Source organism: Strix uralensis, chromosome 1, assembly GCF_047716275.1.
Source record: "Strix uralensis isolate ZFMK-TIS-50842 chromosome 1, bStrUra1, whole genome shotgun sequence".
NCBI lineage: Eukaryota > Metazoa > Chordata > Aves > Strigiformes > Strigidae > Strix > Strix uralensis.
The window spans coordinates 82,921,309-83,190,076 of NC_133972.1; the positions used below are offsets into that span (position 1 = coordinate 82,921,309).

Below are 268,768 nucleotides of genomic sequence, written 5' to 3' on the forward strand. Positions count from 1 at the left end.
GACTTCTATCCCCTGTGCTGAACGGGAAGACCAGTTTACCTCTGCCCAGGGATAGCTTTTGTGTCTCTACCCCTGTGAGAAGGGCTTTTGTCACTTCAGAGGTCCTTCCTAAAGGGAAGGGCTGGAGAGAGTACCTGAGGAGAAGAGTGAGGGACAAATGCAGCTATATATCTCCATGCCCAACATCTGTGTGGAGCTTCACTCAGGAGATGAACATGACCTGTGGGTTTCACTGCCATCATGGCAGCCAAGATCCTCCCCTCATGGTGGTGTTAAGAAGCTGGAGGTGGGGTCACTGGAGATATGTGGGAGGAAAGTGGGGAGTTCAGCACTGAGCTATCTCTGGCTTGGGACCTGGCAGCTGGAGAGGAAGGTCTGCAATACCTTCTGAAGGCTGGCCCCACCACCAGCCTTGCCATACAGCTAAAGAGGGGAAGCATTATTCTGGACTTCTTATTTATACAGCACTTCACCCAGCTGTTTAGACAATCCAACTCCAATGAGAGTTTTTATGGTTAAGAATGAAATAAAAATGAAATAAGCTCCATTAGAGTTGTCCTCTCATTTGAGAAGAGTTCTAAACAGGAAAGGCCCATTATAATTTTTTCCGGTAGTCTTGCCAAAGCAGCTTGGTGTTTTTTCTTGGGATCAAGATTATGGATATCAGGAAATGCCAGTGATACTTGCAACATGTTGTTTATGCCTTACTCCTTTCTACCACAGTATTGTGCTCTCTTTGGGAAGACAGAAGTAGAACCTGCTCTACCCTTAGGGGGAACAACATCGGCCAAAAAAGAGAATGTTCTTGCTTGGATTGTGTTTAAGAAGAGGAATGGGTGGTCAGCTCTGAACTCATAAGGAATGGAGACGCACGACGAAATTATTATAGTCATCACTGTAGCAGCAGCTGCCTCAGTGCCTTCTTCGTTAACTTCCACAAAGGACTTGTGAATGACCTTGGAGAGGAACAGCTCAGGATTTGTTGAAAGCCCAGAGAAATCAGCTTGTTCAAGGACGAAGGCATCCCTCATCCCCAGAGGCTGCAGTACTGGTATGAGCTCACAGGTCTCCTCCATTCTGAACCGGGGCAAGTATACTGTAATTGTTTGCAGATACACATTCTCCATGTTAGTCCATTCTGCTAATTTCTCATAGGTGACAGCACTCTCTAGCTGCAAGGAGAAAACACAGGGTATCAAGGTCATGAGAAATTAGATCAAAATGCTCACAGCAACACTTTCCTTTAAGGAAAAGCCTGGTTTTCACGATAAAGACAGAACCTGTGCCCTACAGCTGCCAAGTGTGAAACCAGGCAAATTCAGATCCAGCCTTCTCAGAGGGATCATTTCTTCAGATTTTTACCAGACACCAACACAGCATCATGTCTTGATACTTTTGCAAGTTCCTTTTGCTAGTGTTACATTTTGTCCACTGAAATAGGCATTAACTCCCTTGGAAAGGCTCCAAAGTGTTGCTTTTGAGTAGGTTTTCTCAGTCTTTCTCTGCTCTCCTGAAGCGATCTATATAACCATAAATCTGTCTAATCTTTATGCAGGCAACAGCATTCCACCTATGGAAAGCAAGATAAAACCCATAACAATAGAAGATACAAGCTTGGCCTGCATGGCTGGGAAGCATCTTGTTTATGTACTGGATGGACAGATAGTTCTTCCGCCCAAGAACAGAGGCAGGAGTGTTACCTGTTCAAGGCCAGTAGTCTCATCACAGATGTTTTCTGGCAGAAGAATGAACATGCTGAGCTCTTCTCCAGTGTACGGGAGCTCCAGCACTGTCACTTGCTCTTCTTGTCTCCTGGCTAATTTATACTCTCCTGTCTGACACATCATTGGTACATTCCTGTGCTCTCTCTAAAATACAGAAAGTCAAACAATAGCCAGAAAAAAACAGGCAAAATAAAGCAAGTAATAAACACCACAGGATCAACCTGCTTGAAATTTCTTGCTCATTTTCCATGAACACTCCTCAAACCACTATATATTTTTGCTGAGAGCATTGGCAGAGGCTCGAGCTCAGTGAAAGCTATAACAGTTGCTCTAAGGGCTTCTTGTTCTCTGCGCTGTAGTTTGTGCTGCTCCTCTAATGCCACTTCCACTACAACCCCCAGGAAAGGCTGATGTGTCCTCAGCAAAGTGTCCTCTATAACTCAGCCTCTCCAAGGAGCTACCAAAGCTTGCCCTCACATGACCTCTTTCACAGAGGCACTTGGGAATAGGATGTTGCTTTCCCATTTCTCAGGATGAAGGATCTTGGCTTGGATAAACTGGGCCCCCACACCTGAGCCAAGCAGAGACTTACTCTGTGGACAGCAGAGCACAGGTTACCCAGACCTTCCCCACTTTCCCCTGCTCCCCACAGCTCTTGTCCCAACTGTACCTTGTTCAGTTGGAAAGGCATTTCCCTGGTGTTTCTGTCCTCAAATTTTATAGCCCATTGCCCTTTGAAGTGTATAGCGTTGACCAGAGCTAGCACCGTTGTGCTATCAATAGAGCCAGGAGGGAACAGATCTTTAATTTTCCCTTTAAAACAACAAACAAAGATGAATTATGCTTTTATTTTGACCATTGACTAAGGATGATCCCATTGCTTCCTCACTTGGAAGAAATGTCCTTTCATGGCAAGAACCGATCTGCAGGTTTAGCAGAGTCAAAGCTCCCAGGAGCTCAGGGCCATCTTATGTCACAAGCTGCTTTTACAGTAGCCACAAGCAAAATGAATCACTCCATAGCATTTCTGAATGTTGCTACACTCGGGAAAAGGAAGAAACTCATCTTGACTTCTCACATGGTCTTGTTGCACACTCCCCAGGTAGCCAAGTGGAGGCCTTGTCCTTACCACCAGTTTGCTTTTCCACCCAGGAATTCATCTTCCCTCTGGACTCTTCAGCAGCATTAATGAAGTCCACTGCTTCCAGCTCTGCATGGTACAAATCCCTTGCGGAGTCTAAGTATTGCTGCAAAACAGGCAAGATAGCTGGCTCTCATGATTGTGATTGGGGAGACACTTGACCACAGGGAAAAATAGGAGTCCAAGAAAAGGATGCCAATCTGTAGGCCAAAGCTCTGTGTGGAGCTACTTGTTACAGTATTAATGTCCTGTGACTCTTCAGGAGGGATTTTCTGGGCAGAGGGAGGTGTCAAACAACCATTTCCTGGGACATCTTTCATGTAAGTTGCAGCTCAACTGTCTTTTACTCTTGATGTTCTTTGTGAGAAAGTGTTTTGCTTTTTCACCACAACAACCATTTCAGCAAGATAGAGGTAGGGGAGGGCAGGGCTCAATCCTGCCAGCCTGGGCATCATTGATGGTCCCTCCTCCCCTGTCCTTGCAGAGCAGCCTCCCCACTGCTGCTCCCTGGCCCTGCTCCCTCCCTCTCACTGTGTGTGGAGACCCATTCACTTCAAAGTGCCAGCAAATGAAAAATAACATGCAAGGACTTCATCTCCCACATTTTGCACAGCACAAACGAGCAGAAAGAATGCTCTGGGATCAGGCCATTGAAGTCAGGTCTCATATATACATGTGTGTGCAGATAGAGAGAAAAATGACGTGAACTCTTTCCCCATGATCCCAGTTTGCAGCCCAGGCAGAATGGATTTTTTCCCTTGTCTGGAATGATGATTGCTGTGGAAATGCTCTGCACTACACTACTTCCCAAAGATGCAAATGTGCTCCAGCATTTTTAAAAATGTAGATGAAGGGTGCCAATTCCATCTATATCAAAGCATGAAGAAACATAATTTTGGTGGAAACTGCTACCCAGGGCTTTCAAAAGTATTATCTCCTCCTCAGGAAATGAAGACCTTGACTTTGTACAAAGCCTATTAAATCTCATAAATTGCTTTCTTTATACTCTGCTCACTCTGTGTTTCATCCATTCATGAGAACTTGCTTTTCTGTCACAACAGCAGCAATGCAGAAACATGCAACTTGCTGTCCTTAGCAGAGTTCCAAGTGTAGTACAGAATTTTTTCAAAAGCAAAAAACCTGTAAACAGTTTTCACTTACCTGAAGGAACTGAAAAGTTGCTTCTCCAAAGAGTCGATTGGCAATGCTGAGGGAACATGTAGCACCAGCCTTGCCAAGGGCAGACAGAAGCTCCTGGAATTGAGAATGGGCTCCTCCGGCTTCTCCATACTGCAGGCAGCAGGGGAAAGCTTTCTTTAGGAAGTCATTCTCCCCTGGAGCTCCATCCATGTACCCTCAGGCTGAAACAGTGGTCACTCTCCCCAGATACATTTGTGGGGCCAAGGGGCAGGCAAAGACCCACAAACACATGTCTGGGCTTCCTGACCATCCAAAGTCACACACTTGTCTCCCTCCCCTCCTGTAATTTCCACTTTGAAAAAGGATCATCCTGTTTAAATCTAGCAACACTTTACACAGCAAAGCAACCGGGTCTCTTCTGCATGTGCTCATAGGTTTCAGAGTTTGATGAGAACAGGGCTGATCTCTGCTCTCACCATGTTTTTGGATGACGTGCTGCCATTTGGCAGGTAAGTTTGCCTTGCCCTGCTTTGCTTCATACTACGGTTCAATGTTATCATACAGTTCAGAGACTATCTCACCTTTTCAGGGGTGCTCTTGGTTCCTAAACTTCTCATGCTCAGCACCTCATGAATATGAAGCACCTGCGATATAAATGCAATATAAATATATGTAAATAGATTAATTAAGATACAAAGAACACATTGAGGCTGCACTGGAGCCTCACAGGCACTGCAAGTCAGATGAGCATGTTTGGAAAGGAGAGCTTTGAGACCTGTAGCTGTCACTTCTTTCAGTTTGCTGCTTGTGAAGAACATGGCCCGAACTGCCAGAAGGCCTCTTTTCCATTTCCAAATATAAGCCAATATATTTCCAAATAAAAGGAAAGAAACTCACCTTTTCTATCTCTTTAGCTGTGTTGCCTCCGGCACCCAGCTGGACCATGCTCAGGGCAGCTGAGATGCTCAGTGGGGAGAAGAAGATGTTTTCATTTATTTTCACTTTGCTCAGCTCTTTGAAGAAGTCCAGGCAGAACTTGGCATTTGCTGCACTGAGGGACCCCATCGTGGCGTGGCCAATGCCTACAACAGGACAACTGCGTAATCCATCTCACAAACATTGCCACGGTCAGAGCACACAGTGTGGAGAGAGTTGGAAATGAAGACCCTTTCTCAGGAAACTCAGTGCCCCAAGCACTGACTCACTCCCAGAAGCAGGTTTCAGACCATGCTTAGCACTTCACAGCGAAGTGCACCCCCCCTCCTGACCCAAACAATCACCTCTGGGCAATCACCCCTTTAGTCATACTCTTGCTCTTCTCCAGTCTGCTCCAGCTAGCTCCACACTCACATTCATGTCCTCAACTGTTTTTCTAAAGCTTTGTAAATAGGGTCATATGGTCAACATCCTGTTTCGTGCAAGAACTGCTACATGGTTCAGAAGCACTGGCCAACCTTCAGACGCTGCGTTTCACTGAAGTATATTGTATGAAAACTTTTTTTTTGTTTGTATATTGTGTAAAACACGAAGTATATGATTGCATGAAAACAACCAACAGAGAGACCAGCAAATTGGATTGCCAAGACATAGCCAAACAACAGTGTAGAAAGGCCTTCCTCTACCTCCTGAATTTGAGGTAGGGAGTTCATACATGTTGCAGTACTTCTAAGATAACTGACTTGCCATTTATCTCCTTTGCCTTTTAAGGGAATTACCAAATTGCCTCCTGCTGTTGAGCGAGCTTGTTCACTCAAGCAAAGAATTTGTTTACATACTTCCTACATCCTGGGACTTTCTCATCCATCAAATGTGGAAGTCAGCCCTGTAGGCACAAACACCGCAGCCTGCCTTTGTGCATGGCTGCAACACATATTGCCCCCACCCAGCTTCTGTTTCCAGTGCTATCACTACCCTGAGAAAAGCTAAAGCTGAGAAAGTTACCTTCTCCTGGGAAGAGCTGACTCTGACAGCTTCTTCGCTGATGGAGGGCAGTGTCCTCCCTCGTCTTAAACAGAAACCAACCTCTGTGTTTTCTGGCTGCCTGCCCAGTTTATTTCTGAAGATGAAGCGTGCCTGGGGAAACAAAGGTGCAACAGAGAGAGTACCAGGAGAATGGCTTTTAAGGTCCCACAGTAAAGTGGGAGACACAGTCCCGTTTCTTCTGGTTTTCACTCTCTGAAACAAGTAGGGAAAGAAGAAAGTATCTTTTTCCTCTCCCAGAGAGGAGGCACCCTGATGATGCTGCTGCATTTCATTGGCTTGCTCTGCGGAATCATCTCAGACGTGATAAGCAGCTGCAGAAAACATACAGTAACAGCAAGAGTGAAACAGAAACAAATCAGAAGAGCCTGATACGCAGCGTTCAGAGAGGTACCCCTCCCTCTCCCTGAAGAGATGAGATGTACATCTCATAACCTCTGTCTTGTGGGGAGCCCTGATAGTCCTGCAGCAGATGATAGAGCTGGGCCCATAAACATGACATGTTATTTCTTCTTTAACCCACACCTTCCCAGAGAGGTGCAATGATCCAGACTGTGCCCCAGCAGTTTCTCTGCCTGAGGGCTACGCCCAGCTGGGGCTGCCTCAGCACGGGCACTTTGTCTGTCTCAGGGATCTCAGCAAGTTTTTCTTCCAGTGTCAACAAAAGCCAAAGAGTGGAAGGAGCACACGGTGGCCTTCAGCAGCACATCCCAACCTGAGTTTTGAGCATCTCCCAGCCTGTGGGTCAGGAGGTGGCAGGCCTAACCAGGTGCTACAGAACCTGGTCCAGAGGGCAGAAGGAGTCCCAGTTACACAGCTTTGGAAACAGATCCTGGCACTAGGATTCTCCCATATGGCAAGAATTTTAGGGAACAAGATTTTTTCCATTGATCTTATGCAGGAAAAGGGCAAGAGGAGGTGAAGTGAAGACACCACCAGCCCCACTTAGGAGACCTCAGTATCGTCATCACTGCTGGTCATGTTCAGGGAAGATCATTGAGCTGGAGCAGTTCCTTCACTCAGACTGGTGCTCCTTGCCCCTACAAGGCTGGACATGGATTTTCCCCACGACACCACAGAGAGTTAGACACTGCAATGAGGGCACTTTCAGCTGAGGTGCTCAGCTCTGAATATTTGTTTCTGTACTCCAGCTATGGATCTGGTTTCCTAACCCCTAGGTCTAGCCCACAGGTTTCAGCAGAACTGTGTGGGGAGGTTAAGCCATCAATGGTTTTGGCTTGAAATGCATGTGGGGCTCGTGAGGCTTTTGTTGAGCTCCACGGTCACTGTCAGTCTGCATCTCTGGATGGCTTGCACAAAACAACAAGCAAAAAAGGCAGCAAGGTGGAATTGCTCCTGTCTGGAGGCACAGGAGATACACCAAAGGCCCCTGGATATGTTTTTCAAGATCCTTCATATTCATTATCATTCATGAACAAGAAAATGGGCACCACCTTGCCAAAGCACACATTTACTCATCTTTTGAGCCTGGAAGCTGTTCTGACAAGCAGCAGACAGCTTTTTCACAATGTTTCCCCCTGGGGTCTTGAGGCTGGTTGTGGGCTGAGTACTGTGCTTATTTTAGGCCAACAGGCACTATGCTAGGCACTGCTCCAGGCAGTATATCGCATTTTTCACAGAAGACCAGCAGCTGACTCCATTGAGCAAAATGCAGCTGAGTCCCCACATAGATATCCCATGATGATTGCATTAATATAATCTGAAAATATTATTTGGAGGACTTTGCCTTATATGAAACTCTGGATTGAGAAAGCCTTTCCCCTCAGTGGTCACCACTCTACCATTTAGTAAGATAATTTCTCACTCAGCAGGCTGAGGGCTGTGGAAAAGTCAGGACTGGTCATTGCTGGCCTGTGTTTGGGGCTGCTTTGTGCTGACAGATTTCAGGGGAGAGAAGTGACGGGCAGCAGAGCAGGCTGCAGTGGGGGTCTCTTGGGAAAGGCACTGTCAGGGTGTGAGTGGGGGAAGAGCCATGGCTGGTGCTGCAAGGTTGCAGGCTGCAACAAGTGTTGTGCCAAAAGCTAGCTGCATCATGAGGTGTTGCGCAAGAAAAGAAGACATCCATCAGGGTGTGCAATAGAGGTTCTTCAGTAGTGCTTTTCCAGCATGTTTAAAACTGTCAGTAAGTGTATGGAGAAGCTGGACCCTGTTTCCAAACTGTAGCAGTCAAGTGAGGGAGTAAAGCGAAACAATCTTGGAGCTGTGTAGGTGGCAGTGCTCTTATACAGAACTCATCTATAATGCAGTTATTGAACTGCGAAGTTATCAGTCCTTGAGTTCCCTTCTTGTGTCATTAGGCTGCATTCATTCAAGTAAGGGCTTCAAAAGGAGGGTGGGCATTTTTCCCACCCAGCCTATACTAAAACCTAGTGCCTGATAGTGCTTGGTGCATTCACCTGGGAGACACAGGCTTGAATCCCAGCAAGGGTATGGGATACACTGAAGATGGGCCCTTCACCTTCTGAGCCACATGAATTCCTCCACTGCAGAAGCTATGTATCATTTTCACTTAAAAAAATGAAGTCACTCTAATGGCATTTTCAAGGAGCATTATTTGAATAGCTTGCACAAGGTCTGTTTTGAATGCAGACACTAGATGTTCTCCCAGGATTTGCACCTGCTGTGGTTTGAATTTGGCTGGTAGCCAATCATGCTGTGGCCAGTCGTTTACTTCTGCCCCTCTTCCCCAGTGAAATAGGGGAGGGACAAAAAAACAAAATTCATAGGTTGAATAAAAAAAAATTTAGTAATAGTAAGAAAACAACAGTAACAATAGTAAGTCCAAACAGGTAATATATAGTGCAGTGGCTCACCGACCGGGGACACAGCCCACCCCCAGCAGCGATCCCGACCGCACCAGAAATCCCGCTGTGCCAACCGGGAAGATCTTCTAAGGAGGATGCTAAACATTGGTTCTATTGTGTAAGTTTGATACTTTGTACAAAGGATGCAGGCCTTACTAGCAACTAAACCCTTGAAGAAGAGCTAAAAGACTGATAAGAGGGGAACATCTGCCCAAGAAGGAGCCAAAGGCTGGATGATTGCCCAAGAAGCATGAAGGCAGCGAAAACCGGTGGTAACTGAGGGAAAGGTAAAGGCAGCAGGGGGAGATCGCGACCACCAACTCAATTGGATGAAACGGTTAATGCACCCCATCCCCCCTCAACGCATGCGCAGAACCCATGATCCACCTTTTCTCATGTCTCATGCTAATGAGTTTGTGGAAAACCCACCTCTCCTCATCTAGTATGCAAATCAGCTGATAAGACAAACTTAAAAGGTGATAGAAAACATTGCTGTGTGCGCACCCACCACTCAAGATTACCAGACATGAGACAATGCTGGAACTTAGTGTGGTGATCCAGATTCTTTGACCTTCTTTTTCTCCTTTCCTTTTCTTTTACTTCCTTTAATTTCTTTTTTATAGATTTGTCAATAACAGGCAACATCGCTTACTATTCTTTTACAAGTTCAAGTTGTTTCTATGCAAGTAAAACTTTTTAACCAGTCCTTTGATGTCGTTTCATCTTAATTTAACCCGAGGGAATCACAAAACTTTTACGACTCCCTGGGCTCTCAGTCCAGGTTGTAACATCACCCGCAGCTGTTCGTGAATCCTCTAAGAAGGGCTGTGGCCCCTCAGTTTGGAGAAGAATGGTGAAATACTGTGCAACCTAAATGCACCATGCCAAATTTCAAGAGCAGCAGCAGAGACTTGCTGTATAAATTTCTACTGCCACCACTTGCCTCACTGTCCCAATCCAATATCGGGGCGGGTTCTTAAACGATCCCAAGAGCGAGATTAAGACACAAACAAGGTCAGATGCTGTATAACCTTGTGAACTTTATTTCCCGTAACAATTAGTAATAGCGATAGGACAGAGAGAAAAATGAAAGAGAAAGTCAGAATCCCTAAGCCAGAAAACGGTAGAGATGCAGCTAATTACCGCCACCACCAGGGATCCAACGATGTTCCGTAGACTCTGCCTCAGTGCAGGTGGTGGTGCTCCAAGCTCCGCCGAGATCCCAGCTCCAGGTAACAGGTGTCGAAGCAGGTTGCAAAAACGGTGGCACCAAGAGAGGAGTACGCAGTCCTTTAGTCCCCACGATTTCCCCGAAGAGTCCGCCCATTTCCACGGAGCTCATTATAATATGTGCCGCCCCGTGGTCCTCCATACACGCATGCCCAGGTGTTCTGGCTGGGGGGGGGTCGACCTGCAGTGCCTTCAGCCTTTGCACGTCTTCCTCGCCCCGCACCCAGCTCGCGTGCAGGTACAGCTTGGCAGGCACTGCCAAGGCTGTCATTGTTCTCGCTTTGAGCGGATGTCGTGGTTTTGTCGGGGACTCTGTAGCGTACTCCTTTAGAACAACAGGATGCTGGGGGTGGGAAGTGGTGGTCGCGGAGCAGCAATGTTGAGACAAACAATGTCTAACACAGTTCCTTACACTCACACTGAACACAAACATTAAAAGTGATACTCTGAAAGTGAAACTTTCAGCACTGATCATGTCTCTAAATCCAGTCTCAGGCCATGAGCACTGAAACATAGTATTTTTTCATCTTACAGCTTAAAAGGTATATATTTTGCTAATAACCATTATTCTAATCACAGTCAAGTTTCTCCCACTTCCAGTTCCAGACAGGAGTTGGAAAACAAAACAGATCCTACATGGTTCAGTAAGTATAAGAAGGGATATTAAAGTCAGGAGAATTTGAGATTTTAAAATATATGCATATATGTTTCAGGCCTAAGACACAATATTTAATAGCTCTTAGGTTTTTGGGTTTTTACCAGCTCAGATATTTGCTATAAACTAGTTTGGCCATCTGTAAATCAGTAACCAATCAGAGCTCAGTGGAGTTAGCCAAATACAGCTAACCAATGTGCAAGACACAGAAATACAGAATGAGGTTTGGGTCAGAAGGGACCTTTAAGGACCACCTAGTCCAACCCCAGGGGCTCAGGGCAGAGCAGAAAATTCATGGCTTCACTAAGGGAAAATCATGTCTGATGAATTTGGTGGCCTTCTACAACACGGTTACAGCGCTGGTGAATAAGGGAAGAATAACTGATGTCATCTACCCGGACTTGTGCAAAGCTTTTGACACTGTCCTGCATGACATGCTTGTCTCTAAATTGGAGAGACATGGATTTGATGGATGGACCATGTGGTGGATAAGGAATTGGCTGGATGGTCGCCCTCAAGGAGTTGCTGTCAATGGCTCCATGTCCAAGTGGAAAGGAGTGACAAGTGGAGTTCCTCAGGGGTTGGTATTGGGACCAGCGCTGTTTAACATCTTTGTTGGTGACATTGACAGTGGGATCGAGTGCACCCTCAGCAAGTTTGCCAACGACACCAAGCGGTGTGTTGCGGTCGACACACTGGAGGGAAGGGATGGCATTCAAAGTGATCTTGACAGGCTTGAAGTGGGCTTGTGCAAACTTCATGATGTTCAACAGGGCCAAGTGCAAGGCTCTGCACATGAGTCAGGGCGATTCCAAGCACAGATACAGGCTGGGCGATGAGTGGATTGAGAGCAGCCCTGCAGAGAAGGACTTGGGAGTAATAGTGAATGGAAAACTGACAATGAGCCAGCAATGTGCACTTGCAGCCCAGAAAACCAACTGTACCCTGGGCTGCATCAAGAGAAGTGTGGCCAGTGGGTCAAGGGAGGTGATTCTCCCCCTCTACTCCACTCTTGTGAGACATCGCCTGGAGTACTGTGTCCAGTTCTGGGGCCCCCAGCCTAAGAAGGACATGGACCTGCTCAAGTGGGTCCAGAGGAGGCCACAAAGATGATCAGGGGCTGGAGTACCTCCCTGATGAGGACAGGCTGAGAGAGTTTGGATTGTTCAACCTGAAGAGAAGGCTCTGGGGAGACATTATAGCAGCCTTCTAGTACTTAAACAGGGCCTACAGGAAAAATGGGGAGGGACTCTGTGCTGGGTTTGTGTGGTGGGTTTTTGGTAGCAGGGGAGGGGCTACAGCAGTGGTCCCCTGTAAGAAGCTTCTCAAAAGCTCCTCTGGCTCCAAGTCAGACCCACCTCTGGCCAAGGTTGAGCCAATTAGCGATGGTGGCCACACCTCTGTGATAACATATTTAAGAAGGGAAACCTGAGAGGGTGTTGGGACTTTGAGGAGGAGTTACAAGGACACCTATTCGAACACTGAGTTCCACTTCCTTCCATTGATGGAAGGAAGGAGGAGGAAGAGGAGGAGGTGCTCTGGAGCAGAGATCCCCCTTGTATCCTGTGGTGAGATGGCAGGGCCGTCCCCCCCCTGCCACCATGGAGGTCACCGGAGGAGCAGAGATTTGCCTGCAGCCCATGGAGGACCCCACACAGGAGCAGGCGGCTGCACTAGGTCAGGACTCTATGAGGAGAAGAAGCCCCTGCTGTTGTAGTTCACTGCTGGGAGGACTGCAACAGGTGGGGGTGATGCATGCCAGAGTATCTCGAGAAGAATGCATCCCACGGGGAGGACTCATGATGGAGAAAGTTTGTGAGGACTGTCTCCTGTGAGAGGGATGCCACGTGGAGCAAGGGGAAGAATGCAGAAGAGTGCTTCCTCACACACCTTGGAGGAAGAATTGGTGAACTGACTGCACCCCCCATCCCCTGCCCCTGTGCCGCTGGGAGGAGGTAGGAATATCAGGAACAAAACAGCCCTGGAAGAAGGGAGGGGTGGGGGCAGGTGTTTTAAGATATGGTAACACTTTTCACTGTCGCATTCTATCTGTTAAGTGTTGGTTTTGTTAGTGTTTGAATTAAAGTGATATTTTCTTCCCCTAAGGAACCTGCCTTTTGCCTGTGACTGTTAAATGGGTGAGCGACCCCTCCCTGTCCTTATCTTGATTCCTGAGTCTTTTGATTCATTTTTCTCTTTCCCAGCACTGGAGAGGAAGGAGTGAGTGAGCTGCATGGTGCTCAGTTGCCCTCTGGACTCAAACCACACACAGAACACACAGAATCGTCTAGGTTGGAAAAGACCTTGAAGATCATCTAGTCCAACCATGTGGGAGGCATCGGCCTGTCAGCCTTGCACAGCCTCTGAGAAACAGCTAGGCTTTGATGAAAAACAGGCCTTGGGAGAAAGATAAGAGACTGCTGAGCTGTGCTAAGGTGACAGAGGAAAACAACGGACAGCTGCAACACTGAACTGTGGAAAAGTACTGAACTGTAAGAAGTTACCGCCGCGTGAACAGCACGTGAACAAGAAGTTGATTGGTCTGCACAGCACGTGTTAGAGTGGTCTTATGCTGACAGGAGAAAAGTTTGATAGCTGTCTAATTGCTGATTTGTTAACTATGAAGTAAGAGCTTTGGCGAGAGCATAAGTATGTACTATTGGAAAAATAAACGGCTTTACTTGTTATAACTCTCATAGAGTTGTGCAGGTCCGATATCCTCTCGCAACACAACCATTAACCTAACATTGACAGTTCTCAACTACACCATATCCCTCAGCGCTATGTCGACCCAACTCTTAAACACCTCCAGGGATGGGGACTCCACCACCTCCCTGGGCAGCCCATTCCAATGCCTAACAACCCGTTCTGTAAAAAAATGCTTCCTAACCAGGACAGACTCTCAGTCAGGGAGTGTAGGGATAGGACGAGGGGCAACAGTTTTAAACTGAAAGAGGGAAAATTTTGATTTGGTATAAGGAAGAAATTCTTTAATGTGAAGGTGGTGACATGCTGGAACAGGTTGCCCAGAGAAGTTGTGGCTGCCCCCTCCCTGGCAGTGTTCAAGGCCAGGTTGGATGGGGCTTTGAGCAACCTGGTCTAGTGGAAGGTGTCCCTGCTCATGGCAGGGGGTTTGGAACTAGATGATCTTTAAGGTCCATTCCAACCCAAACAATTCTGTGATTGCCATTTACAAAGGAGAGCCCTGCTCCCCTGGAGAGCTACAAGCTGTTGGGAGAGAAGAGGCACTGGACTTTGTTTGCACACATAGGAATTGGCAGAGAGAGGAACTGCCTTCAGTAGAGTTTGCACCAAGGGGAAAAAAAATGTAAAAAAAAAATGTTACATAGACATTGGTATTTTCCTTCATGATGTTAGTCTTCATTTCATAGTTCATGGGATTGTGGCAGTAGTAAAACAGCTGCTATTGTGTGTACCAGAAATGGCCTGGATGTATCCCTTACACCATGCAGGACTCACCACACCTCTTCATGGCTCCCATGCTCTGGTGGGAACAGCTCAGCTTAGCTGGTGCTAAACAGAGACTTTTATTGCAAACCTCCCCCTCTCTTTCTTTCACTTTGAGGACTAAGCTCCTGCCTTCTTCCCTGGTAGCAAGTGCAGATCCATCCCTCTGCTAAGCCACAGTGTCATTGGAAACTCCTGTTTTATCTCAAGGATGCCAAAAAAGGATATGCTGGGGGTTGGGGACTGTATGTTCATTTCTGAGAAAAGACAGGAATAAAGGGAAGTTTCTTACCCTGTGGCATTTACAGATTCACCACAGGAAACCCCATCCCTGCATTTTCAGGAATATTGTTGATTTTTGAGGTTGCAGCGCTCAGAAATTCCCCAGGGCAATGTAAACACTGTATGATGACAGCTTCAGGTAACAAAAACATTGTCTGCCAGGCAAACCGGACTGCCAGCCTCCAAAAGAGAAACATGGACACAGCCTGGAGAACTACTGCTGCAGTTGTACTGCACCTTCAGATTAGACAGCCAAGAGTAGTTTCTTTGTTTGACTTTTTTATTGTCCTGCTTCCATTTGTTCTTGCTCAGTTATCATTCATTCTTATTTCCTAGACTTTCTTGTCCAAAGGGCCCCGGGTAACTTACTGTGCGTAAGCTATGGCAATCATGAATGCAGAATATGAGTGTGCTTTACACCCAATTATATGGCGAACAGCTAATGTATATTTTCCTTTTCATGGGTCATAAACCACATTGCAAATGTTAATTTGTTAAATCTCATGCAGCACCTCTCTGAGGAAGATGTTACTTATGTTAAACCAGCAAATTAGCAGTAATGTCTCCCTATCAGTCAGCGGCATGTTTTATTTTTCTCCCACAGACCAAAAATCTTCCCAGGTTATGTTTAACTGTGATTTCCATGATTTTACACTGCCCTTTACAAAACCTTTTTTCATTTCTCAGAGTATGGAGAGAGCCCTGCCTTTCACATCTGCATCTCAGGTCATCAAAATTCACTGGACAGCATCATGCCAGGAAGGAAACACATTTCTTGGAAGTTCATGGCTACAGCTTTCCACATCAGTAACTTAATGGGGTGCTTTAGACCATTTTCCTCCTATTAGTTGAGACTGAAATCACTTGCTTTATCCCCATATAAAAGACAGCCTTCTTTACTATGTAAGCAATTAACCCTCTTTAGAAATGTGTGGTTTTGTATACCGTTCCTGCAGACACCGTGCATACAAAATTCTCTTTGGAGTCATTTGAGAACTTAGGGGCGCTTAGGTGAGCTTGTCTAGAGAGGTTGTGGAGTCTCTGTCCTTGGAGATATCCAAAAGCCATTTGGACATGGACCTTGGCAACTGGCTGTAGGTGGCCCTGCTTGAGCAGGGGAGGTAGACCAGAAGATCTCCAGAGATCCCTTCTAACCTCCACCCTGTCATCACCATCATTAATACGCAGGAATGCATATGAATGCAAGAATACAGGAGCATATGTGGTCATCAAACAAAATGTTATTTGTATCCAGTGAGGTTAAGGAAATATTTACTCCTATTCTGGATTCAGATCAATATTTGAAATTCAAGGAGCCTAGTGGCAGAGCATCCAATTGATGGGTTCTAAGCTCAACTGGTTGCAGTGATTACTTTGAAATACAAACTAACTGTCAAAGGATTAAGAACGCATTGGGAAAAAATACAATTTCTGACTTCATCCAGGTGTTTCTCACAATGTTAGAAAATGGTCTTGATTTTAAGGTGAGCATAGTTTGCCAAAGAAAAGAATGGTATTGCTAGGATTGTGTCTAATAAAGAATAAGAAAGGGTGGTCAGCCATAAACACTTCTGTGAGAGGAAGAGACCTCCTCACAACGACAGCTCCTGTACCAGCTGCTGCTACAGTGCCTTCCTCATTTACTTCCACATATGTCTTATGGATAACATTTGACAGGACCAGAGATTTTGCAAATGACATTGCAGAAAGATCAGCTTTTGATTCAGTGAAGATGTCAGTCATCCCCATCTCTTGTAATACCTCATTGAGGTTAAAGATGCCTTCAAGCTTGAATCGGGGGAGGTATACCTCCACTGTTGTCTCAAACATGTGCTCTGAAGAGGCCCACAGCATTAGATTTTCATAGGTCATTGTGCTTTCAATCTAGAAGATGGGGAAAAAAAGAGCTTAAAATAGGTGGACAGCTTTGAAAAGTTTAGATCTTTACCCAGCCTTAATTCAGACAACCAATTTTCAGCCATAGTCCACGATATATAGTGCCTTACCTGCTCCAGCCCACTGGTAGATCCATCAGCCATGTCACCTGGCAGCAAGATGATCATGCTCAGTGACTTCTGAGCATAAGGGAGTTCAAGGACCTGAGCACCCATCTCCTCAATGTAGCCTAATTTAAATGGGCCTTTCTGATACATCATCTGCACAGGTTTTTTCTCATTCTATTTAAAAGAAAATTGTACAATCACTGAAGCGATATAGCTCTTAGCATTTAAACTTATTATAAGTGTAATATCAGCAGTCAGGGTTTCAGCAGTAATTGTTGTTAGGCTCAACATTTTTCTTTATTTTGTTGCATCTACAGTGACACACAAAACATCAGCTTTGCCATGCATAAATAAAAGAAATAATTCTTTGAAAAAAAAACCCCACAATTTCCCTGCAACTGATCAGCTAGTGAAGTTGCTTAATAGTGTTATACTTCCAAACAGGCTGATGCTGGTTGGATTTGCAAGTCCTAACTTAGACTGGGATAGAGAAGAAATAGCACTGCAGGAATCAGGCTGTCATTTATCAGGCTGATTGTTAAGACAGAAAGCAATAAATAGGTCAAGAGCAAAATCATATTCTTTCTCAGGCATCCTTTCCTACGTCTTGTTATCTTGCCTTTTCTGTGATGGGGTTGTTTGAAACCTTTATAAAGGCTCAAGTTTCCTTCTACAGTTAGCTAACTTCTTAGCTAACTTCTAAAGCAGTGGAAGAAGACTTTTGGTAGATGACATATTCTCAGCAAAAATCCTGCTAGTATTGGTTAGCATACAAAGAAATATCTACACAGCTTCTCCCTATCTCATAGTTTCTCTTACTGCAGCAGTGCACCAAATGTCCTCAGCTATAGACCATTGGCAATATCCATATTCAAAGATATATTTAAAGTCGCAAATATAAGTACCCAGTATGACAGTTTCTTACCAGCGTCTTACCAATGGAATGCAACATGATAACTAGAAATATATGTTTTTCTGACCTTTTCCTTTGATACATGAGGAATGATCAAAAGAGACTTTTTCCCATACAAAGCTCTGCGACTTAAGATCAGACCCAAATCTGTTGGATTTTTTTCTTTTGTTATGGATGAGAACAAATAGAATATTGGCACAACATATGGAAAGAAGACAAAACTGAATTAAATGAAAGTAAATGTTTTTTATTTTCTTTTTTGATAATATCTGTTAGACTTAAAGGGCACACACAATACTTAGAGGAGTGTGCTTGTCAAAGACCTAACTTTGCAACCATATTGACAATATCTTAGTTAAACAATGAATTGATGGTGATATCCCTATGGCAGAAAAAGGGTCTAAAAATTAAAATATATTTAAAATAAACTTTCACATGTTGTAAATATGATAAATAAACTGAAATACCCTATAAGAATTTCTCCTCTTTCAAATTGCAACTGTATTTTTGTCATTTGTTACTATCTGGCCTAGTGTGTTCAGTCTGTTTTAATCTCTCAAATGTGTAGATAATGTTAAAATGCATTGAACACCAGGATGACCCCTTGAAGCCTATATGAAATGGGATGTTCAGATTTGCTTCCATCCATGACAACTATCTGTAACGACTACTATGTTCAAAAGTGCTAATCAGGGCTAACACTTGTGTTTTGCCGGTCACCAAAGCAAAACTCTGAGTTGTTGCAACTTCTGAGTCTTGAATATTTTTTCAGTAAAGATTATACTTTTCTGTGAAAAACCCTCCTGCCATCTCTATGCAATAGGAGAGGCAGGTTAAGTTTCCAGCACACCCACACCTTGCTCAGAGGGCATCTGAGCCCTGGACATTGTGTTTCAGTGTTATGCTTCCTGCAACGCTCACAGTATCTAGGATAAATAATGTTAAGATTTACAGAATGCAGATGTACCTGATTCAGTTTAAAATCTCTCTCTACTGTTTTTTGTTCCTCAAACTTGTGTTCCCAGGATGCTTTGAAGTAGATTACATTCACCAGCACCAGCAATGCATGTACATCAATCACACCAGGAGCAAAGAGTTCCTTGATTTTACCTAAAGGAAATTTTGGAATACGCAAGTAATTGTTAGTTGTCATTAAAACTCTGGACTGAGACTCAATTACTTGTCTGTGAACTTAGTTTTGGAGAAACTTAGAAATCCAGTTCTTGGTTCATTGAAAGGACAGGGACAATATAGGCAAACAAATGGTAGATTCCTGCACTGTTACTAACCAGGGAGAACAGGGGGAGTGGGGGTCACCAAATTAGCCAACTGACAGTGACTATAAATATGTGCCAGGTGACATAAACCACAGGGAAGGAGGCAGCACCATTAATGACATATTTCAGGTTGCATGAGGGCATCTTTCCCTTTGCACCAAGCACAGCAGTTGACCAGCTGTGGAGCTTTTGACTTTCTACAGAGGCTGAAGTAGGAGTTAGCAGGTCCACAAGCTTCATATGAGCACCTAGAGAAATGATGGCTCCTAACCCTGTGCAAGGTGGCTCCTGAACCTTCAGCCCTCTTTCTGGGAGCCAACTGGGGTTAACAGCTCTTCCCCACTGTGTCACAGGCCACTCTGCCAGTACAAGGACAAGTTTGGTCAGGAGATGGGCAACCTAAAAATTACGGAAGCCTTCAAATCTATTTGCCTGTCCCCCACTACGTTCTGGTTTATGTTCAGCCAGAAGATTTAGAAAATTTTCATCCCACCACTACTGCAGCTCTGCAAAACTAAAGCAAAATGGCATATATCATATATAGTCTGACCAGCAAGAGCCAGTGGCCCCTGCTAGCCTGTTAAGGGCAAGAGCTGGTTGATTGTCACCTGATAGTGAGTCTCACTGGTGGTCACATCTCTCGTCTTTGTTACATATAACTAGGTCCTCCGTTGTTCTCCCCACCCCACCCCATGCTGTTCCCAATCTCTCCATGAAGCTCACAACTTCCATCCCCTGCTGTCCAGTATCTTCATCTGTGGCTGTTCGCAGAAGCAATTTGTCAGGTCAAGCCTTATAGGTATTATTGCAATTATCATGTCAGGCATAAGGGTGAGTATACAAAAGTATTTGACAACAAACACATCTTTAATTCTGAAATAATTTAGCTGATAACTTACTCTAGTGTTTCAAGAGTGGATGGGAAGACAAACTGTCTTTAAACAGCGTAAGATTGAACACCTGATACATGAACAAGTCCTTGCTTTTCATACCCTATAATTTCTTTTGTTGAAGCAGTGTAAGAAGGCAGTGATAATATGGCTATGATTTTGTTTTACCTTGTGTCTCACTTTCAACCCAACTGTTAATTTTTATCCTGGCAGCTTCAACAGCACCATGAAAGTCCACTGTTTGCAGCATTGCTCCATACAGTTCCTTAGTGCACATTAGAAATTTCTGTAAAGCAAAATAAAGATTATGAATTGGTCAAATTCATTATGCACTTATTCCCTTTTGAAAGAAATCAATGGTTCAGAACTATTTTAGAAATGGTGAGGGACCTGTTGACTCCATAAGACAAAATTTCATTTTGGAAACGTAAACTATCTGAAGTTTATTGAGAGAATATTTGAAGAAGAGATAATTATTCTATTGCATAGGCAAAAAGAGTAAGTAAGTAAAAAGAAAGCCAGAAGAAAGAGTCTTCCCATGGACAACTGCATACCTGAGGTCCAGATAAAAATAAAAAATTAGCGAAGATGCAAGATGTGTTGTTTAATGCTTAAGTATTTAAATCATTCATCAGAAATAATTGACAGAAAAAGAAAGATATGACTAGCAAGTTATCCATACTAGGTAGACCAGAGACCACTCTGTCATTCAGTAAGAAGTTGAGCACAGCAGCCCTATGCATGAAACTGTGTAACAACTCAGGTGATAAGCCCTCTCCAAATTTACTGCTGCCCAGACATGCCACTTGCAGAAGTAGCTCACAGACAGCTTGAATAGGCCATTTTTGGCTGCAGTCACACCTCTGGCTGAGTGTAGACATATCCAGAAGGAAACATTCCTGCTTTATTTTTGCTCTATAGCCATTGATATCCACAGGGTGTTGTTTTTTTTAAAAAAAAAAAAAAATAAATTGAAAGTTGACACTCTGGTCTCTTTCCCACCAGCCCCAAGAGATATGGCTCCAAGAAGCATGTCAAGTAATCCAAAATACACGTGAGGGGAACAACAGGAAGGATCACGGTTACAGGGAAGCTTGAGGTCAGGGCCACAGCAGTTAGCAGATACAGGTAACTTACTTGCTGGAGTTCAAACCCTTGTTGTATAAAAAGATTGTTGGCCAGGGTTAAAACATATCTTTCGCCAAGGTTTTGTAGTTGTAACAGCAGTGTCTGGAGCTCTTTATGGTTAAGATCCCCATCCTTGTTACACTGGGAATATTACAAACACAACAATTATAACAATTCCTCCATATAGCTTTGGTTGTTAATTTGTATCTTAATTAGATTACACTATAGGGCTAACTCCTGCTGTACTGATTTTTAAATCCAGCTAGTCTAAGCTTTGTAGCCTGATCCTCCTTCAGATGAGAACACTGAAGGCTTTAATATTGACTTCATGGAAGACTTGGTCCTTAATAAAATAACACCTTGTACCAGGCATTTCCTAGTGGATTAGGCAGACTCCGTGCGTGTGATCCTGACTCCCTCCAGTGGCAGACTCCAGTGCTTTATACCTAGTAACCTGTCGTGCAGTGAAGAAAAGGCTCTGGTGCTCCCCACCTAAGGATGCACCTGTGAGAGGGAAGGCTGTCTCTCCTGGCTTCGTTCTGGCTCCATGTCTGGGGCTGCGCTCTCAAGATCAGATCCAAGGCTCATTCTTCCTGCAGCTTTCCTGACGTGGAGCACCTGCAGTTGAAGATGTCAGATTATGGCAATTGTAACTGAGATAAAAACCTTTTCCTTGTTTAAAAGATTTTCTATGCTGTCCCGGATAAAGAGTGTAGATTTATGAAAGATATTTTCTCAGCTTCAATCAGGCTGAAGTGACAGACTTGAAATTGTTCATATATTCATGTTCAAATTCACATTTCTATATTAGCAAACCAAGGAGAACATGCCCATAATCCCTCAAAATGTTACTCTCCACTACCTCAAAATGTTTACATTTCATTTGTATTTTTATTGCTACAGTTACCTTAAATTTCAAAACAAAAAAGTTGCCTCAGGTGAAGAGATAAAAATAGTTTTCTTTGAAAACATCAAAACTGGCTTTTTGCAATCATTCTTAATCTTTGCATCAATTTAGGAAATATATGAAAACCACAGTGCTCTTAATGGAAACCAGTCCTTGTTTCTAATGTGCAAATATCTCACTGAAAAATTTCGTGTAGCTTCTCCATTATACTAATGTTGCATCATTCATAGACTTAATTTTTTTCATTGAGGATACTGGATCCCCATTGCTTTCCTAAAATAATAAGCAAGAGTCCCTGTGCATTGGGTTTATATGGCAAGACTATGGTAGCCAGGGGGCTGCAGGGGTGGCCTCTGTGCAAAGAGATCAGGGGCTGTCCCCATGGTGAACAGCTGGTTCCAGCTGGCTCCAAAATTAGTTGACTTTGTTTTGCCCTGACAGCAACTGGTGAGTGATGTCCCTGTCCTTATCTCGACCCACAAGCTTTTTCATCTTATTTTCTCTCCCTGTCCTTGTTGAAGAAAGAGGAGAGAGCAGCTGGGTGGGCACCTGGCAGCCACCAGCCAAGGTCAACCCACTATACTCTGGAAACCTTGTGAGGAGGGCATGTCTATCTTGGCTGCAGGTGACCCAGCAGTCAGACTGTGCGCATGGCAGTGTTAGGATATCATGGATGAAGATCTATCAGTACAGAGCCAGCTACTGACAAAAACCTTTGCCTTAGGCTTATTGGTCTTTCACTGCTCATGGGCACAAACAAGAAAAGAGAAGAAAGATAGTAGAAAGCAGAACTTGCACTTCTGGGAGTAAAGGCACAGCAACCGGAGGGGTGGCCTTCTTCACTTCCTCCCTGCCCACCTGGGTCTCTGTGAGCTCTGCAGGTGAGACATTTTGACTCTTGCATGTCATAAGCAATAAGTGAGCTAATGCTTCCAGGCACGCAGGTGCAATCACTTCACGTTTCTGCACCGCTCCCCTCTACCCATCTGGACTCACGCTTTCAGGATTCTCATAGCAACCATGAGAGGAATTGTCTGCCCATAATTTTGAAACAAAGTCTGATATTGTGGCAGCAGGCCGGGGGAACGCCAGGGTGCCCCACTGTGCTGTATCACCTCCTCCCGTTCAGCTCTTGCTCCGTGCTCCTGAGTCTGCACAGAGGCATGGTGCGACTCACACAAGCAGATGGCAAGGATCACAGTGCACCAAGCACAACTGTTAAGGCAGCACCGGTGCTTGTATTCATGCTTGTTTCCTATGACACCCTTGCACGTGTGTCCTGCTGGGATGCCTAACATTTCCATTAAGGGAACAGCAAGCAATGTGGAAGCATCTCACCATGTTTCAATAATACTTACTTTTTCTATCTGAAGAGCAGTGTTGTTTTTTGCACCTAGATGGACCAGGGCCAGGGCAACAGAGATGCTCATTGGAGAGAAGACAATGTTTGTGTCCTCTGCATTTCTGTTGAGCTTATTGTAGAGATCAAGGCAAAACTCAGTAACTGGTCTAGAAATGGAGTCCATCATGAAGCAGCTGCTGACTGGGAGCACAAAAGAAAGAAGAAATTTAATGCAGCTTGTTGCCTAGCTAGATCACACTGTGAGGCATCTGTTCTGCCCTGAGATTGTCCCATAATTGGTTGCTAAATAATAGAAGTTTTCTAAATACTCAGAATTTGAAACAGCCAACCTTGCACACATGTGTTGGTCCATGCTACACAGCAGGAGCAAGGACACAGCGGGCCTGGAAAAGGGACCCACACTCACAACATATGTGAATTCCTCAGAAAGGACCATTTTTCTGTCTTATCCCATATGGTGTATCTTATTTCAGATCATGGTATTGAAATCAGTCAACTGTGGATTAACATTTTCCTTCTCCAGACTGGTTTGATGTATACTCTTTCCTCTTGTAACAACATATGATTAGTGACAGAAACTTGGTGACAGAAGCTATGCCTGCATATAACCATGTCTGGTAACCAGAGCTGTGGTATGAGGGTTTCAAACAACAGGTTTATAAAAATAACATCACTAATAATTAAATGTTTTCATATATGAAGAAGGGTCGTTAACAGCTATGGAGACTGAACTACATATGGAAACATGAGCAGTTTGAACTACACTTTTTCCCTCCTCCTGAGTTTTCCAGGAGCCACAGATTCAGGCAGGATACACAATGAAAATTTCCAAGCAAAGCAATAGCTCAACAGCCCTGAAAAGAAGTCTGTACATTCCTGCTCAATGATATGAGAAGATCTGTGTCATTCTTTTCTTTTGTACTAGAAACATTACAGTCTGATACCTTTCCCATGGGTCATTTACATTAAATCCACTCTCCTAAGAACAAGTCGGGACCAAGTTCCGGCTTGGTCCTTGCAAGCAGGAAGCCATCTGAAAAAAAGGGGTTTAGAAACTCCTTTCCTGTCCCTTAGGAGAAGAATTATAAAGCTGTTGTGTGGATGATAGTGGGATCACATGAGCTTTTATGGAATCATTGTACCCAAGAAAACACACATCACTTTCAAACAAATGATATTTTGGACGGCACACCAGAAACGTGTGAAAAGCAAAGCATACACTCCTGCCTGCTTGCACACATAGAGATGAGTAGCTGTGGCCTGTGTTCCAGAAAAATACTTTATTTAGGGTAAAATACACAGCCACAATATAGAGAGAAGGCCCTCATGTCTTCCACAGCACAGAACTGGCTGGCTCTAGCTTTCAGCCTGCACTGGAACAAGCATGGGTCTGGTCCATAGCAAACTGCCAGACCTCCTCTCCATTGAAAAGATGGGCAAGTACACAGCCACGTGGTTAGTCCCACTGCCCACAGAAGGCCATGGCACAGCAGGGCATTCTTTCTCAGCCCTGTGCCACCTGGCTGCTGCAGCCCACAAGGCCAAGTTATGTGAGGAGCTCCAGCCTGTGTCACCGGAAGGCTAAGGATGGGGAGAGGCTGTTGCAAAGCTGGACTTCAGGATCTTTCATCAGCAGAGGCCTTGTACAGCCTGTCCTGGGCTGTTGGTGTCCAGCAGCCCCTTTGAGAGAGGTCTAGAGCCTTCTTGGGAAGGGGCAGCCTGGTGCTGGGGATCTCCATCACCTTCCAGTCAATGCTCTCCTGCCGCCCTGCTCTCCCACTGGAGCATCAGCATTTCTACCACAGCCACAGTCCCCCCCCCGCACAGAGAGCCTGCCTTTCACAGAGTTTTCTTTACTCAAAGAGATACTCAGAATGCATTGTCTTGTCCTCAAGATGAAGAGTGCATGCTACCTCTTGCTCACCCATGAGCCAGACATGAACTTTGCATGAGAAGCTGGGGGCTCAGGTGCCAGAAGAAGTTATCAGAGTGATGGGAGTTGATGTTGCTCAGCTGAGATGCAGCATTTGTCTGCAAAAAACATTTTAGCTTACAGCAAGTGCCAGACAATGGGAAAGAACTCAGCCCTCACGAAAACAGACTTAGCCTAAGCCAAATTTCTGTAGTGGCTTGGAAGAGCTGAAAAGTCAAGTTGCTGAATATACGAAGGTGCCACGTGTGGGAAATGCAGACGTTTCTTGCCTTTTGACTAGTTTGAAAAGTACAGTAATAATCAATGCCTCATCATGTTTCTGACTGATGCTCTGTGGAAAGAACCTGCAATGCTGAAAGAAAAAGTTAATATATATTTCGTACTGAGGTGTTTGTTTTACCCTCAAGTCCAGAAGTACTTCACATGAAGACCTAATACAAATGGGCAAAACAGAGGAGAAATATCCAAAAGGTTCTCTGAACAAACAAATTAAAGATGAGTTATATCTCATTAATTCTGAAAATAGCTGTTCTAAGCTCTGCTGTTTGTGTCTTTGTATGAAACATGGTTTTCATTTTCCTTTTAATAACACAGTCACCTTACCACAAGAAAAAGACATTGCACTAAATAATAATTTCTTTTCTTCCTCCTTTATTACATACTACCCAGAACCTTCTGAAAACAAAACTCAGTGCTTCTTTAGTGCTGAAGTTTGTATTGCTCCACTTCCACACCTCTTGAAGATCTCAGCTGGAGCTGTGAAATCATTCATAGCAAATGTAGGTCATGAAGCGTATTGTAGGTGTGCCCGAACCTCAGAACGAGTCAAGGAGAAAAAAAAGAGTTAATAAACTTCCTCAGCAGGAAGGAGGAACCTCCACCCCACCCTGCAGGAGAGGACTGACTGCCAAGCATGGAGGGAGAGCCTAGGAGCTGGGAACAGGTTTTAAAAGTGAGTGCTTGGCATATGGAGGTGGCCACTCCTTTAGAAAAAGCAGCAGGCTGTCCTCAGGGTGCAAACACTATCGCCAACTCTGTGGGTTTGTGAGTGGGAACTACTTAGAGAGCTGCCCTGGAAACCCAGAGCAAGGAAGGGGAGGTGTGGGCTGGTGGAGGAACTTTCTTATTGCAGAATGAAAGTATTTAGTGAACTTTCTTAATATAAATTGGGGTGAGCACAAGTGTATGAATGATTTCACACCATAAAGCCATGTGTGTGTAATCTGTGTCATCATTCAGTCGGTGAGAGTTTTGGAGTTACTGCGAGGACAGTGGAGTTTGGAGAACACTTACATGGTGGACAACAAATGGTAATGTTACTTTTAAAAGGTCTTGGAGTGATAAGGAGAGAAGATATAAGATCAAAAAAACTGTTCCAGGAAGATCATAGTTACCATTCTGCACTAGCCAAAGCATCTTCACTAAACATTAGCGGAGACAGCAAGTAAGGTTGGGGCTTTACAGCTGATGAAGGGAGATGCTTTGCACGATGGATCTAGTAGCTTTTAACATAGTCTGACAGATGGAAATTGATGGCGCTGTTATATGTTGTCAAGAAGCTACCCAGGAAAAGAGTTTTCTTTGGAAGAAACCACTTTCTACCAGAGACCTTGTAAAGATGACAAACTTCTTCTATGGCTGTGTGAAATGAAGAACATTCCTTTTCTATGACTATTCATGATCTGTTCTCTCTTTACAGTTTGTTTTCAGCTAAGGGTGGATGAAATAAAGACAAAGACTCTCAAAGAATAAAAAGTTGTGCTCAAAGCTATCATAATTAATAGGTGTAATAGATTATATTACGCAGTCAACAAGAGGAGGCAGTAAATAAGGTGGGGAGACTAAGAGAGCTGTAGCCTTGGTTTTAAGGTGATCCTGTATTTAATACAAGGTAAGCAAGAAGGAACCTGTTTTCCCTGATGCCACATGATAATTCTCATTGCATGTTTCACTTATTCAATCTGACTCCCATTAAGGTGCTTTAATGCACATTCATTTCTCGTATACAAAGGAAGACAGAACTGGCAGAAATGGCATGTGTCTATCCTAGAAGAAGAGCACTTGCCAGATAGTACTGTCTCCTCACATGAAAAATCTATGATTGGTTGGAGTGACCTTCTTATTTTTCGTGACCATTCATACAAAAAGACTTTTCCAAGTGTTTCTGTGTTGATTTGGAGTGAGAGGGACACACAGGAAATTTCATTTTTTTTACAACACAAAAATTCTAATCACCCTGTGTGACACAAAACATTTCCAAAATAACATGCTTTAAATTAAAAACCAATACATTTCAGTACGAAATAACTTTTCAAGGGAAATGTTACCAAGTTCATTTTAAAAATAACTTAGCCTCTCAGGCTACTACTTTTATGGCAGAAAGGGCTTTTTCTGACTGCTTCTATTATTTTGCATCAGTATCTCCAGTACTTTTCTACCTCTTTCTAGGCCAATTATTCCTGCACAAACAGACATGGATGTACACTGACCTGTTACAGGCCGTACAGTGGCAAGCTATTTGCTCTGCCTGTGTGCAGCTGTATAGGCTTCTCAGCAAGCTTCTAAACATCATTGCCAAACCCAAGAGCGAAGTTGATAGCAAAGACTAGCATTCCCACTAACAAAACAAAATCTGAATACCACTCCACCCATCCTTTAAGAACATAAACAATCACCTGGCAGCAGGGATCAGGGTACAGGGAAAATGCCTAAGCACTCAGTCAAAGAACTGCATGCCTCTCTCTCGTATAGTGAACATTCCAATGCTTTTTCTTATGCTATGGAAAGCTAAGTAAATAAGGGAAATTAACCTGTATCTTCCACTTCGTGGGTGAGTTTGTCCAGGTCATCAGCACCATCACTTCATGTGATGCCCATTTCTATCCGAGTGGGTAGAGGTGCTCTGAAACAGCCTGCCTTTCAGCCCTTCTGGAGATACATGCAGAAAAGCATCTACTTTCTTGTATAAGCTGCTGAGCTGATCAGTCCTGTGGCAATCAAAGGTTTCTGGATGGACAGATATGTCCTGGGGAAATTTTAGATTCAAAATTCTGCGAAATTTATGCAAGAATCTTTAGATTCATAGCTTTGGATATGTGTTCCTAAATTCCCCATCTATGTCCCACTGAAGACCACCTCCTTTTGTGTGAGCTTTTGAGCCACCTGAATTTTAGCAGTGTGTTTTGCTGCCTGCAGCCTGTAAAGGTATCTCCCCCTCTGTCCCATCTGTAAACATGATGTTTACTTTATCAACCTGCAGACTACTTTGGATCTGCCAAAAAAAAATCACAAGTCATTTTTAAAAATAAATAAATAAATAAATAATTGTTTACCTTCTTGCCCGAAGAGGTTAAATGAAGAGCACGACAGCTGAGCTCTGGATCACGTTCTTGTGAATACTCTATTACAAGAATCTCCCACTCTCCTGTGGGAAAGTTCAGCCTCTAACCAATTGTTGATGATAGCAGCATGTCGCAATTTAATGCAAATGCCATCAACATGAAGTTTGCTGCAGAAGACTGGGAAACCTATATCTAGCAATATGCTAATAGTATTTCTCTCAAAGCTGCCCAACAAGTTTGGCAGGCGATATCTGCTGGCAACACCTCCTGATTGCAACCCAAGTCACCCTCAGCTGGAAAACTGAGCATTAACCCTAGAAATCTACGGCTGTACTGCTGTGCATAGTCACTTTCCAATATGATGGGGTATGGCCTGCACATGGGGGTGTGCAAGGTTTATGACAGGATTCAGAGAAGCCTTGTTTGGAGCAGAGCTTGCTTGCAGAGATAGAGCAAATAAATGGGAAATTAATGAGCTTTATGTTGCCTACAGCCATCTCTCTCTCTCAGGTAAGGAGTCAGCTTTATGCATATGGAAGGAGCTTAATTAGAGAGGGGAAAGAAGTATTTCCTTGAAATGTAACAGGAATCCCCAGCCAGTGGGTATTCTTTTAAATCATTGGAGTTAAAAATAAAAGAAGGCCAGGAGTGGTTGATCACATAGGTTATGTCTCTAGCATAAAGTGAGATGGAAGTAAAGAGATGGGAAGCATGGAGCTACACCAGCACAGTGTTTGAGCTCCCCTAATCAGTACCACTGAGCTCAGGTGCTACACTGGGTTATGGCAGCTGGAATCAAGGGTCACAATTAAGTCCTCTAGGATTGTATGTGGCTTTGCGGCCCTGGGAATTTTCTGTCTTTCCTTTCACACCTCTTATTTTTTCCTACAAAGCATAAAACTGGCTTTGGATTCATAGGATATTTGAGGGATCAGATATGGTGAATGGGGAAAGGAGGAAAGAGGAAGAAGGTCTCCCAGCAGCATATTGCCATTCCCACACTTCTAGTTGCCCTTCTAGTGCTGAAGCTGGGCCACCCTCTTCCTCAGGTGGAGCTCCTACCAGGTTTGCTGTTCCCTGCTCCTTTGCCAAGGTCTCAGTCCAGTTGCCCAGGCTCCAGTGCTCCGGTGCCCATCCGAAAAGAGGGATTTGTAAACAATGCAAGATACAATGATAAAATGAGTATTCTTCTTGCCCCTATTATTTTCCTCACTTTTTTGCTTCCATTTGCCATTCACTTCTTTGTTTTCCTTCCTGCATGTTTCTGTTATGTTCCTTAGTCTTCTTCCTCAGTTCTTTCTGTCTCCTTTTAAAAAATTTATTTCTGCACATTGCCTTACTGTGTATCTTTTCTTCTGCTGCTTTTATGAGTCCTAGTCTCTTTCCAGTGACAGTCCAAGTACTTTTATTAATCTTTCAGGAGTTTCCTCCTTCCAATCTCTGTGCTTTCTCCCTCCCTCCTGTATTAACATTGTTCTTCCACTGACTTATTTTACTTGCTCTGTACACATATTCCCTTAGAACTTCCTTGACATCAGTTTAACTGCTTTGCCCCAGGAAATGTCAATGTATGTGCAAATTCTGTCTTCTAGGCCCTTAGGATAGCATATTCAGGGTTCAAAACTGTACTGCTTCTCCAGTGGGGCCAATTGGCTCTACGTAGCATTTTTCAAGTTTCAAAACCAAACTGCTCTTCCCCACAAACAACTTTTGTTACCACAAGACATTAAGATGTATCCCTTCTCTTCTACAAAATGGTGAGAGCAGGAAGCGGGCAATGACTACGCAGCTGAGCAAGTGATGAGATGACTAGACACATAACACCGCAGTTTGCAACTGCCAGCAAAAGCCAGCCACGACTTGCTTTTTTCCATCAGGGCCATCACCTATCACTGGATAGTAATGCTCTGTTGAAAGGTGAGGTGGAGCAGCTTGGTGATCTGAGCAAGTCCTCAGCTATGTTTACTTTCTCCATCATAACCAACACCTTTCAGCACGTAAGTGTTCCTATACACAAGTTCCCACACATGTTTTCCCATGTCCTCTCATGCAATTTCTTGCTCAAGACCCAGAGGCCAGCATGGGTGGAACTGATCGATAGACTGTAACAGCATTTCTCACACCAGCAGGAGCCTTACTGATACTTCTCCCTCACCTGCTGCAAGACAGATAGGTTTCATATTGGGACTGGTGGAGAGAAGAGGCAGAAGTGAAAAATGAACCCGAGCTTTTCACGGGCAAGCTACCCTGTTTATAAATGACCCATAAATGGGTTTGCCTTCTGTAGACTAAGACAGCTTTGTATCGCTAACATCTGCTTGCCTTGCATAGGCTGGGATATCTTTGCATTAGTCAGGAGGTGGAGAAAGATGTGCCCCACCCTAAGGCAGTGTTTCTCTCTGCTTTCATGGGATAACCCTTCCTGGCAAAGCTATCACAAGGAACTGAGAAGACATGCTTACATAAATTGTAAATTTGTGTGGATGTGCTAAACGCTCTGATCAGCATTTAAACAGAGTATGACCTCCATTGAATGAAGACTGGCTCCTGGACTAGAACGTTTTCAGAACCTGAAAAAGCTGAGAGAGTGATGCCTGAGCTTTTCTCCTTCAGGAAATCTCATCCAAGCAGAAAAAGAGGGATGGGGCAATCTGCCAGAGATTTTCATCAGTCTAGCAGACCAGCACAGATGTAGCAATAAGTGTGATATGGCCTGCTGGACAACTGGAACTACCCAACAAAGAGTCAGTGCCCAAACACAAACAAACTGTACTGACTATAGGCAACTAGTCCATCCTGCCTATGTATGGCCTGCCTGTGCAGCTGCCTGGTCAGTCATCAACCTCATGTGCAATGTCCTGACCCACCTCCTATAGGAAAACCAGTAGAAACCACAGCGACAACAGCTCTGGATAACTCTGACCCCAGCATCCAAAACAGATCAGACAATGTTGGAATGTATAAAACATTTCCCAGTCATTCAGCTATCACTGAAGTTATTGAGCTGGTAAAGATCTTTGCAGGCAATTCCTTCTCAGAAAGGATGGCCTGCAAAGAAATTGTTAAATTTTGCATTCTTCTTCTGACTACTATCCATGTATCAGGACACCTGACACATATCAGCAAAGACCCCCAAAGGTCTGCAAGATCTCACCTCTCATTGTTTCTGGTGGAAGTTAGTCCCCTCAGTACCTTCAAAGATATGGGCCAATGACTCCAGTTAACCCTCTGGTATTAAAACGAGAGCCCCTTAAAGGTCCACAGAGGGAAGGAAATTGGTAAAACCACTGACTCATTGTGACTAAAGGCTTCTCATGGGTTGGCAGGGCCAAGAATCAAAACAGAACTCCTGTCTCCAAACTCACAATAAGCACAGCACTGTTTTCTGGTGTTAGAAGTATGCATATTAGGGGTTGTATGTTCCCATTTAGAATCCTCTTTCCAGTTTCTTTCAGACCTGAAGCACCAAGAGGCATTCTCAAGTAAAATTCTCCCATTTTTTGAGGACACATAATTGAATTCTCTGTATATTGTGACCAGCTAGTAACATAGTCCTTACTGGGAACTATCATCATGTGATCCAGAAGGGAAATCCGGACATTGATTTAGTTTTTTACTAAACTAAATGTGTTAGTGAACACACAACAGTGAACACACAGACTGACGCTGGAGGTATTGCAGACATTTGACACAGGTTTTATAGTGCTTTATTCTGAACAGTAATTAGGTAAACTAGTACTGAACATATGCAGCAGGGAGTATTTAGATAGAAATGAAATCTGATTACCATGACTTCATATGGAATTTGGAGACTGGTAATTACAATGTTAATCTCACTCAAGTTGAAGTCCTTATTTCTTTTTCATGCTTCAGACATTAAGTAATTGTATGGAGTCTCCTTAATGCTGAATCCAGAACTAGAAATAGCAGATTATCTGTGCATGAGAAGTGTGGCACTTCCAGTATTAATGCAACTGCTTTCTATCCTAGACTTGTGTAACATTCTTTTTCTCAGGTTATATATACAGGGCTCCTCGTAGCTGCAGTGAACTGGTCCCATCTTCCATGTCTGAAGGGCACTGAGTCAAAAAATCCCATGCAGCAGTGTCCAACCTCCCCAATCTATGAAGTGACGTAGCTCACGCTGAAGTCTTCTGGGTATACATTTTGTCACCATGATTATTGCCTCTTGCATCCATAGGTCTCAGTGCAGCTGTTGTTTCAGAGATGCAAACTCTGATGCTAGCCTGAATTGTCTAGCTACACTGCAGAACTTGGGCACTGTTTCCCTGGGCACCAGCAGGGTCCAGGAGGGCACCCTGGACCACCAGAGTGTAGCCAGGTACAAGGGGAGGGCTATCACACCACATGTCCATCTTTTCCCATTCTAGGCAGCAGGAATCCACAGAGTGTGTGTCATGAGGAAGAGTGGTTGGGCTAGGGAGCAGGAATGTAGCTCTTCCTCCCAGAGCCCTTTCCAACTCCTGGTTTATCTAAAACAGGCTCTCAGTTCACTTTGTTTTGGGAAAAAGATGGCGCAGAGGAACAAAATACACTTGTCGCTGAGGCTGGGATACTTCTCAGTAAAATACAATGTGCTCTTCACAGTGGGAATCCTTCAGCTTAAGGGGATGAAACATAAGGAGATAAACTAGTTCTGCTGCATATGTAGAGTACATTGTATTACCCAGCTGATAGACGAACCTCTTAGATTTCCTTTCAAAGGTGATAGTCAGGATGCCAAGCTTTACAGAAACATGCACCACCATAAATGTAATTGTGCTTTTTCATAATGAACACGGCCTGCTTAAGGGGAACAGAATCGGCCTGAAAGAATCACGTTGCGAGTTTTATTGTGCCTAAACAAAAAGATAAATGGATGGTCAGCTTTAAATTCATCTTTGTGTTGCAGAATCCGATATCCTGGTACCTCTCGGGACTCACCACCTTGTTCATTTACTTCCAAAGAGACTTTATGGATGATCTTTGACAAAACCACGCCTTTTGTCTCACACATTTCAGAGAAATCTGATGCGCTCTCATTGAAGACATTAGTCATTCCCAGGCTTTCCAGAAGTGGCTTCAGGTCATAATCACCTTCCACACTAAACTTTGGAAGAAATACATTCACTTTGGTGTTGGCCATCATGCTGGGATTGGTCCACTGTAATAAGGTCTCGGGGGTGAGTGCCTTTTCCAGCTGAAGACATAAAGGAACAAAGGAAATTAATGAGCAGTCCAAGGAAAGTGAGAAAAAAAATAGACCATTCCTGAATTTCCCAGTCCTATCAAGACCCAAAAACATAAAGTCCAACCTTTGCTTTTGAATTCGCAACTGTAGCATTCAGGGTTAACATACTCTCATTTATACTAATGCAAGTATGATTTAATCCATAGGACAGGCCTCTGGAGCAACTCCACTGTATGTGCACACTCTGACTATTAGCCTCTTACAAGTTTTTGACAGGCAATCACCTCAACAACCATATGAAGGAACCTGTGAAACACAGTTCCTACCCAAGTTACACCCAGCCAACAGACAGATTGAAAAGTCTTGATTCCTGACCCTACAGAGTAATGAAATTGCTGGTATTTAGGACAGAAAAAAGACTCCAAATCCAGAGCCTGATGTCAATCAAACATGCAGATGTTTGAGCAATTTTTTAAAAAGTGGGAAGTGAGGAGTCAGAATTTGGGGCCACCACAAAACAGTATTGGGAAAGGCCTCACTTGCATTTTAAGATATGAGTGTTCTGTAATTTACTCCTACATATAAAAGTACCTTACCGTTGCAAAGGCAAATTCCTCCTGCCTTTAAAATTTATGGCCAGTTGCAGCAAATTACAAAGGAGACTTGTGTGATCGACTGTCTCTTAATTGTTAAACTTTGAAGAGAGGTAAAAATACATTCTAAAATTTTCATAGAGAAATGACATAAGAAAAAGTTGTTCTTTAGGAAATGCCTTCTTCATTTTCAAATTTATGTGCAATTGTAATAAAAAATGGCTCATTTTCAAGCACCTCTGCTCAAAATTAAAATTTAGGGAGGTATAAGACCTTAGTAAAATAAACCACAAATTAACTGAATGAGGACACCAGAAAAAATAACGTCAGCACTACTGGGTACCCAGTAAGTATCACTTTAAGCACTTCACTATAGCAAGAACAAAAAATCTTAAGGTGAAAATTATTTTGGGGGTCCAGATTTTAAAACTGATGCAGATTTCTAAAGTGCATCATGGGCACCTTCTCCACTTTACACTGTCTTCTGCACACCCTATGTAAAACAAAGTCTTGTTCACAACCTCACACTTGACCACAGTGGAAACAATGATGTCACAAATATGAGATCAGAAACAGAGAAGCAGAATGAGAACGTAAATTCACAGGAAACTTGCTATTTCTTTCTTTCTATATAGTGTCTAAATAACAAAAACCTTGCATAAGTATATGGCATTAAAAGCAAGCTGTTTCCATCATACCGATTCTATTTTTTTCTCTCACCTGCTCCAAGCCAGTGGTCTCATCTTCAATCTCTTTGGGCAGCAGAATGAGCATGCTTATATGTTTGTTAAGGCATGGAAGCTCAAGGATGGCAACATTTAATTCTTTTACATAGCCCAGGCAAAAAGTAGCTTCCAGATTCATCATTTGCACTGGTTTAGTTTCAGTCTGCAAAACACAGAGGAAACAATCTAGCATTCCTTTTAATTCACAAATAAGATGGCAAGAAAGGAAAGTTTGTAAGCTTGCATGGAAATGGTACATTGAGTTACCATCAGAGAATTTGTTGGTTTTCATAGGTAATGAAACGAGATGTAAGAGACCTTGTTGGCTTTTTGCAGTAGCAGCTTTCCAAAGAAAAGTGGAACAGAATTCTAATACAATAGCAACATATTGGGAATGTGCCTTAAAAGACAAATTTACCTAATATTGGTGGCCCTTCGTGCCTGTTTCACTGAGTGCTACAAACTATACTGTCTACAGGGTATCATAATGCCAGAAAGTGTCAAGCACAGATCACATCTCATCAGTGAAGGTCAGGCTGTTTATACAAATAATTGATATTTTGGTTCAGGAGCTGAAACAGAATAAGAAGAAATTTCAGGCTTACCTAAAGCCCTATGTCTTCACTTTTCATGAATTAAAGAAAACAAAAACCCCCCTCTTTATTTCATAGGGAAGATTTATAAACTGTTTTGTTCACCTAGAAACTCATCTAAAATTCAAATGCAGTAGAAAAATATTACTTTAGAAAAAAAAAAAACTTGAGATGTTTCACTTAAAAATTTCAGTGTTGATTGCATGGTGTGGTAATTTATGAACCTCTCATGCACATATATATATATGTATATATCTGGAGTATAATCTCTTTATCTCACAAATGTTGCCCAGCTTTATATCTTGGTTTAATGCTGACTGTCTGACCACAATATTCATCACTGGTCACAGATTCCTGAAGGCAATAGTCATAGGTGCTGCACCCGCTTGGACCTCGTGGCTAAGCAGGGCTGATATGCAGAGGGCTGCCGTTGACGTCAACCAGAAAGAGGGAGGTTGATGGGGTGCCATCCTTGAAGAGGAAAGCACAGGGCCAAGCACCTAAGGGGTATACTTAAAGAGACCCCATGGGTGTAGATGTTTCACTAGCTCTGTGATCACAAGAAATGCAATGTTTTGTGCTTCACCCCTGCTGGTTTTCGGATGCAGCCTCTCGTACAGGCTGCAATCACTTGGAAGAAGCTACCCATGAGAATATGTATCTCCTTGTAGGCAGTGGCTGCTTTTGATCACTTGTACTCAGCTCCTGTTGTCTAAATATTCTAACAGAACAGTCTGTTTTCACACTGGGCCACTGAAAGATGGATGTGAAAGCACCAGCAAAGTTTTAGAACAACACGACAAGCACACTGGTTTAGGGACCCTTGCAACAGCATGTAGGTTTAGATAGAGTATAAGAATGCCATGGTAATAATAAACATTTCTCATTTTCTCTTGTTGGGATTTCTGTAGTTCAAAGTTTGTATTTTCTTGAACGGAAACGGTACTCTTTTTTTTTTTTTTTTTTTTCAGAACATACCTTGTTGACTTTAAAAGGACATTCTTTGACCTCTGCCTCTGGAAACTTCTTCATCCAGTTTGTGACAAAATAAGCTGCATTAACTAGGAGGATCTGAGTCTGGTCATTTACACTATCCTCATTCAAAATAGTCTCCATTTTGCCTGCGAACAGGTTTAAGATGGTTGTTAATACAACAATACATTATCAGTGTATCAGTTGCTTCAACTGAATATGGAAACATTTCACTGTAAATTAAAAAATCTGTGTCCTGCACCTCACCGATAAAAGATTTTCGTTCTAAAGGAAAATTCCAAAAGGAAGTACTTACTTAAAATTGCAGCTTAATGTTTGAAATAGGATTTGTGATCAAGGTAGATCTTCCAAATGTTTTCTTAGTTTATATAGCATGTAATCAAAAATATGTCTACTGCTTTTGTTCAGTACCTTAAAGAAGGTACCGAATTTTCAGTGAAATTCAACAGGTGTAAGCAAAAAAGCATTTGTCATTTGGAGAGCAAGACTTGAAGGGAAGTTCCAGATTAGCAGCTACTCATTTCTAGACTGATACATGAGAATAAAATAACCAGAATAACAAAAAATGCTGGCCTGATTACAGTTCATAACCAAATACTGCTACAGACTTCAAAAAGAACATGGAAATGTTGTTCCCACCTTGCTCCATTTTAGACCTGTTCAAGCACTGCCATAAAAGACAACGGATTCAGAGCACTGGGGAGGCAAGTCCTGCCTTCATGCACGAATTGTAGAAGCAGGGCAAGGTGCTGCCACATGGGCACCTGTGCCGGCCTGGGAAGGACTAGACTCATGCAGCCATGTTTTCATATTTGTACCACACGAGGGCAACAGGCAGTAACCGACCCCAGAGCTGCAGACAGGCTCCATTACGGTTGCTGTGAGCTCTCGTGAGCCAGAGCCAGACCTCTGCCCCCACAGACTAGGCAGGCTCTGCCCAGGGACCCTCACGGTCACCGATGTGCATCGCCTGTGACTCGGCCCAGCAGCTGGTGGCTCAGCTGTACTGTAGGGAAAGCGCTCACAGCCCTGTTTCTACAGGAAGGCAAGTAAGAGACACACATCTGCTTGTGGCACCCTTGCTGGCAAAAGCGACTGAGCTGAGCTGAGCTGAGCTGAGCTGAGCTATTCATTAACAGCCTGAAAGTGCGAGTCCAGCAAGTACTTCCCATTACAGTAAAACTTTAAAGGAAACCAGGGCCTGGCCTCGATGTATTGATGTCAAATTTTTGTGAAGCACCACAGCCAGGAGCTGTCGTTCTCCCAAACTGTCTTGCTGCAGTGAATGTGAGCGGCTCTCCCCAAGGCTAATCCAAGGTCAGTCTCACATCTCCACCTTCAGAAATATTGCAGTAGTAAAGTTAGTGATTTCAAAACAGGCTGACGTTGCTAATCCTCATGAATCCAAATAGTAGGTCTAGTCCCATTGCTTTCACTACGCATTTACTTCTAAAAGCCTTCGTGAAGAGGTGTCACAAGGACAAGGATCTCTTTCTCCAAAGAGGCAAACAACATCCCCAAGGTTAAGCTGTACTCACCATCAGTTAGCTCTGAAAGAGATTTGTTGATCTTCTGTCGGGTTTCCTCGGTTTTTTCTTTGAACTCAACTAATTCCAATTCAGACGGAAAAGGCCTCTTTGTGGAGTTAACAAAGTCCTGAAAGACACAAGGTACCAAAGTCATCCTTGGTTAAATGTCATCCGCTCAATGCCTTTTTACAGAGCCTGCAACATCAGTATCCCGAGCTTCACCATAGGGCAGTTGGGGAGTTTATTATGATGGACAGCTATTAAATAACAGTTGATGACAACCAGGATGCACAGCTGCATTCAAGGTTGTCTTCAGCCCACTGGTGTTACAGCAGCAGCTAAAGTAACTTTGGTATTACAGGAGTGACCACATTGACAGAATTTGGAAGGATAAAACAACCCTCAGTCCAGGCCTGGGTAAGAGAGACGACTGAGATAAAGGTCACAGGTTGCTCACATGATGTCTGTCCTCACCAGGTGAGACATTTGTTGCTGTGGATGGGTACTGGCCTTTGCTGTAGCAGAGGCTGAACAGCAGGCAATCTGATTATAGCATCATTTAAGCATGTTGAGTTTTCCAAAATATCACTTTTAGGCTGATGTTATCCTTGTTTGGGGCCCTACCACACAACATTTTTCTCAGTTATTCGCAAGGTCCATAAGTTATAAGGCCAAACTTCACCTTCCTCACTTGTGTTGCTTCAATAGCCAGGCTTCTGCCTCCTCAGACAGATTAAGAAAACTACCACTTATGCAGTAATTACTTGGGTGTGTGAACTAGACACACACTTGCACCGCCAACTCTTTTTAAAACTCCTTTTCACTCATACTTACAATGCAAAGACCTTGATGTGGTATAGAAGTTATGTTGCATTCAAAACCTACTGAGCTACTGACCTAAAGCATATTAATGAAAGAATTAGAAGTGTTGTAATAGTTGCATTGCTTGGGGTCAAGCAGCATACTCATCCGTCCTCCTACAAACTTTTATGGCAGATGAGAATATTATGTTGTTCATCATCTGAGTCTAGTTAAGTAACAGCCAAAAGTGAGAGAATTTATTTTAAATAACATTGCAGTCTGACACCATAACCCATCAACATGCTGGCCAAGCAATTCATAGCACCAGGGCTTTTCTGCAGTACTTACTGTGGTAGGATTAAGTGACTTGTCTACAAAGAGCCGTTTGACCATTTTCAGGGCAAAGAAAGAGCTGAGTTTGGAAACATCTGAAGTTACTGTTTGAAACCCGAAAGAAACGTCTTTGACATCTTGTAAATGGAGTACCTGTTAAATGAACATAATAAAATACTAAGCATCTTTTTTTTATTATTATTACCTAACCATTCGTAACAGCTTAACAAAAAATAATGCTAGCTCGTGACCAGAGCTGTGGCTTTTTGTATTTAAGCTAACGACAAAGCCTCTGGTTGTTGTTCCTCAAAAATCATTTATTTATTTGATATTCTCATATAAATCTAAAAACCTGATCCTACCAGAACTTTAACCAAACTAATTTCTTTCCTGTGAGCAGTTCAAAGAAATCAATAGAGCTGTTCTTGCTGGTGATGTAGCTTAGCTGTTTAAAACTCTGTAGTATGGAGTCATAATGTTTTCACCAAACTTACATTCACGTTCAAAAACCTGGAGATTTTAAGTCAGGTACATGAGGGTCCCAGTTAGTCTCCTTTCTAAAAGTGGGCTACACATTTAAAAATGCTTAACATCAAGTTTTCTGATTGCTGTGACTGATAAATGACATCACATGATATTTCAGCAAAAATTGATCAGATAACTATGTCTGGTTTGGTAGACAAGGTATGAGCTGGAGGTAAGGCTGCTGACCCCACATGGCCACCTCCCAGATCCTGGGAATGATGGGTCCATTCTAGGAAGTCCTGTGGTACCCTAAAACTCGCCGCTTTTAGGCACCAGAGGTGAGAGGTTACTGCTGGTTTTGTTTGAAAATAACCCTATAAATATGAATTGAACTTCTAATGCCTGCTTATTACCGGGTCTTTGATGGTGGCTGCTTCATTACAGCCTGCCCAACCCTCCTCACCTGTCTCAGATTCCTGCATGAGGCATAGCAGGCATTAGCAACCTTCTTTTCCCTTTGTCCCTCACTCCGGCTCTTTCTCCCTGAACACATCATATCTTCACAGACACAACAAATTGCTGCGCTGCCTTAGCCACCCCTCCATGTACTCCCTTCTCCTTGCTCAGTAGGAGTAGAAGGAAATAAGCTCCCAAAGACACAGCACCAGCACAGCTCTCACAGTCAAACTCCACAGTCATTTCCTCAGAAACAACTTTCTCAAGTTACTTCCTTTTCCTCCACAGTTTTATTTCTTAGCATGTTAAATGCAGAAAGCTTCTGTGCCTGGAAACTATGTCTGGGAAGAAAGCTACACTACTGCAGCTTCTCTAATTGGGAGAGCTTTTGGCACAAGTTTGTTAACTGATATTCCAGAGTAAAACTGACAGTCTGACTCCTTTTATATCTAGTATTTAAAATGCAAGCACAAACTCAGGGGCAGGCAGAAGCTAGAACAGACATGGAAAATAGGACATAGTACATTTAAAAACATACCAAGTTCTCCTTAGTATCTGTAGTCAGCGCTTTTTTTATACCACTTGAGAAATATGAAATATAAATACACTTGTGTAAAAGAGCTCCATTTGTGGATGTGTATGTTAACTTATTACAGGATCGTTCAAAGCAAATTGCAGACACAAGTGAAAACAAAATTAAGGGTAGGTTAATATTTTGAACTCTCCCATTAGAACAACCATGCCTGAAATGGTGAGGAAACTACAGGGTGTCATTGAATTTTTTTTTAAAAACAATGCTGTGTAGAAAAATCTGCAATGCCTAGAAGATCTTCATGGATATATTGCTGTGCAGCTCTGCGAATAGCACAAGACTCATTGCAATTTGTGGCATGAGTGGGGGCACGAGAGGCTGTGCTCAGGGGTACCTTCAGTGAAGGAGGAAGTACAGGGAGGAATTCCCAGAGGAGGGAAAATGTATTCAAATATGTACAATGTCCCTCAGAGCCAAGTGATAATCAGCATATAAATGCATACTGAATTTGCTTCTCATCCATCTTTAGGTAACTGCAGAAACCGTGGGCACACTCACTGGGATAAAAAGGCACTACACAAATCTGTGCTTACACAGAGGCAGCAGAAGAGGCTGCAAGGCTGCTTCCCTGCACCACAGAGTGAGCTTGATAAACTGCATCATGGCTGCCACGCTGCATCATGGTGTTGGAAACCCCTTGGACACCATCAGCTGCTTGTAAGGAGAAACATGGTTGAAGTTGTGCCCTCTTCTACTGCATCCACCTCCTCTTAGTGGTATTACGGGAGAAAGGGGAAATGTCAATGACAGGACTGTTAAGCATACTTGCTGCTGACAGAAAATGGCAAAAACATTTCCAATACTGTAAAGCTTAGACATTCTTGAATAATGAAAAAACAGTTATCAAGAAAATGCAGTGATCTTGACTGTGACTTGCAGCCACAATAAACACTACGCTAAAAGGAGACAAGGTTTTAATGCAGCTGTTGAGGACTCTGCCATGTTCCCTTCCACCCCGTACATGCTTGAGAAGGCTTTTCCTTTATGTCAGATTTTCAACTTCTTTTGCTGTGTGGGGCCACAGAGAGTGGAATTTCATTCAGGAATTTCAGACGGATGGTTTGCAGCCTGGCTTACAAGGGAACCAGCCACCCAGTAGAATATTAACAAGAATAAATAAGAAAGCCACATCTGACAGTCTTATAATTTTGCAGCCACAGAGCAGGATACTGATAGCTTACCTGTTTCATTTGGTCTGCAGTATCACCTTTCGTAGCTTTATATGCCAGAGCCAGAGACGTTGAGGTACACAGTGGGGCAAAAATAATATTGGCTGTTTTGTCCTTCTCACATAGTTTTTTGAACATATCAACTGCAAAGGCAGTGTTTGCTAGTTGCAGAGCGTCCATTGTCATCCTGAAACAGAAAAGGGAAAAGAAAGATGACTCAGAGTGTAATTCTAGCTCCTGTTGTGGTGGGACTGTGTCAGAGCACTGAAGGAGACTGGACACCAGTATGGACACTGGGCAACTTGAACCTTCAGGAAAGCAAGGCCTGAACAAGCCCACTCAGCTTCAGAGCACACTGGTAGCTCCTGAGGAGCAGGAAGGTCTCATTCATATCCAACCAATGAAATGCAAGTGGTTCAGTAATAGATATCATCTTCAAGTGACAGCCAGCAGTGCCACATGTTACATGGAGCCAGTATTACCAGAAGCACTTGGGGAAAATTTGGGTAGGTCAGGGTCACCCATGCATATTGAGTCAAATTGGATCACATATGAATTTAATCTGTTTTTAATTGATACTCTTAAAATGTGCCAACTTATAAGGTACTTCGCCTATGCTCTGGGCTCTCCTGGCTCTCAGACAGGCCTTTAATAGTCTCATAATCTTCCCTGTCTCTTGCTTCATGGCTAATTGTTCATTAAAGCTTTAGCTTTGGTACATGGCTTCCTCTAAGGGATTCCCCTAGCCATTCTCCCTAGCTTTGCTAGAAGTCTCCAGAAAGCTGTCTGATCCTGTAGGTTGAGATTGTCGTAGAAACTTAAAGGAGGCCTCCTAAATAAATACTGCTCTGTGCCCACTCATCATTTACGCTGTTTTAACTACAAATATTTTCCTAGCCATTCTTAATAACTGCAATTGCCACAGGGCTGTTAGATGATCTGTGCAGTCAGGAATGGTAAGGGTGGTGCCCAAGGGACAGTTGCTGCAGTCCATGCTCTGGGAAAGCCAGAGAGTATTCCCATTTTCCAGACTGCTTTCACATGCCTGAAATTGCACTTTGGTGTAAGCACATTTGTGTAGATTCAAGCTAACAAGGGTGAGCCAAAGAATTTCAGTCAATAGCACAAGTCTGGCTTTAGACCAACAAGCACACAGAAGATGACCCCTTTGGCATAGTGAATTTGACACTACTCTGCCCCCAGTATCATGTATCCCTAAAAAAAAGGCAATCTGTTAAAATTGGTTAAAACAGCTCCACCAAAGCAATTGACAGAAAGGAAATGGAAAAGATGAATATTGGGAGAGACTTCAAAAGTTATAAGATTTCACACAGAACCTAAAAGGTGTCTCCAGCATTTGCTCTCTCTGGGAAAAATGGCAAAATACTGCAACAAATATGGTGTGGAGGTGTTATTTTAAAAGGTGTGTTCTTATCCTGACACGTACCTATCTACATTTGCATTTCAGGCTCTGACACTGCAGATCTAGGGATCCTATTTTATCCTATAATGAAAAGGAAAGTCAGTTATTTCTTATATTTGTAGGAGGTTTGCTAATCTTTTGAGAAGCACCTTAAGGACAGGGATTTATCTCCAATAACTGACTACTTAATACTGCAGTCTCATTCACTTACCTAGTTCATATCATTTGCATCCTAGCCAGGAAAAATCTCACTGGATGAGAGCAGAAAGGTACAAGAAGACAGAAAGTGGAAGAAGGAACATATGGGCAGGGAACTGTCTCCAGCAAGGTACCTTTGTTGACCATTCACTCTCATCCCGGTTTGGAAAGGCATTTTGAATTAGAACAATCTCCTCTTTGAATGCATGTGTCATACTGCCCAAACTTAACTGAACATCTGACACCATTGTACAGATGCTGTGGAGCAGTTATGGTACTTGACAGTAATGAATGACTTCCAAATCATCTGCGGTATTTATACATTTTTATGGGAGTAACAAAACGGGTGCATAATTTGCCTACGACACGGTAGAGAAAACACTTTGATTTACTCGTAAGGCCTGTTGGATTAGAGAAGGCCTTTTACAAAATAAATGTCTTTATTTTTATTTTAATTAACTTGTACATGTTCTTGGATCTATTTGGTAAGGCAACAGGTTTATTTGGCAACTGGTTTGTTTTGAGCTAAAATATGCTGTATAAAAGGTTACTGAAATGCATCGCACAATCCAATTCAGTAAAAAAAAAAAAAAAAATACTGGCATAAAACCAAGGCTTTTTAAATCCGTGTTTGAAAAGCACAGCTAACCAGCACTGCACTCTTGCAAAACGTTCTGACTGTTGGTATCAGCGACAAAGTGTTTGCTAACAAATCCCCTCCCACTAGAAAAAAAAGAAAAAAGGAATTTGTCTTGAAGAGATGAAACATTAAATATATATCACTGAAGAAAGTTATCCCCATATAAAAATATAGAGGAGTATGCTTTGCAACATCTAGAGGCTTTGCTAGAACTCTGAATTCAGAATGGGTCTGGCCAGACTTGTCCATCTTCCAGTAGCCTGGCAGTGCCCAGCAGCTGCTTGGTAAAGGGAGATTATCCACGTGAGATCCCGTTTCACAATGTCAGCAGGTGTCAAGCCAACATCAGAGTGAGGTTCAGAAAATGTGTCTCAGAGATCGTACGGGTGTAAAGGAGAACTAAGAGCCAGCCCAGCACTGCAACCATCTCTCTCATTTACGTAGTTGCAATTTCTCACACATGAAAGCAACTAATTACCAGAAAAGTCAAGTTTGCCAGCATGCACCATGAAAGAGAAGAGCTTTGGGCAGAACAATGGCAAAAGACAGTTAAAACAAATTTGAAGGACTGAGACTGCCAATGGGAGAGTAACTTGGAACAACATGGCAAAGGAGCAAATGTAAAATCATCCTCTAAACTGCCTCTCCGCAGTTGCTCATCCCAGACGTGCACCTTTGTGCTTGTGCATGTCTTAAATTCCCTTGCATAGGCTACCTATCTTCCCCATTAACTCAACTCTTCACACATGAACACATAATACATATGCATACTTTGTCTCTTTCTCACTCTCTCTCTGCCCATCCCCCCAGCTAAAATTTGAAGATTTGGGGCAAGTACCAACTTCCCAGGTATTTCTCACTGAGGACCTGGTGGAAAATTACCTAGGGAACCAAGAATGTGTCATTTGACATCTACTACCCTCAAGAAGACAAACAATATGAAGAATCTCACAATGCCGAATGAGGGATGTAGTTCACCTGAAAAAAGTCTTAGTTGCTAGTGGGGTAGAATATAATTCTTTAGTGTTGGCTGGCCTGATATATTCTATTTAGGCCTCTGGATCTTCCTTACAGGCTAAAAATCAATATGCAGTAATAACTGCTTAAAAATACTTCTTGTTCCTTTCTGTCTTAATATTGCAAATATGATGCTGTCATTCTAACATTAGTATTTTCAGTTATATTGGCAAACCTAGGGTGATTTTAAGATGTGTATGTGCTACCTGTGTTGCGCTTCCTTGGATTGCAAGAGATTCAGAGTAAGAAAATAAAATAGAAAATTTTGCAAAATTGAATGATACTCTTCTTCCTTATGCCAGTGAAAAGCTGTACCAAAGGCTTAAAAACTCTTCTGATCTCAACTGATAACTGATACTGTTCATGTTGAATCATTTTCTACAAAGTTTCAATGTTCCTTTTTAGTGAGGAAAATGGGAGTTATTTCATGGTGAACCTTCTACTTACCTTTTGTTCATCCAGTAACTGCTGATATTCTCAAAGGTTCTTTTGTCCTGAGTGAAACTATTTCTGGTAGTGGTAAAGCTCTCCATTCTTATAATTTCTTTCTCGTAGTGCTACTATTAAATAATGACCATTCAGGACATTTTTTGGGGAAAAAAGATCAGTTTCGCCCTTAACCTTGAATGATGGGATGGATAACAATGAATAATCTCTATTCCACCATCTTTTTCAACTGCACCTGGTCAGTCAGTTTTTTAAGGCTCCGTTGATTAGCTGTGTATGACATTTAGGAGCTCATGACGTTCATATTCTTGAAAAGAATTTACTGTATTAAATACTACCAAATCTTAAATCTTGTTAAAGCCCTGAGCATCCCAAGTCTTATAAGTCCATTAAGGCCAGTTCCAGTCAAGTGAAAAGAGTTGAAGCTCCCATCAAGAGCAAAGCCCATTAGCTGCCCATTAGAAGTCTTAGAAATCAGATGCAGCTCCTGAGTCAGTAATCACAAGGAACCTTCAAACAGGGAGGGGTCAAAAAATTGAAAATCACATTTTAAAAAGGCCTGCTGCATGAATTCTTGCTGAGTGTCTCCTTTCCCGGGCAAGCGGTATGTCAGCATTTCCAGAGAGGCCCGCGGCACTGGGGCATCTTCTAAGCACAGGTAACTTGTGATCCACCCAGCTTTGCTTAAAACTGTGACTGCCACAGAGTTATAGAAACAGTTTCAGATACAGAAGGGAACTGAAAGGCTACTGAACCAGTTTAGAAAAACATGATTTGAACTTGTTTATTGGTATAAGACACCATTTTTATTTAGTCACTCTTGAATGCAACAACAACAACAACAAACCCCCCCAAAACAACAGAGAGGCTTTGTTTACTATCTGCTTACTAAGAGAAAAGATAAATATAGCTTATCTTTTAAAAATATAATCAGGAGAATTGCAATGTCTGTGTGGAAATGTCTGACAAGTTAAGTTAGCTATAGGGTAGGGATAATCTGATAAAGGAAAACAAGTATTTATTTTATTCCTGTCTCTGTTAAGCAGTTCTCCCTGGAGAAGGCACCTGCGGCAGATAAAGCGTGGACAGCACTGGCCATACAGTGCTGGGGGGTGTATTTGGTTTACAGCTCAGGAGCTGAGTGCCAGCACTGTAGTCTCTCCAGTTCAAACAAACTTCCACCGAGAGGATAAATGACATGAAACAACCCACACGCATGCCTCTCAAGTGAGGCATTAATATTTGAAACTAGCTCAAGCATTTAACATGACCCCATTTCAGTTCTCACTTGGCAAACACAAAATATAAAGGAAGTAAAAGACTTCTGTAGGGATTTTCTTCTTTCTTCTACACAAATGACAACTCCCCACCTGGCAGACTACCTGGCTACGCAACAAGGACAAAATTTCTTTGAGGAACGCAAGACATCAGACCGATGTGGGACCAGAGTGTCTCGTATGGTCTCATATGGAAAAAGCACTGTCAGCAATATAGCAGGGAAAGGCACTCCAGGAAGGAAAGAGAGAAATGAGCCACCACAATATGCTCTGTTGTACCTCAATAGCCAGTGAATTCTTCAAACTAAATGGCCACACTGAAAATAAATTTGTAATTACTGGACCTAAGTTCCTGCCCTTCACTTTAAACAAGTGCGGATTAGTCACTTGATTAATAAATCAAAGCAAGCAAAGCAGAGTGTACACACCTCTGCAGAAAATGAGAGGAATATTCCTCTGTAACAGAGACTTACAAAACAGTCTAAATACTATTTTGACACATGGAGTGTACACAACCTGCTTTTTCTGATACAGGGAAAGCCATTTGCAATAAACCACCACATTTCAATAATTCCTAATGCCCTTGCTGTCTCACCTGCCAGATCCTATTCACTGCTTCCAATTAATCTTTTCAGGGAGAAGAAATATGGCATAGCAAATGCAGCAATTTTGGGATGAAACCAAAATATTGTAGTTTGGGAAGGTTTTTTTGCTCCTTTAATTCCACATAATATCCTTTTGTACAAATTGCCTTATCCCACTCTCTCTACACGATTATCTTTCACAATTGAGATTTGTTAACTATTAGTTAGGCATTAATTAAAATATCAGAGGAAGAAAAAAAGCTGTACTTACTTTGCAAGGCTACAATCCTGGTAAAGGAATCAATGAAATTGGTACAGCACGAAGAACTAGCTACCCGTGGTGAAACCTTGCAGAGCAGAGGACTCAGTTAACTTGCCTGCTCATTGACACCACTCCCACTTTCCCAACCTTAATTTGTGCACACACACACTCCCTCTCACTCTTGCTTTCCTTTTTTTTTTTCCCCCTTAATCATTCTTCATGGCAACTCCTACACTGGAGGAGCAAAATGATTCACACCAGAGTTGTCTTTGCCTGCCCAGCTACTGAAGACAACAACAAGCTCTGGCAGGAAAGAGCAGCCTTTGTGTGTTGCCTTCAGCAAGCGCAGTACAAAAGGCACCAGACAAGAATGAACGAAGACTATGAAGGAGAGAATACAGGAGTGGATGAACAATTAAAAGACCTTCTGAGCAAAACCAGTAGTCCAAGTTACATTGGAATTGCCGCTAGATGCAGGAAAATTGTAATTGTGAAAAAGGCACCCAGGAAGACAACCAAAATGTGTAGGAGTGCCTGGCTGGGCAGTTTGCATATGTATATGCATTAAGACAGTGTCTGAACTCTGTCTTTGTAAGGGGCATATGTGTATTTGTTTGCCTTAAAAGCCTAAGGCCAGACTGGAGTTAATGCTCAAGGAAAAATATCTGCCCTTCTTGTTGCTGTAATGCAAGAGCTTCTTCCCATAGGCAGCTGGGTCCTCTGCAGGGGACGAGCTTTCCCGGCTGCTAGCTGTCCTCAGAGGTGGGAGGGAAACAGAAAGTCACATCCCTTCACATGCAGGATGGGGACCGCTGGGTTCATGTCAAACAGTCCACATTACTACTGACAAACACGACAGGGTGGGAGAAGTAAGTAAGAGGGAGAGGTGATGGTGCAGCCCACCAGGTCTATTTTTATTTGAAAGATGTACACGGTCCTCAGTGAGGAAGAGGTGGCCTACCCCTGCTCCATACCATTCCCTGGTTGGAGCCGCTCACAGCAGGGAACACCAGCAAGTACTCCCTGGGAGGCCATGGCTACACTTCAGTCCCCATGAGGAAACAGTGTGCCACACCACAGGCACAGCTCAGGTTCACACTGCAGCAACCCCAGGTGAAGGTGGCCCTGCACAGTTTTAGGCTACAAAAGGCAAATTCAAGATAATTGAGTTTGCTTTCAGGTTTGCAGTGCTGGTATGCCCAGCTGCCCAAATGAAAAGGCTAGGAAACCAAAGGATGTGCTTTCACCGACACGGTGCCTGCCTCCTTGGTGACAGTGGGATTTGGGGACCTGTTACCTCCTTCTGGGACAACACACTCCTGTGTTGCTTTCAGCATAAATCACACTGTGCCATGGCATCCTGATCAGGTCCTACCCATGTTTCCTTCCAAAAGGCTCTTAAGCTCTTAATACCCAACGGAAATTATATTTTACTTTCTGCTGTGATGCAGATTACCTTCCATCATTACCAGACAGCAAATTTAAAATTTGTATGCTTTGCCATAAGTGAATTCATAACAAAGACAGGGTGTGGATATGTTTAAGCAATTAAAATAAGATACAGGCCAGCTGGCTAAACAGTGCCATCTGGGCCATCGTTATGTATCTAATTATGCCTTCTGTAAGAGAAATTTTGACGAAAATCCACAATAATGTTGGCTGCCAGACTCTTCTCAGATGTCTGCAGGTAATCTAAAGCCAAGTATTGCTGTCTCTGCAGGAGTAGACTTTCCTTCAGACCCAGGTCTACCAAGCATAGTCACTGTGAAGTGGCTCAGGGGCTTCTGGATATGCTGCAGGGTGGTGGACAACAGTCAGATTGCCTTAACAGAGACAGCACAACTCACCAGAGCCATTTCCTCACAAGTGATAGGTGGGAAATATAGTTATAAGTAGGTGCATCAGTCTCTTTTAAAGGCTGGACAGTGGAAAAGGGAAAGGACTCTACATTGCCAAGCTGGAGATGTGTAAACATCACTTACCCTCCACTAGATAACTGCTCTGGGATAGCTGAGGTCTGGAAATACAGAGCTGTATAGAATCCTTCAGCCTGACCTATTTACTGCTGAGAAATTCATTATTTCTGGTCATGGTGCCATGAAGCTAATAATCACTGCTGCAGTTGTGATGCTTCAGATGAAGGGGTCCACACTGGCACCGGTAACTGAGCGGCTCAGAAGGCAGTCCTGCTACCCCTGAGAATGGATATTTTGGGCTCATTTGCTGTTGGTGGTAATGTTAGAATAACTGTGACTTCCTGGTAGCTTCTTATTCATATTTATGCAAATTCCTGACATATGACTGAGCCTTATATCCCAGCCAGGAAGATGAGGAAAAGCAGAAGATGCTAACTCAAAAAGTAGAAGATGCTTAACCTCAGGTAGTTGAGGTTTGCAAGGGACAAGAAGTGAGCAGTCCTCCCCCAGCCCAGGAACACTCATTCTCAGTCTGACTGAATGACAACTACTTGCATCAGCTTCCCTGTCTCCTGCATTCACCTTTCACTAAATTAGTCTTGTTCAGTTTAATCTCAAAGTATTTTCAACACACACCAATTATGATCTGTATTTCTATCACCAGGTTAAAAAAAAAGATAGAACCAGTAACAGGATTTTTCCTTATAAAAAAATGAAAACTATTTTTAAGCCCTCTGTGGGTTGGACACCTCTTACTGTGATATTGTCTCAGAAAATAAGGTAAATAAATAAAGTAGAAACAATGGGGGTGTGACGTGGAACACTTTGAATATTAAAGTGTGACGCCTTTTAACACAGACAAGTTGCAGTCTGCCAGCAAAGTAATAACAGAGCTCCTGTCCTCACTCTTCCAGGTCTTCAATAGCCCAAGGAAAAACACAAAGACCTCACTGGATGGTAGGATCCAGCAGTTACATATGTGTGTCTTCATCTACAAACTGGCAAGCTGGACACGCTTCATTGCAGAAGGGATGCAACCAGCCAGGTGACTCTCCTGTTACTCAGCCGGCTTTTGGCTCTCGCTCCCCCAGCTCTCCCCACCGCTCCCTCTGAACACCTCCCAGGGACGCTGCCCCCACATGCTGCTGGAAAGGAAAGAAAAACAGCCGCCTTCTCTTCACTCTTTGAACAAGCTCATTTGGGGGAAGGGAACGCTCCTGCTTCTCAACACAGCATGGAGAACTATTTCAACTATTTCAGAGTCTCAAAGCGTCCACTGTAGTCTTTTTTCTTTTTTTTTCTTCTCCCAAACTCACTAATGCTCAGTGCATGTCTGATTGCAATTAATGCTGTCAGGCTTTGGAGACCACACGGGAAATCATCTACAAGTGGGACTGAATAATGAACAGAATAAAGTGGTGCATTCTTTCTATCCTGCCAGGCATGAAATGTCTTCTAAACTAGTTACAGCTTTCAGAGTAAGCTTTGGATCTTGCAAGGAAGCCAATGATAGGAGGTCATTTGTATACTTCTATTTTTATTGAGTGACCTACAATTTTAACACATTTAGAAAAATTCAAATAGTAAGACTGCAGTGTCTGTAAACAGGTATACACAGCAGAACCTTTCATATTCCTCACATAACATGGGTCTGGATTACTATTTAGCAACAGGAATAGGCCATAGCCAAAATATTTTCCATTTTCGTAAGAAATGCTAGCAAAGGTCTGACTGACAGTTATAACCCACAAGTTAATTTGAAATTAAAATAACACAAAGTGTTGTTCTATGGTTCCACTGAGAGACACAAACTGAACAGTAACAAGCTCTCTTTCTCTCTTTTCTCTTTCTTTACAAGGCGTTTGCACTGATATGCAAAAAGGATGGTGTCACATAGCAACACACTGATTCAACATGTATGGTAACAATAGTTTTCTACAGACATGTCTGCTGACGTAGAAGTATTAGTCACTGGTGATTACTTCTAATAATGGACAGGAAATTAATTTCTCATACTTACATGTGCTCACTTATGGGTTTTTTTAGTGAGGCTGTTCTGGACTAGGGTATACGTTTCATTGGGAAAAAAATGAAATAGGCAACCAAACAGCTGACAGCTTTCAGTGAGAACAAAGCCTTTAATCTGGCAAATGGGTAATGAATGATCCCATGTGCTGGAATCAGGCTGTTGAGGATCTGACTATTTTCCCCAAAGGCACTGCTCCCAACACAGCACCAGGCATAATGCTTGGTGCAATACAAATAAATCAGTTTAAGTAGTAAGCTAACTAGTAAGTCAAAATACAAGGGGATATCCATATATGTAAAAGATACAAAAAACCCTGACATGTTATTCTGAAACTTTATCTTTTTCCCACTGTACAAAGACTAAGACCAACGTTAGTGAAACAAAAGCAGAGAGACAATGCTTTGGATTAATTAGTTCCCACTAAAGCATCTGTGATCCACTCCCTCCAGGAGGAAAAAATTTTGAACCCAGTCCTGTGTGCACTGCTGGTTCAGGGTGCCATCTCATGGGGACACAGATAACATTCTTTCTCCTTTGTCACTGATGCCCACAGTTCTGCACCAGCTTCCTTTGCCAGGCTGGAACTATGACTCAAAATCACCTGCCTTACGTTTGTCACAGAAAAAATGCAAACACACTCACATTTGTCATGTTTCCTTAGTCATTTTTTTTCCATTTAGTGATATTTTCAAATCTTTGAAGTCACACTCCCTAGTACTGTTTAGGTTAACGGATTCACTTTATTGAAACCACCTTACTATGGGAGCATCACTACTGAGGATGCTTTCTCTACATATTCACAATTTATTGTGCTTCATTATAGATCTGTGGAGGACCTCAACTAGTGAATTATTGGCATCATAATAATCCATCACTAAATGCCTAACTGAGCATAGGAGGAGTTTTAGAATTATCCTCCTTCACCTAGCAAAATAAAATCTTTTTGGGGATAGGATTGCTCCTGTGACTAGATCAGTGTGGAAACTCTAAGAGAGAGGAGATCACATTGACATAACGTAAATTAGCAGAAGTACCTTTCCCAAGGGGAGTAAACGGACCAAGCAGCCCTCTCCTTCAGACACCAAACTAGTTTTAAATCAGAGCTTCAGCAGTTTCTGGAAGGGATTACATGACCTTCACTGTCCACTGTAGCAGACCTGGACTCTGACACACAGCTTCCCTTCCAGGTCTGTGTTTGTATTACTCCTTTAACTGTCTCCTTACAGTGTGCAGAGGAACAGGGTATGAGAATTAGGGATTTTTTTCCCCTCTTTCTTTTATTCATTGTCATCAGTAGATGAGTCACTTTCTTCTGTAATCCAAGTAGTTACGTGTTTGTGTGATTAATGTGGGTGAGGGCACACACTTTCCCAGAGTTGCTTAGTGCAACTAATATATTCACAGCCTGAATATATGCATATTAAAGGAAAATAAAAGCTTAGAATCAATACTTGCTGAAGATTTCACTGGAATTGGGCGTGCCTTCACAGGTTTTCAGTGGAGGATGGAGTGAAGGCCTTTGTTTACCCCTGAATGCAGCTAAGATGAGGTGTGAACATGTTAATTCTTGCTTCTCCAGTTGGTATTTGGCAGATCTGTTAAAGGCAACCAAATCACAGTGTGCATTCTTATGCACTACTTGAAGAAACACACCCTGTATGATTGGTAACTTATAGAAGTTATACCTGCAAACCTATCTTGACTTCCAGATGTAAAATTTACAAATAATGGCCCAAAACCCCAGCTAATGTAAACTGGTTAGTGCCCATGAAAGCAAGGGAGCTATTCCCATACTCAGCAGTTGATTCAGCTCATATCACCACTAACCCAGGGCCACTAGACTTGCATCACAAAACACATAGAATATTATATTAGCGCATAATAGAAAAAGTATTAAGAAGTTGTAAATTGTAAAAATTTTTTCTATATTTTACAAAAGATAGTGCTAGGACTTTATAATAGAATGCTTCCTTTTCACTTTCCTAGTTACATTTACCCAGGTGATAAGTAACCTATTGAGAAGTAGGTTTCTTCAGTCCTTCTTCAATCTAATGGTCCCATTAAGCTCTATGGGGAAAGTTCAGAGGATACTGCATGCATATTCCAGCAAGCTAGTAAACTTATTAGCACAATAACATTAACATTTATATAACAGGAGTAGGACGTAAAGATGTAATTAGGTTTACAGGAACTTGGGGTAATGCAAATACCTGTCCACCTGCCTACCTAAGGTCAAGATTCAAAGCCCACCATGAAGGTGGCTACCAACTTGAATAGGTTTTGGGTAAAATAGGGCAACGGACTTGTTAGTGAGAATTGTATTGAAAGGTGTGAAGAAAGTGTTGTACATGCGGAAGTATTACAGACAGCTTATGGTAGAATAATAGCCTGGTTCAAAGAGCTTCCTGCTTAAGATGAAAATTATTCTGCTAACAGTGGCTTGGATGAAGAGAAAGTTAAATGACTTCTCTATCCAGTTTTTGCTCCTTTCCATACAAGACGTAATTAAAAGGTTTAGGGATTAATAAAGAGGGATCTAGGAGAGAAATGCTAGGCCAGAAGTCTAGTGCAGACTAGATTGCAGTATCTTTACAGTCTGCTACGCCTAGTACAGCGGCTGGCCTTTGGAGGTTTTGTGACTTTCTTGTGCTCCCCTGAGCCCGCATAAGTGAGAGGTGCAACAGCAAGTGTCTTACCACTGTGGTGCTCATCTCTCAGTACACCACCGTTGCATCTTCCGTACTGTGGAAAGAGGGAACATAATGGTTTGAAGACACCTTGGATGGCCCCATTTCTTCCTACCCTCCCATGAATTAAAGAACTGCGAGAGTTCTGTATTTAAGGTCTTCTGCAGTTCTGACCCTTGTTTAGACCCTTACTTCTTAAAATACTGTTTTGAAGAAAATGACAAGACAAACCACCATTCAGAAAAAAAATTATTTGAAGGAGCTGCAGTATGGTCTAGTCCCAGACCAGTTCTCTTTCCCTTTATCTCCTTACTCATTCAGACTGCAAGCCATTCAGTAATGTTGTAAACACTGCTCTCTACAGTCACACAGGCAAAAAACACTTTGAATGTAGCATGAGAATAAAGTCTGCTGGAAGCATCACAGGTAGCATGTCAGTTTTAAAACTTACCCACGCAGTGTGACGCTCTGTTTTGCAACAGCTACATTCAGTTATTCTGCTGTATATTGGAATGGCAAAAGTTATTCCCCTGTCATCTGTGTAGAGGAGTCTGGTAATACTTTTTAAAGTACCTACTGGAGCGGAACTGCTTTTCTGCTTCTCATTGCCTAACACAATTTAGATTTCTGGTACTCTGGCAACAGAAAACACTACAGGCTTTCTATTGCACAGGAGAGCAGATTCCCAGAAAGAAAATCTGGGTCAACTCACAGATTTGTGTCTTTTTAAGACAGTGAGACACAAGCTGCGACAACCAGCTGGCTTGAACCCTTGCATAACACAGGGTGTAGAACCTGATCTACTGATTTTATGAGACCCATGATTCCTCTCTGGATTACAGCATATATTTTTGAAAAATCTCGCAGTGATTAAAAAAGAATCCCAGGTGATGAGACCATCTACAATATCTTTAGGGGTTGTTCCAAAGATTCTACAGGTCATCAAAATCCTAAATGAAGGCAATATGAAGCAATCCAAAGTGCACAGTGCAAACCTGAAGCTTTCTAAACTCAAAGAAACATTGGCTGGAGAACATTTTTAAATTTTTTTCACAATAAAATCTCTGAAGTGAGTAGGGCTGTAAACCTGTCAAACACTGTGACTGTAAAGACATTTCAAAGAAAAATGCTGCTACACCAAACTCAACAATGCATAGCACAAAATCACTCCCTGAACTCATATATGAGTAGAAGAGTTGGCAGGCCCAGCTGGCAAAATAGGATATCTTAAATGAACATGAGTCAGCCAATACAGCCCTGAAGCCACATCTGCTCAATCTTGCATGAAGTCATCATCAAAGAGATTTTATTCCATTCATTCTCAATGAGTTAGCAAGACCTAACATATGAAATGTTATGCAGAAAAGACCCAGGTGAAATGTTTGTCCTTGGCCTGTATACAGAATGCCAATAAGAGTGTCCCTGTTCAGTGAGTTCATGATGAGGAAAGCCTCAGAAATCCCCAAACTTATGCTGTACAGAGCCAATATTACCATTGAAGACAACACAGGCAGCGCTAAGAAAAATAGTTTCAGATTTCATTTTGGTTCCTGACAATTTCTGCTGTACTCATGTAACAGTAGAAAAAAGTCCTGAAACTCACTATGCTAAATGTTGTTCAAAAAACATAGAAGTAACGGACTGTATATTTCATAATTTAAGAAAATAAACTACATTTTTATTTCTGTGCTTTGTCAAAAGATCAAGTGAACAGTTTCAAAATGTGTCCTCAGTTATATTTGCAATCACTTTCTCAGCCTATTTTCGCAATGTGCTGGAATAATCTCATTATGAAGTACAGACATATACATCTGGAGTCATTCCATTGCCTGAGTAAAGTAACTTAGTCCAGAAGATAACACATTTCATACATACACACACCTGATCAAAACCATAGTGCATCTTCAAGAATTTACATATTTTGAGTTTCCAGGTTTAAAAACTAAAACAGAAGTAGAGTGAAAATTAACATAACTAAGAAATCCAAAGAGTTTAGCTCAAAAGACACAATTTAAATTTTCTTTCCCAGGGAGGCACAACCAGACCCATTACTGTACTATGCCAGGAAATATATTGCTACCATCCACCACAGACTTTGAATGTCTTCCCAGTGAAATGGATGAGCAAGACCAAGGTCTACCAGCAGGCTTCACATTCTCTCAAGCCAGGCTGTAAAAGTAGGAGATAGGAGAGGACATGTTAGTTTTTGAGTGCCAGTTTTGCAGAAGCAGATGTTTCATCCTCTGAACTCAGTTTAAATCAGATTCTTCTCAACAACCTGTGACCCCACAGCCCTGACCAGCCATGCTGGGGCTGTATCTGACTCCACTTCCCCTCATGGGGGCTGACCCTGACCCCCACCCATGGGCCCACGTCCCAGCCTGGCCTCGGCTCATGCCCAGGGAGGTGCCCAATGCCCAGGGCTGGGGCTGCCTGGTGCTTCCAGCTGCCCTGCTCCTGGCTGGGGCAGTGGGATGGGCCACGGCCATGCCCTGACCCACCCGAAGAGTCACCTCAGATTTGCTCAAGAACTGATCATTCCCATGGAACAAAATCTAAAGCCAGTGGCTGGTGGCAGCAGCAGTGGGTTGTCCCAGCTGTAAACCACCTGGTCTGCTGTGCGGGAAGGGATGGGCAGCATGTGGCCACGATCTGTGACCAGCAACACTCAGGTGGGGGAAGAGTTGGGCATGGAGGAAATCCCTGCCCAGAGACCACTTCTCCCTTCCCTGTGTCAGTGCCGAGCCTGCAGTCTCTCCTAGAAGGTCTGGGTTTGTCCAGGGAAGGCTCTGCCTCTCCCACCCCCTGCTTTTACCACCACAGACACAGGGGAAGGGGAAGGCAGGAAGGGGACATGTCAAAGCAAGAAGGTTCTGGCTTTCAAAGCAGGGGTCTATTTTCCTTCAGTTGCTGCTGAGGCTGCTGAAGAACGGGGTGCAAAGACCAAGGGCTTTGAGAAATGGATCTCTGACCTGTGGTGGAGATGCTTGCACTGACACCTCAGGCCATGGGATGGGATAGTCTGAGGACCACTTACTCCTCAAAATCCAGTGCTTCAAGTATTGCCCCGAAGCTCACGTTTGCCTCTAGTGCCATAGATGTAACATGGCTTTATTTTGGCTTCAGTCTTTCTTGTCCTGAGTAAAGCTTTAACACCTTTCCTCCTGGGCTCCACAGATATACAATACCCTCTCTTATGCCCAGAGTCCTGAGTGCATTAGAAATAAGGGCTCATAGGACACAGCCCTCCTCCACAATGCTGGCGTGGTTTCAGTGCTATTAAAGTGGTTATGGATGGCAGCCATCCACCTGGGAATACCATAGCAGCAATACTCCCACAGGCACTATGTTACAGGCGAACACGTTCCCGAGGACAGCTGGTGGCTTGGATCTCTTAGAACAGCAGTGCTCCTGTTTTTTGGCCCAGCGTGTTTCTCAGTGCAGAGGAGGCTTGCAGGCCATGCAGCCAGACTGACTGCCTACACTCAGCACAGCTGCACTGCACGTCCATTGGAGGTCCAGTGTCAGGTGTATGAGAGCTCACTGTGCGTACACCAAACTGGATCAAGGTAACATAATGGGATTTGGACACCCTGAATTTTACTTGCTAGTTTTGTTACTGACAGCCTTTGTTACCTAGGTCAGATTGATCTTTCTGCATTATTTCATCAGGTAGAAAAATATAAGTTATATTTTCCTATCTTTCTTCTCTGCCTTGTCTAAGTTCTCTAAGGCAGTGATTTCCCTTATGGCATGGCTCTCTTTTCATCTAGTTAATACGGAAGTCTCTGATACTAACACGAATTATCTCTAGCTACCTCTCAGCTGCCACAGTGGAGGAGAATCACAGCTATGAGGCCGGGCCGTGCTGTAGACATGACTTGTTTTATTGATGCATCCATCTATTCTTGGCCCAAGGCATTCATGCAACGTGCAGTGCAGACCCCTTCCTTCCATGCCAAGAGCTGGTAGCAGGAAGCATTCTCTATGACAGCTTACTCAGCCTCAAGAAACATGGGAGATCATGCACGCCTGTGCCACCTAACATCATAGCAATGTGAGTAACAACGCCCCAGGCAATTAGGAGATGGGCTTAGCTGAGGCCAGTAAGTACCTATATCAACATCTTTAATATGTTTTATTTTTGGTACACTTAGTTGTACACAGTCATTATGATATGGATTTTTAGAATATGATAACACAGGAACTTCAGCACTGGGAAGTATTAGATAATGTGACTGTACTTGTCCCTCAAATTGAAGTAATACCCTTGACGTGACACTTCATTAGCTTCTCAGAAATTAATCTTGATGTCATTACTTAGCATTCAGCCAGTCTTTCCTTGGGCAAAACTAGCTGCAAAGTCGAATTACAGTAGGAATACTGTATGAGTAAGACTTAGGAAGGAGTGCAAGATTTAGCCTGTTATCTGTAAAGACACAGGTGACTCTTCTGATTTTTTTTTTTTAATCTCATTCACATTTGCAGAAACTAGTTGGTTTTTCTGGAGTTTCAGAAGCCAGTTCAGTGTGACTGAAGAGGCATTTACTACTTACATGCCTGTGACATACTTATTGGTCTCTAAAAGCTAAATATAACATTACAGATTTTAAAATCATAGGTACAGATGACAGAGCCAGAAATATTAGCGACAGGAACGTATCTAAGAATACTCTATTATGCTAATCAGAATGAGAAGGTAAAGGCAGAAGGGAAATTATATCCCCAAGGAAGTAGGGTGTTTTAAATAAAAAGGAGGTTAAAAGTAGACCAAAGGCTCCATGATGGTATAATAAACAGTGGAAGGGTAAAAAAGGATGTTATTGCCTCAGGCTTTGAAGATGGAATAAGAAAGAAATGGATATACGTGATTTGACCCACAGAGTTTTCCTGAGCACTTCACACCATCGATGCTGTGCTTGAATCCCGAGGACAACACAGCTATAAGTTTCCTTTAGAAATCATCAGCTCTCCCGTCGCTTAGACATTTTCAGTTGTCTTTTGTGACAAACTCAATAAACCGCACTTTCTCCACCATCTTTCTTTACCATCTCATTCCCCAAGTCTGATTACATGACTTGATCTTTGGTACATCATGTCTTTTCACATTTGCAATACAGCCAAGGAGAACAGCTACTGACCATGCCCAAAAATCAATCAAAGCATCCTCCTACATGTGGATATATGAGGACACTTACCAAAATAAACTGCCAACCAGATGGCTTGAGGAAGCAATTACCACAACCTTCCCAGGTATAGGGGTGACTGTGGATGCGCCTTTTACCCTCTGCCCAGAATAGGCAGCCTAGTGACAGTATCAAAAAGGTTCCATGAACTATTTTATTACAAAACAAAATCAAAAAGTGACACTGAAATTATTAAGTCAAACTTGCATTTTGGTTGCTTAGAGGTAGTTGGAAGAATGGGGCTTATTAGTCCAGTGAAGTTTCCCAGATACTCCTTCTTTGCCCTAAAGGAATTAGAGTAGCACGGTGAGGGGTATGGCAGTAATTTAGCACATGTTCATAAATCCATGCAGCAAGTCAACTTTACAAAACTGGTTTATAATTTGCTATGTGTTCTGAGTCACTTCCTCCTTCATACTCTCTGCAGGCATCGCACACTACCTGAGTTTTATTACTAACCCACAGGTGAGTAACACGTGACTGCTCATGACTGTGTCCGAATTTATTAAGAGTTGGTTCTGTGAAGAAAAGTATTCAGCGTTTGTATCAGATTATGCACATGATGGTGCCGCTGAAGGCAACTAAACTGTGGGAGAGGGCAGGGTAGAGATGTAAGAAAATTTCTTAAACTTAGCGTGAGAGGGGAAAAAAATTAACTTTACCCTAGCAACAACCTTTTAACATTTGATAGAGGCAGTGCAAACATCAACTCAAAAGCTTTTTGTAGCTGTGAGGGAGGGAAGCACTCAAGCGCGGCGGGGGGCGGGGCTCCGGGCGAGGCGGGGCGGGGCTCCGGGCGGGGGGCGGGGCTCCGGGCGGGGCGCGGCGCGGCGGGGCGCACGGCACTGACCTCAGTCAGGCGCGCGAGGCGGCGCCCGGAAGCGGAAGTGTGTCTATCGGTGTTGGGGGTGCGGAAGCGGCCGGCCGGTGGAGGTCGCGGTTTCGGTTCTGTGGGCGGCGGGGGAGGGGAGCTCGGCTCCGCCACCGGCACTCGCCGGGCCTACGCTCTCTTCTCCAGTCTCCTTCCACCGCTCCGCTATGGCGGGCACCACCAGCAACCTGCAGGTAGAACGGCGCCGACCCGGCCCTGCCCTGCCCGGGATGGGGCGGGCCCGGCGGGCGGCGGTGGCGGCCGTCGGGGAGCCGCGAGCAGGAGGGAGTGGGGTTGGGGTGCCCCCGCCGCCTGCCCGCCCGCGGGGTGTCCCGGGCCGGGCCTGCGGGCGGGGCGGGGGGACAGGGAGCGCAAACGCCTCCCGCTCGCGGGGCCGGGGACGCCGGCGGGAGAGCCGCGGGCTGCCTCTGTCGGTAGGCGCGGTCACAAGGGAGTGTCGCGGGGACTCGGCTTGGGGCTCGGAAGTAACGGAGGCCACAGGCGAACCCCCTCATCAGCCCCGGTCTCTGCTGGCGGCGGGCGCTGAGTTCCTGGGGACGGGGCGGGGACCTGCCGGGCAGACGGTCGCACCAGCCCTGCGGGACGCTGGAGCTGCGGGGCCCAGTGTCCACCTGGGAAGCACTGTTGCCTCTTGTGGTCTAGACGCACCGTGTTTGGCTTAGGTTTCTTTTAAGAGTACTGACTGCAGGAAGTCTTTGACTGCTGTTTTTCAATTTATGTTAGCCCTCAGCTGGGACTGTATAGTTGGTTCTGTGGCTGGTTGGCAAATCAGATCCAGAAATGACCTGTGTCAAAAGTAGACATTTTTTCTTCATCTGTTTGAACCCTCATCATTTCTGTGATCTCATTACGGCCATGTAATGCTTATACTGGCCAAGCTAGGGGAGATACCACAGGGTCTAGAATAAGCAGAAAGGGAATGAAACCTGTCTAAGCTGACATTCTTTCTGAGGGTGATGTTCATCAAACTATAGCGTGGTAAATACAGTTTGTGCCTTATGGATAGTTAGAACTGGTCATCTATGCCCTAGTTCATACAGCTTTCTAATAAATTGTTTCCTGTGTGATAGCAGTGTTCATCACAGTAACAGGCTAAGATGCCAGCTGATGTAATGAAGTGCTAGAGCTGAGAATCTAATACCCAAGTAATAGTCTTTAGGTATTTACAAAACCAGAATATACCAAAAACAGTCAAAACATGATGTAGACTTCTATTTCAGAGGATCAGGACTGCAACATGCCCTGTTTTCTCACAGTTCCATTTTAGCAGGTGGTCTTTGCCATTTATTCTTTGGATTTAGTGTCACCTGTATCGCTGTCTTTGTTATACTGGATCCAGGAATCATTGGACTGTTCTGTGGTAATTTAAGTCACAGAGACTTAACTTTAAGAAGAAAGTTAACTTATTTTTTGGGTTAATTTTTGCTCTTTTGCTGGATTTAAATGGTGCATGGAGGGGCCTAATGGAGCCAGCACAAAGTGAGCAGCAAGGAGGAGACTGCCCATTTGTATGTGGTAAACTGCTTATCAGCTCATGATCTCTCCAAAAAGGATAGACTTAAGTTCTGTTCCAAAGAAACAGATGCTTACAGTGTTCCAACACTTGCCAGAACAGAGCCATAGATTCTGCTTTATTGGATCATTGTTTTAAAATAAATTGCTCTTTGATTTCAGGTAGATCTGTTGAGATGATCTTTGCTTCCATGACAGCAACACAAAGCTATAGAATGAGAGATTTTGCTGCTTACCATTTCATGGCTACTGTTTACTAGCTTTGCTTTGCCTGAAACACAGATCAGAATGTCCAGATAGTGGCAAGATTATCTGTACTGGAATGTCTAGTGAAAACTCCATACTGCAGTTGAAGCTCTCCACCTTGCTCCCTGACATTACGATAACCATCCTGAGCATACTAACAATGTTTAGGAAAAGAAGTTGACTGAATATGGAAAAATATGTGTGGGGCTATAGAAGATTTAGTTAGTGTTGGTTAACTCTGGCTAATCAGCTGCCTTTTTTAAACTTACATGAACTAGTCGTTCAGACAGACTGTTTTAATTGTCCTGAAGTGGTATAGGCATTCTGAGGAGTGAAGTGTAATAAAAGGTAATAAGTACTTAAGAGCAAAGGAATAACGGTGATACCAATAAATCCACAGGCCACTGTATGCAATACAATGGCTTAGATCAGTCAGTTTTATTTGGAACAGTTTTATTAGCTCAACAAATAAATTAAAAATCCATCCATAACTTCTAGAACTTTTCTTGATGCTCATGATTTGGGTACATTCTCTTTCTGGTGGGGTTTTTTTCTCCCCTCCCACTGGAGTGCTAATTAAAATATCTTACTTGGATATTGAGAACCTAAATCCTCCTAGAAAAGCCAAACAAATAGTCAGTCTTTGAAGATGTCTCCCGGCATAGGGTTGGAAGAGTGATAGTGCTAGTTTCACCACATTACAGTCACGTACTTCCTGTATAGACACTGCTATTGACAGGGTTTGCTGATGTCATCAGTCATAGTTCAAAGTGTCTAGGTCTGTGATTAAAAAAAACGTTGAATGGATTTCCAAGTCTTTCCATAATAAATGCAAAGATTGGTAAGGAAAACTGCATAGACAAACCAGTAGTAGTTCCAACTTAGTATACAGAAACTTGTTCTCACCCTTTTCTGGGTGCTAGTAAATTTTGTTTGTTAATCACTGTTCATAAAAGGGTAGAAATATTGCCACATACAAAGCACCACCTAAGACTTGCAATCAATTGCCTTCAACTTTTTGGGGTAAATGTTGAATAGCAGAAAAACTGGGCATCCAAAAACAGTCAGAGCAACAGGTTAAATGTCTCTTTGATGATGCAAAATGCTCTCGTGTATCACTTAATTATTTGCTTGTGTTACAGAAAGCAATAGACCTTGCTAGCAAGGCAGCGCAAGAAGATAAAGCAGGAAACTATGAGGAAGCCTTCCGCTTGTACCAACACGCTGTGCAGTATTTTCTCCATGTTGTTAAATGTAAGTGTAATGTATTGGATGATTAAGTAGAGTTTAGTAGTCAAATTGCAGAGGGTAATCTCTTAAATTGACACTGGTATTTAAATTTTTCTTTCATCATCAGTTGATACTTGCTAATTGTAGTTTGAGGTCATGTATTTTGCAGCATTTGCCTTTACTGTGTTGTGTGCTTGCTCTGTTCTCATAAGAAATCAGATTATTTTTCACTTGTGTTTTGTTTTAGAGCTCTTTAAGACAGGGAGGCAGGGGTTTGCTGTCTCTGTTCTGTAATTCTGTAGCGATGTTTCAGGCTGGCCACTGCACAAGGAAATGTGACAATAAGTACAGGGGTCCCTGTATGTCTGTTGTGCTGAAAACCACGTGTTACACGAGAAGCCTTTGCTGTATCTAGGGAGCGTTTTTTGCTTCTTAACTCATGCCACTTGCCTCTCTACAACTTCTCTGCTGGCATTTTTCGCTCCTTAATGTCAAAGTCTTGCTGTTCATCTTGGCCAACAAAACATATGAGATGGATTTATATGTTGTAATTTTTCTTCAGTTTCCATATTCTCATTATTTTATGCCTTTTCACACTTCTGTGTACTTTTTGTGTCATGTCCAGTGTTTGTATACAAGGAGTGGGCTTTTTTAATGTAGGCACAGCCCTAATCTAGGGCTAGGGTTGCTCACCTGTGCGCTTACAGATCTCCCTGATTTGAAGAATAACACTATTTTCTTTATAGTCACTTAGGATAATTTCTGTTTATCACTTCCTATCCATTTATATCTTACAACCTTTATCAGAATATCACTTTTCTGTGCTTTTAACAATACTAATGTACTTTTGAAAACTTAACACACAAACTTACATGTTAAATTTTGATGGCTGATTTGAAATACTGTAATAGTGACTAAGAGAATAGTGTGACTGTTGAACCATACCTAACTCTTTCAAATGCTTTATGTATTTTTTCTTTATGATGCGAACATCTCTTAAAATTAGCAGCCTATGGAAAAGCAAAGTATGTTTCTAAATAAAAATTGCTTAGCACAAGCAGCTTCTTGATGAGCTATTTCAGAAAAGGAGTTATTAAGACAATGTATAGAAACTTGAAAGGTTGACAGAAGAGCTTCCAGTGCCATTGTCCTTAATCCTTTACAGTCAAATTTTAAGCCAAAGCAATCGTTCAGCTGTATATTTGATTTTTGGTAGGTGATGACATCCTTCCTGTCGCTTCCTTCCATGGTATAGTGGAAAAATAAGTAGTTGAGGTATTCGGTTATGTGGTGAGCACTGAGAGAGGTGTATTGATAAGATATGAAGAAGACAGTTAGTCTTATTTTCTGATTGATGCACATGTGTGTTGCTGTTAACAAAGCATTGTTTCTCTTCAAACTCTTAGATGAAGCACAGGGTGATAAAGCAAAACAGAGCATTAGAACGAAATGTACAGAATACTTGGACAGAGCAGAAAAGCTGAAAGAATATCTGAAAAAGAGAGAAAAAACTGCACCAAAACCAGTTAAAGAGTCTGGTCCTACTGATGGAAAAGGGTATGTTTTTGGAGAAGGTAAAGCAAAATACTTCCTGAACTCAGCTTATTCTAAAATTCAACTCTTCAGAGATCATTTTAACTAGTGTTTTTCAAATGCTTCAGATGACTACTAATGCTGAAATACAGTGGGCTAATAAAAGAAAAATAACATGAATTAGCAGCATGGGCATTTCTATGCTTGTTTACTGAAGTGTGCAAACATTTGCATAGGAGATTCACTGAAGAATGAAAGCTGTTTCAGACTAACACATGTTTATCTTGCTTAATGGCAGTGAGCCCGATGACTCTTAAAATTTTCTACATTTAAATGCTAACTAGAAAATAAATTCAGACTGATGATTACTGAGGCCCAAGTTTGATCTGTGTCACACTAGATAAGAGGTGCAAAGCTCTCTGTAGGGTGAAGTACTGCAAGATGGATTGATTCGCTCTGATGCCTTGCTGCTGCCTAGTCTTTGCTCTGCTTTCCTTTTATTAGGTTTGCTTTTTATTTTGCATATCAGAGAGCAGAACAAGTAGAGCCACCTGAACAAGCAACGCCTCTTTTGCATTTGCTACTGCCTTTATGGGGATAGGAGGGAGGAAGCGTTCAGAATGATACCTTTTGGTGGGGTTGTCCTTTTTGGCAGTCCTGAACAGCTAGTTTGCTCAGTTGTCTTTTGAAACTTCACCTGATTTTCAGTCTCCTTCATTGTCTACTTGTCTCATCAGTGTTATTTTTTGAGCTGTACTGTGTTCTGCTGGTTTATAGTAGAAGGAATGGGTAATATCATAGAGGTTACGTGTATTTTCATGACCTCTGCTCCAGTTGTTCTTTATCTAGTCTCTTTTTTTCCCTTCTTTAACTTCCACTTTCCTTTGCTCTGACAAGACCAAGGGTGTAGAGTTTCATAGTACTAGATGGAATTGACCAAGTCCTTTTGAAATTCCAGATAGGGAACAAGTGTCAATGTCTACAAATAGAACTATTTTAGCATTTCCGTGTTGCTCAGCACAAGGGCTTTTGTTTCCTAAAGACTGGCTCAAAGCGTGTAGAAGTGTGTTAAGAGGGCTCAGACCTGTAAGAGGAAGTTGAAATGGTGAGGAGGGTGAATTAGAAAGAACATGGTGTAGAAAAGCAGGCGTACAATGATGTAAACCCGTAGAGATGTGAAAGTCTCTCAAGGTTTCTTTCATTCTTCAGACTGGTGTTTTTTCTGCTTTTTGCATTCTGATTTTTATCCTAAGACAGCAGGCTCTTTTACTGTATTTCAACACTTTTTTTTGTTTCCAAATCAGGAATGACAGTGATGGGGAAGGGGAGTCAGAGGATCCTGAAAAAAAGAAGCTACAGAATCAACTTCAAGGTAATTTTGAAGCATCCTTTTCTTTAAATAGGGGTGACTTCAGTCAAGCAAATTCCTATATTTTTGCCACCTAAATGTTATGGATTAACTTACTGCCTATAAGTGGATCAACTAGTATGTATTCTTCACATACAAAAGTATAGCCTTTATGGAAGTATGAGTTTGTGTGCCATAAAATTATACAGTAACTATGTTGAAATGTACCCTGTGTTTCATGTTAAAATTGTACCATTTATCAGGACAGCATTTTCCAATGGGAGAAGTTGCAAGATCCCAGGTAGCTGTTGGCTAAACTGAATCAGTATTTTTTACTTTTAAGTGCATTATAGTATTGCCTAGAGGCTAAGGTAACAAACATCATACAAATGCTTAGTGTAAGCAGGACTATTCTCATTAAAAAAGCTTGTGCTCAAGTTTAGGAGTTGAGAACATGGATTCTTGCCTGTTTATGGTAACGGGTGGCATTTTCTCATATGCAGTCATGATGCTTTCCCAGTTGAGTAACATAATAGTTTGGGGTTTTGAACTCAAATGCTGAATACAATCAGTGATACAATGTATAGCAGCTACCAGTAGTTTTGTAGATATAAAAAAAAGAGGCTTTGTTTTATATTTATTACCCTTTAATTGTGAAGAACTGTGCAGAGCTTCCCTGCCAGAAGGTGCTTATGGATCTGAAGAAACTTCATTGTTCTCCCCTTATTTTTCAGTGTAACAAAGATCAAACACATTTACCAGATCTCTCTGCCTGTGTAATTTCAGAACCTATTTGAATCATATTTGATTCATATTTGGAAACTGTATCATGCTTTTTCTACTTCTCTGCACATTTATTTAATCCTTTGCACAGTTATATGGGACAGTTTCTTGTATTTTAAAATGAGAAAAATGATGAACGTTGGACTCTGTGTCTCACTATAAAGACTTTGTTTCTTCCCACGTGAATCTGACCTTCAGTTCTTACTTGAAGAAATAGATTCTTGCACCCACCACTTCTTTGATACTTTCTATAAAATGACAGTGTTCTTGCTTATACATTTGATTGCTTGAAAGTCTGAAGTGTGAGGTCCTTGGTACCTTTAAACTTAACACAGGAGTCTCTTACTAAGGTAATACAAGATCTGGACAGCCTTCAGATTACTCACTTTCATTTTACTTCCCACAACAGCCACAGAAATTTCTTGTATTTAATTTTGCTGCCTTATTACTCCTAGCTGACTTTGTCTTATGGAACTTTCCCCATTTGTGGGTATTTATCAAGTTTTTAATTATAATAGTAACATGGCTTATTGTGGGAGAAGTGATAAGTAACATTCAGACTGGATAGTAGTTGTGGGTCTACTGTCATGTACTCTTGTTTAGAATTTTAAAGGCTATTTGCACTCTATTGCTTAATCTTCCAGCTATTAATTTATACCTACAAAATTAGGAAGCCTACAATTCCAGTTCCATTTTTGTCTTGGTACAGGTAATCTCTTACAGTGCAGTGTTTTCAGTTACCATGGTATGTCTTTGAAATAATCCTCTCTTCCTACCTGAACTGTTACCTGTTCTGACATTGTTCATTTTGATCTGATAGAAAAGGAATGCAGCAAAAGAAAGAAAAAAAAATCTCAAAGGAGATACTTAAAAAGTAAATAAGTTTGCTTTGTTCATTAGCCAGTGAGTAACAGTAAATTTTCAATTCTGTAGAAGAAAAAAAAGCCTTAAATTACTTCATAGAGCTCTGAAGGCATAAGGTGAAAGTGTCAAGAAAATGGCTGGTGAAAGCCAGTTGTGAAATTGTAGAAAGCCCCTTGTAGAGAAATAGGGCAACCGAAACTTCAGTGTGTTTCAGTAATTAGATGAGCATGGGGTTGGTTGGCATTTTTTCATCTGAGGAAATTTCTCTTACCTTTTGGATTTGCCTTGGCTAGGATTACGAGATCTAATATTCAGTTACTAGCTCAGATTGAAGTTGTCCCATCTAAAAGTAGTCAAGACAAAATCATTTTGGTATGTCAGACTAACCGATCTGGAGTCTGAAGAGAAGGCGAAATACATCTCCGTTGGCTAAAATCAAGCTTAACTTGTTGACTAAGATGAGACTTGGTGATAAACTTTGAGAGAACATAGCTAGACCAAGAAGATACTACTTCTGCAGCTAGGCAGTCTCCATATAACCTTTCTGATGCTTTCAGCGCTCTGTCTCAAAGCTCTTTACCATTAGAAGATCCGATTGTTTGCTGCACATCTGGAGATACTCAACAAGTTATTTCATCTGCTGGAGAATCTTACAAATCCTGGGCTAGTGCAGCTACATTGCTTCCATTGTTTAAAATGAAATTTCAAACTTTTTGGGAAGTACAATGGTGGTTTAGTAAGGAGATGGTGCCTGGGTACCTATTAGAGAAGGTACTCCTCTGTGACTACTAAATGCACATTTGCTGGTCAGTTATGGACTGGCTTTGACCTTTGTAGGACTTCTACTAACTCTAGTTCTCCTAACTAACCAGTATTCTGGTTATCCATGGTTTATTGTGGTAAAACAACATGACAGATTCCTGTAGGAATGACATCCATTTGACTAACAGTATTCAGTGTTTGTATCTCCTTAGAAATGCCTTGTTTTTATTCAGTATGGATACGAGCATGGATTTCTTAATTATTTTTTCAAAAATGGAATTTATTGGAGTTGTGCAAATTAGTGATGCATGTATCTTTTCACAATCTTTTCTTATAGGAGCAATTGTTATGGAGCGACCAAATGTCAAATGGAGTGATGTTGCTGGCCTCGAAGGTGCCAAAGAAGCACTTAAAGAAGCAGTGATCTTGCCCATTAAATTTCCGCACCTGTTTACAGGTCAGAATTACAGAATTTATTTGCTATTGGCCAGTCAGGACCAGCACTGGGATCTGAGTGTTATGTCAATGTATCGGAGACTCAAGCTGAGCTCTTAACAAAGAGATTGATCCATCTGACAGAGTTTTCATGGGTAGATGTGGAAAACCTCTGAGCAACTTAGAGGGGCTTCATCAGAAAAACAGGTTCAGTCTTTCTACAGTATTTTGAAGACTGCTGGTTTCTCTCTTGCAGGAAAGAGAACACCCTGGAGAGGGATTCTCCTGTTTGGACCACCAGGAACAGGAAAGTCTTATTTAGCAAAAGCTGTGGCGACAGAAGCCAACAACTCTACGTTCTTCTCAGTATCTTCCTCTGACCTTGTCTCAAAGTGGTTAGGTGAAAGTGAAAAGTAAGTTGGAGCTGCCAGAGGCCCAGGAAAGCATTGGCAGGAAGAAATTAATACGGAGCTAGATAAGTTGCTGTAAAGAAATTGAATTTGAGGGAAGGGTCATGTCTTTTTAAAACTTCAGGTGTTTCTATGCTTTATGCTGCAGTGCCATGTAAAGATACCATCATGTGCTGCATTTTATCCTGCTGCAACTGGACCTTTCTTCATGCTCAAGACAGCTTTTAAAACTAGCTCAGAAAGGTTCTGGGAGCACCATGGAACTCATTCCCCTTCTAAATTCAGCTGTGATTGCACACTACATCAGTCTGAAGTGTTGGGGTACTCTGCCTCTTGGCATCTCCCACTCCTCTGTCCCGGCAGACACATGGCTTTTCTTTGTCCGCACAGAGGTGGGGTTTTTTTATCCTGATTTCAGACAAAATCTGGAAGACATAAGAGACTTGCAAAAATAGGTTGAAGGAGAGGAACAGCCCTGACAGAAAATGTCATGGTTCCCCATGCCACCTCTTTCTTTGTTACTGTGTGATAGTGAAGAAGACGAGGAAGCCTCAAGTGACATGTTGGCTGCAGTTTAGAAGTGCAGGAATTTGTCTAGGCTTCCAGTGAAGTTTTCCTGAATTAAGAGAAAGCTCTGGGTTTATACAGAAAGGACTTTCATATGATGATGAGAATACTTGTCAAAACCATGCTTTAATAGTTTGAAGTGTGGGACAACTCAGCAATGCTATTTAAAGTTGATAGGATGAGGAAGAAAGGCCATTAGATAAAGTGTTTTGGGTTTTTTTTTTCCCAAAAAGCTGGAAACCTTAAGCTGCTTTTCTTCTGTTGCAAAAGGAATACACAACTGGAGTCCAGCTTGGCATTTTTTCTGTTTTACTTTATTTGGGACTATTGTCTGAGGTTTAGTGCTGGTAATGTGAAAAATTTCCCAGCATGTTCCTATTTATTTTTCTTTTTAACTTAGTAAAATGCATTAATAAGATATGGCTAGGTTCTGGGGGCTTTTTGCAAACCAACTTTTCTTGTTGTATAAAAAGTATTTAGTGAAGTTGTGTAAAGTAAATGTACATGTTCTTTCTTGCAAAATCTCTAGAGTTAATCTGAATAGGTTACAAATGTTAAATAAGAGAAAGCCATGTTCTTTTGAATCTGTCTAGAGTGGTGGTTTTGTATAGTCCAGGCTGTCTCGTAGAAATGTAAACTGGGAAAGGGCTTTTTCTTGCAAAACCATGCCTGGAGTACTCTCAAATGTTTCACCTCCCTTTATGCTGGGCTATCTCACTCAGTGTAATGCTGAATCTTGGAGCTGAAAGAATGTTGTATCTTTGAGTAGCTTTATGTTAATGTTAATACTTTTTTTTTTAGCTTTCTCTAAAGGAAGTGACTGTATCATAATCTTAAGTTATGTGCTTTTACTGGTGTAATCATTAAGATAACTGAAGCTGTTTCCTTTTTTAAGATTAGTGAAAAACTTGTTCCAGCTTGCCAGAGAAAACAAACCTTCTATTATCTTCATTGATGAGATAGATTCCCTCTGTGGGTCAAGAAGTGAAAATGAAAGTGAGGCTGCTAGACGGATAAAAACAGAATTTCTAGTCCAGATGCAAGGTAAGTTTACTTGGTTTTTAGAATCAGTCAAAGGAATTAAGATACGTATTTTAAGCATAGCTTGTATGAGAACACTAAAAAGATCCACAGTTCCACCCTGTTAAATTTTGGCGACATTTTAAAACAGTCTGTTTATCATCCAAATGGTGAAATGATTTCTGCCCTGATACAGGAGTTGGTGTTGACAATGAAGGAATCTTGGTATTAGGAGCAACAAACATACCCTGGGTTTTGGATTCTGCTATCAGGAGAAGGTATGATGGCATTTTTTCATGGTATGAAATTTGCAACTGTTGTGAGGGTTCAGTCTGAGACTACCTTGGGTAGTAATCCAGCTCATGTTTGCAGACATGGCTGATGTTCTACAATGCAATTCCACGAGATGGACTGCGCTAAATTAATAGCCCCTTGCCCCTTTAAAGAGGTAGGTTCCTTCACTCTTATATTGGCCTCATAGTTTATTTAATTTCTTGGTTAGATCATTGTGCTTGAGCAAGCAGAAAACTGTTCTGTTTGCTTGTTGGTTGGTTTTTCGGTGGACTTGGGGAACAAGTTACAAAATACATACCTCAGAAGGGCAAGAGTGAGTAGAGCTTTCCTTTTCAGTTGTGAACAAACCTGAGTAGCTTGAGTTCTTTCTTGGAAATACAGCCTTATGTTACACAGAAACACCATGTTTTTCTACTGATTAGGCATAATTTGGTGATCTTTCAGTGCCTGTTTTAACTGTTGTTTTGTAGATAAAGGGCTTCCATACCTGTATATGATTAGCTGGATCTTTCTTTGAGCTGCAGAGGACAAATACAGCTATGTGACAAACATTATTATGTTGTGATGAGGACACAGCTTGAATAATGGTCACTTTTGTAGACTAAAGAAACATTACTTTTTTGTGACTGTCACTGACTTTTATTCAAGCTGGCCATACTTTGATTGGGGGTTGGACCAGGTGACCTCCAGAGATCACTTCCAACCTGTATGACTATAGTTTTGTGTGAGAGGAATTTAGACTTGAAATTTTAAGCAACACATTCACCTCATTCTTGGAATTCCAGCTCTGAGGTCCACAGTACAAGACAGACATGGACCTGATAGAGTGGGTCTAGAAGGGGGCCACAAAAACGATCAGAGGGCTGGAACACCTCTCCTGTGAAGACAGGCTGGGAGAGTTGGATTTGTTGAGCCTGGGGAAGAGAAGGCTCCAAGGAGACCTTGAGCCTATAAAGGGGGCTTATAAGTAAGGCAGATGTTTGGGGGGATTTTTCCAAGGCCTGTAGTGACAGGACAAGGGGCTATGGTTTTAAACTGAAAGAGGGTAGGTTTAGATCGGACATAAGGAAGAAATTTTTTATGCTGAGGGTGGTGAGACATTGGAACAGGTTGCCCAGAGAAGTTGTGGATGTCCCATCATTGAAATGGATGGGACTTTGAGCAACCTGGTCTAGTGAAAGATGTCCCTGCCCACAGGGCAGGTATGTGTCAGCTTGTTGTCAGGCAGTTCTTTGTGTGTGAAAAGTGTTCAAATACACTTCAACACTTAAAGGCTTTTTCCCCCTCAATTTTTTCTTTTAAAACACGCACTCAGCTGGAGAGAATCTAGGAAAACTTCAGTCTGAAGAGATGATCATTGTCATGAAAGGGAAGTAGTTGTTATATTCTGGATGTTAGCTTATGCTACCTACAGTATTATTTATGAGAACAGGTTGTTGAATATTTGCCTCTAGATTTTTTTTTAAGGTTTATAATACTGAAACCGCTTCTTTCCAGTATTGTTAGGAACAAGCTATATAGTTATTTGCATAAGCTTTCCACTGTGCACCTGCATGAGCTAGCATCCGTGGAACACTTTGTTTTTTCTTTTTTTAAACCAGGTTTGAGAAGCGTATTTATATTCCTTTACCTGAAGACCATGCCAGGGCTGCAATGTTCAAACTTCATCTTGGGTCAACTCCAAATCTCCTAACAGAATCAGATTATCGAGAGCTTGGAAAGAGAACTGATGGCTATTCTGGTGCAGATATAAGCATCATTGTACGTGATGCACTGATGCAGCCTGTTAGAAAAGTGCAATCAGCTACTCACTTTAAAAAAGTAAGTAGGAATCAAAAATTTTTTGTTACTTCATCTCTGAGAACTATATTAATTTGAAAATTCTTTGCAAGTAAAGTGAATTTGATTTTGGGTAATATTGCACGCTTATAAACATCCTTTTTATCAACTAGGAGAGAACTTGGGTATTCCTCCTCTTTTTTTTTTTATTAGTTCCCTTCCCCCAGCCTCCCACCTCCCTACCCCAAGTTCTGCCATAAGTCTGGTGGAGCTAGTTTCTGTGTATTCATGCTGCACAATCCAAGCTCTGATGACTCTTTATGTCTCTAGGTAGTGTTAAAACGATTCAGTTTGAAGTTTGACTTAAATGGGACTGTTACAAAGGTGGTCTTTTTCTCGTGCAAGTTACATGGTTCATGTTTTTCTAGCATGTTTAAATAAATGCAAACCTTGTCCATGTGGGCACAGATGGGTTACAATTATGCTCATTCTGCTTACTTGGCATATTTTTTGAACTGAAAAATTAAGGTTCTTGTAAAGTTCTGGTAAAAACCTTTGCAATGTTACTTGCGACAGTAGTAAAGATGCAAGACAACTGAGCAAGGTCTATGTTTCATTGTATGGACAGCATGCAGCATCCTGTGGATGTTGCTGTAATGTGAAAACTAGTTTACGCTTATTTAGGTGCACTTTAAAGAGACTATTGAAACTGTATTGTTTGGCTTACCTTGCAGTTACCTCTACATACTATATACTGCCTTAACCATTTCTTCTAAATGTTTGGATCTCAGAAACTTTATCTGACAAAGAACCAACTAGAGTTCTTTATCACCAATCTAAATCCATTAAATTGGAGAGTGGGTTTGTGTTTTTCTCCCCAGAGAATTTGCACATATGGGTCTTGTTCAATTTAACTGTTCTCTAGAAACTATTAAGCTCTTCAATGGCAAAAAAAGTGTGATAATATTATCAATGGTTATAAAGAGTTCCAAATACATGCAAGTGTACTGGTTAAATAAAATTATATTTTTCCTGTGTAGTATTTTTTTAGAGTAGACCCAGACTAAAAGTAATTTTTGCTTACATTTTTACTGCAAACTTTGATTTTACAGAAATTCATATATCCTGGGTGAAGGTAGGTCAAGGTATTCTGCAAAGGTTTTTGCTGCTGTAAAGGGAAGCTTTCATTTGTTGCTCCTCAAAAGAGCAGGTGTGGGGCTGGGTAAGGTAGGAAAAAGTTTGGGTCCTAAGCTGACAAGAGATACGTACCAACGACTGTTGGCAGCAGCAGTTCATCATCTCAGTTACAATTACAATTTTTTTTACTAGTAACTAAGCCTGACATAAAAAGGTTAAGGGCCCTAAACTGAACAGCTACCGTTATTTTGAATTGAAGATAGGCTCTTTGTGTTCCTTGGAAGAAACTTGGAAAATTACATGAAATAACCTCAGTTGTCAGTTTGTGGAGCAACCCAAAAGGAATTCTTACTACTTACTTCTCTTTGCCCCAAAAAGGGAAGGATAAAACCTCCACAGCTCCACTACTTTGAGGGCTCTGACATAAGCCAAGTTGATTCCGCTTCTGTTGTTAGTACATTAATTGGATGTGATTTCCTATTTTTGTAAGCAGAATCTTAGCTTTATTATTGCATCATAACAGACAACTTGCCCCAGTTAAACAGTGCTTTCCTCAATTATTACTAATTCATTGTAAATCATTCCTTGCTCTATGTAATAATACAGGTTTGTCATAAGAAACAATTAAGAGTGCATTTTGAATATTACAATCTGTGCTCTTCAGCATTGTGCTTTAAGTGCAATTTGGAATAGCAAATCCAGTTCTCTCCTGTTAAAAACAGCCAGTTAGTGTGTGGTCTTTCAATCTTTGCACATGTTTTGAGTTCCTGTGAATGTGCGATGGTTCAGGTAACAATCAAGGAAAATAAAACTGTGGCCAGATAAGGTGTTGCAGAAAGGGAACAGACACACCTGGTGTGGCTTTTTTGGGTCTACCCATGTGTCTGGGAAAAAAGGATTCTTTCTGTTCTCCCACTAGATGGCCCTGTTTTCTATCCAGTGCTGCTGAGGTGGTGTCAGAAAAGATGCTCAGATCTTTGTAGTGCAGTACCTCAAAGATTGAAAAGCCATCTCTGACTTCCTAACTTGAGGGGCACTCAAGGGTAACTACGGAGGGGTTTTTAGAAAGCTGTTAACCAGTGATGAATGAACTCCCAAAGTGACCAGGGACTAGAACGGATGTCTTCGCCAGCTAGATTTCCTGGCATGTTAGTTTTCCACAGAAATCCTCAACCTTAGGAGGAAGCAGCTCCTGGGATTTGACCTGTTGTGGATTTCAGTATCTGACTACAGCTGCATGTTTTCAAAGTGAACGATGACAGTACATTTATACAACTTCTCTTTCACAGGATGTGTTTTCCCTATGGGTGAGGCATCTGCATGAAATCAAGGAATGTTTTTTGCTCTAAAGGTGCTGTTCAGCTTCTGGGTTTTGTCTTTAAAATTATAACTCCTATAAGCTGAGTATTTTCTTATTTTTAGGTAAAAGGACCATCAGTGTCTAATCCAAATACGATGGTAGATTTGTTCACCCCTTGTTCTCCAGGTGATCCTGAAGCCATAGAAATGACATGGATGGAGGTTCCAGGTGATAAATTACTGGAGCCTCAAGTTTGCATGGTAGGTGTTCTTTTGTAACATTTCTTTCTTGCTTTACCTTAAAATAATTTCAGAGATCTGCAAAGACTCTTTTTCAAATGGTTATTCAAGGCAATTGAATGAGTTGTTTGTTTTCAGAAGTGCTGGACATACCAGATAACATTTGACTTTCCAACATACAGCGCTACAGTACAGCATGCTTGTGAAAAAGCCAGCTCTCTATCCCTGATAAGCACTTCTTTCTTATTGTCCATAGAGAGCATCTGGCTCTTCCACTGTTCTTACACTTGTCTTTTGATTGAAAACCTTTGGGATCCCTGCCCCATGATATGCTTCCTTCCTGTCACTCTGTAGCATTGATACTGGAAAATTGTATTCAGTGTAAATTGGGAAGTGCTGTAGGTAAATATTGCCCATGAAACAAATACAAGCATAAACAGTAAAATGTAGAAGGATGGTGGATATAATGGCAGTTTTGGTTAAATTTCATCACAGGTGATACAGCTCTTTCAGCTGTTTTCTTTATGCATGTCAAAATACTCGCTTCAGTCTAGGGAATAAAAGATGTCATTTTAAGACAAATTGAAATTTTAGTTCACTGCTTAAAAAAAATTGGTGGACACGCATTCTTTATTTTTTCCCCGAGAGCAACAAAAGATTCTGAATTTAAGTACAATGTTTGAAGGAAGGACTCGGTAACAAATCTCTGCTCCTGTCACTTTTTGTGTGCAAACAGTCCTGTAATGAATGAAAGAAATCAGTGTATTTCATGGGGATCACAAACCTCTAAAACAGTAGGCACTGCTTTGTAAATATAACCACCGCTATATTTCAGAAAAGAATTTTCTATGCATATTTGCATACTGAGGAAGCACAAAAGGATATATGCAGGTAAAGACTTGCCCTAAAACTTCTGCCTGCATGGTCTAAGAGGATTTTTAATCAGTCTTTCCTGGAATTAAACATAACAATTCCTTGTGTGCTCCTAATGCTACCTGGGCTCTGATGCGCTGTAGTTGCATAGGTGGTTGTTTCAGTGTCCAAAACCAGTTCTTGCCCTTAAAAAGATCAGGTTTTATTTCTTTCTAAGCAGGGTATCTCTAGTCTGATGAGACACATATCAAGTCTAGAAAATCATGATATTAACTTTTGGGTTAACCCATAATTTTATAGTAATATGAGGTGTTAGGCACCTAGTTTTTTCAATTGCCTCTGGCTAGGACTTGATTAGTTTTCTTGCCCGTTTTTATTCATAGGGTGTTCTAACTGCTGCTTTCAACTTCATAGACCTGCGATTTTTCTGAACTCCATTTTCTAGTATCTGAATAGTTATCTAGGAAATTGACTGAATTGAAGGGACAGAAATTACCTGTCATGAACAGCAAAACTTTGCTAGAGATGAATCACAAACTACTGTTCTATATTGTTGGACTATGAAGAGTACATGGGAACATCTGATTATTTTCCACTTAAAAGTACTGTACTTAAAGATGGGTTGAAAATAGTAACTGACAATAAAACGGAAGTTCAGTTCTTTTCAGTAAAGAGATGAATAAAACTTGAGTGGATGGGTAGCTTAAACCTAAACCTGAGGTGGTGGTTTCATTGTTAGAAAACTCACTGACGGGTGTCTGTCTTCACAGGGATAAAATGCTGCCTCTGTGCAGAAGTGTTTAGGCTTGCTTAGTTTTGTGTAAATAGGCACTCCTGTGGTCACCTTGGTTTAGTGGGCTTTTTAATGCATAATTGTCTTGGCAGTAAGATTGTTAGCAGTGGTACTCGTTTCTGAGAACACTTGTTTTCTTTTCTTTCCTGACAGTCTGATATGCTCAGGTCGCTAGCTAGCACAAAACCAACAGTTAATGAACAGGACCTGGAGAAGTTAAAGAAGTTTACAGAAGACTTTGGTCAGGAAGGCTAAACCAAAGATATATGTGGAGCATTAGAACTCTTTTGCTTTCTTAAGTATTCTTGTGTCTTTATTGATGGCACCTCAAATAAATGCCAATAAAATCACTCCTTTCTTACTTTGCAAAAGGAATAGAAGATACTTTTGCAAAGACCGTTAAGCTTTTGTATTGTATTGTTTTCTTCAGATGTCTATTAAATGTCTTCTATTGAAAAATAATATGAAAATACAATTTTAGGGTGAGACAGCAAAGTGATGTGGTAACGCCTATTAAATACTAGAAAACTTTTAAATTATTAGTTCGGTTTTAGGTATTATATTAGACCTGGGTACAAATGAGTTTTAAACTCCCAGTAGGCTCAAAAACCCCTTTTTTGAGGGGTGGAAGAGAACATATTTCTTGGGTGTTTTCAGTATCAATCAGCCTACATATTAATTGCTCTCATTTCATTCAGAAAAATGCACCAAAATTTTCTAATCAAGCATACTGCAAGTGTGGGTTTGCTATGAAAGTAAGAAAGAAAACACTGTGAGGATAAGACTACATGGGCCAGTACTTTGTTTAGATGGAACTGGTATTTGGCTTTTTCTGCTATGCTGTGTTAAAATTTTGCCTTAAACAGCAAGCTTTTGTTTTTAACTCATTACTAGCTGATACACACTGTCACTATGCAATTTAGCAAAAGTTTGTTAAATGCAAATATCTCGTAAGGTACTTTGCTGTCTTTTTAAATTTTTTAAATCTGGATTTACTTTCTGAAGGAGTTTGGTGAAAGTTAGAAAAAAGCATTAGTAATATCCTGTAAGATTCCACATGTCAAGGCTGGCAAGGTATAGGTAGTCTTTGGAGAATGTATGGGAGGTATTTTGGGAAATAGCATACTTTCACATGAGGAAAGTATAACAGATGTTTTAGCCATAGACTTTCCAGTGATGAATTAACTTGGAACCCTACTGATAACTATTGTGATAGGTTACATCAGTTTAGTGCTTAAACTTGAGAGAAGGCTGACACTTTAGTACAGAAGTAGCACTTCCATTGATCTTTTTCTGAAGAACTACAAATTGAGATGTGCCTGAATGTAACTTACAACACTACAGTGTGACCATTGAGTTTGTGCCTTGTAAGTTTGCACTGGCTGTAGATACAAACATCATTAGGATCCTTAGAATACTCTGTTCCATTATCATTGTACAACTCTATCCTGCATATGCTTTGTTTAACCTGCATTAAAAGAAATTTGCACATTTTGTGTGTATGTTGTATGTACATATGCACATGATCGTCTTTTGATGGGGTTTGGTTTCCTTTATGTACATATTTAGTGTACTTTATAAATCATAGGGTGGGTGAAATTTGCTGGACTTAAATGAAGTAAAATGTTATAGTACAACATCAGCTATGTTCTTTGAGTATTTCTTCATCAAGTATTTACTGCTTGATTATTTTTTTAGACTTTAGTTTCTATGTTTTAACAGCTAAACAAAATATGTAGTTAAAAATTATTTGATCTGCAAGGTGCTGAGCTTTTGTTTACTAACATGATGAAACATTCTTTCCGAAATGGTTCAGTTAGAGCTTTACCTTTGTCTTACGTTGGAATGTGTAAATGTGAATCGGTGGACTGCAAGACTTTTTGTGGACCTTGGCGGGGGGGAGGGGTGCGGGGGGGGGCAGGGCACGCAGGAATTCCAGTTGTAGGTGCAGGCAACTATGGTTAGTAAACTTAATCTTCGTTGCAACAGGATTGCTTTTTTGTAGTTGCCACTTGTGAACAGTTTAGAAGTAAGCCACATACTGGCAGAGCTCTCACTCAGAGGTTTGAAGCTACTATCCGAAGTACTTGTCTCTTGACCTTTTTTAAAATGAGTCTGTACTGCAGTCTTAAAATTCTCAGGAACTTTTTTTTTGGTTGTAGGCTGATTTGTCCTATGGGTTTCCATAAGCTTAACTGTGTAATCTCTTATCTTTAATGTAGAAAAAAGTATACTGTATGTTTTAAATTTACATCTTGCTGCTTGCTCAGTTGTGGGATGACATCTGTAACAGAAGCATTAATGTTTGATGTTTAAAGTTGTTTTTAGAAATATATTCCAAATAAACATTGCTGCTTTGAATTGCAGCTACAAGGACAACTTTTTGGTTTGCTGTCTTTGTAAAATGGGAATAAATTAATATATATCACAGAGCTTCCTAGCTAAATTATCCCAGAATAGATGATGGCCAAATGGGGAGGGGAGGGTGGGCGGGGAGCAGGCCACAAAATTACATTTTAGTTTTCAGTGTTAATTGAAAATACTCTAAAAAAAATGTATGAAAGGTTATATTTGCTTTACATAATCAAAACCTCTGTAAATACTGGATAAATTAGTTGTACATTTTTCATAAGGTTTGATGTATGACTCATCTTTGGCTAGTTAGCTTACAAATTTTTTTCTAACTTCTGGTGTTACTCCTTACTCTGACTACAATACAAAAAAATGTAATTTTCCTTCCTGTGGGTAAAATAGTTTTTGAATTAAATCAGTTGTATTTGTGCTTGTTGTATTCTTCACAGATGGTTTCTTCACATTGACATTAAACTTCGGATTTGCTGTCACTTGTGGTATATGTCTCAATGCATATACTCATAGGGTTAGAAAAGCTCAGTAAACTTAAATTGTTATATTTTTTTTCCCATGTTGCCTGACTGACCTCAAATTCCAGAGTCTTGTTTCTTCCCTGATTTACCTTTTGGCTTTGTCATTCTCTAGCACAACAGAAACGTACAAATCTGTAAGCTCTTTGGTTGGTTGGTTTTGTTTTTCAAATTATTTGCTGGTCTTTGAATATGCTGTTTTTTAATTAGTGGGGCAGAACACATGTAGCTGAGGGAGATACTCTTGAATTGGCTTTTGTTCGTGCTCCAGCCAGGGGTCTCTGATCATAGTTTGCTCTTTTTCTCAGCTGAAGCAAAGAAACTGTTGAATGTTCTCTGGTCAGGCATTTTGATCTACCTTTTGTGTTTATTTAGTCATCTTCCTAATAATATATTCTGATGGGGTTTTTTTCATGTTATTTGTGAGGATTATCTTGACAGGAAGCTTTCCAATAGTTCTGAATTTATTGAAATATGCAGGAACATCTTTATCTTGCTGTTTACTCTTTCCTTCCTCCAGAATGACAAACCTGTTTCATGATTAGCTTCCATACATGTTTTTGGTCTTAACCAGATTCATCCTAGTAATCATGGTTGACTTAAAACCATTCCTGTAACTTACGTAAACTATTGCAAGAACTTGGTGTGGACTGTTTTGTTTCCTATTATGCTGCTTTTCCAACAGATACTTCTTACCAAAACATTGTTTCTTTTATTCTTGAGCAGGTAGCTTTTGTTGTAGCTCTTGTGGCATAGCTCCAGTAAATTTTTGAAGCTCCCCTTCAATTTTTCTTTAGTTTTTTGTTAATAATATTTTAATCTAGTGATTTTATTCCACAAATCCCCTGTCATAATAATTAGCTGTGTAAAAACTTAATTGTTTGTTCATCCTCTGTCCTCACATTTGAGAGATAAGCTTGTCCTGTTATTTGTCTCTTGGTCCCTATGACCTAATTACAATTCTTCCTCTCCCTCCCTACCTCTACACACACACACACACACACACACACACACGCCCTTCTGCTGGTAGCTTTTTGACCAGGTCACTGTTTTGTGCTATTTTCTGTTTACTCACCTTTGCATCCTTTATCCTACCTAAGAGGCTCCAACTTGATGAATGAACGCTCAAGGATGCTTCTTCCCTTCATCAAATCAGCTCAGTGTTTGGGGACACCAGAGTCCATCTGTCTGTACCATCTGCACACAGTACCTGCCACGTGTACAATCTGCTAGTCTTTTGCAGGAATACCTCACATTTTAGCGCTCATTTATTTGAGCCACTAGTCATGAGAACAAAATACAATGTCCTATCTGCATCATAGCAGGAGCTAAGTTCTCTTCTAAAAAGGCTTTGGTCATGTTTTGAGACATCTCCAGGAAATAAGTCAGTGACACCTGAGCACAGGCCTGATGTTGATAATGAAGCCAGGGTTTTATTTCCTGCTTGGCGACCTATTACCAGGCACTGTGCCATGAATTGGCAAGACTTGCTTTTGCTTGCCCTCCCTCCTCCTCTGCTGCCTCAGCTAATTTCAATCTAAGCTATTCAAGGCAGGGACTTCTCTTTCAAACATGCTTAATGTCACATGCATTCTGTAAACTATAAACAATAATTTCCTCTGACTCATTCTGTTGTTGGCCAATGACTGTCCATGGGTAATTTGTTACAAAAATCTCAGCTGGAGTAGTTGCCTCCTGCTACTGCTCTGTCAGTGTCTCAGCAATAACAAGTCAGCTAGGCAAGGGACTGAGAAAGTTGCTATAAATATCACCATCTTGTACAGGAAATATAATGGCAAATAAGGACTGTTACAGTGTGCCTAGGGCTTTGAAAGAGTCAAGCAAATCGTTTGCCCAATAGAAAGCTAGGGAAAAAATGAAAATTAAAACTATATGAATTCAAATGATCATTTCTTCTTCCTCCCCTCCTTGAAGGCTGGAGCATGGACTGTAGCCAGGAGGCTCTGACCTGTGAAGGCTTTTTTTTTTAGGTAAGATTTTAGAAAATCTGGAAAAGTAGCTGACTACTGTTTTCAAATGTGCCATCACGAAGATGACTGGGGGACTGGAGCACCCCTCTCATGAGGACAGGCTGAGAGAGTTGAGGTTGTTCAGCCTAGAGGAGAGAAGGCTCTGGGGAGACCTTATAGCAGCCTTCCAGGACTTCAAGGGGGCTACAGGAAAGGTGGGGAGGGACTCTTTATCAGGGGGTGTAGCGATAGGACGAGGGGTAACGGTTTTAAACTGAAAGGGTAGATTTAGATTAGATGTAAAGAAGAAATTCTTTACTGTTAGGGTGGTGAGACACTGGAACAGGTTGCTCAGAGAGATTGTGGCTGCCCCCTCCCTGGCAGTGTTCAAGGCCAGGTTGGATGGGGCTTTGAGCAACCTGGTCTAGTGGGAGGTGTCCCTGCCCATGGCACTAAATGATCTTTAAAGTGCCTTCCAACCCAAACCATTCTATGATTCTGTGATTCAAAATACCAATTGAAATGCTCATGCTCTTGCCTGGCTGAGTCTGAGCTCACTCAGAGTTTTAATGATGTTTTAATGAATTATCACAGCCATGAATTGCTGTGTACACAACCAAAGAGCAAAGCGATTACTGGTTTTTTTACTTTACATCTGCTCTTGTTTTTGATGCAGACTTGTCTGTTTATGTCCAGCCTTGTTCTGTCTCTATAATTTAAAAATCTTTTTTGGTTTGTTTTTACCTGCTCAAAAACCTCATGCCCATGATGCACATGTCCACTGTCAGTATGGAAACAAGCTGGGGGTTTGACTGCCTTATAGCAAACCTTGTGCAGTGGCAGCACAGCAATAGTTTCCACGGGAGCCACAGGGTCTGCTGACAGAGCCTAAAATCTTCCATCTGTACTTCATCTTCACTGTCCCTTCCCCAGCTTCAGGACAGAGAAGGGATGCCCATCTATAGAGGTAGTGTCATTGCCTAAATGCTCACAGAGGGTTGTGATACACATTCATATCCCTATATGTGAACACTGGTTACAAACCCCTCAAAAAGGTGCGTGTACCTGTGTGACAACCCACCAAACACACAACAGGTAGTCACTGCAAAGTTACCTTCATTCAGCACTTGTAGCACTGCGAGGTGCCTGTTCATTCCAGTTTACATGGGCTCAGTCTCCTGGGGAATAAACATGTTGGAGCATTTGTGGGGTTTTTTGGGATGGGGGGCATAGCAGTGGCATTTTTCCTGGGCAGTCTGAGGCTCTACACAAGGTAAATGCATCTACAGAGACACGTGCGGGGTGAAAGACACTGGTCTGTGCCCCAGATCTCCTGTAGCTGGCACAGGGTGGAAATCAACTGGTGAACAAGGGCACTGATGCCGATGCTCTGGGCTCCGATGGGGTTTTGTCCTGTTTTTTGTCCTAGTTGTCAGCCGTGTAAAATGGTTTCCACAAGCTTTATGGCTGTTGGGCTTATTCTTTTGGGCCTTCTTTTGTGTAAAATGTGCTTGCTTCACCCCAGTAGATACTGGAAAGTCATGATGCTTCTTAGAAGAAAAAGGTTTTGATCAGAATTTTCCTTTGATGTGAAATGTTAATTGGCAATCTATGCCTACCTCTTTCCTGTTGCTTTTGGGTAGTAGTCTCTTTTGCTGTTCTAATTTTGGCTTCTTTCTTTTTTTGTCTGACTTACCCTCTGTCCTTCACACCATTTTTTTTTCCTCAAATGGAAGATAAGGCACTGATTCCTTTTAAAATCCTATTTCAAAGCTCTCTATGTTTCTATATTTCTCCAGGGTTTATACCAAAGCAAGCTTATATGCAGCAAAGCAAAAGCTGACAAAGTGTCTCTGATTTCTCTTTTTCCCTTCAAAGCGACAGGGCCCAATCTGTACACGCTGTCCTTTCCCTGGCTGACAGCAGGATGGCAATGGGATGCACTGTTCGAGGATGGAGACAGACTTGGAGGAGTACAAGCAACTCTGATGTATCTGATAGCAATGCAAGGGGGAGAAATGGTTGAATTGCTTGTTTTCAGCAAGCCATTTTGTACTCATTTCTTAGGTTAGAGGAGGAGAACGGAGTTACGTACAAGAGATCTTCTCAATTTCCATTGCGTAACAGCAGCTTCTCTGCAGTTCATGCCAAAGACTGGTAACAAGGACAGATGTTGTGTAATTGCATCCAAGAAATAAACACCAGCCTCTTGCCAGTGCTGCGTATGCCCATTGTGTTACCTGGAACTGGAAACAGGCTTAATTCGTGTGAAAAGATTGAGCAAAGAAAGTTCTCTGAATTGCTTTGAAAGAGGACCTGGTGTGAACCTGGAGGAGGTAACTTTGGTCCTTCCAGTATTTGTAAGAGTGCAGCTACAAAGCAAAGAGCAATGGGAGAGTATGAAGATCTCCCACATGTGGGATAGGGCAAGCAGCTCTAGAAACATGAAACATTATCAGCGAGAGGCATGAAGAACTGCAGAGCAATGTGGTAGCTTTACAAGTACAGAAACTACCTAAGAAGATCACCTATGAAAGGTAAGTTTTTGAGAAACCAGAGGCCTACAAAGACTGCAGATCATTAACTTGACCTTTTGTAATACGATTGAGTCATATGAATGTGTGCATAATAGACACGGCTTGACTGAATGACTTGGGGTGGTATAACTGGTACCTTAATCCCAAGCAGAGCAAACTCACGGAAGTTTAGGACCTGTCAATCTTTATAGATTACCTAGAGGTACGTGTTTCCAAAGACATGATATAAAGCATAAAATTATGCCTATTTTGGAAAAATAACAGTAACAGCTTGGGTGGGAGCAACTTCAAGTTGCTGAGCAGAAAGCTCAAGTTGCTGAGCAGAAACCAGGTAAGGAAATAGGCCAGAAGTTCCTGGAAGTATAATTACAAAAATGTTCCCTATCTGGCTAAAAAATGAAAGCATTCATGAAAATACATATCCAGGAAGGTAACAATGACAGTAAAAGGGGAAAGACTGCCTCCGAGGAAAGGCAGACCACGAATTCAAACATTGCTTAAGCAGTGGGATAGCTTCAATGGTGATTCCTGAAGGACTGAAAACAGCCGGGAAAGGGTTTCTCCCTTGGCTGTCCACCTAGAATTACTATCTGAAAACCTAAAAATGTATAGTAACCAAGGAGCTAACTTCTTCATAGATGAGACTCTGTATTAAACCTCTCTCTGTCACAGTATCACAAGATGAGCTTAGAGATGGTAATTGCAAGCCACAGCAGCTGTGGATTTCCTAGACAGGTAGGGAGCAAGGGCAGGTGAAACCATGGTAATCGTCCCATTGCTGTTCTCAGTTTGTTAAACAAGGGGTCAGTGGAGTTTCTTAGGTCTGCAAGACTCTTCCCTTTCTCTCATTATCCACTTTTCCAGGGGGAGGTAGGCACCACCCCACAGTAAGCGCAGCGCTGGCATCTTCTCCTCCTCCACCCCCCTGAAGCATAGATACCTCGTCAAAGCACAATTTCTTCACTCTCTCTGGCCAGCAGATCCTTGCTTTATGCACTCAGAAGTTCAGCTCTTCCCTAGGCCACCGGGGAAAGGGGGCAGCTGCCACCAGGGTGGAGAACTGTGCGGCAGGACAGGAGTCGTGGCATCTGATTTTGCTGGCAAAGGAGGAAAGGCTCTACCACAGTGCTGAAGAGTGGAAGGTTGCAGGGGGAAGGTATGGAAAACCAGAGCAACTCCAGAAAAGACTGACATGTGTCACATCTTGAAATACTGTTATTGTAAGAATGGGTCTACAGACCAGTTTTAGGATGAAGACTCTCAAGATACAAGGACTAAGCTTTCTGCAATAAAGGCTACAGCATGTCTGCTGTTAGAAAAACAACCACTTTTTATTAGGAATTAAAAAATCCTCTTACCTAGCATTCAAGGTAGAGTAAGTAGTGGAGAAAATCATACTTACTACATCTGAGAGGAAGGCAATTTTGGTGGAACTACATTTTCAAACTCACCAGTGTGTCCTTTCTGCTTGCATAGCGCATTTTCCTGTACGTGTTCGGTTACGGTGGCCCGGAAGGTGGGTTCCCAGGGGCTGGGTGCAATATGGTGGGACAGGCAGCGAGGCAATGGGGGCACTATACAGCCTGTCGTGGCTTCTGGGTCAGGCAAGCACACGCTCCCTGTCTGCGGCTTCATCTGGTCAGACAACTGTTGTTATCGATAATGCCACGTGTCCCATCTTGTAACATGAACTTCCATTCTAATCATCTACTTAAATATAATCTTTGAGGCGATAAGAACAATTCAGAATAGGTGCTCTTGTGTCAAGAGACAAAGTGGCTGTCCCTGTGCAAAAAGCCTGTATTCACTTCTTACAGGTACTTAAAAGTTTTAGCACGGAGCCTTTCAATGCAAAGGACACCCACAGCCTGTTCCCCCCTGTGCCCCTTCCTGCCTGCTTTCAGCAGTACTTGCTCCAGTGTGGTTTCCATGCCACCCAAGGACAGGGAGGCTGCTCAGCCTTCTCCAACCCACAATCCACAACATCCCCAGGAATATTTAGCAAGTTAAAGGAGTCTCTTACATCCAGGTGTGAACAGCAAATTGATCCAGTGTGAAGTATGGTATAAGTAGGTGTACCAAATTAAAAGAAACACAGATACTAAATGAAATTCAGGATCATCTTGGTCCCAAGTTTAATTTATGCCTTTTAAAATCAGACAGTATGGATTTCTTTTTACTACTAGGTTGTCATTAATTTTATTTCAATAGATCTATTGCTCAACATGTAAAATAGTACAGTTACTTCTTCAGTATAAAATAGAAAATAAACTCATTCTAACTGATAATGGTTCACAATTTACGAGTCGTGAATTTTGGATATCGTTTTACCTTTTTTTTTTAAATAACTACGGCAAAAACATTAAACAGTTAAATAAGCTTGAAGAACAGTGTGAAGACAAAACCCTCATTTAAACGGTGCTTTCAGCATTTTTCTTTCCAGTGTGTTCATCCCAAAAGAGCTGCAGAAGCTCCAGGAAACTAGGCTGGTGGCTGGGCTATATACGTACACGTCACCTACTTCTGTACCACACAATCGGCCACCAACACCTCCTCTGCTCCCACCAGGCAGCCTGAGTTCGACCTGAGCCCGGGCTGCCTACAAACACCACCTGCCTGTGCGCTGGCAACCCTGGGGAGCGATTCTGCGGAAGCCCCTGGGCCATCAGCCCTGCCCAGGTTCACTGCGATAAGGGCCCCTGGCGTAGCTGGTGGCTGCAAGAGCGCTCGGATCTGTCCGTGCTGCAAGCAAGCAGCTCCTGGACAATATGCTGAGTACAGCAGCACTGGAACTCTCCTTCTAGGAAGACCCACGAGATCAGCCCGATGGCTCTGCAGCAGAGAAGGTACCTAGGCAGGGTATTCTGGCATGGGTAGCACTCTGGGAGCCGTTTCGCCCTGCGATAGGACAATTCTATGAACTCTGCCCAGCATGAGGACCAGTATACAAGCTGTTGTCCAGCTACAGGGGGCCTGGTTTTTTGTTTGGGGAAGCACAGGCAGGCAGAGAACTGGGTGGGATACACATTTCAGACACACTACATTAGTCACCACCATATACAGGCCATAATTTCTTTCCTCTTCCCAAGTATCCTCTACGGACAGCTGTCAGGGACAGACTAGGTTTGATAGATCATTTTCTGATCAAGTACAGCAGCTCTTATGTTCCTATTTGCTATTCTTCCTCAAGAGATACAGGATCAAGAGTTGGTTGGCAGGAACCACCTGCCTAGATTGCCATTATTCTAAAACCTGGAGCTTCACAGGAATCCCAGAATTACTAACATGGCTCCAACCTCTTGTAACCATTAATGCTCTTTTCTTAACACTGCTGTTAACATAGGCTGCCACACCTATGCTTGCTACAAAAAAAAGGGGGAGGCTAGAAAACAAGTTAATTTGGAAAGATAAAAAGTTGTTTTCCTTGGCCACAGAAGCCACTCTTTCACTGCTATTTCATTTTCTAAATGCAGTAGGACAGGCTGGATGGAAATCCCATGAAAAGTCTCTGGCTTTATCACAGTGTAGCCTACAGATCCTGGTCTCCCCTCCCCCTTCCCCATATGCAGAAAACACAACCAGAAAATTCAGCAGGTGAATAGTCGGGCACAATACAAGTGACTCCAGAGGCTGGAGGCTGCCACCCTGCTACCTGCCTTTCTAAAACTTCATCTCTTCTTATGAAGGCATCTTAAAACAAGCCATATTTCTTTTACATGTACCTGGCATGTTTTGGGAGTGTTTATCTTTTAAGATCATCAAAAGGACACTTCTAATATCAGCCATTTGTGCTGTAGTATTACCAATTCACAAAGTTGTTTCCATGTTTAAATGACTACTTTGATTCTTTAGTTGCCAAACTTTGGTTCATATTGAATATTTCAACCCACAACATTGTTATTGCAAAACTCTGTTGAAAGATTTAAATTAACAAAACTGAGGAAGCAGAAAACCACAGCTGCAACAGCTCTTATAGTTTGGCTGCTTTCATCTACTTGTATTGTATTCCCTCTCCTTCTCTAAACACACCACTGTTGTACTGAAGCTGCTTCTAAAGATTAATTAGCAAAGTAATGAGCATGTTTTATCCACTCTTTGTCCCTCCCCATCCTCAGGGTATATACAGACATTGGTCAGCTTGCTCTTTAAAATTATACACTTTGTGATGCTATTTATGAAGGTCAGATTAATTAAGTATTGCTTTACGTACAACTGCAGTTTGGAGTGGAGAGCAATGATGTTTACGTTAGCATTCAATTTTCAGTTCCACAGTCATTGAGAAAACAGTTTTATAGTAAACAATTCCCTTGTGCCAGGAATGCATTTCCTCTGTGAATGAGGTCATATGAGACGAATACAAACCAGATAGAGAAGGCAAACTTGAGTTTCCGTTAGCATATTTTAAAAGAATCAAAAAAATCTGCTGCGGAATTCATTGGTGAATTATATCCAGTTCATAAGGTCTTCACCTTTGAATATATTTTTCACACGGAAATACAATCCAGAGAACAAAACAAAGAGCAGACATTATCAGAGCTACGCTGTCAACCCCATGGTTGTAAGGTGGCCTCTTGGCCAAAAGAAAAAAGCAGTATGGATTTCTCCATAAGTCTGTGTGTGAGCCAGCACAGGCAGGACACAGGAACAACCACAAAACCACGGTTGAAGTGCAAAGAGCAAATTTGCTCCCCGGACCTCGTGTCCCAGGGGATCTCTGCAGCAATGCCCAGGCAGAGGCATGCAAGCACCAAGGAGCTCAGTCCTTGCTAGAAAGAGGCAAAGAGAGGAAAAGATCTCTAACCTGCTGCTTTCACCTGTACAGATCAGGGGTTTTTGGAGGTGCGCTTTTCCACTGTGCTTTGGTCTTTCCCACAGCAGGGCAGGAATCTCAAGGACGTTCAATAGAGTGCCTCTGAGTCTCTCACAGGGCTGTGTGATCCAAACACATTCTACCCATCAAGCACACAGGGCTCAGCAACAATTAGTGTGATTTGTGTGGTTTTTGGCACCCCAGCTGCAAGTCGCTTGAGCATATTTACAACCCTCCTCTCCAATCTTCCATTGCATTCCCACAGCCTACTATAAGGGAACTCCGCTTTAGTCTAGAAGGGCTTTCAAAATGTGGCTAGTAAGATGTGATCATAACTGACTGATCAAGACCATATCAGGTGTTCAAGGCTTTTAAAGGCCCCCTACCAATACATTTAGCCTCTATTTTACTAGGAATTTACTGCAGATGATTTCTTGCACTCATGCAACCTCACCTTGATGTTGAGAGTGATATTTTATTATGAAAGACGGATTTATCTCTGTCTGCTTTGCTTAATCTTCATTCTGCTGACATTTGAGCTTTGAAAGACTCACCATCTTCTGCGGTAGAAGTCTATAAATAGTCTATAGTTATTACCCGATTAATCTCTGCTGTTGTGTTAATATATTTGGAAAGATAAGACATATAGACTGTCCTATATGTAAAAGAGGAAATGAACATATTTCATTGCTGCTTTTTCCAGTCCACATCTTATTTTGACTTCTGCTAACAATATAATTAACATACTGTCTTGGATGGATTGCTAATCAACTTCCATTGCTGTCACTGCAGCAGCTAGCATCTTACTGTGCACGGTTTCGTCCTCTCACTTCCTGATACTTCTTCAGCACTGAACTCAGAATGCCACCAAAGACATACTTCAGGCCAATCCCATTTCAGGACTAATTCTTGGTTTCTCATCCTTTTACTGCATTAAATTCAGGTTCTTTGTTCTCACCTTGAAAACTGCATAATCCCTGCCCACATCTCTGTTCCCATTTCCGCCTACTCCCTACTTCTAATCTCCTCTCCAATATTATTTTCACACCCTTCTGCACACCCTCTTGCCTACGGGGTTTTTGTTTTGGTTTGTTTTTTTTAAACTATTTTGTACAAGTCAACGACTGCATAATAACCAGTGAGAAAAAGTAATTTGAGGCAGTTTTTCATTTACAAATAATTATACCTTAAAAAATATCAAACATGCTTTTCTCTCTTTTTTTTTTTTTTTCCATGCAATTAACACAAAAACCCTGTAATTTCACCCAGCAGGGAACATCATGCTGAAAAAAATTTCGGATTTAGATTTCAGAACAAGGCAGCGGCATTAACTCCAACTGCAGCCAGCAGAAACCGGTGGAGCTCAACCGCTCAGAAAACCGAGTCTCGCAGAATCCACATCTGTTTTTACTGGAGGCAATGATGTAAAATAGGCTTTAAAACCCGCCCGCGATCAAGTCAGTTAATTATCTTTCATAAAACGTTTATGCTTTCTACCTCACTGACGCACGATGTTTTCCCATACAAGGGAGTACTCTCTGCTTTCGTCCCTTTCCGAGTGCGTGTCGCAGAAACGCTCTGACACATCCCCACCATTTTAATCACATCAATTGGTAACCTCGGGCAACGTATTAAAGTTTGTGTAGAAAGAGGTGCTTAATATTCAAGACATTTTTGTAAGCACACGGGGAAGCCAAGGTAAATGCTTACTTAACCAACATCACTTTTTTTTTTCCCCTTCCCCTCCCAAACCTGGCGTTTATCGCCTCACGAAGGGGACGTTCAGGGCTAACGCTGAGCACAGCGGCCATCTCCGGGCGGGCGGCAGCGGCAAATCCACGGGAAGGGGACGCCCCCACGCAGGCCTCTCGCTAAGAGCCGGTACCTTCACCAGGGCCCAGCTCGTCCTTTGCCACCTCCGCAGAATCCTCCCCGGTGCCCTGCCCCGCCCCCTCCCCTCCCCTTCCCTTCCCTCACGGCGCCGCAGACCCGGCCCGGCCCCTCCCCGCCCTTTCGGCGGGAAGCTGCCGCCCGCCCCACGTGACGGGACAAAGCCCCGCCCCCCGCGCAGCCCCGCCCGCCCCGGGCGCAGACCCCGCCGCTGCGCCGGTAGGGGGCGCCGGCGCGATCCCCGCCCCTCGGGAGCGATTCTCTCTTCCCCGCCGCCCTTTGCCTCCAGCCGTGACCCCGAAAACACCCCCGGGCTCCAATCTCCGCGCCCCGTCCCGCCCCTCGGCCAATCCGCGGGCACCTTCCCCCTTCCACCGGCCAATCCGAGGGCGCAGGCCCGCGCCCGCCCCGGCAGCCAATTAGGCCGCGGAGTGGCGGCCGGACTCTCCTCCTCCTCCTCCTCTTCCTCCTCTTCCCCCCCCTCCTCGCTCGCCCCGTGGCGGCTCCTCCCCCCTCCCGCCAGGTGCCGCGGCGCAGGCGGGCGGCTGCTGCGCCGGGCTGCGGTCCGCGCCCCCCCACCCCCCTCCCCGCAGCAGCAGCAGCAGCAGCAGCTGCTGCTGCCGCCACCGCCTTCAGGCGGGCCTCACCCCCTCCCCCTGCTCGCCGCGACCCTTCCGCGAGCGCGGCCCGAGCCATGCTGCTCCTGGCAGTCGCCTTCATCGTGGCCTTCGTCCTCCTCCTCTACATGGTGTCGCCGCTCATCAGCCCCAAGCCCCTCAAGCTGCCCGGCGCTCACGTCGTGGTGAGTGAGGCGTCCCGGGAGCGGGGCGCGGCTCTGCGAGAAAGGGGTGTCCGTGTCCCCCCGCCTACCCTCCATTCTGCCCGGCGCCGAGGGAGCGGGCCGTTGGCGGGCCGCCGCTCGGCCTGGGAGCCTTCCCCGCCGCGGCCCGGGAAAGGAACGGGGCGCGGGGAGGGGGGGGGCTTCCGCGCGAGCCGCCCTCCGCCGTTTTGTCCGTTGGGCCGTCGCGCAGGGCGGAGGGAGGGGGCCGCTGGCAGCCCAGGGGGGATGGCGGCGTTTAGGGGCCCCCGCGGGGAAGGCGAGGTTGGGGGTGAGCGGAGGGCGCCTCTCTATGGCGGGAGCGGCGAGGGAGAAGTGGAGTGGGGGGGGTGTCTGGCGGAGCGTGAGGGCGGTAAAACCCCTGCAGACTGGTGTTGAGCGGCGCCCGGAGCGGGGCCGCTGGCCAAGGCCCGCGCTGGGGAGGCTCAGCGTTAGGGGTGCCCGCTGGTGTGCAAGGAATCTTGGCAGCGCGCTGCAGCACCCCAAGCTACCAAAACATGGGAGCCGCAAGTCCAAGTGATAAGGAAATGACCTGTACGGATGACTCTGACAACCGCTGTCTATCTCGGTTGGCTTAAGGCGATCTTCTGAGTCACCAGAAATGCAAGCCATCTTAATGTCGGCTTTTTGAGACGTTCCTTCTGTACTCCCGAAATTACCGGTCACCTTGAGTTTTGTTTCTCCCGATGTATTTAAGTGGTGCGTGCGCACATAAACAAAAGGCAAAAATCTATGGTTTCCTTGGTCTAAAAACCAAGTCAGATATGAGGAAATGGGAAGACATACAAAGGAAGTGCTCGGATGACGCTCGTGCACCTTTTGAGTTTTAAGTACATAGATATCGATGTCTGTCAGCAATATTTTGATTGTCTGTAGTCAAGATGGTAGAAGTCAGTCTTTAGAAGGAAGTCTTCAGAAGAACGTACTGTTGAAACGGTTGGTGAGTAGTACACCACTAGAAGTTGTATGTGTGTGTGGCTGGGGCCGGGGGAGAGGAAGGGGAGCAAGACCCAGGTGCTTTTAGGTGGATCACAGAGTAGTGAATTTGGATGCATGAGAGCAAGTGAATGAAGCAGTTGAAAGAATCAGGATCCTAGAATCAGCTTTTAAACTTGGCTTTAAATCCCTTAGGTATCTTCTGTGCAGAGAAGCTGTAGTTTACTCTTTGGTTAAATTTACTTTTCTGGGGTGAGTAGCGCTTGCAAATGCCCTTTATTGCGGTGGGAGTTTGGGATAATCTAGAAGTTAGACCTTTTAGGTACAAGTGAATTTACATCTACTCATAAGTTGTTTGGGGTTTTTTTAGCTCTGTATGGTGCCTTTTTTGTTTTGGGGTTTTTATCATTCTTTTTGGAGCTCCTCTTGGGAGGATGGACATGTCCCCAGAATAATTTAGACCCATCGAAGTTGCAACAGTATTCCCAAGTTGCTTTATGCAGTAGGTGTTACTTGGATGCTGTAACTGGCTTTACAGCATCCTAAACTGTGAGGTGTGTTTGAGCTTGCATTAAGGTTCTCTGGTTATGGCTCTTCTCACAGAAGTAATGGTTGGAAGGAGGAAACTTTCAGTAGGATTTTAGGAACCCTTCAATACTATGTAAAAGCAAAGGTGAAGCAGACTTAAGGGCCATCTGCAACTTTTTATACAGAAATAGAATAGCAAACAAAAAGTAGATTAACATTTGGTAATCTTTGTCAGGCCTCAGTTAAACCCAGTCTTGAAATAAAGTATAAAGGAATAAAGACCTGCAAATTGCATATTTAGCTGGTTAAGCCTTCTCGAGAGGGCAAGTGATTTCTATTGCACAGTAAATATAATTTTGCAAGGTACACTTGAATAAATTGTTTTTCTGAAGCAGAAAAGGTCAGTCTTGTCTAGAAACTCTGCTTTCTGGGGGCCCGTTGAAAGTATCATGAAAATATATCTGTCATTTCTGAAGGAAGGTCATTGGGAACTGGAGAGGCTTTTACATACTAGTTATTGAATTTTCAGCTTAAGTCAGTGTTCTTTTCACTGTTAATCCTTCATTAAAAGTATTTCTCTCAACACCTAACAGTTACAGCTAATAGAGGTTTGAGTTATGGCTACATAACTAACTCTGGCTGCCTTTTGGCATAGAAAACTTGCGGGTTTTTTCTGTCCTCTCCCAGAGTCATTTGCATGGTGGAAGCGCTAGCTGTGTCAGGCAAGGCATGCTTTCTGGAGGAATCATGATCAGAGGAGTCCCTTTTTCTTAGAAAAGAATAGGACTTATTCAGAGTGAGAGTCTACAGAACACCACATTACTAATGGTCTAATCTTGTGGGTTCCCCCCCCCCCCCCCCCCCCTTATCAGCTATGTATTTTGGTGATCCCAGTGAGCACCATTAAATAAAAAGGACTTCTATCAAATTGGCTCAAGCATCAGGTTTATTTAAAACAAAATGCTTTTTAGATGTTTAATACTACTTGCTGTTTCTAGCACAACTAGGAAAGTGTTCTCAAATAAAGGATATAAAAACTATTTTTGTGGTGTAGAGCTGCTGCTTCTTGTGCTGAACTTCTTCATGCTTCAAAATCCAGAAGACTTATTTTGTACGTCTTTTATTTTGCCTTTGGCTTTAACTCTTCTCCTTAGGTCTCAGACTACATACTAGCACACATCACCTATTCTGTGAGGATAAGCTATTACTTTGGTAGCTGGTTGTAATAGTAGACAGGAAAATGAACATACAGAATAAGGCAGTCATCACTGCTTCGTGTGCCTCATGCTCACTTGCATTGCATCTAACTGCACTTTGTCAGGGATGTTATACCTGCCCTACACACATTCTCTCTGCTCTTCCTTTCCATTTTTCTACAAAGGTACTTTGCTGATGGAGCAGAATACAACAAAAAATATGTTAAGGCAAAAGTAGCCTTCTGTAAATTTCATGAGTGATGTTTAGAAACTGTCTTTGCTGAAATACCAGTGCTAACGTTCCTCCTCATGTTTCAGCCTTAATCTTTCTAAAACAAACTTGAAATTTCTGAAAAAAAAACCCTGAGATCTTGGTGATATGAATGCAGTTTATCAGAGTTTGTGGGCTAACAATGGCAGGAAATGTAAATATGTTCTCTGCTTGGGACTGTCTCCCATTCAGATTGAAAAGGGCCTTTCGCTTGGACGTAGTTCAGGATGATCATGCCAAATCCACATGCATAAGGGTCATCTCTAGTCTAGAAGTACTTCCACCACTTCTTGTGCAGAGCCAGTTTGATAGCTGCAATCAACTTTAAGGCTGGCCAATCTTGGTGTCTCAGCATTGCAGTTCTAGTGTTCAGAGTGATACAATCTGTGGTTTGGATGCATCTGAGTGGTTCGACAAGAGGTCATTTTTTGAGTCTAATCAGGCATGCTGACCACTTAGAGCAGATTACAGGGATGTTCTGTTTCCGTGGAACTAAATACCTTCTGTCAGAGCACAGTCTAAAAGCATGAAGCTAGCTTGCATCCAGTGCTAAGTGAAAGTTAATAAGCTCTGCTGGAGATGCCACATCAATCAAGACTTGATTTTGATCATTCCTGATGACAGTTCTGTTAATTTGAAGCTGGACTGTCTCATCAATTGAAGCAAATGTCCAGTATCTCAAATTTGAAAGTGAAACTCGGCAAGTCTCTGTACCTCACCCCAACATGTCCATTTAGCAAGGGGGAAATAAACCCTGTGATCCTTAGAAGTTGAACTCTGTTATCAAGGATCATAGCTTGAGAAGTTGGAGTCAGACCCTTTTTGGAATAGTTAATTTGGTACCTGTTCTTCTCAAACACAGAAACAGCTTGATTAACACTGCTGAAGGGCTGGTAGTATTGCATTCTGAACATCTGAATTAATACTAGGGTTTAATTGTCCCTTCCTGTCAAGAAATTAGTTTGTGTTTTGGGTTGCTGTGACCAGCTTTTTATTTTTGTTAACTCCTCTGAGGCTGGGTTGCAGTGTATTTAAAAACGTGATCAGTGGCAATTCAAATGTCTGGAACTAATGAAGTGCAGTAGCACTGTAGAACTGTTGGCCACAGGGGTAAGTAACCTTATTTAATCTTAGTGGAGGAGATGTGTGTTCTTCCTTTAATTCTGAGCATCTATGTCAGTAACTTACCTACCTAACAGATTTCATGGATTTGCTTAGGCTAACTTCGTTGTAGCACAATGCAAAGTTTTCACTAGTGTTAGGGTTTCTTTTTTCTCCTGATACATTAGCATTCATGGTGAATGTTCCTTAAAGATGTGTGTATTAGTAACAACTTCCCACCTAAATGCTAAAATTCCCAGCAAATTGATATTGCCTTTGATCATTGACCTATTTGACATAAGCCCTAGCCAGTGTTCTTTGGGTGTGACTGTGAATAAAAATTTCCCTTTCCAGTTTCTTGTGTGACTTCAGACCTTGTCTTTCTGAAATGAACGTTAGCATTGTCTGACAAGCCAGAGGCTCGGTGCCAGTACCTTCACCTTCAAAGAATTCCTCAAGCACTAGTGTAGTTGATCTGTTCATGATACTCAGCAGTTTGTGCAGGTAGTAATCAGCTGTCTCTCAGTGCTATGCCAAAAACTGGAATTGGAGCAGTCTTCCGTGCACATTAATTAGTTCACGTGCTGGTGTACCTGCTGCTGTTGAAGATCTGTAGAAGCAACTCACAAGTGCTGTAGAACTGAGGTATGCCTGAAATCTTTTAACCTTTTCAGAGATGTGTTGAAATCTTGCAGGCTATTTTGCAAATGTACCAAAATTCTTAACTACTTTCCATTATGAAGCATTAATTCTGGGGTTCTACTGAAGTCCCAAATCGTTAATTAACAGTTGCACTCTTACGGACTTTGTTTACTCTGAAAGCAGTCATCCTTGGTTCAGAACACTACAGATCAGGTTTCACATTTCTCAAACAGGACATGCATCTTGGAGTCATCCTCAAAGGTTAGTGTAGTGCGAAGCTAATCTTGCAGAGAGAGTCAGTTAGAAGCTAATCCGAAGCAGCTCTCTCTAATAATAGAGGAAGCCTCAAGAGCTGAAACAAGTCTTTGTGAATGTTACACCCATTCTTCACTGATTTGTGACTGCAGATGAACCAGTCAGAAACCATGGACCATGTAAATCTTTGTTTGCTGGGATTATTGGATTTACAGTAAGCTATTTCTGAAGGTTAGTGGTAAAATACTCATATGAAAGAAGAGTTTAGTGAATCATGGGAATGTACTTCTGACTCTTCTGACTTTGCTGCCTCCAGGAGTGGAAAGGATTTTAAGGATAATGCATCTGAAATCTTGGGAGATGAGGAGACAACGCAAGGCTTTTGATAGGGTGTGTAGTTAGAGATTGATCTTTGCTCTTCCGCTAAATAGCTCAATGCTTCCATTTTCTCTTACTTAAACTGAAGGTGATGCTTTACTTTCTCTGAAGTTTTTTGAAAGGTTTTGACACCCCCCCCCCCCCCCCCAATTATTATTTCCAGAGAATTCTGAATATCTTTTTCCAATTATTAGGAAATCTGTATTTCAGAACTTATTTTTTTTACAATGACTGCTTCTAGGCATTTTGTTCCAATGTTTTTCTCAATTATAGCCCCTAAATATGCTGTTAAAAGAAAATGCGTATAGTTTGGGTATATAAGGAAGATGTCAGTGTTTGTTTAAGAACTAAAGGCACATGCAGTCTGAGGCTGGTCTTAAATGAACAAGTGATCTAAAGGCAGTGTCAGACATTTTTATTCTAGTCAAAAAGAGAGGTCAGGATTGTCGCCTACATCTTGTTCCACATGGAGATCATAAGTAGGTTTATTGAAGGTAGCAAGAGAGGTGTTAAGGTGACTTTAACCTGTATAGTAGCATCATTTGGCAGCGTATCCTCCTCCAACATGTGATGCAGGGCTAGGTCATCACCCTGCATCTGTCTATAGACAAACTTAATTTCCTCTTTGCGTACAAGACTATTCAGTGTTATAGTTTTAGAGGAAGGAGAAAAGGTAGTAGAAATTTAGGTGCTGGCATCCTCACAAAACTGGAATAGCTGGATGGCATGGGCAGTTCAAGGTCCAGACTGGGGAACTAAGAAATACTCTGTAGAGGGCCAACTGTTGAATTAATGGAATTTTTTTAGTAAGAGAGAAGGTAATTTATGTTTGTTTACATGATGATATCTTCATCAGGCAATTTACAATTGTTAATTTTACAAATAATTTCTACTGTGACCAGGTATGGAGGGGTGGTATGTAATTGTGTTATTATGGCTAACATTAGTAGCGATTTCAAGCTTTTAACTACTTCTGGCTTTAGAAATAACATATAGAACTTAGTCAAAGGCATGTGAAGGAGCCCATGTGGGAGTGGGTCTAAGTGTACTTGACATAAGAAATGAGCAAAAAATACCACTGAGGTAAAACTGGGTTTGGGGTAGAAACAAATGCTCATCAATCTATTCAGCTCTTATTTTTCATTTATACTCAAAAAGTAAACTAACTTTGTATTCATACCTCATTGGGTGATATTTTAATCAGTATATTTTTAGAATTTTTATTGGATTTGATTCATATAGGAGAAGGGAGGAGAATAATGGACTAACACTGCCATTTTCAAATAATTTTTAGGTAACTGGAGGCTCCAGTGGAATTGGAAAATGTATTGCTATTGAATGTTACAAGCAAGGTGCTTTCATAACACTGATTGCAAGGGATGAGGTAAGTGCATGTGTATTTTTACTGGCTAAACTCTGTTCACAAAATCTGTATAGGTGGGTAATAATTTTGGAGTTGATAATCAGTGTATATTTTAAGAGGATATTAGGCATTTCAAATTAATGCATTTGAATAGCAGAGGTGGCTGCCTTTTTAAGGAGTATAGCTCAACATGGAATTTGTGATTAGCTTGCCTTAAAACTCTGCCAGTGCTATCACTTCACTAATTAATAGTTAATTATTTCACTGTCTAGATCTGTGGCAGAGGACAAAAGAAGGAAAAATCCTATATCCTTTAAAACTTTAGAATTTCCCTACAGTAAGTGACAACTGGGGGATTAAAGATAATTCTTAAAATTCACAGATTATTCAGCATTATATCATACTTTTTACTAGTGAAACTGTTCATCATGGCAATTTTGGGGGAAAAAGCGTTGCTTTGGGTTTTTTTAACTAAGAGGTATTCAAAATTTAGTTGGAATTACTTGTTTTCATAATGGTTTATTTTATTTATAGAGAAAAAAAAATTATTCAGGAAATTAAAGCACTTAACTTTTTGGGGGGCATCAGTCCCAGCTGTTTTTGATAATTTACTTACACTTGAGAACTTACTTTGCATAACCTGGAATGCAGCCAGAATTAACACAATTTTTCTTGAAAGGAGTATGACAATTTGAATTTACCAAATTTTAGTTTAATTTTTATTATAATTCTGTGACAGTGATTGTTCTTTGGAATGGTTTATGTAATATCATGTAAATATAAAATAGAACAAAATACAGGAGAAAAAATAATACCTACAGTCTTAGGTGCTCTGTGTAGTTGAATGGAACAGAAGCATTAAATCTGTTAGAGAAGTTGTTACTGGCTTTAGAAGATTAAGTGAAAAACAGGTAAGCAAGTTCTGGTAGCTGATGGATTTCATGTTTTCATCATATATATTCATAAATCTATACAATGACAATAATGAAGTGTTATAACTAGTTGAGGATAACTTTTTGTGGGTTTTAGGGAACCTCTTTAAGCCCCATTGAAATACTGAAGACTAATAATTGCTCTCAGAACTGCTTTAGCTGTTCTCCTATCCATTTCAGAACAAGCTGTTGCAGACAAAGAAGGAAATAGAAAAGAATTGTGTTAATGACAAGCAGGTAAGATCACTGCTAACAGCAGCTGTTGTGTGTTTTGTTTAAGGTAGGATTACTGAACTATGTTGTAGTGACTGTCTTTAAAACAGAGCTGTTTGACAAAAATGAGTGAGGACTCAGTATTTGAATTCAAAAATGCCAATCTGTTTACGGAGATTTTCTGAACTCTGCTACATTTGATGCTGCCTAGCTCTAGTGCATTAGCCTGCTTTTCTTAAGAGAAGATTATTGATATCTTCAGCTGTAGGTGTAGTAGGCTTCTTTGGATAGCTGCAATTTACTGTCACTTGATAAGCATTTGTAGTCTTTAAGATGAAGTGGAAGAACCAAATTTTTTTTAAGTCTCTTGCCTTTTGCAATTCTTAAATACAGTGATTGTCTTGGGAAAGAAGTTTAGATACTTGTTGCCAGGTTTAATTCACTATGTCATACTTGTATTCCTTTTCCTGGCCAAGTACTGTAACAGACACACAAGTTAAATTTGTGAAGTTCTGAGACTTCTAAACACTGAAGCTGCTTTGGTGAATAGATAGTATGCATAAAGGCACTGTGTTAGAGCTTGCTGAGGTACTAGATTAAAATAGGTAAGCTTGCTATGTTCAAAATATGCAACTTCAAGACCAAATGCTGGAATTATTTTTTCACAGTATTAATAATCAAGGGGAGAGGGGAAACAGTATTGAGACTGTTAACATCTTTGACTGACTTCTCCTTTCTTGTGTTCCAGAACTCTTTTGTTACTTTCATGGTTACAAATAGCAATTTATTTGTCTGTGGAAAGGGATTTGAAAAGAAGCAATGGAAAAAGCCACATATGTGGTGGCAATAATGTTAGTACTAGCTGATACAAAGTTTTCTTAATACTTCCACTTATAAGACAAGATTCTGTCTTCACTTTCTTATATTTTTGTCAAATGGCTCAAGCGGATCTTTTTTTTTCTTGTGCATGCTGCCTTACTCAGATCAACTTTATTTGAAAAACTAAGCCATTTGAGGTGAGGAGAAACTATATTTTGCCCATTTTTGAAAAATAAATCCTGATAACCATTTTCTTTTAGCTGCCCTAGTAGTTTCCCAAGCTTAGCATTAATCTCTTGTCAAACACTGTGTCAGGATGTTCTTGTTAAAATATGTCCAAGCTTGATAGATGTGGACTTTTTAAAAGAATATTACTTGGTGCATTTTCCTAAGAGTTTCAGTTAAAATCTCTGAAAGTACCTTCAAGGTTGAGCAAGCTCTGTTGCAGACTTAGCAGGATTGCTTTTACAGAAGCAGCTCTAGACTTGCAGCCAGGTTAAGCACAGGCAGTGGGAGTGATAGGCAGGCTGGCTTTTTGGTAGCTATTGTTGGGTTGTAGACAAGGTCACAGGGAAGCCTGCCTGATCTAAATGCAAAGAACAGAACTAGAAAAAGCAGGGAGTCTGGGGCAAAGCTCATGCTGGAGCAGCAGGTCAGAAGCTGGGAAGTGAGGGTAGCTGAGCCAAGAGGAGCTGTACAAAAGGACTGCTGAAAGAGTGTAGAGAAAGGTGTTGTCTGATATACAGACTGTTATATTTACTAGATGTTGAGCTAAGAAGAAAAGATGCTCAGGAAAGATTACTTTTTATGTGAGCATAGGCTGTCACAGTTCAACTCTTGGATATATACATGAAACCAGGTTGTGTTGACAACTAAGGTGTGACATCTACGAACATTTTAGTGTTCAACATTTGCATGCGATTTAGAGTGCTGACAGTGCAGCCTTTATTGGGTATAGGTGTGCAGTGGAACAGAACCCGTGCCCTTAAAGTGTTTTTTGCAATTTTTTTTAATCCCTTTCCTAATACAGAATATTCCCAGTTACTTCACTGGGAGTTGTATTGATCTTTTACTGTGAAAGCTTTATTAATGATCCAGCACCATGCAATATTTAGAACAAAAGGTGAGAAACAGGGCTGGGGATATTAAGACTATTTCTGGCAGCATATTCTGCGTCCTAGGCGTGGATCTATAGTGCACGCTTTGGAGTAAAGGTAATCAGTATATTGTAGCAGAAAAAAGAATATATAATAGAAGCAAAGAGGTGATTTGTATAAAGTGATAGTAGTCAATAAAAGCTATGGTAGTTCTTGAGTGTGTTCACAGTATGAATAACTAATCTGTGCAATCTGATGTATTAACCAACAGCTCCAATTTTGATACAGAACTGTGATTATTTTTTTTTTCAACTTTCTCACTGATCTTTCAAAGACATCCAAATAATCAACATCGTTTTCATTCAACTGCTATTTTGTTCTTAAACTTATGTAAAAGATAAATATTTCCAAAATGTAATAAATGCCCTAAGGGGAGATGCATGCAGACCTGCCAATAACTTGCACCACAAGTTTACTCTGATGTCCAACTATACACAATGCTGGGAGGCAGGAATAGCCAACCTGCTGTGCAGGAATGGCAAGCAGATACTGTTTATGCAGCTAAGAAGTGTTGCAGTCTGACCAGAGGCAGAACTGACAAATGGCTAGCTGCCAAAGCAGTTAGTTACACTGTGGTAAGCCTTTTTTGTGTGTGTGTCCACGTGCTTCATCACAAGTGGTCATGATGATACTTGTTACAAACTGGTGATGACTTTGTTTTATTTCACCTCAAACTGAGTTTAAATAAATTGACCAAAGTAACAGAAAGGATAGAAATAGGAGTAAGAATACAGGACTCTCTCCTTTTATTGTGGTATGAGATTGCTTTGCCTTTCAAGATGATGAATTGCCCCAAAGCTTTGCTGATTGCTCAGCAGAGAGGGTAGCTTATTTGTCAATACCTAGCCAAGCTGGAGTTTGTAGTGATCTTACAGTTTGTAAGCGGTAACCCAAAAGCAGTGCTTCCTTTGGCCAGAAGTTGGTTTGAAGATGCTTCAAAATCTAGATTCTGAGATCATCTTGCCGAAAGTAATCAGTAACTTTCAAGAAAAATGGGGCTTAACTTGTAGCTGTAACAAAACTTAAATATCACTGTCATCTGTTTCTTGTCATCCTGTCTTCCCTGCCTGCCCCCCCCCCCCCCCCCCCCCCCCCCCCCCCCCAGTGCTTATTCTCATTTTTCTGTTAACTTTCAAACTAAAACCCATAATCTTGGGTTTCCAGACAAGGAGTAAACATATACATGTTACTTCACTTTTTAGATGTTTATGACACTGCAACTAGTCAGCTTCTCACAGAATTTTTATTTTAGTTGTGCTTTTGACATGTCGCAATTAAACAGTATGCAACTAAGTTTACTACTATTATTAAAAAAAAAAATTATGAAAAAGTGGGTAGCGTGCATTGTCAGTACTAACACTTGCTTTATAAATTTTGGAAAAGTTTTTTTGCAGTGCTGGTGCTGCAGTTTCAGATCAACACTGCAACCATGCCTTTCTATGACGTGGGAAAGAAAAATTGTTTTTCTTAAAGATGAGCCTAAGCCACACAAATGGTTTGACTTGTGTTTAGCGCTGGTGAAAGTTAAATGTAGCACTGTGGAATTTTGACTGCCTTAGTTAGAATAGTTTTTACTAAACTTTATGTAAATAATTCAAGTCGTAGTGTGTCTTAGTACAGTAAATTAGAAATTATACTTGGCACATGAGTAGCTGCTTTGAAAATCCTGAAGTGCTTATTGTTTCTTAATATAATCTTTATTATACTAGAATGTGTGTGTGTGAGGGGGAGGAGCTTGAAGGGGGCAGGGATTGCTTTCTCCAGTGTGGGAGAAGTGCAAACTGTCCTGTGAAAAAGACTTCTTGTTTTTCTGGAAAAGATATGTCATTGGGTTTTGTTTCATTTTGAAAGGCTCAGAGTCAACAGATGCTGGACTTCCTGTGTTGTAAAAATGTTCTTTCACTTTCCTTTCCTAGGTTGTGCTATGTATTTCTGTTGATGTATCTAAAGACTATGAACAAGTGGAGAACGTTCTAAAACAGGTGAGGAAGTAATTGATTGACCTATGTATCTTAAGCTTATTTGGATGTGATGTATTTCTAATGGAAATAGTTTCTTATAAATGATACTGTGCTATAGGAAGGGGTTTTTTCCTGCTAAAGAACATCTTAACCTCTGTCTCCTCTTCTAGGCTCAGGAGAAGCTGGGGCCAGTTGACATGCTTGTAAACTGTGCAGGAACATCAGTTACAGGAAAATTTGAGGATATTGAAGTGAATTCTTTTGAAGTGAGTGAGCATACTTTTTTCTTTTATTATACGATGATTTCTTTTTCAACCATTCTAATGATTAGATTGCATTCCTATATCTTTGCACACTTTGTATGAATAGTGATACACTTGATTTGTGCTGTCAGAATTAGGTGTGTCTTTAGATTTGCGAGGATTGCCTCTGATTTCTCACCTAACTATTGGTCCATTGATGGGTTGGAACAGTGAATTCTCCCTCTGGAGTCAGTCCTCAAGCCTGCAAAAAAGCCTGGCATGGGTTTTTTTATAGTTTAATGCACTGTGAAAGGCACTGAATTTCACATGGTCTCATTTTTTTTTTCTGGTGAAGATTTTTTTTTTTAATCTTTAATTAAAAATTCGGCTGTTATCAGTGTCCAGTTCTTGAGGTGCACAAATTGTTTGCAGCTTGAGAAGCTGCTGCTCTGATGAAAAGACAAAAAAAAACCCCAAGCCCCTGTATTTTGGTTACTTTATGCCCACAGCTGTCAGGCCCCCAGTCATCTACAGATAACATTGAATCATCGGAAAATAGTAAATAGGCATAATTTTTTATAATAAATTTGAATCATCCATTCTATTGCTTGTATAGGCTATCACTTGTGTTTTAGGTCTTATAGAGAGTGTAATTAAAGACTTCCCCTTGTCCTGCCAAAGAATAAAGTCTCTGAAATGCATAAATACACAGAATTTTTCCTGTTTCCTGTTTTAGAAAGCTCTTTAAACTTTCATTTCAGTATGTTTTCATACATCTGCGTAAATGGATTGCTTCCTGGACACTGTTTAGGTTAGATTTTCCCTCAAATATGCTTCTTTTTTCCTTGAAGGTCATATGGTTCACAGTATTATCAGTATCCTGGATGCTATTAAGACTTGTAAATAGACTGGATTTCAGCTTGAAGAGAGATTTTTAGCTATAAAACGATTTATGAAGCTGTAGAATAGAAAACAATTGTTGTTTCTTTTGCCAGCTGATAGAACTACAAATCTAGTGAACTTCATTGTTAAAGCAGACTGAAATAGGAATTTTGATAAATAATATCACACAGCTGAAGGATTCTGAATCTGTGGCTCAAATACCATATTAATATCGTTTGTACAGAGATTAATGGCAGTCAATTATCTGGGTAGTGTTTACCCAAGTCGAGCAGTAATCGCTACCATGAAGGAACGACGAATGGGAAGGATTGTGTTTGTATCATCTCAGGCTGGGCAATTAGGCCTATTTGGTTATACAGCTTATTCTCCAACAAAGTTTGCTCTTCGAGGATTGGCTGAAGCCCTGCAAATGGAGGTATGTGTGCAATAATTTTAAGTATTTTTGATTCTAAACAAATTTTTTTTTTAAATATCAGCACAGCACACTTTCATTTAAATAGTTCTCTTTTTGTCTTGTGCAGCACTGCTGATATCTGTGCTATGCTGGCCCTTTTTTTGGCAGCAGTACAATCCTATTACTCTGCATGGGGTTGCAGAAACTAAGCTGATTTCAATTGCATAAGAGGGAATAGATTGAATCTGTTCCTAGAACTGAAGATGACCACATGTGCAGACTTTTTAAAAACCTTTAATTTTAACTAAAAGGACTTGGGTTTTAAGACTTTTGAGTAAAAGACTTTTTCAAGTCTCATAAGTGCACAATGCTATTGAAGCATGAGGGGTAGACCAGTGTTTCACAACTTCTTTATGAGGCCATGGTAAGTGGTGTGTGAACCATACGAAACAGTAAAACTTGTAAGCTGGAATTTTAGAATTGTCCAACAAAAAAATTTGTGTTGACAGTGGTTCACCCTCTTAAATTTTGGTGTATATGAGCTTTTTAGAGTGCAACGATCTAAGCTTATGCGTAAGTCAAGACTAAAATCCAAACAAACACTGTTTTCATTATTCAGTGGAACAAGGTTGGTAAGTACATTGTATTAAGACAGGTAAAATTTATTTGAAAATTACTTCCCTTATTCTTCTGTTAAGAATGTATATTTTAGTTGTTAAGCATTTATATATTAAGTGTCTGTGTTTGTTTTTAAACCCTTGCATAGTCCCTGTTGTTACCCTGTTCTGTTCAGTGTAGTTGTATGCCTTGATCAGGATAAGAATGTGGGGTAAAACTGCCTGTTATCGCTTCTGGCCTGCCAAAGAGAACATGACTGCATGGTCTTTCTTCAGACCAGTGACATTTTTGTGAAGATCGAATTATTCAAAACTAAAAATAGGGCGTTTATGGACCTGTGATGTGGTATTTCAGTAAGTGTTTTCAATATAGAATGTTTCATAATACAAATAAAAATGCTTAGTGCTTTACAATATTTTGCTTTATCTTAGCCCTCTGAATATTTTCGTTAAAAGCCTTATTTGTATTGGAGTACAGATTTGCATTGTAGTAGTTTCTGAATAGTAGTGCAGTAAGTGATATAGTTCCATGACACACACGTCACAAATACATAACTAAATGCAATCCTTGACATGAGACTTTCCATTTTTCCTCGCATTTTCTACTTATTTTTTTGTCTCCTTAGCCTTTGACTCCTTGCAAGTTTATACGATGGGTTGAAAAGCCTTGTGACTTAAGTATACCTCTTAAAGATACCAAATTTGAATTCTACATTTTTTGTTGTGTTTTTCTTATATTTGTCCAGCAGTGAAAATATGTTGACATAAACAACAACAAAAACACCATGCTAATAAGCCTCAGTGAAAGTCTTTTTGGCCTCGTGTCTATGAACATCAGGTACTGGTGTTTGGCAATGGTTTAGTCTTTTTTTAAATTGAAATTGGTAAAATTACAGAGCTAAACTACTTTCATATGCCTCCTAAATATCTTAAAACACTTAGATTCATCAAATAGTTTGCATCGAATGCAAAGTTTTTTTAGATATTTTTATTAAAACAACACAACCATTTTTTTTTTTAAAATCTTTGGTTTGCTTTCTCATTTGACAAAGCTGTCAGTCTTGCAAGTGCTGAATGTGAGGGTGACTTAACACTAGAAGCAGTTTGAATTCATGTTTGCTGTATTTCTTTGGTACAAGCAAAGTTAATGAAGTTCTGAGGGATGTGTAAAGGCTGTCAGTATTAAGATAACACTTACTTTTGTAAAATACAGGTAAAACCGTATAATATCTACGTAACAGTGGCCTATCCTCCAGATACAGACACACCTGGCTTTGCAGAAGAAAGTAAAACAAAGGTAAACTGTCCTTCAGTAATACTGTAATGTTTTTAAAGGCTTGCTTCACAGTAAGCAATGCATTTCAGATTTCATTCACTTCCATAGTACTTTGGAAATCAGTGCATAGTAAGATTTTTAAGAAGTACTTTTAAACACTTCAATTTTATCAACTTAACTACTCAGAGTTAAATAGCTTATAGGATAACTTTGTGTAGTATATTGTTCTGTCTTTAAACGGAAGAACTACCTATCTTTAATATCTGAAACACTGCAAAGTCTTTCTGTACAGAATCAAAATATTGTTGTGCAATGGTAGACTGTAAAACCACTATTGTTTTGATATCAAAGCTTAATGAGCCGGAAACAATACTCCTATTTTGTGTCTTTGATAATATACAGTTGTTCTAATAGATGTGACAGATCAAAATAAACCTCAGTTCCTTCAGTGAGGTCTGCAAACTAACTATGCTGTATGAATAGATCTAATGACACAATTCAATAGTGGCTGTTGTCTAGTGTTAAAGTAGGAAGGAATCTCTCTTGCATTGTGTTTGTAGTGCAAATGACAGTATCACTTTTCAGAAGGGTGTCGGCAGTAGGCCTTCTTCATTTGGCTAACCTTAAAAGTGAAAGTTTTGACCTTCAAAAATGTAGTCACCTCTTGTCATTTGACATGTCCCTACACATGAATTATAATTCCAGAAACTACGTTCAGGCCCTATGTTCAGACTGAACTATCAGATAACTAGAGAAAAATGTGTCTTACATTTTAATTTGCCTACGGTGAACTAGAAACCTGATATCTAAGAAGCTCAGCCTTTTCAGGGTGCCCCATCGTGTATAATAGGAAGTTAGGGTTGAATTCCATTTTGTCTTTCACCCTTTGTATGGGAATCAGTAGGGATTGTATAACACAATTCTTACTTCATCATTTCTTGATATAGATATTCTGTATTAAACATGTACATCCACAATTAAACATGCACATATACATCCACATTAAACATGTACATCCACAAACCCATACATCCACATAAAGTGCCAGAATTAGACATCTGCAGATACTTGTATAGTTTGCATATTCTCTGGGATTTTTGTCTTCGTAATAGCCTATTTCAAGGAAATGTAGTCACCAGCAAAATGTGCTGTTCATCTAAGATTTCTCTTTGAAAGAGATTCAGTGAGATTTCTCTTATTTGTGAAAAAGTGTTGTCCTTTAAGCAGACATATGCTTTCTTTTAGCATACGGGAAGTCTTCAGGTGACTTGCTCCTGTCAGGATAGTGTACCTTAAATCTCTGCGATATTGCATTGCTCTGAGAGTTCAGATAATTTATTATTGTTGCATTTATTTAATGCTGCTTAGTTTAAAACATCTGTCTCTGTAGTTTGCGTCTCTTTAGGACTAGACTATTTTTCTCTAATCACTGAATACAGTAAAATAAAATGTCAGGAACTAGGATACAGCTTTCCTGTGTTTAATCATTAAACTTTTTTTTTGTTTTTTTGAGATGACTGCTTTACAAATGACAACCGTGCTTTGGTTGGCTGACTAGCCAGATGAAGTATTTAATGGCTGATTTCTGCTTGCCTTTTTCTCAACATGTCATTAACTTTAACTGTTGCTCCTGAACAGCTGCTAATTTTTTCCTCAAACTTACAGTATTTTAATTACTGCTGACATCCCCATATCTCTTTCAGATTTGCTTGATACTGGCCAGTAGGCTCAAAAGTACAAAGGGTTTATGAGATGGAAATCTGATGATGTAAGCCATATTACTGTAGGAAAGCACGTAAAAGGTGTTTATATGTGATTTCTGCTGGCAAAGACACTGATTCTTCCCCCCTCGCCCCTTAAAATACACATACTAATCTTGGCAGTTAAACTAGTTTCCAGTATTTGACTAGGCTTGAATGCTTCAATTCAATTTTGTTATTAAAATTAACTGGATGAGCCATTACAACAAGTCCACTTGTGACCAAGTACTCTTCTCCCTAATTTAGCGCTGTTTTTTCTTCATCAACAGAACCATCTATGTTAATGCATTGAGCATTTAAATAGCTTGGTGTGCAGTTAGCCTCAACATTGTTTTATTTGTTAAAAGGACAGGTATGACAAACATGCTTTAAATACTTTAAAGAATATTTTTTCCATTTGTTTCTGTAAGAAACAGGGCTTGTTTCGGTTTTTTTGAGAAAGAAATTGTGATTGCTAAAATAACCACCATGATTGCTTTCTTCTAGTGAGGTAAAGTGGCATAAGTGCTCTAAAACATGAAATAAAATGCGGTGATGGATTTTGGTGGATACCAGTGTGTGGAGTTTGAGGAACTTAAAAAAAAAAAAAAAAAGTGGTTTTATAGGATCTTAAAATATTTCAGGCCTATCTATTTCTGGCGAAACGCATAAATGAACTGATACAGGTGTTGAGATATAGCTTAAGCATTTCAATAGCTTCTACTGAAAATAAAGTACTTGGGGGGAAAGAAAACACTTTTTCATAGTGGTTTTTTTATAGTTTATTACTAATAAAGTGCTACTCAAGGAAAAGTTGGCAGTTCCCTTCATAAAATTAGGCTATCATTTCTGAAGGTGCTTTTACCTTTAAGTGGATGTTTTAGGTGACAGTATGATACCACTTCCTAACAGTGATGTCATCCATGACAAAAGACTCAAAACCAAAATTTGACCTTCATATTTTTCTCTTCTGTGTGTTGTTAGTCAAACTTATATTGGTGTTTTTCTACTAAAGCCCTTAGAGACGAAGCTAATTTCTGAAACCTCATCTGTTTGCCAAGCAGAACAAGTCGCCAGAGTTATAGTAAAAGATGCCATAGTAAGTAAATTATTTTTCTAAAGTACGTTCTTTGTTGGAGAGTCTAGGATCACGTGTAATGCTTGTTTAAGACTGTAAGACAGTGGCTAAGCTAAATGCAAAATTACACAAAACAGTACTCTTTGCTGGTAAGTTTGAACAGGAAATATTTTCTTTATTTTTCTATTGCCACTGTGCCCACAAATGATTTTATGCAATCTCTTGGAACTAAAAAGTATCTCAAGTTGTACATTAGACAGAACAAAATGATGCATCCGTATGATGCAATGTCTCAAAGGCAAATTATGACTGACTTTAAATCACTAAATTCTATTGACTTTTTATGTATCAAATACCACTTGTCTAACCTCAAAAGCTTGTTGGACTGTCTTATTTTTCTTGAAGATGAGTTCATATAAAAATAATTTTACAATAAATGAAGGCAGTCTAGCCTTTTTTGCTTTTAATGTCTTTTAAGTATGTGATTTATGAATGATTCAAATACATAAAATGCTGCTCTTAGTGGTTAAGGTGTATTGCCTTTCTGAGGATTTTTTTTTAAATGTTCTGTGCTATGGAATGCTTGCATGCTTAGTAAAGCACCTCAGAAGAGAAACAAACAGGAAATTTCATGTTCATAAAGCACAGTGGCTGAATCCTAAAATCTTAATTATTTTGCAGTTTCAAATACTCTTGATCTTCAATATGATTTATATCTACAGGAGGTGTTCAGTTGTGAAGTTTTTACAATATTTTCACAAATACAACTCATAAACACAAAATGATGGGGTGGTGAATTTTAAAAGCAAGTGCTACCTCACATATTATTCTGCTGTGGTGCTTAAGGAAAACTAATCTCTCTAATCTTAAGCATCCATCTGGTATTTCTAGACCATGCTTTCCAGCACTTTGGATGATCTGTTAGTTCAGACATGGTCTTTATGCACTTAAGCCATCAGCTGAGAGACTAAAAGAAATCAAAAGGTAGCTCTGTACCGTAGGAACTCGCAGTCCTCTCGGGTGTGCATTGGTAAATAACCAAATCTTATATCCTCTACTATTTTGCGTAGATTCACTCCTAACCCTGATTCAGGAACACCACCCTGTCCTTTCGCTTCTGCATTCCATAGATTTAGTCCTGTAGTGTTTCAGAAAGCCTGGTTTCCACCATAAAGTCTGCTGGAAACAAGTGGGAGAAAAGCCTAGGAGTCAGAGCTACAGAGTTGTAGTTTTTCTTATGAGTAGTCAAAAACGAACTAAACAACTTTTTCCTGGTGTCTGTCCCCCTTCTTCTGCCAGCAGGATTCCTTAGCACACTGTGTATCTCGGGGTTTTGAGGAGGGCAAGTTAAAAATCCCTGATGTAGATGAAGGAGGACCTGTTAGCTAGCATTTGAAGTACACCCCCCTGCCAAATCTCATGTGATAACACTGATTTTTAACAAAAGGCAAGCAGTATTTTGTTGGTGATCTGACAGAGCTAGGGTGTAATTCTATCCCTGAAATATATTTACAGATGGAGAGACCATCGTGCATTTTCTCCATCAGTAAGCATGCTTCAAGAAGAAATTCAGAGCTTTTGTGTCTTGTAAAGAAATCTGCAGTAGTCTAGCACCCCCCTCTCTCTAAAGAGAGGTTAGCTTCCTTGTCCATTTTTAAGTGAATGCCTTTTGGAATGTTACTGTATAACACAAAATATTTTTGAATGTTTTGATTCTTAATTGTGTTAATATTTTTTGACATAAAAATATTTGTTGTTAGTGACATCAGTCAGCTGTGCTCATTGAGAATAGCTGTTGAAACAAGACTTCTCATGATTTGCTACAGCTGGGTAAATTACACTCTTAATCGCTGTTTTCCTTCCATCCAGCAAGGGAACTTTAACAGCTCAGTTGGATCAGATGGTTACATGCTATCAATATTGACAAGTGGGATGTCACCAGTCACTTCTATTACTGAAGGTCTTCAGCAGGTAAGACTTGGGAAGGCCCCATAGTCACAATTATTATAGTTTAAAATACTTTAAAATGTAGAACACTAAGCGAACATTGATTATTTTTTCATCAAATGTCTCTTAATACTGTGGAGACTTAAGTTTAGGAAACTGAAGTAGTATTTTCAAGCTGAAGCAGTGAGTTGGCAGGAATGCTAAGATTACTACCTGCTACTCAGTTCTGTCACATAGTTATGATGGTTTTCATTAGTTTGTTTTCTTGAGGTTATATAGTGTACCTGCCTGGAACCTTTTTTATTTCACGAGTAAATAATACATTGCAATCTGGGATCTTAAATGAATTGAAAGATGTTTCTCTCTGTTTCCAGGTTGTTTGCATGGGTATTTTTCGCATCGTTGGCCTATTTTACCTAGGAAGTTTTGACAGCATAGTTCGTCGCTGCATGATGCAAAGGGAAAAATCTGAGAGTGCAGATAAAACTGAGTAATCTTTACTTTGATTTGAAAGAAGAATGTCAAACAGTCCTGGACAGCTTGCTGCTTAAGTGGGACTCAGTTTTTGTCCTGAAGGATTTAGACTGGAAGTACTTGCGTATGTGACAGATGAGTCCCCTCAAAGGCTATGAAAGAAAACAAGAGTACAACTCCAGAAAATGCCAAACTATGCAAAAGTGTGAATGAGGATTAGATTTTTTTTTTGATGATTTGAGTTGGAGAGAATTTGGGGAACTTGTAAGTGGTCTGCAGAGTAGAATTTGAGAATGGACTATGTGTGGTGATTCTGGACAAATGCTTATGTTTTCTCACTTTGGTGCTTATGGACAAAATAAGTACCGTGACAGACTGGACTGAAGTAGATTGAAGTCCCCTGAACAAGTTGGTACCTTTTGCTAACGTTTTGGGACTGGTTTTAATTTAGAATGTTAACTTTTCCTTTGGCCAATCTACAGATCCTTCTGTCAATGACAGCTTTTCTTGTTCTATTCAACATGCAACTGTGGAAACCTTAAGATGGCAGATACATTTGTATGATCCAAGCTTTCTCAGCCTGGGAGTAATTAAAAAGTATGGTTTAATATATGCATACTTTCTAAAGGGAGATGAAGAACCCATTCCCACAGAGAAACGCTAGGAGATGTGATCGGGTCTGTAGCTCTTCTGGCCTTTGAAGTATGTTGTGAACAAAAAAAAAAAAATCAAACCAGTATCAAGTGTGTTGATTATGACTTTCAGCATTTTAAGCCATTGAAATGTACAATTTTTACAGATGCTTACTTTTCCTTATCTGCCAGTTTTTGCTCTGGAAAGGAAAGTAGCTTAATGCTACCTTTATGCACATTATTTTTCAAAGCTGCAAATAATGAGCCAAACCACTAGACGGTAGAATCAATTGTAATTAAAATGCCAGGCTCTTCCAGTAGCAGGAATGTAGCTTTTTGGGGCAGAGGGGTCGGGAGGGGGAGGGGTGTGTGTCAGAATGGCATTCCACACTTAATTTTATCACTACACAGAAAAACTTTCACATGATAAGAAATTATTTAAAATACTCTCCTTCTATGCCCCACTTCCAATTTGTTTCATTTATATTATATGAAATAAGGCTGCTCAATAACTGCTTCAGAATACACAGACTCAGTGGTTGTTTCTAGTAAATCTTAACACTGAAAAAGCTTGATGCATAACAATGATGTTTTAAGGGTGCACTATATATACTGTTTATTTAATGGACCACTATAGCAAGTGCCTTGTGAGCTGCTTTATTTTCAAAAGCTGCGTATTTTGTATTTGTTAGCACTGCTGTGTTTTCAATGTCGTATTTTCCATTTTTAGTCAGTACTCTGAATCTAAAATTACTTGTAAAACTGGGCACTTTCACTTTCTTGAAAGTAGTATTTAACAACAAAATAGGCAAAATTGATTGCTTTTGTTAAGATATTCTCTACATCTGTTTAAGAAGAGGTATTCAGTTAAACTGAGATGAAAAATAATAGGTGGTTAACTGGAAAACCTTTAAAATGTAGTTTACTGAGGCTAGCTATTTTCCCTCTCAATTCAGTTGATCACTTTTCAGATTTTCTTCACATAGACTAAACTTGCTTTAATACTTGGTTTACAAACATATTGGGGGGGGGAGGGTCACATTGGCACTCTCATTTTAAGTGGGTAGACTTTCGTTGGATTGCAAACATTGAGGCATTGTTGAAATCTTCACAAAGCCTGTGTTTTAAGTCCTGCCTCTTGATTTTGTTTAGATATGTGAAGTTGTGCATGCCTGTAATATACTAATTTTGAGAATAGTGTATTCCTGCATTTTTAAACAGCTGGGCTTCAGTGCAAAGAAATCTAGTGTGCATACGTGTTTCCTGTGCTGCTTAATGTGAATGACATAATGGAGCATTTATCATACATCCATTGTCAACATGCTATGTTTCTTAAAGCAACATAATGATGCTATTTGGACCCTATTATCTATGTTATTTCTTACTTTGATGCAAATCAAATACTCCTTTGAGCACCTGCAAAAGATACCAAAATGGGTGAATCAGAGTTGTGCTGTGGTTTGAAAGAAATACTTATGTAAATGGCTTTACATCAACACAAGCTTGAAGGTCAGGACTTAAAACCAGTAAGACTTTAGATACTTGAATTTTTGTATCTTCAACTCAGAATGTTAAAGGGTTTGCATTTAAGAAACATAATCCAGAAGGTCAGAGCACACACAAGACACTGTGGCAGCTGGGCCTCATTAAAATATTTCAGACTGGACATCTTAGATCACTAATTGCTCTTTCATGACTGAAGAGTCCTTCAGATCATGACTAATTTAATTCAGCGAAAGTGTCTGTGAAGGAGGAATAAGAATACTGAGTGAAAGTTATGGCTCTGAACTATAGAGACTTCACACCTAATTTTGCATAGTGTAAGTAGTTGTATTGACAGTAAAACTGTAGGTTGAACCCTTCGGCAACTGTGGTAATTGGAACAAGGCAAGTTTTTTGAAGGAACAAGAATAATCTTTTTAAATGTTCTAGTTTCTGCTGTTGCAAGTTAAAATTAATTGATAAACTTTTCAACTGTTTTATTGTCAAAGTGTAGTAAACTGTCAACTGCAGCAACCTTTGGTGTAAATTTTGTTTTCTTATGCACATTCTCTGTCTACCAATGTACTCATTTTAAGGTCCAATATTAAGTGAAGGAGATGCCTTGTAATCCTGTGGAAAAATGTTTAGCAGCCAAAAAACTATTTTGCCAGTTTAAATGTTACAAAACCTCTGCATTGAAATGTTTTAGCAGTCTATTAGATCCGTGAAGAACTTCAAATAGGCTTTATTACTTTCTGTCAGATTGTCAATAATTTAATCACTTGTGCCATATCAGTTGGTGTCTTGTCTCTTGTTTTCTTGGTCAATCTTTAAGATTCAATTAGGCTTTGATAGTCTCTTCCATTCCATGTAGTTTCTAATGACTGTCTGCTTTAAATACAGACTTATCGTAACTTTACATATAGTTTACTTCACCAAGGTGTTCATGTGCAATTTAAATAGATTTAATATTTTACTAAGAAAAAAGATATAGGTAAATAAACTTTATTTGCTGTGAAAAACTATAGGCACTTTTAAATGGTAAAAATATATAGCGTTATTTGTAAAAAGAAATTTGTGCTTATTGCTTCATCATTTTTGTGCCAGAACTGTAAACTAGTTTTCATATTTTATATTTCTCAAAATAAATGGAGAATCAACAAGGTCTGTAACTTCTAAGTTCTTTGAGGGGATGAAGAGCAATGGATAAATTCATTTGCAGGGCTTGGTGGGGTTTGGGGGAGTTTTTTTGTTGTTGTTTGTTGGGTTTTTTTTTAAATCTGGGATTAGTTCAGCAGGATCCTCTTAATTTTGTAGGACAGCAGAAGGGGTGATGTATCCCTACATTTTAGCAGTTTAGGGCAGAGGTGTACAGCAGATAAAGGATGTAAAGAATTCAACTGAATATTGTCATCAAACCACCATGAAAGTGGGATTAAATTGACAAAATCTGCCTTTATTGCAGGAGGTGCTGCCAGTATATAACTAGTGCTTGTGCTCTCTGGAAGTGTTTGTAAATCCTTATGAGCCAAGTGATGCTCATTCTTCCTAGTAGAAAACAATAGACATAATAGTTACGGTAGCTGTCTTTCTGTTCCACCACTGAGCATGCAGCTGTATAGAAAATTACTGTATTATGTTTCAGCTCTGTGGTAGCAGGGCTTGAGTGGATAGCTAGCTCCAAGATAGCAGCAGGGGAGAAATAGCCCTAAAATAGTTATTCTCAAAGTAAATCCAAAATCACAGAAGTTCAATCTTTTGGAAAGACATTAAATTATCAAGAGTGCCAAAATCAAAGATGAATTGAGGGAAGTATATGCTATCTAAAATACATTTTAAAGCTGAGGAGCTGTAGTTAATCTTAGAATGTTGGAGAATTGAGTTTTGAAATGGAAGAAGGTCATGTTGCAACTGGAGCTGCTGATTTTTTCCTTTTCAGTATAAGTAGCAGGCCAAAGTAGATTGCTCTTCATTGCTTTTCCTAATTGGATTTCAGCTACAAAGCTAAATTAGCTGGGAGCCCCATTTTTTTTTTTTTTTTTCCTGCCCAGCCTGTACCAAGCACACTAAAGAGTAGGGGTGTGTTTGTTTGTCAAAGCTGGTAGTCAAACGTCACAAAGTCATTTCCTTTCCTCTGTCACTTTGGGGAGACACGAGAGCCAGAGACCTTTAAATGAGGTGTCTGTCTTGCTACACCTCCAATCCTCTTTCTTATATTTCCTTTCAATGTAGATGCACTAAACTCGTGAAAAAGAAGACCGTGTTAATCTTCCATTGGTGGTGGTCTGCAGTGGGGGGGAAATAATACTGTTAATCTTTTGGACAGAAATTTGCACTGAAGGAAGCAGAAAGTGCAATTTTAATTTTTTTTTAAATATAAACACCAAAGATGTGTATCTAATTTGATGGAGGGGTACAGGGGGAAGCATTTCATAAAGCTGATTGGGAAGGTTTGCTGTTTGGGGAAACCTTGATGAAGGAATGTGGGAGAATACCAGCAAGCCAGGCTGAAATTTTATTTTTCTAAGTTGAAAACAAGTTTGGTTTCAGCTTGGAGGGAAATCCCCATGTTAATTTTAAACCTTTCGAGTTCTAACTATGAAGTTAGTTCTGTAGTAGTGCTGCTAGAGCAATGTAAATAAACACAAGGGGTGAAAGCAAAACAGACATGACGAACACTGTGCGAACATGATGCTACCAAGCAGTGAGAATCAACTCCCTTTGCCAAAATAAGGTGTTAAATCTGTAAAGATACCAGCTATAAATAATTTATATTAAAAATAAGTCTAAAACCAAATTTGAAATGTTCTTGGTAACTTGCAATTGAGGGGAATATCCTTTTCAAAGTGAAGAGGTGCTTGAAAGAAAGTAGTTAAAATTGGGTGTGTTTGTCTTTATTTCAAACCATTTGCTCAGAAAATGCTTTCCCCCTCTTTACTTTGAGAAATTTTAACAGGTGTAATAAAAGTTTATGGATCGGAGATGGATGTTCCTGGTTGTCCAGCAGACTCGTCCCATTTCCTTCATGCTGAAACTCGCCTTTGCTCTTCTGCTGTTTCAACTGGGAAGTCAGTCTCCGATTCCTTTTTCCATAGCAGAAAGAAGAAAGAAAGGCATAGGCAGCATTGCCCAGATCACGAGAATAGGTTGGTAGCTTGCAAAAGGCAGTGAGACAGCTCAGATACGGTAAACACAAGACCCTGTTGCCACATAGAAAAGATGCCAAAGAGAAGGATTTCCAGAGCTGGATGCAGTTAGTCTCCTCGTGATCCAAACCACGGGGCCTCTGTCTTGAGAAGAATTGGAGGCGGTTGAGGGACGAGTACAGTAAAAGGGGTCTGAAAGTCAGGAGCTATTTGCTATGTTAGACCCTAAGGATATTATCTGAGTATCTCATCCAGCTGCCTTTCCTGGTAAGCACAATTAAGCCCCATGAAATAGACCATAATTCCAGGTTGAGCACGCTGTAAGTGTTTTACAGTAGCATTCTCTGCTCTGCCAGCGCTTCCAGCCAAAAAGGATCCACTCCACACCTGTAGCACTTGCAACATCGGCAGGATGAAAGGCAATTTCCCAATTCAGGAATGCACTGTGAAAAAGGTTGTTCAGGTTAACCTGCCACTGTCCAGGTTAAAAATGCAGAAAATACGCATCCAGGCTTCATGGGTGCTACTTTTTCTTATACTTTTTACAGGCAGAAAACTGTTTTTTAAAGCATTGTGTACGACAGACGCTAGCTGCTGCCTAGATAGCAATGTTGGGCAACACGTTGAGCAAAACAGATGAGACAGTCTTAGCAATACATGGTGTTGTGCAGTTGATAGCAGAGAATTATGTGCACGCATGCAAGTCTCTGGAAGAGCGTTGTTTCCAAGGCATTTCATGCAGCTTGGCAGATACTGTAGGTCCCTGGGTCTCGTGGTCTCATGGACAGAAAAAAATGTGAAAGATCATGCGGTTGGTGGTTAGTTTTAGTCAAGGCAAGTTAGAAAGCTCTTGCAGGCACAAAGGCGTGCAGAGCATGTTGGCGTGGAAAGGAGAAGCGCTGAATGCCTTGAACTGAGGGAAGCACGGCCGTGGGTGGCACAGACGAATGCCTCACTGGACATCGCACCAACAAGCACTTACAGTGCCATTGGCATTTACAAGCACTTACAGAGCTATTGACTGTATGAGGAGCAGCCTGCTAATTTGCATATGGGCAAATTCCCTACCCGTGGGCACAATCTTACTGGACTCTTTCAATAAAACAAGTATTTAAGCTGTGCTAGAACATCGTAAGGCAAAGGAGCTCTTCAGTTGCCAGAATTGTATTTACCTATACCACTCAAAATATTACTTTTGGGTTATTCAAATTTAGGTTGTTACTCAGGGTTTTTTTGGTTTGATTTGTTCTAGAATAGAAAATCTCTGCAGGTTTTCAGCAAAAAATGTGGCAATGTCCTCGCTCACTCTGAGTGCTGTCACATGGTGCAAACATACACCCCTCTCACTTCATGCCTGCTCAGGCAGGGCTTTAAACAATCGTTTGCTTCTCTCTGACTTGCCTGCTCATGAGCCAAGGAAATAAAAGGGTGGGCAGGTCACGAGAAACCAGGGTTGCTGCTGAAAGCCTGTTGATGTTGATACAAAGGTACAGGGAAAAGGTGTCCGCTTTCAGATTGTCAGGGAGTTTAGTGTTGCCAGGCATTACAAACTTTTCTAGACATTTGTTAATAATGCATCTACTGTACACCGGGCATCTGGGAAGCTATCAAACAAACAGTAGGCTTTGCAGGATCCTGCCTGTTTGGTCAGTTGCCCAAGGGTGGATAAGAAAACCATCTCAAGAAAATAATCTGTCCTTTACACTGCCAGACCTGACTGATGCCTGTTGTCAATGCTTCTGCCTCTCTAATTGTCAAGGGAGCTTTTTTCATGTGAGCTTCTGTTGGTATTCCTAATTGAGTTCCAATTCTTTATACAGCTAATTCTTCTTATTAGTCTGATTAGTTTTGATGGGCCAGCTCACATAAAGGTAAATGCGTGTGCGGAAGGATTTGCAGGATCAGATCTTGAGTAGTCAGCACGTTATTCTGCTATCTAAAAGCACCGTCATGATTTCTTAGCTGACTTTATGCGCTCATTCCATGTTCTTTGATAAATGCTCAGGCTCTTGCTGGTTTCTTCTATCTGCTCCCAAAACCGTATTGCTTTTTTTTGGATGTCTTTTAAACTGTTGCTTTATCCTGCAGAGCTCAAACAAACAAGCAAGGTAAAAAGCAGTCCTGTGATGCAAACTTGTGACACTTTAATAGATGCTCATCACCCACTCAGGTAACATTATAATTGGTTTTAAGATGCCGCTCCCTTCAATTACAGCCATAAATGCAGGTCAGATGCAATGCATTTGACACATTAAGTTAAGAACAAGAAAGACTGTTTAAATGGCCATAATTTTGTTTTGCTTTTTTACAGAGTCTCAATTTGTCGTTCTTCAAGGCACAGTTTTTGTTTCCCATGACTCATCTCTAATACCCTTGCTTAAAGCAAACAGTTCCTAGGATTTTCCCTTGTGTTCTTAATTTTTTTTGGTGCAGTCTCAGCTGTGTTTGGTATTAGCAAGCTTTCTTGTGAACCATGACCACTATTTTCCTATTAAACTTTTTAAAAGGCTGGGATCTATCATTCCTACAGCGAAGCGCTGAATGTAGAGCTGGTGGGGAAAAAAGCGTCATTGCTAAATCCATTCCAAAGAGAGTATCTCACAAAGTTTTGCTGTACCCATTTTCATCCAGAATCAGTTATGAATTCTGAAACTATTTTGTTTTACTGATTATATGCCCTCAGTACACTTTGTTCATTTGGTTGGTCTTACTTCCATTTCCGCATACGAAATACATTTAGATAACCTAAGCAAATTCAGTGGCATTTTCAATTACTCCTTACAAAAGCCCATTGATTTTGTATGCATCTTTGTTTTCTGCATCAGTCCCGCACTGATTTATCCTCTGGGTTTTAAATCCGATCCTGCTCTGCCATTGGTGTGCCTCTTACCCAGACAGTTCTTCCGTGTTACTTAACATCCGTGTCTGATGTATTTTCAGTTGTGGGACCAACTACATTCGATTCAGCCACTAGCACAGTGACGGACTGAATCAGCAGCCTGGTTGGTTGTGGCTGTTCTGATTTTCTATATCACTTGTTCCATTTAAACCATAGTGTGTTACATGGAAATGTGAGGTGGCTTTCTGTGTTCAGCGGAGACCTTTTTTCTTTGATGGAAGAATATAAAAGCAGTGATTTTACTTGGTTGACAGATCCCTTGCCTGCCTTCCTGCCATCAGAAGCAGCCCCTCAGCTCACCGCAGACTTTCCGAAGTCTCTCACACAGACACGATGCGCTCCAGCCCACGGCCCGCGGCCGCGCAGAGCGTCGTCCACCCCCTTTCGACCTCATTTCACCGGCGGTCCTGCACCCTCTGTCCCCCGCAACCCCCGAGGACACAACCGGCCGCAACCCGCCCCATTTCCAACATCGGCGGGCGGCAGCGAGCGGCAGCCGGCGGCGGGGGGGTTCCCCGGCCCTGCGAGAGCCGGCTGAGCCCCCCGCTCCTGCAGGGCCGCGCCGGGGGGTCCCGGCGGCCGCGGCCGAGACGCCGCGCCCGGGGCCAGCGGTGGCCGCTGGGGGGCAACAGCCGCCCGCCGGGGAGGCGCTGCCGGCGGGGAACGGCGCTGCCGGGCCCCGCTCCGCGCCCCTCCGCGCCAACGCCTCGGCCGGCGGGAGCATCGCTCCTTTCGGGGGCTGCGTGTGCTCAGCACCCCGCGGGGAGGGGGGAGCTGGCGGGGCGGTGGGGAATGCTGGCAGTAGCCACGGTGCCGAGCGCCTTCCCGCGCCGCCCCCCCCCCCCCGAAATAAGAGACGCCAAGACGATTAAACATCCTGAACGCCTCTTCAGGTACCTGGAGGGGGGCTGGTTTGTACACGTCAGAGACAAATTCCTCGCTGCGGCCTCGGAACAAATCCCTGGATGAGCCAGGGCACAGCCGAGCGCCGGCAGCGCAGCCCGGGGAACCCTCCCCGCTGGGGTGCCGGGGCCTCCCCCGCCCCGCTCCGCGCGTCCCCCTCAGGCAGGGGCGCTCCCAGCCCGGGAGCCACGCGTGATGGGGCAGCGGGCGAGGGAAACGTGACCCTGAAAATGGAGGGCAGAGCGCATTCGGACCCTACGTCCCCTGTCAAAACAAATTCACATTCACAGCTTTATTTATGCATTTTATGCCTTTTTAGGCTCAGGGTAGTTTATGTATGAGATTATCATCCCAGTCCCCTCACATCGGCAAAAATCGGCCTAAATTATCAAACGTCTCTTTCGCCCTCTCCTGCTAAGCAGAGAAAGGTGCCGAGTAGCCCCTGCTCCCGCTGCGCTCGGCTGCACCCCGCGATAGGTCCCCATCGCAGCCGGGGCTGCCCCAGCATCCCTCACCGCTGCCCTCGTGTCGGGGTGGCAGGGGGGCCCGAGCCATCGCTATTGCCCAGCGCTGCGGGTTTAACCCACTTTGAAGGTTAGCTGCGCTTCTTTGGTCAAGCTCCAGACTAATCTCACCTCCAAACAGTTCAGTTCTCCCTTCTTCAATCAAAAAAAAAAAAAAAAAAATCTTCAGGCCGGGCGCAGGGACAAAGCCGTGTACCCGTCTCTGCAAAAAGCCCGCAAATCCAACCCCCGCCTGTCCCGCGGGAGCGCCTGGAAACCGACCGGGTGCCTGGGTCAGGTGTGCGGGACCCGACATCGCAGGGGGGGCACCCGCATTGGTAGCCCGCGGAGACCGGCCTGTCCCCGGCCCCCGGCTCCGCACGGGCTCCGCGCCCGCGCAAGGGCTATTGCCAGGGCAGGGCAACCGCCCCGACCCACCCCGTCTGTCGCCTGGGCCGCTTTTCTGTTTAAAAAGGGTGATTTGGGCTTGTTTGTCCTCTCCAGCCCCGATTTTATTTTATTTTATTTTATTTTATTTTATTTTATTTTATTTTATTTTATTTTATTTTTTCAATAAATCCGCGCAGCTGCAGCAGCCTCACCCCTCCCGCGCGGGGCGGCAGAGGCGCGGAGCGGGGCGCGGGGGCGCTCCCCCGCGGAGGGCCGGCAGCCCGCAGCCCCCCGCCGCCCCGCCTGCCTGCTCGCGCTGCCCGCCCGCGCTGCCTGCCCCCGCCGCCCGCTTCCTCCGCACCGGCGGAGGCGGCGGTGGCGGAGGGCGGGCGGCGGCGCGGGCCGCCAGCACCACCCGCGGCCCCAGTGCCGCCCCTCCGCGCCGCTCCGCTCCGCGCCGCTCCGCCCCGCCGCCACCGCCATCGCCCCGCCGCCGGCCCCAGCCCCGCGCCGCGATGGAGGGCGGGCCCGGGCTGCGCGGGGCTGCTCGCCTCCCCCCGCCTTTTTTTTTCTTTTTTTTAGCACACCCCCCCTCCGCCCCCCTTCCCCGTTTCCCCCTTTTCTTGAATGAAGCGTGAGGCGGAGCTCTAGGAAACCGCCGCGCCCGGCTGCGCCGCGCCGGGCCGGGGCCGGAGCCTCCCCCTCGGGCTCCGCTCCTCCCCGCCTCTCCCCGCCCCCGCCGCTCCGCTCCGCTCAGCTCCGCTCCCCCCCGCCGCCGCCGCCGCCGCCGGGAGAGCTCCCCGCCCGCGCCCGCCGCCGCCGCTCGGAGCCGCCGCCGCCGCCCGGAGCCGCCCGGAGCCGCCGCCGCCGCCGCCCCCGGCAGCAGCAGCGCGGAGCGCCCGGAGGAGCCGCCCGGAGCCGGCGGGGTGCGCGGGGCTGCGCGGGGCTGCGCGGGCGGGCGGGCGGGCGGGAGGGCAGCGGCGCCGCGGCCGCGGTCCCCACCGGCACCAGTCGCACCGCACACGCGCCCCGTCCGCGCCCCTCCGCGGGGCGCCGGGGCTCTTCCTCCTCTGATACAAAGCTGCTCGGGAAATGGCATTTCTCGCCGGAGCCACAGTCAAAAGCAATGTTCCTTCTTTATTTTTATTTTTTGTTAATTTTTTTACGCTCTTTCTCGTGAAAAAGAATTAATTTCCTAAATACATATAATTTTTTTTTTTTTTTTTTTTTTTTTTTTTGTGTGTGCGTGCGTGTGTGTGGAAGCACCGGGCTCCTGCGATCGGTGTCTGAATGAAACTACGTAAATGCCTATGTCTGTACGTTGCACTGGAGGGAAAAACGGAGCACTTCTGCGAGAGCTTGGATTCAAATGTGGTTCATCTGGTCTCCAGGATTTTCCGTCTCTTTGGGGTTGTTCGCCTTCCCGGGCTGCGAGGCGAGGCGGGATTTTCTGAGCTTTGACACATCTTTGGAGATGTCTGTTAAACAGGAGTCTGGGAAAAAACATTTGAAATCGTAGAGAGATTTTTTTTTTGTCCCCTTCCCATCCCCTTGGTGACTTGAAGCATCAAAGCGGCCAGAACTTAACGTTTCTGAAGACTTGTGATGTTTGGGTTTTGTTGTTGCTATTTTTTTTTTTAGAGGAAACTTGACAGAGGAACATATTTATAGTCCAAGTAAGTACTTTACAGAGGAAATTTAGTTTGTGTAACTTAACAAAAAAAAGCAGTGTTGAGGTTTCTAGCTTAAAGTGCGTTGGATTAACGTTCATCCAAGGCTGTTTAGCAAATCGTGTTGAATTGCAGTTTTTACGGTGTGCATTCGTCCGCTCCTTCGTGTCCGTGGTAGTTCAGCACCTAGGGGAAAATGCACCTGATTTTGAATCGGTATAATATTTTTTAAGATGTATTTCAACACCGAGGAGGAAATGGTCCTAAAGTAAATTTGTAATAAGTAATAAATGTGCACCTGGAAGTAAAGTATTTACAGCATTTTAATCCCTATTTATACCGTGCATCTCAAACCGAGGAGGAAACACTGAGAAGACAAAAGTACCTCCGAGACCCTGAGAACTCCCCCACACCACCATGAATGAAACCGTGCCTGATACAGTAACTGGATTATAATTTTTGGTGTTATTAATTTTATTATTATTGGCTGCTTTACTTTTTTGGGTTCATCCTGCTCCTCTTCTTCCTCTCTCCCTTCCTCTTGCTGCTTCCTCTTGGGAATTATGGCTCATCCGGGGAGAAGAGGCTACGATAACCGGGAGATAGTGCTGAAGTACATCCACTATAAACTCTCGCAGAGGGGATACGACTGGGCTGCCGGCGAGGACAGGGCACCCCTGCCTCCGGGTCTCTCTCCTCCTGCTGCTGCTGCTGCGGTCGCTGCTGCTGCTGCTGGGACTTCCTCTGATCACACTGGGCTGGTGTCTCCGCACCCCGAGCCCCCCGGCTCGGCTGCTGCTAGCCACGCGCCCCCGGCCGAGGGGCTGCGCCCCGCACCCCAGGTCGTCCACCTCGCCCTGCGCCAGGCGGGCGATGAGTTCTCCCGCCGCTACCAGAGGGACTTTGCCCAAATGTCCGGCCAGCTGCACCTGACGCCCTTCACGGCCAGGGGCCGCTTCGTGGCAGTGGTGGAGGAGCTCTTCCGAGACGGGGTTAACTGGGGCAGGATTGTGGCCTTCTTCGAGTTTGGCGGCGTGATGTGCGTGGAGAGCGTCAACCGGGAGATGTCTCCCCTTGTAGACAGCATCGCCGCCTGGATGACCGAGTACCTGAACCGGCACCTGCACAACTGGATCCAGGACAACGGAGGCTGGGTACGTCCCCCGATCGCTCCTTCCCTCTCCCGGCTCTGGCTCGCCACCACCGGGGCCTCAGGGTGGGCAGTGCCCCGGGGGTTGCGCTCGCGTAGCGGGGAGCAGTGCGTTTGCCTGGGGGGCATCTGCACTGGCGTGTGCAAAGCAGCCTAGGCCTTCTGCCAGAGGTCAAGTTCCACCTCGTTGTGGGGTTACGGTGGAGCGGTTTGGGATGGGGGGCAGCAGCTACAGCTCGGGAGCGAAAAGGATAAGCCTCTTCTTTAGCGGTCTCCCTGCTCCTACCCCCATCTGCCCTCGCCCGCTGGCAGCACCAGCCCTGGCTGAGGCAGGGTCCCGCGGCGGGGTGGGAAGGGGCAGCAGCTGCCGGGGGGCAGGCATGTGGCGGTGGGTCCCAGGCGCGGGGGCAGCGGGGACCACGGGGATGTGTGTGCGTGTGTGCGTGCGTGCCGGCATCCCTCCCCGTTAGGGGTGACGCGCCAGGCAGGCGCACGATGGACACAGGATCCTGGTGCTATGGGTGGGCCGGTGGCCGTCGACTCTGGCATCTCCAGCTGCGTTGGTGACTGGAGTGGGGTTTTATGGTATAGGGTATGTCCAGTGTGAAAAGTCTGTCTTTTGTCTCGAGATGAAACAAAGATGCTGGGAGCCGTGTCTGTGGGATTGTTCTGGAAAACGAGTAATTGTTGTGATCCGATGGGTGACTGTGTTTCTGTGGTAGGGATCACCTCTGGCTGGGGCTGGCGTCAACATCACTCGGAAAGGAAAGATTTCCACTTGTGGAAAATGGACAGGTTTTACACTGGTAGTCAATTTAACAGCCTTAAGTTTTTTTCTCTCTCTTCCCAAAATAAATGACCACATTGAAATTGGAAGGGTATTTCTTTCCTTTTTTTCCTGTATTAATTGATATACTGTAATAAAATGTGGTCCCAGCTGCTCTCCCACAAACCAAACCTGTTGTGTATGTAAAGCTTATGATATTAATGCGTTGGAGGAAGAAATGGCAGAAGTTACACTGAAGAAGAAACTTTACATAGGGGCTGAAAGCTGGCATAAGTCACCTAGAAATGGAGGTCAGCTAGGTAGGACACCAGCAATTTCAGGTCTGGTCCCCTGTGAAATACAGAGAGCTGACTCAGTTACACAGCACACCTTTAAGAGGCGTGTGTAAAGGAATGTAAAATGCAGTATGTTTCCCGGTTAACACGATTCACAAGCCTGGTGTTTGTGAAGCATTACCGCATTAAATTTTTAGCATTGGGTCTCTTGCTAAGTCAGTGTTAGGCTAAGTAACGTTCCACCCGCATTGACCATCTCTGTTAAAAAATGAAGATGCTGCCTTCCCACTGCTGAACCTGCCTGACTAAAGGGTTTTCGTGTCCAGGGATCCAGAGGACATCTGTGTGTGCTGCCATAACGGAGGGAGTAAGGCTTTGGGGTCCTTTCCTCAGCAGGAGTCCACATCGCACACCTCCCAGAGGAGTGCTGCAGATTCCTGGCTACAAGTCACAGTGGAGGCAGGATCGTTCTCCTGCTCTCCCCTGCTTCCACCAAGAAGAAAAAAAATTCAAGATCCATGGGGCCAGAAGGGGGAGCAAAAAATGTGTGTGCGTGCATGTGTGTGTGTCTGTGTATTTATATACATATATATGTATATGCAAATATGTGTATATATATACAGACACACACACACAGACACATATATATGCACACACATAAGATGATTCCACTCAGTGGGTGGAACCACACTTGGAAGAGAGGGACCTATTCCCCGATCCCCTGTTTCATGGATCACTACAAAGGGTTTGTCGGTGTTTGGTTTTTTTCACGAAACAGATAACTGGGAAAAAAAAAAATAATCTGCAAACAGTTCAGGCGTTGGAGACCTTGGCTGATTAAAGGATGAGCAGCTAAAGGGTTAGGGATTTTGCGACTGCACTTCTGGGCTGGGATGCCTAACTTGTGCGTAAGTCCCTCCTCAGGCTGGAAGCCTGTTTGCGGAGCTGGGGCCCTCAGTTCGCTCCAGAGCCAGTGAAGTCATTGTGTTGACTCCAGTAAGCTTTGGATCAAATCCGTAAGCATGCTGGAGATGTATTGTCCTGCGGGTGTATTGTGTAAAGAGAAACATAAATAATGAATAAAACCGAGAATGTGAAAAGACAGGTGTTACCAGACGTGATTGGCCAGATGAGGCGCGTGCTGGAGATGTTTCTTGATGGTTAGAAATACAAGAAACTCGGACTATAAACACTGACTCCCTTGAAAAGGAAAAGATGCTTTTTATCAATAGCCATTGCGTTATTTAATGAGGTTTCCTATAAACAAAAGCTCCAGAATTTGCATGCATGTGATGCCATTTACCGCCACGTGTTATTTGTAATGTACACATGGAAGAAGATGTGCAAAATATTACCCCAAGGCGGCTTTTGCCTGTCTGTTTGTTAAATGGCTGGTACCTTTGAGCCATGGGATTATTAAACACAGGCAAAACCTTCTAGCTGGTTACAAAGAGCAAAAGACTAACATGAAGTTGCAAACACAGCTTTTAGGATCCTCTCTTCAGGCAGAAGAAATCAAGGATGACATGGGACGGTGGGTTTTTCTTTTTTTCTTTCTCTAGCTTTCAGGATCTGTCAGTGGAAAAGGATGCTTTAATATACGCACTCAGTCTTCAGCTAAGCATTTGCACCATACCCCGTGTACAAACCTTATTAAAGTGCCATAAATGGCTCTTCAGAAGTAGCTGATTGCCTTGTAGGTGGTGATGCTTTGTGGGACCTCAGCTGCCTACAAGATCTCCCTGTCATGCAGGTTCCTGCAACAAGTGGGAGTGCCGGCTGTTGTAGCCTTCTCCTTCTTTATGTTGTGGCTCCCCGGTATGTTGTGGAGTGATTAGTTTATTAGAGGCTGTGTAGTAGTAGAGAAGAGAGCATCGGAGTTAGTCATAAGCATATGTTACACAGCGAGTAAGTTGGACAGCGTGTGCTTTGAGTCTGTTGTATGGGCGTATGTCTTAGACTTGGGTCTGAAGTTTGGTTACCACGTCTTTCTTATTTATCTGTTTGGTTTGAATTGGTTCTATAAGTTGGCAGTGTATTTTCAGGATCTGAGGAAGGAAAGACGCATCTCGAAGGGCAGGTTGAAGGGGGATATAGCTGTTGAAGTATAAATTTTAGGCACTAGACATCGCTGTTAATGGTGTCTGGGGACTGTTAATACCCTTACAATACACAGTGTCATGGGTTTATTCAAAACTTAGAAAAAGCAACAGATGGGGACTGCCTGCACGGAGGCTGTATTATTAGCTTGTGGTTCTGGTGGCAAATAAATGCAGCTTTCAAAGATTTTCATGTAGGCCAGGATACCACAATATTGTACTTTGGCCTGATAACATCTTAATTGTGTTACAAAAGAAGTAAGAGGAGAACCAGCTCATCTCTGCAATTTCGTAGTACTTGGTATAATGTATGCTTTCTGACTGACAACTTAATGGCTTCATTTCATTTTTCAGAGCCTGGTGTTTGAGCTGCAGAAGGACTGGCTTGGCAGCGGGATGTCGCACTTGGCGACTTTTGACTTTGACGTAGGGAACATTGAAGTGATGCAGCTGGTGCGAGGGAAATAACTGTGTTTGTCTTGCAGTGATGGGTTCCCTCTTTGGGCACACAACCTAATGTATGTGGGAGCTGTGCTCAGCTCTGGGCGCTTCTAGTCCAACATACGGCTTCTTCCCCGAGCTGTTGAAGAAAAAGCAAGAGCATGAGAGCTGTAGGAGACACAGGCACCGTCATGTATGTGTAGACAAGTACATTTTTGGTGTAAAGAAGCCCAGGTGAGAGAAGCAGCATTGTGTTGAAAGTTCAGCCAAGAAAGCATCATTTAAAATGACAATATTTATGTTTGATGGTCGTGTGTTTTCATCCGATTCTGTTCTTTTATTGCAGTTCTTTATTCTGTTTGAGAGTTCAGGCCACTTTTGGGGAAGGATTTAGATTTTTGAAATAGACTTTAGGTGGAACATAAGTGCTTGCATGCTCTTACTGCCTGCCTAGCCAGAACGGTGGCAGAAGCCCCTGGCTTCTTGCTGTTCCTCACCCAAGCCAACCAGGAGCTGCTCCTGCCTTGAGAGAGGAGAGCCGCTCAGCATGCTGTGCAGTTCACCATTCCCAAGAACTTCTGTGTCCCAAAGCTGACAGGCATTCTCTGGCCCGGCTGCTGTCACTCATGTGCCGTCCTCATGCACAAACGCATCCAGGGAGAAGCCCCTGCTTTTCCTGGTGACTCCTTGGTTAAGGCCTCTGTGGAGGTAATGGGAGGTTTGCCTACGAGAGCTTCTCCAGCCTGGCAGGGGAGTATACACCCTCATCTCCAACATCTCAGGAGGCTTCACCTGCCAGATGGCTGCTGGTTTTGCTGAGGTGTCCTTCCCATTGACAAAAGGGCTCCTCCTTCTGCAGGGGTGAGATTTCATTTGGCAGAGGAGGAGGAACTAAGGTGTCTAATTCCCACTGTCTGATACGTTTTCACAGCTGTCTGTCTACAGTCAAATTAATAAATGTTTCTTGAACCAGCAACTAGACCTCAGGTTTCCCTTCTCCTGGGTTGACTGTCCTAATCACTGAGCTTCCTCTTTTTTTTTTTTTTTTTTTTTTTTGCCTAGTAAATCATTAGTTTTCTTTGCTCGGTGGCACACCTTGGAAAGGAAGTGTGGAGAGCCGCTGTGCCCCACTATGGTCCATAGCCCCCTCATGAAGGCGCAGGATGTCAGATGTGTCTGCCTCTGGGACAGTGCTAGAGGTCGTGGATATCGATGTAGCGCAGGGGCCTTCCTGTGCTCACACATGGGGCAGTGACCAAGATCTCGTCCCTTTTGCGCTCTGGAGCTGCTGTCCGAGCAGTCTGGCCAGGCACCTGCCTGCACAGCACGTTGCTTCTCTTGCAAGTCCCGAGCAAAAGCGTCTCACTCGTCCAGTGCGGGACGGTGCCTGGCTTGGAGCCGGATGCTCTGCACTGGAGCAGAGGCACTTTGAGTTTTTTTACCAACAACATGTGGCCTTGTAACAACTCAATCCCCAGCGGGGCTAACCCCAAGTCACTGTTTGACTGGTAAAAGGAAACTATCTGAAATCCACTCAGTTAAATAAATGAATTGGCAGTTTCAAGTGTTACACCTTGTAGGTCCTTTGCCAGTTTTTGTGGCTTTGTGGGTTTATAATCGAATTCTCAAAATATTATCAAAATATTTTTCTTTTTGCTGTTGCTGAAGAGCGAGAAATTCATTCTCTGGAGGATCTGTGCCGAAGCAAGGAGGAGAAGAGGTAGGGCAGAAAGAGAAAATGATTGTGGTTCGCTAGTCCCTTTCATTTATAATAGCTTTCTCAGTAACTTGCAACAGCATTAGGTTGTGTATTTTCTCAGAAGTCTCGTCTTTTTTTTTTTTTTTTTCTTTTAAATATATGTATTGACTGTGACCTTTAAAATTTCAGAACCAGGGGTCTCAGTTATGGAGGTGATGTCATTCGCCTTGATCTTGCAAAGAACCGTAAAGTTCAAACAGCAATCCTATTAAAAAGTTTTACTTTACTTTCAATATTGAGAAAGAAGTTAGTTCTGTGCCTGCATTAAGGCCTCTCTCGAGCTGCTGCGTTAGCTCTGCTGGGCAGTAAGTAGCTTAGTTTTTTGAGCATGTAGCTTGAAATTTGGAGTCGGTAATCCATGAAGAAAATCCAGTTGAGTTTTTCTGCCGAGGCACAAGCATTTCTCTGATGGCAAAGCACAGCTCTAGCAGGAGAATCACAAGACCTATGCAATGATGTGTGAAATTGCATGTGGAGCAGAAACATTTTCTCAGCGGCCAGATACCAGGACCTGGGCTTCCTAAGGCAGCATGGGAACTTTGTCCTGCATTGCCAGCAAACGTTAAGCCCCTGTGCCCAATACAGGCATTCTTGATGAGAGGGTCATCTTTCAGTGGATTGGACCTGGGATGGTGGAGGGAGGTGGATGTAGAAACAGGAGCGGTGCTCAGGTGTCGCTCCGAAACCTCTGCTGTGGTTTTGGTCTCATGTGCTGGTTGGTGCCTGGCACACTGGTGAGACAGCCTCGTGCTCCGCCATCACCACCCAGAGATGCCAGGCCCGGGGCTGGGGGCAGGGCCGGCTGAAGTGGTGGCTCTCTGTACGCCGCTCCGCTCGCTAACACAAGCAGCCAGCAATCTTGCTGTGTCCTTGTCTCCCCTCTCACTCTGCAGCCGCCTCGCGGGGCTAACCTGCAGCGTTTGAGCATGGTGGTCCTACCCTGGGGCTGCCGGCGGGGCAGCGAGCGCTCCCTCCTGGCCTGGGATCTGGGTCAGCAGCCTCAGCAGTTGAGCAGCTGTAGCTAAAAACCGTTGCAGTAGGTCTGATTAAATAACTCTCCCATGGCAAAGTGAATTTTTATTTTCTGGCTATTGTATTTCCATCCCTTTTGGTGATCAGGGTTACGGCAAAGGGTATGGGTGGGCAGGGGTGAGTGTGCAGATGTGTGCCCCAGCCAGGCACGCTCCCTGCTCCCATCACACGCATGCTTCTATTTGGTGGGTGTCTGGTTCTTTGCCTGGTTTATCTTTCTGCCTCATGGAGGGCTGGCGGTCCCCAGCTTTCTGCAGGCCTTTCTGACCGTCCCTTTCCATCACCACTGCTGGCAATGGTCACTGGCTGCCGGACATGGTCCCGGGTGCTGCGGCCTGGCCATCGGCCCCGGTGTGCGCCAGGTCCAGCCCTTCCCGCCTCCCTCCCTGGCCTGTTTTATTTTCCTTCATGCCCCTGGGAGGGTGGAGTCCAGCCCTGTTTGGTTTGTCGGGTTTTTAAAAATAATTTATTTATGAGCACCTCGTGGCTGCTCTCCTGCTAATTTAGTAATAATAATAACACTTGTTACTTGGTGGCAGAAAAATACTGATTATTTTTGAGGGCAGTACCGGCCTGTTTTATTTTCCATTTCATATATAATAATAGGATGGATGAAGGTGTGTGGTGCCATAAATCATCTCTTCCCCAGCAGGATAACATCCAGGCCTTCTTGGCAAACATGAATGCTGATGACAGATTTGAGGGATTTTTATTTTACTCTGGCTTTCAGTCTCATTAACAATCTGATGGCTTTTTTTTCCCTTTTTTTTTTTTTTTTCTCTTAAAAGACTATGAAACCAGATAACTTTTCCAAATGCATCTAGAAGAGAAGTCTGGAATTTATTTTCTGTTATTTCATCCTGATGTTAGTTTGCTGTCATAATTATTGTATATTGATAGACTTTGCTATATCCCCCTTGCTGGAAAGTTCCTTGCAGGTTTCTCTACTTTACAGTTAATGAGTAAGAAAACAAATCTGATTTTAGAAAGTGTTGCCATTGACTTCAATAGGAACAGGAAGAGGCACTTAATTGAACAATTGTAGTTATGTTTACTTTGTATATGCGGCAAGAAAAATAAGATCAAATGAAAAAGCCACAGGTTTTCAACTAATAGAGAAAAACAGCCTTTTCTGCAATGCATGGTTAACCTTTGGGAGCTGTTTTCATGGGAGAGCTGTGAGTGGAAGTACTAAGTTGCATTCAGGAAAGGTTTAGGTATTTATAAGTAAGGGTAAGAAAAACATCTATACTTACGTTCGAATAAAATTGCTTGAAAGGGCAGTCATACACCTTGGGGTAAACTTGACATCAGCTGCTAAAATGAGAGCACCAGGTGCTGAGGGTAGACCTGTCTCTAGGGAATGCTATTTTGAAATTATCTACTACATTTCTTCTCCCCCAGAGCACCTGGTGCTGGTCGGTGACTGGGGACACTAGGATAGATGCACTGCCAGTCTCATCCATCCGGGAAAAACTTCTTACTTCTGCATGTATTTTGTAAAGGTAATTGTAAATGCACTTGTGTTGCTAAGAGCACCCACATCACTGAATTTACTCCTTTGCTGACTGAAGATCTGTTACGAGTTGCCACATTTAGAGTTAGTTAAAAGAAATAGTCAACATCCTTCAGTGCATATATCATTTTATTGAAGCATAGAAAGGAGGATTCCATTTTGTGGGTTGAAAAGGCAACTCAGTGGGTTTCGGGGTACTTCAGTGAGTAATTTATATACATGGGCCGGGTACAATCAAAAAGAAAAGGCCCCGTTTTTCCCACATAATGATTGAAAGGGTGTCGCACAGTTGTTCGAGAAAGCAACTGACAGTCAAAACATAACTTCCTCTTCTTGGCTCTAGTACTGAGTACATGGTAGGATATGGGGCAAAGCATTAATACCTCTCTTTTTCAGTTAACCCAGCTATGAAATTGGTCTTTTGCTAGCTGTACAGCACACCAAGTCTGGGAAATGTAATGATGCCCACTGTGCTATCATGAGTTGGGCTGATGTTTTTAATTCAAAAAAAGAAACCATACATGGTACAACACTGAACAAAATGTCTGTCGTGGTAATTCGGGGCTTAGAATAAAATTCAAATCTGTAGCATTACATTTTGTCATTGCTGGAACTCACTAGGCTGGGAAAGAGCAAAGTGAGTCAGACTGTGAAACTACCTGGGGTGAGATTTGAGTGGAGAGAGGAGGTAGAAGAAAGAAAGAAGTAGTTAAATGGAAATTAGGCTTAAATTTTTTCAGCTCCACTGTTTGGATGTGTTTAGCAATGCTTGTGATGGAAACAGATTAAACAGATCAGTTTCAGGTGTTGATTTCTAGTTTTTATTTAGGAAAAAGGTGAACACTGTGAGAAATGGCAACTGACAATGTTAGTATTTTCCTTTATGTATCAGCACAGTTCATCGGGTGTTTCAAGAAGGAAATTGTCCTGCCTTTTCCATTCCCACCATATGTAAAAGCTGTCTGTGGCACTTCAGGGGAAGGAGCAATAAGCTGTGTTACATGCACCTGTAAGAAGTATCTTCATTCACATGCATTCTTCTGCTTCCACCCACAAGCTTCATTAAGAGTTCAGATACAGGCAGAAAAAAAGCAATTTTAAAACATTGAAAAAAAAAAAAGGTGAGTCATAATCAAGCCTTTGGGGTTGACCGTGAGGTTGAAGTTAGTTTTAACTATCTTGATGGACTGAGGCTTAGGAGACAAAATTCCTGTTGTGTGGTCTGGAGAGACTTGCAGGAGTCACTGGAAAGTCGGGATAGGACCTTGGATGGGAGGCCAGTCTTCTTCTGCAGTATGGGAGAGTCCTGTAGCCTGTCTTTGTGATGGAATAACTATTACCAGCTTTGTCTCTAAAGGAAGGAACTCCTTTCTTAAGAATACTCATCATGTATTCAGACTGTGTATTATAAAATGTAGTAGAGGACCTTATTTCTAATCTTTTTTCTAGAGAAAAAAGAATTAAAAATAATTCAAAGACAAATTCAAATACAGTAGTAAATGAGCTGGCATTTCCATTAGCAGAGAAGATGGTCAGTGTTGTAGATTTGTTGAACTTCTCAAGAATGTACGCACAGCTCAAGTAAAAAATGACATAAAAAAAACTGAGGTAAAAACTCCCTCGTTCATAACAGAAGCAAATCCTGCATCATGCTCCAAGTGTCTGCAAACTTTAGATCAAGTTAGACATATCCAAAGCCCCTCTCCTGAAGTCATCTGGCAATTCATAGTAAATCATGCTGTCTAAATATCTAATCCCCAGTCTGCTGCTGGATGCGAAAGGTCCCAAATATAACCGAGAAGGAGGCCTAATGCCCATGGTATTTTCAGGTTCCAGCTTGACCTGTTCTTTTCCCCGTTGCCTAGATCTGCAATAAATAGCAGCGCTGCTGTGCAGCCTGGGTGAGGGAAAGGCTTTCCTCCTTGCAGGGCTGGAGTGCGGCAGCGGGACACAGCAGCAAGGGAGGAAATAACCGTTCGTTTGCAATGTCAGGTGGCAATCAAGGCTGCAAGTAAATGAGCCGGCCTGGAGTCTGTTCAGGCTTCTGCAGTAGCTCACGGCTGTCTGCAAAAAATTCCTGCAGTAGAAAATTTGCGTATTTGGCTCTGAACTGAATGTGTGAAATCCTTGCCCGGTTGGAGTCAATAGCTATTTTTTTTCCAGTACAGATGCTAAAACCTTCGGTATCCAGCCTCATATAGCAGTGAGCGTGTGGGCAGACCCAAAAATGGATTTATAAAGCATTGTACAAAGCCTTGGTTGTAGTGGATGGTTGGGCACGACTGCAGTGGTAGAAAACTGGAGTGAGACTGCCTTGGGTTTTGCCTGGAGAGTGCTCCGCAGCTTCTCTCGGCATCCTGGCTGTAAGGGGAACCTGGCCCGGGATGCTACAAACATCCCTCTGAGAGTGCCTGTGTGGGCCAGGGGTGGTAGTGTCTCACCAGAACCACAGCAGCTTTCTGGAAATTGGTCCTGTTCAGCTTCAGCCAGTAAAGCTGTGCCTCAGCCCCAGGCGTGAGCTGATGAGCCTCCCTGGTGCTTTAGGACCACGAGGAGGGGAGCTCCCTCCTCTGCTCTCCAGCCAGGGTGTCACAAGTGGTGGGGAAACCTGTGAAGACATCTCTTTGTACCTTTTTTCATATATGTTAAAGTTGATTATTTCACAAGGGAATAGTGTGTTTACTTTGCAAGCAATTGGAATTTTTTGCCTTTTTTTTATTATTTTATTTCCCCCAACCCAGCAAGAAGGATGCTTGGGGCATGGTAGTACATTCTGCAGGCTGGGACTTCTGTGGCAGTTTAATGGGCTGAAGGAAGAGGCAGCAGTGACACGCTGTTACGCTGTGTAAATGGGCTTAGGGTTTGTTTTAGAAAACCTTGTCTCTTTTTCCCCTCTCTGCTCCCTTCTCCCTCCCTGCAGACACAAATACATCACAAATGAAACTGTTTAATTTTAATAACTGGCCTAGAGCTAAAACTGACAGTGGGAGAGGAGCTGTTTGGTTTGCAGTCGCTGATAGCTGGAATAAACTACCTGTTCTCTTGGAAGGGATGGACATCCAGCTCGTTTGGTTTTGAGGACACTTTGATCCCTAAAGAAACTCCTCTCAACAACAAAAAAAAGACTGGAACTGTGGCAGCTTGGTGTTACTGACTGTTCTTTATATGTAAGGCTCCAAGTATGATGGAGAAACACTGTGTGCAGATGTCCCTTGTCTCTGTAGTTCAGACCCTTCTGTTGAGAGCAACTCCTCATTATGAAAGGTCACTGTCGCCAGCACCTTGGGAGAGACTCAGGGTCCCGCTAAAATAAGGTTCTTGATCAAGGTTCCTACCAGACTGGTTTGACAAGAGCTCTTTGGTATAGCTAAATGGCCTGGGTTCTCAAAACCCTGCCTTGAAGTGATGAAGGCTGGATGATTAAGTTAGATATTAAATAATTTTGCAATGACTAGTTTTACCTCTGGCTCTGTAAGAAAGTCAGCCTTCTTATTTTGCCAGTTCTCAGAAAAAAATGGCAGCACTCCCATTTCCTCTTCTCCTCCCTCAGGGCCTGCCACCCTTTTTATTTTTATTTTTTTCCTCCCAGGGCCATTAGACAACATGCAAATTATTCTTAATAGGGCCAGAACAATACTGCATTCCCAGTGGAATCGTTAGGGTCAAAGCCATCGTGTGCCAGCCCTCAGTGTTGTACTAATTTTGGCTGTGTCTGCCCCAGGGTTTGGAGGTCAGGCGGAAGGGGCTGTGAAGCATGGACCTGACCAGGACCTGTCCCTGCAGGCCCCCTGCCCTAAGCAGGCTCAGGCCAGGCTGTGCCTGGGTGCTCTCCTGACCCCCCCCAGCAAGGTGTTATAAGGCACCAGCTTCTTGCTCTACCTTTCCTGCAGCATCGTCAGAGGTTCCTCAGAGGAGACAACTCCTCCCCTGGACAGAGACCTTGCTGACCACTTTCCTCCCTCCCTTATCCTGCCGCTCCAGAGAGGCATCTTTGTGCTTGAGAAGTAAGAAAGCACCGCGTGGCTCATTTTGACGTGAGCTCCTGCTTGAAATATGGGCATGCCGGGTAGCAAAAGGGGGGCCATGGGGCTGGGCTTGCCAAAGGACAGCTGCCGGCCCTCATCCACCCTGAGCTTTGGTGCAGTCTCCAGGGGACAGGGATAGGTTGGGTGAGCTGGGGAGATGATGCTCTACCCCCAAATCTCTCTCCTCGGCCCCAGACCCTTCATCCTTGAAATCTTGAGAGTCCTCCCGTGGAGTGACATGCTGACAATGAATGTTTTAAAATTAGCTCTATAAACTATATGGACTGTCTGCCACAGCTCAGGGGGAAAAGTAGGACAGATGCCTTCAGACCTTGGCCTTGGCTAGTTACTGTCTCTGCCTTTGCTTTAAAGTCATGGGATTTTGTCAGTGGGATTGTTGGGGAGGGGCATTAGGGCATTTACAAGGCTCCTTTTGTAACATCTTTTGCAGGGAGGTGGCTGTAACCATATTTAAAAGTGAATATAGGGGAGGAAGGAGAAATACACCTGCGACATCACTGGCTGAAGTACAAGTAGAGTACATTGAATGTCTCTGTCAAGACTGGGGTTGCGAGTTCCCCTGCCGCAGGGAGGGGCTAAAATCCCTGCCTTGGTTGCACTTTTGGGAATGACAAGTCTCTGACATCATATTTTCACCCTAGGTTTTGGTGGATGAACAAAATGAAAAAGGAACGCTTTGGATTTTTTAAAGTACTTCAAGTAGTGATTTGGGTCTTTTTCCTTTTTTTTTTTTTTTCCTTTTTGACCTTGCCAGGTATTCTGCCAGCTCCCCAATGCTACGAACCCACATGTGCTTATCTTTAAGAGATAGCAGTAGCCTCGCTGAAGTCTCTGGCTTCCAGGGAAGCAGGCTGAAGCAGAAAGTGAAACTCTCTAAAACCAAAAATGCAACAGAGCAGCCTTCTTTCATTTTCCCGACTGAGCATAATGCAAAAAAAGTAAACAGTTGGCACAAATGACTAATGCAGGTTTGCCAGGGGGTTGATCAAAAACATGCCGAATTCAGCAGTACGTTTTGCACGAAGTTCAATGGGGTTTTGCATCAGACCTGTTGCAAGGTAGGCAAGAATATTTTTTGAAAGAAAAATGTCATTTAAAAAAATGTGGAAAATTCTCCTGTTCTACCTCCTACATGTTTCTATTGTCAAACAGTCACTGATCTTATTTTAGACTTGACCTTCGTGTTCTTTCCACAGCACGCAGGCTGAATGACATGTTATTCAAGTTCTCAGACAATATTATGATATATCTGCTTTTATATTTAGCTGTAACTTTTATTCTCCTTATAAACAAACCCACCTAGTGCAACCACCACCTATCCAGGGAAAGTGTTTCCATTCCCCTCGGTTTAATTTGGACAAATTTGGCATGAAAACATTCAATAGTTCCATAATAACCTTTGCAACAGGATGCCTGCTGTGCTGACATGCAGGTCTAGAGCAACTTGTACCATGTGCCAGGAAATTGCATTCTTAAGAAAAATCTAGACATAAATTCTGAACAATCAACACTTAAATTTTGAAAAGTCTGGCAGCAAGCTGTTATCTGCCTCATGGGTTTTCGCTTTAATAGCTTTTTACTTTCTGAGCTCTACCTCTCTGTCCTTTATGCAGGCGGTACGCCTCTGGCCCAAGTAAGCTGAGCTCTGTAAAATGGAGAGAGAGGGCAATTAGTTGTTTTTCTCTTTTTGTTGTTGTCTGCCTGTGTGCTCCAGCACTGCACCTTGACACAGCAGGGGGGTGACTTCTTACCAGAAGAAAGCAGAACTTAGCTGAAAGTTACACAAACGGGCATTTATCTCTCAGTGGGCATTCACGAAACAGGAGCTTGCTGGGTTGCAGTGCAGTTCAGCCTTGCCTCCCAGCCTGGAGAGCTGGAAAGGGGATGGGAGGAGATGAAGTACCAGCTGGGGGTGTCCTTCACCCTGGGACAAGCCAGTTTGCTGAAATAGGAGAGGACTGAAGAGTAGGCTGACTCCAGGGTGAGAAAAGTTTTCCCCGCCTTGAGGTCTCTGAGCACTTCAGTCTTGTTGCTCATCTCACTGGAAGTGGAACAAGCAAACTGCGTCGTGTGGATGCCCATCTTCCAGAACTGCTGCCGTCTTGGCTGGAAGGCTCCATGACTCTCAAATGTTCCCAAAACCTGCATTGCTCCTACTTAAGGGAGCAACAGCATGGCTGGAAGACCTTTATGTGACTCTCTGCCAAGACCCTCTAGAAGTGCGTCAAATGTTACATCAGCAAAAAGAGGGTGGTTGTAGATGGACGCAACTGCATCCATGAGCTTTGCCACTAGGAGATTGCAAGGAAAATCTGACAAAACACACACGACTCCTTGGGAAAGAAAAAACCCACTGTTTTTTGTGATGAGTTCAGTAAAGCAACCGGCCAATTTAATCAGCAAAACATTAAATGGGATTCTAGGAGGAGGTGGGGGTGGGGAGGGGGTGTTCCATGGATATGAACTCAAAGCAAAATGTAGGGCTGCAAAACCGTGTGAACTGAACCCCATCAGGGAAGGCTTACTAAAACTTGAGCCAGGAAAAATTATAGAGCTCTATAAATAGCTAAATTGAAAATTGAATGCATTTGTGTGTGTGTGTGTATGCACACATCTATCTATGAGGTCATGTGTGTAAAAGAAATACAGTAGTACTTCATGTGTTGGTTTTTTTTTTTAAGTAGTGGAAAATTTTTTAATGATTTTTTTTTTCAATTTTTTTCCTAGAGACAGTACATTATGTTCTGTCCTTAGGGCCAAAAACACAAAGTGCCTATTTTCATGAGGAATCCTACAGAAGGAGGAAGGGAAAGTATTATGCAGCGTAGCAAGGGTATAGTAGCCATTCCACAGTGATTACACATCCAAGCAAAGCCTGCACTAGAAAACTCAAAAATATATTAGAAGCGGAAAACAAGATGTGTGAAGTGTTTCCTATTCCCTCCCCACACTTAATGACAGCCCAGCAAGCAGGGAGGCAGTCATGGAGTTTAAATTTAACCCCTTGTATTTGATAATAAGACTATATTTCAGTGGTAGGCAGGCAGCAAGCATGTTATGTACACACTAGATTGAGGACTTCCCCTGCTTATTAATTTTACTCCCTCAAAACTTACAGTTATTTTCAGTATGTTAAAATAGTCCAGACACAAACTAGAAGTGACTGGAAGCACTAAATAGTGCAGCAGACATTCAGGAATTAAGGTAGCTGAAATGAATCCCAGCCTGAATGGCTCCTTAATGAAAGTATGAAACTGGTGTTTAGTTTTATACCAATAATTTATGACTCAAAGTCTGACCCCCCCAATTACCTTTTAATACCTTTCATTCATCCTGCAATGGTCAGATGATGAATGAAATCAGTCTTCCGGAAAAAAAAAAAAAGGGCTCTTTTTCATACGGAATTCAAATGAAATAAAGAATCTGTACAGTTGCTCAATTTGATTTAAAAGCAAGATGCAGTCTAGAGTGTAATGCCCTCATACAATGAGGGAATCAAATTTGTATTCGAGTCTCCTTTGCCGGCTTGTTTAATCGTTTATGATAACATCAGTAGCTTGGTAAATGATGTAATGGGAGTTAAATCAGGATGACCAACATAAACATCTGTCAGTGCATGTGAACATTTGATGTATGACCCCAGGGCCCAGTGCAGCAGTCAGTATCTTGGCAAACAGTCCTCAGACATCAGCGTCACTCGAGGCTGCAGGATAGTGCATTGGAGAGGATACATGCCGTCTGCTCTGTGCCGTTAGCCAGTGATCGGGTATGTGATCTGGCTGGTTGGTATTGGGTGTATCACTGGGCAGCGTGTCCCCTGTGGTTACTCACTGTGGGCAGAACTCACCCCAGTGCTGAGGGTCAGGGCAAGGCATCGGCATCACGGTGCTTCTCCCAGTGAGCCTCAGCTGGCATTGGGTGGTGAGTAGGATTGCGCGGGTCCTCCGAATGCAGGAGAGTTTTAAAGAGTTAACTGGTACCATTCTGGGTAGCCATGTAGACCAAGATTCACAGTCTGATTTGTACCCAGAAAATCAGCCTTAGTGTTTTGTGACCATAATATCAGAGGAATAATTTCCTAGGCTTGGATTGTACTGGTGTTATTTTCATTCAAAATCATCTTGTCATCATGTTCTTGCATGGATTTGTGATTTTCTGAAAGCAAGCTGGCTAGTATGTTCATGTTCCTCATTAATCTTTTTTTTTTTTTTAATGAGATTCATATGGGAAGCTAATAGTATCTAATATGGACAAATGTGTAAGTTATTGAACGTGTATGCCCTCTGCAGAAATGGACAGAAAGGATCTGAAAAAAATGTGTTGCAGAGGAACCACAGAGCTAAGGGAACTCTGTCTGCTACCTTTTGGATTAAATTGTTCGTTGAAGGCAAAGTCTTTGGTGCAAAGGTAACACAGATGAGAAGTGCTCTAGTGAGGGGTACAGTGGGGCTCTGGCTCCCCTATCATCAGCAGGAGCCTCAGCGTATGCCGTGGCTGGACACAAAACCCGTGGTTAGTCCCATGTGCCCACCTATCCTGAGAGCAGCTTCCCTTTAATGCATGGAGGTATGGGAAAACTGTTCCCATTCATGCTACATCTTTGCTGTTATAAACATGGTTGCTTTCACACACACACAAAAGGCATATTTAGCTATTTTACTCCCTTTTTGATCACTTCAAGGTACTGCACGCTTATCGTTTACTTCAAAAGAAGTCTTTTATCAGTCTTGAATAAGTACATGAAGTTGCAAAACATAGACATCTTATTGCTGTGACTTTTCAAAAGAGAGTTGGCAGCATCCCTTGGTTTTTATTATGAATATAATCTAGAGTCTGTTTGCAACAAGAAGGAATAAGTTATATATTCCAGAGTTATTAGGATTTTTTGGAGATGAAATGCAAACCATTCAAGAATGCAACTTAAGCTCCACTACTTCAAAATAAATTTATAGAAATAAATATAAATGCAAGCTAAAATATTTTGTATCTTTAAAGAAGCTATACCAACTTTAAAAAAAATCATAATTAGCTGGATATGTTAAAATTGAAAGTGCCAGAACAGTGCACGGTTATTCTAAATGAAAAGGAAGACTGAAGAAAGAAACCACCCCTCCTCACCCGCAGATGTGCACACGTGCACCACACATGCCCAATTTGGTTTTTACAAAGTATGCTGTCAAGTGAATACTGTCATGTTCCCTGTTTAATCAGTTTCCTCTTTTATTTGTGCGCTGTTGTATATAAAAGGAAATCTGCTTGTAAAGTCAGGCTTTTTAATAATTCATTCAAAAATGATTAGAGTTCAAGGGGAAAGTTGTTCCTTTAAGTGACTGAGCCAAACAGGAAAAAAACACGGGTATCAGAGGGTGAAATTCACTTCTGCCTACATTATGTATTATATATTTAAACTCCATGTTCAGACCTAAAAATCAGGCTTAAAGTGGAATGTCAGTAGTTATCATCTCTGTTTGGGTCCTCCTTTACCCTCCATTTGGGTAAATTCTGAATCTTCAAAGGTGCTTTCTTATGCAATAAGATAAATAAGATTATTTGTTTTCTGTCTTTACCTATACATGTCATCCCAAAATAGGCTGAAAAATCTCAGTTGGAATTTTTTTTTTTGCCAGTGGTAATTTTCATCTTCTCTCCAGGCTATGCTCTACTAAGTAGGCCGGCAGCATCCCTGAGAAATGGTCATTATTTCCAGTTGGGTGCTGGGCTGGCAGGGGGAGGGCCAGGTGAGGCAGGGCGTTTGATCCAGGAGAGTGGAGATGCCAGTCAGCACCCACACAATTGCCATTTAAACAAATGACACAGTGCTGACTGATCTGGCGGTGTCCATTTTAGGCTGGTGAAGTGTTGCGAGCGAGTTGGTGGGTGGGCAGGGCACAGGACTGGCTGGGCTTCAGCCCTTTGGGTGATTGCGCCTGTGCCCTGGGAAAGTGCTTGCAGTGGGTTTTTCATTTCATGTTTTCTCTCCTTTCTCTTGTGCAACAAAACAACTACCAAGGGCCTGGATTCAACAATGTGTTTAGACTCGAAACGTCCCTTTGAAATCCTTGTCAACACTTTCCCAGCATTCAGCTAAAGCAGTGAAACAACAGGGCATGAGGACGCTGAAGCAGAGATGAGAGCCTTTGCATTGTACTGACTCCAGTCTCCAGAACTATCCACGTGGCCCCAGAAAGCCTCCTTTTATTAATGCAAACATTTCCTTCAACTGCTTTGCTTTCCAGAAGCAGCCTAACCAGCTGTGACCTGTGTTTCCAGTATTTGCTGGGGGCTGGTTTTGCAACTGCTGCCCAGAGCTTGCGTGGTGAGACAGAAACACCTTTCCATTTTGGAGAGGCTCAGGTGGGGTGGTCTGCCTTTCCCCATGCTTAGTGTGCATACATCCTTGGGGATGCTGCCGTGCCTTGCACTTTGTCTCTTGTCCTCCTGAAGCCACTCTTGATTGAGTAGAGCGTCGTCATCAAAGTCACTTGAGTGTGGTGATGTCACTTAGATGTGACTGAAGCCCAAACGGTGGTAGAGACGTGAAGAGGAAGAAAGATAGCGCTTGTCAGATAGCACTTTGTGGTCAGCAGATCCAAGGATATTTATAGGTCAATATTGCAGGTATGGTTAGGAATGCCTTGGTCATGGGAATACATCATCTCATTTTTTGAGCTAGAATGGGCTTAATCCAGGCCCCTGGTGCCACATGAGCTGGTTCAAGTCTAACCTGTAGGCATCTCAGCATGGGAAGGAGTTTGGTAAGTCCCAGAAGTGGCATTGGGGTGTATGGGAAACACTGTTGTTAGTGATAGAGGGACCCTGGACCTGGTGAGGTCCATGGTTTTCTTGGAGGAATGGGCAAGTGACAGCTGGCCGTGGCTTGCCAGGCAAATAGTTTGATGCTAGGTATGGTACCAGTAGATGGTGCTGAAGAATGGATAGCACAGTTCACGGGTTTTGCTAGGACCAATTAATATGTCTTGTTCGGGTCATTTTACTAGCTCCTTGCATGCCGGTCTTTGTGTGGAGGTCATACCATCAGCTGGATGTGACTTGGGCCCTGAGGTCTGAACCAAACAGGTTATTGAGTATATCGCAACTTCAGTTTCTCCTGCTAAATTGAAGATGTTTTGTGTTTCAAAATTGCACGTGTTGCTAGTATAACATTCGCTGTACTAAGCGTGCTCTGAAACTGCTTACTCACTGGCAGTAAACAGCATTATTTTAGCGGCTTATCATAACACCCAACAGCTGCTCATTTTCAGTGAAAGGCCAGTGTTTATTGGCCTCCTGCTATTGCCTCTGTGCTCCTCTGTCATGTACTGCTTTTGTCTCAGAAGGTCTGCAGTCCTTGCGGGCGTGATCCTGGTTCCAGCAGACTCTCACTTGACCTTGGTACACTTTGAGTCAGCTCTGAAGCCACCCTTTTTCACCTTGGTTTGTGTCCTACTTGCTGCAGGTCAGAAATGCTGGAGTTCATAACTGAGTGGGTCATTGCTATAGTGTTTTCCATTTGAGGTGGGAAACCATATATACAAGGAAAAAAAAGGAATTTGAGATTGTTTCATGAAAAATAGATTCTGTCTTTTACAAGTTCAATTATAAGTGATTTTCCATTTTTAGCTTTATATGCGTTTAATGCTGAGTTTAAATTAGGCCACAGGAAAAGGATGGTCTATCTTCAAAGAAACAATTAGGCTGATTGCGCTCTTCAGATTCGTGGAAAACAGCTGTGGGTGTAGCATTAGCTCTCAAGCTTTCTTCCATGCTAGCATACAAGATGCGGGTGCAAGCTGGATAATTCTGCTGTGTGGGAGTTTCGAAGAGAGAGTTGGTAAAACTGGTTGGTGAAATTACCAACAGTGCTCTAAAAGCTGCGTTGGTAGTTTTAGAGGTGCATGAGCCAGTGAAGCAGACAGGAGGAAAGGCATCCCACATCCTCCTCATGCGACTATTAAGCCTCACCGGATCTTCATGGACAGAGACCACATTGCATAGATGCATGAAGACATTCTTTTTCACTGCCACATGCCCATTAAGAAAGTTTTCTTTAAGTACATAGTTATTGTTCATTTGATTGAAATGCAGCCCTACCCTTAGTGCAACTTATGGGAGGCATGTCTTGTGCATTTATTACACATTCACAAACGTTTGTGGGATGTTTTGAAGGCAAGTAGGTATGTGGCTAAGTCTGATGAATTAAGAGAGGTCTTCCAAGAGGCAAGAGTAGACAAAGAAAGTATTATCTTAAAATGCATGAATTGTACTTAGCTGTTCAGTATGTCTTCTTGCTATTCCTTGTGCAATGTACTTTTTGGAATTAAATTTAGAAAACATGACACTAGTTTTCATGTACTTGTTTGCATGTTAACTTTCGTACACAAAGATTGAACTTATATGCAAAATAAATTGCTCATTTTCCATGTGAGAATATCATTTTGTGTGTGAAAAGGCATGTTCCTGATGGATCATGTGTATGCAGAGTGAGAGGCCATGAAAATTGCCAGTGATTTGGTTGTATCCAAGCTGGAAGGTGGTACCGCAAGGAGAGCTCTATGGGAATCCTTTGGGAAACCCATGGTGGCTCTGCCAGCAGAGACTGCAGTCTTTGATCTTTAAGGTTTTGTAGTGACCATTCTGATTTCCTAACAGCTTTTCATACAACTCATCCAGGACAGTTAGTTAACCTCCACTGTTCATATTTGCTACCCAGCAAACTGCATGTAGGTGTGTAACATATCTCACTAGTCCAAAGCTTGACATTTCCGGTGACACAGATTTCCCAGCATTTCTCTACTCATGTGCTATTCAGAAACAGGTATGGAGGAGCAGCTGTTCCTGAACAAGTCCATGAACCGGTAGTCTTTTTTTGGAAAGAGGCCATGTTGCTCCTGAGCAGTCTTTAGTGTATTGCAGCGTTGGTTTTGGCTGAAGAGGAACAAAGCACTCTTATTGCAGAGCAAGAGTGACAACTCACGGAGGAATTCAGAAATAGCTGCTCTTCAGTAATCCTACATAAAGCCGAGCTCTATTCTTTCAGTGGACTCCGTGGATGTGCTGCAGGGTTTGGTTTGGGGCTTCTGAAGACCTGTCTTCACAGTTTGTGTTACTTAGTGGTTGTCTGAATGACGACTTCGGAAACATTTAGCTTGGCAGGCAAACTGAACAAGCTTTGTTTAAATAACCAAACAGGTACATGAGGCTATTTGATGTTTGGAATTGTCAACAAATGATGTTGAATATCTGTTTTCAGCAAAATCTTTGTAAGTTTCCTACTGCTTCAAAGTACAAGTTCAGAGATCAGCGTTGGTTTGAGAATATTCAAAGTACCGGGGTACGAGTGCTTGTATTTGAGGTGCTGCAATTTGGTTTGGGCAGGCAGCTATTCGCTGGCTTGCCAATGGTAACAGAAGCAATAGCTGGGCCTTGCAAAAACATGTGTTTCTCTTCTTCTGAGCAACTGATAGCTCCAGCCCTTTCAGTGAATACAAAAAAATTAGCAAAGATCTTGTTTTGGTGTTATAGATTTCATCAGCACCTGGAAGAGGAAAGCAGTTAATAATTTAAAACCTCTCCAGTCTCCCTTCCAGCACAGGCCAGCTGGTGTTTCTGAAAGAGACTCTTTTCATGTGTGTGTCCAGACAGGTCCTGTAGCCCATCTTCTGTTTTAAAGCTGAAAAATACAAGAAGTCATTCTGAGTGGTATTCATTCTACCTAATTTTCATTATACCTTCCTTCTAGCCAGGCTGTGATGCTTTTGCAGACACCAAGGTCTGCTGGGGCTATTGGAGAGTAGCTCCTGAAGCTCCCCAAAGCTGCTTGCTCTGGCCCTGCACTGCAGCAATGGTCAGACTCTTCAGGCTGCATTTGTGCCTGAAAACTTGAGAGTATTTATGTGCCTTTTTTTTCACAGCAAATGCTGGTATTTCAGTGAAGTGCTTTGCATTGCTCTTTGTCTCTTTGGGTTTGCAAGTTACTGAGACTTCGGAAGCCTTCTTGTTTATTGTTCACTCTCTCACTTTCACATGACTTTTTATTGAAGGCCCGAGCACTTCTTAGGCAGAGTGTTAGATTCAACATTCTTTTTAAATTAAATGTACTGGGGTGACCTAATCAGATGCTATCTGGTTGACCACAGGAATGGGAACCACGATACTCTGTAATCTAGTTTAACGTTAATTCACTCTTTGACCTTAGGCAAACAGCTTAGTTGCTGCAAAATGGGGATGATAATTCCTTTGAAATGTTGACAGAAAATTGAATAAATAAGCAAGTTTTTCTCTCTGTGGGTCAGGCAGTCTTATTTTCAAAGGGACTCCAGAGCTTCCATTCTTTCAAATGACTTTGGAGTCAAGGTATATAGCACAGGCTTCTGGATCACCAAGGACTTAGCATGTTTTCCAATATGGACTCCTGTACCTCAGCTTTCTGTTAAGGGGCTTTTTTTTTCAGGATGGAGTGAGGGATTGATGCCTTGCCTCCAATGGCCATGCCATTCACCATCTTACACCTTCTGGTGTGTGGACATCAGATGGATGGACATCTTACATCCTCTTCAGGCAGAAATGTGATACTCAATTCCATTATGTTTTTAGTTTTGAAATAGTGTGCCTTTATAATAAATAATTACATTAATGAACTCAGCTCCATAGGGTTAAGTGCAGCAGTGGCTTCATTTGCTGCCAGTGAGTTTGCCCTCTGTCTTTGCCTGAAATTTCCTGTGAAGCCCAAAGCACTCCACTTGCTGTTTAACATCCCAGTGACAAAACACCTCGTGACAGCAGAGCAACCTTTCCAGTTTTTCATTTCTCAATTGTGTTTTCTAAACTTTGAAGTGCCATTTATTTTGACACCTGGTATTTTTCAGGCCACGCTTTTATTTGGTGGGAATAGCATTAATGGGTATTAAATGCAGAAAGCCTGAGGAATTGGTTAGAAGTTATTCCCAGAATGTAAATAATTTCCTAAATTTTGAGCTCTACAAGTCTGATGTGTTTTAAATGGCCTTCCAGAGTGCAAAATGAAACTCAGCGTGGCATTTAACCAACAGTTTACAGAGGTGCTAGTTATTCCACTTGGCTATATTTAGGAGTCCAGGAAACAACAATGACAAAAAAAAAAGCGAAACATTCTTGCAAAAAAAATTAAAGGAACAGTTTCAGCTATAAAACTGATGTCTACAGCAAAAAACCACAGCTGCTAAATGTTACCAAATCATAATAATTGTGACAGAGTTACATCCTGATCTTTCTTTAAGACATCTTCACCCATGTGAAGGCCTCTTGATTTAAACAGGGCTCTGCAGCAGCAGGGGGGTTTACGTTAGAGGATCCTGGTAAAACTGGACTGCTCATGTAAATCAAGGCTTATTTTTGCATTCCAAAGGGTGAAAAAGTCATATGAGGGGAGTGAGACGCAAGACGTGTGAAGAAATCTTTATACAGATATTCCACGCTGGTGAAGTCTTAGCTGGATGCTGTGCCCTGCTTCGAACAAAAAAGCAGTCGACCAGTCTCGGAGCGAGTCCCAAGGACTCCCCTGTGGCCTGAGGAGCATCACCCACAAAGAAAATCAGAGCAAACGCTGATTGTTTGGTCTGTGAAAGAGCGCAGAAGGTTAAGAGGTGGCAGGATAAGTCTCCAAATGAGTGAGAAGCAGCCACAGAACCTGAAGGGGGTAGGACAAGAACAGAAGTGTCAAAAATTGCATAGGCATAGTTGAGGGATCACCTCTAGCTTAATGAAACCTTAGTAGAGATGAGACAGTACAATTAAAGTAGGTAAGTGGACATAATTAGTCCCTCTCCAGCAAATAACTTAAGCTGATATTTTGCACTCTGCCTTATGAAATGATGTAACTTTTACCAACCTTTAAAATACTGATCATGAATGAGTCAGTGTTTCTCAAGGGCTTTGGTCAGCTGTTCCCGTTTACTGGTCTGGAATCTCACTTTTATCATCCATTCTCCCTGAGCTTCCCCTCACGTGTTTAAAACTGAAGTTATCGTCATTGTACTGAGATACTGTCATAGTATGGAGGTCGGAAATTCACTGTGATAGATGCTACTTGAATATACAGGGAGGCAGAGCTACCTGCTTTTGGAGGTCTGTGGTTTAATTGTTTTCCTGCTACAGTATGGTTCATTAGGGCTGTGATTTTTCATCATGGCACTTTTATAACCCTAGCATAAATGCAGTTTTATCATCAAAAGGGTGTTTTTTGCTGCAAGAAAGTGCTAGAGAGCATACTGATGCAAGCTTCCTTCCTTAATCCCCACCCTCCCCCAGGATAAACGGTGTTTGCACTGCTTGAGCTCGCCTGTGCAACTAAGCTGCTGCAGTTCCACTGGTCAGCTATTCCTAGTGCTGACCTGGCCTCAGCCCGGGCTGCTGTAAACACAAGATGCATTGCAGATTAGAGGGCACCCACTTGAATAAGAGCATCAAGCGGGCCTGGGCCGGGCACAGACGCCGTATTGTTAGGAAGGGGAGGGAGCTCGTCTCGCAGGGCTAGTCTCAACATCCTCTGGCTGTGCCAAGGGGAGAGCCTGGGAATGACTGTGTTAAAGGGTGGGTTGACATTTAGCTCTCGTGTTTCGCCTCTTAAGAGTTTTGCTGCTATCCAGTGGTGATTACTTGACAGGCAAAACACCCCCTTTGCCCTCTTCTCAGGCAGGTAGAAAGTCATTTTATAACCAAGCACCCTCTATTGCCCGTCCTCTCTCCCATCCCCGGCCCCTTGCCGTGAGCAGGTCGACGGCAGTGGTCAGAGACATCCCTAATGAGGTCCCTAGCTGCTTGCTGGGCTGATTTGGTTGTAGTTTTTAATAATGCGAGGTTATTTTGTTAGCAGCTTTACTTTCCAAGTCTTTTCCCCCTTCCAGCACCCCTAGGTACAGCTCTACTGGATCAGTTACCATCTGCTCCAGTGTTTGCATTTAGCCTGCAGGGCCTGTGATCTCAGAAATATTTCCTGTAAATGGGATCTCTCATGCCAGGCCTGTCACACAATAGATATATAATTGGATAAAACCTAAACTGAAAACAACAAACAAAAAGAAGAAAACTACATGTTGTGCCATACACAGCACGTGAGGCTGTCCAGAATGGGATACGCTCCTTGTTTATGTCTGAAGCTGCTCTCGTATCTTTTTTATTCCCCTTTGCTGTTTAACAAAATCAAATTAATGTAATAATTAAATTCTACAGTGCATTTTTTCCTCACTTAATATCCGACTCGAGCAGCTTGTGGTGCGCAAGCAGAACAGCCTTAGCACCACAACAAATGCATTTGCTGCTTTTTAAGTCTTGATCCTGGTCTTGTATACCAGGTGGATCCCGCGTGTAGGTCGCAAATCTTTGTCCTTCTCTGTGGGTTGGCTGCGCGTAGCAGTTCTTGTTCAACAGCAGGCAGGACGATGCATGGCCCGGGAGCCAGGCTGGGCCCTGGGGGAAACAGCAGGCAAACCACAGGCAGCCAGCCCTCTGGTCAACAAGAGCAAGGGTGAACATGGCAAAGGATGCATCACTGATCCTTGCAAAGGAAAAAGAAATGCAAAATGTCTTTAAATCCTTTAAACCCAGTTTGAAGGCCTCCTGAGCAGGGATACGGATTTGTTTAAGACATATGCTGCCCTCTGGGACAGCTCGCCTTTGACACCTGCCAGCCAGAAAGCAAGAAGGTGGAGGTGATGAAAAACATCTGATGTGATGAATCCACACCTAAATGTGAAAAAAACAAAACCTGATTAAATAAATCAGAATTCGATAGCTGTGATTTTCCCCTTGCTCATACTGTGAATTTTTTTCACCATCGCTGCAAGAACAAACTGTGTGAGTCGGGTCTGTGCCGTTATTCTAGTAGTAATGAGCTTACAAATACATCTTCTGTTTTGTTGGAGGGACTGCAAATGCTGTATGCTAGTCATAGCTTGAAAAAGCTGCTCAGAAGTGCACTGCAGAACATCAAAAAAGGAATTGAATTCAGCTTCAGTCAAGACCAGTAATTGGTTTTTATACTTAAAAAAAAAAAAAATCCCCAACCAAAAGCTGTTCATCTGTCTCTGGAAGATAAAAAAAAGCCCAGAGTTTGGATTTGACTGCCCTCCCTTAAAATAATAACAGTAATCCTAATACAGGAACTGATTTGTAAATTTTTCCCAACAGACAGTACCCTGACATTATACTAACTTTGGCTTATTTATGATACATGTAGTCTAAAGCACCAGATATATAAACCTTGAATCCTTTTTAATTCCAACATAAAAGGATTACATTTTATCAATATAGCTTATCATCTACCAGCACTCTGCCTTTTTTCTTGCATCCTTTTTTATGAACCTGCAAAACATGCTTTTTGTCTTTTTTTTTTTTTTTTTTTTTGACCATAACCAGCAATTTCTAAATCAAGAATAAAATCCTAGTGCCATTTTTGGCAATTGATTTCCACAGTGCCAGCATTTTATCAATAACAGTTAAATACAGGCCCGTAAATTCACCTTTGCTAAAAGAAAGTGGCCTGATCTTTCGCAGCAGCTTCCATTTGCCTTTGACTTGAACTGTAGGTTTAATGGTTCAGAAAAAAAACAGGTTTGATGAGCCTTAAAGAAACAAATAAACCAAGCCAGAAGCAATCAAAAATACATGCGAGTTCATAAAAAGTGAGCCTTGGTTTCTTTGTCTAGAAGATTAACACTTCCTCGGGAGGGCTGTAATAGGATTGAGCCTTCCCCGTGGTACTTCAAAGACATGTGCTCCTGACGACTTTTATGGAGTAACTTACAGTATCATTGGAAACTTTGCCTTTGCTTTCCTTCTCAGTTTCTTTCAGAACTTTGGGGAAGATCTGAACTGAAGATTGTGTTGTTCCTCCTCCTTATTTTTATCCCCCAAACATTTTCTTTCTTTTGTATGCAAATTTTTATCCTTAAAAAAAAATCATCTAATTTGTGTAACAGTTGGAGATCTTTAAACATAAATATCCATCTCTTTCATGGTACTACTTCAGTACTTTCACATGCTGTATTCTTGCATTTAATGCTGTATATAGTAAAATACTTATTTATTTTTTTTAATTCAAAGAGACCCACAACATATATTTTTGTTACATCTGCAGCACTGTCATTCTTTTTTTCAGGAGAACACACTGTAAGCTTTGATTCCCCAGGCACTTTGTACAGGGTAATAAATTTAGCTCTTGGTGTTCATGTGTGGTTGTAACTCACTGTCTCCTTTTTTCCACACTTGGGGTCTTTTCCCAACCTCCATTCAGATGGTTAGGCTGCTTTCCTTGGTGGTGGAAACCTTGAAAGCCTTCAGACTGAAGGCAGAGAAAGCCACTCCTTAGGTAGCTGTTAACTGCTGGCCTGGAGACAGCTGTTGTTATGCATTTAGAGAAAAGAAAGCAGCTGTATTACGTGGGAGAAGCTGGTCCTCTGCATGGGTTACGCAAGCTCTACTGGTTTGCCTCCATAGGTAATAGGTCCTACCTGCTTGGGTTGGGCAGCTTCCAAAAGTAAAGTTGTGGTGACCCAGCAAGTTCCTCTGGCTCCAGGGCTACATGGTGCCGAGCTGGGCTCTCTGGTTCTCACTTTGGGTCTTACAAAGACCTGTGGAGCCTGCATCTTGCTTAAATGCCTGCAATTGCTATTCCTGGATCTGTCCATGAGTTGACATGCCTGGAGTCAGGCAGGGAGCAGAGAATCAGACCGAGATCTGTGCAATCTTTGGCCAGTTGGCTGAATCACAGGATGCCCCTAGGAGACATCAAGGAGAGAACCAGAAAGTCTCCAAGCATCTTGTTCGTTTAGTTCTTGTTCTTTCTATGACAAATTTTGCTCTCGTAGTGGTTGAAATCAATGGGATTAGACAGGGCACACCAGTTATGATTTAATTTTTCACTTCAAATGTGCTGTCAACCTCCGTAATTCTATTGCCAGGATTTCTCATAAAGCATCTTGGTATGTTAGTTAATACATTTAAATCTACTTTAAAAGCCTCTCTCTCAAGAGCAAATGGAGCCCTGCTTAACATTCCTTATTAGCTTGCTTAGGGGGAAAAAACCAGTTGTCCTTGCCATATTGGCTGACAAAGGGAGTTGCATTCTTACTCCATGTACTTACTAATTTGTAATCTTTCACTCTAACTAGCTTGTTTCCATCTTCTAGCGATTTGGTCATTTTAGTATCTGCCTTGACTAATAATGCGGTGTAGCAGTGCAATTTCAATGACCACAAATAAGCAAGCAAAAGTTGCAGACTAATTCTGGTAGTTGGACGTACCCAAACAGAAATTTCCTGCCCGCCACACGACGTTCACCGAAGCCCCAGCGAAGCAGTCCCCTCTGCCCAGCCGCTGGGCCCACTTGTCGCCTAAGCGATTACCAGGAAACATTAAACAAGCTGTGGAAAGTACCCTTCACTAGCACTTGTCGCATTACTAAGCGGTGCACAAAGGCTTCAGCTGCGGAGTGAATAATCCCAGTGTTTCCTAGCACGGCTACAGAGTGGTGGAACTTGGCACTGGGAGGGTGTTGAGGGCTTTTTGGAGCAGCTGGGTGGAATGGGACCCTCTTCTTGTCCTCACCCGAGGGGAAGGGGGTGGTGGGTGCCTGGAGTGGCCCTGCTCTGGTCAGTACCCAGGGCTGCGGCTGGTGACATTGTCCAGGTGTGACCCAGTGTGCAGCTGTGGCCTGTGTGGTGGAGGGGGAACGGGTAGTGTGTCGTTGACTTCTTTCGTATTGGGATTGGGCTCCTGGCTTATTGCAATCCTGTAAATGATGCCTTTGCTTGCTATAAATTAACCACTGTATTAAGTGCAAAGTCCAGAAATAAAAGGACATAAATAGTTGCGTTTGAAAGCTGTATCATCGTCTGTAGATGTTTAAGTGGGGATTTTATCCTTTAGATTAGAAATACCACTTATCTCATCCTTCTGGTTATTTTCACTACCCTTCTAACTTGGAGATAAATATCCCTTAATGGTTTTTTTATGTGTTTTATTTCTTTTTCCATGATGATCAGATCAGTTCTAACTGAAAACGAAGCCAATTATCAAGAACAATAAATAAAAAAGAAGTGCGCGTTGCTCCTTCTGCACTGGAAGAAAGAACAGTAAGTTGAGACAAAACAATTTTGGTTGCCAAGTCCAAGTACCAAAGACAGCAAGGAGAACTCAGGCCCCATCCTAATTAAAGAGATCTAAACACAATGAAAACATATTGTACTGATGTCATATGTTAAAATATTTATAATTGCACAAAAAGGAATTGCAGCCTATTGAAAACATTTACAGAGCTTGCCATTTCTGCGAGCTAAAGAGAAGCATGACTAAAAAGAACTGGTTTTGCTCAACTGTGAAAGTTTTACTCTTCAGGTTTCTCCTGTGAGGTCTAACGTTACCTTGCCACTTCATCTTATCACTTGCTAAGATAAACAAAGAGCACTGCTGACTTTGTATCTGAAGACAGGAGATGGTATCTGTCAGGAATTGCCATTTCCCCTGGGCATTCTGTTGCGATCGGCTCCACTGGAATAATTTCATGTGCCGGGAAGCCGTCTGCAATACAAGGGCCCTTCGTATCGATCCAGTGTGCCAGGTCGCATGTGGGAGGGCCAAGGGCTCCCGAATGGAGAGAGGGTGGTGAATGAGAGCAAGGCAGGCACTTTCCTCAGATAGGCCAGGCTCGAGATTCGGTTTGGCAAAAAGAAATACTTTTGCCTGCATGATGCAGGGAAATAGCAGGGGGAAACCAATGTGCTGGAAGTCACGGTCCCTTTCAGCAAAACCAGAAAGGCAGTAGGAAGATCCACAGCCATATGTATGGAGATCTTGAAAATGCTGGAAAGTCAGGCTGAACCAGTTTTCCATAGCTGTGTGTAGGGGATGGTGGGCAGAAGGCATGGGTGGCTCGCGATGCTCCAGAGTCCGCTGTCTGAATGTGAATCTACCTGCATACGTTGTGTGAACAGGATCACCGGTATATGTTCCCACAGAAGCTTACTCCAGATGTGCTCACTTAAATACTTTCTGTAGTATAAAAATAGGTTTTTGGCTGCACATCATGAACTCACTGGAGTAGGAACTTCTCAAATATGGCTTAATTTAATATCTTCCTTGTTTGTGTTTAGGTTTCTTTGTATTGATTTTCATGTTTTTCTTCCTCAAATGCTGGTGAGATCCTTTTGTAAGTAAATAAAACCAATACAAGCACCTTTCTAAGTTCCTCTAATACTAAAGAGCTCTATGGCAATGTCAGGACATACTGAGGTTTCTTATTAACATATTGAGGAAGAGCATTTATTACTTACTTGTATAATTAGGAATTTATGTGGCACCGGAAAGGTGATTGGAACTTGAAATATCTAAAGCATTGTTTTAGGAAAATAAAAGTATCTCTGTTTAGCTAGTTAATGTCTACCTATGGTATTTGATGAGATGACTAACCAACTCGTAAATCATACAGCAGAGGAAAAATGGGGTTACCTCTCTGAAATTATTAATGAGCCAAGAAATGCTATTGCATTTCTGTATGGCTTTGCTATAATTGGAAAAATTGACACTTTTTGTCAGAAAGAGATTGATAGCTCTTCTGGGGTTCAGAAAAGAACAAAAGCAGGTTAGTGGGGGAGTACTAAAAAGACATGTATGAGGAAGGATGCCTGTGGTTTTTCTAAGTGGCTGTGGGTCACAGTGGGGGGATGAAGACAATCCTGCGCTTACCCCACTTACCCACCAAGGGCAGTTTGAAGATTAAGCCAGTTCCAGTCCAAAATCTATGTATGTGGGTGAGTGTGAGGCTGTCCCCAAGGTAATGCACTTGCTGGGGAGCTGGAGACAGTGACTGGAGTAAGGTGCTACACTGACGTGACTGCATGGCTTTCCAGTGGCGTGGAGGCAGTTCAGCTCATGGGTGGCTGGAGCGACTGACTCTTGATAAGCAGGACTGGTGTAATGAGGACTGGCAGCAAGAGCTCAGTGGGTGCAGAATGCTACTGAAAAAGCAAAAATTTAGCTTAAGTGCCAAGGAAATCTTTCTCCTTTAGGTTAAGAGCTTTTAGGGTTTGAAGTTGTCTCCTGAGGGAAGTGAAAGGTGGCAAACTGTTTGCAGAACATGAGCCAGGATAGCTCTCCTAAGCCAGGCAAAAGTGATACCCAGGTGAAAAACCTTCAGAGGCAGGGGAGGGATGGATGACGGCTTTAGCCTCCAAAGCATACCCTCTCCATCCCTCAGGTCAGTGGTTCCCCGCCTGTGGCACAGACATGACAACATCACCTCAGTCAGCACCAAGTAATGTATGACCCTCTCATGGTCAGCAGCAGCCACCAGATTTGGAGATACTTGATGGCTTTTGTCTTTTGATACTGCTAGCATCAACAGTGCACGGCCAGAGCCCTGCAATGGCTTGTTTCTCAGTGCTTCCCAACCTGGGTTTTCTAGCTGTGCTCCCAACAGGATGGTGCTGGTGTAGGCCAGCCCACCGCCCGTGCCCAGCTCTTTGCTAAAGCAGTGCGTCTGCTTGCCTTACCCATTGAAGCAGACGTTAGCTTGCCCTTCTGCTGCAAAAGTCTCCTGCTCTGTTCTCTATTTACTCTTACAACAACTCAATTAGTTTGATGGAAATGAGATGTCAAAATGCCCCAGGCTTCAGTGGCTTAGCCAATGTCACTCAGAAAACTTTGGCAGAGCACTGCCTCCTGAAATCTGGATACCCTCTAGCAATGGGTTATTTTTCCTCCTTACCTTCAGAGACAGCTTGGGTGAGTGAAGTCCAAGGCATTCAAAGGACAAAAAAAAAATAATTGCTTGTTTATTTAACTTTCTAACAATTTAATCAACATCCTATTATTCTTAGGAAGTTTAGATATGGCTCTACTTTTTTGTTTGTTTGTTTTTTGCTTTTCCTTAATTCAGCTTGACATATGCACTCCTGGGGTCAGTTCTTTTATGCAAAACTTCAGCCTTGGCAAGATAAATCTAGACTAACTGAGATGAAACATATTTATATGATTTGTTTAATAGAGTATGGACATATTCCTGCAATTCAGTGTTTAGCAATTGAAGCTTACTATGAATGTAATTTGATTATGGGGAAAAAAAAACCCCTCACTTATCTTCAAATACTGCACATGAGACCTGCCTAGCTGACAGATTACAGAGCAGGTTTTAAAGTGGACATGAAAAGAATGCCAAATTCAGCTTTCCTGGCAATAATTGCTGTAGAAAGAAGTTGGATTAGAGCAGCTGGAATAAAAAGTCAAGCACTAAAAGAAAAATGCTAATTACCGGTTTCTCTAATCATGCAAAATGAATGTTTTATGACATTTTAATATGATGCTTTTAGCCTTTCCCACTTTGTCAGTGCCAGCATCCTCTGAGCAGCTCAGGGATGCTATAATTATGTGCTCTAAGCGATCAGCTGCATTGTGCCTTACCTGACTGATTCAAGCTGAGCTGGAGACATGATTCAGTACTGTGCAAACCACTGTTCATTGGGAGGTAGAAATGAGAATGCCAAAACAGAAACCCCTAGCACTTACTGTAAGCTTTTGGAAGGAGATTTCTCATGGAAACTGAGGCTTGGGATTTAGAGAAGAGCTTTGCATCTGAGGTGTCTCAACGTGGTAAGGCATCTGAATCCAGGCTCTTGATATAGCTTACTAAAAATATATGGGCCAGTCACAATGCCTGGATATAAATTTAGACCTCCACAAAGTTTAGGAACATTTGGATCTCAACTTTGGGGCCAACCCTGCCCCTTCATGAAGATGAAAACCCTTTACATATTTATTAAACTAAATTTGCCTGCCATCAGCCCCTAATCATCTTCATTTTTGAGAAGGTTGAGTATAGATTTATATTGGAAGAGTGGCACTCCTCTATGCTTTCCTTTTCTTAAGGCTTAAAATTTTCCTAAGGTCAACACTAATTCTCTAATGATGCTTAATTTAGACGGTGAGATTGGCTTATTGACAGGCTGACTTGGGTGCACTACTGTTGAAATTAAATCTGCAGTTTAATTTCCCTCTGTTTCTTCATCAGAGAGAATCTATTTCTTGGTAATGCTCTGTAGGAGGAGAAGGCTGCTGTTTCTATTTCAGCATTGCACCTCAGAGGTATAGGGCAGGATTTGGACTTAATGCATCTCTGTGAAGTTTCTAATTTCCTGTATTTATTCAGGTATATGATTTTTAAATAGTATGGGAAAGTAAGGGGAAAATATTCTCATTTCAAGTGGATGGTGCAGACTGCATACAACTGTTTTCCACCCTACCCCCATCAGGACATGAAACAGCTGGTATGTCTCTCTAGAGACTAATGTGCTGTCTCTAGCTCCATTTTGCCTTCGTAAGCCTCAGGCATTACTCTGTAAGTGCGGTCCAGGAATTAAATTAATTTACAAGCTAAAGAATATGCTGTTTCTCCTTACTTACAGGTCTCAGATAGGACTGCTACTGTATGGTTGGGAGGGTAATGTGCACATTGCTGTCGAGACTAACCAGCATCTTCACATGGTGGTTATCACATTGGCCAGACTGAGGGCAGCCTTGCAGCCTGCACCCCTGTCTTCTCATGTCATTTCAGGTCCCAATAATGTTAGCTCACCGGTGAGGTTATTAGGTGATAGTTCAGAAAAGCTATGCCTCCCTCCCCTTGTCTTAACCTTTATCCCTGCCATGCACATGTTTCTTGATGTGCCAGTTTGGTTCTTCTAAATCATGTCCATTCGTACTTAAAACCAAATAATTTTAAACTGTCTCCCTGGAAAATGACAGCTTCTGGGACCTAGCTCATGTTTTCCTCCGTAGAAAATGCAGCCAGTGCCTGTCTTTGAATCAGTCCAAGCTCCAACCCCAAATATGCACTAGCTTGCCTTAACCAGCTAATGAGAGCAATCCAAAGTGGACCATGTTTTTCGTTCATGTCAGTAATAGCCATGTTGGTTGTAGTCGCTGCAGGAGCTCGGTGGTTCCTCCTTTCTCCCCTCTTTGCCCAGTCACTGCCCCGCCAGGGCATATGTTTAGGTGTGCTGCTGCAGTGCTTCATTCCTGACGGCCCTGGCATCCTCATCTGCCTTTCTGCATTGCGGTTCATCAACAGACATTTAGTGCCCACCCTCGTTAGCACTGAAATAAACCAGAACTTTGCTCCTGCCTTCAGCTAGAGTGGGATTTGTCTTTGCAGTGAGACCATGATAAGATCTGGTCTTGAAAGCCCTACGGAGGGTCTGCACATAGGGGTACTTGGTAAGTAGGGAAGTATCTTACCTCATACTGTATTATTCTCTTAAAGTAAGATTTTTGACACGATTGGGACCTTATGTTTCTGTGTGCTGGGTACCTTTAATCCCACTGGCATCCTCCATTGGCGGACTCGGCCCTGTTCTGGGCTGTCCTCCTGCTGCTTTCCATCACACAGCCATCCCAGCAGCTTGTGTAATCAATTGAACCCTGCACATCCAAAGTTTATTTTTCTGTTTCTATGTTTGTTGCTAGGGGGTTCCACTAACCTTGCCTTACATCCCTTCCAATGAAACGCCAATCATAGATGGGTTGTGCATTATAAACAAAAGATGTACACCTACATGGAAAGGAAAGGCACTGGCCCTGCTGCATGCCAGTGTTAGAAACCCAGCGGTCAAACGGCAGCATTCGAGTTAGAAAAGCAATTTTTAAACAGCTTCAAAGCATAATTCATGTCACGGTGAAGGAATGCCAAAGGCTTTTTGATCTTCGTCATCATGGACCTAAAGGTGAAGGGCTTTTTTTTTTTTTTTTTGGTAGTTTCTTAAATCCCCCAAGAAAAGGTAACTATAACAATAAGGGAGCAGATGTGTGGGAGTAAATGCAGCTGTAACTGAATCCAGACGCTCTTCTGTATGTAGGGACATGAAGGGAATGTTCCAATAAAATTCACATAATAAAAATCTGAGCCCTTTTTTTTTTTTTTTCTTGCTTAAACTTGGATTCACATGTGTAGAATTCCTGTGGACTTTGATGTGGATTGACATTAGCACCATACAAAACCGGTCTGGGAGAAAGATTTTTAACAGGCGTGGGGTACTGGAAGGTAAATGATCTACAGAGACCTGCAAATTTCAATAGAAAAACACTTGCCCAATTAAAGAGTTTAGCAAACCAGATATTTAAGTGATGCAATCACTCTAGTGGGATGAACTAGCTGGTCTAGTAAAGAGTTTCTCAAGCTTTCTGAAAGTGGGACTCCCTTTTGGCTCACTTGTTTCCATGCCACCCTGAAAGCCATGTGAAAGCAGCTGGGCCCCTGGGGAGAGGAAAGCAGAGGGAGGGTGCACTGTATTCGCTGCCTGGAGGTGCCCACATGCAGTCCCCCAGCCCAGAGAACGGAGTTGCTGCCAACAACTAAAGGAGGTGAGCGGTGCCCTGCCGAAGGTAATGGCTCCCCATTTGTAGCTGCTCCCCGTTTGCTCTCCTCTGCTCTGAAAAAGAAGTTTCTCATGGTTGTTGTTGCTCTCTGACACTTGCTGTCCCTTCACCTTCCTTTGAGCTGTCTGGGTTCATGACCAACAGTGTGAGCAGCTCTCTTCCTTCTAGGAGAAAGGAAAGAGCAGAGACGCAGGCTAAGCCATCCACTCCTCCTTGTTTTCCTGTAGTTCAGATAACTCTGTGCTGAATTAATTTTTTACCAGACAACTTACATTGCACAGTAGTGTATTTTGTTCCTGCCCCATGCATGCTTCCGAACGCAGGCAGTACCAGACATTTCAGCCTGGCCAAAAGCGCCTTCCATCTGCCTCACAGCAGCTGAAATCCTCTTTGTATACAAAAACAATTTCATTGAATGCACACAAACCCCATTTGCACTCATGCTTGTGTTCCTCTTTGCTGGGATGTAGCGGGAACACAGTGGTGTTGTTCCGAGAGGACATCTGTAGTGCTTTGCTTCTTCCTTCACATGATGGCCTTCCCCATGCCCCTGCACCCACCTCCCTCCCGCACTGGGGAGGACAGCAGCCTTTTGCCGTGAAACATCTCTGGCTGTTTCTAATCAGCCTGGTAGGTTGTTACTTGCAAAGTGTGGGCTCGTTAAGGTGCCAGCGATCATGAATTGTCTGCAGGGCGCAGCATCAGTTGAACAGGCAGAGCTCAGTGCATTTGCTGAGATGCTGGGTACCCATATAAGGCTCTTCTATGAGTCTGTCTCTGACATAAAACTATTTCATTAGTCCAAACTCCATCAAGCATCAGTTTGCATAACAGTTTATCAGAGGGGTGTTTGGTGATTGGTACATGAAAAAATGGTGAGCTGTCTAAAGCACCCTCCTTGTCTTTTTGTAGATTTTTCTGAGGAATGTATACATATTTCCACTCTGTATAGCTGTTTATTAATTATGATTACTATATTCAGTTTTAAGGAATAATTTTGGGCTTACTCAGACCCTGTTTTACAGCTGTCCTTAGTGGTGATACCAGGAACTGAGAGAAATATAGTTGTTACTGACTTGTTTGCAATTGTTTGGCCTTGTAACCATTTAAATATTTAGTTGTTATGCTACTTGCAGAGGAAAATTCCAGTTCTTGTCCAAACGTACTTTGGAAGTATATGTGCATAGATTATCTCCCTGGTGTCTTAACTGTAAATATGTAGCTATATGTATCGCACTGTAGCTGGAAAAACTTTGCTGAAAGATCTTTTCACATAGCAGACTGCAAGTTATTTTCTTCCTTTCTTTGGGAGTTGTATACTGTAATTGCTGCTGCATCGTAAGGCTTCTCCACTTCTGTTTTGCCGTGTCATGTACACTCGGTGCCGCTCACTACTCTGTGAAAAGGAAATATGTATGCCCAGTGGAAACAAGACACAGCGAAGACTATTTTGCACAGAGCTGCTATGTTCAAAACCACCTGCCTGCCCATCCTGTCCCCCTTGAGCACACTGGGTGATGTCCTGCAGCACTGTGCACCCTTCGCATCCACTGTGGGGCCTTTCCTTAGGCGCTGGGTACTGCAGCTGAGGATGCTCTAAAACTCGTCATTCAGGGGTGCTCTGAAAGTTTTGCCCTCTCTACTCTTTGCCCAGGCTAGGAAATCCAGGTCTTTCTGTTGTGCATTTGATTGTAGACTTTCCTGCTTTTAGGAAATTTGGACTCGTTTATTTTACTACATACAGCCTGATTATGCCATTGAAAATTTACTCAGTGTGCTTGATAGAAATGTCGATGCTTTGTTAGGCAGACAATGCCAGCTCTTACCCGGTGGGGGCTGGCACATGCCCACAGCCAGGCTCCATTTCCCCTGTGCCCAGCACACAAAGGCTGCGATTCAGCCGCCTCCTGAAGCGTGGATGCAGCTTTTATGTACCTAAGGAGGCCCAGGAACCGAGAACAATTCAAATCCCACAGTTCAGTGTCTGGCTGGCAAGGGGTTAAGTTGTTTTACATGCACTTTGCACAGATGGAAATGAGTATGGAAGCGGTAGGAGAATGCCAAGGGGGAAGCAGTAGATGCAGTTATGTACATCTCTTCTTTTATCTTGCCGATCTTAGCGTGGCCACAGCTTTAGGCAGAGGGCAAATGGAGAGGAGATGTTAGGACCTGCTTTTTCAAGCCTAGGATTGAGTTTCAAAATCCTCTCCACTCACAGCTCCCTCTACAGTCTGGGTTGTTTAGCTCTGGGTTATTCGCCAAATGCCCCAGGGAAACATGGTAACTTCTCTGTCTGCATCCGAGGGTGGGGACATCACCGCCCTCCTGTTGAGTGAAGCAGCATGTTCCTGGCAGCAAAGCTGTGGTTCCCACTACCCCCATGGGTACAGGCAGGCAGAGGGCTGCAGTCCATCACCTCAAGGACCTTCAGGAAGCAGCCGCCCACCTCAATGGCCAGTGTCCCACCAGAGGGGACAGTGCCAATGGGCACAGAAGGGTGGGCCACCCCACCGTTGTACCCCATGAGCACCTTACACTGGTGAGGTGGCTTCACAGGGTGCCACCGCCACAGCCTGAGCAGTGAAAAAAAAAAAAAAAAAAAGAGGATGTCCAGAGATCAGCTGTCGATGTTCTTGTGCCCTCTGTGTGCTGTACCGAAAAAAGGAAGTGATTTTTTTAAAAATGAAACAAAAGGGGAAGATTAGGCTATTGAAATCTAATCTGTGCAGAAATTATTTAGTAATAATGATATCATTCATTAGGGTTTTAAAGCCTTAGTGAGTAATGAAGGGTGACAGGAAAGCATCGTGATTGCATCAGGATTTTCTTGCTAACCTTGCTCTACCTGAGACAGAAAGAAACTGAATGCTGAGGGGGAGACAAGGAGGGGCAGAAAAGGAAAAAGGGGAAAAAGTAGAAAGTAAAGGGAAGATCAACATGAGATAAAGAAACGGAGAAAGAGACAAGATTAGTACCATGGTCTGTACCAACAAAACTTTAGCAGTGTTTCTACAACTCTGTGTTTTAGCAGTATAAAGCCAGCCAGTTTAGTTTTTTGGTTTAGTGTTTGTAGCCACAAAAATGTGTATTATTTCCTTCTTACCCACAGTGTACTCAGAGTCATCCATCCAATACAGAAGTTAATCCCAAATAATCTTGTCACCCAGAATAGAGAAAGTGCCTTCAGTTTTAACACCCTTTATTCACTTTTTACTTACATACATATCTTAGTGGAACTTGTGTTATGATATTTTGGAGTTTATAACCCTCTCCTTGCTGTCTTTTTAGATAAATAACTGCCTTAGCAGTAAGTTATGCTTACTGCCAGTTTCTCTAACTGTCGTGGCATAGTTCACAAACCTGGTGTTGGAATGGACATGCTGAGAAGGAATTAGTTCATCGTAAGGTAAAATGTAATATAATCTCATTCCTAGATGTTAGTGCTTAAGTAGAGGAAGATCAAGAGCCTCTGTATTTTTTTCAGCTATTTATATAGAGAAGATATTATAAGGTTAGAGGTTGGTGGAAAGAAGTACAGCTATATTCAGGCTCACCCATAACCACTGGCTCTGCTCTTACACCTGGGGAGGGAATTGTTCCATTAATATTATCAGCAATGCAATAATTTGATGCTGTTATCATTTAAGTTGTCCATGTAGCTCAGCAGGAGCAGTTCCCAGAGCTTTGATCTTTTTCTGCTGGTATGCTGGTAGGCTCAAGAATATTAGTGTCTCATCAGGGCGCATTCAGAAGCTTTGCTTTGCAACTGAACAACAGAAGAGCTGACTACTTAAAGTGGGGAAACTGCACTTTGGGACTAGGGGAGAAGTCCTTCTGTGATCTCTGCGCCCGTTTCTGCTGAGAGGTTTTAAAAGATATTTTTTAGAGAAACAGATTTAAGAAAAAAACCCACCTCTGTTCCTTCTGCCTGTGAAATCAAAGAACTAATAGTGCAGTAGTGGGAGTGTGCTAAATACCTGCAACTTCATGGGCAGGAGGTCATCATTTCCCAGTTGCTAACCCTAAAACCCTGAAGTTTTCTATGGCAAAGCAGTAATATATGGTGCAGAATGGCCAGGCTTTCAGTTTTAGTCACCATGTTTTACATCATGTAGACTTTAAAATACTTGAAGAAAAATCCCCAAGCTATGCAGAACCTCCCTAAAACCTGTTGGTAGCAGTTTGGCATGAAACAGGGAGAAATTTTTACCCTGGGGATTACCCACGTGAGTGAAATCAGTCATGAAAGAGACTCATCAATTTGAACTTGAGGCAGTCTATCTGTTGATTTGCTGTTATAATTGCCTTTTGGTATCTCTAAGGCATTTGTCACTGTGAGAGCAGAGATGCTTTTTGTCTGTCTGTAGTTCTGCTCAGATGGGCCTCTTGTGTTTCAGAGGCCTTTTGGGCTACCACATACATTGGTGGCATTGCCAAGGCTCACGGGGCTGAATCTCACCCTTACTGATGTTCTTAAGGCCTCCACTTCTGGAGCTGGTTGCAGAGAAGTTTCTCGGTTGCGGAGAAGTCCCTTGAAAACTCAACACCAGTGCAACCTTAAAGGGTCAAAAACAGAGGCTACACAAACTGCCCGGAATTACATTTTTTCCAAAACCCAATGTGTTATTTTTAAGCTGATGGCTTGGAAGGGGTTTGGCTCTCATGTGGGAATTCACTGGGGAGTTTTCCCAAGAGGGGAAACGCTGTCATCTCTGTCATCCTAAAGCAAGCAATTCCTACAGCTAGATCTGTACTGAGCTCCACTATCTTCTTTGGGGCTGGACACCAAAAGTAAAGTGAGCAACAAGCACAGGTTTATACGGGCAGCAGAGATTTGTCTCCAGCTGTAGCATCAAAGTGGGTTTGACCCAGAAGCTTTCTGCTGTTTCAGGCAAAATTGGGTCTCACAACAGCACATATTCAAGAAGGAACTTATCTAGCAGATGACTAGAGAGAAAACAAATGTAAAGTCATCCCCTCCTAGACCATATATAAAAAGCTAGAACTAAATAAAAAGGCATGTTTGCTGCAAAGTTTGATTATGTGTTTGTATTCTCTTCCTCACCATCTTGACTGAGACTTTATTTGAATTGTGTAGTGTGTCTGATGAAGTAATAGTTTCTTCAAGCATTTTCTGTTGAAATGCAGTGGCTCTTTTGTTTGTTTTCTGTCAGGAGATATTGTTGAGATTATGAAAATTATTTTTGTAATTACCATCAAAGAATACTATATAAAACAGGTTACTATCCTTAGGCAGATTCATTATAGAGTTTATTAACAACTTGGTAGTTACAGATGATTGTGCTTTTCTATATGGGATGGACATGAGATATCTGAAAATTAGGCATCCAGCCTAACAGATGCTTTCAGAAGGTGATTCATCTTGTCCTAAAATAGGTAGGGCGAAGCGAGATGATTCATCCAGGGAAAAAAAATCTACATGGTTAGGTTTGTCTAGACTTGCAGTTTTAAGACAACTCAAGCTAAGTAAAATGCATCCCACCCTACATTTCTTGACTTCTCTGAGTGGCCTGATAGTCCAGTCGGGGAACTGACAGCAAGGGCTCAGCCGGTGGTCGTGCTTTGTCACTGATGCAGTGGTGCTTATCCCCGCCTGCAAAATGGGCCCAATGCTATTTCCATATCCAGCAGATGACGGATGAGTGACAGAGTTCACAAGCACTTAAAAAAAAATCTTTAGATCCTCAGGCTAAACAGATGATATAAAAAGCCAAGAAGAATTACCATGACCCGGAAGACTACCCCTCTATCTAAAGGCAATAAAAATTATAATGATGGTATTTTTCATCTCCTTCTCCATTGTTGGAGAAAAGAGCTGTAAGATTTTCCTATTTCTCATTCCACTGCTATATTTAAGAATAATTAAAGCCATTCCGGCTAAGGGTGATATAATGCATATATTCAGAAGCAGGCTTTCAGTTTAATTTTTCCAGCTGGTGGGCCTGTTAGCCCATTTATTTGACTAATCTTCACACACTGACCGAAATAGGTAATTGCTCTGTTCCCCCTGAGATTTCGCTTCCATTTTTTTCAAGCGTGAAAGATATTAGGCTGTGTATATTTTAAATTCAGATACACTGTAGGATAGATTTATGTCCTTAAACATTATGCAGATCTAGCTATAATTCATTTCATATAGAACTGGAAAATGGATTAAAACAAGAGTGCTAGACAAGAAAATCTGGAGTCTTATCTGATGAGGCTGGAGTCCTTTAATCCTCACTCCTTGAAGTGACAGCAGTATCTCCCTTCATTTTATGTTCATTTCACATTTTTATCTTAATGGGAATGGAGGGTCCATTTGTTTGCTTTTAAATTTTTGGTGTTTCTTTAATGTATTGATGTGGGATCGTGGATAAGATACTGAAGGAGTGTAAATCAGGATGGTGCTGCTGAACCTGATGGGGTTGTATCAGACCTCACAAGTCCAGCAGTTGGCCTGGCAGAGTGGGTTGCGAGGACCCTCACCTCGAAATGAACAGGCACCAAGTATTTTTAATAGTCAAAGGCTGTGGACTGGCTATATTCAGAGCTGGACTCGTGCCAGCAAAACGTTGCTAGAGGAAAGAAGCAGCAAGAGTTTTAAGGTCCAATAGCTCATAAATCACCAGGGATAGAAACACATGCCGTATCCCATGGGAACGCTGGGATTATACTGTTGCAACAGTATCCAAACAATGTTCTAGCTCTATACTATCTGGGGGTACTAACCTTATATAAATAAAAATCTTTATTCATCCATATATAGATAATACTTGTCATCTTAATTCAAATTTCAACATGCTTTTGCTGTCCATTGTGTCAGGAACTATTAGACATAACAACCCCCTTCTCCATACAGTCCAGAAATGCAGCATTCAGATGGTACAAAGCAGGAGTTGCTAATATGAGGAAATTTTAGCTAGTGAGCTGCTAAAATAATTTTGGATTTAAACAGCAGGCGGGAGATAGGAGGATAGGATTCAAGGTGCTACGTAGTATCAAACATGACTGAAGTACACGATTTTTTCAGATAAAACTCCTGCTTCCAGGATGTGTTAGGTTTCCTGAAATAAAATTGAAGAAAGGGAGTGATGTGGCAAGAATTTCTGAATCGATATGCAGATGGTTTCCTGGGTTTATTTGGTTTTCACCAGCTGTTCTTGGATTCCTGGTGTTGTATTTTTCAGGTCCTAACAAAAGAGAATGGCATTTTCAGGTAAGAGGAAATCTTAATGCCCAGGTATTGCGTAGTGTATAATATATATGTGTATTTCCCCTAAGGTAAGTTTAATGTCTTCTCCATTTTTGACAAGCTGCAAACCCCATGAATTCTCTCTCAGTTTATTCTGGTGGAGCATAGTTTTCTGGGTAATAAAATAGAGTTACACTTACATTAAGTCCTTTGTTACAGATTATTTATCTTGAACTTTAGAAATGATTGAACTAAACCCAAGTCTTCATGGTACCTTTAAACATGTGGGTGTTGCTCAGAAGCCTATTTCTTATTATTACTGCTTAGGTATTTTGCTCTATTATTAGCAAAAATACAGTCCAGAAGGATGGTACATCATTGTGTATTATGGTTTTCTTTCAAAAGTACCCTAAAATTGCTTGATATTTTGTAGCTTTTTGAGGAACTGGGTTGGAGTTTTCTTACCTATTTGCAGCTGCAGAAACCCCATTTTGTGTTCTTGCTGTTTGGGAAAACATTCCAATATGTCACCATCTGTGAAAAGCATGAAATGCTGGCTGAGGCCTGGAACCCATTGATTTCATAGATATCTTGTCCTCTGAATATTTTTCCCATAAACATTAAGTTGCATCACACTTTCTGTTTTTTCTTCCTCCTCCATCCCCTTCTCCTCACATCCAAACGCTTGCAACTGGGCAAGGGAAAGCAAAAATTAATGAAACCCCCTTCTCCTGCATACACTTTGTTTTGGTTACAGAATTTGATTGGAGTGTTTTCGTAAAAGATTAAGGCCACTATCATCATTGATAATGAGTAGATAAAATAGATATGAGAAATTATGAACTACATCTTTTCCAGTCCACTTAATAGTATAGGTTGTCTTAATCCCATACCCTTCTGGGGTAAGACTTCAGAACTTAATACCAAGAGAAATAATAATCCACAATTTAATATGGCTATTATCTGGTTTTATCTGTCTGTGAAGAAGATTAAATTCCAGATGGTAGAAGTTATAATCCAAGCCTGTTATGACCACCAAAATGAACCAAGTAACCAAATGGAAAATGGTCTCACCAGAATTATTTGTTCAGGAGTTTATCTGCTGTAGCTGCCATAAGAAATGCAAAATATCAGAAGTATATGGGGAAGGATTTGGACAATGGTGCCCCCCAGCAAACTGAGAGCTGCTGTCAGGCAACATACTGAATGTGATGAAAGCCCATTTCCTAGGTCATCACTTCAGACCAGCTTTCCAATTACCTTGTTACTGTCTATGAGTTCCCTCCTCATGTGCATCAGCCTTTGGAGAGGAGGAGGGAAGGAGCAGTGAGAGCACTATGGCAGAGAATGGAAAATAAATGTCTATGAAGAAGTGCCCTGCAGTGATGCCTGGCTGGTCACACTTCATGGACATTGTCAGGCTCTGCCAGAGGCACCCATGAAAACACCAGAAACGGGATGAGCTCTACGGCAGTGCTTCCAGCCCTGGTGAGATATGGGGCTCATCTGACTGCATCACCTTGAGGCCAGAGCAGGGATGGTCAAAATGCCATCCATGCCCATAGGCAATCTTGGTTTCTGTCCCAAAGGCCTCACAGTCTGACAGAGATTTGGTAGGTGTGCTTTCAACTGGTGCTAAGATTTAAGTCTTAACGAAAGCTGCCATCTAATCAGTGGTCCATGCACTGCTTCCCTAGAAAATTGGGCTGTGAAAATTGCATAGGTCAATTGTGAAATGTAAGAGGACCAGTTTATATTTTAATGGGCACTACCAGCAGAATTTGGTGTATGAAACGGGCAATGCAACACGCTTCTTTGGCAAAGAAGCAAAGATTTCCTGTAACACAGCTCCAAAGCTGCATTTCAGAGAGGTGTTAAAAACAATGCAGCACACGTATTCATGTATGTGTCAAATATGTGAGAATTCCTCCTGTTAACAGTGGCTTCCCTGCGTAGAAAAAAGCTTCGCGTGTCTGCATGTAGGTAAGCAGTCCTATTTCCATTTTTATTGAGGAAGAAATTGAGTTGCTCTGTGGCAAAGCAACTTATCTATGGTCGCCCTTGATGGGAACTGGACAGGGTGCAAAAGCAGGTTCCTCTCTTCCCAGCTTATCTTCTACGTGTCACCAGTTTCTCCAGTCATTCCAGAACATTGACTACCAGTCAGCTGCAGAGATTTCCCAGTAAACAAAGTTACTTCATTTAGTCACATGCAGGATCCCTAAAGGATTTATTTTTTTAAAGGCTATGATTTATAATAGCCCCTTTTCAAGGACTAGCCATGCTTAGGTGAGGTTAAACCAGCGATTATTCTGAAGTCCTGTTTTCAGTGCAGGCTCTCCGGATGGTTGCTGATTTTGTTCCATTTAAAGCATTTTGTGGCATGAACTCACTTTGTTTCTGCCCACATCACTGCATTCCTGGGATGCTTTTCACAGGCCTTAGCAAGATCATCTGACAGCAACTAGTGAGGTCAATGAACTTTATACACAATTAAACACTTGAAGCTAGGAGAATTAATTGTTATTTTTTTCCCCTGCAAAGTTAGGGAAGGATACACGGTACGTTATAGTCTGTAACAGAGTCAATGTTATGTGTGGTAATCAAGCTAGTTTCACATGATTTAATGCTGAACAGAGTCAGAAAATTATTGCATCCTTTACATGGGCCTCACAGAGCAGTCACCACCCACACTGTTTATTCAGACTCGGAGCTCTGCCATTCACTGTTTAAGCCAGAGGAGGAAAAAAAATCCCTTCGTGAATGCTCTTGAAGCCATGTATTCTCAGTGCAAAGTGGAGCTGGGAGGAGGAATCCAAATAAGGTCCTTTCGATTGCTGCAGTTGCAAGGAGGTACAATTTTCTTCGAACCTCCAGCAGCACAGTAAAGGAAGGATTATTTGGAGCCGGGGATATTAGGGGGAATCAAAGCAAACATTTGTTGATGCCACTAAAATTTCCAGAGACAGCTGGGTAGCTTTTCTCCTCCCAGCCTTCCCATCTGTTAGTACCTGAACAAAGAGGTACAATTACCTCCTCCACTCTGTGCAAAACTGGTACAGTTTGCTGAAAACGCATATGGTGGTGTGGATTTTGTTCAACTCATCTCTTTCATGAGTGAAAGGTTTTTCTGCTGTCTTATGCCTTAACTTTTTTGGTAATAAAAGTGTTTGGGAACCAGTTCTTTGCTCCCTCATGCCTACCCATCTGTTACAAAGGAAACTCTAACCAGAAAAGGTTGCGAGTGAGGATGCAAGACATCTATGACAGCCTAGTAAAATTTTATATACATCCAGTAATAGTGTTTTTACTCCTCCTATAGCTAAACTGATCTCATCAGGAAGGCTTTTGCTACGCTTCCATTGATATTTCCCCTTTTACAGTTCTTCATGTTTCTTCTGCCTAATCCCTTTCCTTTTAAAAAGGGATTCCTCACTTCCCCAGGCACTTAGATTTTAAAGTTTCTGCAGATCTAAGCCACTCTATTAAATTTATATCTGCAGGTTTCTGAGGTTATAGAAATGCCAAGAGTATATCATCAGCTAGTCTAGAGACATAAACTAGAAAAAACCCCTTAATTTTATGCAGCAATTAAACTTTTCATCTTAGGTGCCAGATAATCTGAGTGGCAAGCATGAACTGGTTGATCATCTGAGACTGCTCCCGTGCCATGCTCTATCCAACACACAGTTTTGGGTCCATGAGTGGGAGATTTTGTTCATCCTCTCCCCACCTCTTAATTGCTGGTCTGTTTGGTGGCTTTTTTCCCTTCTAATTTGGTTCGAATAAATGAAACAGTAAACCTTGCTCAGTAAACTCACAAAAAAAAGAGTATTTTCCTTCTTTCAATAATAATTGTGTAATACATAGTGATGTAGTGTTAGAGTGGTACCTTTGTGTTATCTTATTGCCTTGAAACATTCCAAGACCCACTCAGTTTGTGTATTCCCTTGACTGGAACAGTTTTATTCTGAGCTCAGGTATCGCATCCATTTTTCCATTTAAGAACTGATCATGAGATGTGCATTAGCTGTGTCTACATGCTTTTGTTCTTCTCACCAGACTCTTGCTTCATAAATTAGAGCTGAGCCACAGTAAACCCAGGAATCTGGAGTGTCCTCCAGGTTGCCATCTAAAAATACTTAGGGCATTTTTCCAGTCACCCAATATCTACTAAGATGGATTTGTTTCATGCTCATTGTAGTTAAACATTATGGGTGAAATTCTTCTTGGAGAAGCATAAACAGGGCTCTCACTGACTTCAGTGGGAGCTGTATGTGCAGATCAGGGAATAAAACTTGTCCAGAGTGTCTCCCGTTAGGAGGTGATGGGGCACATGAGCTCACAGAGCACAATGACTATTTCAGTCATTGTTTTCCTTGTTATTCAAAGCCCTTACATAAGGCAGTGCCTGGAGGGAAAGAAAGTTAATTATCCCCAAACAGAAACCCCTTTAGATATAGTAAGGGTTATTGAAGCAGTATTTATATTTCCAGCATAATGCTGCTTTCCCACTTGCCTTCAAGATGTGACAGAAATGTTCCTCTCCTCCCGCCAGTGAATACATTGCTAATACAGAATTCATTGGTACCAGAATTATATTTGTATTTCCACACTGGGTCCTCTGAGTACTTTTAACCCATGTTTGCGTCTTTCAGCAGCAGCCTGGAAATTGCAGTACATAGTGTTTTGGCTTGGTCAACCTTTGTCAGACAACCAATTGTACCTTCAGCTCAGCTCCATGTGTTTTGACTCTCCTTGCTAACAGGTGCCCCACCAAATCAACTGGCTTAAGATGAGAAAAATTATTATTTCCTTTGTGAAATGAGTGAACTTGATGTAGGCGTCTTGGTGGGATTAAATATCTTTACAGATAGAAAATAATCATATTTGATATGGAAAAGTGAGTCACCCAATGGTTTTGGTTTTTCCTAGACGTCGCTGGAGTCTTTCCACTTTCCTCCTAAAGCTGTCAGCCTTACAGGGTCAGAGGGGGCTGTGTGAAATCTTTGCCCAACTCAAGCCAAGGAGGGTAGTAATTAGTAGCTACTCAGTTCAGTGGTGCCTGGAGCCTATTTAGATTATGGCACAAACTACTGCAGAGCTCCTCAGGGCTGTGCCTTGAGCCAGCTCTGCCCATGGGCCATGGACAAGCGATGCCAGGCTGAGCTGACACATCCTGCTTTTACACAGCCCCTGTTCTGCCTATAACTGCATTTTAATTTCTGTCCTCTGTGATCATGGCTCTGTTAGTTCTCTTGAGGGCTCAGAGAGTTGGGAAACTGATTTTTCTATTACTCACTGCTTTTCACAGGCCCTGCTCCACTGATATTTGGATGTTCTGCATTACTCTGTACCAATATAATGCAGGCAGTTGTCATTTTACAGCAAATACTGCCCAAAATTTCAAATACATTGAGAGAAAATGTCAGCAATCGCTCTGAGGCTTTGGTACAACCAGTGGCCATCTTACCCTGTGAAGAACATCTTGTTTTTTACTGTTGAAGTATCGAGATAGTTTTCAATTCTGCTGAGATAACTGTGAAGTCCAAAAACTGTGTGACTGTGGTCACCTGGAGCCTCTTCTGCCACATAGAGCCTGTTAGACTTCCCTTTGTCAGCTGGAGAGCAAAGTTCTTGCAAGCTTGGATTGAGAGTGGAGCTTGTTCATGGTAACAGACAGCCCCTTGACTCCTCAGAAGCCCTGCCAATAAACGCTTCATTGAAAGGTGCTCTTTCCCTTCAGCTACCTTTCCTACATGACAGGAGGATTAAATCTAGACTGAATAGAAGGCTTTCAAGTCATCTAGAAAGCTCTGTGTTGTTCCTAAAATGCTATAATATGCTAAAAGAGCCTCAGGTGAGTCTCTCTACCTTCTGACTCCCACCTTCAAGTGGATGCTTCAGTGGTGGCTGAAGGCTGTGCTGGGACAAGACCCATGTTCCCTTTTCCCACCTCCCTGGTTTCCTTGGGCAAGGGACAGACATGCATGAGCCTGGAGGAGTGCAGGATGTGCCCCACAAGTCTCTTGAGGACAATCTGTGTCTCTGGAGCTCAGATTTGGGTTGCACTGTGCAGGTGCAGCACTATTAATTCATATTTCTTCTTGCCTATCTGAAATATTGAAAAAAAAAAAAAGCCCACAAAAGTAGTGGCAGTTTGTCACATTAGGCATAGGAAAACATCTTCACAGGTTGTTTTGCTGTCCCATTCCACAAGCCTTGCTGTCCTCTCCCCCTGAGAAGAAGCTGCTTTGCCAGATACTTTTTGTAACTGCGTGGCTCACATGGACCCAACTTCGAATACCAGCACACTGTAAAGGCTGTTCATGCTTCTTCACTGGAAAAATCAAGTGAGCCTGAGGTGGCCCCGCCAACCCAGCAGCACTGGTGGCAGCACCAGCTGAGGCTGGGCCATAGCACGTAGCCCAGCCAAGCAGGAGCTTGTGGAGTTCACTAGTCCCACAGGTCTCTGCAAAGGGTTGAGCATAGGCATTTTTAAACTGTTTCTGAATTGGGTTGCTTGCTTGTTTTGGAGACTGATTTATTTCCTCCTGTACGTGTTTGGGATCAGAGCACTTGCTTCCTCTGACTCTTGGTGTCTCTGTGGTCTCTTTGGACTGCAGCTCTGTGAGGGAGGGACTCTTACTTTGCTATGAAGCTGGCACAGTAGGGCCTCTCGGCACCACTGTAACCCAGAAGATCAGTAATAATAAGACGTGGTGGAGACGTTTCAGATGCCTTAAATTAAACAATCATATGGAAAAAGAGTTTGTATTCCCTATGGCTGTAACATGGATGCCTAATAGGGTGGGTCAGGAGGTTGTGTTGGGAGTCAAAATGCTAGGTGTGCATCTGAAAATCCTTGCTTTTGGATGGCAGAAGCTAGGAAGCTAGGCAGTGGGGGTGGGATTTAAGACCCTTAATTCTCTATAAATGTAGCTTTGTGGTTTAATGTGCACAGCAGTAGCTCTGTGGTTTATCATTTACTGAGAACTATGCTTTTCTAAGAAAATGTTCTCTTCCTGGTGCATATCTAAGCCAAGGCCTCCGCTGTCATTTCGTTAACCGTAAGGATTACTCTTTAAAATAACTGTTTGGTACTAATAAGGCCAAACAATTGCCTGATTCACACTGCAGGTGAGTTTAACAGAAATCATGTTGACTAAAGCTACCCTGAGCAAGACATCAGTGTTGCATTTGAGTATTTGCCAAGAAAAACCTGAAAGTTCCTAAAACTGGCTACAAGGACAAGGGATTAGCCTGTCCTTCCAAGTCTGTAAATAAGGTCCTCAGACACTTTTTCCACTTGGGAACATGAATACTGACTGTTTATGTTTTTTAAAGAAAAAATAAAAAAATCCTGTGATTCTGTAGATTGCAAAGAGTCAGCTTTGCAGTTGCTCAGCTACCAGCATGTGGGTCATTTGATGTTCTTTTCTAATCAGGAATGCATTGTGAAACTGCCATTCCTTGCAGTGAAAGGTCACTGGATTTTTAATTTCTCTTCACCGTTTGTATTTTTCCAATAAATCACACCCTCTGATAAACTGATTGACTGAAACCACAGAACAAATGAAACTTTGAAACAAAACCTTTCCTTTGACATATGTGTGGATACTAGAGTTTGCCTGAATTTCCAAACAAGGTACCTTTTTAAGAAGTAGTTGGTTTTTGGGAGGCAGGCTAGATTAAGAAAACAAAGGGTGTGCGCTCTGTATAGCTGTGAGAGTTTGGACTGCCAGAATATTTTGGTGTGTTTGTAAGCATGGATATTTAGTTTCAGAATTATTATAGGGGCCGAGTAGTTGACAACCCAAGCTGTTATGACTGCATTCACAATGCAGAAATATATCCGAGTGCAAGTTCCAAAAAATATAGCTTGATATTTGTGATGCTGATACAGAGCATCTTCTGCTGTATCTGTTCAGGAAAGACCAAAACCATTGCTTTGTTGCTGGGTTTTATGCAATGCGACTCCCATGAAATGCCTCCATATAATGCATTATCGGTAGAAAGTCCATTATTCTCTTCTCTTTCCTCTTACCCTCCTCAAAAAGAAAAAAAATCTAACTTTTATAGCTAAGGGCTTGCTTGTTTTCAAATAATGGGAGTTGAACTGGTGTAAAACTGGAACAGGCTGATAATGAATCAGACTCAGAGCTTCATTTTTTTTCCACTGGGACCCACTCTGGGACAGAGCTTGGGTGCGGGAGGGACTGTGGCCAGCCTAGAGCTCCCTGGCTCGGAGCTGCTTGGCTTTGCCTCTCCCTGTCACTCCCCTGCCGCTGAAGAAAATATTTCCATTTGTTCTCTCCAGGTACTTTATGGCAGTGCGATGTGGCCAGAGAATGCAGTTCTCCCTCCGCGAGAGGGGCAGGACATATGTCTTTTGTTTCCATTGCCTGCTGCTTCTGGTGTTGAGCAGGCAGTCTCAGTTCTGACATCTCCAACCTTTTGAGTACTTGCCTTTGCACATTTAGGGTACTTGTGACTGGAGAGGCTTTTTTGGATGTCCTGTCGCTATACCTTATGGATACTTTTTTTCTTTAATGAAAAGAAGAGGAAAAGAGAAGACATACATTGTTTTGTAGATTCAACTGAGATACAAAGGGTGCATTGTTTTCGCTCTCTGGCATGCTGGTAAATTTTTTATGTTGGCAAAAATACCTGGACCTCAGAAGTCCTGAGCTCTTCTGGTTCTCCATGCAGGAGCTGGGGCCTGCAGTGTGAGCCAGCACAAAGTCTGGGAGCTGTGTCTGACAGAGCAAACGGGAGCTGGCAACCTGAGGGACAGAGGTTTTCCCGGGGTGGCAGGGGAGCTTCCCAAGCATCGCTTCCCTGCTCGGCTGGATGCTGCTGCCTGTTAAGCATTGGATAGACCTCCATAGAAAATATTCAAGGCTCTGCAATGCCATTTCCAGGCATCTAACTTTCCCCACGGTACCCTGTGTGCCCACCGCAAGCTGCCTGATTCACCTCATGTGCCGCAGCATTAGGAATGGTGCTGCCGAGGTCTGGCCCTAAAGCTGTCGGGAAGATGCCCAGCCCTGATTTAGTGTCCTGGACCGCACGCACATTTCACAAGCGAGTTTCATGTAGCAGGGAGCCGTCTCCGCAAGCCAGTGGGAAACCACCTCAGGGCTAGGAATCCTGGCAGCTCTTGGGGGGTCCAGGCAACTTGGGGGGGTCCCAGCAGCTGAGTGCAGCTATGCTCAGGATGGCAGGGGTTGAGCTCCTTTGCAGCACTGACCCACAGCTAATAAGGCCTAAGACAGGAGAATCGAACAAAGGCGACCCAAATACCGTGTTCGTTTTCTCCTTGCAGTTGTTTCCTGGCAGCCAAAATGATTCCCTGAAGCAAGAGGTGTCCTTTGAAACAGGGCAGTGGTGAGCGCAGAGATGCATCACTGGGGTTCAGAGGCAGCCTCCTACATCTGATGGGCAGAAGAGATTGTAACTCCAGTTCACTCGCATGAAGGAAGCGCCCCATCCTCGCTCAGAGGGTTTGCTTCCTCACTGGGGAAGCGTCAGTTTAAGCTGCTGCCTTGCTCTTCACCTATTCTTTAAGGTTTCGGAGGGAAGAAAACCTTTCCGCAGAAGACGCGCAGCAGAGCTCACTAGCATCTAAGCCTGTGTGTCAGCTGGGTATTGCGAGAGAAGAGCAAAGGATATACTTCCTCTCATGGGGTGTTTTCATATGCCACGTGCTCATTCAGAGGAACAACTTGCTTTTTAGTTTTCCGTGGAACCGGTCCTCTTACCGTGAAGCATTTCGCCTGCATCCTCCCTCCCTCCCTTTGGCATACACCCCTGCATGCCTGGGATTAGGGTTTTCACTGCAGTGGCAGGGGTGCCGCAGGCTTGCATGGAGACCTGTCCTCTCTCTGCTTTCTGCAGGTGCCTCCATAAGGACAGCACGCTTTTGCCTCCCATGGGAAACACCAGCAGAGGCACTGGCAGCTAGCAAGGCTGGGGGACCCCAGGGGGTCCCTGGCCTGTGGGGTAACCAGGATTCCTGGTCCAGGAGGGCTGGAGCAGGCTGGGGCACTTCTGGTCCCTATCTCAGCGGTGGGCAGAGTGTAAGCCCAACCGTAGGTATCTCCATCAAGCTGCAGGGCGCTGCTGGGAGCCTGGTAAGGGCCAGGGTGGAGGTAACCATAGATGGCTCTGATTCATTCAGCTTCCTGTCTCTCTCTAAGAAAAGGATGTAAATAGCCAAAAGCTGGGGATTCCAGTGAAAAGAGCAGGCGGGTGCCGTGCTGTGCTGGCTGTGGCGCCCGGCCTCGCGGAAGGCCGGTAGTGGTGAGAGCTGCGTTTCTCAGAAGTGGGGGAGGTGCGGGCTGGTACTGTGCCGCATCACCCCATCACAGCGGAGAGGCTTCCTGCGGACAAAGGAGAGTGTGGAAGGATAAACCTCTGTAGCGACAGTGACCTTGACCCTGACTGCAGAAGGTGTGCACCCTCACCTCTGCGCCCCGAGTGGCCGCAGTACTGCTGGTGCCCTCAGAGCCAGGTGGACACCCCTGTGCCGTGACCAGCCCCTAGAGCAGGCAAGGTCCCAACTAGCTGACAGCTGGAGCTGTGGTGACATTGGTTCATGGGACCTTCATGGCTTGAGGCCTCTGGCAGGGGAACATGGACAAGCTTTGTGTCCATACTGGATGCTCATACTCATGCCCGTGGGTGTTGAACAACTCCCTCCTTATAGAAATCCAGCCTCTCATCGCCAGTGTTTTCCATTTTCCCAACACAATAGAAAATTACAATGATCAGACAGAGGCTTGGACACCCATGTTCCACTACTGTAAGAAGGCCAATGTCACTCTGGCCTCCCCCTCTCTCGAGGGCATTTGCTGGGCGGTCTCCTGAATGCAGCTGTGCTGGAGACACTTGGCGGAGAGGTGGTGAGCTCCATCCCCCAGATCATCTCACACATTGCCTTCACAGTCATCAGCCAGCTAAGGACATGCCACCAGTTCTGCCTTCACCTAACTAGCTCCAAGGCCTTTCTACTTCTTGCTGTTTCCTTAAACTCAAAAAAAGAGTGCTGAGGAGGCAATCCAAGTAAAGATGACACAAAGGGGTTTCAGTTTTGTTGCATGGGCAAGTGTGTGCCTGTAACTGGGATAATGTTGTCAAGGGACTTGGGGGTTGTTAGGCACCCACTGCCCACTGACAGCCAACAGACCTGGATGTTCACCCACCCTGCTTACATGTCATGGTAATCTCTGTATAAATCCAACACCCTCGTACCTTTTTGATGAGGAAGTAGGGAGGATGGCTCACAATGTGGTGCTGGAACCACCCATTTGCCACACTCTGGCAGCAGGAAAGCACCACGTCTTTAATCAATTGTCTTTAAGGCTATTACATACCTAAAAAATGCAAGAGCTGGGGGCAGAACTGAGGCCCAAGATATTAATCTGGAGCAGAGTTTGAGATCTTTTTCAGAGCACAGCTTTCTGAGACAAGGTCGCAGTGATGGAGTTCATGGCACGTTTGGAACCAGAGTATGAAACTGTTCACTTGGGACAGACTTGTTAAGACAGCTCTGCTTATTTAGAAGTAGCTGTATATTTAAGTGGAACTCAAAGAGCTCATTGCTTTTGTATTTTCTGTACTATAAGCCTAAAAATTTACTCTGTCAGTGGCAAAGTTGCAGGCAGGAGAAGGTGGGAAATTTAATGCTTTTTACGCAAAGCAGTAACCTAATACAAAATACATTCAGGGTTCAGAAAAAACAGGTGCGGGTAAGGATTAGCTAGCTATATCTTCTAAGTGAGGGCTGTAGGGATGCTTCCAGGTTACAGATAAAGCCATTCACCCATAAAGAAATTACCAATGCATCAGATACTAGCAAAAAACCCCACAAAATTTCACATACAGATAAGTTTAATATTTAGAAATATATTTGCTAGTAGAAGACAAAGTTAATCTACTGGATATCACTCTGGAAGAGCCTAAACCGCTGTTACTAACTTTAATGGAAAGGCGATCTGCTTTGCCCACCATCTCATCTTCGCTTCCCTTCCAATGCACTCTTTTCCCTTTCAGACTGCTCAAAATGGTTTCTGCTGTCTTCCTGTAAGAAATTCAAGCTCCACCTGTGTTTAATTAGATATTGGATAACCTGGGTTGTTGTATTACGAATATCTAGGGCAAGTGTCTAGAAAAACTAATCAGTCCTAGGTCAAAGAGCAATAGTTCTCATTTTAAGCCAAGTGAAGAGATAGGAGGTATAGAGCATGAGACCTAACAAATCTAGAACAATTGTTAAAAAAAAAAAAAAAAGTAAACTCTGTTGCTTGTATCTACTGGCTTGTACATATGTGCGATTGCATAAAGAAACAAACATATAAAATTATTTTTCTCAAAGACACATGAAAATCATTAATTTTTGCAGGAGGTTTTCATACTCTTTACATTCCTCTTTTGCTTCACAGCTTAAGGAATTGGGACTTATATTTGTTCTACAGGAAATTGTAGATATACGAGGTAAATCCTACTTGCAAAAGCAAAGGATAAAGGAATTATCTTCCTTTAAGTGCTCCTTCCAGCTTTCAAAGAAAGGAACGAAAGCACAGTGTGCACGCCTCTAAAGGAACTGCTCCAGTGATAACATGGCATTTCTGTGGCCTAAGGTACCACGCGGGGAGTGTGGGGTTCTGCAGTTTGCTGCCTATCCCAATGAACACTAATGCTAGAGGGAGGCAGGGTTTGTAAGCAGAGGTGGTATCTTTAGAATGTTCTGACTCTAGTGGGTGGTGGTGGGGAACAGATGCACTTTTGGGTACGCAGCCCTTCTTTGGTGCCATACATGCTGGATCTCATGGTTGTTCCTGGGTGGGGGCATCCACTGCTCCATCACAGGGCTTGTTCCTCCCTCTTTCTCAATAAATTAGTTGTGAGCTGTGGAAACCCTACAGCGGGAGGGGCTTTGCTGCATTTTCACCTCGGGATAACCCACAATGCTGGGTTTGAACCTAAGTGAAACAGTGGACTACAATCCCTTCAGGCTGGGAGAGGAGTGATCCCAGGTCTTCCCATATCCCTGCAGAGTGGGGTGAGCCCAGACCCCCTGGGTTAGATCAGAGAAGTAATTTTGGAAAGAAGAGGAATGTACAGGCCTCTGGGTTATTTTCTTCTTTGAAGGAAAGTAAGTGCTTCCAAATGTAAGCGTCTAAACTCCCCGAGGACGGAGGCATTGCTCTGCAATCCTGAGTTAACCCCACACTTTGGCCTTGGGGTGAGGCCATGGTTTGTCTCCTACATTTTCTCTGGGCTAGCTCTTTGATCAGCCAGCTGATTTCCACTAAGTCCTTTCTTAAAAGTTTAAAACTCCCTCTGCTCTGAGCAGGGAAGCCCCAGCATCACATGTGGGATTGGCCGGACTCTACCCTAACAGTGAGGTGCTTGCAAGGCTTGGGGCTGTCATGGGTAAGTATCTCCCAGGGCAAGGTGGGTAGGCATGTGTAGTGCCAGGGGCTGATTAGAAAGCCTGTGGCTTTGGCACCCTCTGCTTGGATATGTGAAGATGTCCTTAGTTATAAGAAATCTTTCTCAAGACCGCCATGCCACTGGATTTCTTTTTTCTAGCTGCAGGCCCAGTGCAACCCATGTCATGTCTACAGCTGCTGAACCTTCAAGTTCATTGCAAAACATTTCAGCCTTCAGATGCTAAAATATATGACTCTTTCCCCATCCCCACCCCAAAATTTCAGCAGCCCAGCAGCAGTACCCTTCCTCCTATAGCACCCACCAGGATCCCTTCCTCACAGAAATGTCACTCTTGACAGTCACTGGCTGAACTCTCTTGCCCTTGACTTTTTTCCTTGTGGGTGAAAAGGGGCTCAACTCTAATGACAGAAGCTCTGATGGTTATAAATATCCTCATCTGCTCTCCCAAGAGCATTCCTGCCACGCATACGCTTCTCCTTACGAGCTTTCAACGCAAAGACTCTGTGAGTCAGCAAAGCTCCTTGGAGTGCTCATGTACCTTCACAAAGAACTTTGTAAATACTGGACTTGGTTTTTGCAAAACATCCAAGTAAAAGTTATTTGTTTATGATATGATACCTGCAGATGTATCTAAATACCTTCCAGCTACCTAGGGCTGATGCAGTTCTTCTGCCACCAGACCAACCCCGGTGTGGCTTTGCATGCCTTCTGCCAGGAGATGAAGAGCGAGTCTTTCATTGCCACCTGAAAACTGGCTGGGAGAGAGCTTGCTGGAGGGTAGTTAAATGTGTTTCTGAGCCGTGGGAAAGACTAAGATTCTGCTTAGGGTTGTAGAGTTAGGGACACAGTGGCTATTAACTCGACTAGCCTACTTGTCCATGCATCATGCATAAGTTTCACCCGCATGTTAATTTGCTAAGTCTGAAAGATTTTATATTGCAATGTTTTGGGCCACAAAGAGAAGGGAAAATCAAGTGGCACCAAGTGGATGCAGAAATATAGGCCAGATGATTACAGCAGGTAGATGGATCACAGTGGTAGGCTTGTCTCCTAGCCCTGGATCATTTTTGTGATTTTCTCTTGAGTTTTGCTATGTGTCTCCAAGCTGTGGGACCTTTCCAAACCATACTGTGCCACTACTGTGTGGGGCAGCGATGTGCAGGCTCCAAGCTAGCTATGGGTTCAGAAACACAAGAGCAAATCATGACAGAGACAAATGCGACACTGCACCATGCCATGTTACCCCCAACAGTCTCACACGTGGCTCCCAAATGTGGTGCTTCCCCCCAGATGAACCTCATACTCCTTTCACTGGGTTGGGACCAAGGAAACAGGCATTAGGCTTTTCACACCAGGCTCTTATGCTGATTTCTAAATCCTTTAGTAACTGAACTTATGTCTCATTGGTTCCCCCCCATCTTTTATACTTGTATGTTTTATCACTGCTTCTTTATCTCCTTCTTTAGTAGAAATGTCCCTCTATGTAGACTAATAGTTTTAGGCTTTTTTTATTTTGAACTTGCCTGTGGAATTGTGGATATCTTTTTATAAAACCATTATTTTGTCAATTCTTTCTATTGCTAATTTTTGTTGCCAGTCAGTTATGCTAATATGTCAAGTTTGGGAATACTGACGCATTTAAATTTCTGTCATACATTTCCTTGGTTGATGCTTTATTCTACTTGATCCTAATATGGTCATCGTTATGCACAGCCACCTGCTAATTCTTCAATCTGTAAACTCTTTTACTTTTTTGGTTTTTTCCCTCTATCTGAATGAGGTCAGTGCTCATCTCAAGTATTCTGGGTGCATGACCGTCTAAGGTATTTTTTGAATGACCACATGAGATCTCCAGCAAATATCTCTGAGGCTGAAGTCACCAGCAATAGTAATTCCTCTTTCTACACATTACAAACAGATGGTTGAGGAGATGTTCCATTCACTGGTAAAATTTGTTCTGTAACAGATGCCTGCCAGCTGCCATTCCCTGCACTGCTGTGTGATTTTATAGAGCTAACAAGATTAAGAAACTGTTGAAATTGATTTTTCCTTCTAAATACAGCAGATCTGATTCTGAAAATGCAGGGAGGGCTCTGTCTCAGGTGGTGCAAGCTGGCACAACTCCAGTGAAAAGTCAGCGGAGCTGAACCACTTCACATCAGCCACAGCACTGCCTTGAAGAACAGCACTCTTAAATGAAAGTGTTGGCATTAAGAAATCAACAACAAAAAGAAGTTTCCAGAGTAGAATAGCAGCGCAAAAGTGAGAAGAGAGGAGAGTTTGGGACAGTTTAAAAAACTACCCTTCACTCATACCAGCACTTCTAAACTGCTGATACTTCTTGAAAAACACCTTTCATTGGAAACTCCGGTACATCAGATAGATAGCTGATTGCTCAGCCTCAGTGCCATGGCAGAAGGTTGTTTTGCAGCCTTCAAACTTGCTCGCTAATGAATCAACACTAATGAATCAACACTTCCCACCTGTAGCCACTGTGGCTGAAGCCTTGGAACCTCCCAGGCTGAAATCCTTCTGCTGATAAAGATCTAGAATGAACTCAGCATGAAGCTGTGGAAAAATGCAGATGTATATTTTGAGAATCCATGGTTGGGCTTTGAACAATCAGATGAGTATTAAGAGAAAAAAAATGCGGTAGTTTAAAAATAACAGATCTACTGCATGGCAGCCATAAAAGGAGATTTTAAGGAAAGGAACAGAAAATCATGCCAGATGAACACATTAGGAACAGCAGTTGATACAGCATGTACAAATGACAATATATATATCCCCTTTCTCTCTAAAATACATGTGAGAACCTTACAGGAGCAGCCATAGCACACTGTTGAAACTCTTATTAGTACAACGTTCAACCACATCTTATCACTGTAGGCTTTTGCTGAATGCTAGTGCTGTTGCTTATATCTGCAGCCAAAATTTAAACTCGCATCAAAGCTTTAGCAGTGCTTAATTGAACACAGCAATTTAAAGCACTGCGGCTGTTTGAAAGCATCTGTGACCTGACAGATTTGAATAGTGAAAAACATGACATTCAGCATGACCTTTCCTTCCTCACTGCTCTCACAGCTCCTTTCTTCTCAGTAGATGTTTGAATCTGTACCATCTTCCTAGTCTTAGTGCCTGCATCACTTAGTTCACTGCATCCATCACACCAGGACCACTATTTGCAGAGTCATTTATTCCCTCTCCTCTGTTTTGTAAAGGGACAAGAAGGCAGCACAGGGTCTTGGTAGCATCCCCCAGCTAGCCAAATGCTGTCATGGGCTTTCCAAACACCCTCGTCCCCAGAGAGCAGGACTCCAAGGTCTGTCATGGTTTGAGCTAATCGGCAAAAGAGTTCAGACCCGCCACAAATGTCCCCTGCCATCACCACCCCACAAGCCCAGCCTATCTTAAATCACTGTTTGCCTGCTGCCTACATCAAAAGTCCTTTGTGAAGAGCACAGTTGCTCCTCTGTAACTGATCTACATGGAGCAGGTCATCAGCTGCTTATGAACTTTCCTTTTTTTGTTTTTCATTTTTTTTCTTTAAAAAAAATGCGGTATGAAGTCATGTTAGAAATAAATAGTCTCGTACTTCTCCACGAATTATAGAAAGAGGAGCCTTGTTAGGCTACATGTGATTTTCAGTGTCAGTTCCTCACCTGGGAGGATGTGTGGGTTTCCATACTGCAGAACAGGTGTCTCTACAAGTTACAGCAATTTTATTTGGCAAAACCTGAAACAAAACACTTTATTTTCTGCAAGTCCAAAGGATGATCTTTGAGCCTTTCTTCGAGGTGGCTTTGAAAGCCATCTCCCTCACCCCAGCAACGAGATGTCTGTGCGTGGCATACAGCTGTGACAGTCCCTGGAGTATTTTGTCCAAGCCAAGAAATGAAGAGCCCTGTCTAATGGGGTCACCAGCTGCTAATGAAGTTGCATGTTCATAAACTACAGCTACAGCCCTCAAGGGAAACTCCCCATCATCCCTGCTTTGGGCGGCGCAGTTCGTCTGTGTCATACAAGTTTATAGGACCTGTCAGAGCTGCTGGAGGTAATCTGCTGTGTGGGCTTTATTTTTTGCCCCCCAATCCCAATCAGATTCTTCTTTTATTCCCAAATTGAATTTAGCAGAGTTTTAATTTCGGTGCCTATGTCAGCTTGTTGGGAGTAGCCGAAGGAGATGGGAGTTATTCAGCTTTTTTCCTCTTGGGGATGATCAAACAACAAATCTGTATAAGGAATTCCTGATGGAGAAGCCTAAAAGGAACATTATGAATTTTCAAAGCTATGGCCTTGTAAACCAAGCATCTCTGCAGACATCATGGAACAAGAGCTCATTAGGAATAATCGTCTAAAACTTGAGTGAAATCTTTAGTTTTTCTGACTTACACCAGATGAAGATCTGATCCATTCACCTAGTTTTAAGTCCAGACACACACTCTTGTGGTGTAGACATAATTTCCTCTGCATGCTGTAACTGTTGCTTTGCACTGTGACAAGAAATGTTTATTGGGCTTTGTAAGGCTCAGCATGAGCTTATAACACATTTTTTTATGGCATTTGTTTTGCTATACATGATGTATATTTTGGTGGTTTTGCCAGTACTTTATTTGACGCTTGAGATCACTCATTTCTGAAGCATAAGTGTGACATCTTGGGAAAAATAACTTCCACTCGCTCAGTACTAATCTATCATGTTGACTTTATTTCCGTCGCAGCATAGCGAGAGCAAACAATTTCCTACTACTCCATCCTTTTTAGCTAAATGCCTTTTCCAAAAGGCTAGGGAAGTGCTGGTGTCATGGAAAAAACAGAATCCAGCTACGCAGAAAATAAAGGAAGAGGTACAGCGGATCAGGCTTAATTGAACACTTAACAGGTTCAGACTAGCCTGAGCTTACGTTAACTGAACCACTGAACCCATCCAAGCTGAACAGATGTAGAGCATTTTGGATATGCAGTTAAAATATGCTTTAGCATGGTGTTCTTTATCTGCAAGTAGTAATACATAACAACCTGGGCAGCCACACTGAAAATTACTCCGCAGCATGGGCAGGAGAGAGGGGCATTTTGCATCTGCACAAGGCAAGTTGCTCTCAGGATCTCTGAGTAGGATATGCCCCTCTGTCTCTGAAGTTGCAGCTAAGGATGCTCCCAGGCTCTTGTTCTTTTTTTTTTCTCAAGTGTTTGTCCTGGGAAACAGGTGTTGGGGGATATTCTCAGGATTTCAGGTGGCTTGGAGGCAGAAGGGCTACTGGATGATTTGAATCTCTGCAAAAGCTGCCCTCTTGCATGCCTCTGACGTCTTACTAGTGTGATGCTACTTCTTCCTTTCTAAGGAGACAGTATCTCAAAGTCAGTGTGGAGACTGCCCCAGAAATCTCCACCTCACTGGAAATAGTGCCTCTAAAGCTCAGCATTAGTCTTTGCTAACTAGGTGGTGTTGCTACTACCCCTATCACAGATTGGTCATTCTGTGGTACCTTCTGCTAGAGAATGGTTTTTCTTTTTGACCTGGGGAAAAAAACCAGCGGTGCACACTGTTACACTTGGACAGGTGATAATGTGCCTGTCCTAGGTGATCACAAGACAGTTTGCATCATTATCATGTCTGCAGTTAATTTAGGATTCTTTAAAGCAAATGTTTGGGGGGAAAAAGTGCGTGATTGCAGTTTAAGGTCATGGGTATTACAGCATCCCTGGCTCTAGCAGGCAAATCAGAAACGTTGTAGCTCAGCATTTTCTGGATTGTAGGGATCTATCTGTTGGCTTAGGCTTTGCTAAAATGTAAGCGGCATTTACAATTGCACTTGGCCACGAGCTGCTTCTTTTTGATACAAGTCCAAATGTTAGGGTTATAATTACTGTAAATATTGCATCCTCCAATCTGGAAGCATAAGCTCAGCATGCATTGGGTTGGTCTTCATAAAGAACTTGCTGAGGGCTGCAGTGGCTAACCTTGAGGAATCTTCCCATGGCCCTGAGTTATATAGCACGCCCTCATCTATACCATCTCCTCTTGATGCTGTTTCATTTTGCCTGCAATAACTGTGTTAGACAGCGTTGCAGACAGACTCTGCAGCCTGATGCTGGCCCAGGCATAAGATGTGGGATTCATCCTCTTCCAGTGACTAATTTTAAACACTTAAAACAAAATGGAAAAGCTTCCATAGGGGAGAGACCGACTTAAAAAGGGATACTCTCTTACAGTAGTCTTGTATGTCATCTTGTAGTGAGCAAGGGAGGGAAGCAGTAGCACGAGGATAATACAAGTCCTCTTTTTGTAAGGCCTGATCCTGACAGTGATCTGTGTAGGCACATACCAGATCAAGCCAGAGCAAATCCAGATAGGCAGCCAACATCTAGAGACCTAGGAAAATATTACTGGTGCAAAATTAGGACATCAATACTCACAGAGACTGAAAGGGTTTGCCTAAATTTGGGACTGGCACACCTAAAATGACAGCTAAAGGTATGAATCATTTTGTGGGCCTGCCTGTATGCTGTTGGTTTTTAAGGGTTCAGTGTTGCCAGCTGCCACACAGTAAGCCTTCCTAAGGGGTGGATGATCGACACCTATCAGGTCAAAACAACAGTTGAAATCTACTGGACTCAGTGGATGAAAACTGAAGCTAAAACTACAGCTGAAAGTTTGGGCCAGGCTATAAATAAAGTACCTAAGTAAACTGAGGAGAAACTGTTTTAAAGGAACCAAGTAGAGGCACCTGTCCACATGCCTTGCACTTCAGTGTTAGGACAAAGCTTGGTTGAGTTTTTTCTGGTGGGTAATACAGTGTGTGCTTACAACACATACATTTGGACAAACACGGGTGCTACACAATGTTGATGGTTTTTCTTTTTATCCCCATAAGCGATTTGATAAGTTTTTCTGTAAAATTTGATTAGCAACAGCCTGTGTAATGGTGTAATGTGTAATTGGTGACTTTCCTGTGCTAAACACTTTGTCTTACAAACATATAGTCAAAGAAGGGTAAGAGATTCTTACACAAGACATAGGTAAGCTCACAGTCTTATTTTTATCTATAAGGAAAATATCTCCTGAAACTAAACGGGTCTCAAAATACTCTCCTCTAGATTTTGGTTTTGCACTGTATTCTGAATTTGACACAGCAGAAAAATTTTCAGCTAAAGATAGAGGGGATTTTATACAGACAGACTTGCTCTTTCTGTGCTGTGTGTGTCCATGTATATATTTATATATATATATATAGTACAGAGAAGAAAAATATGGAATACACCTTCATAAGATTTGTAATAAACTCAAAGTTAAGTGAAGCCAGAGGAATACTTTGGCTGGGTACTCAGCCTCTGCAGGTAGAGTCTCATTTCCAGTTTCTTCTATAAACAAACTCTTTTCTTTCATTATTTAAAACTGCTCAGCTGCTTCTCTGCAAGAAAACAGCAAAGGCAATTGAATACAGCCTTGGTCACATAAGTGGCTCATGTCTCAAAAGCTAGTTCATGTTCGATTCTGTCCTAGTTTTCCTTTTCTCAGTTCCATAAAGGTCCTTTTCAGAGTTGAAGACATTCCAATTAGTGAGCGCTGGAATCAGTGTGTGAGCGAAAAAAGTACAGTATATAGAGTACTGCTATAAAATTACATATAAATATTTACATACCCTTTAATGTCACCTCATGTTCAGTTAAGCTGTTGGGGGGTTTTTGCAGCTTTTCTCTAATCTTCATTTGGCCATTTCAAGCATGACTAACATATTTTGAATTATTTTTAAACTTCCAACATCTTCTCTGTAAAAACAGTGTATGTGAAGGTGCAGGTGGCTGAGCTGAGTTCAAAGGATTAATTTGCTGAGGAGACCTAGGACTTTCTGACTGTATTTTTGTGCTTGAGTTTCTTAATAAAGCCACTGCGTTATCCTGAACTTAGGCTAACTCCATGGTTACGGTGGTGTCAATTAACCATAGTGTCAAAGAGAAGAATTCAGCTTGAAGCAGCCAATACAGGGATTTTTATTTTCGTCTCCTCTTTACCAAGCACGGACAAAGAGCCAGGTTGCTACGTATTCTTGTTACACCTTATCTAAATATATTGATCAGTTCCTCCAGACTCTTATCTGTTTGCTTGGCAAGGGCTCTGGTTCATTCACACTGGGATTGCAGGAGAGCTGAATGGTTATGGCCATGGGAAAGGTATCAGTGGGCTGATTCAAGCTGGGTGACACCGTGCCTGGCTTCTCTTTTGTTCCTCCTGGATGGTTGTTTGACATCCACCAGCCTCTCTGTTCATTAAGTCAGCATGATGAATAGAAGGCAGCGAGTGTAATTCAGGCAGTTAGGGCCACCTGGTTGATAAATATAATAAACATCCACTAGTGCATCTCTTTCAGCACTGCATGCGTCAGTGAAGTGCAAACTGGAAAATGTATGATAGTGAATGGAAAGCTTAAATCGATGTAAAGATACTAGCACTTTCCAGAGTCACACTGCCTTCTCCTGCCCCAGTCTTTTTAAGCCCAATAAAAGCACATTTTCAAAGGTGAGGTTCCCCCAGTAACAGAGAGATTACATTCATGTAGTATTATTTTTCGTGCAGAAGACATCTGGGTCTGCTAGTTTTTACGCTGGGATAACTTTATTGGAGTGGATCCTGCACTGCCTGAGAGTAGGTGTGCCGAGCTACGTGGGATCAAGCTAATGCATACAGTCAGCACAGTGGTTTCTGTGCCATCTGTGCACTGTGTGTGTGTGGCACAGGCGGTGTGCTGGGGAAGGCAGGAGAAGGGGTCTCTTGCACCACCAGTAGCCTTTGTGCAGAAGGGAGAAGAAGCTCAGCCCAAAAGAGCCCCAACAGCAGCTGATTTTAAACACCAACTTTGCACTTAACACTGCCAGCCTGTGCCTTTGCCTGAGCGGAGCTCTGCCAGTTCCAACTTCAGCAGCGTTACCGTAGGCAGGCATGTGGCGTGGGCTCAAGTCAGAACTAGGGATGTACCATTTGTGCACATAACTTGATAATATGGACTCTATGGACTCGTAGGTATAACCCTGGACTCAGCGCTGATCAGTGAAGGCAACACTTAACGGTGTATGGGAACAGCCTTGTGCTGGCCAGTGAGCATAATGTCTTTAGCAGACTTTACATCATGAAGCGGTTAACGAATTCTTTTGTACTGAAGGGCTGGATTCAATAAAAAGTTTCTGGGGCAAGTTACCATAGCCTGCCATACTGCAGTGTGTCAGGCAGACCTTTTTTTTTTTTTTCTTTTTCATTTATTTTTTCTTCCCCTTTTAATTTTAAATTGACTGCAGCTGAGTGCCTCCAATGCTGTTAACAATGGCACTTCTTTCCCTGGGACAATGTAACATTTAAAACAGATAAAAGCCCATGTGGGGCTAATAAAAGTTTGCCCCCATCCTCATTCCTGTAGGGCAAGTTTCCCCATCGTTAACATTTTAAGTAGCAGGCCACTATGAATATGAATGTAATTGACTTTTACACACTATTACTCATCAGTGGGTAACTCCGAACAGGCATCACTGGAGGGATGTGCTGAATCTCAAAGAAACTTTGCGTGGCCCAGCAGCAGGGGAGCAATGCAGAGCTGCATGAGCTGCAGCCTCACTAGTGACTGGGGAGTCAACGAGCTGTGGGGACCAGAGAGCTGGGCATGGCAGCCCAGCTGCCCCAGTCTAACAAGAGTAAGAAAACTGGAATGATCCGCAGATGACACTCCGCATTTTGCCCCCGTAGTACTCCCGTGCACTCCTTCTGGTGGCTAATGGAGAGAGGGAGCAAGTCAACAGGTTCCCGTTCCAAATTTTCCATCTGAATTGCTTGTGCAACATAAACTCTCTGAGCGTTGGTCTTTCTGTCCATATCAGGGAGAAGGCATATGACTTGCATACTTTCTTGGGTGGAGAGTATTCATTGAATCCTTACAAACATCCTTACAAACAACATGATTTCCAGGGCACTATAAAAGCATTAGGTTTTATAAATGCACTTTGAGGGGACTTCTCTCCTGAGCAGTTTCTGTATGGTATATAAGTGCTTTTACATGATTCAGTCTAAATTCTCCTTCAGTCAGCAAACCAACTAGTTTTAAAATAGTGTGTGTGTGGCAGGGGCGTGTGTTTTGATTATCCTCGATGCAGAGCTCAATCCAGAATGTCCACGACTGGAGTCTTCGTTCACCTTCAGTGGCCTTTAGATTAGACTCCATGTTGCTTTGCATATCCATGCATCTCTGTGAGGTTTTAGGTTTTTTTCTTTTCAAAAATGGTTTGAAAGCCTCTATCAACGCTATGATGGGAAAATGCCTCTGTTTCTTTCCTCCATCTCTTCCAAGTCTCCCTGTTGCTGGACAGCTCTTGGTTCCCCCACCAGCCACGAGTGGCTGTAGCTACCAGACCTGCCCAGCCGCACAGGCTGAACCCCTGCCCTGCCCTTCCCACTGAAAACTCACATCATTAACAGGACCAAAGAGTCAGTGCAGTATGGACTGTTTTTATTTACAAATCTAGAAATATGATTGCTCCCCGCCGGTGTTTACCAACTATACATTCCAGCCAAAGCACAAATGAGTCATTTTTACATTGCTCATAGAAAATAAAAAAAAGCTTAAACACCCACAAAATTTGCTTACTCTTCAGGTGTAGCCCCCGGAAGGGTGAGGACAGCTTCCGCTGTATTCTGGTTGGAAATAATCACTCACATGACTATTGGAAAGTTGAACAGTTCCTACTGGTGATAGGTGATGTGCAAAAAATAAGGAAATGGCCATGAGGTCAAATCCTGAGGACAATTTTAAAAAACAGCTGGAATGCAAAAAGTGTACTTGACTTCAGTAAGGCCTTTTTATGACACGTAGCCTGACGATGCTACATGGTGTTTGTAGAATTAAGCTGGTCTTTATCCACACAAATATGAAGTTAGATCTGGTGATGCACTAGGGGCTGTCTGCAAACTGATACAGATGGTCGTTTTGTTCAGAACGATATGGACAAAAGTATCCCAGAGGTGAAGCTCAAAATACCCGCATTGCTTTGGTGTGCCGCTCCCTCTCTTCCATTAATGCAAAATGACTCACAGGCTTGAAAAGATAAACATTGATCAAAAGACCGAAGAGTGATTTACTGATGCGAGATGGGACAAGATGTTGTTTTAGCCCAACAAACAGTAACTGCGTTTAGAGGTGTGTATTGCCAAGGGAGCCCAAGGCGGTGCTTGCTTACTAAATTGGGTAAAATGCAGGGATTTCACCAAATGCAAATGACAATGAACAATATGTATGACTCAATATATCCGCTATGCTTTCAATGTGCAGTCAGAGGGTGGTATAGCTGACCTTTTAAAGTGATGCTTTTCAAACCACATTGTTATGATTGTCAAAGTGTTCATTTTAGAATACAATATTTGGACCCACTCCCATTAATATTCTCGTGTATCGTTTGAAGGCTGTTTTCCGTGCTGTTTATAAGAAAGCACTTCCAGGCAGCCCCTAGATTGTCATACTTTTATTTCTATGTCTAACCAGGGAATTAAATGTGCCATCAGTTCTCCAAGGTTTGACGCATACCTCTGGAATACTTCAAGTCATGTATGGTATTAACTAAAATAACTTTGATGGTGATTTTGAGAGTCCTTCCTGTGTGCCAGAAATAGTCTCCGAGAACAATGTGGGGCGAGAAATATTCTCTGCTCTTTAGCCTCAGCTTCCTTCTATCTAAAAGCTGTCAGTGGCATCACAGGGAGTGAAGAGCAGATCCCAGTATGGCTGTGGGGTGACTCCAGTTTCACTGTACTGTAAGAGAAAGAAGAAAATCTGGCATCATATTTGTAAATTTAAGTGTAGAAAATGCAAACAAAAATTCTTTAAAATAATCACAGCATGTTGTCTCTAACATGGTCAGCCCAAGACCAGCAAGCAGACTGGAACAAGGCCCCTGCAAGTCCAGAGAGAGACAGTTTTGCTGGGATGCATTTTCTCCTTGTCCTCCATCAGCCAAGCCAAAACTTAACAGGAAAAAAAATAAAAAGGAAGCCGTACAGAGCAATTTGGCTGCACAACGGTACTCATTACAAATAAATAGCCTGGGCCCAGCTCCTCCGTTGTGCGGGGACTCAGCACAGTGCTCAGACCAGGCGAGATGCTGGGCTGTGACCTGTGGTGGCCACTGCCCTGGTCCCCGCAGCACTGCTCGGCCCTGAGCAGTCACCCCTCTGGCCTGTGAGGGGTCTGGCACAAGCTGGGCTGACCACAGTTAAAAGCGCAGCTTTCCTGAAGCATGAGCTGCGACGGTCAGATACCCGATCGGGTGAAAAGTTAAGTACTAAAAAAATAGCATAATCTTTTATCGGGTTGAGGATGCCTTATTTTGATCATGGAGGTCAGACACAGGCGTGGGAATTCCCCCAAGTTGGTTTATTTGCAGATTTGTTCAGACAGTTTCTTTTTTTTTTTTTTTTTTTGACAAATCAGCCTTTTTTTTATAATAATCTCATCTTGAAACTTGAGAGGAAGGGAATGTATGGGTGAGCAGCTAATATCAGTGACTTCTGGAAACTCCCTTTTTATGATCTCTCTCATTTAGCAGCTGTACTGTTTTGATGCTTTCATTGCATTAAAAAGTTATTTGACAATACTGCCAATAAAGTAACTTCCTCTGTTCCAGTAAAATTAGTTTCAACTCACAGTAAGTTTGAGAAAAGCACGACTAAATAATATTAATACGCAGACAACAGGGCTTTGATCTAGTATATCATAAAGAAGAAAAGCATCAGAGGTCCTAGGATCGGAGAAGGCAAAGCTATTTTCCTTTTTCTTTACTGATTATACTCCTGGTTCAAATGTTATTTTAAGAATGCATATGTAGCATCTAGTGACTGGTAGATGTAAGCATTGGTTTAAAATTAATTTTAAAATATCTCTTTATACAAAGCAATATATTTACTGATTTAAATCATACCCATCTGGACATGTTTATCAACATCAGTCCTTGTCTACTGTGAGCCATTTGCTGCCATTGCCACCCACTGGCCAGGGACAAATAACCATCCTGTCACTGACCCAGATCAGATCAACAACAATCCTGATTAAACAGACACATCTTGCTACACATCCAATTGCTTCCTATACAGCATCTTGCTTTTAATACAAAATCTGTCCAGCTTTGTACAAAATTTATTTACCGATCTTATCTTCAAAACAAAAGTCATAGTCTGGGAGAGGGACAGGGAGGAGGGAGTATGTTTTGCAGACTGTGAACTCTGATCTGCTAGTTTCATCCTTCTGTTGTCTCTTTGTACTATTTAAAAACCAAAGGATCTCATCCTTTTATGTTTCTGTAATAGAAGACACAGTTTTGGCAATATATAGTAAGATAATGAAACAGAAATGCAGACTGTAGGGAGCCATTTTTCTCACACAGGGGTCAGCATACATGGTAATACTTTGGATTAAGGATGAAATTACTACAGGACTGTAATGACTAACCTTATTAATCTCTTCTCATTTTCTTAAGAGTATCACAGAAAGAAATATTATAGCAATTGCAGCTTAATGTTGGAATCTTTCTTTATTTTAATCACAGTCCTTTATGTACTATGATTTTTTGTTACTTTGTACTAATCATACTAACAATTTTATTAATCATATCTGTTGTTGTTGCTGGTTTACCACTTTCCTTCACAAATTATTTTAGGGCCTTTGAAACAAATTTGAAAAACTGATATAAAAATTATTCTTCTTAGGGGAGCTGCTCTTCACTTTTTCCTGTGCCTTTTGGTACCATACCAGGTGCATACCACAAATGCTGAGATAGCCTTCTCTACAAATGGTTAATCTGAGGCAAAGAAAGAAATAATGTTTTGTTCTCTGCATCATTAGTAAGGGGGAAGGAGGAGAAGGACTTAGCAGAACAACTGCATCTTTTGTTTCTAAGTTCTTTGGAACAATTCTGCCAGGCGGCGCGTTTTCCCACTGTTTCATTTGTCTTTGTTATTTTCCTATCTAATTAAAATTCTGCAATGCTGTCATGAAATTGTTGTCCGTTTAAGGTCACAAGCAGCTTCTGTCCTAATGAAATATGAATTGCATTAGTTAATTGAATTGTGCACTTATTGTGTGTTGTGAATGGACTGAGCGCACTTACATTCTTAATATATACGGAGCATTTTATCAGTCTAGGGAACGTGTGGACATAGAAAATGCTGCTATCATTCTTTGCTTCACAATAGGGAGATTTAATTGGCAATAGATGGGGCTAAGAAGTATTTGTGAAGGACAAGAACTGTAAGATCTCATCAGGCATCTGCTAGCTGGGATGAGATTGGCTCTTCAGTGGTCTGGGGTCAGGTCACAGTGCCGAGCGGAAAGCTCGAATAAACCCATATTACGCACAGTGTCTTTGTGATGTCTGTAAAGATAGGAAGACATGAGGAAGAGTGACAAAACATCTGTGGCCTTCTGCAGCAGCAGGCTTTTTGGGTTAAGTGAACCTCGTAATTGAAACCCGCAGCACACGGTCTAGACCGTTCTCTTCCAGACTCTGCCTGGTCTCCGTGCAGATACTACCCCCATACCCCTGGTAACACAACAAGCTTCTCTCTGGGGTCCTTTTTGCAGATGGGGGATTCTTCTTTGAACTGTGGGAAAGTTCAGTTTAGCAGATTGAGGACCTGCTCAAAGTCGAATGAAAACAGGGGAGTGCTTTCTGCTGACCTCAAGGCTGTGGCTGAAACAGGTGGTTAAGGGAAGTGCAGGCTCTAGCACTCAGCCTTTACAATGTCTAAGATGGATATATTGCCTCTGTAACCACTCAATGGTGGACTTTACTAATGAACCAGACTATTTTAGAGAACAGTCACTAGCTGGGAAAACAGTAACAGAAAACTGAATTTAATTTCTTTACATGGGTCTTGATTTTTCACTCAGTTGTTCAAACCATTCAACATTATATCTACATACACATGTATTGATGTATATATACACACATATATAATATACATATGATATACATATGCATATACATATATCTCCAATGTTTAGCCTTTAGATTTATTTACAGAGAAAAGTATGTTTGGATTCTGCATAATAACTTATGTAAGGTAATAGAGCTGAATATAGTACCTTCCAGTTACTCTTTAACTTGACAGGTGTGGAGAGATATCTATTGTTCTGTCAAATAGTGCCTCCCTTAGCTTGAAATGGTATTTCATTCAACAGTAGGCTGAAAGAAAAGATAAGCAATGTTCAGGTTGAAGAGTCGCTGAGAAATTTCTTCTCGTTATCATTTTCCACTCAAAAACTGAGGAGATATGCAAATGGCAGTCTTTCTTTTGCTACAGAAAACTAATGCAGGAACATAAAACCACTTAAGATAAACACAGCTAAAATTGACTTACTGTGATACACAGTTCCCAAAGGGAAATACCATGACCCTTTCTACAAGAGTAACAGAGAAGAGTATCTCTCCTTGATCTGAGCAGGCATGGACAACCTCTTTGTGGGGGACTTCCCAGCTCTGTGCATATGCAGAACCACCCGTAATTTTCCGCTGCGGGTGATCCTCCACAGCTGCTGTAGCACCCACCTTCCAGGAACACTCTCCACATGCCCTAGTCAAGCACTTCATTACCACCATCCACAGATGATGCACTGAGATAACAGAGATTAAATGAGGCATTCTTGCTGGAGTATGTAGGCAAGAGGCGAGGACTTTCCCTATACATTCAACAGAGGGAGAGAGGTTTCTCCAGAGGGCCATTTGGGAATAGCCACATTAGGCTGCTTCTTCTCTGAATCACCTTCTGGAAGAGTTTCTCTCTCTCTCCATCATTGTATTTACTGAACCTAAGGGGATGTGCCTCTGAGTGTAGTTGCTGCATTGCAGAAGTACTTCAAACAGGGGAGTTTCCTGCACTCCCCAATCCTTCCAAGACAGTCATACCTGCTAAATCTTCTGACTAAGGAATTTCCCTCCTAGTGCCTGTAACACTCAGTTATCTCCTCTCTCTCTCGCTTTGAATTTTCTTCATTTACCACAGTACCGACAACTCTAGCTGAGCTACTGTTGAATATCCCTGCCCGCATGAAAGGGTTCAGGAGGTGAGTAAGAAGGGGTGGGCGTCTGCAAGGGTTTGGTGAGGTGCATCCTGGCAGAGTCAGAGCAGTGGGCAAATGACTGAGAGTGAAAGTAGTGGGATGGGACGTGAAGGGTGATTAGCAGTGGTTGCTTAGTGGTCTGAAAAGGGGTGAGTGAAAGTACTCGGGGTGGGGTGGGGGGGGGGGGAGTTTGGGAAGCCGACTGACCGTGAGAAAGACACCACTATGTTACCTGTGGCACACTAAAGGCGTATATGCTGTATTCTCTTCTGTGAATGCAATTTAAAAAGACTTGATGTCATTAAAAATATTCACGTACTTCTATCTAAAAATATATAACATAGTGATGTATAATTAAGGGAGGAAGGAAATGAAGGAGATTCAAGGAAGGTTGAAAAATAAAAATAAACCAAGGAGTTCTCTAGGGAGAGTAGAGAAGCAGCAAAGACCAATACAGCCTAGCAGACTTTAATGTGGCTCTTGTCTTCTGCAGCACCATCACGTTGAGAGAGACAGTCTGGGGCCCCGCTCCTGTGGGTGGCCCTCTGTGACAACACCTGCACTCGGACTGCCCCTGATCCAGTTGCCCATCTGAGACTTGGCGGAGCCTTATCTGCCCCAGCACCATAGTGGTACTTCAGTGGCCTCCTCCAGCATCCACCCCACCCCTGCTTGGTGCAGGGACGTCTCTCTAGGTCACAAGGGATAGTCCTCAGAGCAGCCTGGGAGAGCCTGCTCCCCTGCTGTAATTAATTCAATTAAAAACCACAACTAACTGTCACAGTCATCTATAGCTAGACAAAGGAGTGAAGGCAGCTATACATGAACAGTAACATTTTATACCCTGACACAGTGCTAAATTCGGTATCGTTAGCAGGTTGTTTAGCTTTATTTTCAGTTAAATAGTTTTTTAATACAGCTTCTTCCCTTTATGTTGATGTCATTAAATGTTTCATTACTGTTCCTTCCATCTCAATAAAGCACAGGGACAAAACCAAATTTTTATTCTGTTTACGTTTTAGTTTTCATTATATATTTTATGAAAATGTTCTTTTTAAGATTAAAGAACCTGTCCATTTTAAAAATCTGTCTTTAACTTATTTTCTTAACCTTTTATTATGACTAGCATTTAATTTGCAGCGATTTTTTTTAATACTAAATAGTCATATTAGTTTTCAGATAAAAAGACATGTTATATTTTTTTCTTAAGTCAAAGGTATTACGTTGCTCATTTTTTAAAATTTCTATACAAATCTTGTTTTAGGAATCCATGGGGTTTGTCTCAAAGTCTTTTTTAGTTAGATGAACACTAAAAAGTTTAGAAAAAATCTTTGTAAAACACTGAAGGACCCAAAGCTCCCCTGCTCATCTAATACACAAGTATTAAAAATTGCCCTTTTCACCAAAATCATGATCCATCCAGCACAGACTGTGCCTGTGCTCAGCATCACCTGCTTTAGATGAAGGTGAGGAAATGACACAAGAGGTGGATTTAGGATACTCTCTTCTCCCTCCTGTCCTTCCCCCTGTCCTGCATAGTCCCCTTGAAGACCTCACACTAATCGCAAGAATTCAGAGATTGATTTAAACCTTCAAGCATAAGGCTTCCAATATTATTATTATTATCATTATTATTATTATTGCTGTTGTTGTTGTTGTTTTGTTGTTGTTACCACCATTACTACTACTACTACTATTACTACTATTATTTTGGAATAACTGTTAAGAGCTCTTGTTTACTATAGAAATATTTAGTTCTTCTTTGAAGCTTGCTGAACAACTCACTTCTCAACATCCTGTAGCAATCATCTAATTTAATTACTTTATGTAATAAAATGGTCTAATTGTGGATCCCGTGCAAAAATACATCCTTCTACCAGCTTTTAATTTCCTGTCTTTCCTTTTGTAATTGAAATCCCTCTACTTCTTGCATGATGAGGACTGGGAGTGCTGAATCTCCATCCCTACATTCTCTTTCCCTGTCACTCATTCAGTCCTTGTCAGTTAGTTGGTTACTTACTAATATGGCTAGTTCCAGTGCCCTCCCTATTGAAAAGTTTTTTCTGTTTTTATAGTCTCATTGCTCTACTCTGATCCCTGTCAAATAAATAGTGCAGAAAATTCAAACAGAATTTTCAGAAAATATTTTAAAAATCTCAACAATTTTAGTTATATTATTATAAATGCAATTATTATTAACTATTAAAATTTTAGAAATGGGATCAGCAATTTAACTTTCTCTGTCCCCATTCAAACTGTAGCTTTGGAATGTATTACTTGGCCCAAGACTTTCAATGCTTGGCATTACCTAACTTCAGACTACCAAGCCAGGAGGTCCCCTCCGTGAAGCTCTCAGTCTGTTCATTTAGGTGTCTATTCATGTGTTTAGGAATCTAACTTGAAAGCATATTTTCTGAAGATTTAGGGAAATGGGATACATTACAGTGAGCATAAGAACTCTCCCAGGCAATACAGTACTGACAGTTATTTGCCCAGCCAAAAGCCCACCACTTTATGAAAACTTAAGCAAGTAGATAAAAAGATAGTAACTCTTATTTTGACTAGGGAACTGGTTAAAATATCTTACCTTCTCTTAACGACCCTTGATCTTACAAAGCTTCTGCTTCTTTACTTTCAAATGTTTTGAAATCCCACAAATGTCTGTGAGAAATTGAGGAAGCTCAGAACCTGAAAGGTCATCTGGGAGGGGAAGGGTGGCTCTTAGGCACAAGCTGGCCAATGCTTTGTTTTAAGGAGCCAGCCTCTTGATGGGAGAGAAGCTTGGCTACAGAGCGGAAGGTCAGACCATCTCTCTCTGGCAGAAAATGCGATTCTTTCCCAATTAAGATAGCTTTTGCCACTGGTCAGAATGAGACTGGTGAGACAAACACCCCCAGTTGTCCCCAGGAATGCAGTCGTGAGGAACATGAACTCAGCAAGCTTCTTAATTTCAGCCAAAACAATGGATATCATGAGACACCGGATGAGCTTTTCTTACCAGTAAGAGACACTGTCTGGGAACTAACATCATTTGGCTAGATAGAAAGCTCTGAGTCTGAGACAAGGCTAATGGCTTTGACTCAGTCATTCCCAGTTTCATATGCAAGCCTGATGAGGCAGTGAGATCTATGCCAGCTCTGAGTGTGGCCAGAAAAGACTGTGCAGGAAGGCGTTTTAGTTTGTTAGATAGAGTGAGGAAACCTTCTGGGGAAAGAAGAGCCTAGAAAATGGAGAGGACCAGAACAGAAGTAGATCCTGCAAATAAGCCAGAAGTTATGAGGATCTGGGGAACATATTAGTCAGATATGTCTATTAAAGACATCTGTATATATGGCAGCATCTTGTGAATTCAGAGAACACGATGCCAATTACGACCATTGGAGAGTCGTAATTTTGGTAACTGCATAAAAGGGAATTCAGTAAAACTGGGAAGGCATCAGAAAAAGGAGTCGAATAAGCATAAGTATTTAGACAAATGTAACAAGCTTAACAGCAAAAGAACAATCGGAGTATTTTGCTGTGGAGGATGGTTTCAATAATAATAGGTGTTAGGGAGATGTAGTAGAACAACATCATTATCTACCTACAAACTGTTCAGGAAAGAAAGACTGGCCACAGAGGCAGAGGAGATACTGCTGTATAGAAGGATAACATGAACATTATTTAGCCGAACTTTAAGTGGGAAGGACTGTGCAACTGAATCTCTGAAGACAAATAAATAAATGCTAAACTAGAAATTCCAAAGCATTTTAACAACTTTTGAAAAGTAAAGACATTAGCAGGTCTTTGTTGCTAATATCCAGCTTAAGAAAAGGAAACAGAGTGAGCAATGTTGAACTCAAAAGAACTATTAACAAAATTGTGGTAATAGGGACTTTAGCTACTCCCCTGTGCTCGGCCAAATAGATCAGGAGGCACAGAGATTAGAAGAGAGATTTCTTGACACTTGACAGACAGCATCTTGAAAGAGTGACACACAAAAGAAAGAAACTAGTCTCAACTCAGGTATTAATCAGAAGCTGATTGTAGCTGACTCACCAAGTCTTAACATCTAGGTGGACCACAAGGCTAATTCAGTAGCAGCTCTTAGATTCATGGATCATATCTTTTGTCTCTTTGAGGTGATGCTATTTTGTTTTCTTTAAAAATTGTGACATAAGTACATGTTTTAGTATCTAAGAAATTAATTAAAGAGCAATTTCATCTTTCTCCTCCTAAATCTACCCTTAAAAATTGACCAGAGGTGAAGTACTAAACACAGCTTTATGAGCTGCTCCTCCTTCCAGGAGTGTGAAAGCCTTCAGAGGTCTTCTGATATGGCTGAGCGGCTACAACTTCTTGATAAAACACGTAGATGCGCTGCACTTTGCACATATTAAGATACACTGAGCAGAGCTGAACTACAGCTGTCCAGTGCCCAGGTATCCCTGCTTTCTGAGCAGTTTTGTGTTGGCTTCACAGGAAACCAGACACAACAGGTGTTTGTACTAAGCCTTGTTCCAAACACTGCTACCCAACCCTGCTTGCTTCTAGAGGAACACCACCTCAGCTTAGGTTTATTCAAGACACAAACTCACCAAGTACTAGGCAGAGCTAGTCTTCACTGTGAGCTACCACTGTGTCACAACACAACCTTTAAGAGTCCCCTTGGCACAATGCCCACAGTGACTGGGCAATTACATCCACCTAGGCTGCACTCAGCATTGTAGCAGCCAGCTGCAGTTAAAACCTGCTGGGACCACAGCTCAAGCATGATTAGCTGGCACGGTGACAATCATGTATTTGTCTCCACTAACTTCAACTCAATAGACAGAAATAAGCAATATACCAGCAAGGAAAGGCATAACTTGTATATGCACAAATGCTTTGCGGAAACTGTGCAAGGTACTACTGAATACATGAAAATGAATAGTGAGAACAGAGGTAATGAATGAAGGGAGGTTACATGGCCATAGAAAGAAGGAATCATACAAGCAATAGCTGAAGAAACACACACGAGAAGGAATGCGATTATGTGAATAAAGCATGCAAAAAAAACCAATGAATGAAAGGGGTGCAAGTTAAGAGGTGCAATTTGGGAGTGGACAAAGATGACAAAATTAGACTAAAACCAATGTATAGGGTCAGACAGGCATGAGAAGAGCCCCCCATGGTTGTTACCTACATAGGAAGGCCATTTGGAGAGGACAGAAAACATTAGGCAAAAAGGATGAAAAGGAGCAGTGTATTTTTTCCAATCAAAAGCCATCCGTAACCTATGCTGAAAATGTCTTTTTTCTTCACTTCAAGCATATTAACAGTTTAATATATGGTAGTATCACTGGTGACACTGAGAACACTGGGCTTTAATGAATCAATAGATTTGTTTCATCTTTAACTAATTTGAACCCTTAATCCTCTTGCTTGTGCAAAGTCTTCTTCCTTCAGGTCAAAGTATTAAATAGGCTCAAGAAGTAAATAAGGAAATAAATACCAGAAACCCCTTGGGGAAGATTTAAATTAAGGTTTTCTAATAGTCAAATCAACTTAATGCCATGATCACAGGCTCAGTTCAGCTTTTTCCCCTCCCCCCCCCCCCAACTCTATGGCTAAAGCTGTGGGAATAAATAGCCAAAAAAAGGAAGGGGCTTTGGTTTTCTTTTAGTTTCTTGATGCTTGTGTTGCTCTAGATAATTTTGTTTAATTTTAACTGCTCTCATTATAGACATACAGGAACTTTTAAAACAAAATTTGTAAAAATCAAACACATATCCCAAAACATTGGCCTGCAAGTTTTCCCCCGTGTTTCATGTCTGGTTCACACTCTACTGTACGCCCATGTTGGTTATGCATCTGACTTTTTTTATGGATATAAATTATACTGGTGCAAACCCTTATGTAGACAAAATCTTGCTGATATAACTGTCTTCCACCAGCACAACATATTTCAGTTAATGAGTCAGAATGCACTTTGATATCAGTATAAATGGTTCCTCCTAGGGGGAGGATTGGTTCTTTACTGTTAAAGTGTAGATAAGTTCTGAACTTTTCTCTTCCCTTACTTGGGCTTAAATCAATCAAACCCATATCTAGTGTTTCTCATCCAGAAATAATACAGCTTCTTTTCATCACCTTTTTGACTGCTGGTCCCTGTCTGTGTTCTTGCTTTGATTGTGCGGTCATCAGAAAAGGGTATATCTAAAATCCTCTTGAAAGCAGAAGTTCTGTTTCAAGCAACAGCAACCGCAGGATCAAACGCCTCCAATCTTAAAAGAAAAAGTAAGAAAACTGACTCGAAAGTTTGAAGCTAACAAATGGTTTGTAGTTGGCCAAGACACTTGTATTTAATACTGAGGAAGCAATGACCTTCTGGCCTCCAGTGGAGCATCTCCTAGACAGACAGACAGGCACACAACAAAATGAAGTTTTAATGCCGTGAGCTTCTTGAGAACGCTACAATAACATTCTGGCAGACTGGGCTCCCTTGGCTCCTGTACTCACTGCAATGTGAATGTCTCTTTCACTTTAGCGTGATGCTTGGCAAGTTTCCCAACCTTACATTATCTTGGAAAGGAAGACAAGAGAAGCTGGTATGTTCAGGGAGCCTTTGAAGAAGCTTCTCAGTTTGCTCATAGCAAAACAGTTGGCTGCATGTAGGAAAAGTGTCGGGACTGCAGCTTAGAATGCTAGCTTGAAAAGGGTTTAACTGAATTGCATCCAGGCACCAAGATGCTCAGATACTACAGCAATGTGTGTGGTATAAGAACCTAGATAGAAGAAGATTAGATAGCAAATCAGACAGAATTTTGCATGTGATTTCCTGGGTTTGTCTAAACTTATAGCAGCAACAGTTAATTATAGGGGGTTCTGAAGGCAGCTCCTGGGTGGGTTATGTTACTTATACACTAGATACTAGCCATAAATTGCCAGCTGAGTTACCCCTGTGGCAAGAAGCCCCTATTCATGCAAAACTGATGGAAACGATCCTTGTGCCTTTCCACTCAAGGGTAGAAGCAGCAGATAACAGTGATGGAAGATCTGGGGGAGAAGTGGCGCGTTGACAGCAATGGCAGAACTCCAATGAAAAAAGCATCCAGATGGGCACAGGTCATCACCCAAAGAGAGACAGATGCAGGAGGTGGTTGCACATAGGAGTTATTTGTGGTCATCCTCTAGATGATTGCTGTACCTGCTTCCTAGTCCCTTTCCTTCTACTACATGTGAATCCCTCAGCTCTTGTAATCACTTCCTCTGGCTCTTAAGCAAGGGTAGCTCTTTAATTGCAGATTAATGATTTAATTAAATTCTTGAGGCTGCTTTGAAGTGACTGGGCAAGAGAGAATGGCCTTTCAGCAGCAGCTGTAGGCTCAAGAGTCACAGCGCACGATGACGTATGGGGAAGGCGGTGCCATAAGACTCTGTGTGCAGCAGGATCCATCATTTTTTCTCCAGTAGTGTCTCCAGGCACATCTACACAGCACAGCACTGCACGGGGGTACTTGAGCTGCCTCTAGGCAGTGGTTGCACTAGTTTCACAGCAGGAATAGTTAGCCCACCTGGATTATGATCATAATATACCTATAGCGCTTGCACCTCTATACCTGCCCCTGAGTTGGCTTGTTCAGTGCAAGGTCAGCTCTCTCTTCCTCCATAGAACTGCATTCTGCTTGTGGACCTACTGCACTTAGAAGTATTTAAAAAAGTAAATTATAAAGTTTAGGACCTTATATCGATTTTGATCTGCAGTTTCCGGTCTGTGGGATCTTACTTATTTTAGAAAGTGGGAAAGCTTTCAAGACTGATTTCATAGGTAATGTACTTGGTTTTTTTCTTGGCTGATACTCCTGATTTTGTTTTTTATTCTTTCCTTTGAGTATTTGAAATTTTGCATTAGATTTCTACTCACTTGGAAACACCAACACATGAAGTAATTACCAGTCTTTCCTGCCTAAGTTAATGGCCTTCTCCTTCCTCGTGCTGTTAGTTTAAGGTCACAGTGATAGATTTAAGTCCTTCATGAATTTTTATCTGACTTGCTGTCCACAGAAATTGTTCATTAAAAGATCCAATTTCCATTGGCATTCTCCCTTTCAAAGGATGTCAACAGGAAATGTAAATGCTCAGCCCTTCGTGAATGATCTGCAAGGACATGCAGGCTTATTAAAAAAAACCCAGCAGTTAACCAAATCCTTTAGTTTCTGTTTTGAATGACTGGCCATAGGAATGCAGGCTAAGCTGTATTTCAGCTGTTCCCAAGGATGTGTATGTTAACTTGTTGATAGTGGTAGGTACTTCAGGCTCCAGTGACAGCTATGTGACCACTCTGATGATCGTTGTCCTGTAGCAGAACCAGCCCCTGCCTCCTCTCAGGAACACCAGGCATGAAAGAAAACAAAGACGGGTTTGTTGTTTCAAAGGACTGGCACTCGTACCTCCTGCTTTTTACCTAAAAAGAGAGATCCTAGGTCAACTCAGCTCTCACCCTATACTCCCAGCAACCATTAGGTTGTAAGGAACTGCATGACTTGCTCCAGCAATAGATGTGAATGTCTGATACACAGGAGAGCTGAGCCTTCTGCCTTACAGGACCTGTAGGGGATCCGATTGACAGGAGCAGATCTCAATACCCAGAACACCAGCTTACTGCATTGGGAACTACACATCACCACCAAAAGGAAAGATAAGCTCAGCCTTAAAGTTTCAGCGTTATGTTTTTAAAATTGTACCAGCGTGCAAGGTATCTGTCTTTCACAGTAAAAATTACTTGGAGTGCACTGTGAATGCACAGACAGAGATCAGTGCTGAACATCTGGTTAAAATAAATTACAGTCTTATTTTGCAAATAAAAGTTCCTAGGGTCTACATGACAACGTCTGGCCAGCATAACTATCTCATGGGGAAAAAATCACATCCCTAGCCTACAAAGATAACTATTCTGGCATGATTCCCTTCCGCACTATGTAGACCTACGTAGACTTACACCAAATAGAGGACTCCTTTTGCCAATATAACTCACATTGTTTGGGAGGTACTTCAACCATGCTGGCAGACTCCTTTAACTGGTATAAGCCATGTCTCCATCGAGGGATTTTGGCAGAACAGTGACACCAGCAAAGCCCCTGAAGTACAGAATAACCCTTTTTCTCCTGCTACTAGTATCTAACATTTTTTCAGTTTTAAAGCTTCCTGCTAAAAGGAAACATGCAGAATTTGTGCCCTTTCTTGTATCAGCAAGACATTATTTCTTTTTACAGAAGAATTAAAGTATACATATGGGTGGGAGGTGTGTCGCTTTCAAACATCCCAGTGGTACTTGCTTTTGGAGGAGAGGAGGATCCTACTTCTCATGTAGGATGCCTGTTGTTTGTTTTGGTGTTGGTTTTGGAGGTGGAGGGGCAGAGGTGGTTTGCATTTTATTAAGTTGTCGTATTTTGGTTTTTCGTGGTGGCATTTGAATAAACCTAATGGTCATAGTTAACGGATTACAACTGTGTATGCAAATGAATTTAAGAGCTGTTTTGAATAACAAAACAAAACCCCCAAAATTCAGGGTTTAACAGCCAACCCTAACCTATGAGCACACCCAGTAGGGCAAGGCGACTCATAAAGCTATCTTGGCTTAAAAGTAGGATTCAGCTCGTTGTGGCCACAAGCAGTTTTCACATCTCATATTTAGACAGTTCATTTTGTCTAAATTCCCACTTGCCTCAGTCTGTGCAGACTCTCCTTGTTCATTTCCCTTCTCCTTCATCCTTCATTTGTCTCCCAGGTCATGTGCTTTTGCACACATGGTGAACAGGATAGAAAGGACAAGAAGGAGGAGTGGAGGGGAGGCACCCAGACCAAAACCAATCTCTTCTGAGCAGATGCAGACCAGAAACTTTCCCTTATTTTAATTTCCCATTATCACTTAGCCGTGAAATGACGAAAACAGAGAGAAAGCCACCAAGAGGCCTCCACTCTTGTGTGCATTGCGTTAGAAGGTGGGGACTTGCAGTTTGCTCCATCAGGATGCCTGACAGCCGGGACACGCCTGCCTCCCCTGCAGCTAACGCTGACACACAGTACTCGGTGGAGTACAGGACCCACGGGCTGACTTAGGAAATGGTAAGAGAAAGCAATGACCAAAAATTGCTGCCTCTTCTCTGCCTCAAGTAAGGCTTTTACAGGTGAGCAGAAATGGTTTGGGCTGCTAATGAGGTGTAGGCTGCCAAAGAAAACACATGCACAAATTCATATTTTCCAGGTGGCTGCTGGTAGAAGTGTAACTGTCCATTGAAGTCTACAGCATAAGCTTTTTTTGTGCTTATTCATTAAATTGCAGATTTATTGTGAGGTTACTTTATTATTACTTTATTTAGCTGTGTTGTCTCATTCCCCCTGTAAATCAGTTGATTGTCACAAGATTTAGAAAAAATGAGAGCCTGCTTCAGGTCATGTGAGGAATGATGGCACGTCTGCAGAAGGTGCTGGTGGCTCTGCATGACATGTTGTTGCTGGAGCACCAAGGAGCACCAAGGCCGCTGCTCCTGCTCTGCATTACTCTTGCCCAATGCCAAGTGCGAGTCAGTCAAGCCAAAGGGATTTGGATCAGAACTGAGTGTTGAGACAACAAACGCAGGATGGACTGGTTCCCTGAGGGATGTTAAAACAAGAAGTATAAAAATGCATGACTGGTCCCTCACAGTTCAGCCGATGGGATAACTTGCTCAGACTGGTTCAGTTTCACCCTTCTCATTCACATGTGCTCTCTGCCTTTTCTGGCCAAGGCTGCCCCAAGCCAGGCCCTCCTTGCCAGACTGACAGCCTTGCTTTCCCCTCTCTCCTTCCGCTAATACCTGTGCCTTGAGCCTGGCACAGCTGGACATACTTGTTAAATAAAACCCTCCACGGCCTTGATGACAAACGTTGCGCCACAGCACGCTGAGCATCTCTACAAGCAGCTACTTTCAGTTCCCATTTCTCAGGCATCTACATGATTTAAGTCTTATGCAGTAGTCTGAGAGCAGCACAGGCAGCTGGAGCAGGCAGGGAACGTAACAGGGGATGTGTTCACATTTCCCTCTACTACTGATGTACCCGCTGCAGCCAAATCTTCAGATTTGGGCTTTTAAATTAGGTAGGCTATTTCCAGTGTAAGAGTGATCATATTGAAAGTAAGTTACGAGCAGGACAGAGAATTTATACAAGATTTTGAGACAAAAAGGCCCATGTTGTCATTCAGACCTGTTTTGTCATTATTTTCATTTTAAAGTAATTCTGAAGATTTGACAGGGATCTTAATGCATCTAGCTTCTTTTCAGAGGATGCAGGTGTAAGAGTGATGGTATGGGATGAGATGAGTCCCCTCCAGAAACTCTGTGACACTTGTTCTCACCTCCAAAGTGATCCACAAATCCATAAATGGGTGTTTGCTAAGTTTGCTGTTGTATGTGAATGTAAACTCTCTAGAAGAGGTTTGATAGATTTGAGTAGAAGGAGAAGGTGGCCTAAAACTGAACAGCTCTCAGTGCAACCAAGATTCATGAAAATATATGCAGGGATACATTTGCTTTCTAGGTATGAGTTACACAGAGTTTTTAGCATTCTACCTGAGTGAGGTACCTTCAGCAAGTAAAACTAAGACTGTTAAATGTTGATGCAAACAAACAGCAAATTAGTTGAATAGGATTATCAATCCACAAAAGATGTGAAAAGAAAATTGTGAAGGATCAAGTAGAGCAGCTTTGACCATGTTGTTTGAACATCAAGGATTTTGCCCAGAAGGCCTTCTCACCTTCTTTCTCTCATTAATGCTAATATTGCTCCCTCAGAAGTGGCACCCGTTAAATACACCAGCTAGCTGCTGCAGTGACATTACAGCTGTTACACTGATGCCAGAAATACCTCATTTGAGTGTGGGCCTTTCCAGGAATAAGAAAACAAGGCAGCCTCCACTAGGTCTCGGCTTTTGCATATTGCAGAGCCACGTCTAACTGAATTAAGTAGAGACGCCAAGACTAAATTACTGAAACATTTCTCATGCTGACTTGGTTTAACAAGAATGCAGCCTAGTCTGAACACGGCATGGGTTTCCTTGCAAACTGCATGATCAACACCTTACAAGTCCTGTGTTTAAAGAGATGGCTTGACCATTCCCCAAAGCCTGGGTTTGTCCTTCATCTCACAGAAGTCTGGAGGAAATCTGCCTGATAGCAGGGTCATTCTCTGGAAGCGTGGACAAGAGGAATTGTCATCCCCGTTACTATAACCACTCACATTTATATATTTCTAAGCATATACATCAGTTTTCATGAACAAACCTAACCATGATTAGTCCTTGCTCCTTAGATGTCTCCATCTGAGTGCCATATTCAGTCAGCCTTATGCAAATGGTATTTCCACTGATTTCAATTCACACAGACTTCAGTGAGATCCTGGCAAGACTGGGAGCTGCTAGATATGCCCCCAAGATCACAGGCTCACTGATGCAAGAATTTATACAAATAGATAGCAAGGACAAGGAACAAAGAAGTTAGGTAAGATCACTATGATGAGAACCAGTTTTGTCCAAAGTCAGAGACCTCAGATATCACTGGAGAAACAAAAGGGTATGCAGCCAGCAACTAACACGTCAGCTGCAGACCTAAGACTATGTCGGACATTGTGAAAACAGAGAATTCAAAACGGACCTATTTCTAGCACAGGCAAAGGTCGGGGGGGAAAAGAAAAATCTAGATGGGGATTTGATCAGGGGTGCACATGCCGAAGTCACTCCCCAGACAGCTTCTCTGCCTGTGGTCAGCAGGGCTTGTGTGGTGACAACCTTCTTTTCCTTCCCATTTTAATTCGATAACGTGCACCTGGCTGGACTGCCAGCATGTCGGCACTCCCAGGCATAAAAAGATATCAGCCTCTCTAAAGATACCGATGTCATGAAAAGCCACACCTCAGCACAACACAATCAAGGTCTGAGCCGTCCTTATTTGCATGTACTCACAAGTTAGGCTTGCATAAAAGACCCATAAACTCTTTGGGAAAATAACAGCTACAGATTTGTCTATTTTTTGTGTTCCAAGAACTTTTCTCGTTAGCTTCAAGATGACATTTTAATGAGGTTTCACTGCGTAGAAAACACAAGATGATTTAACCAGCTCAGTCCTCTCCCTCCCTCCTGAAACACTTTCTGAAATGAGTTACTATTCGGGAATAAAAGCTTTTATGAGAATTCATGTTGTTTGTATGGAGGCAGGGGTAAGGGAAAAGTCATTCAGCTGCTAAACCTTGGCATTGGAGCTTATGCCATTCCCTCTCCTGCCCCGTACCATGTGGCAAAGCTGCCTTGTTCAGACCTGTGCAAGTTTCTTCAAAAGCTGGGAGCTAGTGTGTGTTTGTTTGTTTGTTTTGGAGTCACGGGGAGGGCAGCGTAAAATAGCCGCAAGGCAATTCCCGTTCAGTAAAATGGAAGTCTCACCGGCTCTTCATTCAATACAATGTGGCTCAAGAGGATATCCTGCCAACCCAATGATAACGAGGGAAATAAAGTCACTTCCTCACCAGCTGTTTGATTCAGGTAGAAAAAGGAAGCCTTTACTTCCTCATGTTTGCTCTCCTCACCGCCCCCTCAGTCAGAAATGCCAGGCTGAAACTGCCTTCTCCCTCCGTATTTTCAGTGAGGAGCCATCAGATCCGTAATGCTTCGCTGGGCTTGGCCTATGGGAAGTACGTACTTCTCTGTGGCTGGGAAGCTATGCCTTGCCTCTCAAGCAGGGGTGAAGGCTGTGTTGCAAAAGGACCGAGACTGAACAAACTCGGCTCAATGCACAAGCAAAGAATGCCTGTGTAATTAAAGATGATATTTGTTTCTTGGATCAGAGCTGCCGAATTTGGGCCAGCGGAAGAGCGGGTAGCGTGATGCTTTGTTTTGAGACTGCCATGACTCAGTGCACTATTACGCCTCCTAATCCTCCAAGGGTGACAAACTCCACTTTTGCCCTGGGCTCCCTGCAAATCCCAGGAACTCCAGCCAGGAACACACTATGTCCTCCCTGCCTGTAGCTCAACAGGCAAGAAGGCAGCAAAGGGTGACCTCAGGGCAATCTTCCTGGCCTGCCAATCAAGCCCAGGTAGGTGAGGCAGGCATCTCAGGTGCTTTGGTTCTAGAAGGAGCTCAGGCAGAGCATCTTTCCCTTCCCCATTGCCACTTTTCCTGCTTCACAGAAACAGCCAACGTAAAGTTGCACAGTAAACCAGCAATGGACCAATTTGACTTAATAAAAGCTTCTTAAGAAATTACTTTTTAAAAACTCACAGAGCTGAATGAAGAGTTCTTTTCCATATAATTTTTAACTGCCTTGATATAATTTTACATCCAGGATATAACTTTCCATTAACTTTTGAATAGGTAGGTCTTAAAAACAAGGTCTGCAACCATTTTCTTTCCAATTGTGCAAGACTGCAGAAAGGTTGACCAAGCCAGAACTTGCCTCAGTCTATTTGCCAAGGGGACCCTTGCTTTCATTATAAAGAATGCTTTTCAGAGGACATCAAGTGTTTCAAGCAATTTTCCTAATCTTATTTGTTTTAGAAGAGATTCTTTTATTTTAAACAGACTGGTTTAGGCGACAAAAATCCAGTGACAAATACATTGGTTTATAGAAGGAGACAAAACTTATGAAACAGTTGAGATTCTGTTTAGGGTTTTCTTTGTGCTAAAATAGCTTTCAGCAACGGGTCATACACCCCCCCACCCCCCACCCCCCACCCCCCCCCTGCCTTGTTTTAGTACATAAAATGGACATGTGTTTATTTAAAACAGGTTTGAAACTTAAACAAATAGTGACAGGCTGTTCAAACAAGCTTCGGAAATAGGCCTAATCAGGATGTTTGAGAAGGGGAGGGGGAACGATCATAAAGAGCTACTTGTAATATATAGTGCAGACACCATTAGGTTGGGTTCATGTTATTGTTGTAATAATCTCAGACAAAAAAGTACTGCATGCTGCACATTTTTTGTTAACATTCCTCTTTTGAGACATAGGTTATGCCATACTTTTGCCTTGTCTTCAAGTTTTACTGTAAGCCTCCGTCCATCTTCATACCCAATGCCAGGAGCTCTGCCGAATCATTAGAAATGGTCTCCCAGACAAACTGGGAGAAATGTTCCTAAACTGGGATAGAAGGGAGGCACAAAATATGCTCATTTTGATATTGATACTGTTTATGCATCGGCTGTCATGAATATACAGAAGTGAGACCTTCCCCACAGAAAGAAACCGTGAAAATCTTAACGTTAAAATGTTTTCACGACTTGCATTTCCATGGGTTTTTTTTTCATTTCCTCTCTTTTCCACCCATAATAATATCACCAAGTGTTGAACTTTACCCTTGTATTTTTATAAGGCCTGATCTTGAACTCCCTATACAGACAAAGCTCCCATGGAAGTCAGTGAGTCTGCACTGGCGACAACAGGATTTAGCCCAGTCTGTAACATTTTAGGATATTGTGTTACTTCATAGCCTTAAGGAGAAATAAAAGCAGCTTTCCAAAGAGCTGCACAGCAAACTGAGTGTGCTTTTTCAACTCTGCAACAGCACAGCAGAATATTAAGGCCAGAGTTTGCAAATGTCCCAGGCAGCTAAGCAAAAGTTGCCAAATTTTCTCCGGAATGAAGAGCTTGCATTAAAACGTTCCCCCCAAAGGTTAAGCTGCTTTCACTTAAGAATATACCTTTGGAAACCTAAGTTTGAAAATGATTGCCAGGAGGAACAAGCCTTGAGAAATAGCAGGAGGAAGATGTATTTTCAGGTCAATCTGTTAGCCAAAGCCTATAGCTATTTTGTTACCGACTCTTACCTCCTGACACCTACTCTCACTTACAGCATACACTAATATTAATTAATGTAATAAAATATTTTGGAAGTAAATACTTATTATTTATTTGAATCTCACTCTGTCTAGTGAACAGGAGTCAAAATGGCAAAATATTAAAAACCTTACACGCCCTCTCGTGGTAAAACAACAAATGCTTTTATTCTGACAACTAGAGATGGCTAATGATGTAGGCTAATTTAACTACATAATTTACAGAAAACTAACTTGGCTGAAAGGTTTATATTAATAGATACCTTTCTCCCCTTAATTTCTGCTATAAAGCATTACATAGATGCATTTTTAGAAAGCAGGTTACCTCTTAGCACAGTAACATTACAAAATGGCTACAGACACTAAAACATAGAGAATGTTAACTTCTACCAAAAATGGGAAGTCTAGAGTAATAAAGGTAGAGACAGAACCTCCCACATTAGATATCTATTTCATGGGTTTATCTCAGTAGCTTGGGAGCAGACCTTGATTGGCTGCACAAGAAGAGTTGCCCTAAATGATGCTATCGGTTTTGTCACATTTTTAAAGTCATTCAGCTTCACTATTTACTGCTTTCATGCCATACAGTATGATTTATCTGTAAATAAGTCTCTCATTAATGTTCCGGAGCTTCATGCTTATTAGAAATTGCAGCCTGAAAGAAAGGCGTTATGTGCAGAGTATCACCAATCTGATCACTAACCCAGTCAAACCTCATTGTATTTATGAGTCACAAAAACTTTATCTTTGCAGCTTAAACAGCCTTTCCATTCAGTGCCCACATGCACCTCCAGACTTTCCCAAAGCAGCTTTACAAAACAGCTCTCCATACATGGAGGACTGCAGTTTGAAGGAAGAATGCAGGGTCATTTGGACTGGGCTGAGGGAGAGAACATCCCCTCCACCTCACACCAGGTGACTTGTGGGCAGCCGTGAGAAGTGGCATCACTCTATACCTCCTCTCCTCTTCCTCTAGCTGAGTGTCTTGGCTGGAGGGCAAGTCAGACTGACGAGATGATCCCATGGCTAGACGGCTCTTTTGTAGGCAGGGCTGTCAGATGAGCTGGTTGGCCAACAGACCCTACACCTATCCCACCACTACATCCAAGGCATGATTAGCAGGAGAACAGGACCAAGGTGTCACCCATTTTGGTGACAGTTGTGAAAGACCATCAAAGTGGTAACACAACCCTAACAGCTTCAGTTCATATGGAAGAAACATCTGTGGCTACTACATGTAGTCTTCTGAACCCATCCCAAGGGAACCAGATAAATACTGCCTTATTTTCAGTGAAGCCAACCAGCAATATAGATGCCCCATGTCCAGTGGAAATGAAAGGTTTGGAGAATGAAGGTTCGTTTACCTCCTTTGCATATGTTTGTATATACAGCATTCAGGAGCCAAAATGGTGGTATTCATATTTAAAAACGCTGCTGTTATATTTTATGTTAGACTGGGCATGCCTAAAGCAGAAGTCACAACTGCAAGTAATTACAGCAATATTTGTAAAGAAATAGGCAGGAGAACTTTGTGCTAAGCACTGCACAAAAACATAGCTCCCAAATCACTATTTTAATAGGTTTGTGGGGGTTTTTTTGTGCCAGCGTGATTTCTGGGCAACCATTGAGTGTGAAGAAGTTGACGTCCCTCTCTGAAAAAGCTACTGCAATTCTGATATTCCATTATTTCCCTTCCTAGGATGCCTTCGTCGAGTTGTATGGCAACAGTATGAGGCCTTTGTTTGATTTCTCCTGGATCTCTCTGAAGACTATCCTGAGTCTGGTTCTGGTGGGAGCTTGCATCACTCTTGGCGCTTATCTCGGACATAAGTAGAGTCACCCAGTTTATCATGGATTACAAAAGTTTTTCAAAACAACAAAATAATATTTTTTTTTCTGTAGCACAATGATATTTTATGAGCAAAACAAATTCCCAGCTAAAGATTAAATCAGCTATTACTGCCAAAGGAAATATCATTTATTTTTACATTGCAGGAAAATTATTTATTAAAAGATATTTACATTTTAACCTGCTATTTTCAGAAACTCTGCAAGTTGTATCTGTCATCACATCATGTTGTTATTCTTAACTTTAATGAGCCCCAAAGCCTTTTTGGTTCTTTTTTTAATTAATGCAACTGGCTGGATTATTTTATCAAGGAGAGCAAATATACTGACAAAGACCTACCTGCTTACACGTATGAGGGCAGTTACTTGAGCTGCTAAATGCTGCATAATTGTGTTGATTTCCCTTATATTTTCTGGGTGGCTGGGAGGGATCTGAAAGACAAGGTCAGCATGAACAAAGTTCTCACCCTGTCCTGCTGGCAAGAACTGACGGAATAAACGGTTCAACATGGTACATATGTGGAGTCAAGATGGCAACTTCTTGAAGGACACCTGAAGGGCTATCCCTCCAGGAGAACAGTTGGAAATATGATTGCCTATGCCTTGTAAACATGTGTTTTCAAGTTACCAGTTGTGCCATCACGTCATAATCACAATACCCTAATACATGTCAACTCGAATACTTTTTTTTAACGGAAGTGTGAAGTTAAATCTTTGGGGCTTGAAGGAAATTGCTGTTCCAATGATTTTCTCAGCAGTAAAACATTTTTTGCGGCTACTGACACAGAAACATCAGGAGACCTTAAGTGCCTGCTTCGACAGAGCAGAGCTGGAGTCTGAAGACCTGACCTGTGTCCCACTTTAGTGGGCTCATATCTGCAAATAATCCTGTTTACTTACTGAGTTCCTCCAGGGGTTTGAAACCAATTAGATGCGGTTTCTAAATCCCTGAAAGTTGAAAAAGATCTTAATTTTATTTGGCAAGAAGCAGACCTCAGCTGAGTTACAGATTAGCTCTGGCTATCCTTGTTTATCAAACTGGACACCAAAATCAAGTTCATTTTCATAACAGCAAAAGAAAGTGAGCTTTATCCTCCTGCCCCTCGCCCTCAAAATTATTTCATGCTAATAATTTCCTAAGACTGTCTACAGAAGAAAAGATGATGATAAAGAAACTCCAAATCCTCTCTCTGGACAGAGACTCTTTGACACCTTGATCGCACAGGTGCCTACTGTCGTTTGAAATGAAAATAGGGTGGAGGAAAAGGGGGTGTGTGTGTGTGAAGTCATTTGCTCATGTTACAAAATGCAACTCAAGTAAAATTAATGCGGAGTACTCAGTATACAGTTTTATAAACAGACCTGTGTTCTGAAACCAGATGTGTCAATGCATTTTAAAGCGAGGCTTTCTGTGCAGTCGGAGGGGGCCAGGAGTCCCGACAAAGCCGAAGAGTCTGAAGTGTGTCCCACAGGCTGCTCCGAGTCGTGGAAATGTCCAGCTTCAAATGTTTAAGTCAAACGCTCCTATTTTTTCTATGAAACTTTTGAAATCTGGGATTTGTGGGTAAATGGACATCCAGACACAAAAGGAAAAGGTTGCAAAGCTCTGGATAAATGTATCGTACAATACTTAAGTGCTCTAAGGCTGAAAAAAACACAGCGAAGAAACTGTAGACTCAACCTCAAGATTTCAGTCAAATAACTTTGTGGCATTATATGCAGAATATCTCCATTAACTTGGGAATGTAATATGTTCAATGTTAAGGCTGTAGTCGATGTTGTGTCTTGAAAGCTGCTTTTTTGTTTGTTTGTTCGTTTTAAGAGTTGTACATCTCAGCATTTTTACTGCTATTTAGTTGTGGCACCTACACTTTGTATGAGCAAAGATGGAGCAAGCTTACATTTCAAATTTGAAATTACTTTTAATTTTATAGAAACATAGAAAGGAAATATTTCTAAGAATACAAAAATGTGAACTATGCTTGATTAAAGAAAAACAAAAAATCCCACCATCAAACAAAAAACACCTGCAATTTTTCCAGAGTGCTTCTGTCAGAAGTGGGCATGCTCATGTAGGATTTGTATGAAAAATATTTGAAATGGGAGCAACCGAATGTTGTGGATTGAGTGTGGGCTTTGGTTTTTTTCAGCTTCCAAGCTGAATTTGTCTGCAGCCAATTTCACAACTGAAATTGGCTGGTATCAAGCTGATGTTTCATTTCACAATCTAGTCTTCATTTCAATTTGTGCCCATATGCCCATTAAAGTTCATGAACTATTAGACCTCAAATTGTTTCAATATTGTTTATTTTATTAAAGGTTTACATTGTCAAAAGTAGTAAAAGAGTAACTATCAATTCCAGTGCTGCTATACTACCAGGATAATTTGAATGGGTTTTATTTTTTAATACCTTCCAATGGCAAAAGTTTTTTAAAGCTGCTTTAGAAATAATATGAAGAAGACACATGATACGCATTTAAATAAATACTGAGGATTTTGTGTTCTGTTGTGTCTACTCACTGGACTTCCCAGTGTATTAGTTAATGCCAGGCAAAAAGTCATGATGACTGTTGATGATTTTATTTTATTAAAGAGCTAATGGAGTTTTCCCATCCTGACTGCAGAATAGTACAGTATTGTGGCTGCATTAGGTATAATGATAGTTGATAATACATTTATTAAGAAACATATTAGAAACATTGAATGTATATAAAAGCTTGAAATTCTTTAATAAAATCCTCTCCTCTCACTCCCGCATTTCTTTTGCAATAATTCCTGTCTTTCCTATTCTTCATTACACTTTCACGTAAGATTCTTTTTTCCCACAAAATGTCTTACAGACTTCATGCTCTAAGACTACGCTTCAGTGAAAATCCATCCTCTGTCACTATGTATGCACACACAGCTGACCACTCCTAGTGTATCCAAGTTGTAAAAGTAAAAAAAGAGGGGCACTTCTGAAGTTGGTTAGGTGTGAAAGATCGGAGGACAACCAAGGAAAAGGTCAAGAAAAGGAGGGAAATAAAGAGATCACTGAAATATCTCCTTGGTTAAAGATGACTGTTACCTGGATTTTGTTCATCTCTCATCCTTTCCCCTGAAAAAGGATGATATAAGAGCAGAGTAAAGATTACAGAGACCCCACAATTATTCTTCACTGTAAAACTTCGTTAATTCTGAAGGCAGTCTTTTGCCGAACAGGAAATCCGTAGGAATTTAAGAAAAATACTTGGGTTTTGCTGTATTCAATTTATTTGTCATTAATTCTTTTTCACTCCATTTATTATGAAAATAATGAAGGACAATGTTTTGCTTCTGAAAAAAAAAATCTGTGAGGTCACCTAAGATCTATTATAGATCAGTAACTTAGGAACAGATGGAAAAAACCAGAAAAAAATTCTGCTAAGTATTCTGAAATCAGAGCTGACACAGAGGACATTTCCTAATAGGACAAGCACTGGATCCACCAAAGGAGTAATGGTGCTGTCGAGGTAACAGAAAATATACAGATAAGGAAGGGGCCTGGAAGATATGGAGAATGACATTGGTATGTAAGAAAATCTCGAGTTTCATATGATGCAGGAGTTCACCCAAGATGGTCTGAAAATAGATTTTAACTAAAACCAACTACAAATGTGTGCCCTACATGACTACAATTACTAAAATTTTCAATTACAAAACTATTTGTAAATTATTATAAAATTATCCGATCACTAGAGAAGTTCATCGATTTGCTGTTGTGATTGGGGATTACACAGCCTGAGTAACGTTGCACTAATAAGGAACAATTATGAAAAAAGAATGTTTCTCTGAAACCAGATATGCAAAGGAAACCCGAAGGTGATGCAGTTCAAAGAATACAACCCAGTACCCTCAACCCTTGCATGTACACGGTCTCCCCAGCTGAGGCAGTGGGAGTCAGCTCCACGTAAGGACTGCATGCTTTGACCCTGAAGCACAACACTGTGCTTAGCTGTGCACCCCCACTCCACTTCACAGACCCAGAAGTCCTATTGATCAAAAGTATAGTGAAGTAGCATGTTTAAAGACTATCTTTTTTTTCCTCTGTCTATCTTTAAACAAGCTAGGAAAATGACTCATTTGTATTAGGAGTTTATGGCTCAGTACTATATGAAAAATGAAGCATCTTTTGATTTATGAGTATAAAAATTCTTTCTCATTGCAAAAGCACAGCTTTGTTTTTTATTCCTCTTTCAAACAAAGCTAAATACAAGGAAGACAAAAGAGCTAATTTAATCTGTATTTGGTTTAAATCACACTCCTATACTAAGTTAATGCAGCTTCATCACACAAATATTTTTCAAGAAGTTATATAGCATTAAGAATTCCACATAAAAACTGTATATTTTTATAATTTAAATAGCCTATTTTTTTCTTTTTCTTCTGAATATTTGAATTTTAATTATCACCAGCATAAATGTACATAAGCAGATATTGTTTATCCAGTATCTTTGGATGATGTATGTATGGTAATGTAGTTTGTCAGTTTATCATCATTTAATATGATTGTGTTGTTCTTTGTCCTTAAAATGTTATAAGAACATGCTGCCATTAAACTTTCCCTGTCTGTCTAGTTAATATTGTGAAAAAATAATAAAGCACACTGTGAGTTACTTGTTTTGTATTTGCATTGTTTAGGATTTGTGGATAAAAAACTACTCAAACATTTTGAGTGTAATCCCATAAGTGAAATGTAATGTTTCCTTCCTGATAGTTGTATTGATATGTTTTGCTCAATATCGGCCAGTATTTGCCAGCCTTCCTCCAAGGCCTCTGTGCACTGAGATGCAGTAACGTAGGTTTGATAAGTTGCTGCTATGTCAAATACAGTCCACAGGCGTACCATATGCTTTGGGACCCAAAGGACAGTGTCACCCATCCTGCTGTCCCATACATCTGATGTCTTGTGGAAAGTGCAGCAAGACTCTTCGATTTATTTGGTAAGAATACTTTTTGCCCTTGTAGAAAGGAGCTGGAAAAGCATATTAGCAAGTTTCAACAGGAGAAAAAGAAGTATTTTTGTTACCGCTGAAGGTTTGTTACAGTTATGGTTGGTTTCCAGCCGGCATTTAGGTATTTTACTTCTTAAAGGCTCATATTAACTGGCCCTCAAATCACAGGTGTTGCCACATAACTTCTGTGGCTGTAGTTCATGTAAAACATAGCGAAATGAGCTCAGGTGATGAGTATGTAACTGCCCTAAGAATTTACCCAGCTTCCTGAGTGGGTTTTGCAGCCCAGCGTGTGCACTGTTCTGTCATGGATGCACTTGTGAGTGCCTGAAGTTAGTAGTTTAATGCCTTTCAAGGACAATTCAGACACATTTGCAAAACATCTACCCCTCTGTCTGTGTCTCTGAAGACAGAGAAGGTGGAGGAAGTCAGCGTGAAACCGAAAGAAGAAGCGACAGCAGCAGAATACAACTAATAGACTCTGTCCTTTGGACTTAAACCATCTAGCAGAGAGCAAGGTTACTAAATCCTTTGCAAGGCAGAAGGTAAGCAAATTTGCAGTTCTGCAAGTACTGCCATTTCCCCCTCCCCATTATTCTGTGAGACTGAAAAAAAGAAGAAAAGGACTTGGAGGAAAGTAGCCTCAGCACTGTCTTTTTTTCTAGCTAAAACCTAAGAAAGGAAAATGGGATTAAGTTTCCCTAGGGAGGCAAACCAAGTTCAGCAAAAACAGGTGAATTAGTTCAGTGATTCTCCTCTTTCTGCCTGGTCAGATGACGCCAGTTTTTCTAAAAAGCTAACAGATTAGCACCCATGATTAAATGCCTACCTTACCACTGGGACCGAGCAGCGTGAACAGATGGGGAGAACAGAAGAGGTCTGGATAAAGACAAAATGAACGTTAGACCTGATAACTAAGGTGAGTTTTGGCTATCTGAAAATTAGGTAGGAGCACCTTTAAAACAAGTTTTGCTGGGCCAAAACCAGAAAGCTCCCTTCTCAAAATATACTCAAATGGTTTCAAGCACTGTAAGTCTCCACAGAAGCTGCACTGCTGGCAGTGAGCTGCAGTCCCTCTGCGGCAGCAGGCTCTCAGTCCTGTAGTACCTATAGCTCCTGCTTTTGTCCCCCTAGCTTATTAAATATTTAATGGGAGACTGCAAATGATACAAAGTGAAGTTTATTCTGGTATGAATGGCCAGATAACAACTGCATGCCATTGAAGTTTCACATAACACCTGACCTTAAGAGGAGTTAGCCTTCTGCTTGTGAGTACCGTTTTGGTATCATGAATTGCCTCTGAGGACATTTTACTCAGGGCAAAAGACCAAGCAGTCAAGATTTGTGCACTGCAAGAAACTGACTTGCACAGCTGGACAAACAACAAAGCAGCTCTTGAAGCATCCCTTCAGAGTCTGTAGTTTACCACACCCCGCTACAATTGAGTGCAAGTACTGAAAATGTTGAGAATGGCTCTCTGAAACCTCAAAGGGATAAATACACAAATCAGTAGAAAACATCAGTATCTAATCTTTTCAGGACTTCCCAAGGTGCAGGCATGCTCCTTGCTATCCTGCCATATACTGAAAGGTGTGTCTGGATTATTTCAGCCAGAAGATGCCTCTTCCTCTCTGATGGGGATACCTGTTCTGGTACTGACCTGTGCAACTCATTTCAAATGTACTGAGTTGCCACTTGGATATCCTGGAGAAATGTATTAGTGTGCCCTCTTCTGCATGTGTCCTCCAGAACTCCCGTTACAAGCATGACCACAATGGTGGGAATGCAATGCCTTGATTGTAGTGAGAATCTCTGAAATCTGCACTCAAACTCAAACAAGGTCCTGGTCATGCAGATAAAAATGTGCATCTGGAGCAGACAGTACTGGTGCAAAGCTTTATAAAGGCACAGGTGGCAGAAATAAAAGCCAACCAATCTATTTGGAGATGAAACAGGAAAGGAACCTCCTTCCCTTCCTTTGTCCACCACTACAGACACTTATCTGCCTATGTGGTCAAAGATGCTGTCCAATGCCCTAGTTAGTAACTTCCGTGAGGTCACCTGGAGTTTCATGCAGGTTTAAATCTCTCCCCACTTGTACATTTCCACTCTGAAAAGATTACCAATCCTCAATATATCCAGTAAGTAAACTTTTCCCTTTCCCACTTGTGCCTTCCAGAGTATTACTGTTCTCATCTCTCTGGGAACACTAACGACCCTTTGGCAGATAAGGTTTAATATACGTGGATGACACTATTAGTGGATTATTAACAATAATGTCCAATGTGTGTATCTCAGGCTATGCTACTGTGATCATAAGCACTGTGGTGGTTTTCGCATTGCTAAACCACCAAGCTGAGATAGTTTCATCCAGATTATGAAAAGACACCTGATGCCATTTCTGTCAAAGGACCCACAGCCCATGCTAAGGTATTTACTCAGGCTGTAGGGGGATGAATGACACCTGATCCAGCATCATCTAGTTAGAATGGCATAAACAGGCTTTATCCCGTTCACCATAAAGCCCTGTGGCAGAAAGTTAATTTACAGTAGGGGAAAAAAAAATTTGGTCAACTTGAATCAGCAGGGGTTACATTGGAGCAGCACTTAGTATAATACATTTGTGTAAATGCATGCTGTGCAACTACTTCATATTCCTTCAAAAACTGCTCTTTCAGTCAAGTATCATGAATCCCCAAATTGGATTTATTGTACCACTGAAACACAATAAGCTTCATGTCTTATACACATGAACTGACAAGCATATCTGATGCAAACACATACAAGGTCAATGCATGCAGTCTATTACTGACCACTGAGTGAGGCCACAAAGTTACTCATTCACACTGGGGTGGCAACAGCTTTGATAGACCCTTAATCTTTGTCTTTGTTGGGGCAACTACATCAGAAATCGTGAAAGGAGAAAATGCTGCGTTTAGGACTAAAACAGACGAAAAACTAGACTGTACATTACTGCTGCACTGTAAATAATCATCCCTGACTTACTAAAAGCTTACTCAAAAAAACCTGAATACAACTCACTCACTTGTCAAAAAACCTTCTCTCTTCTAGGGTTCAACCCTCCAAGATACTTCTGTGGCAGCACATACCTCTAGTTGTCTGAGTGTGCTTAGTAACATTCAAACTGTGTCGCATTTCCTAGAACCATAGAATGGTTTGCGTTGGAAGGGACCTTAAAGATCATCCAGTTCCAACCCTTCTGCCATGGCAGGGACACCTTCCACTAGACCAGGTTGCTCAAAGCTCTGTCCAACCTGGCCTTGAACTCTCCCAGGGAGGGGGCAGCCACAACCTCTCTGGGCAACCTGTTCCAGTGCCTCACCACCCTCATCATAAAAAATTTCTTCCTTATGTCCAATTTAAACCTACCGTCTTTCAGTTTGAACCATTTCGCCTTGTCCTGTCGTGATCTTACACATGTCAAATCTTAACAGCACCTCAGAACTATAAAATAAATAAATAAATAAATAGACTCTATGACTCCTGGATAGTTTGGAAAGAAAACAGCAAGAGATTGGAAAGTGAACCCATGAGCCACCTGAGAAACCCTAACAGGCGACAAGGCAGTTTGGAAATGTGCTTCCTTCGAGACAATATCATTGGAAAATAAGAGAGGCGTTACACCTTCATACCTGTTACTATGTGATCCCACAGCACTGCAAACAGCAAATCAAAGTGTCTTTGACTAAACAGCCCCTCTCCCTGACCTGCACCACTTCCACTGTCCCCTGCCCATCATACAACTGAGGAACCCACCAGCAGGACCCAGGAATGCAAAACACGTCAACCAACCTCAAATGCAAGTTTTGGGCAGGCCACTTCTGTAGTGTAAAGATGCCAGCACTCTGTAATACACCCAGAAGGCGGAGGAGAAGCCATAGTGCTGCAGTATAATTGATGTTGCTTTTCAGCAGGGAACCAGGGCTCAGACGTACTCTCTAAGGCTTGCAGCAGAGCCCAGCCAGCAGCCTGTGCCGTCTGCTCCACCGCCTCGACAGCATGGCCTGAAAGGGACCGCTGCTGGCACTGCTCTGTCCTCTGATAATTTCACTTGAAGCCAAAACTGGCAGCAAACCAAGGTGTTCTCTCATGAGACTGTAAATTAATGTTGCTGAAGGAGACTGGCTAGTAGTTCATGTGGCTCTGGGTTTGCTTTCCATCTGGCGTCAAACTTCGAATTCCCTCAACCACTAGGAAAAAAACAGGTGAGGTGCCTGGGCCACTCAGCACCCCCTACACATTACTAATTTCCTTTCATCCAGGCCCTTAAAAAAAAAAAAAAATCCGTGATCTTGCTTCAGTTTTGAAATGTTATAGGGGTTTTTTTGCACTTAAAAAAGCAGCTGTTACTTCTCTCCAGGCTTTGCAAACATTCTTCCCATTAAGTAACTCATTTACTGCTAGCAGCAGGCACAGCTTCCTCCAACACACAGCTCTAAAAGAAGCTGATACATTTTACACTTAAAAAACGTGGCCGTGGAAAAGAAACAGATGTATTTTAAACAAAGGTGCTCGTTTTCAGCTCCACCTCACTCCTCTGCCTCACAGACAAGGTATCTAATAAGCCCTTCACTCTAGACACTGACCACCTGAATCAGCACGATGAATTGTCCCAGTGTTATCATTAGGGACAGAAAAATCAATCTTTAACCAAGGACAAACAGCACTGCTTCCAGTTACATCCAAGTCACAGATTCCAGTTCTGGACTTAGACATCAATACTGTTGCTTTGTGGCTGTTTCCTTGTTTTCTGCCAAGATGGAGGGGGAAAGGAAGGCCAGTCCGGAGGTCATAAAAGATATTCAAGAAGTATAAAAGGAAAAAAACTATACAGCTACCTCCAACAAGAGATGAGACAGCATCCAAGGTTCAGATAGGTCTAGGCTCCTCTTCACATCACGCTCTTTTCAGAGCATCTGCCAGCTCAAGAACTACTCCCATCATCACCATCTACTGGGAAACTCTTATTAATATCAACTGGAGCTAGGAAGAGATATTTTAGCACTCGCCCTGAAGTGGAGCCATTGATAGCTGCAGAACAGCTTTAACTGCTACACAAGGTTATTCAACTACCTGATAAAAGCACAGATCTTTCCTCAAATATCTTTACTTTTCTTAACTTGAAGTTGATTGTGGTGGGAAGCTCTGTGGCTGGAAAAAAATCAGAGAGCCATCCCACGTACTGCTCATCCCTTATGAGGACAAAACCCCAGCTGTCCCTTTACAATACTTGCAAGCCCCTTTGAAAGCAACACCAAAACCTGTGATACAGTCAGAAAGGTATTAGGAAAATGGAACATGACACACAGCTGTGCCATGTATCACAAGTGAGCACAACACATGCAAACACAGATGCACCCTGGTCTAAGCGGTATCAGTTTCTTTGCTTATTTTGCATGCTTGACAAGTGACATTTTGCCTCATGCTTTCCCAAGCCTTTCTGGAAGTAATTTCTCTATACATCTCCAGAATGCCACCAACAAGGACATGATCAAAAGGTCTCTTTGGTTCAATCAGCTAGTCAAAAAATATGTCATTTTTGGCAAACAGAAGTATACACATCCATGTAAAAAAAAAAAAACCTGTCCTTCATTTTCAACTGTATGTCCACTGCCGAATCATTCTTTCTTTAATTACAGCTGACAATTGCACAGATGTCTCCAATGCAGTTTGCTCATAAAGACACATTCATTGCAATGAGATACATGACAGACTTCACACTTAACAGTTGTCAACATAACTTCATTAACGTGTCTTGAGTATCCATTTGCCCACCCCCACCCGCTTCAAAACCAAAATTAAAAGCTGCTTTTCTTCTGTCATCATATCCTCCAACAACTATCACCACTCACTCAAGTGTTAGGAAAATAAGTCACCACTTTTTCTATAATCTCCATCAGCTAATGCTACTTCCAGCAAAAGCAGTGTACAAACAAATTCAGAGTCACAAATGAAAGAAGCCATTTTCATTTCCCAATGACCACATCTATTTATCTTGTTGACCCGTCCAATTAAGTGGTATGATTCACCAGTGACTAGTAGCACAAACATACATTCGTGTCTTAAATTCTGTCAAAACATTACAAAATTAGACAGCACAGAGCAGCTACCGTTGTCATTTTAATGATGTGACCATGATGACTGTAGCTGGAAAAACAAATGTTCCAGCGTTATATGAGCCCTTTTAATACATAAAGTATTCGCTATAAAAATAAGTTTGTATACTTAGAAGACAACAGGGTGGTAGAGATCAATTATAAAAACTATCTTTACTGGGTAGAAGAGACCTAAATGTTCTCACTCATTAATGTCAGGTAAGCCTATCTTATGCACACATGGGGCAGCAGCCCCAAATGGAAACAACAAAAGCTATGGGACTCTAAACAGGAAGAATGTCTGTATTTCATATTTGTCTAAACAGGAGCTGAGCACATGATGGAACATGTCTACAGATGGAACCGGCTATCTAAAAACAACCAATGTTAGCAGATTTCATTTTTTGAGTAAAGACATCAGTCAAAACTACTCGTGACTCATGCTGAGATTAGGTTTTATATTAGAACAATCAATTAAACCACCTGTTTGCATCATCATTAAGAAGGCTGATAATCAACCTGCACACATGAACTTTGCTGTAAAGGTCTACTGACAGCAATAACCAGGGACTTGGTTACAACACTGCTCATTGTTCATACTCTCACAGGAACAGAAACAAAATGTTCAACTCCAGTACCTCTTTAAGATTACTTGAACTGAGGGAAGAATATAAGGTAGAGTGAGTTCAGATAGGATTCACTAGGTCCTCCCTACTCATGAGTCCTCTCTACTCATATTGGGCTTTGGATTTTGCAAGAAGTTTGCATCTTTAAATCCTAGATGAAGCTAAGGGTGTCGTGAACCTCATAAGGGTCAAGCCTTTGTTGACCTCAGAGCCAGGAGAGCACTACAACCTGAAGGGAATATCGATGCTAGGAGGTAGGGCACTGGCAGAAGGGAATTTCTCTCATTGGAATTTGGCTTAGGATGGAGACCCTTTGCATCCCTCCACTGGTGTCTCACGCTGCTCCTTTCTGTCTCCCCTCTTTTGCACTGCAGATGCATGCACATACATAGCTGTAACTTAAGACCCCAGCACCGATGGGGTCCTTATTGTCAGACAGGTCTCCCTGTCACTGGGCTATATAGAGATCATTTACTGTCACAGCTAAGTGCCCCCATGAGACAGTGTTGTGAGACAACTTTTCCCCTGAGTTTTCCTCTCTCCTCCAGCCTCCCTGACCTTGTTTGATGGGAAGGTGGAAGATGGTAGGGGAAGGAAATTGTACAGCTGGAAGTTCCCCAGGAAACCTTGGAATAGTTCTCCAGTGGAAGAAAAATATCCAGGGAAGTTATAAAATCATTTCTAAAACTGATATATCTGTATTGCAGGAAGCATGTAGTGAATCTTTCTTCATAACTGTGATTTAAATATATGTAGGCAATACAGTAAGACAAATTCAAGTTCTGTCAAATTAAGACTTTTTATTACTGTATATAGTCTATTAAGTAGAAATTCAAAATTACACAGAAGAACATGAGAAAAAAAGCAGTCATACTTGACAAAAGTGTTTGTTGTTTTTTTTTAAATGTATTTATTTTGCCAAAAATTCCATCTAAATGCAAAAGCTTCATGTAATGTTAATTATGGTGCTGCTATTCTACCTGTATAATCAGCTCTGAAGATTTAAAGAATAGTGTAGCAATTATGTGATTGTACCTTAATGCCAGCTTTAAAATGAAGGGGAAAAAAATCACTTCTGTATGCCTCACAGAAACAAGTAATTGCTTTAAATCCGTCTTCCTTGAAAGCAAGCTGTAAACTCTCCAGTTTCAAACCAAACAGATGAATCTTATGCAATTTGCCTGGCTTCTAATTATTAAGATAATTCATAATAAAAAGCTGGAGGTGGGAGAATTAGGTGCTAGGGAAAGATGTTTGGGCACACATCAACCACCAGGATGGATTGAGATCAGATGAAAAAGAGAGAACAGAATGGCTATTAAACTTCTGCTTAGTCTTCACTGGGGCTGTTGTTACAAACTTTGAGTACAGCTGCACTTAATGAGTTTGTGTAAAAGCAGACATCATAGAAATGGGAGAAAGTAGGAACTTCATCCAATTAGATAAGAGAATTGGCCAGCAGCCTCCAATGAATTGAAAAGCTCTTCCAACTTTAGGGATGAGAGCTAATTATAACTCTTTTTTTGTGTGTGTGCGCGATGCTGCTAAATTATTAAGAAATATTGCCCTGTCAAAAAACTATGTCATATGCACTGACTTGATTATTATAGATAGAGTATTTGCCAGAGACAGGGCTAGAAAGTGATTAGCCTTGATAACAAGAGAAGTCATTCTGCCGTCAGACTTCAGGCTGGAAATGACTTCCCTTCTTGAGTGTCTCCCAAAACTTGGGCAACAGGGTGTAATGGCAAGAATTTGTATTTCTTCTTCTTGGTAGTGAGGATGCAAGGAAGACATGTTGACATAGAGAGTTGTGTGCCTGTTCAAGAAAGATAGCTCAAGAGATGTCCTCTGTTGAAACTAACACAGAGACTGGGCTTTTTTTTTTTATTTTGTTTTTTTTTTTTAAACACTCAATAAGATGAAGAATCAGAACTGAGCTAGACATGAACAGGCAGAAAGGTTCTCACTATTGCTTGATAACAATAAGTACCTTGTCCAGGGAGTAGACTAAGGTATGGAGGAACCAAGGTTCCTTCTTCTCCTTTATCACCCCCAAGTAAGCCTCCTTAACACACTACAACTACTTAGAGTGTGCAACTCCCAGCAGCAATACCCCAAACAGCCATCTGGGCTCCATGGCCAAGTACATCCCCCAGACACCTCCAGGCAACACTGCCCATCAAGTCAGGCAGTTTTCAAGAAACAAATGAAGTTTTATGTAAGGAGAAAAAAGTGTGAGAGGGCATGTGCTCACTCTGTGAAAGTACATGCTGAGGGCAGCAGGGAGGGGACTGGACCCCGCTATTTCACTTCACTTGTGTCTTCTTTGGAATAAGTGCTTATGACCACTGCCAAACAATGTCACTCCTGACAGCCTGACTCCCAGGTTCTGTGCTCAGTGACAACCTGTGCAGACCATCATTATGAGCATGAAGCATAGCTTGGTTTTCTTTTGGTTTTCTTCAGGACAAGGTAGAGCCACTGAGACTCCCTGAAAGAAGCCAGAAAAACAAGACAAAAAAAATCCCGGAGCAGAGTACAATGGAAGGCTGAGACTGCTAATGGGACAGATGTAAACAAGGATGAAAGACTCATATATGGGATTAAAAAGGGCAGTGGGAAGCATCCAGAAGACTGCTGTGTTTGAATCTATCCAAGCCATACTTGCCAAACTAATATATTTTAATTCAATTATCGTAGAAGCAAATAAACTAATTAACTTAGATTTATATCACCAGTAAGACAACAGAGCCAGTGACATCTCAAGAGACTTACAGCAATCTTTTGAACTTTGAATGAAGGCTACCAGTGCAGCTCCTAAAACTAACACAGGCAAGAGAGAGGTTTAAGGCTTCTAAACACAGATTCAGCATGTCAATTTAGAATGCTAAATAAAAGCAGTGGTGCCTTATTAAACGAAAAGCAAATCACCAAGAAATCAGCTTTCAGGGATCAGCTGAACTGCTGCATTGTAGTTGCACAGAAAATTACCCCGCAGCTTTTTCTGAACCAAGAAACAGAAATCAGTTTTGCTTAGCTAATGCAGGAGCCAAACTCTTCTATTGTAAGGGTTTCAATAGACGCTCAAATAACTTCGACAGTGTGGAGGGGGAAGGGTGTCTCTGACCCAGTTTCTATATTACAGCGTCGCTTGGGTGATGGTGGTACGAGTGTTCACAGCAGAGCCTCTTTTCTTTAATTTTCCTCTCCTGATTGCCCACCATCGCTTTGTTTAAAAAATCCACAGATGTTATCATGGGCTCAAGAATAAGATTAATTGAGCTTAATGATTGCTGGCGACTTCTTATATGCATTCAGCTGGTGATGTCTTCAGCATAGAGGCCCTTTACACAGTGCGAGAGGAAAATTTGCTTTTTTCTTTGGCTTTCCCATTTCATAGCCATTTTGAAAGTAGAGTTCTCATTTCTTCCTCACATCTTTGCCCAAAACCTCTTAACATGTTATGAGAAATTTTGAAGGTCAGACCATCTTCATCCAGTGGAACCTAAATGATTTTTTTTTAGGCTCTCTGCCAAGAAGTTTCTTGCTACCTCTCATGCCACTGATCTGGGAGAAGATGCAACCGTGCCTTTTTGGAGAACAACAAAAGCCTACAGAGGCAGGGAACTGGACTACTGAGCAAGGGGATAAATGCCTGAAAGAAAAGCTCCATGTGCACAGGTGGCAGGGAAACCGGGAGTCCACGTGTGCAAGCATGTAAAGGCAGTGTCCCCACCAGGCACATGGGTGAGAGATGTGACAGATGAACTAGGATGAAAACACTGAAAATTTGAGTAAGAGAGGCAAAAGTATGCACGTGAAGCTATAATGACAGGTTCTGCCCACAGCAAGGACTGAAATACATTTACGACTCTGAACATCCACAATAATAATTTTCCTTTAAAAAGCTCTCACTGCTAGCCATGCTTCCATCTGGTTTTCAACAGATCTTGAATTATTATGAACCCTCGCTTGTCTGCTTTGATATGTCACAAGCCATCACTAACCTGACAGCTCTCTGGCAGACTTTCAAGCATCTTCAAAAATGCAAAACAAACCTTGCTTCTAGTGCTTCTCCCACTCCCAGCTCCTAAACCAAAATCTAATTCAGGGGCTTGAAAAGAGCAGAATCAGAAATAGAGCTTACCAATGTCCTGATAAAGAAAACTGAAACTAAAAAGTTACACTGTCAAAAGCAATGGAATAAAGGGGAAAAGAATAATGGGAACAGTTTTATGTCAGCCCATAGGCTGTGTATGTCACACCAGGGGTAACCAACCCTTGAGAAGCACACAAATAATTCTGCTATGCATAGACTGGGATTACACCAGGTGGTTCCCAGCACGGGTACACGAATTTGAGGGCTACTGCGCAATCTGAACCCAAGCAGTGGAAGGAAGGGAGCGAGCAAAAACTGCTAAGGAGATCCCTGTTCAATCCCTTTGGACAGTAAAGCAGCCAAAGACCTAAGAAACCACTGTGGTCAGCCACAAGACCTCCTCCCAACTCTCTCTCTAACTTTCCTCAGCTAAGGAGTGTTGTTCAAAGTGCTGGTGCACATTTTTTAGGGTTAAGGAGACTTGTCACCCTTGCGCTAGTCAGTTAGAAGACAGAAAGAAAGACTAAGACTGGAGAGAGGAAAGCCTGAAGAAAAGATGCAATGTAGTTTTTATTCTTCTATCAACAATCCATTTGTGTTCTCATCTCATTCGAGAAACCAGGTCCCTTTTTTGCTTTCCTCCCCAGAAGCTTTTTTTCCTTTTTTTTTCCACTGAGGAAAAAGAGATTGATTGGAACATTTACATTATAAACCTAACTAATTTTGGTTTGAATCAAAAAAAATTTATTTTGTTTTCTCAAAATACTTGCATTTTCTGCAAACATTTTGTATCATTTGAAAACTCATGTTTGTTAAGAAAATAGAAATGGTTAAAAGTTTTGACCATTTCTAGTGATTCCTTCTTCATGAGAATTGTGGCACTTCCCTGGAAAACGTTAGTTAGTACACTAATTTCAATACTGTTATGTTCACTCAGGTGACAGAGGCATAATTCCCTCTGCTGCCAGAGACTTCCCTCTTGACTTTAGGCTATTTACTTTGCCTCTATGCTCCTCAAATCTAGCTATAGAATGGGTATTGTAGCAACTTGTACCTTACAGAATGGTACCTTACACCATGGACATAAAATCACTCATTATTGTGAACCTCTTGCATACTGTGGAGGAAGAAGGTATAGAATACATCATCACCCACATGAATTAGGCTTTAGCAAGATGCTGCAGAGGATGATGGCCTTGACTGAACTATGATGTGCAACTGCATAAAGCAGTGTTATTTCCTGAACGACCAAAGGTTTAAGACTCTCTTACTCTTGCAAACAGCACCACAAAATCTCTAATGGATTACAGATACACAGAACTTCTGTTTTATATCTCAGCCAGAAGACAAGAATCATTCTGCTGTTCAACAGGCTAAAAACATGCAGTGGGTCAAACAGATGAAAAGGGAAGGCAGCCAGTACCATAGAGTCAAGACCTACGGAATAAACACCATCATTCCTAAAGCACTTTAATTTTATCTCCAGTGGAAAAGCCAGGCTTGGCCTTGCTTCGCTAATGACATATGAAGAGTTCGCTGCCTGATGCAGTATGCCTGTGACATTGCTTCAACGATAGATATTTGTAGCTCCCCTCCTGCAACTTAAAACATGCTTTCTGAATGCAGCCTTCACTAAAACCCTTTGCTGACAAGAATTAATCTCATTTGCTTGCTAGTCTTTGACATCTCTCGTCTAGATTCAGGGCGGTCTATTTGCATTTCTCTGAAGGATCCCTCCCTTCATACACTAGAGCCGAGCTGGATGTGGTGAGGTCGGTGGCATCCCGGTGCAGACACATGCTAACAGGGTATGGCCTAGAGCCCAGTGCTCTCCTCCTCCACAGATTAGCGGCAGTACCTGGTATCGGACCTGGTGGGGAAGGGGAAAAAGAGAAAAACTGAGAAAAGTGAACCAGATGATTAAGGAGTAAAGAATGGCAGATGAAACTAAAAATAGTCCCCTCTTGGCAGTTGTAAAGGAAATTCGTTTGACAGGAGGCTGCTTCTTTTGTCGAGAGTGGTTTGTTATGCAAGAGACGATACCAACACCGGCTCTTCTTATCTTGGTTGTCAGTTTAACTGACAAAAAGGAGCAGGGGTTAACATCACTGGAGCCACAGCCAGTCTTAACATTTGTTTGTTTTCATGCATGTGCATGTTTTAAGAGGCAGCCCAGGGATTAGTACTGGCAAGAAACTGTGGTGCAAGCTCAGTTAAGCAATTTCACAAAAATCTTAGTACTCGCTTGTTATTAAAGGCAACAGTTAAGCCCCTGCCTGCTGCTGGTTTTGTTCCCCTGCCTCCTGCTTCAGCCATCCCAAGAAGGTGATCACAGTGACTTTCTCGCACAACAGAAAACTTAATGCTCACAAGTTCTTCGTGCACAGGCAGCAGGGGACAACCTTGCCCCTACTCTGCTCTTCCAGTTCTCAAGGTAGATCACCCAAAACATGCAAAGCGTTCCAGATATAAGAAAACGCAAAATTAAAATGAACAAACTTGTTTTGTTTTCAAAGTCGTTTCACTCCTTCCTGATGCTGAGCCTTCAACAGCATTTACACCTCTACATACAAAGGTAAGAAGTAGGAAGGGAGAGGCTTTAAAAGACACCACCTTAACATCTCCTCTCTTACAGAAGAGAAGTCACTGTAAAACTGGGAGGAGAAGAGGGAAAAATGAGGCCATCAGCCACTTCCCTGATAACTGTCCACAGGAGTGCAGGTGAGCCTGTATATTCCTCATTAATGTGCCTTCTGGCGTGCCTGCAATCTTTTAGGGAGCCTGGTGGTCACGGCTGCCAATATCTGCTGGTAAGGAGGTAAGCAAATCATGGTCTGTCCAAGTTAAACAAGTAAAGGCCAGGACTTTGAAAAACTCAAGAGACACACGCACATGCACACACATGGTGTGTGGGAGTGACCACTCGGGTATGATGTAGGTGCAAGGGAAAACAACTCTTATTAAGGTCTTCTCTTCATTGGACTTTCCTGAAACATTCATTTTTAGACCAAGTATGCCGCATTAAACTGTGGGTTAGTTGAAAGCAGGACACTCACAGTCTCTCCTCTTTTCTGAGGAGATGTTCAGCAGCACAAAGGCAGTAACACTGAAGTCCTGTCTCCTTGATGGGTAACTGAAGTCATCCTCTTAGTCCCAAACACCAAAATGTTTGGCAGAAAAATAAGCAGCAGAATATAACATAGGTTGGTGGAAGGCCCCTATTGAAAAGGAGACAGCAGCTTTTTACTTCAGATTGAAAATGCGCACCGGGTTGACATACCGTGGACTTCTTTTGTAAACTAACTTAGAAATATCTTGATCCGTTTCCCGGTCGGTGCAGGAAGACCTCGGTGGCAGATTCTGCCCTACGCCAGACCACCTGCCATGAACTGCTCGGGCCACAGGATGCCACTGTTGCATTTCTTTTTCAGGAGGTCAAAAGAAACTGCAACAAATTGTTTGCCTGAACTGGACACCTAAATTTAATGCCTCTTTTACCTTCTTAACACACACAATTGTCAATGTTACAGCCCCAGACAGACCAACCAGATGTAAATATCTCAGAGCTGCACAGGATTATGTGTTTTGATCAGGAACAAAATGTTTGGATACCTTTTAAGGCTAGATTACTGAACCCAGCATCTCCACGTGTTCATAAATTTTCTATGCACAAGAAATCTTTCCACTGGCTGCCAGGAGTGTTGACTCCAACCCTGATAGTTTTGACCGCAAAACAAATATCCCCTGTTACCAGATTTTATCTACATCCAGATGAGAAAAGAAAAACACTAGATGAGAGAGTAGATTAAATGAGAGAGAAGGCAGACTGCTCATAATTCCTACCTCTTTTAAAAGAGGCGAGAGCTCCTACCATGTTAATAAAACTTCATAAATATTTTAGTAATATAAAATGGAATGTAATGCATTCATGCCAGGAGACAGGGAAATGGTGTGAGCTCCCCCAAAGCTCCTCTTGCTACAATTTTCTGCAGTTTGCAAGCTGGCACCCAGAATCATAAGCCCAGGACTACTGAGGTCTCCGGGTCGGTCAAGACAAAGGAGCTCACAAAGCTCCACCAGTGTGAATTTTAGAGCAGTCAAGACTGCAAAGATCCGCACAGGGTCCAGATGTCATCTGAAAGCAAATTTCAGTCCTGAAATACTTTTACATTTAAGTGGTAAATTATTATAGAAAGCCAAGTATGGGATTGCAGATAGTCTCCAAGAGCTACTAAGACAGGGGCTCCTCCAAGTTCAGCAGAACACAGATGGAATTTGTGAGAAAGGACTGTTGAGAAATGAGGGAGAAATTTTAATGCTAACAGTTTCTCAGATTTCAAAAGCCATTTTGGTTTTACTCATCATTTTAGAAGAGGAGAAATGGCTTCAGCCTACTACAACTCTGCTTAAGAACAGGGCAAAAGAAAACAAATGATAAGGTTTCATATACAGCTCAAATGGCCAGCAATAGCAGAATTTGAGGAAAGTCAGCATGTAAGTGACAGCTGTGGTGATGCAGAGCATTACCGGAGCTGGTGGTACAGCTCTGTACTTCAAGCTGATATAAATACGAAGGGGCCCACAGATAACAGTCTTTCACGATTCAAGGCTTCGATAGAAACATCTTCACTGCCTTCAGCCTGTTTTGGATGCGCCCCAGAAGCTGGCTATTCCCCAGCCAGAGTCTAGATTCAGTGTGACAAAAATCCCACTTTTCAGAACACCGTGTTGTAAGATCATGAAATTGGAACTAGGGAATTGCTCAGAAGATGCCAGGAAGGGCTCAACCTTAGAAAAGAAGGAACTACCAACCAAACAGTTCACATGTTACCAAAGACAACAATAAAAGAAACATAAGGACTGTTTCCATTGCTTTTAAAAATAAGTATTTGTAATAGCACACACCAAGGATACAATATTAATATTAAATCAGTCATGATTCTTTTGCTGAAGCAATATTTGGTGTTGTGATTTTTTTCTCCATTAGGTCAGAAAAAATTGACCAACACATAACCAGTTACTTAGTTCCCAAACTCAATTTACCTCCTATTCCAAAGACCAGGGATTTCAAAATGTCTTTAAGAAAATATAAAAAAATAAATAAAAGGAAGCCTCCAACCCAAATTCCTTTCTTGTTGTTTATAACAAAACAACAGCTTTCATGTAAAAGCAACACCAAGAGGGTAGAAAAAAAATGTTTCAAAGCTAATTTTAGTCCTGCTGGTCTCAGGAGCTTAGTGTTCCCATCATACTGAACAGACTCCAGTGGTGCCCTGGCCTGCCTGGCTGGCTGGAGAAATCTGTCCCTGGAGGTTTATTTATGGCACCTTGTACCCTATACCTAGATTGATTTTTAGAGGTTTTTTTGTTTTGTTACACTGGAGCAAGTATCCAGGACTGCATTGATCCAAGACACAGATGTGACCTACTCAAGTAAATTACCAGGAAAAAAAAAATCAAAATGGTTCACACTTCATTTTCTGTAAATCAGTCCCTCTGGACTTCAGCAGCTGGCCAAAATTCAGTCCCAAAAGTTATTTCTATTAAAAGGAGAAATTGATGACAGAATCAGGTATATCTTTAATACAAACCTGTCTGCTTACATACAACACAGCATCCTTTTATCTGCAACAAGGTAAGAACAAATGATGAAATCTTTTTCGGTGATGGTTCTCATCCAAATTCAGCCAGTACACTATCAAATCCCTTCACAAGCTCCTTCCACTTTTTTCTCCTTAGAGACATATTCCTACTGCTACCTCTGGCTGTTTCTCCCTAATCAGCACCATTTTCTGTGGCTTGTTTCACTGATTCTTATGTCATACATAGGCAACTCCAGCAATGAGTACCTCAATGCCTTGTGTTTGCTTTATGAGGTCCCAGGGAAAATCCCTATGGTCACATAGTTAAGTTTTTAATGTAGATCTCACCATGTAATTTTGGGTCAGTTTCAACCCTGTTATTTCAACTACCTGGTTCTATAATGACTTTAACCACTTTTTAAACACTTACCTTACCCACCAGCTTTGCTGAATTTTACCCAGTCTATAATCGCATCCCTTCAGTGCCATCCAGTCTTCCATCAAACCAAAATGGCCACGCCCAAACCCTTTCAGACCAGAAAGAGAAATGCTTTAACAAAACTACTAGTTATGCTGGAGACAGTGGCTGTCAAAGTACTTTCAGTTCCTCCCTGCCTCCCAGTCTGTTTCCAGCCATGTCTCCTTGTGATTTTTCTACTGTTTGTATGAAACCTGCCTACCTGAAGGGAGCTGTAATTCCTCATGCCCCCCATCAAGAGCAGACATCCTCTGCTGCATGCAAGTGAAGAATGTTCTTCCCAAATGTTTATTATCTAGACAAGAGAACAGAATTCATGCAGGCACTTTAATCGTCTTCAGGGTGAAATCTGTCAAACTAGTCTAAGCTACCTTTAAATAGGAACAGTAAGAATTAGAAACAGAACTACGAAGCAGTAGAACACTCCCGCTGTTAGACTGCCTTTGCTAGCAGGATGACAGCCCCAAACTGAGAAGGCGTAGTGACTAACTGATTGGTAGTAAGAAGTGTCTCAAACTGCAACTTCACATTAAGGCTTCAGTTACATTCACCACTCACTGCTGCCAAGAGAGGTAGCCCTCTCCCCTCCATCCCTCCCCCAGTTTCTTCCCTGTGGGACACGTGCTTCTGCCAAGTCCTTGCTTCAGCGCACATTTGATTGCAGCACAAAGACAATTCAACTCACTAAACCAGCAAAAAGTAAATTGGGTTTGGCTGGAGAGCAAGCTGAATTAGCTTATTATGTGATCAAGAGAGTACTAGGGTTGGTGCAAGACAGAGGGAAGATGAACTGTACAGCTGAAGACAGGAAGAGCAGAAGAGATTCAGGCAAGGTGAGAATGGTAAACAGCCAAAGAAGCTGTTAACAGACATCAACCAGAGCAGGGAGTCACAGTTTTACCATGGTCCAGCAATTTACAACACACCTATCTGGAGTATTCAGTTCCTGTAGACATCTCCTCATTTCGGGGACAGCTGTTCCTCTGACACCTGCATGTTACTTAAAGGGGATATTGGATTTAGCCCTAGCACGGGACTGCACTAACAGTTACTTATCTCAAGCCCAAATTCAAGAGGCACTGGTACCCTAAGCGTGCTGCTGTATGAGCCCTGGGAAGGAAAGGGATTTTCTAGTCCCAGCTCTTGTGCAGGGTAGCGCCACAGCCTAGGGAAGCTTTCCAACGCCCAAGATTAGCAGGGCACGGTGCCATGTTAACACCACCGTCCTGCTTCTCAGGCACAGATTGTTTTTGTGTACAGGACTGCACAATGCATAAGTCATTTGTTACAATGCTGGTTCATGGGTCTGCCCCAGGCTCTCTACAAAAATAGGTATATCCCCAACAGAAAGCATCCTGAGGGGACCAGTGCATCGTTCCTCTGTAAGAGAAACATCACAGGCTGGCAGCAAGGAGACAAAGCCCCTGGAGATCCACCACAGGAAGGGCTTTCAGCAGCGCACCAAGAAATGAGGCTGCACGCATTCATAAGGTCAGTTATCTAAAATGTGGCTTTACACCAGAGGAGTGTTTAATTGCTTACCTCCCTTTTCAACCCACCTAGTGTAACATGGCCTGTTCCCACCCACTTGCTCCCGGGGACAAGTTTCCCCCATTTTCTTTTACCTTCTGTTCTCCGTCCATCTTGCACTGCAGGGCTTCCCACCCTGAGCGCTGTGAGTCAAGGAGGTTGGCTCTTCAAAAACAACAGGCAACGGGTGGGTACCTTGAATTTTAACTTTATTAACCTTCGGGTTTTATATCCTCTCAGGGCTTACCAGATGCTTCCTCAGCACCATGGTGCACGGGGACCTCAGTTTACTAAATTAAGTGAGTGCAGAGGAGGGCAACGAAGCTGGTGAAGGGCCTGGAGAACAAATCCTATGAGGAGCGGCTGAAGGAGCTGGGACTGTTCAGTTTGAGGAGGAAAAGGCTGAGGGGACACCTCATCACTCTCTACAGTTACCTGAAAGGACATTGTAGAGATGTTGGTGCTGGTCTCTTCTCACAGGTGATTAGTGACAGAACAAGAGGGAACGGCTTTAAACTGCAACAGGGGAGGTTTAGACTGGAGATTAGGAAAAAAATTTTCACAGAGAGTGGTCAGACAGTGGAATAGGCTGCCCAGGGAGGTGGAGTCACCATCCCTGGATGTGTTTAAGGGTCGTTTGGATGAGATGTTGGGGGATATGGTGTAGGGGAGAACTTTGTAGAGTAGGGCTGATGGTTGGACTCGATGATCCCAAGGGTCTTTTCCAACCTGAATGGTTCTATGAGTCTATGATTCTAAACAAAAGCCCAGGTTGTCCCACGCTCCCAGACATCAGCTCTCCCCCACGGCCGGGCAGGAGGCAGCACCCCTCCTTCCCCCCGCGGCCATCGTCCCCAGGAAGGCCAGCAGGCCCCGCGGCAGGGCGGGCGGGCGCGCAGGGCAGCACCTGCGCCGGGGGCCGGCCCGCCGCAGGAGGGAGGCGCGGCGGCGGGCGGCCGGGAAGGAGAGGGCGGGCCCGGCTGCTCCCGGGAGCTGCTGTCGGGGCGGGCCGGAGGTCGGCGCTCCCCGCAGGTGAGGGGCGGCAGGGGCGGGGGGCCGCTGGCCTTCGCCCCCGGGGTGCCGAGGGACGGGGCTGCCCCCAGAGGAGCCGGTGGAGGGGGGCCGCGGGGCCGCTGCCGGCCGGCGGGTGGAGCGCGAAGGGCGCGGCCCTGTCCCCAGGGAGACGTGGGCAGGTGCCCGGTGTGCGCCGGCCGCGGGGCAGTGCCGGCGGCCGCAGCTCCGGGGCCGCAGGCCCGGGGTCCCGGCGGCAGAGTGACTCCCGGCGGGTGAAGAGGGTTTCGGCTTGCTGTGGAGGCGCTGGGGCGACGGGACCCACACCAGGAACCGCCCGTGGGGAAGGGTGCGGGGCTGCTTCTTGCTAAATGGCCTCTGCCCGGAGCAGAGGGGCAGAGCTCCTCCGGAGGAAGGCACTGTCTCTTTCTTTGTTAGCCGTAAACAAATCAAAGTTAATTTATTTATTTAGTGACACCCTAAGGAGGCGGAAGGGAAGTCATTAAGCAAGTCCTCAGCTTGATCAGTCAAAATTAAATGGACTACAGGCACTTCTACAGTAATGCTGAAGGGCTGTGATGAAGGCAAATAAGAATAAAGAGTGCTTAGATGCTTAAACTCGGTGTTTCCATATTTTACAGGTTTGGACTTAAGTGTACTGCACTTGAGCGGGTAAAGACATTTTCAGGAAATAACATCCCTGTAATATTTAATACCAAATTATTAAGGATGTATCTTCTCTCCAACATATTTTCGGCCCAGCACAGCTTTGCCAGTACCTAACGTTTATCCAAATCACAGGCGATGTTTGGTGCTGCGTCTGTTTACACCGATAGGTGCCCTCCTCTTAGAAACTTCCAGACAAAGGTCACACACAGCCTGCGCTGTCAGGTTTGCCCTGCCGTCAGTGGCAGTTGTATGCACGCTCGTGCAATGCACTGGTGTTTGCTGGGTTTAATACTTTATGTAAGAGACAACATTAGAGAAGCCAAGATTCACATTCATAGTGGACCCCATGCTTTGCACTTGTGAAGGCAGGAGAGTCAGAGCAGACCTAGTAAATAAGCTAAGCGCAATCAACATGGAATGTAGAAACATTACAATTACTTGATGAATAGGAAAATGAAAAGCTTCCTTCTTTAAAGAAGTTATTTACATGTAGTTTAAAGGGATTTACTTCTTTCTCTTCTAAGGAAGTCTGTACTAAGTCTTGAATCAGCATGAAATGGATGTGAGTGCTGGTGAATGAATAACTTTAAGTAGAGCTATAAAATGAATCAGTTTTATTTCTCTGGCTCAGGAAGTTATTTTAGAAGGAAAGAATACATGTAAGAAAGAAGATGTCTCATGCTGGGAGACGATACCAAGATAAGCTGTACAGGCACCATCAGAACCATGGATCTGATAGATACGAGGAAGACAGAAGAACGAGAAAACCATACCCATACAATGCAAGGTACATCTTTATCACCTTAAAGAAACATATCACAACAGGTCTATAATGTCTGTCATCTCCTTTGTTTGTTTTGAAATACCTTCTCATTACAAAGAAAGCATTTATTCAGCCTTGAAATCATGAAGCATGAGCACGCCACATTTGGAATCAGGGGGCTGTTTTACAGTGTAGAAACTTAATCTTTTTCTTTGTATTGAGCTCAAGAAGAGGCAGAAAGATAGGCTGCATGACACAGAGAGAGGTGTGAATTTCCTGGGGTTATCTGGATCAAGTTGGGTCACAAGTAGGTGAAGTGTGGCCATGTGTCTTGCTTAGTACAGTTCCTAAAGAGGCTGGTCAGCAGGTGACAGCAAGCCATGGCTTGCCAAATATGCATTGTTTAAATGAGAATGTTACATGACTGAGACTAGCCCAGGGACTTACTGAACTCTCAGGTTGCTCTAGTTCAGCTGTGAACAAGTTTCTATCAATCTAAAAAAAAACTTAATTTCAGTAGTCACAGTCAATAAATGAGTACTTGTTTAAGTGACTAAAGCTCTTTGTGGCACTTGATAGTGTGTCAGCCCCTATCACCACAATAAGCAGATCAACTGATAGGTTTGGAGTGACAATAAACTCAGGATATTACACTTCTCCTTCCAGCCTGGCCAGCCTACAGCATACTAGTCGTGAGCTTAGGCTGTTTTGCTTTAAGGGCATGCCAGTGACTGCACTGTAGGAGAGAGGTCTGTAGCTCTGAACGCCACTGGCAAATCGGCTACAGCAGTAAAGTGCTCATCACTCCTGTTTAGTCTTTAGGGGCATGATTGCAGGGCAATTTAAGAGTAGAGGCAAAGAGGGAGAGGAGATAAATATAATTAAGATTATTGAAAAGCTGAAATACTGAAGTACTCCCTGGTAATACACATTTTAGCAAGAAAAACAGGATGAGAATAAAAGCAGCAGTGAAGAGCACTGTGTGGACTAGAAGGAGTACTTATGGCTAAGTATAAAACATTTGGATGGTGGTAATCCTGCTGTATTATGAAATAGCTAATGAATTTTTCTTCTGTCTCTCTTAAATCATGAAAAATTGGAGAGAAATGGGAACAAAGGGCAGACTAAGCTGAATGACTGTCCTTAGCAAAAACAAAGATCAGGAGGGGATATAGTTAAATTGTCTAACATATTAGAAGTGAGAGCAACAAATTCCAGAAATGTATTAATTGCACTGTGGAGAAGGGGAAAAAATAAGGGTTGGGTTTTTGGGGTTTTTTTGGTGTGGGTTTTTTGGTTGTTTGGTTGTTTGGTTTGGTTTTTTTTTTTCCATATACAGCATAATATAAGCAATGTGTGAAAAGATAGCTGTAAATTAAACCACCACTTCTTAATAAAGTGCTTCTCTGGACTTCTTGTTTTTGCTTTAAATTTAGCTTTAAATGACTGGACATGTAGAGTGAAAATTGGTGGCTGGACCTTAAAGACCAACAGACCATCCCTGTATCCACCAGGGATTAGAGGAAGGGGAGCTTCAGCTACAGATCTGTAATAGCCATGGAGATAATTAGAGTCAAGCTGAGAATCTGGGGGGCACCCGCCCTCACTACAACTAATCGAAAAGATTGTCCATCAGTTGTTTTCATGGAGTTTGGCTTAACCTAATAGCATTTCCTCTGCTTAGCTCTCCCAACAAAACCAGCTGTAAGGAAATTTCAGTATTTTGGTGAAGGCTCAGGCTGATTGACCAAAAGGCCTTCAAATACTGTAATGAAATAGATGGGAAGAGCTTCGTGGAAGCTGTAATTTGGGTGCCTAATGCTTTCATCCCTTAGGAGCAAGACTTTCTAGCTAGAGTATTTCTCTTTCCAAATTCATTTGTCTGAAACTCCTATAGCAAGCTTCCTCTCATTGCTGAGAAGAAAGAGTTGCCTTACCCAAAGCTGGAAAGTCCTGAAGGAAAACAGGAGCAAAGGTGGTCAGAATAGGCCATTGTGAGAAAAAAAAGTCTAAAAGAAAGAATTTTTTTTTCATAATTGTACCCTGTTGCTGAACATTAGGGGCGGTTTTGTTTTGATTTTTTTGTTTTGTTTTGTTTTCTGGCAAGTAGCAGGATACAATAGAGAGAAGCAGCTGCATCAGAAAGTACCAAAGGGATTGCTTTCAAGTTAACTGGAAGTCTTATAAATCACACAGCTTATTTAATTTATGTGACACAGCTGCGCAGGATGCTTTGGTGGTTGCACAAGACACGGGACAAAGGTCAGAAAAATCAGAAATGTTTCGGCCAAACAGAGCTGTTGGCAACTACACGCGGAGATGTTAGCATTGGTCTTGTTATTGAACGTCTTAATTAAAATGTAAAAACTACAAAGAACATGATTTAATGTGGATGAATGAGATAATATTTGTAAGTTGAATCTGGAATTGGATGAAGATAAACCTTAGTGAAGTACAGTGATGCTAGGAAACAAAACTACAGCTGAAAATGCTGATCTGTGGATAAGAAATTCAAGATAAAAACTGCATTGAAGGCTTAAAAATAATAATGCTGAATGAGACTTAAAATATCCTTTAATAACAAAATCATCCATCTGTACCTTGAAAAAGGGCAAGCTCCAATTCTCCTTCAAATGAGGGAGAACATTTAGATTAGACCAGACACTTACAAAACAATTTACAGCGAATGTTTCTTTTAACCTGAGTGTTAACTCACTTTAAAAAGGGCAAATTGCACTTTTCCCATAGAATAATTTAGATCTCACCAACCTTAAAAACCGTCAGGCTTCAGATGTGGAGCTGTATGTCATTACAGCAAGGGACAAATCCACTTTGAAGTATACAAATGAATCTCATCAGAGACATAATAAATTGATTTTTTTGGGTCAATTTTAGATTCCTCTTCGAATATTATCAAAGACCTCAAAAAAACCCCCCAGAGAAATATTTAAATAGGCAATTTTTTCCCCAATTTTAAAATCCTTATCTGTTTCTTTTAATAGCTTTCATTCTTCTAAAAGGCATCTTTGTGAAACACAGTAATTGGAAGTACAAACTTGACAAAATGCTTACCCATTAAACAGTTGTGCTACTTTACACATTTATTCTGTGAAAATATTTCTCATTTTTATTCCCAGGGCTGCGATGGACTAGTTAAAAACATTTGTTTTTCATGAAAAAGCCGTTACTTGTTTTTATGGGAGCAGGAACTCTCCCCACACCCTCCTCCCTTCTACCTTTTGCAAGTAACCTAAACAATTCACCCAGCCTATGCAGCGAGTGCACCGTTTTCCAAAATAAGAACAATCAAGCGCAGATACCCTTGTGAAGGTGGATTTATGCAAGTATTTGGATACTTTCTTTCAAAACATGCAAGCAAAAAAGATCACATACCTATGAAGTGGACTAGCTGGTTCCCCTAACAGGAGTGTCTGTCAGTTTCTCATGTTCTAATGTTCAGGAGAGAGCATGAGCTAATTAATATACATTAGTCTTTTACTCCATTGTAGGTCAACAGAAGACATCCAAGGTGGCCAGCACTCAAGGACTTCTACTGTTCGCTCAGACCCTTACTCTAAAACCTCAGGAGCAGCACGGGAATATTTTGGCCCACCACCAGAGTGTTATCCTCCCAAGGAAACCTTCTCAATGAAGTGTTCAAAGGTATGCACAACAAGAGGTATGTGAGATTCTTATTGCCTGCCATCCACCCCTCTCCTTCCAAGGACTTGTCTTGGTTTTGGTTTCTGTGTTTAGAAAGTAAAGCTAGAGGAATATTAAAAAAAAAAACCAAAACAAAAAAACAACTGAGAGAGTTAATGAATGGCATAAGTGAGGGTTACTAGCATGTTTTAGGCATCTAAAGGCATTTATAGAGATATTTAGATACTTGAAAATGCAGCTCCAGAATATACATTCAGAGCATCTGAGTGGGTCGTGTGTAATCACCCAGGTTTTACAGCAAGAGTTAACCTTTGGGATTTAGGAATAAAATAGATATTTGCATCTGTAAGCAATTTAAAGATGGCTGTTGAAGCTTTGATGATAGTTTATTTCTGACACATTCTTCTCAGACTTTTTAGCAACTCTGAATTTAATTCAGTCATCACTGATACATCTTTATAAAGCAACATCGCGGGAGACAAAACTTTTGTGGACATGAATTCAATAAAACAGCTCTTGAGAAATAACTTGGTTTTTTAATAGCTTGAAAGTGACTACAACAATCAGAGAGATGAGCATTAATGTGGGAGGAAATCAGCCTTAACACTTAGTAAACTCATTTCCATAAACTGAAAAGAAATGCCACTAAAATATCTGTTACTCCTTTAAAAGTTTTCCCTCTTCCAGGACAATGAGCATTCTCACCTTGTTTGTAGGAAAGACCCACTGCAGTCTGAGTTGAAACTTGCAGCTAGTTGCAAAGTCTTTGGTTGAAGTCTATAAACAGCCTTTCAGTGTCTTCCAGTAGAGAGACGAATGAAGAGTTTATTTGTTGGAAGTAAATTAAAATACATAATGTTAGATCATTTCTTCATTCCATGAAGGAAAGTTAAATAACACACTCAGTTTGCTCTTAATATTTCTCTGTATGTGAATATGTGAACAATTTAAAGAGTGAGGTGAACTATTTTCTCTTATAAATACGTTCTGTGTATTTGTATGCAGTTTGTTTTTCATCTCGAGGCGATTTAACTCAACAGTTAGTAGAGCATATTTAATGATACAGAGCCATATTGATACTTTGTCAGGGATGAAACTGTTTCTTCTTCAACAATACTAAATTATTTTAACTTGTCCAAGAAGCTCTAGAAAACTCCATGCCTTATTTTATCACAGCATTTCTCACAGAAAAATGAAGTGGCAAGTTATTTTTAGTTTTCAGTGGATAGCTTAATGTGACTTGCTGAGGTTTTTTCCCCTGCATTTGCTTCTCATTATTTCAGTGCATTAAACATCATTAACATTTTCAAAATGTCCTAGTTTTGGATGCATCAGTTGACGATGATGATTTCACTCCCACCCCTCCCCCAGGTATTGCTCAGTATTTTCCAAAAATTTAATGTCTGATCTTGCAGTGGAGGAGGGAAAAGAGATCATGTAGAAAATAAACCCTTTTATTAGCAGTTTTATTTCAAAAAATGAAAATATATTGGAGGTTGATTAGACTATAAGAATGTTACTCCACTGTTTTAATTTTTATAAGTACCAAGATTTAGTAGAATTTCCTAGAATTGTTTTGCAGAATTCTGTATTCCCTGCAGTCATAATAAATATTGTAAATGAAAAGCTACATGAATTGTTTACTAAGAAGTCAGTACATGCAAGCTACAACTTCTTTACAGCATGAAAAGTTCCTGTAAATACTTCTTAACCATCTCTTTTGCCAGTGATTTATCAGCAATCTGGTGAAATTCCCCCTTCCCAATCACCATAATTCTAAAATAAACTAGTATCAAACAAGGCTGGGAAATCAAGTGATGTACCACAGTTTTTTCCAAAGCAACAACTGAAATGTGAACCTTAGTTTCTGACTGTGCATCACTCTACTTTCACTATGGTTTGTTTTTTTTTTTCCTTTTGCCCAATAAATATACTTACGCTCTTTGTGCATGTTGACCAGTTTGGCAAGCTAGAGAGGAATTCTGAACAACCAGAGCTCTGAAAAGTATTTCCTTCACCTAGATACTGCCCTCTTCATCCGTGCTTTTCACTAGCAACATCCCAAAAAGCTAAAGTTGAGTTTCAGAAATAGGCAGTTATTTTTGCAGGGATCCTTTGCACACCTTAGCTGTAAGCAGCAGTAGAAAAAAGGACGTTGTTCTCCTATCTTTGTTATTCCCACCTTCCCTCCCTGATCCCCTTCCCCTTTTGTTTTCCTACAACCACATTAAGAAAATAAACTCAACCCATATAATATAATGGAAGAAACAACCCATACTGATCCCTTTTGTCAATAGGAAAATTTGATGCCATTTAAGAAGCTTCAAAACATTCTGATCCTTTTTAATCCTTTCGTCTTGAAAACAGAAAGAAAAAAAAGTCTGTTTAAATGTTATATGAGAAATACCTATTCAAAGCCATTCAGGTACGATCACGTGGCTAGCAGTACTGGATCGTACTAGGCACCTCGTGATGCATCCTCTCAGACAGTGTACTAGGGTGCAAATGTAGGAGGACCATCAGAGTTTGGACCAGTAGAGAGTGAGCTGTCCTCTGGAAAACTCCCCAAACTTCAGATTGGTGGAATTCTCTGAATTGGAAAACTGCATTCACTTCTGTTATGTTTAATACCTCTTTACAGACCTATCAAATTTGTTTAATCGTTTTCTGAATCCCCTTTTGAATGTTTGACCTCCACGTTATTTTAAGGCAAGGAGCTCCACAGTTTCTTTGTGCCACTTGAAGAAGTACTGTTTTGTTCCTTAAAATATGTTGAAGAAGGTGTCTCTGATTATGGTGGTATTCAAAATACCTAACGATAATCTCATATATTCACCTTCTCCATGAGATTTATGATTTTTAGAGTGAAGTCTTCCCTTTCTCCCTGTCACTGTGCTCCTATTACTTCTTCATAGATTGAAGAATAGTCAGTTCTGTTCCTATCAAGAGTGAAGCCTTTCCAGTTCTGGTTAGCTTGCCAGCCTTATACATTTTCCAGATCCATCGTACCCTTTTGAGATGGGCTGACCAGAACCGCACTCAGAACTCAGGATAAATTCCCAAAAGAATCAGACATCTGCATAAAGGTTTGGGTTCTGTAGTCCTATCCCAGTGCTTCCTAGCTTTTCATGTGGTGTTTGACTGTCAGTGAACACTGAGCTGATGTTTTCAGAGAAGGCTACCTAATGTCTATCCTGAGTGGAAATTATTTGTTTAGAGCCCATCTGTGTGCTCTGTAGATGGGGGAATGAGTGTTTGTGTACATGCATAAAGTGTCAGGTTGCTTATTAAGCACTTATTTCATTAATTTCTCATTCAAGAGCTTGAGCTCTCACCAGCCTACCAATTTTAGAGTTGGCAATCATGAAGAATTTTTTGTGATTATTATTAAAACAGACTTCACCATCTCACACTTCAACCTTTTCAGTTCATTAGTCTGTTCATCTACCGTAGTTTTTTTGGTGTGTACTTTCGAGCTGAATCTCTTTGGAGTCCCCACTTACAGCTTTTTGGGCCATGTTGCAGATCAGTCTCAGGACGCACAAACTGTATTTCCTTCAGATAAAACTAAACGAGAGGGTGAGCTGTAACTAACAGCAGGCACTGTGTCCTTTGGACCAAACTAGAGCTAAAATGAAGTACCCCAGAAAATGCCTATTGTGTATCCCCAAGGTCTTCAGCTCCAACTGTTTAACTCCACAGATCCACTCCCATTGCAGTGCTAACATGGGCATAACTAGTGACAAGCAGCACAAAACAGAGACTTCCCTCTTAACTCTGTTTGAAAACTGGTTGTTTCCTCTTGCTCTTTATTTTCTTTTAACCACTGCTAATCTGTGAGAGGATCTTTGATCTCACCGGAGCTTGTGTCATTTAAGAGCACTCCCACTTGGCTTGCCTTTCTTCATATATCTGCTGGTTCTTTCAAATTACTTCCCTCTAACAAATTTTTGAGTCTTCCTTACTATGCTATCTTTATGTCTAGTTTCGGTATGGTTTTTTTCATAGGGATGTCACATCATGGATCTGCAGATTACAGATTCAAAAGGCAACAGAAACACTGAAGTCTGTCACCTACTGTTCCTGTAGTAGTGAAGGAGACTTAAGGAACAGCTTATAGATTGGTGGGAAGCTGCCTAGATGCTCTGTATAATTATATGAGAATTGGAAATAAACTGTTCATGATAAAGGTAAACCTTTCATCAGCTAAGGAACTACTGCTTGCAATAACCATTTCTTAGAATTTACACACAATGGTTGAAAATGACAAGAGTTTTGGCCTGGGGATACTTAGAGCTGAGATTCTTTCAGAAGAAAACATTAAACTTGCTTTTCATAGTGCAGGTAAAATTTCTGTAGTTCTCTCTTCTGTGTAGAAAAACGACATTACCAATCATATTTGCCTTTCAAAGGACCACCCCCCACCCCCCCCGGGTCCTTTGAAAATACAACCAGATTCAGTGCTTTTGGTTACCAGAGAGAATGAGAGAGGTGTTCAAGGCTGGCTGCCATGCTGCTTCCCTCACCTTAGAGAGAGCAAAACCTGAGTCAAATGCAAGAGTGAATTGCTGATCTTCAGTTGGTCATAGATATTTGGTCACTTGACCTTGAAAACTTTTCATTTTCTTTTGATTGCATATATTGGTCTGAAAGAGCTGGAGCAATGCAATTTCAGGATAATGCTTGAACAGTGAAGGTAAACTAAGTTTCTCCCATCTTCGGTCAGTACGTGACTCAGGAAATGCCTGCACTTTAGCCTTATATGGAATTGTACTGTGCTGGTCATAATTTCTGAGCTAATAAATTGTTTTTTTTTTTTTAATTCTTCAACCCACTTGGCATTTAAGGGAGACAGCACTAAAAAGGTTTGTGGGAGAGCAAGGATAATTGAATCGCTGTTCTTTGCTGCCATGAATACAGCTTTGCACTTTGCACCATGAATAGTGTCAGATTTCTTAAGCATATTGTAGGCACTTCCAAACAATCATGCCTTTAGCCTACATCCTAACATCCACACTTGTTAAAACCTTCAGACCAATTTCCTCTCAGAAAAAGAAAGCATTATGGTTTGTAACAACAAGAAAAGTCTCCAATTTCAAGCATAGCCAGGAGGAAATATCAAACTGAATTTATTTGGAGGAGGAAATAGAATTAGGGAGTAACAATGACTTTCTCCAGGATATATTCATGCATTAACAAGCCAGCATTAATTCAAATGTAAACATCTATCAGCTTTTGTTTTTACAAAACACAGTTGAATTTTTTTCCTGTAGCTATGCATGCTGGCAAACACTCATAGACTGGAAAAAATACTGAGATAAAAAGTCACCCCAAATACAGGGTTCACACTAGTAGACACTCAGTTTGAGTTATGCCATTGTTTATAACTATTATACTGCTGCTTTTATGTTGCTCTGTTACATCCTGATACCTTTGTTCTTGGAGTCAGATGTGGGAGCAGGAGGGGAAGAACATTTTGCAGAGCACTTGTATCCCTTCCAGTGCTGTGGAGATGTTGGGGGAGAGTCGTGGTCTGCAAGAGGCATTGGACTGAAGTAAAAGACTTTCTAGAGCTTCAGTTATGTATGTTCAAAAACACTGAACGGCCATTAAATGTGTATAATGCAGGTAACTTTGTGGATGCAAACAAGCATTTGACAAGTCCGTTCAGCTGCACATGTTAGATCTTTTCAGCAGTGGTCAGCAGGACACTTACATTTCTGTGAAGACACCCCATAGGATTAGAGACAGCTGCATTTTTTAGTCACCAGCTTCACGTTTTGCCCCTACAGTCTGCCATGCTTAGCTCCTGTAAATTGTGCTCAAACCTGTCATACACTGTTCCTGTGGCACTTAATTTCAATGTATTTCTGCTGCAAGAAGGGATCACTAAGGTCCCCTATAGTCTCATTGTAATTACATGGCTTCCCCCTCCTATCTGTTACAAAGTATATTTTAAATACAGTGTGACTAACATACTGAATTTGCCATCAAATTTTAATCTTGTAATTGTGAAGACAGAGGATATTAGTAGTGGGAATTGGATGGCGCTGTACAGATTAAAATAATCCCAGTTATTCAAAATGTTTAATTAAACTTGCACAGTAACAAGATACAGTGACAGAGCTGCAGGTAACCTCCCTGTTCTGAAGTTACAGTGTTCCACTTGGAGGCAAGTCCTCTTTGCTGTGAAATGCAAATAGCCATGAGCAGTTAGCTCTATAAAAACATGCAGGGGAGCTACACTCGTTGCAGATGCCAAATGTTACCTTTACAAAACCGTTGCTCTGCCAGCGTATGGGGCTTCACTCTGCCCACGTGTTTATATCAGATTTTTTTCATCCACCTTTTGGCATTGTGCTAACACATACACTATTGTTTTTAGGGAGGGGAGAACTACAACTGAGAAGACTCACTTAAGTTGGCAGGGGAAGATACTGGCAAAGTTGATGTTAGCTGTTAGGCATGTGTTAGACTCTAGTCCTGCTTCCCTACTGGGAAATCTTAAAGCCTGCTCTCTACCAGTATAGAACAGGAGTTGCACCATCTTTCTTTTAAGACCGCTGGGTTTGGCTTCCCCACATCTGACACAAATTCTGGGAACTAAGAAAAACTCTTCTCTTTAAAAAGTGGGTCTCAAAGCTAACTGGTACAGCAGACTGACTGTCTACTAAATGTAGCTCTATTTCTTGAGCAGGTGATCTTACCTCACTTAAAGGAGAAAATCCACCCAGTCAGGAATGTTGCTCACCAAGTGTGACAACTGACAATTGATAAAGCGAATGAGAAGCTCGGGTTCACAGGTGCCTCCAACCTGACCTACCTTCAGCCAGACAATGATTACTTACAGAGCAATAACACCCCAATCTTTGCACTTTCTGAAGGCGGCTCAGTTTCAGTTCAAACAGAGGGAGTGGCTATGGAAAGTTGGCATAAGAAACAGGAGTGTTTCATTGTTTCCTGAACTCTTTTTAAAAAAACCTGCAAGTTTGTTTCGATACCAAGATATTTGTTGACTATTTGAAAGAACTATGGGTACATTAGGAAGAAAAAAAGGCTGTTTCATGGAACACAGAACATAAGGTGACTGCAGAGACCTACCAGTGCTACGAATACATGTACAGCCTTTTATAGGCGTTGTATTTAAATCACTATTGCCAAGTGTTACAGTTTAATGCAAGACCTTTTGCTTCCCACCCTCTCCAAAATTTTGGAAGATGACTCATGCTCAGTTAACAAGAGAGAAATAAAGAACATGCTAGAAGTGATGCTTTAAAGAACTACTGGGAACAAGTAAACCAAAGCTGTTGTTCCCAGACAGGGGCTTGCTTGTACTGAAACTGTGTCTCGATGGCAAGTAAATCTTAGTGTCATACAGTAGTGGGAAACTCTGGGGATAGAAGATGATGCAGTAGTTCTACAAATTAAGTCCACCCTTTCCTATGAAAATTGGACAGCACTGTTTAGAGGATGGGAGGGTATTAAGCAGAAGGAATAGAGCAAGTGGGACAGTAGTGCTTTTAAGGGATGATGATACACATTAAAAACAGGACAATACATTTGGATCTGAGCACTCTGACTGTGAGCATAAGGCTTCTCTGAATCATCAAAAACAAGGCTGGTCATCCTTTGAGATTTTCTGATGGAGTGATTGTCTTGACTAAAGAGGGACAACTTATTAAAAGAGAATAATAATGCTTCTTTCTAGAGCACATTTAATTTTCCTAGGTTTTTTCCATCGATTTCCAGTAAGACAGATATCTCAAATGAGCATAAATGTGTCGGGCACTTACATGCCATTTAAATTCAGTTGGCTCCAAGTACGCAGTTCCCTTGGGTCCTTTGAAAAGCCAAGATTCAGTGAATAACTGTTGGTGTTACATTGCCTAACACTCGTGTTTTAGGGTTGGGTTGTGGTTTTTTCCACCTTTGAACATTACTCCATTAGGGAGATTTTAGCATAACTCAGTGAAAGCTAAATCCCACCACTGGCTGAAGAACACAGAGACCTACAAAAACAATGGTGGGGTGGGGGCTTGGGGGCCATTTGTTTGTTTACAACAAAGCTGTGTAATGCCCTGATCTTGCATCAGTGAAGTTGGTTGAATTCTTGTTCCTGGTTTCAGTAAGATCTTGCTTTGTACTGGTACATATAACTGGAATAATACCATTGGCAAGATGTTTTAATATTTTGCATCCAGATTTAATATTTTTAATCTGTTGCAACTCTTGTCTCCATTTCATTTCCCTTGTTCAGTTCTCCTCCACTGTTTTGGTTCCTCCCCACTTCTGTGACATTTTTGTCCGCTTCCAAAAGCAGAACAAACCCCCTCTTTCCTCTGATGTTTTCTCTTCCTTCTGCTTTATCTATTCTTCCCGCCACCGACTCAGTTCAGCAGAGAGGTGACCAAAGCTGCATGTTGAGCTGTGCCTTTACTCTCTGGGGTTTGCCAAACCTGCACTGGCAAGAGAAGTTCAGCGTTTGAGATCCTTTTCAGGACTGACGGCTGCTTTTGTAAGTCACTATATATGGTCAAAATACTTGTCTGCTCCTTTGGGGGGAAAAAAAATTACCTCTGAAAAGGAGAAAGCTACCCAAACTGGGAAAAAAACCCAAAAGACAGCTTTCAGTGAGAATGGCTGGGAGAATGATTTTTAATGTGTGTGTTGTAGCCTCTCATTCCTTTCTTCCCTTCTCCTGGAGTGATCCCTAACGTGATATGACACAGGGCTACTGGCCTGTGTGGCTCCTGGCGCTGCTGCCCTGCCGCTGGGGTCGAGGTGTCCAAGAGGGGCAGTTGGGCACCCCCGCGGCTGCCAGCTGGGTACCCCTGGTCTGGTGGTACATGGCCTGCAAAGCAGGGGGAGAAAGCAAGCCAGAATGGAGAATGACAAACCTAAAATATAGAACTACAGGGATGTTAACTTAAGAGGAGGGAATGATACCAAAAGATATGGGAGAAAGAGTCCATGTGCAGTCAACAGAGAAAAGAAGTGACTACTGAGCCAAGATACAGTGGAGGGAGATACTTTGAACACCTCCTCTATTAGTCAGGCCCTTGTGGGGTCAGGAGAGTTCAGCAGCAACAGCCAGAACTGACTGTCCTACAGTTTGCTTCTTGTCAGCTGCAGAAACAGAAACAAACGTGAATCGACCATTTAACTTTATGTATACATGTACGTACACACCTGAGCACTGGGACCATCCTGTCACAGTGCCTGGGTGACAAAGCCTCTTCACAGCTTCCAACGCATGAGACTTGAGCACACATTTGAGTTACTGGGTACCACAGACTCAGCCATAGTGTAGTTTTATGAGGCAGAGCATGCAGATTTAACAGCTCACCTCACCTGAAAAGGAGAGTTTCTGGTCTTTCTCTCATCCTGGCTGTGTTATTTTCCCTCCTAAACTCATGCCAGCACAATTGCTCATCAGATACGCTGTGAGTCACTTTGAGTTGCTAAAGTTGCAGGAAAAAAGCAGCACACAAGAAGAGAGTTGAACTGTTTCCTGCTATTTTAATTTATTAAAACAGCTCTTGGAAGGGCCTAATGCTAGGCTGGAGTTATTACTGGGCAGGGGAGAAAAGTGGTGACTCCCAGACAAGGGTAGGCGCCGATAGAGTAAGGTGAGCTGCCAGTGGATCTGTGCCCTTAACAGCCTGCCTGGCTGCTTTGCTGAAGGTTTGAGCCCACCATTTGATAGAAGACAAAACCATTGACCAGTGGGTTAATACTGTGGCAATAGCCCAGCGTGCACCAGGTATAGAAGGGAAAGGCAAAGTGAAAAATTGGGCCCCTCGCTACAAAAAGGACATTGAATTACTCGAGCGTGTCCAGAGAAGGGCAACGAAGCTGGTGAAGGGTCTGGAGCACAGGTCATACGAGGAGCGGCTGAGGGAACTGGGGTTGTTTAGTCTGGAGAAGAGGAGGCTGAGGGGAGACCTCATCGCACTCTACAACTACCTGAAAGGAGGTTGCAGGGAGATGGGGATGAGTCTCTTTAACCAAGTGACAAGTGATAGGACAAGAGGTAATGGCCTCAAATTGCACCAGGGAAGGTTTAGACTGGATATTAGGAAGCATTTCTTTACAGAACGGGTTGTTGGGCGTTGGAATGGGCTGCCCAGGGAGGTGGTGGAGTCCCCATCCCTGGAGGTGTTTAAGAGTAGGGTTGACATAGCGCTTAGGGATATGGTGTAGTTGGGAACTGTCAATGTTAGTTTAATGGTTGGACTAGGTGATCTTCAAGGTCTTTTCCAACCTAGATGATTCTGTGAATAGTAGATTAATAGTACAAATTGAAAGGCTGCTGTTTGTTACAGCAGGAAGCCTACTCATAGCAAAAGAAGGTTGTATTCAAAGGAAGTTAACAAGTACGATACATTGAAGTGAAGTTGCTATTCATTGCAGATTTAGATTTTATGGAATGAATGAAACAATTCTCTGGAAGGCTCCGGCAGCACTCACTGTCTTTTAGGTTGTAGCCATTCTCCTCACCTTCAGTGCTGAAAAGCAGTGCAGGAAAGATGCATGGGAAAGGAAATCGAAATCTAGGAGCCCAGACTTGAGTCTTGTTACTTGCTCAGTATGGAGAGGGTTAGTTCCCAAAGCCAGCTGTTCACTGTGCTAAATTTAATACAAATCAGTAACATTTTAGATATATCCTAAGATTTTGAACTTGAGAAAGGAAAAAATAACCAGACCAGTGGAGTTCTGAGATTTTTCAGACCTCCTGTCATTTTACACTCAAGTCTTGCAATGCGTTCATTGCGTGGGATTAGGGAATAGTTGTAGAGGTAAGTAACTTCCCTGTAGGAAGACCTTTTGGCAGTCTAGTTTCTGCAGCTATAACTCTAAGATGATGTAGCTAACTGGTCTGTGAAAGCAGGAGTGGCAGCACAGACTCAGAAGCGTGGCTTTTAACTCAGCCCTTTCTGCCAGCAGTACACTGCTTGATGTAGGTCACGGCTAGTATGTGTATGTTAGCATTCCTTGACAGAGCTAAGATTCAAAACTTAACTGTCCTTTTATTCCTTATTTCTCAAGTCTGTCTATCCTGTTTATACTAGTACACTAGGATTTGGTATCAGCTTGTAACTATCACAGATCAAGGCTGCATGAGGTTTTTGGGCTGCCTGGGTCAAGACCTGAACATACCGGAGGGCTTAATATTTCCCTTAAAGCCCTGATGGTTGTACAAGGCCCTAGGGATTTCCACCAATTGTCTGCTTTCACAAACCCTGCTGGCTGTTGTCATAGTCCTGTAATTCACAGCTTCATTCTACATACTGCTTATCATTTTAGGATTTTTCTTTAATACAGGAAGCTTTGTTATTGCACTTTTTAAAAAACATATGATGCAAATAACTGGTGGAGTAACTGCTAATGAACCTGTCTCCATTGTTTAGTTACTCTAATCAATTCTACAGCAGGTGTGTGTGAAAACTGTGCAGGTACGTACAAAACCTGTCCAACCTGAATGCCCTAAGGGACTTTTTCAAGCATGCCATGAAAGCATCTACTGCTGCAGTTAAAAATACAGTAGGCTGACACTGATCATATTTGTCATCCTATGAGCACAGCGACACGTTCTGCCAGCCCTACTGTGGTACCAGCAATCAGCTCAGTGAAGTTAAGGAGTTGCATACAGAATTTGTGAGAATACATAGGAAGTTTTGGAGCAATGTCAGTGAGGATTGGGCTCAGTTATAAATGTGGGGAGGTTAGCAGCAGGTGCTGACTACTTTGACAGCAGAAAATTGCCTTTTCTGAAGCTCAGCAAGGTGATGTACAGGAAAAGTTGATGCTCAGCAGGTCAGAGTGCCTCACCAGTCATAGACGAAAAGGAAATTCTGAAAGCAGCATAGAAGCAAGCTGACTGGTCCTGAATTCCCAACTTCCAAGTTCCCAAACATATTTAAAATTTATGTTTCCCTTAATCAAATGGTCTTTCCTCCCTGTAGACTTGTAAGAACCACTTCCTGATGGAGCATCTATGAAATCAGTAGTCAGCCCTTAAAAAGGGAAGTGGCCTTCTGTGTCCAACACTGTCCAAGGGCCCTGAGGACCTAAATTGACTCCCTGTATTTGGAAGGCATACTGTACAGCTCAACCGAGCAGACAGAAAATATCTGATCCAGTTCCAGTGAATGTCCTGTGCAGCTATTACACTTTCAAAATATTCTGGTAAATAGTCCTGGTAAAGTGATGACTCTGTACCTATTAAAAACATTGAGTCTTTTGGCTGCAGTGTTTGACTTTGCTACAAGGAGTTCCAAATCCTGTCTAAGGGACCAAGATTTAAATTTCTCTTTACCTTTAGCTTCACAGATACTTCCTTTGAAATATTTGAAGCCTCCTGAACAGATTTGATAACCAGCATGTTTATTGTCCTGCTTCACAGAAATGGTTGTGCAGAGGGGTTGAGGAAAAGGCATGTTGTCGTGCAGAAACCATAGAATAATTTGGGTTGGAAGGGACCTTAAAGATCATCTGGTTCCACCCCCAGATCAGGTTGCCCCATCACCTCTGAAGCATCACCTCTGAAGAACACATACATAGAACTGCACACTTAGTTCCTCCTCAACAAGAGCACTTTGTCTCCTCTGCCTGCTCTACCTATGGTTTTTTAGGATATGAAATCTGTATGTGCATGCACTTGGGTATGTATATATATACACAGACAAACTGAAACATGCTGAGCCTCAGATACTCTATTCTGAGGTATTACCACCATTATCACTGCTCCCCTTTGTGCTTCTGGGATGGTTTGCAAGGCCACGATGTGAATGTGTACCTACCAACAGCTGCATTAGCAGAAGTGAGGGGACAGTCTGGGTAGAGGGGAAGCAGGAACTCCTGAAGTGGCCAAAGACCCTTGTCAAACCGTTGCAAGCACCTTCCTGTGAAGAGCAAGCGGCAGCAGGAAGGAGCTTGTTACCTTAGCCCTCTGTGGAGGGAATAAGAATGGGCACAATGGGAATATCTGATAATCCTTCATGGTGGCTGTCACTGGCTTTCTTTGGTTTGAAGCATCTGGCAGCACAAGAGAGGAATTTGTCTAATTCCCTTGCGTGCTGCTTCAGCCCTTTCTTTTCAAGCCCGTACAGCCTTGACAGCAACTGAGCCATTGCTCAAATGGCATGCTGATCAATGGTAGCAGCATAAAATGAAAGTCTGTATGCAAACCGCAGATCCTGCCCCACTTTAAAGGCAAATGTAGGACCACTCTGTCAAGCATCTTACGTTCTTGGCTGTCGGACTGCAATGGAATAATAAGATTCACAATCCTGTAATTAACTTCAGGACTTGAGGACCAACATGCGTGATACACAAGGGGTTTTCATTTCCCGAATAGGCAACTCTAGCTATGCCACGACTGAACATCCGTCATGTTTACTAATCTTAGTCTGACCCCTAGTGAGCTGTCACAGAATAATCAGATTTATCTAACAGATGCTGCACCTTCCTGACAGGCAACTACCACAAAAAGAAGTAATTTATCATCTTTTTTTTTTTTTCTTAAAAAACCTTGGTTACATTTATCAGTAGCATAACATAAGGAAAAGAAGAGAAGAGTCAGCTCAGAAGTCATAAGGCTTTCTTCTGAAGGTGGGGACGTGGAAGAACACATGACCCGGTATCAAATTCACTTAACTTCTCTCGTATATAAGGTGGCTTTTGCTTCCTTCCCCTCCTTTTTTTGTGCAACCAGGAACTGTTTCTTCAGATTTATGAAGAGATTTTTATCTCTGAAGGAGATGAAGTAGAAGTTGCATCTGGGTAGATAATAAATTTAAATTAACACTTAGACAAAAAAAGGGTATAAGTTAAAGCAGTAAACACATTTTAAAGGATCTAAATAACTTGCACAGTTTTTAAGCCATTGGAAGCTTCTAGGTTTTTGTCAGCTTTAACCTCAGAATTTTGTTCATACTGGATATTTCTTGCTCACTGTGTTTATGCCAAGTAGTTACAGGCCAAAATACAATCATTGTGCGCTTGCCTTGGCAATAACACAAGCACAGTAAAATTTTTATGGATTTCTTTCCCCGCATGAAGATCCATTTATCAAGCACACTGACAAATTAAAAAAAAGTAATTTGCCCAACCTCTGAAATGTACCCACGAGAGCTCGTGCTTCTTTTTTTTTAAAGCAGCGCTCTTCTGTAGCTGCAGCCAAGAGGACCATCTCAGTAACAGTGCTGTCTTTGTCTATGGTTTTCATGTACTTCTGTCACCCCCAGTTTGCACAAGACATGATTTTGACCCCTGTTCCCATCTTTCTGCTCCTTACAGGCATTTTGAAGTTTGTGGAAATCACAGTTAACCTCCTGGTGCTGGTTTGTGTGGGTGCTGCCCAAGCCTCTGTTGCAGGCTTCACCTCCCTTGGTGGCTTTGGCACTGGATCCTTTAGCCTGAATTCAGCCTATAGCCCCTTTGAGGGCACGGAGCTCCAGGAGGTGAGGGAGCTGGACATGCAGTTCACCCAGATGAGAGCCCCTTGCGTGTATGGCGGAGTAGCCTTCAGCTTAACATCAGCAGCACTTACCCTTGTCTTCCTTGTCGTGGGGGCAAAACCCATCCAGCAGCTCAGGATGGGGCTGCTGGCAGGCGAATGTGCCTTCAACCTGCTGGCCGGCGTGGCATACATCGCGGCGGTCGGCCTCTACCTGCATTTTGTCAGTCAGGTGAACTCCACAGAAGTTTGCAAGAGGCGCGAGAGGCTGTATGCACGCCGTGGTTATACCTCCATGAACTGCGTGGTCCAGGGCGGTGACGCGGCTGTTGGCCTTTTTGGTGTTGCTGCTGCCTGTTTGTACTTTGCAAGCTTTGTGGTCTGCATCCTTGCTATCCGAACTGTCCGGGCCTTCCAGAGCCACATGGCCAAGGCTCAGCACAGCCCTAAAAGCAGCATTAGAGACAGAAGCGTCCGAAATCACCCCGCTGCCTACAGGCCCTCTGAAAGCTCCCACAACGTCCAGGCTCTTGCCACGTTAGTGTGAAGTCAGCTCTGGGACTGTGCCAGAGAGCTGGAGCTTCAGCAAGGGACAGACGCTGGGTGTTGCATGCTAAACAGGCGACCAGTCCACATGGCATTGTCCTACAAGGTGCTGAAGTGTGTATCGAATCACCAGATGTTACAATACTGCTGTAACATGATGTAATAAAATTGATGTTGAGCAGATGTTTTAACAAGGTTTTTGCATCAGTCTCTCAAGCTGGACTCCTGCATTTAAAATGTGTTTGATTGTGATGTTTCATCCTGCATCCTGCACAGAGGAAATCCAAACAGCAGTGAGCTGTTAATGGGTTGCAACTGCAGTGCTGCCAGACTTGTGCTAACTACCACGTCCTTTCCTCTGCCATGACGTAAGGAATTCAGTACACAGCTAGAGTGGGCAGCCTTCAACGGATCCTGTGCCTGTTGATGCATCCTATTGCCTTACGCCACACTGCTCACAAAACAAAGGACACTTGAGTGCTTTTCTGAACCACCACCGAAGCTACTCTTGAGACCTGTTTCGTTTGGGCTAGTAAAGCGTTTTATCTTTTGAGTCATGGGGGTTGACATGTGCGAATCATGCTCCCGGAGGAACGCGGCTGGAAGGAACGAGTTGCAATTTCAAAGGCAGCACTTAGGTCCTCCTCCAGTTCCCTGCTATGTTTTCCCCATCTCACTGAATGCAGATCAGAACCTGAGAGGCAGCACACTGGTCAGCTATCAGCTTAGTAAAGATACCGCTTGCTTCTATAACCACCTAAACAAGGTTTGGCTTGCTGACTCCACAGCCAGTGGTGGGCAGAGCTTGAGTCAGGAACACGCTGGCTGCCCTGGAATTTTCCATGGGAATGCTGTAACAATGACAGAAAGTACGTGCGTCCTTCCAATATCTAAGCACACAAAGCATGAGTGAACAGCAGTAATTGTATGCCCTCAGGGTTGAGAAAATAAATTTAAGAGAACATCTTTCAAGAGTCCTTTGTTTGAGGCAGATGAAATAGATCACTGGTCTTCATAGATGAGGGAGTGAGGAAAAAAAGGCTGCTCTTGAAGTACATAAGATTGGCCAGCTTGAGAGGAGGGAAGAGGCAATTTTGATTCTGGCTGTGTTCACTCTTTTCAGTTTTGCCTGGCTCAGAGTCATTGCCCAGATGAGGCTCTTTTGAACCATAGTAGAGCTTATTTATTGTATACTTCATATATATATACACACACATACACACACAGAGGCAGATCTCAAAGGATTATGTTTGAGGTAATATAAACCAAACAAGAAAATGTTACAGTTCTGATTAGAAGTGATTGCATGAGCCTTTATAATGAGTATTTATCACTTCTATAATACCTTAAACATCGCTAACACTTCACAAGCATTCATAGCATCATCAAGCTTCATAGCATTATTACACTTGTGAAGAGACAGGAGTGAAGAGTTTTTCCAAACTTGCCACGACTCACAGTAGTGATGGAGTCGTGAAATTGAGACTTTGAGTTCTAGCTCTTTGCCCAAACCCAGACCTTCACTGCTATGATGTAATCGGCTGGAAAGTCTGTTACAGGGATGTCTGGCATGCAGCTAATGCCACAGCTAACCACTTGTCAGGCATTTCTGCCTGCACACTTGTTCCTGCGCTACCTCTACATCATGCACATTTTGAATGCAGGCTTAGTTACATGATGACACAGTGTTATTAACTTACACAAACAACAAAAAGCAGCACCTTGAACTGATGCATTTGAAAGATTAGAAAAGGCTGCAGATAAGAATGTATAAATCTTAACTCAGTCCTTAAATATGTGTGCAGTATGAATTTTAATCTCAGGGCTTCCTACTCTGCCCCATTCATTTTTGAATGCTTGCCTGCCATCACTGTGCAATAGCAACAGTCCTCTGTGAGTATCAATTCTGTCTCTTTTTTGCTTGTGTGCATGGTAAAGGCCTCACTTGTTGCAAAGTGATTCAGTCTTTAGAAAAAGGTGTGCAGGGTTTCCCTGTGGACTGTTGCTGTAGTGCTCCTCCCTCGGACACTTGGGTTCCTCATAGTCAGTCCATTTTGGGTCCCTTTCCTGTTAACCAGAGCAATTTTATCCATTTTACAGGGAGAGTCAAAAAGTAGCTGCTCGTTACAGGTGCTTGGTTGGAGACTCCTGGGACCTGCTGGCTGCCCCGAGCATCCAGTTGGTCCCAGTCACATTCTCTCAGCTCCTCACCCAGCTGCCTCCCTGCACTCACCATCCCCTTGTGTTTCTAACCTCTGCAGCCTCAAGTTTATTCCTTATTTCTGATCTAAATCTACCCTCTTTTAGTTTAAAATCATTACCCCTTGTCTTGTCACTACAGGCTCTGGTAAAAAGTCTCTCCATATTTATCAGCCCTCTTTTAAGTACTGGAAGGCTGCTGTAAGGTCTCCCCAGCACCTTCTCTTCTTCAGGCTGAACAACCCCAGCTCTCTCAGCCTGTCCTCATCAGGGAGGTGCTCCAGCCCCCTGATCATCTTTGTGGCCCTCATCTCTGGACCCACTCGAGCAGGTCCATATGTCTCTCTTGTACTGGGATCCCCAGAGCTGGATGCAGTACTCCAGGTGGGGTCTCACAAGAGTGGCATAAAGGGGGAGAATCACCTCCCTCAACCTGCTGGCCACACTTCTTCCTATGCAGCCCAGGATACAGTTGGCTTTCTGGGCTGTGAGTGCACATTGCCAGCTCTCGTCCAGTTTTTCATCCAGCAGTATCCCCCAGTCCTCCACAGGGCTGCTCTCAATCTATTCATCATCTGGTCTGTACTGGTACCAGTGATTGCCCCAACTCAGGTGCAGGACATTGCACTTGGCCTTGTTTGAACTTTGTGAGGTTCACATGGGCCATCTCCTCAAGCCTTGAGAGCCTGACAGGTCCTTCTGGATGGCAATACTGTAGCATACCAACTGCACCACTCATCTTGCCATCATCCACAAACTTGCTGAGGTCCTGACTGCAAACAAGGCAACCACAAAGAAAGCCAAAGCCTGGTGATTGCCAGCTTCTTGAAAGCTTTGTGCCTCAAATTTATTTCCTTCCCTGCCACTGTGAAGAACGAACACTAGGAAATAAACATCAGTGCTGTTTCCTCCACTCACCTCCATGGAGGGAATCACAGAATCATCAAGATTGGAAAAGACCTCGAAGATCATCTAGTCCAACCATTAACCTAACACTGACCGTTCTCAACTACACCATATCCCTAAGCGCTTTGTCAACCTGACACGATGACACAGTGTAGGGAAGTGTAGGAGAGGAGAGAAGAAAATCCCAGAAATACTCCACAGAGGACTAGGGCAGGGAAGAAGCAGCTTTCCTTCCCCTCGGGCTGAAGGATGAGCCATATATCATCAGAGCAATCCAAACCACCCTGCTTTCCGATCATAAAACCACCATGCTTGGTATCCTTCAGCAGACTTGGAAATCTTTACCATGCAAGATGGGAAGGTGTAATACAAGAACATGCTGAGAATTTCTGTCACACACACATGACTAAGGCTGCAACAGGCTGTTGTCCCCAGCAGCCGCTGCAGGTGGTCCTACCCTCCAGGGCAGATTAGCCTTTCCCCCCTTCTGCTGCAGATGGCTGTGCCCCACTGTCACCTCTGTGCAGGGACTGCCATTTGGTATGGGACAATAATCCTTATTTGGACTGGTAAACAAAGGCAGGGTAAACGGCTCCTGTCAGCCCTACCATTTTTCTTAGCCTTTCCCTGCTGCCCGCCCCATGTGTGCACGTGTGCACTGCCTACGTGCAACCTTCAGGGTCAGCACTGAAAATAAACTCACCCGTTTCTTTGAAGCAGTCCCTCACAGCCCAGTTTCACCTGCAACCAAAGGACTGTACAGAGTCATCACCCTCAGCCCCTCTTTGGTGAGAGGGATCTTCAGGGTGGATCCAGCTTGCCCACTGTGACCACTGTCAGTTTGTCACCTGCTGCAAGGGAAACAGTGATAGCAAAGGTCAAATCTGTGCTTCCCCGAGAAGTTGCCTTGTAAGTAGACAGTATGGCCTCTCTCAACCTAAAAGCCTTGGGGGCCCCACCACTGGTGCAGTAGGAAGCCTTCTAGCATGCCAAGCCTATTCTGAACCTCCAAAGAGAGGAATAAAATGGCCACCCTCCCTGGAGATGCTAGGAAACGGATGCAGGTTGCAGGCTGAACTGGAGCTGCCTGACAGGAGAAACGCCCTGCTGCAGATGATAGGTCACCAGTGCAAGGTGCTGGCATGAGTTGAGTAGCTCATTTATCTCAGAGTTACCTGAGAGACTCTCAGCCAGCCCCTTTGGATTTAAACCATCAATTTGCACCTGTCTCCTCCAACAGAGGAGCAAACAGCTTTAGTCAGTCTGAGAGCAAAACCTCCAGCTGAGCTCCCCAGCCATTAACTACCCACAAAGGGACACACACACCCCCCACCCCCTGCCCAGAAGAGCCTTGGAGAAAAACAGTCTTTGAAAAAAATGTCTCTTCATGCCCTAATCCAGAAGGGAAAACAAAGGGCATAAGATATTTAGGATGACTATATTAAAAAAAAAAGAAAAAAAGAAAAAATGCCCCCCCCCCCCCAATTCTGCAACCCACCACTGAGTAAACTGCCATGAAAATTTTGTCATGCTGATTTGTGTATCTTTGAGCACCCATTTTCCTGAATGTCTCCTTTATTCAAATAATAGTTCATAAAAGTAGTTCAGTCTGGGGGAAATCTTGTCCAGAACAGAGCAAATCAGCATCCAAAGACAAGGCACCTTGTTTGTCAATGTAAAAGGCAAAACTGGGGGGGGTGGGGGGGTGAGGCTGGAGAGGAGAAGATATTTACTCTTCCAAACAGGCTTAACAATCTTTACCGAATAATTCAGGTATTTTAAACTGGTGCTGTTGGAAGATCTGCATGTGTTAGGGCATTGCCCTCCTGCTGCTGATCAACTAAGGAGGAGGAACCTTTGTACCCATTCACAGAAAGGAAATTTTCAGGTAAGCACAAACAACAAGTTTACCTATTTTCTTAATGAGTTTAAGAAAACATTCCTAGAATATATTAAATTTTATCACAATTTAAGCTTTCTCCATTAGTTCTTCAGAAGAGTTTGAGTGTATCTGATATGAAGAAACAACCAGGGACACAAACCGGTTGTGCAACAGCAGAAACTGAATTCAAGGTTTAGCGTTAAGAAAAGCTGGGATCTCAGTTTACATGAGAAACTTCTTTAAAGTGATGAGAATACATACATGGATTAGAGTACCAAAGAACAGTCTGAATGGAAATTGTTCTTTCATAATCCATGTATTTTACTCCCAGTGTATATTTATCTTCATTAAAGTTATTTTTCTGGTAGCTTTCCACCACGATTTACATTTACCATAAGTTAGGTAAAGCTATAGATATACAACAGACCTTCAGTAACTCCGATCTCTCAATTACATTTGCAGAACTTGGGTGTCTCCTTTTCTTATTCAAGACTCAGGGAAGTTACTGAAGGGCACTATGACTGTGTTGTTTATGACAGCTGTGATTACTCATCTCTTTCACAACATCCATCTCCAAGGAAAGGTGGCACCCAGTGTATTGCTTGCAGCAGCTTGATGCCAGCACAGCCTAGAAAGTGTCACAGACGCTCACCATCACCTACCATAAATAAAACATGCAAGGTCCACGGGCTGTCGGGGCATTTGATGTAACTGGTTTTGGCGTGTGACAGTGCAAAACGGGCAAGTCACAGGATGCCCTTCATTACTACAAATGGTCCCTTGATTTCCAACAATGCTATTTACACACAGACCTGCACCTGCTACTGGACTTCCCCAAACTCTCAGGCCATGTTGAAGAGCTCAAGTGAGGGAAACGCACGTGTGAGTTTTACAGGTAATTAGTTTTTCAGAAGGATGTAGAAAGGCTCGTGAGACAGACACACAGAGGTAAGAACCATATGTTTTAAACAGGCTTTACAAAACTCTGTTGTGGTTTGGATATTACTACAAGAGAAACTGTATAATGGAAGCATTCAGGCATTTATAGGTATACGAAAACCTTTAATTTTTGCTATCCCATACTGACTTCCAAGATAAATATGGATAATGGAAATGCAGGAGGGAAAAAAAAAAAAAGAGGCTTGAATTTGCCCAGCTGTTTAGTGAAAATTGGAATTTCATCAGCTGTGAAGGCACTATGTGCATTGCATATACATTACTCATAAGCTTCCCACCATACCCAGATTTATAGATGTAAGCATAGCTTTGTACTATCATCTGCACACCCACATCACTTTTCGCCCACACCACAGCAGCCCATATCTGCAAGCATGAAGGACCCACCACAGTGACTTCCAAATACTCTGAATTTTAGGACAGGATTCTCGGCCCCAAACGATGGAAGCCATGTGATACTGAAAGAGCTAGTAACAGAAAACTAGTCAGTTTAAGGCTTTCTAGGTGGAGGTTAGCTAGCATTCCTAGTCACCATAGCAGGGGCACAAACAGTAAAAAGGATGTTTTCCTTCCTGCATATTGCAAAAATAAGCCCCCAACAAGATGACCCTATGTCCCTGAGCAACTTGAGATTCAGATTTTCACCCTGTTGTGGATCAGCTCCGATAGTGAACATTAGGCAATTTATTGGTCCAAATGAGTAAGTCACACTCTGATCAAGGTCTCATTGCCCGTTCACCAAGACTACTTGAGAGCTCGCCAAGACCATCTTCTTACCTGGCAGCATTGCAAAAGCTCTACTGAGCAGCAGCAGGTCTGGCTTCCCTGGCTCCCTCAGCCTTCGCACCCTTGTTTAGAAGGCTTGCAGCAATCTCTTCTCAGGCTCGGGGGGCTCCAGGGTGCACCAGGGTGCATGCGAGCCCTTGGCCCGTACGAAGCAGCTACCTGCCATGGCAATGCTGCTGCCTCGTTGCCCTTAGCTCGGCTGAAGGAAGGCTTCGCCGGACCGCTGGTGTTCCTGCATGATTCCACACAATGGTGTAGGCAAGGGTGTAAGATGCACTCGTTTCACTGCCACCCTCTAAGGATGAAGATGCAGCAATTCTGGTCCTGTCCTGCGGTAACACGAGGGGGAGCCCTTGCAGTTTTGAATTAACAGAAGCAGCAGCAATACGCCTTTTTTTCTACCCCAAATACAAAGGCTCAGTTCCTAATGAGAAAAAAACAGGAGGCCTGAAAGCCATTTCTTATCTTCTTCACAAGGAGATTGCTTCTGGTTCAAACGAGTGCAAACCACAGATCACTAGGAGAGGGGAAGGCCACTTACTACAGATCCCCTCCCATGTCCCCATTTCTGAAGAGAGGCCAGGGCAGAATAGACTCTGGACACATTCTCCCATGCTCTCCATCTAATTTCTCATTTCAAGGCACTCCAACAATGCCGAGAAAAGACCTTGCTGGTGCCCGAGTTGACTCTGAATAGCCCTGTGGTCAAATTTTGCCCAACAGAAATGAGAGAATGGGATAATCTCTTTACCCCTCCTTAAATGACACTACCACAGGTGACTTGTCAACAGGGCTCACAAAGCTTCCTTTCAGGAGGGCAGCTTTGGCCACTTTAAAAAGACAGAGCAGGTTTTTGCTCTCCCTTGCCATGCAATTTTAAATATATTTGAGCAGAGTATGTCACTATACATTCTGTAATTCTACTTATATATGCTGTTTTTCAGGACCAAGATTACTAACTGTAAGTGCACCTACTGCAAGATTTTTTTTTTTTTTTTCCAAAATGCTGGCGTCTCTCTCCTTTGAAGGGACTACAATGAAAAAGCATCTTATTCACAAGTCACCGAGTCACATACTTCTGCTACACCAGACTTCCTTCGTAGTTCTGCATCCCAATTTTCTTTAAAGCATTCCACAGCATACATTTAATTAGCAAAACAATTCCATCTGTTCTGTGAGTCAATACTGACAACTTTACTGTTAAAATACACGTATTTCTCTTGGTGCAGCTGTGCTTAATCTGACAGGGGGGAGAAGAGCCTGCTGTGCTCAGAGCATCATGTCTACTGCCCAGGTTTCCACTGCAGGGCTGCAGCCCAGCTGACACCAGGGGTTCCCAAAAGCCTCCACAGCCCCATCCCTGGCCACTGCTGGCCCCTGGGACCCCGAAGTCACCTACATACCCTAAACACAGGCCTCCAAAGGCAATTCCACAGAACCACTGGTAAAAGATCCCTTTTTTTGTTGTTTGCTTAGGTTTTGACAAGTGACACAGAAGAACAAGCTCAGATGACAATATGAAACAGGTGCCAGGGGCTGTGGCAATCAACAGGACACTGAAATTGAGACCCTAATGGGAGATGGGGCAGTAAGAGCCAGCTAAACCTCATCCACCAGCAGGCATTATCTCCCAACCTCAGTACTGCCAACTTCACCCTCTCCCCCCAGCCGGAGGTGCAGGAAACCGTGTTCTTTGTTTAGAAACCAGGCTCTCTGGTTCTCCCACGGCAGAAAACCTCAGGGACTCATCTACTCCTGGGTCTCCCTGCTGGGGAGCAGACCAGCCCTGCCCATTCCAGATCTGTGCCACGTTGCAGTTATTATATGACAGCTTCCTCACCACTGCAGTGCCGTCATGCTCCTGACAAGCTCTTGCAGATTAAGCATCTCCCTTCAGCTTACAATATTAAGAAAATATGGAAAAAGATGAGATAGCGTCTGCCCCATTCAGATCCTGCCTCAGTCATAACCTAGAGGGCAAGCTTAGCTCATTGTGGGAGAGAAAAGGTAGGATGAGGTATCCAAGTCAAGGTGAATCCCAACTTGTCAGCCTGAGAAAGGGTGATCTAAAGGGATGAACTGTTGAACTCAACAGGAATGGAAATACATATTAAAAAGTGGGGAAAAGTAGAGACCAATCATTTAAACCATCAACCTGGAGCAAACAAGGAACTTCTTCCCCCACCAATGTCCTAGATAACTGGTATACTGATTCTGCCCTGGGGCTGCTGTTAGTGTATGAAATACTTAGGGGTTTTCCACCCCCACCTTTTGTTTGAAATGGCTGCAAAGGGTTTTAC

General features: G+C 42.5%; 7 protein-coding genes across 9 annotated transcripts in view; 4 read left to right on the forward strand and 3 right to left on the reverse strand.

The window, feature by feature from the left end:
- Window positions 1–10,192, reverse strand: part of LOC141945356 (leukocyte elastase inhibitor-like) — a 10,763-nt gene extending 571 nt beyond the window's left edge. The window contains 9 exon segments of the mRNA XM_074873421.1: window positions 1–824; window positions 827–1,172; window positions 1,701–1,868; window positions 2,395–2,537; window positions 2,854–2,971; window positions 4,027–4,155; window positions 4,587–4,649; window positions 4,903–5,087; window positions 5,947–10,192. The exon segment at window positions 1–824 is cut by the window's left edge and continues 571 nt beyond it. Coding sequence (XP_074729522.1) covers window positions 769–824; window positions 827–1,172; window positions 1,701–1,868; window positions 2,395–2,537; window positions 2,854–2,971; window positions 4,027–4,155; window positions 4,587–4,649; window positions 4,903–5,070 — 1,191 coding nt within the window. The 5' untranslated portion in view covers window positions 5,071–5,087; window positions 5,947–10,192 and the 3' untranslated portion in view covers window positions 1–768.
- Window positions 10,193–15,666: 5,474 nt separating this feature from the next.
- LOC141953956 (serpin B12-like) lies at window positions 15,667–23,092 on the reverse strand. The gene is made up of 7 exons (XM_074892942.1): window positions 22,922–23,092; window positions 21,161–21,274; window positions 20,666–20,797; window positions 19,697–19,814; window positions 18,329–18,471; window positions 16,452–16,622; window positions 15,667–16,329 (listed from the first exon to the last, which is right to left on the reverse strand). The coding sequence occupies exons 1-7, from the start codon at window positions 23,090–23,092 to the stop codon at window positions 15,925–15,927; spliced, it is 1,254 nt and encodes a 417-aa protein (XP_074749043.1). The 3' UTR covers window positions 15,667–15,924.
- Window positions 23,093–31,891: 8,799 nt separating this feature from the next.
- SERPINB5 (serpin family B member 5) lies at window positions 31,892–47,616 on the reverse strand. The gene is made up of 7 exons (XM_074892956.1): window positions 47,498–47,616; window positions 41,653–41,827; window positions 38,974–39,111; window positions 37,834–37,951; window positions 36,281–36,423; window positions 34,705–34,872; window positions 31,892–33,400 (listed from the first exon to the last, which is right to left on the reverse strand). The coding sequence occupies exons 2-7, from the start codon at window positions 41,824–41,826 to the stop codon at window positions 33,008–33,010; spliced, it is 1,134 nt and encodes a 377-aa protein (XP_074749057.1). The 5' UTR covers window position 41,827; window positions 47,498–47,616; the 3' UTR covers window positions 31,892–33,007.
- Window positions 47,617–60,182: 12,566 nt separating this feature from the next.
- VPS4B (vacuolar protein sorting 4 homolog B) lies at window positions 60,183–79,702 on the forward strand. The gene is made up of 11 exons (XM_074873447.1): window positions 60,183–60,371; window positions 63,099–63,210; window positions 64,593–64,743; window positions 66,024–66,091; window positions 68,814–68,933; window positions 69,168–69,324; window positions 70,784–70,932; window positions 71,105–71,186; window positions 72,804–73,023; window positions 75,541–75,678; window positions 77,477–79,702. The coding sequence occupies exons 1-11, from the start codon at window positions 60,345–60,347 to the stop codon at window positions 77,576–77,578; spliced, it is 1,326 nt and encodes a 441-aa protein (XP_074729548.1). The 5' UTR covers window positions 60,183–60,344; the 3' UTR covers window positions 77,579–79,702.
- A 12,103-nt stretch (window positions 79,703–91,805) lies between these two features.
- Window positions 91,806–120,417, forward strand: KDSR (3-ketodihydrosphingosine reductase). 3 transcript variants are annotated; one of them, XR_012629502.1, is made up of 11 exons: window positions 91,806–92,214; window positions 98,852–98,941; window positions 100,033–100,089; window positions 103,958–104,023; window positions 104,173–104,268; window positions 105,371–105,562; window positions 107,372–107,455; window positions 110,189–110,272; window positions 112,121–112,222; window positions 120,021–120,102; window positions 120,244–120,417. XR_012629502.1 is itself a non-coding variant. In XM_074873461.1 (10 exons), exons 1-10 carry the CDS (start codon window positions 92,107–92,109, stop codon window positions 112,690–112,692), a joined length of 999 nt encoding a protein of 332 aa, XP_074729562.1. In that variant the 5' UTR covers window positions 91,816–92,106; the 3' UTR covers window positions 112,693–115,949. The 3 variants fall into 3 exon arrangements, 2 of the variants coding, with proteins under 2 accessions (XP_074729571.1, XP_074729562.1); XM_074873461.1 differs by lacking the exons at window positions 120,021–120,102; window positions 120,244–120,417 and adding an exon at window positions 112,573–115,949 and having other exon boundaries at window positions 91,816–92,214; XM_074873470.1 differs by lacking the exons at window positions 110,189–110,272; window positions 120,021–120,102; window positions 120,244–120,417 and adding an exon at window positions 112,573–115,949 and having other exon boundaries at window positions 91,808–92,214.
- A 3,172-nt stretch (window positions 120,418–123,589) lies between these two features.
- BCL2 (BCL2 apoptosis regulator) lies at window positions 123,590–219,852 on the forward strand. Its single transcript, XM_074873486.1, has 2 exons — window positions 123,590–125,451; window positions 215,069–219,852. Exons 1-2 carry the CDS (start codon window positions 124,861–124,863, stop codon window positions 215,201–215,203), a joined length of 726 nt encoding a protein of 241 aa, XP_074729587.1. The 5' UTR covers window positions 123,590–124,860; the 3' UTR covers window positions 215,204–219,852.
- A 19,755-nt stretch (window positions 219,853–239,607) lies between these two features.
- LOC141953968 (MARVEL domain-containing protein 3-like) lies at window positions 239,608–259,921 on the forward strand. Its single transcript, XM_074892968.1, has 4 exons — window positions 239,608–239,657; window positions 240,937–241,092; window positions 244,578–244,747; window positions 259,033–259,921. Exons 2-4 carry the CDS (start codon window positions 240,977–240,979, stop codon window positions 259,737–259,739), a joined length of 993 nt encoding a protein of 330 aa, XP_074749069.1. The 5' UTR covers window positions 239,608–239,657; window positions 240,937–240,976; the 3' UTR covers window positions 259,740–259,921.
- Window positions 259,922–268,768: the final 8,847 nt, after the last annotated feature.

Bases quoted from the DNA above. Each gene is read 5' to 3' on its own strand.
- BCL2 (XM_074873486.1), top strand. From the start codon at position 124,861: ATGGCTCATCCGGGGAGAAGAGGCTACGATAACCGGGAGATAGTGCTG. The intron at 125,452-215,068 runs GTACGTCCCCCG...TTCCCTTCCTAG, and splicing joins TCCAGGACAACGGAGGCTGG to GATGCCTTCGTCGAGTTGTA.
- KDSR (XM_074873461.1), top strand. From the start codon at position 92,107: ATGCTGCTCCTGGCAGTCGCCTTCATCGTGGCCTTCGTCCTCCTCCTC. The intron at 104,024-104,172 runs GTGAGGAAGTAA...CTCCTCTTCTAG, and splicing joins TGGAGAACGTTCTAAAACAG to GCTCAGGAGAAGCTGGGGCC. The intron at 105,563-107,371 runs GTATGTGTGCAA...TGTAAAATACAG, and splicing joins CTGAAGCCCTGCAAATGGAG to GTAAAACCGTATAATATCTA.
- LOC141953956 (XM_074892942.1), bottom strand. From the start codon at position 23,092: ATGATGGACTCCATTTCTAGACCAGTTACTGAGTTTTGCCTTGATCTC. The intron at 21,275-22,921 runs GTAAGTATTATT...CTTCAACTGCAG, and splicing joins CTGCTCTTCAGATAGAAAAA to GTGCTCCACGTCAGGAAAGC. The intron at 19,815-20,665 runs GTAAGTTACCTG...TTTGCTTTACAG, and splicing joins AAGGGTTTGAACTCCAGCAA to AAATTTCTAATGTGCACTAA.
- SERPINB5 (XM_074892956.1), bottom strand. From the start codon at position 41,826: ATGACAATGGACGCTCTGCAACTAGCAAACACTGCCTTTGCAGTTGAT. The intron at 39,112-41,652 runs GTAAGCTATCAG...TTCATTTAACAG, and splicing joins CTGCAGACCAAATGAAACAG to GTACTCCATTTACAAGATGT. The intron at 36,424-37,833 runs GTGAGTACAGCT...ACCTGTTCGCAG, and splicing joins TCTTTCAGAGCTAACTGATG to GCAAAATGGAGACTATTTTG.
- VPS4B (XM_074873447.1), top strand. From the start codon at position 60,345: ATGGCGGGCACCACCAGCAACCTGCAG. The intron at 60,372-63,098 runs GTAGAACGGCGC...CTTGTGTTACAG, and splicing joins GCACCACCAGCAACCTGCAG to AAAGCAATAGACCTTGCTAG. The intron at 64,744-66,023 runs GTATGTTTTTGG...TTTCCAAATCAG, and splicing joins GGTCCTACTGATGGAAAAGG to GAATGACAGTGATGGGGAAG.
- LOC141953968 (XM_074892968.1), top strand. From the start codon at position 240,977: ATGTCTCATGCTGGGAGACGATACCAAGATAAGCTGTACAGGCACCAT. The intron at 241,093-244,577 runs GTACATCTTTAT...ACTCCATTGTAG, and splicing joins CCATACCCATACAATGCAAG to GTCAACAGAAGACATCCAAG. The intron at 244,748-259,032 runs GTATGTGAGATT...TGCTCCTTACAG, and splicing joins AAAGGTATGCACAACAAGAG to GCATTTTGAAGTTTGTGGAA.